The 244,706-nt window shown below is 36.8% G+C and overlaps 1 protein-coding gene, 2 long non-coding RNA genes, 1 other non-coding gene and 2 pseudogenes across 5 annotated transcripts; 5 read left to right on the top strand and 1 right to left on the bottom strand.

The window, feature by feature from the left end:
- Nucleotides 1-24,928: 24,928 nt before the first annotated feature.
- LOC110223815 (transmembrane protein 126A pseudogene) lies at nt 24,929-25,652 on the top strand (annotated as a pseudogene).
- Nucleotides 25,653-49,026: 23,374 nt separating this feature from the next.
- EPB41L4A (erythrocyte membrane protein band 4.1 like 4A) lies at nt 49,027-237,297 on the bottom strand. The gene is made up of 23 exons (XM_021009510.2): nt 235,743-237,297; nt 176,291-176,395; nt 151,624-151,675; nt 144,690-144,768; nt 135,376-135,473; nt 132,272-132,392; nt 129,380-129,467; nt 121,467-121,555; nt 120,709-120,772; nt 112,228-112,319; nt 111,318-111,395; nt 106,967-107,082; nt 87,772-87,852; nt 82,096-82,189; nt 81,193-81,306; nt 70,371-70,418; nt 69,759-69,836; nt 62,393-62,512; nt 59,134-59,181; nt 58,506-58,574; nt 55,325-55,435; nt 53,883-53,964; nt 49,027-52,085 (listed from the first exon to the last, which is right to left on the bottom strand). Exons 1-23 carry the CDS (start codon nt 235,839-235,841, stop codon nt 51,957-51,959), a joined length of 2,055 nt encoding a protein of 684 aa, XP_020865169.1. The 5' UTR covers nt 235,842-237,297; the 3' UTR covers nt 49,027-51,956.
- LOC144457323 (small nucleolar RNA SNORA13) lies at nt 50,171-50,308 on the top strand. The gene has a single exon (XR_013486635.1). It is a non-coding gene; the product is annotated as a small nucleolar RNA SNORA13 (small nucleolar RNA).
- On the top strand, nt 90,717-131,811 carry LOC110223819 (uncharacterized). Of its 2 annotated transcripts, none has more exons than XR_002328798.2 (3): nt 90,717-90,890; nt 124,358-124,496; nt 131,662-131,811. It is a non-coding gene; the product is annotated as an uncharacterized LOC110223819 (long non-coding RNA). The 2 variants fall into 2 exon arrangements; XR_002328796.2 differs by having other exon boundaries at nt 124,354-124,496.
- On the top strand, nt 175,474-205,955 carry LOC144456873 (uncharacterized). Its single transcript, XR_013486059.1, has 2 exons — nt 175,474-175,563; nt 205,500-205,955. It is a non-coding gene; the product is annotated as an uncharacterized LOC144456873 (long non-coding RNA).
- On the top strand, nt 236,218-237,090 carry LOC144456872 (uncharacterized; annotated as a pseudogene).
- Nucleotides 237,298-244,706: the final 7,409 nt, after the last annotated feature.

The raw sequence follows: 244,706 nt of genomic DNA, 5'->3' as shown, positions 1-244,706 counted from the left end.
GAATTTTCTGCTATGTAATAAATAGGCTTGAAAGTTGCCTAGGGCACTGAGACAGTACTTGTCAGTATGTCAGAATAGGGACTTGAACCTGGTTGGTTCTGATTTAAAGGTTCAACAAAGCCACTGTGGCTTCCTATTGTAGGATAAAATGCTAATTCGGCTCACCTTTGAAAGCTTTTCAAAATCAGGTCCCAGCTTTTTTCCGGGCTTATTTCATCTTTCTCTGAGCACATGTACTATGTTCCAAAATTATGTGTCCCACCACCCCACCTTTCTACCCCATGCTTGAAATTCACTCTTCTTACCTCTATTGGAATCTAGAATCCCTAATATAATTACTGAAATCTCAAATCATATGTTATCTTCTATTCCTGCCCTCTCTCCCAGTCATTAGTGCCCTCTTCATCCTCAGATTGTCTCCTATATATTTACTATAAGTGAATCTCCCTCTCCCCCAGTAGGGCAAAGATTGTTTTTCATTTTGTTCTTAAGTTCCCAGTGCTTAGCAGCTTGGTAGCAATACAACTCTGGATTATTTTGTTACCTGTGTGCCAAAGTGGATTAGATAATGTAATTCATTGTAAACAGGTTGGATTTATTATAGAAATACAAGATTGGTTCAGCACTGGGAAAATTCTATACGAAAGTCATATTAACAAATAACCATGAGAGGCAATGTAGAGGAGTAGAGAGCTAGCCTTGGAACCAGGAAAAAGCCTAGGTTTGAGTCCTGCCTTGACCATCCTGGCTGATCTTGGGCAACTTCTTTAACCTCTGAGTGCTCTGAGTAACTCTATGGCTATAAGTTGCAGAAAATGTATCAATATGCTGGTAGAGGGAGTTTCCTCATACCAGTGAAATCACAGGCCTATTCCTTTTCCCTAATCATAATATAACAATAAATGCAGGGGGGGAAAAAAGCACAGGAGTAAAAAGATATTCTCAGTGTGATCAAAATTATCCATTTTAAGCTGAGAGCTAGTATCATTTGTAATGGAGAAACAGATGACTTACAACCATGAATAAACTCTGCCAAAATAAGTGTACAATCCCACAGGGCAGGAAATGGACCTTTAGTTGGAAAAGGATTTCCAAGTATTCTTGATGAAAAGACCAGAATTGAGTAAACATTTGGAAATGGAATTGCAAGCACCAAAAGTAACATAGAAAGGTACGGTTATATAATTGAAAAGGGAATGTGTGGGGGTGACTTGTATACATGTTAATAGAGGGATAAGAAGCAAATGTCTTCTCTGGTCATAGAGAAAGGTTAGAATACAGTATGTGGGTAGTTTTGTTCTATTTTAGTGATCTTAGAAGACAAAAGTGGGAGGGAAATCACTTGCATGATAGAGGTGCATAAGATGAAAAGTAGAGGAAGGTATAAGGGAAAGAGCATCCCATGAACCTTTCATCTGAATCAACTAAAAAGAAAGACCAAGTGTGATTACGCATAAAAACACAAAGAGATAGAAATATGTTAAACTCAGTTCACAGACATTAAATATCTATTTAAAGACATTAAATGTCTATTTAATGTCTTTCTTTAAGGAATTCATATTCTGGAGAGAGAGATTATAAACCACTGCATATAAACAACCTATATGAGGGATACATTTGAAATAACAGATGGAAGGCACTAGAATTAAGGGATCAGGAAAGGCTTCCTACTGAAGGTGGGATTTAAGGGAAGCCAAGACAACTAGGAGGTGGAGGGAAGGGAGAGCACTCCAAGCATGAGGAGCAGCCAGTAAAAATGAATGGAGTTGGGAAAAGGTCAGTGTCACTGCATCACGTGGGGGTAAAGTTTAAGAAGACTGGAAAAATAGGAAGGGGCCAGGTTGTAAAGAGCTTTGAATGCCAAACAGAATCTTATATTTGATCCAGGAGCTTACAGGAAGCCATAGTCAGACCTATAGTTCAGGAAAATTAATTTTGACAGCTGAGTAGATAGACTGGCATGGGAAGAGATTTGAGGTAGGGAGACCCATTCTACTTCAAATAGTTCAGCAGTGCGTAATGAGTGACTTTCTAAGGGTAGTGGCAGTGTCAGAAGAAAAGGGGCATATGTGAGAGATGATAGGTTGAGAAACAAGATGACAGCTGAATGGATATAGGGGTAGGAAAGAATGGATACAGGGGTAGGAGAGATAAGAAAGTGCAGAGTTGAAGACACCTAGATTGTCAGCCTGAATGAATAGAAGGCAGTGCCTCAACAGTAATATAGTACTTATGAAGAGGGGAGGGTTTGAGAGTACCGATAGAGAGTTCTTTAATTACATAATTGAGTTTAAGATGTCCAGTTAGAGATGTGAGAACTGGAGATTTAGAGAGAGATTAGGGCTGGGCAAGTAGACCTGAGAATCATCTGCACAGAGGTAATAATGGAATCTATGGGAATTGATGAGGTCACCAAGCAAAATAATAGAGAAAGGACACAGACTTTGAGTAGTCAGGAGAAAATGTAGTGAGAAGAAAGTATTACACCGAAGAGGGTGATCAGTAGTTTTGAGGGTCCTGAGTTCCAACTCCTTGGTACAAGGTCACAGTGCTGCCTCTCTATCCAAGAGAAGGGATCTCAGAGCAAGACCCAAGGAAAGGACCATGTCACACCCATGTCTCTCAGTAGTAGAACAATAGATGACAGAGACCAGGACAAAATAGTCCTGCCAGAGTTGTGAAGAACCTAACCCTAACATAAAGTCTTCAGGAAATAAGACTGAAAGACTAAGAAAAAAAAAATGTTGACATATTTGATGAAGGAGGATGATAATAACTCCAAAATACCTATAACAAAGCCTCAAAGAAAAAAATTTCCCACAAGATCAATTAGAATTCCTAGAAGAAATGATGCAAAGTTTGGGGAAAGGAAAATTCTAAAAATATCGTAAATGAAATAACACGAGAAGAAAGAGTTGGAAAAAGAAATGAGAGCCATGGAGATTTGAAAAATCAACAAATATTTATTAAGCATCTATTATGTGTCAGGCAGAAAGTCAAAAAGACAGTCCTTGCCTTCAAGGAACTATAGTCTAATGTAGGGAAATAACAACTACATAAAAACAAGATATATACAGAATAAGTTGGGAATAGTCTCAGAGGGAAGGCAATAAGATTAAGGGTGAATAGGAAAGGCTTCTTATAGAAGATAAGATCCAAAAGTAGCTAGGATTTGAAGAAAGACAGGAGGAGATGTGTAGGGTGAGAATTACCAACATGGGGGACAGCTTTTGAAAATGCATGGAGTTGGGAGATGGAATATCTTGTGTAAGAAACAGCAAGGAGCCCAGTGTCACTGAATTACAGAGTATGTGGGGATGAGCAATGTGTGAGAAGACTGGAAAAGTGGGAGAGGGATAGGTCATGAAGGACTTTACATGCCAAACAGGATTTTATATTTGATTCTGGAAATAAGAGGGATCCACTTGAATGGGTTGGGGTGGGGAATGACTTGCAGGACATCTAATTTGAAATGTCAAGTAGGCAGTTAAAGATGTGAGCCTTGGAGAGGTGAAGGCCAGGTAAGTAGATCTCAGAATCATCCACATAGAGATGATAAATGAGTCTATGGGAGATGATGAGATCGCAAATTTAAGGAATATAAAGGGAGAAAAGAGAGTCAAGGGCCCTTAGGGACACCCACCATCAACAAGCAGGACCTGGATAAAAATCCAGCAAAAGAGACTGAGGAACTTAATGCATAGCCAAAAAAAAAAAAGAGAGAGAGAAACTGAAAAGTGGCCGGATGTTTAGGAAAACCAGGAGAGATTAGAAAGAAGAAAGTGAGTATCAAGGAGAAGAGGATGATTTATAGTGTCAAAGGCTACAAAGAAGTCAAGAAAGTGAGGATTGAAAAAGGCATTAAAAGATTAGTAATTAAGAGACTATTAGTAACTTGGGAGAGAACAGTTTCAGTTGAATGATGACATTAGGAATGTGACCACAGAGACTGAAGAGTAAGTTGGAGACATCAATTATAGTTTATCTCAAGCAGTTTAGTCACAACAGGAAGGAGAGATGGGACAATAGCTAGCAGAAATGGATGGCTCAAAAGACATCAGGCATGTTTGTATGCAGGAGGGAAGTAGTCAACAGACAAGAAGAGACTGAAGATGAGAGAAGGGTTGAAAGGGGCCAGTCTGGTGACTAGAATCACTTCTACATGGAGAGGGCTTAGCTTGGCAAAAAAGATGCCTCTTCATGTGAGACAGGAGTGAAAGTGATAGTGGCAGAAGGCATCAGTGATATGAGATAAGGAGGAAGAGAAAAGAAAGAGCCCTTGTCAAATATTCTCAATTTTTTTGTTGAAATACGAAGCAAGGTTCTCAGCTAAGAGGGCCAGAAGACAAAGCTTTGGAAGGTTCAAGGAGGGATGGAAAGATTTGGACAAACTGCTGTAGTGAGTAGGATAATGAGTCATTAGGGAGACATAAAAAGGATTGCTTTAACAGTCTAGCACAAGAGACACAAAACTTTACTCAAGTAACAGACTTTTTAAAAGGGAGGATGAACCAAGCACAGGCTGACTCAAGACTAGCCAAGATAGAAGGACGTAGTACAGTAGAATTATCCCTCACAACTACTCTACAAAGATCTAGATAATGCATCAACCAAGTCCTAGTCAGGAAATTGAAGAAAAATCCCAGTCATTATTCTAGCCTATATCTACATAAGGAGAGAAGTCAGAAGACATGATCAGCCATGTGGAACCTTCTAGAATAGAGACTGAACAAGGGCCTGTCCACACCTGTGTACCAGGGCAAGATAAAATCCCAGATCTACTACAGAGAGCAGATGCCAACAGACATCTCTGTGTCTCATTATCTACTGCTAGGTCACAAATCCGAGATGAGAGGAGATCTGTGCTTAATGGATGGTGGTCCAAAGCAATGAAAAGTTGTGGACCATGGGCTTTATCTTGAATGATAAGAATAGAAGCAAGCAGCAACTATGAGATTCTGACTCCTGTAGCTGATTATGGTCTCAGATCCAGCCTCCAGTATAGTCTGAAGCCTTTAGTGGAATAACCAGGGCAGGAAGCTCACATCAAAGGAGGGGACTGTAGTTCTTGTTACTCTGAACCTTCAGAGCTTTCGAGCTCTGCAATGGCTAGCAGTGGCTGGGTCTAGAAGCATTCTACTGGAGCTCCAACCACAATTATGTTTCTCAGACACACAAGCTCCAAACTTGGTCAAAGAACAAACCGTAGTTATGATAAACAATTTCAAAGCAATGACAACAATGAGACAACATATTAGAATTTTGTAAATGAAGCCAAAGTAGTCCGAAAGGGCAAATTTATTTCTCCAAATTTTTCATGAAGTCAAGTCAACAAGCATTTATTAAGCTACAGTGTGTGCCTGGCAGTGTGCTCAAATTAAGTATTCAACTAAAAAAATTAGAAAATCAACAAATTTAAAAGAAAAACCCAACTGAGTCCCAAAATAAGCATTCTGGAATTCAAAGAAGAGATAAAAAAAAAAAATTTAAAACAAAATAAAACAAAATGACTGAATTATCAGTTGAAATCAGGAGCTGATTTTGGTGGTGGTGGTAGTGGGGAAATAATATAATTTTATTTTTCAAAAAGAAAGAGGAAAACCAAATTTCCAATGTCAAAAAAAAGTGAATTTGCAACAAATGAAGAAATAAATTACTAGAAATTATCTTGCCTAATTATATGCCTATAAGACTGACATTTTAAATGAAATGGATGTGTATTTACAAAAAATATATAAAATGCCCAGATTAACAGAACAAGAACTAGAGGACTTAATTAAACCCAATCTTAGAAAATGAAACTGGACAAGCCATAAATGAACTCCCAAAGGGAAATAAAACAAGACCAGAGAAATCTAAAATTGAGTTCTCTCAGATCTTTAAAGAACAAAGAGCTCCAATATTTTTTTTTAAAAAAAACTCTTTGGAAAAAATTGGGAAAGAAAAGGTCCCACAGAATTCTTTCTATAACACAAATAAAGTCTGATACCTAAACCAGGGAGAGTCAAAACAAAGAAAATATAAACCAGTATCACCAATGAATCTTGATGCAAACATTTTAAATAAACTATGAGCAAGGAGACCACAGCCACATATCACAAAGATTGTACTCTGACAAGGCTGGATTTGTATTAGGAATGCAAGATTGGCTCACTATTAAGAAAACTATAAATATAATTGACCATATTATTAATAAGAACAAGAAAATCAAATTATAGCAATAGATATTTTTCAGCTCTTTTTTTGTTGTTGTTTTTTAAATTAATTTGTTTTGAATTATCAACAATCACTTCCATAAGCTTTTGAGTTTTAAAATTTTCCCCCCTCCTCCCTCCCTCCCCAAGACAGCATACAATCTGATACAGGCTATACATATACATTCCTACTAAACATGTTTTCACATTAATGACGTCGTAAGTAAAAATTGGAATCAATAGGAGGAACCACCAGAAAGAGGAAACAAAATACAACAGAAGAAAAAAATAGCAAATAGCATGCTTCGATCTGCACTCAAACTCCATAGTTCTTTCTTCTTTGTGGATAGCATTTTCCATCATGAGGCCTTTAGAGATGTCTTAGCTTCTTATATTGCTGAGAAGGGTTAAGTCTATCAATATTAGTCATCGCACAACGTGGCTGTTATTTTGTACAGCGTTTGCCTGGTTCTGCTTGCTTCACTCAGCATCAGACCATCCAAGTCTTTCCAGGTTTTTCTGAAGTCTTCCTGCTCATCATTTCTTATAGCACAATAGTGTTCCATTATATTCATATACCACAACTTGTTCAGCCATTCCCCAATTGATGGGTATCCTCTCAATTTCCAATTCTTTGCTACCACAAAAAGAGCTGCTATAAATATTTTTGTACATGTGGATCTTTTCCCATTTGTATGATCTCTTTGGGATATAGCCCTAGAAGTGCTATTGCTGGGTTAAAGGGTATGCTTGCTTTTATAGCCCTTTGGGCATAATTCCAAATTGCTCTCCAAAATGGTTGGATCATTTCACAAGTCCACCAACAATGCATTAATGTTCCAATTTTCCCATATCTTCTCCAACATTTACCATTTTAATTATCATTGAAAAGCATTTTTCAAGATATAATACCCATTCCTATTTTAAAGAAACAATAGTAATAAATAGATCATTCTTTAATATGATGAGTATTATCTATCTAAAAACAAGAACCTGGAAGATGGAATAAAGACAGGGACTCACCTGAGTTCTCCCCCAAACCTCTCCAAATACCTTTAAAAATGACTCTAAACAAATTCTAGAACAGCAAAACCCACAAAAAGACAGAGTGAAACAAATTTCCAGCCCAAGGAAACTTGGAAGGTTGGCAGGAAAGGTCTGTTGAGAGAGGAACACAGGCCATGCCAGAATGGATGGGACCCCAGCAAACCCAGAGCAGGCCTCAGGGCAGCTGAATCAGTGGCAGCTTCCAGACCTCTCAGCCCACAGACACCAAAGACAACTTAAAAGGTCAGCAGGAAAGGTCTGTTGCACCTGGGTGAGAGTGGAGCACAGTCCAGCACAGGCTACACCAGCTCGACCCTGGCCCCAGCAAATCAGGAGCAGGCCTTGGGAGGGACTGAATCAGCAGTGGGCAGAGGCAGCACCTGCTTCTGGAGCTCTCAGACAGTAAGGGGTAGAACAACTGGTCAGGAGGAGATTATAGGGGTCTTTTTGCTAGCACTGAGGCAGGACTCGGTTGCTTTGTCCATACCAGGATCTGGTTCACAGTCCTGGGTTTCAGTCCTAGGGCAAGGAAGAGCACTAGCATAGCAGAGCTTGCAGCCACATTGTAGGGGAGACCCTCCTCACAGTTCCAGAGCAGAAAAGACTGCTTGTGGTCACTCACAGACCAGAGCACAGGCCAGGAGAGTAGTAAACACCTCTCCTCAGATCATACCACCTTGGAAGAACTGAAAATGTACAGGTCCATAGAAGTATCTCTGAAAACAGCTGCAAAAAACCCCTAAAGCTTGGGACAATGCATCTCTCTGGAAGCAGAGCCTTCCTTTAACAAAGAGTTCAAAGTCAAGTACAGGCTGGGAAAATGAGCAAACAACAGAAAAAATTCTGACCATAGAAATTTACTATGGTGACAAGGAAGATCAAAACACACAGTCAGAAGAAGACAACAAAGTCAAAGCTTCTATATCCAAAACTTCCAAGAAAAATATTTATTTGTCTCAGGCCATGTAAAAGGTCAAAAAGGATTTTGAAAGTCAAGTAAGAGAAGTAGAGGAAAAGTTGGAAAGAGAAATGAGAGTGATGCAAAAACAAGCTTAGTAAAGGACACACACACACACACAAATAATGAAGAAAATAACACCTTAAAAAACAGACTAGGCCAAATAGTAGAAGAGGTACCAAAAGCCAACAAGGAGAAGAATACCTTAAAAAGCAGAATTGGCCAAATGGAAAAGGAGGTACAAAAATTCACTGAAGAAAAAAACTCCTTAAAAAGTAGAACTTTCCAAATGGAAAAGGCCAAATTCAAAAGCTCACTGAAGAAAATAATTCCTTTAAAGTTAGAATAGAGCAAATGGAAGCTAATGACTTTATGAGGAATCAAAAAACAATAAAACAAAGCCAAGAGAATGTAAAAATAGAAGATAATGTGAAATATCTCATTGGAAAAACAATTGACCTGGAAAATAGATCCAGGAGCATTAATTTTAAAATTATTGGTCTACCTGGAAGCTATGACCAAAAAAGGAGCCTAGACATCATCTTTCAAGAAATTATCAAGGAAAACTGCCCTAATATTCCAGAATGAGAGGTTAAATTAGAAATTGAAAGAATCCCCTGATCACCTCTTGAAAGAGATCTCAAAATGAAACTGTCAGGAATGTTATAGTCAACTTCCAGAGTTCTCAAGTCAAGGAGAAAATATTGTAAGCAGCCAGAAAGAAATAATGCAAGTATTATGGAGCCACAATCAGGATAACACAAGATTTAGCAGCTTCTACATTAAAGGATCAGAGGGCTTGGAATATGACATTCCGGAGGTCAAAGGAGCTAGAATTACAACCAAGAACCACCTTCCCAGCAAAACTGAGTATATTCCTTCAAGGGAAAAAATGGATATTCAATGAAATAGAGGACTTTCAGGCATTTTTTATGAAAAGACCAGGACTGAATAGAAATTTTGATTTTCAAATACAAGGCTCAAGAGAAGCATAAAAAGGTAAACAGGAAAGAGAAATCATAAGGAACTTTAATGAGGTTAAACTGTTTACATCCCTACGTGGGAAGATGATACTTATAACTCTTAAGAACTTTCTTATTATCAGGATACTTAGAAGGAATATATATAAACAGAGGACACAGGTGTGAGTTGAATATGAAGGAATGATATCTAAAAATAAAATTAAGGGATAAGAAACAAATGTACTGGGAGAAAGAGAAAGGGGTAGGTAAAATGGGGTAAATTATCTCATATAAAAGAGGCAAGAAAAAGCTTTAACAATTGGAGGGGAGGAGGGGAGAGGTGAGGGGGAGTGAATGAACCTTACTCTAATCAGAACTGGCTCAAATAGGGAATAATATATACACTCAATTGGGTACAGAAATCTATCTTACCCTACAGGAAAGTAGGAGGAGACAGGGATGGGGCCGGGGCGGGGGGTGGGAGGAATATAAAGGGCAGACTGAGGGAGAAGACAGTCAGAAGCAAAACACTTTGGAGGAGGGACAGGGTGAAAAGAGAGAATAGAATAAATGGGATGCAGGGAAATACAGTTAGCCATAGTAACTGTGAAAAAACATTTTGAAGCAAATTTCTCTGATAAAGGCCTCATTTCTCAAACATATAGGAAACTGAGTCAAATTTATAAAAATAAGAGCCATTCCCCAATTGATAAATGATCAAAAGATATGATAAGTTTTCAGATGAAATAATCAAAGCTATCTATAGCCATATGAAAAAATATTCTAACTCACTATTAATTGGAGAGATGCAAATTGGAACAATTCTGAGGTACTACCTCATACCTATTAGATTAGCAAAGAGGACAGAAAAGAAAAATAACAAATGTTGGAAGGGATGTGGGGAAAATAAGACATTAATGCACTGTTAGTGGAGTTGCGAACTGATTCAACTATTCTGTAGAGCAATTTGGAACTATTCCCAAAGGGCTATAAACCTACGCATACCCTTTGACCTAGCAATACCACTACTACATCTGAATTAAAGAGATAAAAACAAAAAAGGAAAAGGACCTGTATGTACAAAAATATAGCAGTTCTTTTCTTGGGGTAAATAATTAGAAATTGAGGGGATGCCCTTTAGTTGGGGAGTAGATGAACAAGTTGTGGTATGTGATAATGATGGAATACTATTGTACTATAAGAAATAATAGGGGCAGGTAGGTGGCGCAGTGGATAGAGCACCGGCCCTGAAGTCAGGAGGACCTGACTTCAAATCTGGCCTCAGACCATACACTTGACACTTACTAGCTGTGTAACCCTGAGCAAGTCATTTAACCCCAATTGCCTTAAAAAAAAAAAAAGGGAAAGAAAGAAAAAAAGAAAAAAAGAATGAGCAGGATGTTCTCAGAAAAACCTGGAAAGACTTGCATGGGCTGATGCAAAGTGAAATGTACTGTGTACAAAGTAACAGCAATATTTTAGGATGATTGGCTGTGGATTACTTAGCTATTCTCAGCAATACAATGATCCAAGACAACTCTGAAGGACTTAAGACAAAAACTGCTATCCACCCAGAGAAAGAACTGATAGTTTCTGGAATACAGAATGAAGCATATTTATTTTTACTTTCTTTATTTTTTATCTATATTTTCTTTTATAACATGACCAATATGGAAATATTTTGCATGACTACACATATAAAACCTATATTGAATTGCTTGCCTTCTCAATGAGGTGGGGTGAAGAGGGAGGAAGGGAGAGAATTTGGAACTCAAAGTTTTAAAAATACATGTTAAAAATTGTTTTTACATGTAACTGTGGAAAAATAAAATACTAAATTTAAAAAAAGAAAGAAAAAACAAAACAAAACAAGAGCCTACATTATATGTAATGGGGATAAAATATAGTCCATAAGATCAGGAGTAAAGCAAGGATGCCATTTTTACCATTACTACTTTGCCAAGAAAACCCCAAATGGGGTCACAAAGAGTTGGATATAACTGAAATGACCAAACAACAACAAAAATTTTGCATAGTGTAAAAGTACACTTTATCACAATATTGATAAGAAAAATAGAAGGAATAAGCATAAGTAAAGAGGAAACAAAATCATTACTTTTTCCAGATGATATAATGATTTGTCAAAAGAACTTAGAAAATCAACTGAAAAACTAATGGAAATAATTGACAGCTTCAGCAAAGTTGCAAGATATAAAACAAACCTACACAAACCATTGGTGTCTCTGTATATTACCAACAAAATTCAGCAGGAAAACATAGGAAGAGAAATTCCATTTAAAACAACTAGAAAATGTATCTAATATTTAGGAGCCTGCTTGCCGAGCCACAAACATTCAAAATACCAAGAATTCTTTTTAGAGCTATAAAAAAATAATAACATGTGTATGGGAGGAAAAAAACATCAAGAATCTCAAGAGAAACAATGAAAAATAGTGGGGAGAAACACTCACACAGGAAGTACTCAAAACTGTATTATTACAACTATGTCATCTCAGACTGTATTGCAAAGCAGTAATCATCTTAACAGTTTGATACTGGTCAAGAAATAGGTTGATCGCCTGTACTCAGTTCCAGTCAACCTCCTCTTTGGGATCCCCTCGAGGGAGGGACAGCTTTACACCCCTTGCCAGCAGGAAGCAGTTTCAGAAGCCAAGACCTTGGCCGCTTACCCCAAAAGAATTTGGGTCCCATTTCTTTGAGGGGGGAATGATAACGATGGGATCTGGACACCAAAAAGGAAAAACCCTGCACTTTCCCACAGAACCAAATCTCTGGTGTTTGCCTGAGGCTATAATCCTATCAATTGGCCTTTCATTATCACCTATGCCCAATCTACCTCCTGATAGCCCCACTTCCCATCCTTAATCTTATCTAGATTCCATTCTCCCTTGGTCCAGGTCCCAGGCTTTCTGTTCACCCCAGTTTACTGGTCACTCTCTTGCAGATCTTCCTTAGACCTCTCCTCCAGTCACCCCAAACTACTTGGCCACTTCTAGATCCCTCCCACAGTCTTTCTGTATATAAGGTCCATCTTGACTTCGTTAAGGTGCTCAGATTCTTAAAATCTAGCCAGAGGCTCAGGTTCTTAAGATCTGACCCGCTTGCATTAGAGATACAAATGCTTAGATTCCTTAAGAATCTAGCCAATATAGTGGATGTTCTAATAAACCTTGTCTTTGGCTGAAAAAAAAAAAACAAATAGGTTTATCAGGGAAACAAATTAGGTGTACAAGATACAGAAGCAAATAAGCACAGTAGCCTGATAATTAATAAACCCAAATTGGGAATCTGACCAGCTATTGAGGTAAGAACCCACTATTAGACCAAAAGAAAAAATGTTGCTTGGAAATTGGAAAGTGGTGAGGCAAAAACTAGGTAGAGATCAACAATACACACAGAATCCCAAAATAAGCTCTGGGTAACTAAATGACTCATTCAGTGATATCATAAACAAGTTAGAGGAACAGGAAGAAAAATTACCTGTCAGGTATATGGAGAGGGGGAAAGTTCATGAACAGAGATGGAGAGGATCACAGATGAAATGATCAATTTTGATTATATAAAATTAAACATCTTTGCACAAATTCCAATGGAGCTGAATTTGGGAAATATATAACTGGAGAGAAATATTTGTGGTGTGTTTTTTTTTCTGATAAAAGTCCAATTTCCAAGATATACAGATCAAATTTATAAGAATGAGAGCTATTTCCTAATTGATGAATGTTCAAGGGATATGAACAGGAAGTTCTAATGGGGAGAAATCCAAGCTCTTTGAAAAGTTTTTGAAAGCCAATTGAAAAATATTTCAAATTTAATAATGAGGAAATGCACATTAAAGCAACTCTGAGGTTCTACCACGTTGTGGCAAAGCTAATAAAAAGGAAAATGACAAATGTTGGTTAGTGTTGGGGAAAACAGCTATATTGGTACACTCTTTGGAGCTTTGAATCAATAACACTGTACTGAAAGGTAATTTGGAACTATGCCCATAAAGTGACTAACTGTGCATATCCTTTAACCCAGTGATACTTTAGACCTGAGAAGTGAAAGAAAAAATGACCCATATGTAGAAAAACAGAGCAAGTTTTTCTTATGGTGGCAAAAACTGAAAACTAACGGGATGTCTATCAATAGGAGAATGGCTAAACAAATTATTGTATGTGAATATAATGGAATATTATTGTGCTATAGGAAATTAGGAAAGGAATGGATTGAAAAAACCTGAGACAGCTTAAATAAATTAATGAATAATGGTGTGAGGAGGAGGAGGAAGAGAAGAAGATGATGATAATTGTAGTATTTAAAAAATAAACAGAAGAGAACATAAGGAAGATCAGGAGACAAAAAAACTTGGAAACTAACATATTGAATCTATTATGTTCCTTTAAAAACGTGAGTTGTACATAATAGGTTCATGGTTTTATGAAAATAACCCATATATACTTGTTTCTCAATGCAACCAGCATTGAAAGTCAAAATTGAGAGATATATGCATGGATTTCTTTTTTCCAAATAGATTTGGAGATGCATTGATCTAGACTGATATTACTAGATTGATGTCAATAAGCTTCATTTTATATTTTAGTTCACAAAATCATTTCATATTGACACAATACTTCTAAGTTCCTTGTATTATAATTTTGAAAATATTACATAGAAGTATTATTATATATTTGCAAACAGCACCAGAAGTATAATACATATGTAATATTAGGAAGGTGGATCCTTTTTTGCCTCAGTATTTTGACAGACTTAAGAACTGGAGTTATTGGGTAGGCTCATCATGTTGGTACCAGACTTAATGCAGGCAACTGTCTAGTTTTAATCCTATTGCAACTCAGAACTGCCAGTTCAAAGTAATCCACCAGCCTGAGTCCCCTCTGGTAGCTGGGTCAAAGGCAAGAACAATCATGCCCTATGGACAAGCCCCCCATAAGCAAGGTCTTGTCACATTTTCCAAAAGAAGATGCTGCCTTAATGGTTAGTAACTTATAACTATATTCTTTTATTTCTTGGATTTCTTCTCCATTGTATTTTTTTTAAGGCAATTGGGATTAAGTGACTTGCCCAGGGTCCATTGTATTCTTATTTATTTTTAACATTCTTTTTTTTATTATTCTGAATTCTTAATTCTCTCCCTCACTCCCACTCCTCCCTCACCCACTGTGAAGGCAAAAAATGTGATATCACTTATACATGTGAAATTATGCAAAACACATTTCCATGCATACTTATATTGTAATAAAGATAGCAATGCATATTAACAGTGCAGAGCCTTGTTTATTCTTTTGTAAAATACCAGACAGGTTTAGTAGATGATGAAGAGGGCTTTGGGGAAAAAGAAAGGGAAAAAATGGTAATACATGAAAAAAAGGTCTTATAGATAAGAGAGGAGGAACTTCTGTTTATGTCTTCCAAATTATTACATCCATGTTACCTTTTTTAAAAACTGAAGGCATTTTCTTTGCCAAGTCAGATTTTCAAACACAGGCATCAGCCCTTCATGTTGCTCCCTACTACTTTCAAAAGCAAAGGCTCTGGTTTTTCTTTTGACTTTCACCATGAAAGGTAATCATTTGTTTAGCGTCCATGCACCTGTGCATGTTTTACATCGTTTACTTTACTCTTGTACTCTTCCTGCTTTTCAAGGTGTTGCTGTTAAGTAAATACAGGTGTATTACGTGATGGAAGATTTAATCAAAGAGAATACCAGCTCCCTCCCCTGTTAGGTACTCTGAGAACTCCCTTGCAGTCTCTCAGTCATGCAATACCGTTACCATGTTTTGTCCTCAACTTGAACCATTCCTCTCTAGCCAAACTACTTATTGCTACCTATTTCCTCCTTGATACATACCCTATGCCACTCCATCTCAACTTGGCCCTCATCTTGAACTAACTCTTACCTGTCCTATCTTAAGTAACCAAACCTCCCAGGGTTTCTGCCTGTCAGGCCTGATGTCCATGCTACAAGACAAATCACCACATTCTTTTTTGTAATTCCTCTTTTATTGACATTTGTTTCTGATGGCTGTCACGTCTCTTTGCCAGCTATCAAAATAGGTACACTCAGACCACTAGTTGTGTTATCTCTTATAAAGAATGTTTGTAGCCAGATCTTCACTCAAGTATCAACAGATGGAGAGAGTCCAGATTGAGGGTTCTTAATCTTTTTAATGTCATTGACCTTTGTTTTGTTTTGTTTTTGTTTGGTTGGTTTTTTTTAGCTAGGCAATGGGGTTCAGTGACTTGCCCAGGGTCACACAGTGTCATTGACCTTTGGACCCCATCTCAGAATAGTATTTTTAAATACATAAAATAAAATACATAGATTACAAAGGAAATCAAAGGTTAGTAAAAGGATAAAATAAAATAAAGATACATTTTTTCCTACCAAGGTTACTGATGCCCTAAAATCTATCCATTGACTGACCCCAAGTGAAGAACTCCTACTCTATATCGTTTATCTTCCCCAAATATGTACTTTGGCCTATAAATACCCTTAGATTTTTGCTGATAAGGAAACTATCCATCAGGCTCATGGTTTTATTCTTATATTTCTCTTCACATTATTCTGCCACCAATACCCGTTCATTCTTTTTAAGAATCACATCTAGGGGGCAGCTGGGTGGCACAGTGGATAGAGCACCAGCCCTGGAGTCAGGAGGACCTGACTTCAAATCGGACCTCAGACACATAACACTCACTAGCTGTGTGGCTCTGGTAAGTCACTTAATCCCAATTGCCTCACCAAAAAAAAAAAAAAACCCCACAAAAAACAAAGAATCACATCTAAATTTCTATGTGCAGAATGAAAATAATACTATCAAGTCATTGATGCACTGACTTCATCTTTTTTTTCTTTCTCTAAGAAAAAGTGTTTGAGTTTGGTTTATTTGACGGTAAAAAGAGCTGAAGAAAACACTTTTAGATTGACTTCTGAACATCTCACAGCTTCTCTATTAAAATCTGATGGAAAATCTCAAATATTACTGTAAAGTGCTGAACTAAATACCGCATTCTTCTCTTTTCCAGACTCCTCTTTTTATGTTAACATCCATTTAAACCTGGGATTAAGGGTAAAATTGTCAGTTACCTCGATGAACAGCTTATTTTGTTGCAGGAATGCAAGACCAGTTAATCTGGTATTACTCTCAGTTGCTATTGTTCGGCAGTCTCAGTAGTCTCAACAGGAGGGGCTTCAGCCTCCTTAGAGGCCAAGACATGGGACCATGGCACAGCCCTAATGATTTTAACAATCAGAGGGTAGAAAGACAGGTTGCATTCCACCCACCCACCCCCAACCAATTGTAGGCTTTATCTCCAACAAAACCACACCTGTTCTTCACCCATTAGCACCCAATACTCCTCCTGCTTTGTCCCTTCTTACCATGTAGGATCCCATCCTCCCCAGCTCTGTACCAGGCATTGTCCCCTCGGTATAGCTGCAGCCTAACCATGACCCAAGCACCCACAGCAGCTGTTGCACAAGTGCCAACACTAATGCATCCCCCCACTCTCTCAGTACTCACCCTTTCCCCCAGGTTTCACCTCGTGACTTTGGCAGGCATTCTTCAGAGCATTCCACTGCTCTCTGGGGCAGTGACCAACTACTGAAAGACCTGCCACCTGCCTCTTTCTCCCCTTTTCATTTTGAGTGGTAGAGAGTAAGAAACCCAAGATTAGCAGGGAAGGATGGGTTGTGATATACCTCATTGATCTCATTACATTATCTTTTCCAAAAAATGTTGTTTGGTAGTTGTCCTTGATTCTCAAAGAGGACCAAAATGACATCACCATGCTAGAGTCAAGTTACAGTGTGTCTGACTGTGGCTGACCAAACCAATACGAGCTCAGAATGCTCTGCCACAGGTCAGGTACAGATAGTCCCTGTGAACATTTGGGGTAGATCCTCTAACTTTGCACATTCTGCATTTCCTTTGAGCTATTTCAATTCTGCTTTGCTCATAGAGCAGAGCACCTTCTCTGATGTGGGCATGCCATGGTGGGTGGTCCTGTGCCAGTGTCTCTCCTGTCACACAATCGATTCCAAAGACCTTGTATCGCTTCTCTGACCACCATGTAAATGCTTGCCCTGTATGAATTCTCCATAAAATAATCTTTTTGGCAAGTGTACATTTTTGCATTCAAACAACATGGCCAGCCCATCAGAATTGCACTCTCTGAAAACAAGTTTGAATGCTTAGCAGTTTAGTTCGAGAAAGGACCTCAGTGTCTGGTATTTTATCCAGCCAGGTGATCTTCAGAATCTTCCTAAGACAATTCAAATGGAAGTGATTCAGTTTCCTGGCATGGCACTGGCATACCGTCCAGGTTTCACTGGCATACAACAATGAGGTCAGCACAATGGCTCTGTAGACCTTCAGTTTGGTAGTCAGTCTAATACCTCTTCTCTCCCATACTTTCCTTCAGAGCCTCCCAAACACTGAGCTAGCTCTGGCAATGTGTGTGTCAACCTCATTATCAATGTGTATGTCCCTGGAAAGTACACTACCAAGGTAAGTAAACTTATCCACAGCGCCCATGCTTGCTCCAAAAAAATGTACCCCTCTTCTAAACTCCCCTGATTTTGTCGAGGTTATCATCATCATTCCATTCACTCAGTTCACTCAGGCCTTGGTGTCAGCCTTCACTTCTAATTCATTCACTCTACATATACATCTTTTCATTTCGGTCTCCATAGATACTTCTGTTTACTTCCCCTCTTCTCCACTAACACAGCCACTGCCCTAGTTCAGGCCCTAATCACCTCTCACCTGCAATGTTTAAACACTCTCACCTACTCTAGTTCATTCTCCACATAGCTGCCAAAGTTACTTTTCTGAAGTGCCTATCTGCCCATTTCATCCTGTAATCAATAAACTCCTGCAGCTGCCTATTGCCTCTAGGATAAAATATAAATTCTATTTAGCATCGAAAACCCTTTATGATCTGGTCCCAATCTGCCTTTCCAGGCTTGTTATACATTATTCCATTTCACGTACTCTATATTCTGGCCAATTTTTTATTCTTCACACATACAGAAACATAAGACATCATACTATCTATTAGAATCATGTAAAGAAGGGGGAATATTGAAAACTTTCTGCTGAGCTTAAATCAGACAATTCAGTTTTGCTTGGTTATGTATTATGCATGCTAAATATCTACACACAGAGAAATGTGACTTGCTGGAAGGCTTTTATGATATTGTTTCATTGTTGTATTATATATCTTTTAGTTTAAAAAAGAGTATCTTAAAAAAAGAAATTCACCTGCTTAGCTACACTCTTACTAGCAGATGACCTGATACTGGTACTCTGTTGGTTCAGTTTCAACACTGGAAAGAAGTGAAGCACTCGTAAATCTTTGAACAATTCACAAATGGAGATATACTTATTCCTAACATAGCAAGGATATGTGACAAGGATATAAAGGAACTTAACTTCAATAGATGGTCCCCCCTCATCTCCATATGGAAATGTGTCTGACTGGCAGAGCAAGGTATAGTGACTCAGTGGTCTTCAGACATACACCAGTAAGAAGTGAAACCAACTCCATATGGGTGCCATTTTATAAGCTCTTAGGTGAGTAGGATGTCACATCAGTATAGCCAAAGGCTACCATAAAGCTGTCTTAAGGAAGGCAGAGGCCAGTTAGGTACTGGGAACAGCTTTGGCTCCTTTGAGCTATATCCACTTTTAGGGAAAATTAATCCATAGTGGGAGTGCAGTGGAGGGGGATGGAAGGAGTCTAAGCCTTACCCATGTTGTATGGAAGCATAGGAAACCCTGGTAGATATTAGATACATTGATCAAGTTACCTGAATAATTCATTTCTAATAAACAATTATCATTGATAAGTCCACTCTCTCCCCCAGGAATTTTTCTAAAATGAAGCATAATCAAATCACCATGCTGTCACTAAAAATATTAATATTTTAGTGAGAACAAAAAGTTTCGTTAATTAAAATTTAAAAGTTTAAATATTTATTCCATTTTATCTCATATTTTTTTGTTTCTATTTTAAACTCATGGTATACATAATATACATGTATTGTAGTACATGTATATTATTTAATTTATACATATATTAATGATTCATATTCAAAATTTCTTTCTGATAGTGTGTCATCAAAAAAGTTTGGAGACCACGAGTCTAACTCACCTATTCTAACTCTCACTTTGACCACTTCCTAAAAAAGCAAGAGTCCTTATCTTCCTTCAAGGTATATTTCATATTACACCCCTTGCTTCATGAAGCCATCTGATACTTCCTACTTGTTACTGCTTTCTCTCTCCTCTGACTTTTCTAGAGAACTCTGATCCTAGTTTACATCATATTTATCTGTATATGTGTTGTATTCCCCTTCCTCCAGCAAAATATAAACTTTATGAGGGTGAGGACTTTTGTTATTTTCTTTATGGTGAATTTTTGACCAAGGGTGCTGTTCTCTGATCCATTTGATGAACTTTCTGAGAAGTGAGCCCCCCCCTTTTTTTTTTGGCAGGGGTGGGGTGGGGATGGGATTTTAATTCTCAACATCTCTCTCCCTGTAGAGTGGACATACACACCTTAAGAGGAAAAAAATGAAGAAATCAAAAGCATTTATTAAGCACACAAGCACTCTGCTAAGTAGTAGAGATACTAATATGAAATCAAAATAGTTTCTGGCCTCAAGAAGCATACATTCTATTGAAGAAGGCAACAAATAAGGATAAGAAGAAAATTTGTGGATGTCACAAAGACTTGGGACAAATGGAAGTAGACTGACACACCCTTTCCAGAGGCGATGGTAGTGTTAATTTGATTAAATTTCTCAGTATAAGAGGTGTAACGAGTTGGGGAGGGAAAGTATGTGCATGGTAGTATGGCAGAAAATAGCACTGCATGGTGCCAGAGAGTGCAGAGCCATATGGCCTAGTCCCTCCCAGGCATTGTCCCTGGTGGTCCAGAAGCAACAGCATTAACAGGAGCTTCCATAACTAAAATGGCAATATGGCTTTGGGGAAAAGACCCAAAGATGTCCACCCACCATCATGGTGGACAGTGCCACCTCACCAGTATGTGGTACAGTGGGTAAGTACCCTGAAAACCACAAAATTTGCCCTGTAGATAGATTGCAAACTGTATACATGTAGCCAGATGATGACAATGAAATGCAATGTGCATTTGTCATATAATTACATGTTCACTGATGTACATTTTAATTGCTGAATGCTCCTGTTTTTTTTTCTCTCTTGTATATTTGTTTGCTTTGTATTATCTTAACTTATGTAGTTAACAAAGCTTAGCATATTGTTAGCTATGTGTATGTAATTTGGCTATTTGGCACAACCTCTTGATGTTATCAGAATGTAACAGTCATTACAGCAAGGCTTGAACTGGCAGCCTTTGAGTTGGGGGGTGGGGTGGAAAGTTGGGGAGCTAAGTTGATAAAGACCTTGGAAATTATATTTCTTCCCAGCTCAGAAAGTGAGGAGGTTATCTGAGGATCAAAACTGGAGGGTGGAGTTTTTCTGCTATAGCAAGAACTTAAATCATCCAGAGAGGGAACAGATGTTAATTACTGACTCTGATTAGGAACTGAGCCACACAGACTTTTCTAGAGAGTCTTTAGTAAGGCACTGGGGAAGGCATCCAAAAGGCTAATGCGAAATCTCCTCAGGCCCCTAAGAAGCTATCCAGGATTTGGGACTACAGATTTTGCCCAACACAACTCCCTAGAACCCTCACGGGTGAAGTAGTAGCAATCCTCTGGAAATGAGACTTGATATGTAGAGTGGGAGTTACAGTGGTTCCACAGCAAGTTTCACACAAACTAGATCTGACTGTCATTAAAAATGAGGAATTCATTTATGGGGTGGAGGTGATGGGAACAGTGGTTTTGTGAGGAGAGGAAATCTGGGTAGAGAGGATCCCAGGAATAAAAATTTTAGAAGGAAAACCAGGCCAGGAATGATGAGAGATGCTGAAGAAATAGATTTTGAAGATACAAAAGGAAATAATTCTAGTAAGGAGGAAAAATGGAAGTTATAGGAATAGATCAATACAGATGAACAGAAAACTCACCAACAAAATTACATATTAAGATTTGTACAGAAGAGGAAAGCAAGGGTAGGTGATAGAGGATAAACGTGATCCGGTGAAAAGAGTGCTTGGGGTATTACAGCAGAGAATGAACTGAGGCTGGCAAGAGAAGCCAAGGGTAACAAAAAGATCTTGTAAAGGCCATAATGAGAGAAAGAATGGGATTACAGAGGAAAGAGGACTATTGCTTGGGATGAAGATGATGATAACTAGCGGCAAAGAGAAGGCAGGACTGCTCCATATTTATTTTGCTTCTGTTTTCCCACCAAGGAGAAAGGACTTACTGTAAATGACAGAACACAAGTGGCCAACGGTGAACAAAAGACAACAACATATAGACCAGGCCTGCACAACACAGAGCCTTCCACTAGTCACTATTGTGCTCGTCATGTAACTTGGTGGGTGAGCTGCCACTGCGCACTCGCTCTGTTCATCATGTGACCCGCAGCAACCAACCATCATCACTCTGTCTCTAGTCTGAGAGGAATGAGAGTCATATCTTTTCTCTGTGTTTTTGGTTGTTACTGGCTTTGAATAGGGACAAAGTGAGTGTAGCCACGTGCCGATGCAGCTGACTCCCTGCATGCAAAGCAAGGGCTTCTTCCCCTCCCTCGCTGCACAGCCGCCCTCCTAGTGTCTAGGGCTCTCTCCAACGTCAGACATTCAGTTCAGTATTTCTTTGGGAGCAGTTGCTATGGAGATTTTCTGGTTCTAACATTAAAGTTTCAGGGATGACTTTGTAAAATGGGTGATAAAAAGAAATGGAAATCAAATCAGAATATAGAATGTTTAATCCAGAGTGGACAAGTAGACACTTATTCACTTACATGAGAGACAAAATATTGTGCCCAGTTTGCTGAGAAGTAATAGTCATTCCAAAGGAATACAATCTTTGTTGACATTTTGAATCAAAACATCCTGACTTAAGCAAATTGGACACCAATGAAGAACAAATTAAAGCATCCAAATCTTCAAAAACTCTCAGTGAGGAAAAATGTTTTTTCAAGAAAGTAAACTCAGAAAATGAGCTGGCTATTAAGGTTAGTTTTCAGATTTCTAAAGAAATTGATTTCAAACTTGATTCTGGAGTATGATAAACTGCCTACAAGAAATGTAATACGTCCCATTAACCAAACGTAAACAGTGAGAAAACTTGAAAAACATATTAAAACTTGTACCGCTTAGCAATATTTTTATTTTTATATTTTTAAAATTAATTTATTTTGATTTATCAACAATCACTTCCATAAGCTTTTGAGTTTTAAATTTTTCTCCCCTTCTCTCCCCACCTCCCTCCCCAAGACAGCACACAATCTGATATAGGCAATACATATACATTCCTATTAAACATTTTTTCACATTAGTCATGTTGTAAGTAAGAATTAGAACCAATAGGAGGAACCACCAGAACGAGGCAACAAAACACAACAGAAGAAAAAAATAGCAAATAGTATGCTTTGATCTGCATTCAAACTCCACAGTTCTTTCTCTGGATGTGGACAGCATTTTCCATCATGAAACCTTTGGAGATGTCTTAGATCCTTGCATTGCTGAGAAGCACTAAGTCTATCAGTATTAGTCATCACCTAACGTGGCTGTTACTGTGTACAACGTTCTCCTGGTTCTGCTCACTTCACTCAGCATGAGACCATCCAAGTCTTTCCAGGTTTTTCTGAAGTCTGCTAGCTTAGCAATTTTTTTTAACATTAATATGATTTCATGTTAAATAAAAATCTTAAGTAATAAGTGTAATTAATTTATATTAATTGAAATATTCCTTTTTATATGGTTTATTTGCAAAATAGTTTAATCCTTAATTATACCTTTATTTGGAAAGTGAGCCACTAAAAACCTATCTGTGGCCCAAAGAAGTTTAGCCTATCTTAATTTTGGCCCCTACCTATTGCCAAGTTGTGCAGGTCTGCTATAGACTATTGGCCAGTGAGTCTGACTTTGATTTCTGTGAAAATTATAAAAAGTATCCTTAAGGAAATGATGAGTAAACATATTAAAAAGGAGGCCTCTTAAAAAAGCAGCATGGCGTCATTATGAATAGGTCATGCCAGACTAACTTTATTTCCTTTTTTTTTTTTGACATGGTTACTAAACTAGTAGAATCAAAAGAGTGCCATAGAGATAGTTTAATTAGATTTCAGCAAAGCATCTGATGAAGTATTTTATAATTTTCTTATGGAAACGATGGAGAGGTGAAGACTAGACAATAATACAAATAAATGGTTTGGGAACTGGTTGAAATGAAAGACTCAACGAACAGTTGTTGATCATTCAATGTCAAAGTGGCAAGAAGTCCCCAGTTGAGTAGCCTGGGAATTTGTGCTTGTCTTTGTACTATTTTACATTTTTATCAATAATGTGGATAAAGCCATATCATCATCATGTTTGCAGATTACACAAAGCTGGCAAAGGGAGCTAGCACACTGGATGACACAGTCATCCAAAATTTCTTGACAGGCTAGAACAGTGGGCTAAATCTCAAAAGATGATAGTCATTAGGGATAAATTTAAAGCTTTACACTTGGGTTCACAAAATCAACTTTACAATCACATATGACTAGATGGAGGAAGATATCTGAAATATTAACTTATAAGAATTTTTTAAATGACAGGTAGATTAATTATTCATATTATTATTATTATCAAGAAATATCTCTTGATATCTAATCCCTAGGTATAAGGAAATGTGCTAGACTTTGAGGGATACAGAAATGTATAAGGCCTTTAAAAGGTTTATAAGATAGTTGGAGAGGAAGAACATAAATGGAAAAGCTGGAAGAGGATAAGTAATAGTACAATATAGATTATGAATGCAGCCACTCTTCAAATTCTCCTTTTCCCTGAGGCCTAATCTGTCAGTCAATAAACATTTATTAAGCACCTACTATGCCAGGCACTGTGCTAAGTGCTGAGGAGACAAAGAAAGGGTTAAAAAAAAAAAAGTCCCATCTCAAGACGCTCACAGTCTAGTGAATGTTGAAAACTAAAAGTAAATTAATAAAACAAAAAATTTTAAAGGAAAAAAAAGAAGCTCACAGTCTATTTGAGGAGACAACATGCAAAAAAATTATGTACAAAAAAGATATATAGGGGCAGCTAGGTGGTGCAGTGGATAGAACACAGGCCCTGAAGTCAGGAGGATCTGAGTTCAAAAAAGATATATACAGGATAAATTATAGATAATCAAGCAAGGGAAGTGACTAGCATTAGGGGAATCAGGAAAAACTTGACACGGAAGATAAAATTTTAGCTGGGACTTGAAAGAAGCCAGAAGGCAGAAAGGAAGAAAGATGACAGACAAAGAAAATGCCAATGGGCAAGAGTCTCGTGTGACAAATAGCAAGGAAGGGTAAACATGGCGGCGCCCAGAGGCAGACCGACCACGTTATGCTGAGTGTGAGCTGCAGTGGAGGCCGCTCCCGCGACTTCACTACCAGATCGGAGCACCAGGCCTCAAGATGGAACATAATCAAGAAAATATGGAAAGAAGATTAAGAATCAGTGAAATCATAGCCAGAAAAGTGGAACAACTTCCAGAATCGGATCAGAATTTACTTATGACTGGATCAGCTTATGCTGGACTAAACGCAGCTTTCTGTGGCCTAATAGCAAATAGTTTTTTCAAAATGTGACACATGTTCGTGTAACATTAGCTTTCAATGCCTATTCTCCCATTTTTGTCAACCTGCATAACTTATAAAAGTGCTGTAAGTTTACCTTTGAGTTCAGGTGATCTAAGCTGTGAAGCCTGTACTGTTATAAGAGGTGGAATGGTTGGTCTCATAATCAGGGGTCTCTACCCTGTTGTTTTGGCTATACCAATAAATGGTGCTCTGGCAGCCAGGTACAATTCAGCTCCACTACCACAGAAAGGAAATATCTGGACTTACTGGATCACAGTCTCTCGACCTGTCATTAGAAAGATGGTCTTTCCCATAATGCTGCAGACTATGTTTGCAGCATACCTTGGTTCTAAACAGTATGAAGTACTCATAAAAGCATTTGAATTACCTGAACCTGGCTTCCAGTTCCAGGATATTCAAAATAAATCAAGTGCACAGCTAAAAGGTTAAAATTATGTAAGAAAAAGATACTTAATACCCAACAAATATACAAATAAAATTGTACTTATTCCAATTTTACTGTGACTTTACATCTATTACCTGAAGCTAACACATCAAAAATAATGCCTAAAGTCAGGAACACAATTGCTAAACAAATTATCTACAAGTTGGCTCAGTTACTAAAGCCTATGGTCCTTTTCAAAAATAACTGATACAGGTAACATTAAGTTTAGGGGAGGAAAGCTACCAAATTATTAGAGGTGAAGAACTATCCTTTTTTTAAAAAAAAAAAGAAAAGCAAAAAGTTTAATACAGTGTTCTCATTAATTTTTCAAACTGGAAAAATAGAGTATAAAAAAACACTACATAGCTACTCTTACCATTTACAAAATCCATCTCCTTTTACCTACTCAAATTGTTTCTATAACTTTTAACAGTTTTTCCTCAAGAGACGGAAGAGGTCTGGGAGGTCCAACTGCTTTAATATCCCTACCAAAGCAAAAAAAACAAATACCTTTGATACCCTGAAAAGAATGCTTTAATCATGGGGAGCTCACTGAAAGGCAGCCCATTACAATTTTTTGGAGAGCTCTAATAAAGTTAATTTAGACAAAGTCAAAATATGCTCCCTACACATTTCTCTGTCCTCTCTAGAATACAAGAGAACAAATCTATTCCACCTTTCAAATAACCCCAAACCTCCAATTTTCATAGCACTACATCCTATTCACTCTGCTTAATAAAGCTGCATGACACATAAAACGATTACATTCACATACTAAGGACAACTCATCTATTCCCTACCCTGCTACTGAAGGTCAGAGTTACTAAATTTTCTCGCCCTTCAGCATACATTACTATTGCAAAACAGAGATAACTGTAAGTTAATTTCAGAGGGTTGTTATAAGGCTCAAATAAAACACTTCACAAGTTTTCTTCAGTACTAATGCCGATAAAACAACATTAAAGTAAATTTTTAAGGAAGTTAGCAGCAAGGGGATGCTGCCGTGCCTGCTTAGTCACTGCAGAAGGCAGGATTTTCAAAGAAATCTTAAAAACCAATCAAATAAAAAGAGAGAAAGAAACTAAACTCTAGTAAAGGGATAAATTTCTGAAAGTCAGAAAAAAGCAAAATAATTTCCTTTTTTAAAAAGGGAAAGTTTTGTTGTTTTAAGGATTACTGAAAACCAATTGGTTTTTAGTTTTATTCTTTTTTTTTTAAACAAACACTCCCGTGACAAATCAAGAATCCATGAATCTTATCTTTAAAGCCCTTTTTTTTTTTTTTGCTGGCGTGTTTTCTTAAAGCAGACACAATAAATACTTTTTAAAGTCTAAAGCCATGATTGACAAACTGTATGAAACTGGAAGAACTACCTGTTAAATCATTTAAAACTATCTTGAAAACTATTCAAATTCTTTAAAAACCATTACTACATACTGCTCTCTTATGTCTTACACATATTTGTATCTCCCTATCATGGTGCCAACAGCGTCCTGCACGTAATCGGTGCTCAATAAATGTTTCCATCAATTTAAATTTAAAAAAAAAAAAGGAATAGCAAGAAGGCCAGAGTATGGGGTTGGGGGAGGGGAGGAGAGGAGATGATTAAAGTGTAAGAATCTTACAGAGGTAGAAGGGGGCCAGGTGAAGGGCTTTGAATGCCAAACAAGATTTTATATTTGATCCTGGCAGTAATAAGAAACCAATGGAATTTACTGAATGAAGGAATGGTATGGTCAGATCTGTGCTTTAAGAAGATTAATTTGACAGAGATTTAAGAAAGGAAGAGATTTAAGGCAGAGAGACCAACCAGCAAACTACTGCAATAGTCCAGACATGAGGTGATGAGGGCCTGAACCAACGTGGTTGGTAGTGTCAGAGTGGAGAAGGGGGTGTTGGAGAACCAGAAGAGAGTGGTGCCACAAAATCCTAGAGAGAAGAGAACATGAAGGAGAAGAGGGTGATCGACAGAGTCAAAGTGCAGAGAGGTCAAGGAGAATGAGGACTGAAAAAAGGGTCATTAGATTCAGCAATTAGGAGATCACTTTGGAAAGGGCAGTTTCAGTTGAACGAAGAGGTCAAAAGCCAGACTGCAGAGAGTTAAAAGAATGAGAGGAGAGAAAGCAAAGGCATTGATGGCAGACAATCTTCTCAAGTTGTTTGGCTACAAAATGGAAGAGATATCGAATGATTGTGGAGATGGACAGGTTGAGAGTGGGCTTTTCTAGGATGAGGGAGTCATGAGCATCTTTATAGTCATTAAGAAAGCAGCCAATAGACAGGGAGATAATAAAAATAAGTGAGAGAGTCAGGATGACAGTGGGGGCAATCTGCTGAAAAGATAGGATGGAATGGGAACACTCATGCAGGTAGAGGGGTTTGCCTTCAAAATGTGAAGGGCCAGGGCAGCTAGGTGGTGCAGTGGATAGAATACCTACCCTGGAGTCAGGAGGACCTGAGATCAAATCTAGCTTCAGACACAAAATACTGGCTGTGTGACTGGGCAAGTCACTTAACCCCAATTGTCTCACAAAAAAAAAAATGAAGGGCCACCTCTTCAGGAGTGAGGATGAAGAGACATAGGTGAAGGTGGAGACAGTGGCATGATATGAGAAGAGCAGAGGAGAAAAAGGAGTTTTTGGTGAATTGCCTCAGTTTTTTCAGTGAAATATGAAGTGAAGTTTTCAGCTGAGAAGTTGGAGTAGGAGAAAGCCCCAGGAGGCTTGAGGAGGGATGAAAAGATTTGGAAAGCTTCAGTGGTGATTGGGATAGTGAATGAATCAGGGAGGTATAACATTTACAGTGAGATGCCAATTCTATAACGTAAATTTGTAGTGGTCCTTTGCACACAGTAGGCTATTACAATGCCTAGCACATAACAGGAGCCTAATAAGTGTTTACTGATTATTTGCCGAATATGGCAGGTGAGTGTTACCAATTATTATAGTTACAACAGTACAGAAGTAAAAACGAGGTCTGAGGAGTGACTGAAGCACAAGGGAAAAGTCTGTTGCAGAAGGACTACTTGATCTGAGCCTGAAAGAAAGTTCAAAGGTACTTGAATGAACATGGAAGAACTTTGAGGGCAGTAGACCAGTTTGTGTGGATCTGAAGGTTTGTTCAGGACAGAAGCTGAAATAAAGTAGATAGGAGTCAAACTGCTAAGGTCCTTGAATTCACCAGGAGCTTCTCAGGGAGAAGTAAGTAAGTAGTTCTACAAGTGCTGCTAAAAATACGTTGAAGCTTAAATGCATACATAAAATGTCTCCCCATAATCATGCTTCTCTTTTGTACCTATGTACAGATGTTGTGCCTTGCTTCAGGGCACCGTTTCTCTCTGCGAATTAATTACCCTGGGAGGAGATTTCAGGTTGAGTTTCCAGCAGTACTTCAGAGAGTTAATAGTCACATTTCAAGCGTTGGTTAAAGTGGTCAGTTTTTCAGAAGTGTTTACTTGTGGCATTAGTCAGCCCACTCCAAACTAATACAAATAGCCAGCTGTTGGGCTCTCATCTTAACTGCTCTGAAATTCCTCTTCCCAGGCTTGGTGGCTTGCTCCAATAGAACAACTCAACTCGACTGTTATTGGCTGTGGAGATAAAGCATTAGACTAAAAAAGCATATAGACAGAAAGAGATCCTTACTTATTGTTAAATTTCTAGTCATTTGGGAGTTATGTTTCAAAGAGAGTTCACTTAACAATAAACAGAAGGCTGAGGTAAATGGAATCTATGCTAACCCAAATTCCTTCAAAGATAAGTGAAGGTAGAAAAGCACTTGAGGATCAAGGTATCAATCAAAATAGCGCTTTTCCCCTCTTTTCCTACCTCCTTCCTCCCACCTTCCCTTTGTCTCTCCTTCCTTCCATCAATCCCTCCCCTTCCCTCTCTCCCTAGAATTATAAGCTAGTAAGAAAAATAAGTCATGTCTGTGACTCCCCCAGACTTCCCCACCATGATTCAGCACCTTCTAACCCTGGGACTTCCCTTGGTGCCTGAGATCTTTTCACCTTGGAACATTCTTCTGCCATACCAGCCCCCCTCTCCCATTGGTAAATTCCTTTCAGGGCCTCAACTTTGGGGACAGACCTTGGCTTTTCATTCTCCTCCCCTCTATACTTCTGATTCTCCTGACTTTGCCAATAAGCATAGGTATCTTCTTTGCCTTCCTCCTCCCCTACACTCCTCCCCTACTTTTCTGTTCCCTTTCATGTGTTGTCTTCCCCCATTAGGATGTGTGCTCCTTGAAGGCAAGAGCCTTCTTTGTTTTTATTAGTATCCCCATAGTGGCTGGCACATTGTAAGCACTTAATTGATGCTGTCTGACTTTCCAGTAAAATCAGGATGAAAGCAAGGCTTTCTATTTTCACTGCTGTTACTTGATTTAGTTCCAGAAATACTTGTTATGGGAATAAGAAAAAAAAAATTGATGCATTAAGCAAATAGGAAATAATAGCATTACTTTTTGAAGATAAGATGGTCTATTTAAGGACTACTAGAGTCAACTAAAAATTAACTGAAACAACTTCACTGCCTCTGCATTTGGCTAAGAGATAAAATGTTGCTAGATGATGTCAGCAAAGTATCAAGATATAAAACAAATGATTATTATCAGCCTTTTTTGTATTTTTATGTATTACTCTGCAAAAAGAAACAGAAACACAAATTCCATTCAAGAGAACTATGAAACACACACATGAATTACATGAATACAACACAAAACATTCTTTTGATTATAAAGACAGAAGGGACATTAGCTCCTCATGAACGGGCCACTACAATATAATAAAAACAGTAATATTACCATCATTAATTTACTTATTCAGCTCCATACCAATCAAACTACTGAAAAATTACTTTATAGAGCTAGAAACAATAACAAAATTCATTTGGAGGGGGGAAAAAAATGTCAAAAAACTCAAGCACAAAAATCCTCAAAAAAAGTACAAAGGAAGAAAACTAGTTAGTACCAGATCTCAAATGTAACATGGTAGTAATATACAATTTTGATTTTATGAAGTTGAAAAGCTTTTGCCCAAAATCTATATAGCTGAAAACAGAAGTGAAAGAGTTTCCTGAGGAAAACAAGACTTTGCAGCAAGTTTCTATAATATAAATCTGATATCCAGGATATCTAGAGAACTGAGATATATAAGAACAAGGACCATTCCCTAATAGAGAAAAAGTCAATACATATGAACAGGCGGTTTTCAAAAGAAGAAAAGTAAGCTACCAACATCCATATTTAAAAAAAAAGTTCAAAGTCAGTAAAAATAGAGAAAAGCAAATTAAACAACTATGAGGTTCAATTTCCCCAAACTGGAAAAGATGAAAGAAAAAAAAAAAGGAAATTGACCACCGTGTATAGATAGGGGTTGTAGACAAGGAGGAATGTTGCGGGAGAACAGACACACCAATGCATTATTCGTAAAACTGTGACTTGGTCTGACCATTCTGGAAAGAATTTCAAACTATCCCTTCAAAATCACTAAATTGTGGGCCACTGCTGCCACCCAGAGATTGCTGAACCCCCATGTCCATCTGCTGCTGCTACTCACTGCTGGCACAGACTATTCAGTCATGGATAAAAATGAGCTGAGGCAGAAGGTCAAATTGGCTGAGCAGTTTGAGAGCTATCATGACATGGCAGCCTGCATCAAGTCTGTAACAAAGCAAGAAGCAGAATTATCCACTAAGGAGAAGAATCTTCTTTCTCTCTGTTGCTTATTAAAATGTCATCGGGGCCCAAAGGTCATCTTGGAGAGTCATTTCAAGTATCGAACAAAAGACAGAAAATGCTGGGGGAAAAACCAGCAGATAATCCAAGAATACAGAGAGAAAATTGAGACCAAACTAAGAAATATCTGTAATGATACACTTTCTTTGTTGGAAAAGTTCTTGATCTGTAATGCTTTACAAGCAGAAAGCAAAGTTTTTCTATTTGAAAATGAAAGGAGACCACCAAGTCCAGTTGGTCACATTTTAAAAAATGTTTTAGCTAATTTAGTAGTAACTTAAATAACTGACATTTATATGGTATAATCAGAAACAAATATGTAAAATAAGTAAAATTAGTTACCCATTAAAATGATGGTTTTTCATCTTATTCTTGTTGAGCAGTGATATCTGTTTCAGCCTGGTCCTGAGAAATTAAAGTCCTAATACAAAAACAGCAAACTTTTGTCACTTCCCACAAAGAGTTCAATATCCTTAAAGAGAATTATTGACAGAGATTTTTTTGTAAAATAGCTTTGGAAAATGTATAGTTATGAAATATATTCCATATATTCAGTACTACATATACTATGTATGTAATTATTCAAATAAAATTATATGCCTTTGGTAACTTTTAGTTATATATGGCTATGTGACTAAATGATTACTTAGTTATATTTGATTTAAAAAGCAAATTGAGTTGTCTCTCTCAGAAACTGATTTTCTATTAAGAATTAAGTCTTACTATCTATCTATCTATCTAACTATCTGTCTATCTATCTATCTATATATGCATATATGTATTTTAGTATGTTTGACAAAAGTACCAGTTGATTTCCTGGTTACTCAAGGACATGTGGACATCTACATGGTATAAGGAGTTTGTACTATATGATACATTATTAGGTTTTGTTTCTGCTTTGACTACAGAGAATGATATTCAGAGTTTACTGGTTACATGAAATCAGAAATGAGCAACAAATTTTTTTTTTTTTGCTAATACAAGTGTAGACTCCCTTTGATGGCTTCTTCCCCAGCTCCCATTCACATTGTTGGACTGGGTCTCCAACTGGGTCTCAGAATTCTAGGGATAGACAGAATAGAAACCCAGGGCTGACCAGGCCATCAGGTTTGATACTGGAACAAAATAAAATATTTACAGATGCTCTGACTTAACAAAAGGAGATCCATTTAGCTATAAAAGAGGAATATTCAACAAGGATATTCATGTGGGATGTTAAGTTAATACATCTAAGCTCAGTTCCCTTGCTTCTGTATTGCCTGTGGCATCAAGTTGGGTCTGGAGCTCAGAAAACCACAGCAACAGCCTTAGTTTTGTGAGGCAATTAAATTTTGAGGACTGTTTCCATATCTTTTAAGGAAAAACTAGGCCCACCTAAATGGAATGGGGCTTTAGGAAATTGCTCTCACCACAGGCTAGGTTTCTTGTAACATCTAATAACGTTGCTTACAATTTCCCACCAATGTCCTTCCCTCTAACAATCAGCTAGACAATTAGCTTTATGGCAAAAGAATTTTACAAAGACTGTCTAGCAAGGACAGTAGGTTCTTCTCTGTGTGTGATTAATGATTCCCTCCCAGGACCTAGGGTCCAAGACTTGAGCTAGAATCTTCTAAACTAGAACTCTTCCACCACCAGATTCAGTCTCACCACTTAACTGACTGCTATTTTTAGACACTGGCCCAGAAGAATGTCTTATTGTTTTGACCAGTCACAAAATGTTTTTGTGTGGCTTCATCTTCCGTCTTCACAGGATGAAAGTACTATCATCCTCTCAAACTGTTTAAGGACTTACTCAAACCTGATTTACACTTTAAACTGATGAGTCGACTCGGGTAATTGGGCCTTCTGTGATTATATTAATTGTGGCTGGTTTGGAATCCCACCATAACACAAGCAACCAATAACCTCAGAATAAGACCCTCATGGGAAATTCCAAGTAACAAATTAACAGTTCTACCAGAAAAAAAAAATACACAGTGTAAAACAAAAAAAAAAGAAAGTTTTATATCTGAGCAAACACGATGAAAAGACATAAGCAGTTTTTAAAAAGTTCTAAAATCAGGGCTTATATTCCTTAGACATAGATAGGAATACTCATAATTTAGATTTCTGTTAAATTTTATACTAAGGGACAAGAGAAACAATTTTATAAACCCATTGGCTTGTATGCCATGCTGTGCTTAGCTTATGCTGACACCTGGTGGTCCTTTAAAAACACTGAAGAAAGGTATTGTATACAATTTCTTATGATTAGCATTCCCTCAGGAATCTCTTGGTAAAGTCGTTTTCAGGGATGTCCTTCCTGTAAGAATTCCATAATGGCAAGAGCTGTCCCTGAACAAAATAGATTTTTGAATCAGATCTAAGTTAAGTAAGTCCACTTATAACTAATTTGTTATCTAAGTCTATTTGTATATAAACATATTTTGTATAGATTAAAAAACAAACAAACATAATGCTAGTAAATTCCTAAACACTTAAAGGAATAAATTTCACGCATCAGGACATAACTCAAAAAGGATGAGAAAACAAACAACGAGGTCTGGTTTCTTTCTAAAAATGACTGTCAATAACATCAGACTTACAAAATGATAAAGTGGAGACTGAATAGTGTCATTTCTTCATTTTTGAAGTGGAAAAAAAAAGGAGTTAGTTTTGTATTGTAGAAATAATCCACAGATAAAAGAAAATTAAGAACTTGTATTTGACTTCTTGGCTCTAGCACTGATCTCCATATAGATTGAGTGTTCTTAGAGCTTTAGTGACTGTGCAGGCCATGAAAAAGTAGATATGAAAACTGCAACAAATACTTTTGCCCAAACTCATCTATAATTTATAGATGTTTTCCTTTTTGCTATAATAGCGGCCTTGAAAATTTGTGTGAAAATTTTAATTTCAAAAATTGAATCATTTTAAAATTAAGAGCCACTTTGGGGACAATGATGCTCGAGACATAAAACCAGAAAACGGGAATGACTTTGAAACTCTTCAAAGAAAAACACTGGTTGTGCACAAATTCAACAAACATTCCTGGAAGACAAGAAGCAAGAGTTTTAAAAAAAAAAAGCTAAAAGTGATTTTACAAATGAAATGAGAACAGTAGAGGAAGTAATTGGGGAAAAATGACAGTAGTAGGTGAAGAAAATTGGGGGGGAAAATGAGAGATGGAAGAAAGAATTAGAAAGAGAATTAACAGCTTGCACAAGTGATATAAAACCTTATCCAAGCAACAGATTCCTTGAAAATTAGAATGGACCAAATACAAGTCAATGAATCCATGAGAAAATAAGAACTTAAAACTACTGAAGAAGAAATAAAAGAAATTATTAGAAAATATTTTTCCCAAGTACTTGCTAACAAAACTGATAATTTAGAGTAAATAGATGAATTCTTATGAATACTTAAATAACTCAATGTCAGAAAAAGAAATTGAAAAAGTCTTAAATGAACTCAAAGAAAAAACTCCACGGCCAGGTGGATTATAAGTGAATTATATCCAGTATTCAAAAAAAAGTTAATTCAAATACTACATTATCTGTTTGCAAACATGAGAAAAGGTGGTACCCTCCCAAAATCTCTTTCTATCATATAAATACAGTCTTGACACCTAAATAAGGTAGAGACAAAGCAGAGAATGAAAACTATAGACTAAGATGATGAACACTGATGCAAAAAAAGTTTTTTAATTAAATACTAACAAGAAGGCTACAACAACATATTATAAAGATTTTATGCTTATGTCCAAGTTGGATCTACACCAGGTTAGTTCATTGTAAGGAAGATTATAACAAACCATGATATAACATAAATAATAAAAAACCACATGATTATATCAATAGATGCTGGAAGGGCTTTTGACAAAATCTACTACTCACTTCTATTTAAAACTTTAGAAATCACAGGAATAAATTAACCATTCTTTAATATAGTATGGGGTATTTTTCTATGTCCAAAACCAAACATTACATGTAATGAAGAAAATTAGAGTTTTTTCTTGTGAGATCAGGGTAAAACAAAGATGTCCATTATTACCACTACTAAGGCAAGAAAAAGAAAATAAGGAATTATTTTCTTCAGATTTTTGTGTCTCTTTTACCAAAATTTGGCCAATTCTGATTTTTAGTAAGTTACTTCCTTCAGTAATGTTTGTACCTTTTATCAAGCTGTTAATTCTCTTTTTATAATTTTCTTGCACAGCATTAATTTATTTTCCTAATTTATCCTTTATCACTCTTATTTGGTTTTTAAAATCTTTTTAAAAATTTTTTTAATCTCTTTAATCTCTGATGGCCCTCATTTTGAATGGACACTAATACATTGTTGGTACAGTTGTGAACTGATCCAGCCATTCTGGAGAGCAAATTGAAACTATGCCCTCCACCTCACACCCATTAGATTGGCAAAGTTGTCAAAAAAGGAAAATGTTAAAGATTGGAAGCTGTGGATGATAATCATTTAAGATCAACTGAACCCCAATAAGGGCAAAAAACCTGAATTAATCTCTTCTCTCTGAGTGAACTAAAAATACCCCTTCCTGTGTCTGCAATTGCAGGACCAGCTGGAGCTGACCAGCATTCTTCCTGTTTGTGATCACTAAGGACAGGATACCTGGGACCAGACACTCTCTTGAATAGTAAGACTTTTCATATCTTGGTATCCTATGGACATATGTTATGTAGGGGAAACACAGATATCCTGGATTTATAATTTCAATTGACACTTCAATACTCTCCTATTTTATTGTATTTGCAACCTGTTCAACTAAGAAACTTCCTTTTCCATGCTATATGTTAAAAAGGCTATATTTTTTTGAGTAACACAGACATCCTGAGTCAGGGTTTAAATGTCCTCCTAAAATTGCTTGAGTCAGTCGGAGTTAAAGCTCTGGCTCCATGTGATGGGGTATGGGCCTAAGCTGAGACCTTTGCCCCTTGCCTCAAAAAAAATTTGGATCCCATTTGTCTTTGGGCCCCAGAAAACCCTTAAACTTTTTTTTTATACCTCACTCTGGTCTCAAATGGCTACCTATATTCCACTTAATGGCTTTTCCTTATCAACTCTCCTTATCTTCCTTTGAAAGCCCTAGCCCCACCTTTTGATCTTATTCAGATGCCTTTCAAACTTCTTCCTTCCAGTTCCCTTCATTACCTATTCCCATTGTCTAGTCAATCTCTCAGAGATTCCAATCAGAATTCTCCCTAAGTCACCAAGAGCCTTTTCCCAGCCCCTCCTATGGTCACCCAGAGTGTATATAAGATCCACCCTGGACCCCATTTAAAAGCTGAGACTTTCTCACGCCCTCTTGTCCCTATGGGTGTCACTAATGTTCAGATTCCTTAAGAGTTTGGCCTGTATGGTTTATTGCTTAATAAACTGTTTGTCTCGCTGAAAGAAGATTTGGGTTGAATTCATTCAAGCAGAGACTTGGTGTCGTGATCTTGGAGTCCCAGCACCCCTAAACCTCTAGACCTTATCACATATACATGTCACTAATTTAGGGGAATAAACAATGCGGATTTACTTATCACCTAGCTTGTTGTCTTTTTAACCAACTTTCAGGTTGACATGAGAAAACAGGAATATTAATATTGCTGTTTGAATTGGTTTAGCCATTCTGGAAAGCAATTTGGAAGATTCTAAACTATGCTTTAGTGATACTACTACTATGCCTATACTCCAAAGAGATCAAAGAAAGAGAAAAAAGGATCCACATATACAAAAAAAAAATTTATATTAGTTCTTCCTGTGGTGGTGAAGAATTAGAAACTAGGTTCGTTCCCTTTAATTAGGGAATGGCTAAACAAATTATGGTATATAAATGTGATGAATACTATTATGCTGCAAGAAAAGACATAGGGGATGGTTTCAGAAAAACCTTGGAAGACTTGCATGAACTGAAGCAGAGTAAAGCTGTTAGAAAACCAGGAGAACAATTTTTGCAATAACAATATAAAGAAAAACAACTTTGAAGGACTTAACTCTGACCAATAAAATTACCAATGTTGCAAGAATTTTCAGGGTCTTTGCTAGCCACTCCACAAAAGTCAGCACAGGTTTTAGACAGTTAAGGACACAGAAGTTTATTTATCCATTCAAGAGCATGATGCACCATTAGCAGGTAATGGACACGTGTCTCAATATTCCACAGATCTCAGACACACACACACACACACACACACACACGCACACGCGCGCACATTGTCTCTCCACTGAGCAGACAGGTCACTTAGACTGCGAAGAAGTACTTTAGAAAAATAAAAAGGAAGCTTGAATTGTTACGTTAGCATAGACATTTACACAGACAAAAGAAAAGAACAACTTCTTTATGAGTCAGTTAATTAACATTTGTTAAGCTTACTGCTGTGCCTTATTAAATAGAATAAAGAGAAGTGTATGAGTTTCTAGGAACTATTCAAAGTCCTTGAGCCAGTAGGGGGCCCATAGATAGAGTGCAGGGCGGAGTCCAGGAAGACGCTTCCTGAGTTCAGATCTCGGGCCACCTGAGACACTCACTAGCTGGACGAGTCACTTAACCACTGTTAGCCTCGGTTCCTTATCTGTAAAATGAGCTGGAGAAGAAAACGGCAAACCACTCCAGTCTTTGCTAAGAAAACCCCAAATGGGCTCAGGAAGACATGACCTAAATAACAACAACATTCAAACTCCTGAGTTCTTTTATAATTGTGATTGTAATAGGGGAAAGGAGATGCCGAAGGAGTCATTCTATAAGAGCAGTACATTTATATAATAACCACAAATATAGCACAAAATGGAGTCAATTATGCTTGACAGAAAATTGTTAATATAACTTAGTATAATGACAGAAAATTGTTAATACCAAATGTTACTTGCCACTCCTTCAATGATCCCGGTAATGTCAAAATTTCAGCAATGTCTTTGTATTCCTACTCTTACAATATTTACCTGGATTAGGCTGAGCTGAACCACTCCCTAAGTCCCCCCAGCTATTTTACCTAGTAAAGCAGGCCTGCACAAGAAGCCGCCCCCCCCCCCAAGGATTTCCAGCAGCCCTCAAAAAATGTAGGATTGCCACTGTACATACTCTCCTGTTTGTTACTCTACCCAAGGCAACCAACCACCCCTCACTCTTTCTCCAGTCTAACCTATCTGAGCCCAAAGAAGTTTAGCCTGTTTTAATTTTGGCCCCTAACTACTGTCAAGTTGTGCAAGTGTGTTGTAAAGGAGCCTAGCTTAAGCTGGATCTCACTGCTAATGTCCTTACACCCTTCTGTTAGGATTCTCAGCATGAAGGGCAAAACAGCCAAAAAGAAGTGGCTCTCCTTGCTACTGGGGTCTCATGACTAGTTCTTGCTATCTAATACTACCTGCTCCCCCTGCCCTTCTAAAAGTTTATAAAGAACCTTTCATGAGTCCCTTGCTTAGGAAATCCATTGTGCTGTGCACTTATGAGACATCCCCTTGCTACCCTGTTATCTCAATTAAAGACTATTTATTTCTCAACTCATGGCTTTGATTTATTTCAGAACTTGACATGTTATTCCAAAAATCCACTTTTGACACTGTCAAGTAAACAAGCAGGAATTACACAAAACAAGGAAACAGGGAAAAAGTAAAAAGGGAAGGGTCCCTTTCATTGAAAGCAAAAAGGGAAGGGTACCCTACTCCCATTTGTCCATTCATTAGTCCATATCTTAGGGCTTGGACATCTCATAAAGCTGTATGGTTTCTGAGAACATCTGCTAATGTAGTCCACTGGTGTCTCCTCTTAGGCATTATGGAATAGGTAGGGTTTCAGAGGAGTTCCTAGTGGATTTGTCCCTCAGGTTTAGGTCCGTTGTAGAGATTCCCTTGTTCTGTTAAAATCTCTTATAAAAAAGGTCAACACAATTCAAGCTTGCTTTGTTAATAACCAAGTCAAATAGTAAGATCTAGTTCAAACCTTAAAAGAACGTTAAATTATGAACCAGAGAATGTATATTTTTCCATAATCCTTGCTGCTCCTATCCTTATCTAAGCTAGGTATGTTTATACGGCCAAAAACATGCTGAAAAAAAATCTAAAAAGAATCGATGAGGATCTGATTTATAGAATGAGGCCTTATTAGTTATGAATTTGATATCTGCCAATATAGTTACAGCGGCAAAGACTACAAGGTGCCTTTTAAATTGGCATAGACTCTACCATCACTTAACTGCTGGTGGTCATCTATTCTGTACTTCACCTCAGATTCAAGTTTCAGAAAGGGAAGGAACTTCAGTTTATTTCCTATATTTCCCTTGTGACATAGGTTAGCAAATTATCATGTTGATATATTTAGGAAATTCAAATATAAACCGAAAAATCAAAAAAATTTGAAACTAATTCTTACATTTGACATATATTATTATCTGATCTTATTATTATTAAATTTTCACCAAAACCAAAATCTAGTTATTTACTTATTTCCCCCTTAGGATAATGAGATTTTGCTAAGGAACATTTTTTTATAAGATGATGACCTCTAATACAAAAATTAATTCATTTAAAAGTTGCCATATTAACTTCAATTGTAACAAAAGGCTCTGGAATGGGATATATAAATACATTGAGTGATCAGTTTCAAAAACCATGCATATCAAGTAAGTTGTTTACAATAAAACATGTTTGAACTTCAAGACACACTTAATACCCAGGTGCTAATTTCAAATTAAATAATAAACCCAAATAAAATGGACTTTTCCCATTTAGGTAACACAAGCTATTCCACAAATTTTACTCTCTAAAGAAATTGATGGCAGTAAAATTCTTTCCTTGAAACAAAACTGAAAATGTTTCTGATCTAGCCTTAAAAATTTATAGAATATAGCTTGGTCCCATAAAATGTTGTATCAATACCCACTTAACCTTATATTGTTTTGAAAAATGAGGTCCTTATCTTATACACAAATATAGAGTGAGTAACAGACAGATGACATGGCCAAATACTCATCTACTTAGTTGTTTAGAATTATAGAAAGGACTAAAATTCTTGGGCTAAATAGCTCAGATCTTGTACCTTATTACAGTATCTTATTAGGGGTTATTTTGATAAGGCTAATCTAATTGGGTATCTCATTATAGTAGCTCAGATGTGCTCTAGTGTTAGCCTAAAAGATAAAGATCTATTATTGTTTATACTGAACACCTATCATGCTTACAGAAATTTGCCATAAAAGAAGAACCAAGGACATAGTTATACAGTAAGAGAAAATGTTCTCTTATTAATTCCACACAAGAGTCAAGGTAACCAACGGCATTGAGTCAGGTTTAAAGTCAGCCAGGTGGGATATTTTCCATTCAAGAGGAAATATCATACTGGGGAAATCAAGTCACAAGACTTCTACCTCAGTTCATGCCATGAGTCCTTCTCCCAACCCTTTCCCATGAGAACTCCACCTGCAATTCAATGATGTCAACCCCATGGGACTGCTGGCATCAAGGATCAGTGGCTTAATAGCACTCCTTGACAATCATGCCTGGAGTCACACTCAGAATAATATCAGTTAGTCCCATAAGATCTTAAATAGCAAGTTCCAATAATCATAGCTTTGGGCAGATTCAGTTCTCAAGGATCACATTGCCTTGATAACAAGTATTGACTATAATCTCACATTGATACCAGTTAAGAGATTCATCATAAAAAAACCACAACTTATCTTGCCCTGGTCAGAGATATCTGCTATTAGAGGAAGAAAACAGGGATCTGAATTTAGCACATCAATAGTGTTCCTAAACACCTATGCTCAAGGCTCAGAATGATTATAAGTAGCCAAGTATATGGAACCAAATGGGCAAATATGTCATATGGGAAAATGAATTAAGACAGTCCAATCTTAGCTTTCTTAAGGTCACTCTCTTAACCTTATTCCCAGGGATAGATAGATATCCACTGGTCTTAGATTTCAGAAGTCATTCCCATTGAAGTACTGGCATTTTTTCTTGAAGTCTCATTTAAGGTTGCCCAAGGACACAACAAACCTAAGAATGAAGCTCAAAAAGAATATTCAGAATCTCCCCTGACTCCCCATCCCTCCAAAAAGAAACCCCCCATTTTCTCCTCAAACAATAAAGTCTCACTAATCACTATAGGACTGGATACAACTGTTATCAATACCATCAAATTATTGCAATAAATTGGCTTACAAATAAAATTTGTCAGGCCTTGTAAAAATCACACAAAAGATCTTTACTTAAATATGTACACAAAAGATTTTTTTTACTTACATATTCCTTCCTAAAAGTATTTCTCTTTCTTAAATAGAAACGGCTTAAAAATTTACCCTGATGTTAAAAGGCAGTCATTAGAATCCAATAAAGTAAATTAGTTGGAAACCTCTAAGCTTACAGATATCTCTTATTCAACCTTAAGGCAAAAATTAATCCTTAAAATTGTAATTTATCAAAATTAAATTGGTATAAACTATCTTTAAGTATCATAAGTAAACCCCCAAAGTACCCTAACAAATTCCTGAGTGCCACCCCTCTCTAAGTGTTTACAATGGGAAGGAGATTCAGTTTTTCTAAGTGAAACAATGCCAAAAATATGCCCAATTAGATTAGTACTATCAAAATAATCCCTAATAACTTGACCAATAGTCTTACAATTTTCATGAATGAGAGCTAAATAATTTTAGATGAAAGTTCCTCTTTACTATAAGCAAGTACTTCGGAATATTGATAGTTTGCAAACCTTTTCTTTTTCCTTTTTTCTTTTTTAACAGTTAAGCTCATAATATAGCAACATCCAGATTAGAAAGAAGTTCTGACCCCAACAATATATCTGCACAATATCATAAACAATATTATGGGTTTGAAACATAAAAATCCCCATTTCTGGTCAAGGTATTCCATTCAGTTGAATAAATCTCTAAATTACTTTACACAGAAAATCATTCTGAACAAATTTAAGAACTTACATAAACTGATCTATAAACTTCTTATAATTAGGGGTGCTAGGTATTTTACTTCTGTAACTATTAGGTTTAAGCAATATAGAATTCATAACTGGTCACCAGAAGAGCTGAAATAAATTTATAAACACATTAAACATCTTATCAGATAAAAACAAGGTCTTTGGAGAAAACTGAATGGGAATAGAAAGGAATAAACCTTTTCCTCAATAGTACATGGCACCTACACAAAAACTATCCATGTATTAGGGCATAAAAACCTTACCAAAAAATGCAGAAAAGCAGAAATATTAAATGCATCCTTTTTGGATCATAGTGCAATAAAAATTACACTCAATAAAGGGCCATGGAAAGATAGATTGAAAATTAATTGGAAACTAAATAATCTAATCCTAAAGAATAAATGGATCAAAGAGTAAATTACAGAAACAATCAATAATTTAAAATTAGAAGCTGGTTTTATGGGAGGGAACCCAATAAAATAAATAAACCATTGGTTAATTTGATTTAAAAAAGAAAAGAAGAAAACCAAATAACCAGCATCAAAAACGAAAGGGTTGAATTCACCACCAATGAAGAGGAAATTAAAATAATTATTATGAGCTATTTTGCCCAGTTATGTGGCAATAAATCAGACAATCTAAATGAAATGGATGCATATTTACAAAAATGTAAATTGCCCAGATTAATAGAAAAGGAGATAGAACACATAAATAACCCAATCTTAGAAAAAGAAAACATAAGAATAATCAGACTACCTGAAAACTATGATCAAAAGAATCTTGATACAATAATACAAGAAATAATTAAAGGAAGTTATCCTGAAGCATTAGAACAAGAGGGGAAAGTGGAAATAGAAAAAATCCATCAATCACCATCTAAAAGAGATCCTATAAGGAAAACTCATAGGAACATTATAGTCAAATTCCAAAACCCTCAAGTTCAAGGGTGAAATATTAAGAGCAACAAGAAAAAAAAAAATTTAAATATGGTAGTGCCATAATTAGAATCACACAAGACCTAACAGTGGTGACACTAAAGGAGCACAGGTCTTAGAACACTACACATCAAAGAACAAAAGAACTGGGGTTCTGGCCAAAAATATCATACCCAGTAAAGCTAAGCATAATTCTGAATGAAAAAAAGAATGGAGATTTAATCAACGGTCACACTTTCAGGACTTTGTTAAAAAAACAAACAAATCTGAACTTAATAGAAGATCTGACATACAAGAGCCAAGAGAAATACAAGGTACATACCAAAGACATATCTACAAGGGATTCAATGAGGATAGACTGTTTACCTTTAATGCATGTAAAATGTAAAACATATGTCTAATACTGTTATTAGTAATTGGGTAATTCGTAATAAAGATTCAGGTAGACCGGAGTAGGATATGACTTTAAAAAGCAAAACCAGCTAAAAAGTAAAACAGCTAAAAACAGTAATTATCTTATACAAATGAGGTGCGGGAGGAAAAACCAACACACAAGAATTAGATAGGGGAAGAGGGCTATTAGTTCTGGCAATTTACTTTCATTGGCAATGGGTTCAAGAGGGGGCAATACATATATATCTAGAAGAGTATAAAAGTCTTCTAAATTCAGAAAGAAATAAACATTAAGACCACAGGGAGGAGGGAAAGAAGAAGGGTGGGATCTCTAGAGGGGAAGGTGAGGGAATAAGTTAAAGGGGGGTATAGAAAGCTGTTTAGATCAATGGGAATGGGAGGATAAGGGAGGGAACCTGGGGGGGTAAGTTAAGTAACAGGAGGGCAAAGTAGGGGGTAGAAGTAAAGTAGAAGAGTCAAGAGAGAGAGGAAACAAGAGAGACACACAAACATAAAAACAAAGATCAGGAGTAGAATTTGTTGTTAGGGAAAGTATATGTCTATATATGTATGTGTATATATGTATGTATATATCCACATCTATATAGAAATATATCCACACTTGTTGTAACCTTTGAGGAGGAAGGGGAAGAAAAGAACAAAGTAAAATCTGCACAGCAGAGAACAAAAGAAAACTTACAAGGAAGCAAAGAAACGATGGACAGTTCTCAACACAATGCTTAATATTTATTATACAGATGGACAGCTCTCAACACAATGCTTAATATTTATTATACAGACTTTGTTGAAATGGAAATTTATTGCTATGTATTTTGAATCCTCTCTGTTGTGCTGTGCACATGACATCCTTTTCTTTTCTTACTTTATATTTAAGTTTATGATATGTTTCTTTTTCCTTTCTCTATTGCACATTTGAGTTTTGGTGTTTGAGTCTAAAATAAAAAAAAAAGAAACACTTTAAAAAAAAGAAGAGGAAAAAGAAATTGAACAAGCATCAACAAACTACCTGAGAAAAAATCCCCACAGCCAGATGGATCCACAAACTAATTCCAGCAAACTTTTAAAGAACAATTAATCTCAACACTAAATAAACTATTTGGAAACACAGGGGAAGAAGGAATCCTCCCAATTCATTTTATGACACAAATATGGTGCTGATACCTTAAACCAGGAAGAGTAAAGAAAGAAAAGGAAAATTACAGACAAATTTTCCCAATGAATATTGATGAAAAATTGTAAATAAAATACAAGCAAAGAAATTATAGCCATATATCACAAAGATCATAAACTATGACCAGGTAGGATTTATACTAAGAATGCAGGACTGGTTTGATATTAGGAAAACTATTAGCATTATTGACCATATCAATAACAAAACCAACAGAAATCATATGATTACCTCAATAGATGCAGAAAAAGGCTTTGACAAAATACAACACCCTTTTCTATTAAAATCAATACAGAACATAGAAATAAATGGAATTTACCTTACAATGATAAGTAATATTTACCTAAAACCATCAGCAAGCATTGTCTGTAATGGGGACAAGCTAAAAGCCTTCCTAATAAGATAGGGTGAAGCAAGGATGCCCATTATCACCACTATTATTCAATATTGTACCAGAAATCCTAGCTATAGCAATAAGAGAAGAAAAAGAAATCAAAGGAATTAGACGAGGCAATGAGGAAACAAAACTATCACTCTTTGCAGATGTTATAATGGTATACTTAAAGAATCAACCAAAAAAACTACTTAAATAATTAACAACTTTAGGGAAGTTGCAGGATACAAAATAAACCCACATAAATGATCAGCATTTCTATATATTACCAACAAAGTCCAGCAGCAAGAAATAGAGAAATTCCATTTAAAGTAACTATAGACAATATAAAATACTTGAGTGTCTACCTGCCAAGACAAACCCAGGAACCACATGAACACAATTAATAAATACCTTTCACACAAATAAAGTCAGATCCAAACAACTGGAAAAATATTAATTACTTATGGGTAGGCCGAGACAATATAATACAAATGACAATTCTACCTAAATTAATCTACTTATTCATTGCCATACTAATCATACCACCAAAAAATATTTTATGGAGGTAGAAAAAAATAACAAAATTCATCTGGAAGAACAAAAGGTCAAGAATATCAAGGGAATCAATGAAAAAATGAATCAGTGAAAAAAAAATGTGAAGGAAGGTGGACTAACCATAGCAGATATCAAATTGTATCATAAACCAGTAATTAAAAAAACAAGCTGGTACTGGCTAAGAAATAGAGTGGTAGAAAGATTAGATACACAACACAGTGTTGTAAATGACCATAATAATCTAGCATTTGATAAATCCAAAGATCCAAGCTTTGGAGACAAAAACTTATTATTTGACAAAAACTGCTAGAAAAACCGGAAAACAGTATGGCAGGGACTAGGTACCAATCTCTCACACCATATACCAAGAAAAAGTCAAAATGGGTTCATGATTTACATACAAAGAGTGATACTATAAGCAAATTAGGAGAGCATGGAATACTTTACCTGTCAGATCTATGGAGAAGAGGAAGAATTTAGGACCAAACAAGAGATAAGAGAGTATTAAGAAATGTAAAATATATCATTTTGATTATATAAAATTCAAGTTTTTTTCATTTAAAAGTATTTTCCCCCAATTACATATAAAGATAGTTTTCAACATTCACCTTTATAAGATTGAGTTCCAAATTTTTCTCCCTCCTGAGACAGCAAGCAATCTGATATAGTTATACAATCATATTAATCATATTTTCACATTAGTCATCTTGTGAAAGGAATCAGAACAAAAGGAAAAAACCATGAGAAAGAAAAAACAAAAACAAAAAACAAAATGAAAATAGTATGCTTCAATCTGTATTCCGACTCCATAGTTCTTTCTGTGGATGTGGGCAACATTTTTCATCATGAGTCCTTTGGAATTGTGTTGGATCATTGTACTACTGAGAAGAGCTAAATCTCTCATAGTTGATCATTGCACAATGTTGCTGGTACTTGTGTGTACAGTGCTCTCCTGGTTCTATTCACTTCACTCAGCATCAGTTCATGTAAGTCTTTCCAGGTAAATTAAAAAGTTTTTGCACAAACAAAACCAATGCAACAAAAATTAGAAAGAAAGCAGAAAACTGGGGGGGAAATTTTTTTATAGCAAATATCTCTGGTAAAGGCCTCATTTCTCAAATATATAGAGAACTGAGTCAAATTTACAAGATTACAAGTAATTCCCTCATTGATAAATGGTCAAAGAATATGAACAGGCAATTTTCAAACAAAGAAATCAAAGCTATCTATAGTCATATGAAAAAATGCTTTAGATCACTATGGAGTAGAGAAATGTAAATTAAAACAACTCCTAGGTACCACCTCACACCTATCAGGTTGGCTAATATGATATAAAAGTAAAAGGACAAATGTTGGAGGGGATGTGGGAAAACTGGGTCACTAATGCATTGTTGGTGGAGCTGTGAATTGATCCAAACATTCTAAAAAGCAATTTGGAATTATGCCCAAAGGGCTATAATCCTGTGCATTCCCTTTGACCCAGCAATACCACTGCTAGATCTGTATCCCAAAGACATAAAAAAAGGAGAAAAGGACCTATTTGTACAAAAATATTTATTCTTTTTGTGCTAATTGAAAATCAGAAATTGAAGGGATACTCATCAGTTGGGGAATGGCTGAACAAGTTGTGGTATATGCTTGTAATGGAATATTATTGTGCTATAAGAAATGACAAGCAGGATGATTTCAGAAAAACCTGGAAAGACACGAAGTGAGCAGAACCAGAGCACTGTACACAGTAACAGAAGTATTGTACCATGAAGAATTGTGAATGACTTGGCTATTCTTAGCAATACAATGATCCAAGACAATGCCAAAGGACTCAAGATGAAAACTGCTATCCACCTCACAGAAAGAACTGATCTTGTCTGAACACAGACTGAAGTCTGCTTGCTTTCCCTCTCTCTCTTTTTTCTTCCTTCTTTGCTTTCTCTCTCTCTTTCTCTCTGTGAGTCTCTCTCTCTTTCTTCTTTCCCCTTCTCTCTGTCCACATGGAGTATCATACCCTTACCTGCGGGTGCCTTAAACCCAAATCACCCGGGCTCTCATTGATTGGCCAATCATAGGTCCAAGGCCAAGCCCTACTTGGTCATTGTTTGGTCCCTGATTGGCTCAGAGTGAATATAAAAAGCAATTGTTTCTGTTTTAGCCAGAAACCCTGAAGGTCTTCCCCTCCCCGACTGAGTTGTTGTTTTTGTTTTTTTTAACTATGTGAAAGAGGCCATTCTCTGCCTTATTTCTTTCTTAGTCTTAATCACTGATTGGGTATGCCTCAATCACATCGAAACCTGTTAAAGACAACTTAAAAAGGCCAAGGTCCCCTACCGAATCCAAGGCCATCTCCAGTCACCCTGATCTATATTTTGCCACTGGGCCCAGATGGCTCTAGAGCATAGAGTGAGGCTGGTGACTTTGCATAACCCTCCCTCACTTAAATCTAATTCACTCTGTAGTCATGGCATCACTTCCCTGATGTCAGGTTCTCTTCCAGAAGAAAGGACAAACAACAATAGGGAACTGTATAACCTATATCAAGTTGCTCACCATCTCAGGGATGGGGGAGGGGAGAGAGAAAGAGAGAGGGATAGGATTTGAAACTGAAAACTTTTTAAAAAAAAAACAAACAAATGTTAAAATTTGTTTTTATGTGTAAGGGGATGGAGGAATAAAAAAAAATTTTAAGTAATTCCTGCTATATATAATTGCTCTCCTCCCAAATCTTTTCTACTTCTAAATATTAAATGCAGACAAATTTTTGCAAATCTGAAGTGAGAAAGGGAAACTTGCTTTTTTTTTTTAAAGGCTTTAAAATGTGGTCCTTTTGCTTGGTGCCTGTTCCCAGGCAGAGATGACATCTTTGACTCAAATCTCATTCAACGGGATCAGGGCACCCTTGCGAGTGACCGGAGAGGAAGGAGATTCCCTGTATACAAGAGTTTTCATTTCAGAGGATGTGATGGGACTGCTTTAGGAGTAATCATAGGAATAAATACAGGATTTAGAACTAGAAGGAACCTGAGAGACGAAAAACTCAGAAGCCTGTTTGGTGCCCTGAAATCAGTTTCCTGTTGTAGACATTATTTCCCTCCCTAACTTTAAAGAAAAATACTGGCACTGAACCACATTCCTTGGTAAAATATAATCAATTCCCAAATTTTAAAGGAATTGTATTTCATATTCTTCCTTAGTGTGTACAACCAATTATTCACAAATCAAATTAGGGATTAAAGTTAACTCCTTCAAATTGTAGGGAGAAAGAGTTTATACTCACATATGAATAATTAACATCCTCTCATTAGGTACTCCAGCCCCAATCCCACAGGAAAGCACCCAAGCTAGCCCAGGACATTGTGCTTTAATGTGCTTGCAGGCTGGGCGGACCACACACGTGCAAACTCTTTGTCACAAGCCTCCTCCCTCCTCTTTCTCCTAACAGCACTTCTCCCTCCGGCCAGAAGGGAGCTGTGAAGAGTACTAAGAAAGTGGTACAATCCATGCCGTACACACCTGTCTTCCGCGAAGTAATGGTTCCTTCCAGTGTGGTAGAAAAGCCTTGTGGGGAGGGTGGAGCGCTCTTTTTCCAGTCTCACCACGACGAGTCTGCGTCTGTTATTCAGAGCAGTGGGGAGCCTCTAGGCACCATCATGGTGTGGTGCCCTTGGGCCGCCGCGGGGCCGCTTCTCCCTGAACGCGGCTTTTTGGGGCCGTGCCCGCGACCACCCTGAGGTAGGTAGTCTGGCGAGGCCGGCGGAGCGTGGTCGGGGCGGTGATAGGGACCCCCGCGTCCCGCACGCCCGTTCGCAGTCTGCGCGTGCGCGCTCCTGCGGCCTCGCGTCCGTGGGAGCCCGGGCCCTGCGGGGGTTGGCCCTGGCCCCTCTAGCGTCCGCCACGTGAACCCGATGCAGCCGGGTTAGTGAGGATGCAGCAACGAGGCGCGTTTACTCACCCGTGGCGTTGGGGTCAGAGGAAGTAAGAAGCGGGAAGCACTTAACTTGGCCATTGCTCAACAAGCATTTAATTTATTAAAGCACTTTTTATGTGCCAGAAACTGCGCGTGCCCGAAAGGGGAGACGGGGGAGTAATGGTCAGTGCTTAATCACCGCCTCCCCGGAGGGGAAATGAGCGCAGGAAAGTTTAATCAGCATTGCTTACGGGGCTATCAACAGAATAAGTCAGGCCTTGAATTGTAACCGGTTTCAGAGGTGTAGATGTTCACCCAGGAAATTCAGTTATGAAAGCAGATTACAAGAAGTTTCCAACAAAGCCCTGAAACAAGGTGTAAATAATTAAACTCGGGACACTTAGTGAACAGTGGTAGAGAGGGGAAGGCACGATTGCATGTATTTGCACAACATGTTGACTTTATTTTCCTTTTTTAGGCCCGAAATTGGCAAGAAGCTGAATCGAGGACGTCCAGGCCTCCCTGGAAAGCGGAATGTGTGGAGGTCCGTTAAATCAATGAGGAAGACTTAACGTTGTAAGATCTTGTGTCTCACCAAAAGCAGATTTAATTAAAACTACATAAGTCGTTGGATGTTTAGCTTAGTGGAATTTTTCAGGATATTTTGTCGATTATCAGTGCAAGAATTTTGCCTCAGGAAGAAAAAAACGTACTAAGCCAAATAATTCCATTTGTCTCTTTAGGTGGGAAGATGTCTTGATGTCAAGGCTACGCCCTTCGATGCTTAGCAAGTGTCTGGTGGACAGATGTAGGCTATTTGCCTTTTGTGTTGCCCGTTCACTTTGGTCACTAGTGGATGTGGTGTCAAAAAAGGCAGAAATAAAACACTTTGCAGCCTTTTCTCTTGCCTTGGGATTTTTTGTTCCATTGGCGAGTGTGCTGTATAAGTAACAAGTTATAGTTCAAAGTGTGAAAGCTTAAGGAGTATACAGAAGAGGAGGCTCCCTCTCTTAAAGCCACAAGGTTTATTCCTTTACTTTTCACTGCTTCTGTTTAGATGAATTGGACAAGGACACAAAATCAGAATCAACAGCTGCTGTCATCATCTTTGTGGATTCCTAAGGTGACTAAGGTATGATTTTTTTCATTGCTTATTGGAGTTGTTACTGGGCTCCTATTATAATCTGCTTGATCCCTTTCTATGTAACTTTCTGTCATCAATTCTTCTCCATGCCTTTATCAGCTTCTTGAAAAGCCTTTGATAAACATAGCCTAGATTTGTTTTCATATCCTGCCTTGCCTTTTATTCCTTATTTCACAAGCAATTATTGTCTTTCTCACTCTTAAATTTTAACAGAAAACTTTCTGTCCCTTAGCTATTCCTATTTGTATCTGATCAGTCACTAGATTTTGTGTCCAAATCTCACATTCCATATTTCTGTCTTTTGATAAAAATTTGTCCTGTAGATTGAATGCTATAGCCACCACACAGAACGGGCTTTTCCAGGAGACTTCTGTTCAAGTTCTGGCTCAGATCATGAAAAATTGACTTAAAAACAACCATCCAGACAAATCCAATCTCCGTCTTGGTTTTTAGTCATACTGCAGCTGCAACTGCCTCAAGTAATTCTACCCTTAAGTAATGTGACTATTAATTAGAATATTTTTTTTCTTCCTCTTAGGGCTGTAAATCCTTTTTCATACATTGGGTCTCCAAAGAAGTTGATAAATCTTAATTTTATGTTCCTGTTGAATTCCACAAGTAATCCAAGGTCTTCGTGGAAGAAAAGCTATTAAAAGGCTTTGGACTTGGGAGATTAGTGGTGGTTTTAGATTATTGAGCTCTCCAGAAGGGCACAGTCATCTGTAATTTTATCTCTTGTCTGTTATGGATTCTGTGTATTAAAAAATTATACGTAAAACAGCTTGACTTCAGGGACTTTTTCTTTTTAAAAGGTTGTTCCCTTATTGTCTTAATATTAAAAGGTGCTTCCTGAGAAGGAATTTTTTTTTTAATAAATGAAGAAATAGGCCCCCAAAAGTAGGTGTTTTGATCCCCTGACAAAGGCTGATATGTCTACCGCTTCTACCTCCCCATTGCATTTGTGGTGCTGCCCTGCAAGTGGCAATCCAATCCCTAGAGATTTAAGATAATAAACACAAGCCCTAAAACTCATAGCTGGTATTCCAAGGTAGCCATTCCAATGGCCAATGTAGCTTCTGAGTAATTTGTAAAGAGCCTATGAAGATTAGCATTTAAGACTATCTGATTTTGAGAACTCGTTCCTGTGTTTGGGAATACAAAAGCCCTGGTGCTCAAGGAGACTCAGAACCTAAAGACAAAGGTTTCAGGTTGGTAGAAAAGCTGGGAAGCATTAAGGGGCCATTTCTGAAGCATCTGGCCTTGGTAGCAATAGACATTAGAACAGTCTTCACTAGGGAAACATCAGTCAGATTTGCTTAACAGTTTAACTTAAATATCTTTCAGGCCTTTAAACCAAAAAGTACTGACATTTAAAGATCTTGTACATTGAAGCACTAGATTAAGTTAACAATGGCATAGTTTATAGATTCCAAGGAACAATACTGGTACTTTGTCACAGATCAAGTGTCTATTTTGAAGTGGGATGTTTGTATGGTCTTTATTATCTTTGTGCTGTGTTTTCCATCCAAGTTGCTTGTAGATATCTGAGGTTTTTCTTGTATAAGGCTGTCTTTAGACCCAATTCTAATCTGAAAAAAAAAGTTTGAAATAATGCTGAAAAATGAGGTGTATAAATTAGATTATTCTAAATGCATCAAGCACAGTGAAGGCAATTTAAGGAAAAAATGTTTTTCAGTGTTAGTGAGTAGGGAATATTAAGCTTTCAACACATGAAAATGTGATTTGCCAGTTGGACATAAAATGGAAAGCAATTGTAAATCAAGTGTCAAACAGGGCCAATACTCTTGAGTGTAAGAACCAGTCTAAAATATAGTTGGACAAGGTATATCTAGAGTTCGATAACTTGTAAATTTTATACCATCAAACAAAGCAATGGGGACGTGGGGAAACGGTTTATGTGGAGCAGAGCAAGAACACTGAATTTAGGACCAAAATTGAGTTCTTAGATAACTTTACCTTTCTGGGCCTCAGTTTCTTCATCTATAAAATGGGCTAGATGGGCTAATTGACCTTTTTAAAATTAGATCTTTCTCCAGTATATTCTAATGGATCACTTGTGCATGGTACATGTGAGAAATATTTCCTACTACCTTCCTGTTTAAAGTGAATCTGAGGAGTCTGCCTAAACTCAGTCTCAAGGATTCTAGTACCCATTTTAATCTAGTCTGGTTCCTAACAACACTTGACATATCAATTCCCACAAAATTGATTTCTTTTGGATAGAAATAATGGGCAAGTCAAATCACCTGAATCCTGATGTTTGTTGGTTTTTTTTCCCATTGTTCTGGTGATGGAGCAGGTGAAAAGGAGCATAAATGGGGTAGCTAGATTTTGTAGTGGATAGAGCAAAGGCCCTGGAGTCAGGAGGACCTGAGTTCAAATCCATCCTCAGACACATAACATTCACTTAGCTGTGTGACTCTGGACAAGTCACTTAACTCCAACTGCCTCAATTAAAAAAAAAAAAGAATAAACGCTTAAAAAAAAATTTTAATGCCATCTAGCCTGTAAACCCCAACATATTTTTTGAGGTTTCAGTGATCAAAATTTACATTCCTTTGGGCAAAGCACCCAAAGATAAGGGTATTATACCCCATGTGGACCGAGGGAGAGGAAGGAGGAAAGGGAAGGGGAGTGAAAGGACAGGACCTGAAGATAGCACTACTAAGGCTATATATTCCAAGGATGTGAAGGAGAAGGGACCTATGAACAAAAAATGTTTATAGTAACTTTTTATTACAAGCAATGGACTGGAAATAAAATGGATGTCCGTTAAATGGCTGACTATGTGATATATGAACATAATGAAATATTGTTGTACTCTAAGAAATAATGAACCGATGAAGAGTAAAGTAGGCAAAACTAGATGAAAATTTATACAAAACAACACTAAAGAAAAGCAGCTTTGAAAAAAATAACTATGTTGGATCCAGTGACCAAGCACAATTCCATGCTACCTGAATTTTTGGACATGGCTAGTGTGGAAATTTGATTGAATATGTTTATTACCAAGTGGTTTTGTTTTAATTTTTACAGTTTAGGAGTACAGGCTGGGAGGGGAAGAGGAAGTAGAGTTGCCCAAAAAAACTCTAAAAAGGACAAAAATGAAAGGAGGCCATTGAAACTTATAATACACAAAGGAGAAAAGAAGGAAGGGCAGAAAGTATCATAGACAAGCTGGATAGCTTTGAAAGTTGTGTTGAACTTTACTTGAAAAGCAAATGATACAAATGGGCATAATTTCATCCATTATCCTCATTTTCAGGTCTGCTTTGTAAATGGAAATGCTCATTTTATTTGGTGTCCTTAGAATTAAAAAAAAAAAAACTTTTAAAAAAGGAAAAAAAAACCGCATCATTACTAACCTGATAGGAAGTAGAACCACTAAAACATTGTGCATCTGAAGATCGAGTCACAGGAAGAGGTGGCACAAGATCAGTCTTTGTACTATAGAAAGAAAATTAGGTTTAAAATGAATGAATGGAAGCTAGAATCATTAGAATGTTAAAACTGAGTGGGACCTTAGAGTCCCATCTGATCCAGTGTTTCTCAAACTATGCTGCAAAGAACCCTGAAACATTCCAAGCATTTTTCTTTTTTTCTTTTTTTTAAATGAACCTCATGATGTTTGTTAATAAGCATTCAAAATAATTGTAAATGATTTTACTACAAGGGTTCTGTCAAGATCTTCCTCATGATCAGGGGCCCACTCCTTTTGGGTGCTAGCTACTTGGAAACAGCACTAAAAATAGAATGAGGCAGTATAATTTCTTGATTAGTTAACAATAGAAACGGGGAAAATTCTATGATTAGTTGAGGAGCAAGAATTAAATGCACTGTGAGGCACAGCAGCTTAGTAGAAAAAGCTGTGAAGATAATTTTGATACTCCCTACTCAAATTAATAATGATTATATTTGTGAATTAAGCAGAATAGGGTCAAGTTTAAGTTAGTTATGTACGTTAAGTACTTTGTCAGCAGGCTTTCGAGTCATTAACTGCAGGTTTTTCCTGGTAAAGGCATTCCACTTGCCACCTCAATAAAGGTTTTTGTAGGAAATCAAACAATTGGTATTTTGGTCAATGACATCCTAGGAAATAAGTGGTAGGTGAAAGGAAAGGTCGAAATTGATGAGTGACAATGATTCATAGGGGTAACAGGTGTTGATACTACTGTGACAAGTTTCAGGGTCAAATGTAATGTGCCACTCTATAACAGGCAGTCATACAATTTTATCCTATAACCTACAATGATACCACTAATACATAGTATATCACTAATACATAAGAGGTTATTTAGCCCTAAACTCTTATCCTAACAGCCTTAACATTTATAACTTTTAATCCTATTCTGCTTAATTCACTATCACTGATACCCATCAAATCACAATAAACCGAATAAATGCTGATTAATTTTAGTAGGTAGCATCAAAATTTTTGTCACAGTTGTTTCTACTAAGCTGCTGTGTCTCCCAGTGTATTAAATTCTGATCAAAATCTTTAGGCCTCCTTCTGTTTGCTTATTAGTTTCTCTATTCACTGATAAATACAAATGGCTGGATTATGGATGTCTTTAAAGTCTGAAATAATCTCTTATCAAAGCCACTTCTCTCAAACTGGTTAAGGCATTCATTATAGAACAGCTTATAGTTTCCTTCTTCCCTCCAGAAGTCAGGGTCTGGTTCCACAATCTTCTAAAGGCTTTGTAGGCTAATGGACTACTTATCAGTCCCTTGTCTAAAATCCACTCCACATTGAGCCCAGTCTGGGCTTGTGAAAGTATGACTGTGATCAGACCAACACGCTTACTTCACTTCTGACAGAACGGATCTCTCTCCATCTGAACATTGAGATCTTCGGTACTGGCGGTAACTTCGAGGGGAGTGAGAATGCCTAATGCGAATTGGGTCACCTTGAGTCCTGAAAAAGCAATACAAATCCATGAAAATAAACAAATAGATCAGATGCCAGAAAGCATTTTTATGACTTTACAATTGAAGTTCCTCTTCTTATTTTCAAAGGAATGTGACTTTTAGAATTTTAAAGCACTGATCTTTTCTATCTTTTAAAAAGTATTTAGGTTTCAAAAGTTAATTATATAAAAAGCATTCTTATAGACACAGATGTAGATGAAACATGAAATCTTTAAAGATTTATAAAAATCAACAAACCAGGGGCAGCTAGGTGGTACAGTGGCTAGAGTACCGGCCCTGAAATCAGGAGGACCCGAGTTCAAATTTGGCCTCAGACCAAACACTTGACACTTACTAGCTGTGTGACCCTGGGCAAGTCACTTAACCCCAGTTGCCTAAAAGGAGAAAAAAAATCAACAAATCAAATGTTCTAGGAAGTTATCTCCCGCCACAGGGTTTAGTCCAGTGACACAACAGAATGAGTTGATAAGACTTTGAAAGGAAGTGTCTATCTATTGACCTGGAAATGGTCCAATGGGACATAAATATATAGAATTTAGTGTATCATAAGAAATGAGGAATATAAAGGATTCAAATAAACCAGAAATATTTATATAAACTGATGCAGAGTGAAGTAAGCAGAACTGGAAAAACAATGACAACAACGTAAATGGAAAGACAAAACTGAAACTGTATACTTTAGTGTACTGAATGGAGGGTGGATTGGAATGAGGAGAAACTTGTTAGGCAGAACCAGCAGAAATAATCCAGGTGTGAGATGATGGGGTCTTATATTGGAATAATGACAATGTTAGAGGAGAGAAGGGGGTGTGTACTTGAGAGATATTGCAAAGTTGAAATTGACTAGCCTTAGCAACAACTTGCATGTGGGCTGGGGAGGGGGTCAGAGATAGTGAGAAATCCAGGATAACTCCTAGTTTGCAAGCCTGAGAGACTGGTAGGAGAGTGTTGCCCTCTATAGTAATAGGGGTTTAGAGGGAAAAGAAATGAGTTCAGTTTGAGCATTGGGTTTAAGATATATACTGGACATCAAGTCTGAGATGTCTAAAAGGCAGTCGAAGACACACAAGTGGAGGTTAGCTAGAGAGATTAGAGTGGGATTGGTAGATTTGAGAATCATCAGCATAGAGATAGTAATTAAATCTACTAGAGCTTATAAGATCACCAGGTGAAGTAGTATGGAGGGAGAAGAGAAGAAGATGGAGGACAGAACCATGAGGGATATGTATGGTTAGAGGGCATGATCTAGAAAAGGATCAGCAAAGCAGATCAGGGAGGAGAAGAACCAGGAGACAGTGGTATCCTGAAAACCTAAAGAGAAGAAAGTATCAGGTTGGAGAGGATGATCAATAATGTCAAAGGTCACAGGGAGATTGAGGATTGAGAAAAGGCCATTGGATTTCGCAACTAAGAGATCATGAGGAACTTTGGAGAGGGCAGTTTCAGTGGAATGAGAAAGTCTAAAGCCAGAAGACATTAAGAAGAGGGTGAGAGAAGAGAAAGTGAAGGCACCTACTGTATATGGCCTTTTCCAGCAGTTAGGTACAAAAAAGACAGAAGAAACACAGAATGATTGTTAGCTGAGATGAAAGGATGAAGCGAGAGTTTTTTAGGATGGGGGAGACATGGGCGTGTTTGTAGGCAGTAGGGAAGGAGCCAATATACAGGGAGACATTGATAACAAGTGAATAAGAATGACAGAGGAGGTAATCTATTGTAGGAGACAGGATGGAATGAGATCACTTGAAGAAGTAGAGGGGTTTCTCTTGGTAAGAAGTAAAGCCATTTTATTATATGAGACATGGGTGAAGGAGGAGATAGTGGCAGAAGGCATCTGAGTGATAGGAGATGAGGAAGAGAGGAGAAGAGGGAGTTCATAGTGAATGGCCTCAATTTTTTTCTGTAAAATATGAGTCAAGATTCTTAGCTAAGAAGGGGTGGGAGGGAGCCATGAAATGCTTGAGGAGGAATGAAAAATTTTGAAAGAGCCGTTGTGGAGAGTGGGAGAGTGAATTAAGGGAACTATAGTAGGACTACCTAGCAGCAGTGAGGGCTGAGTTGAAGTTGTGTAACATAAATTTGCAATGGACACAGAATAGTTGTGTGACTGTCCATCTCTGTTCTACAGTACATGTGTAGAAGCAAAGGTGGCAAATTTTGGGAGTGATCCAAGGTTGAGGCTTGGCTGGGCATAATCAGTGATATGATAAGGGGGTTATGGAATTCAACAGAGCAGGACAGTGTATAGTTGAATTGGTTCACCATGGGACAAGATGGGGAGGAGAGAGTGGCTAGTGCAGGGAAGAATTAGTAGGAGAGAAACGAGAGGTTAATGGATTGCATGGTGCAGATAAAGAGTAGGGTTTTTTTTAAGAGAAGGCAAAGGGAGAGGTAAAAAGTCAACAAATTATGGCTGGATAAGGAGATTTCAGAATTCTTGAATACAGAGGTGGTACATTTGTAGGTGATGGCAAGATCAAAGACGTGGCCATCTTTGTGTGAGGGTGAGGTGGGATGGAGGAGTAGTTCATGGGAAGTGAGTAGGTTGAGAAACTGAGTTGTTAAGGTACTTGAGATAAAGTGAATATATGCTGCCACTGCACAATGACTGAATATAGAGGATCCCAAGAAGCTTCCAGAAGCATGCTTGATATGTTCAAACATAGGTATTTCATTGGGCATCCTCAGTTGAAATTTCCATACTTAAATTTTAGGAATTATGGTAATAGACTTTGTTATTGTTCTCATGGCATTTTAAAGGATTTACCATGTAGTAAAAATTCACTGTAGTCTTTAAAGGCACGGCTGTTCCTAAGATAGAAAATAAGCAACTAATAGAAGCAGATAGTGATTCATGTCCCTGCAAACAAGGATTACTGATTTTAAGGGAAGTTCTCACATTCATCTTCATCTTTAAAGTACAAATTAAAGACAAAATTCACAGAAGTGACTAAAGTCTCATTTTACTTAAGATAGTTACAAGACAATGGGTAATGCTTAGAAGACTTAAGTATTCCTCAAACTTTTGTGAAAATAAATTTCAAGGATAAACTCACTCTATTTTGGTGTAAGGAATCTCTTTTAATTGTTCTTCTGACAATCCAGAAGGATCCACGAGTTCTTTCCTAGAAGGAAAAGGCAAGAGAGCAAAGTTTATGGTGATGCAATTGCCTCAAAGACAATGGCATTAATCATCATTGGCTCACTAGTGTCCTGTGTTAAAACATATTGCAATATCAAATGTAAAAATAGATGAATGTTAATTCAAATTCAAGGATTTGTTCTAGGAGAAAGGGAAAAATAATCTTTGCTGACCACCATCTTTGTCTTTCTGTCCTTGTCTCTCTCTGAGACTGTCTCTTTTTCCGTCTGTCTGTCTCTCACACACACAATTTTCCTTAGTGCTTATTTGGGTCTGGTTGGCCTGTCTTATATCCTCTTACAAGTTACATGACCCTAGACTGGAAAGTTCCAGAGCTTTCTGGTGGTCAGGGGCTATCTATATCAGCAACAGTAGTATATGACGTATTCCAGCTGCTTTATTAGCACATCACTGTAATAACAGTAAGCAGCACACGAACAGGATCCAGCCTAATGATAATTTTCTGAGGGTTGGCTAGACTTTCTTCTACAAGACTTTCTTCATCAACACTCAGGACTGATAGCCTTTCTTACAATACTCACTGAATATGTTTCCATAGCTCTTCTTTTGCTTGGACATCTGGGCTTCTCCTGTAATCACAGAAATCAGGAATCAACCCTGACAGCTTCACATTTCACTTGGCCCACTGACAGTACAGACTTTTAATCTGGCAAGAGCAGCAGGTGCTAAGGTTTGGGAGAATTGATGAGTTTTATGTGAAGATTACAAACACTTTAACTATAAGAGTTATCAAAGCAAAATAAAACTAAGTTCTAGTTTCCTAAAAGAAAAAAAAAGGCTAATGGCATTTCTTTTCCTTCCTTCTCACCACTTTTAAGTCGAAGCAAAATGAGTAAGATAACATTTTGGTTTTGTTGACACTGTGGTACAACATGAACTGTCTTCACCTAATGTGAAATAACAACTGCAAGGGAAAATGAGTTAGTGGAACTTCTGAGACGGCAGAACAGATGACACTCAGCTGCTTAGGGAGCTTACTTTTGGTGAGACACCTCTTATGTCACAATTCTGCAGAGACAGAGGCTGTTCTAAATTAGAGACGGCTCCACCCAGCTAGTATATTGGAAAATTGCTGGTAACTGGGAGGTGATACAGCTCAGCAGAATGTTCACTGTTATCTGTTCTGCCATCTTGGTAGTTCTACCAACTCCATCTCCCTTGTAGCTATTAACTTACGCTGCTGGAGGTATATGCCTTTATTAATACTCAACTAAGCTATCCATCTTCAGAAAAAAGATAGTTTAAAGCAGTTGTGATTTGCACTGGATATCAAATATCTGATAACAAAAATTCTTAGAAGAAGTAAAGAGAATATTGCTAATAACTGCTATAAGGTTTCAAAAGTATCTGGATATCTGATATTTGTGACTATTCAGCTATCAGTTACTCATTGGACTGTGGTTTTGATGAGTGAGAGAGTGAGACTGAATGGCCTTTAATAGTGGTCTGGCCCTCACCATTACTTCTATTACTTAACAATATAAAAATTAAGAAGACTCTGAGTGAGTCACTCATGAGCATCTCCAGGTCTCAGTTTCCTCATCTATAAATTGACTAGATGATCTGAAAATTCTCTTCCAGTTCTAACCTACAATTCTATGAAATGATTCAAAGTTAATATAATAATCCCAAAGTAATTAATTTTCATTCCCATGACTGAATACTAGTAAATTAAGAATCATTTTGTATGTTGGTTTTTTTTTTTTTGGCTAGGCAACGGGGTTAAGTGAGTTGCCCGGGATCACACAGCTAGTAAGTGTTGTGTCTTGTGTCTGAGGCTGGATTTGAACTCAGGTCCTCCTGAATCCAGGGCCACTGCTCTATCAACTGCCCCACCTAACTGCCTCTGTAAGTTATTTTTGAAGTGAACTGGTAATTTTATCTCTATCTATTAAACTTTATGTTGCCCACATTCTAGTTCAAATTGTGTTTGGAGTGCCCAAGATTCCAGGGCAAAGGATACTTCCAAAGCTAAAGAAGTAAACGCCAGTTCCTTTCAAAGTGTGTGTGCTTTTAAATAAATCTAAATTGTGCTCTGGGCTAATACGGAATGCATTAGCTTTCTGTTTGCACCAATACACACTTTAGCTGTAAGCTAAAAATCATTAATATTTTTATTCCATTTGTTAAGGTATATTTTAATATGCAACTTTATCTTATCCCAAGCTAATATATTTGACTTTTTCTTGTTCTTTTATCTTTGCTTTATTTTTTGACACTTCCATGTACTTAACATAAATTAGAAGTTGAAATTTAACTGGATTTTAAAGCTTTCTAAAAATGTTAGGAAAGGAGGATAGATTCAGGTAAAAGAAAAAATTACCAAAACATTGTATCTACTAAATTCATTGCGAACATGAGCTTTGGACCTTCAAGGTTTTGCTGATTTTCTTGTTTGTGGGTGACTATTGACTTCAAAGAGGATCCTTTGATACTTCAATAAATTAATTTCTTACTCTGAAGTAAAAAACAAAGTGTACACAGAATTCTGCTTTGTAGTGAGGCTACAATGTGTTTGATTTTAGAGCTAAAAACTTTATTCAGTAAAAAAGCAAAACTCAGTCAAGGTATTTAATTCTTATGTTATTAAAAGTTATTCTTATGTTATTAAAATCCTTAGTATAAGAACGTCCCTTTGAAAAAAATGGCATATCTTAGATTGGCCACTGATTTAACTATACTGACAGTCTGAGTCTGTGTCTTGCAAAGGCATGCCAGGGTAATGGCTTCACCTAGGCTTCTTTAATATTGTCCAGCCCTCTTAGCTTCTCTCCTGACATCTTTCTGCCTAAGTCTCAGACTACCTCCCACCTACACAGGTTCTCTCCAGCATTCATTTTCCTACAATTGGCCACCCCTCTTGCTATCTGGGTCACACACTCTTACTTGGCAAAACTAATTCCAGATATCCTATCATTTACTCCAGGGACATAAAAGAATCAGAGGTGAATCTAAATATACTTCAAAGAACTGTTCTTGGCAAGCCTCTAAACTCAGCTAGCACATAGATTAAATAAAAGGCAAGAGGGGAATTAAACTATGCTTTTATCAGCTCAAATAAAAATTAATTTCAGCAACTGGAAATCTCACTGTTGAAAGGGGATAATTGTGCTCACATGTAGTATCACCTAGCAATACCATGATCAGCAAAGGATTGACTGACTTCATCAATTCCTGCTTATTAATGTTAATTTATTTTAGTCAATGTTAATTTGATTTGGCTAGATTTGCATCTGGCTCAATCTGGAACAATATATTAAAAATTCTGGTGACAAGCTGTATGGTTTAGCAAGTACTTCAATAGCCTTTCATGACCAAAGGATCATAAGATCTATGTTAAAAAGGATCTCAGGCATCATCTAGTCCAACTCTCCACTCAACAGATGAGGAAACTGAGACCCAGAGAGGTCAAGTGACTCGCCCTAAATTATACAAGTAGTACATGAAGATCCAGAATTTGAACACAGGTCTTCTGATTCTAAATCTAGGGATCTTTCCATTGAAACACTTTTTTTTTTTGAGTTGAGCATCTGTCTTTGTTTTTCTCTCATTTTGACAATAGTTTGTTTTGACTATTCTCTAACCCTTATAGTGGCTATCAGAAACCAAGGCAGCTAAATATATAAAAGTAGAAAAACAGTGGAATAAATCAATTTGAAGTGATTCATTATGAAAGCTGCAAATATGCAAGGGAAATAGACCAGCCTGATTGGTTTGACATGTAATATACTTTTTCAATTTTTGTTTTTTTAACATGAAGTGTTAGAACATTTCACATACGAGCGTGATCTGTGTCTGGATCGCCGGTTATTAGGGTTGGCTTCATTTTTCTCATTTTGATGTCTCAATGCCGCTTCCCACTGAGGCACTGAATCAACCATGCCATTCTCCTGCCTTAACCTGGAAGAAAAAGATTCATCTGAAGTTAACATCCCTGGGGTCTGGCATCTTATTTTTAGATTCCTGCTTTTAAAAGTTGTGGCATAAGGAGGAAATTTCATTACTTGTTGTCATCTTAGAATGTACTCACCAGGAAAATAGATGTAAATAGATGTAAATATATGCATGTATATTCAAATATATGTATCAGATACATATGTTGTTGACTAGTTTTGCTTAACTATTTTTCTTTTTAAAAGGAAGAATTCTAAGGGGGAAGATGTGAGCCAATAGCTTATGTACGAAGAAGAAAAGTCATTAATAAAACTTTGAGGTATATGTAATGTCTGTGTGTATACATATACATGGTATTCTTAGAGTAGTTATCTGTTGCCAGTTTTCTAAGGCAAAAAGTATATGACTATGGATGTATATGTGGGTATATATAAACTTTTTTTTTAAAAAAAGTTCAATTTCTGAAATTTAAACCTTGAATTCCAGTATTCTTTGAACCAAAGACAAGTGTTTTTCACAAGATCTAGAGAAATGCACTAAGATGAAAATGAAACAGGAAGCACAGTAGCTTCATATATACAAATATTCTATGACTTCCTTATTCAAGCTTACAAAATTTCATTTAAACATCATGAAATGTGTGTAAGATAGGGACAAATATGAGAGGAGATAGGAGAAATACAAAAAAGTTAAGTAAACTGCCCAAGGGACCATAACTGGTTTGAGACTGATTTCTGATCATTTCCATCCTGATACCTTCCTATAAAAGTTTTATTATATTTTTGAACCATTATGGAGTTTCTTGTTGCTATTCCATGATCTCTAGAGAATATATAGATTTTCTTTTTCATTGAGAGTTTTTGTTTCACATTCCTTTATCATGAAGTTATTATTGTTTTGGACTTTTAAAAAGTCCTTCCTCATTTTGATTTCTGTATTTGAGTGTCATTTATCTACTAGGGAGCTAGGGTTATACCCACTAATTCTCAATTGGATTTTTTTGGTCTTTCATACTTTTTCACATATTCCATTGTCTCTGGCTTCATTCCTCATTGTTTGGGTTCCTCTTCCTTCTAGTGCTGTAATTTTTATCTTTTCTCTCAAATTGTGTCAGCTTCCTCTAGTGGGGTAATATGGTGTGCAGGCTGGGACAATGCTCAGAGTTAACTGACTACCGCCAGGTTTCTAGTCCCTTTTACCTTAGGCATAGAAGCCCAGTTCTCTGGGCCTAACCAGTCTTCCATTCTGTTCCCTAGGACACCCCTTGCCTAGGTGTGTATGGTCAGGACCAATATTTTCTACTTCTTGCCAGCTGTAGGAGGTTCAGACCAAGTCAAAGACTTCCCAAAGACTTTGGGAATCACCAAAACTAGATCCTGACACAAAAGCCTGTGAGGTAGGCCAAGCCAGGTGGGAGCTTTAAGTATTTCAGATCTATGATGTTATTCATTTATTTTAAATGACTACCCCCACCTCTACTACTGATAAATCATTCTTATTTTCTTTTATAGATGGCCCTGTCTCCTTCAGATATTCCTTTGCCTTTACATACTAAGAAGACTTATTATTTATTGGCATTATGTAAATTTCCTTGTATTTTCAACTTTTTTCTTTTTTTGAAGATTGGGTCTCTTTATCTTATCTGGGCTAGAAATGCAAGGGCTACTCATGAGCTTGATCCAACTATAGACTGGCACAGGAACTTTGATATGCTCCATTTTTAACCTGGGTTGGTTTGCCCATCCTTAGGCAACCTGATGCCCCCCTCCCTCCTGGGGACTAACCATATTGATATCTAAATAAATGTAGATTACAGACACATGACACCACACCCAGCTCTCAATTTTTGTCTCAACCTGTTTTTAAATTGCTCTTCAGATATAGCTCCTGAAGGATGCTTAAGGAACAGAAAAGAATTTTTGCAAGCAAAGATATGTCTCAGTAAAAACTTGTGTTAAAAATAACTTATTTTCATTTCACAATAGCTATGATTGATTTTTTTTCTTTTCTATATATTTTCAGGTTCTACAAGGCCTTTAGATACTTCTGTGTATGTCAGCAAATGCCCATTTATATGTATGTTTTGATGTCTTATATGTAGGTAGCCTAGACCCTAACAAATGTGGACCCCTATTTTAATGTATGACCATGCACATAACAGTCCATTTCTTGATTCTGTGCATTTTCATTATCCTCCGTACCTGGAATTCTCTCCCTCTTCATCTCTACCTCCTGGCTTTCTTCAAGTCTCTGATAAAATACCACTTTTTGCAAGAAGCCTTTCGCAATTCCCATTGAATCTAGGGCCTTCCCTCTAAGATTATAATCAATTTAAGATATAGGTATATACATGTGTGTATGTGTATCTGTATATCTGTATCTTGTTTGTAGATAGTTCTTTGCATGTTGTCTCCCTCATTAGACTGTGAGCCCAGAAGGGACTGTTTTGGTCTTCCTATCACTTAGCAAAGTGCCCGGAACATAGTAGGCACTTAATAAATGCTTGTTGACTTGACTTGTGCTAAGTCAGCATTTCTTCAAACCCACAGCTTACGAGCTTCTTTGACCAGATTAAACAAGAGGCTATATTAACTCAGAGCAAAAGCTTTTAAGCAGAATTCCTGGGAAAAGGTAAAAAAAAAAATCCCTTAACCAGGGAGAGTGCACTCTCACAGAATCTCATACCATCTGTGGGAAAGGGAACTTAAGGAGCTCAGACTACTTAGTGTTCCTAGGGTTGAGTCCCAGCTGGAACACCTATCTCCCAATAGACAACGCTGCCTCCAGGTCCTTCCCCAAAGTCCTGCTGATAATCATCTCTTAGGCTGATTTTCCCCCACATTGCACCAGAGGTTCTTTGCCAAGCAGCTATGGCCATTTTCAGAATTTAAGCCACTAAGCAGTGTTTAAAAGTGGGGGAATGCAAATACATCTTCTAAACGCAGCCCAGGGCTATTTCAGTTCTTGTCAATCTCTGAGAAGCACCCAAAAAATATTGCAAGAGTTTCTTAGGGCAAACCTTTTAAAGCCATAAATTAACACCCCAAGGGAACTACAAAGCATTTGAAGAGCAATTCATCTATAAGCTAAGTATCTGTTATTATTCCCCCAAAATAGAGAAAGATGACACTCCACTAAATTCTTTTGGCATTCAAAGCTCTTCCTTGCCTGCCCCTCCACACCTTTCCAATCTTCTTATACCTAATCCCTGCCCCTGGACCCCCATGTACCCTGTGATCCAGTGGCACTGGCCTTCTTGCTATTCCTCATATAAAACGCTACATCTCCTGATTCTAGGCATTTTCACTTGCTGTCTCTCATATCTGGAATGCTCTTTCTCCTCATTTATATCTCCTGGCTTCCTATAAGTTTCAACTAAAATCCTATCTTCTACAAGAAGACTTTCCCAATGCCTTTTATTTCTAGTGCCTTCCATCTGTTCACTCTTTTCAAATTTATTCTGCATATAGCTTGTTTGCATGACTCCTTGAGAGCAGGGATTGTCTTTTACCTTTCTTCGTGTCCTCCAGTGCTTAACATAATGCCTGGCACGTAATAGATGCTTAATAAATGATTATTGATTGACTAATATATTTAGGAGTCCACCTATCAAGACACATACAATAACTGGTTTTTTTGGAAACAAAGACAGCCCTAAATAAATGGAGAGATATTAGTTGCTCAAGATTGAACTATGTCAAATATAATGAAAATACTATCTAAATTAATTTACAGATTCAATGCCATACTAATCAAGCTACTAAAGCCTTACTTTAGAGAACTAGAAGAAAAAAGCAAAATTCTTCTGAAGAAACAATAGGAAAAAATTCTCAAGGAAAATAATGAAATAAGTTGGAAGGAAGGAGGCCTAGCAGTACCACCAAAACTACTTGGTACTGGTTAAAAAATAGAAAAGTCAATCAATGAAACAGATTAAGTACACAACATACAGAAGTAAATGAACACGGCAACATAGTATTTGATTAAATCCAAAGACTATAACTACTGGGGTACAGACTCACTAGTTAATAAAAACTGTTGGAAAGATTTGAAAAGTCTGCTAGAAATTAGATTTGAACCAAGATCTCAAACCATCTCTTACAATAACCTTGAAATGGGTCTCATTCAGGGGTGGGGAACCTGAAGCCTCGAGGCCACCTGTGACCCGCTGGGTCCTCAAGTGCAGCCCTTTGACCGAATCGTTCAGTCAAAGAGCCACAAAGTCCTCAGCCTCACTTTCTTCCTGAGTCATTAAAGTCCAGTAGCAGGACAAAAGTCTGGACAGCTGATGATGGCCCAGGATGCAGTCTGGGATGCCTGACCAAACTCTAAGCACTCTGCACAGCCTTCTCTGGTGGCCTTCATGTCCCCTGGAGGAACAAATTATTCTTACCTGCCCATTCCACCTGGGAAAAGACTTCACATGCTTGGGGTAGATACCCCCCTAACTCACCTACAGGTTTGAGGCTATTTGGTTACCCTCAGCCTGCTTTAGGCTGTCTACCAAGATGGTTTACTGGGGCGTGGCCACTCTATGTGCTACAGCTTCTTGGAGCCACAGGTGAGAGTTGGGGGAAGGTGGACACCAAACGTAGACCGAGCATCCCTGAAAAGAGCTTGGCAAGCCCTCACACCAGAAGTGCTAGTCCTCCCTGAACAATTAGAAGACAAAGAAAGAAAATCTCTTTTACGACTGTGAATAGAGGAAGACTTCATGCCCAAGTAAAGGATAGAAATGTTCCCATTCTGTCCAAGTAGGTAAATTAAGACAGATGAGAGGAAATTTTTCTTTTTAAATAAAGGATGAACTATTGTAGTGGGTTCTTGGGGTTAACAGTCCCCCACCATTTAACTTCTCACATAAACACAGTCCTATCATTTTTCTCTCTCTGAAGAGTAACAGAAAATGCTTAATTCTTAAAACAGAACTGCTGAAGCAAGATTATTAACGTTTTATCTTTCAAACAAGGCAAATGGTTTGCAGTTTTGAAAACTTTGTACCCTCCTATTCTTACTCAGTTTCCTCATCCATAAATGAGAAGGAGATGGCAAACCACTCCAGCATCTTTACCAAGAAAACTCCACATGGGATCTTGAAGAGTAGGATATGACTGAAAAACAACTGAACAACAATATTCCACTTAGGCAATGTAGCTTTCTTCTGGGCTCTTTGTTAGAGTTTTGAAACTGCTTTTCCTCATGGTATCTAATTTGTCCTTGGCTCCTGGTGAAGACACTCTTAGGAGCCACAGCCATTCCAGGGACATTACTAGGACATTGTGTGCCTGGGGTGGGGGTAGAGAATGAGGCTTCTCTTCTTCTTCGCTCCCCTCAGTGACTTCAAGACCATCTAATAACTTGTTGACTTGCTTGAATGATAATTTCCTTCTTTACCAACAAAGGGAAAATTATACTCTGGGTCTGATTCTCACCAGTAGAACAGTGCTCTGGCAGCTGGATTAGAGATGATGGGAACTTTAGGGGGAAGTAACCCCATTTTCCTTTTAAAGTTAATGATACAGAAGCAAGCCAGGCATAATCTCACATGCACCCTAGATTTGAGGAGAGACGATTACAAAGGATGCAGAGGAAGGATATAGATTGGATTTCACAGACTAAAAAGTAAACCCAGGAGATATGGGTTCAGAATGAAATTTTAAATTCACCAAGGGAAGAATTCAAGTGAGGAAGAAAAACAGGAGTTGTCTAAAGACACCAACCAATTGAGATTTTTAAATATATGTACTATGGATGGCAAAAAGAGTAAGGAACACAGAATGAATTTTAAATGTTATGGTAAGCAAAGAACAGTGCGAGGACTACTAAGGTTCAGCCTTATACATAAGAACTGTAGTGGAGGGAGGGTTAGAGTCCAGACAAATACAAAAGTATGTATATGTTAAAAATACATACTTATATCTGGACATACAGGTGAACATTTGTGTAAATATATCTATTGTATATATTTGTATATTTCTTTTTTCTGGACTGCCACTATAATAGTCTGCTATACTACAGGCTCAGGGCCCTTATGTCATAGAAGTTAGTTTGGGCTCTTAAAGCCAATGCCAATGGCACTTTAGGCACTGGCTGATCCTCGTTAAAATAGATATGAGTATGGTCCTCTGAAAGATTTTCATCTGAGGGCCACCACTGTCCAACAAATGATGAATAATTTCGACCACAGCGATCATGAAACCATCTACTTGAAGCATGGAAGAGCTGAGAGTTTAATCCATGGAAAGAAAAACCATACTGATAAAATCAGACATGTATTAAAGAATTAACAATACTTCAACCACTTTTGTAAGTGGAAACTTAAGGCCTAAAAAAACCTTACATACTGGAACCAGGAGAAGATGTCATTAGGAAGAAGGAGGTTCCTCAAAAATTTGGTTGACTATCCAGCTCTAGCAATGTTTTAAAATTCAGCTAAGGAAAAAGATAATCCATGGCCATGACAGTATATTCCATTTATAGCGAAGATTTTTACAGGTGGAAAGAACCTTTGAGAAGGAACTATAACTCTGCTCTTTAGAATTAGACTGAAGAGCAAGAAACAGTGCACCATTTCAAAGAGGGCTTAAAGCTGTCCATAGTAATTGATTACCCTTCCACCTTCAGCAAAGGTCTACTAAAATAGTTTGGAGTGTCACCTGAGACTGGTAATTGAAGTAATAAGTTAGGAAGTCATACCTCAATTGAGTGGTTTGAGTGTATAAGGGTTGGAAAGCAAGTGTTTGGTTCGAGACATTGAAATGATTGTTGTGACTGTGTGTTTTCAGGTAAGAATCCCTGAGTAAATTATAAGGGAGTGTTTTGATCTTCTGGCTAGAGATCTCTGGCAGTTTTAAAGTTGTTTCTGAGAGGGGAATAAGAATTAAGGCATGTGGAGGCAGGCTCCCCTAGCATTCACTTAGGTGGTGATTTTGAGTGTGCACTGGGTCTTGGTCAACTCCTATGGAGCAACTGTAGGTAGAGACAGTGACAAATTCTGACAGACATATGAGCTGACTAGCACACTTCTGAGCTTCCAGTAGTTGCTACACAGGAGAGAACTAAGTATACATAGGATGACATGGGTGTTTTGAGTGGGTGGGTGGATCAGCAGGCCATTCTTATTGTTTGTACTACAATAGTAGGACCCTCCTTACCGGGTGGAATATTGGATTTAAATGTACACGGGGAGTATAATTTCCAACCACAGGACTTGACTTCAGAATTCCAGTTAGCTATAGTGATCAAACATTACCTGTTTCTCTTTTTCTGATGTTCTCTATTAGAATTTTCAGATTCACTACCACTACTTGTGTTACAGCGTGAGCGGGACCTGCAGAAAACATACCCAAAGACTTAGGACAAGTGTTATTTAGGAAGAAAAAAAAACCACCTTAACCAATGCTTCCTTAAAAGATGCCTCCAAGGATTCTATTTTACAATATAAACACTAAGGAATTAATGGCTTTAGCTTGCATTCCCTAGGTTAATATTTCTTCAATTAAAGTTAGGCAACTTTGGAAAATTCCTGGAAAGAAGAGAAAGTTAGAGAAGATTGAGTTTGTTGTCATATTGCAGCAGTAGGAACATAGCTATATCCAACATGTTTGATAAAGTGAATCTATAAATCACATTGTGGAGCAAATGAGAATTAAAAACAGAATTACTGAAGAATCTTTAATAAACTAGAAGAGCTTAGGAAATAGAACATTTTAAAGAGAAAATCTTAAGGGCTTAATGTAGATATTAATCCCACATGTCCTAATTTGAATATTATCACTATTACTGCTCAAGATGAAAAATTATCTAGTTTGTCTACACAAACAAAAAAATTGTCTACACAATCTCTACCCATTCTCTGTTTTACCTTCTCCTTTGCTTTAGATCTGAGTCTTCACCACTGTTACGTGCTTTCCTGAGGGAGAAAAAAAAATTAAGTTAAAGTAGATAACAATCAGCTAGCAAAGAAAAAAAACAAGCAAACCAGAAACTGCCCTTAACAAAAGAGATGACTTTTTAAAACTTGCCCTAAATCTCTCCTGTCACATAGTGACACAGAATTAAGCCTAAAATTAAGCCTAAAAATTGTTTATCTCCTTCAGTCACGTCTGACTCTGTGATTCCATTTGGAGTTTTGTTGGGAAAGATACTGGAGTGGTTTGCCATTTCCTTCTCTAGTTCATTTTACAGCTGAGGAAACTGAGGCAAATAGGTTTAAGTGACTTGCTCAGGGTCACATACCTAGTAAGCGCCTGAGGCTACAACCTAGCTGACCCCAAATCCCTTGTATTCACCCAAATTAATGGCAAATCCTGTTTGTCAATTTCAGAATTAATCAATTTATATAGGAAGAGTGAGTAAGGGCAAGTCCTATTGATAGTAGGAAAAGAATCAGTGTTCTGGATCAATATATGGCAATAATATAGAAATTATTTTTCTTTCTCACATGTATTTATTTTTAATTTATGGAATAAAACAAGCACTTCCATAACACAGTAAAATAAAAAAGATGATTGTACATGAAACTGTAAATCTATTACATACAGCTTACTATTCCTTTTAAAATATATAATAAAGTTGTATAAATTTCTTTTTTCCCCTTTTTTCTTCCCTTCTTCCACTCCTACCCTAGAGATGGCATATGTAAAACTATTCTCTACCAACTTCTATTGATCAGTTCTTTCTCTGTATGCAGATAGTGTCTTTCTTCATATGTGCTTTATAGTTAATTTGGGTATTTATAATAGTCAAAATAACTTATTTGCTCAAAGTCATTCTTAACACAATATTGCTGTTACTGTACACAATGTTCTCTTGGTTCTGCTCATTTTGCTCTTCATTATTTTGTGCAAGTCTTTCCATGTTTTTCTAAGATCGCTGAGCTCCTCATTTCTTATAGCACAGTAGTATTCCATTACAACTATATGCCACAACTTGCTCAGCCATTCCCCAATTGATGGGCAACCTCACAATTTCCAGTTCTCTGCCACCACAAAAAGACCTTCTATAAACATTTTAGAACATATAGGTTCTTTTCCTTTTCCCTTAGCGATCTTTGGAAACAGACCTAGTAGTGGTATTGCCGGGTCAAAGGGTATAGTCAGTTTAATAACTCTTTGGGGCATAATTTGCCTCTCACAATTCCACCAACAATGAATTATTGTCCCAATTTTTCCACATTCCCTCCAACATTTGTTACTTTCCCCTTTAATCATTTTAGCCAATCTGGTAGGTGTAAAATGATATTTCAAGGTTGTTTTAATTTGCATTTCTCTAATCAATAATGATTTGGAACATTTTTTCATATGACTATACATTGTTTTGATTTCTTCATTGAAAACTACCTGTTCACTTAGAGAAATACATTTTCCTTTGATCACTGCTTTTGCTATAGACTATAGGTTTTAATATGTTGTCTCATTGTTGTCATTCTCTTTAATGAAATTATTATTTCTATGATTTTTTCTTTAACGTGCTCATTCTTTAAGATTAGGTTGTTTAATTTCCAATGAGTTTTTAATCTTTGTTTCCATGGCCTCTTACGAAATTTATTTTTTATTGCATTGTGAGCTGACAAGGATTATTTCTGCTTTTAACCATAAAATTGCTGTGTACTAATATATGAGCAATCTTTATAATGGTACCATGAACTGCTAAGAAAAAGGTACATTCCTTTCTATTTCTTTTCAATTCTCTCTAAAAATCTATCATTACTAGGTAAGTTATTCTTGGAAGCACCTCCAGCTCTTTAGCTCTTCAAAAGATAATGTTCTGAGACCTATGGTTTTTTTTATTATAGAAGCTGCTAGGTCTTGTGAGATCCTGACTGAATTTCTGTAGTATTTAAATTGTTTTTTTCTTGTTGCTTGCAATATTTTCTCCTTAATCTAGGAGTTTTGAAACTTAGCTATGACATTTCTGTGTTTTCCTCTTGGAATATCTTTCAGGATAGTAGTTTTTTTCTTCTATTTCTAATTTACCCTCTTGTTCTAGAACTTCAGGGCAGTTTTCCTTAATAATGTCTTGTATTATTGTATCCAACTTCTTTTTTTATTTTTATTTTTATTTTTATTTTTTTTTCCATATGCTTTTGAGTTGAAAATTTTTCTCCCCTTTCTCCCCCCCACCCTCCCCAACGGGCACAATCTGATATAGGCTTTACATTTACATACCCATTAAACATATTTTCACATTAGTGAAGTTATAAGTAAAAATTAAAACGAATATGAGGAACTATCAGAAAAATGAAACAAAACTCAACTGAAGGTAAAAATAAGTGAGAGCGATTCGGCTTCCATAGTTCTTTCTTTGGATGTGGACAGCATTTTCCATCCCGAGGCCTCTGGAGATGTCTTAGATCCTTGTAATGCTGAGAAGGGTTCAGTTTAACATTAGTCATTGCATAACGTGGCTGTTATTGTGTACAAAGTCCTCTTGGTTCTGCTCACTTCACTCAGCATCAGACCATATAAGTCTTTCCAGGTTTTTCTGAAGTCAGCCTGTTCATCATTTCTTATAGCACAATAGTATTCCATTACATTCATATACCACAACTTGCTCAGCCATTCCCCAATTGATGGGCATCCTCTCAATTTCCAATTCTTTGCCACCACAAAAAGAGCTGCTATGAATATTTTTGTACATGTGGGTCCTTTTCCCATTTGTTTGATCTCTTTGGGATATAGCCCTAGAAGTGCTATTGCTGGATCAAAGGGTATGCACATTTTTGTAGCCCTTTGGGCATAGTTCCAAATTGTTCTCCAAAATGGTTGGATCATTTCACAACTCCACCAACAATGTATTAGTGTTCCAATTTTCCCACATCTTCTCCAACATTTATCATTTTCCTGTTTTGTCATGTTGGCCAATCTGATAGGTGTGATGTGGTACCTCAGAGTTGTTTTGATTTGCATTTCTCTAATCAATAATGATTTAGAGCATTTTTTCATATGACTATAGATGGCTTTAATTTCTTCATCTGAGAACTGTCTGTTCATATCCTTTGACCATTTATCAATTGGGGAATGGCTTGTGTTCTTATAAATTTGTCTTAATTCTCTATATATTTTAGAAATGAGGCCTTTATCAGAGAGACTGGTTGTAAAAATTCTTTCCCAATTTTCTACCTTCCTTCTAATCTTAGTTGCATTGGCTTTGTTTGTGCAAAAACTTTTCAATTTAATGTAATCAAAATTATCCATTTTGCTTTTCATAATGTTCTCTATCTCCTGTTTGGTCATGAATTCTTCTGTTCTCCATAGATCTGATAGGTAAACTATTCCTTGTTCTCCCAGTTTACTTATGGTATCAGCCTTTATATCTAAGTCATGAACCCATTTTGACTTTATTTTGGTATATGGTGTGAGATTTGGGTCTATGCCTAGTTTCTGCCATACTCTTTTCCAGTTTTCCCAGCAGTTTTTTTCAAAGAGTGGGTTCTTATCCCAGAAGCTGGGGTCTTTGGGTTTATCAAATAATAGATTACTATAGTCATTGACTACTGTGTCTTGCATATTTAACCTATTCCACTGATCCACCTCCCTATTTCTTAGCCAGTACCAAGCAGTTTTGATGATTGCTGCTTTATAATACAATTTAAGATCTGGAATTGCTAGGCCACCTTCCCCTGCATTTCTTTTCATTAGTTCCTTTGATATTCTGGACCTTTTGTTTTTCCAAATGAATCTTGTTATTATTTTTTCTAACTCTATAAAATAATTTTTTGGTAGTTTGATTGGTATGGCACTGAATAAGTAAATTAGCTTAGGTAGGATTGTCATTTTTATTATATTAGCTGGCCTACCCATGAGCAACTGATGTTTTTCCAATTATTTAGATCTGATTTTATTGTGTGAAAAGTGTTTTGTAATTGTGTTCATAGAGTTCCTGGGTTTGTTTCGGGAGGTAGACTCCTAAATATTTTATAATGTCTACAGTAAGTTTAAATGGGATTTCTCTTTCTATCTCTTGCTGTTGGGCTTTGTTGGTAATATATAGAAATGCTGATGATTTATGTGGGTTTATTTTATAGCCTGCAACTTTGCTAAAGTTGTTTATTATTTCAAGTAGTTTTTTACTTGATTCTCTAGGATTCTCTAAGTATATCATCATGTCATCTGCAAAGAGTGATAGCTTTGTTTCTTCTTTGCCTATTCTAATGCCTTCAATTTCTTTTTCTTCTCTTATTGCTAAAGCTAAGTTTCCAGTACAATATTGAATAACAGTGGTGATAATGGACATCCTTGTTTCACCCCGATCTTATTGGAAATGCTTCTAGCCTGTCCCCATTACATATAATGCTTGCTGAAGGTTTTAGATATATGCTATTTATTTTTAAGGAAGACTCCATTTATACCTATGCTTTCTAGTGTTTTTAATAGGAATGGGTGTTGTATTTTATCAAAAGCTTTTTCTGCATCTATTGAGATGATCATGTGGTTTCTGTTGGTTTTGTTGTTGATATGCTCAATGATGCTGATAGTTTTCCTAATATTGAACCAACCCTGCATTCCTGGTATAAATCCTACCTGGTCATAGTGTATTATTCTTGTGATAAGTTGCTGCAATCTACTTGCTAGTATTTTGTTTAAAATTTTTGCATCTATATTCATTAGAGAAATTGGTCTATAATTTTCTTTCTCTATTTTGACTCTTCCTGGTTTAGGTATCAACACCATATTTGTATCATAAAAAGAATTTGGTAAGACTCCTTCTTCACCTATTTTCCCAAATAGTGTATATAGTATTGGAATTAATTGTTCTTTAAATGTTTGATAGAATTCGCATGTAAATCCATCTGGCCCTGGAGATTTTTTCCTAGGGAGTTCATCAATGGCTTGTTCAATTTCTTTTTCTGAGATGGGGTTATTTAAGTATTTTACTTCCTCTTCGTTAATCTGGGCAATTTATATTTTTGTAAATATGTATCCATTTCACTAAGATTGTCAAATTTGTTGGCATATAGTTGGGCAAAATAATTCCTAATTATTGTTTTAATTTCCTCTTCCTTGGTGGTAGCTTCCCTTTTCATTCTTGATACTAGTAATTTGGTTTTCTTCTTTCTTTTTTTAATTAAATTAACCAAAGGTTATCTATTTTATTGTTTTTTTCATAAAACCAGCTCTTAGTTTTATTTATTAGTTCAATAGTTTTCTTAATTTCAATTTTATTAATTTTTCCTTTGGTTTTCAATATTTCTAATTTGGTGTTTAGTTGAGGATTTTTAATTTGTTCTTTTTCTAGTTTTTTTAGTTGTATGCCCAATTCATTAATCTCCTCTTTTTCTATTTTATTTATGTAAGCATTTAGAGATATAAAACTTCCCCTAAGAACTGCTTTGCTGCATCCCATAGTTTTGGTATGTTGTCTCATTATTGTCATTCTCTTGAATGAAATTATTGATTGTTTCTATGATTTGTTGTTTGACCCAATCATTTTTTAGGATTAGATTATTTAGTTTCCAATTATTTTTTAGTCTATCTTTCCATGGCCCTTTATTACATATAATTTTTATTGCATCATGATCTGAAAAGGATGCATTTAATATTTCTGCCTTTCTGCATTGGATTGTGAGGTTTTTATGCCCTAGTACATGGTCAATTTTTGTGTATGTGCCATGTACTGCAGAAAAAAGTATATTCCTTTCTATCCCCATTCAGTTTTCTCCAGAGGTCTATCATACCTAACTTTTCTAATGTTCTATTCACCTCCTTAACTTCTTTCTTGTTTATTTTGTGGTTAGACTTAATCTATGAGAGGGGGAGGTTCAGGTCCCCCACTAGTATACTTTTTGCTGTCTATTTCTTCCTGTAACTCCCTGAACTTCTCCTGTAAGAATCTGGATGCTATACCATTTGGTGCATATGTTCTTAGTAATGATATTACTTCATTTTCTATGGTGCCTTTTAGCAGGATGTAGTTTCCTTCCTTATCTCTTTTGATTAGATCTATTTTTGCTTTTGCTTTGTCTGAGATCAGGATTGCTACCCCTGCTTTTTTACTTCAGCTGACGCATAATATATTCTGCTCCAGCCTTTTACCTTTACCCTGTATGTGTCACTCTTTTTCAAATGTGTTTCCTGTAAACAACATATTGTAGGATTATGGTTTTTAATCCATTCTGCAATCCTTTCGTTTTATGGGAGAGTTCATCCCATTCACATTCACAGTTATGATTACTATCTGTGTCTTTTTCTCCATCCTTTCCCCCATTTATGCTTTTCTTTCTCCTTTTTCCTTTCCCCTTCACTAGTGTTTTGCTTTTGACCACGCCTCCTTCAGTCCCCCCCTTTTATTATCCCTTTCCCTTTTCTTCCCCTTTATCTTACTGCTGCTTCCCTCCCTTCTTTCCCTCCCTTTTCTTTCCCCCTCCCTTTTCTTTCCCCTTTTCCCTCCTACTGCCTATAGGGCAAGTTAGATTTCTATACCTAACTGATTATATTATGCCCTTCTTGAGCCAAATCTGATGAGAGTAAGGTTCAAACAATGCTCCCCCCTTTCCCTCTGCTGTAATAGGATTTTGTGTCTTTTCCTGTAATGTAATTTACCCTTGTCTGCCTCCTCCTTTCTCAGTACTTTTCTAAGATAGATTGATCCACTTATTTGGATCCATTTAACTTGATTAGATTTTTTTTATCATTACATCAAAGTCAACTAATATCCACCCTCTTTATGTATACTCCTTTAACAAGGTGTAATAACAATACAGTTCTCAAGGGTTGCAAGTCTCATATTCCCTTGTAGGGGTTTAAACAGCCCCCCCTTATTAATCAAAATATTGTATCTTCTGTCCCATTTACCTTTTTAAGTCCTTCTTGAGTCCTGTACTTGAAGATCAAATTTTTTGTTGAGCTCTGGTCTTTTTATCAGGAAAGTTTGGAAGTCTCCTATTTCTTTGAATATCCACCTCCTCCCTTGAAAAATGATGCTCATTTTTGCTGGGTAATTGATCCTTGGCTGCATTCCAAGCTCCTTTGCCTTGGAATATCATGTTCCATGCCCTCTTTTAATGTAGAAGCTGCAAGGTCCTGTGTAATCCTGACTGTGGTTCCATGATATTTAAATTCTTTCTTTCTGGCTGCTTCAGCACCTTCTCTTTCATCTGGTAATTTTGGAATTTTGCTATTATATTTCTTGGCGTTATCAATTTGGGATCTCTTTCAGGTGGTGATCGGTGTATTCTTTCTATGGTTATTTTCCCTTCTGGTTCTAGGACTTCTGGGCAGTTTTCCTTTATGATTTCCTGAAAGATACTGTCCAGGCTCTTTTTTTCATCATGATTTTCAGGTAGTCCAATAATTTTTAAATTGTCTCTCCTGAGTCGATTTTCCAGGTCGGTTGTTTTACTGATGAGGTATTTTACATTTTCATTATTTTTTCATTTTTTTGTTTCTGTTTGACTGATTCTTGCTCTCTCATAGAGACATTAGTTTCCATTTGTCCAATTCTAGTTTTTAACAGATTGTTTTCTTCTGTTAGTTTTTGTACTTCCTTCTTCAACTGGCCAATTGTGTTTTTTAGGGACTTTTCTTCAGTGTATTTTTTTTCCAACTGGCCAATTGTATTTTTGAAGGACTCTTTACCTCTCTCATTTGACTATTAAAATCCTTCTTGAGCTCTTCTAAGAAGGCTTTTTGGGCTTCAGACCAGTTCATATTCCCTTTTGTTGTTGCAGATGTGGGTTTGTTGACAATGTTGTCCTCTTCAGAATTTCTGTCTTGATCTTCACTCTTCTCGTAATATGTATGTTTCTTTTTACTCATGGTGTTTCTTTATTCCCTGGCCTTTAAAGAGATTGAGCTCTCCTGCTGGGAACAGATACTGACCCAAGCTTCTTGTGTTGGGAGCCTAGGTCTTGGTCACTGGCTTTGCGTTCTGGGGCCTCTTATGCTGGATTGGAAGCTGTAGGTTTCTGGCAGCTTACCTTGTGTTGGGCTGGAATCAGCAAGGCTGGAACTTTCAGGCAATTCTAGGTTGCCTGCTTTTCCTTTCCTTAGCTTTCTTCCGCTCCTTTTAGGTGGCTGCTGCAGGATGTTTATCTGCCTGGGGCCCCCTGCAGTGTTGTCTCCCTCAGTTCTGCTAATGCACCGGGAGATTCCTTTGCAGTGGAGTGCGGAGGCTCTGGGCGGTTTTCTGAGCTGGTTTCCACCGGTTCCCCCGCCCTCACTGAGGCACTCGGAGGTCCAGGTGTTTGTGTTTGCCTGCTCTACCACCTGGGCTTCAGGATCTCTTCACAATTGGGAGCTTCAGGGCTCCTACAGCTCACCTGGTGTAGGGTTGGAATCAGCAAGGTCTGGGCTTTAGGAAGCCTTTAGGTTGTTTTCTTCACCTCCTTTCAGATGAATGCCACAGGGTACTTATCTGCCTGGGGCCTCTTGTTTTTGCTGAGGCACTGAGAGATCCGTTTGCTGGGCTGCTGCACTGCTGCTCCTCGTCTTTCTCCTAGTTCAGGTGTTCCAGGGTTTTTTTTTTTTCCTGGGCTGATATTTTGTGGGTTTGCAGAGGTTGATAGGGGAGAGTGAGAGCGACTACCTTTTCACTCCGCCATCTTGGCTCCCGGAAGCCTCCCTTTCTCCCAACTTCTTTTTTTCATCATAACTTTCAGGCAGTCCAACAATTCTTATATTTTCTCTCCTTGATCTGTTCTCCAAATCAGTTGTTTTTCTAATGAGATGTTTCAGATTCTCTTCTATTTTTCTTATTTCTTATTTATCATTCCACTTACCTAGTTTTAGTTTTCAAGGAGTTATTTTCTTCTTTAATATTTTGGACCTCTTTTTATAATTTTCTTGGATTGTTTTTTTTTCCTAATTTTTCCTTGATCTCTCTTATTTGATTTTTGAATTCCTCTTTATGTACTTCCAAGAGCTCTTTTTGGGCTTTTGGCCATGTGTTATTTTTGTTTTATTTTTAGCGTCTTGTTATTATAATCAAGTTTTAATTGGGCTGTCTTAAACATGTACTAGGGACACTTAGGTAGGTATAGTGGATAGAGTGCTGTGCCTGGAGTCAGGACATGTGAGTTCAAAACCAGCCTCAGACTTAGCCCTGTGACCCTGGGCAAGTCATTTAAACTTTGTCTGCCTCAGTTTCCTCAAATGTAAAATAGGGACACTGATAAGGAAATGGGAAACCACTCCAGTATCTTTGGCAAGAAAACCCCATAAAAATAGGGTCATGAAGAGTCTTTAAGACTGAACAAAAACAAATGCTAATTGGTAAGATAATTTAAAAGGACAGAGAAGATAAGATTCTATTCTTAGGCATAAGTTTTCTTGTCTTGATAAGCTGAATACCACACTTAGGCCACACTACCAGAAAGGATTTTGTAACCCCTTACTAATTCCTTATCTCAGATAACTATGCAGCCTATACGAAGCAAAAAAAAAAAATCTCTAATCTCAAAGTATGTGCTATTTTGGGGACCATTTGGCTCATTTCAGATTTCCAGACTCTAAATGGAAGACCCATTACCCTTCTTCCAGATCCTTATTTTTTATTTCTGTAACTGATTAATATAGTATCAGTATTCAGCTCAGAACTATTTCCTAATAATGCTCCTTTTAGATAGCTAGACTTTATTCACTTTTAAAATCATTAACATTAGCATGGAGTTTTATAAACCCCTCCCTATAAGACTATATCTAGTTCGTTTGCTATTAATTTTGCAGGAAAGAAAGAGTTGGGAGATGGAAGGTTAAGGACAAGAGGTGGCAGGTGGAAAAAAGGAGATCCAGACCTGTAATTCAGGATAAGTCAGCAAAGGCCACACAGTCCTGGTTAGGGAACGCTGTACATATGAAGTAAGTTTGAGATTAAGACAGCTTCCTAACTTATATAAGGACATCTAAGGTGGTACAGGGGATAGAGCACTGGGCATAGTCAGGAAGACTTGAGTTAAAATTTGCACTCACATTTAAATCAGGCACGGCATTTAGCCTTTCAGCCTCAGTTTTCTCATCTGTAAAATGGGGTTAAGAACAGCATCTTCAGAGTTGTTGGGAAGATATTTGAAATTTGGGAATCACTTTGTAAACCTTAAAGTGCTATATAAATTATAACCACTATTTATTTTCTTCCATACAGTTATTTTTTGTTTGTTTGTTTTTAGGCAATTGGGGTTAAGTGACTTGCCCAGGGTCACACAGCTAGTGAATGTCAAGTGTTTGGTCTGAGGCCAGATTTGAACTCAGGTCCTCCTGACTTCAGGGCTGGTGCTCTATCCACTGCACCACCTAGCTGCCCCTCTTCCATACAGTTATGAGTTTGATTCCACAACTAGAATCTATTAATATTGCTTTTCCTAGTCCTCAAGAAGATAAAGGGTTTCACTCAGCTTCAAAAACCAACTTCTTAGAGCCGCCTTATTACATTACTTATTAATATTTCAACATTTCAGTCTGGTTGTAATTTTCGGAAAGGATTGATACCTCTTAGAGAAATGTTTAGGTTAATTAGTGTGAAAGCATATTTCTGATCAGTGTTTCTTATGGAGCTATTCTCTGAAGCATTTGGTTGGCTCAAAGGTAATGCTTTGTGTTTTGTGTATGAAAGCAGAAAGTTCAAAATATGGGGAGAAAAATCTGTGGATGGATATATAAAAGGGTGTTAACATATGGACAGATGTGAAAGAAAAAAAAAAGGCCAGGGATTGTGAATCAAGAGTTCACTGCTGTATATAGTCCACTTACCTTCTCCTAATTGGCTGTCCAGGCTCATGGTCACTACTGCCAGATGGGTTTCGTCTCCGTGAATAAGGGAACTTTGGTGATTTATTACGGTCATTGGAACAATTGTACAGTCCTCTGGAGTTAAGAATATAACAAAAAACAATCAAAACCTGAAAATTCAACAATTATACCTAGCCCAACCCAAAGAAATCCCTTACAAGACTCCACTTTGTCTAAAAACAATATAATTTTCTAGCCTGACAAAGATAGCAAAAAGAAATGACTCAACATGAAACATGATTATTTGCAGGGATACATGACATTAACAAATGGATATACTAGAAATACTTAGAGCCTGACAAGAGGCCATAATGAAATAATTTTTGTTGTAAGCAATTCTAAGCTAAACATGGTTTTTAAAAATAAGTAATGATGATAATAACCATTATCATAATTGTATAGGGTTCTAAAGTTTAAAAAGGAGCCCTTCCTCTCACAATAATCCTGTCAAGTAGATAAAAAATGTATTCTGATTTACACAATAAGAATCTGAGGCTAATTAACTGACTTAACCAGCTAATAAGTGTTGTGGCTGGGATATGAACCCAGGCCTCCTAAATTCATATGTTCATAGTCAAACTTTCCATCAAATAGTCATTGAAAAGGAAGAAATTCTGACTGATCAGAACATCTTTGACATTAAGTGTGGTTAATTAGCATAAGCTAGTTTTTGTATAACATTTTCCAGCAGTGTTTTATATTAGAATATGTTCTGTTGAGATCTTTGCTTAGAGCCTGTGGTTCCTGAAGATTTAGGAACTTCATGATTTGCATGCTGATAGGTAGATGACAGGCAATCAGATTCCCTTATTTACATGATCTCCTTTGAGACAGGGTATCAATGATAAAAATGATGAACTTTACCCCTGTGGTCCATTTTCCTCCCATGGTGCATTTGTTTTGCTTCTTTGGGTTTCAGGGCTATTTTCGAATTTTGACTTCTTGAAGCTTTTAATTGAAAAAGAAAAATCCAAATCAACACATAAACTAGAAATTGAAAAAAGGCATTAATTAATATGCAAGTTTCTTCAGTCAACTTTATGTGACTTAAAATAATCTAATGTTAAGCTCCCAAGGAACATATATATATATATATATATATATATAAGTGTGTGTGTGTGTGTGTGTGTGTGTGTGTGTGTGTGTGTGTGTGTGTGAGTGTGTGTGTGTGTGTATGTGTATATATATGTGTGTGTGTGTGCACGCGCACACACACATATATACATATACACACACACATACATATTTCAATTCTGCTTATGCTGTTTGCACTCAGCAACAGTAAGGCCATCAATCACTGGAAGAAGCTCCTATACACTGAATGGTCTGTATTCTTAAGCTTAACTCAGTTTGCCCAGGGAAGAGGCAGAATGGAAAGAAGAGAAAGTTAAAGGAACCAAACCTGCAATTTCCTATTGAGGATAATCACTTGCTTCCTTACAATGACAGGAATATGCTTGGGTTCTAGCCCTGGGTGTAAAGCACAGTCCAAGACTTAAGACGAAGCAATCCAAACTGACATTTTCTGGCCTTATATTGAAATTTCAAATAGAATTTCTATTCCTACTTCCTGATGAAGAAACATTTCTGCCTTGAAAACATCTCTTGGACAGCAAGATCAAATAAGTCAATACTTCAAAGAAATTATTTCAGACTATTCATTGGAAGGACAAATACTAAAGTTGAAGCTTCAATATTTTGATAATGAGAAGACAGGACTCATTGGAAAAGACTCTGCTGGGAAAAATTAAGGAAAGGGGCAGCTAGGTAGCTCAGCAGTTAGAGCATCAGCACTGGAGTCAGGAGGACCTGAGTTCAAATCGGGTCTCAGACCAGACACTTGGCACTTAGTAGCTGTGTGACCCTGGGTAAGTCACTTAACCCCAATTGCCTTGCCAGAACAAACAAAAAAAAATAAGAAAAATTAAAGGCAAAAGGAGAAGGGCATGGCAGAGGATGAGATAGATAGTGTTATGAAAACAACAAACAAGCTTGAAATCGGACTTCAGGAGATAGTGGAGGATAGAAGGGCCTAACAAAAAGTCAGATACAACTGAACAACTGAACAAAAACAAAATTAGATCAGTTTTTTATGTGTCATTGTTCTAAGGAAACGGATTCTCTTTTCTTTTTTTTATAGCCTGATAGAAACAAAAGGATTTTAATACAAAGCTGGATTTAAAAGTAGATTAAGAACTAAGTCATATTTCTTGGAAGTGCCACATCCACTTTGCCTAGTCATTTAAGGCTGTTTGCTAGGTTTTTCTCCTTTCTCCTTCCCAATGTGGCTTTTGAAGTCATTTGTCAGAACTCAGTTCATCATTGTTTTGGTGCTTACTGCTTTGTGTTATGGTTTGATATCTGGTTATTTCTGGGCTCTTTGTAGTTCAGTCATTCAGTCGTGTCCCATTATTCCATGCTAGCTAAGAGGTGGAAAGATTAAACTAAACATTTATATCTTAGGTATCAGTGAACTTGAATGGATGAGAATGGATGATTTTAATTCAGGTGATCATAACATATAGGACTGGGCAGAAATGCCTTAGAAATGGAGTAACTGTCATAGACAGCAAAAGGATGTGAAGCAGTACTAGGGTACAATCTCAAGTAATACAAGTCTGTGTTCCAACCAGAAATGCCAAAGAGGCCAAAGTTGATCATTTCATAATGACCTATATTGTAGGTCCTACAACATCTTCTAGAAATAACACCAAAAAAAAAAGTCACTTTCCTCATAGGGATTGGAAATTAAAAGATAATTGGAATAACAGAAAAGTTTGGTCTTGGAGTACAAAATGAAGCAGGGCAGAGACTAATAGAGTTTTGTCAAGATAACTCTTTGCTGGTCATGGCAAACATTCTTCTTCTTTTTTCTTTTTGGCAAGGCAATGGGGTGAAGTGACTTGCCCAGGGTCACACAGCTAGTAAGTGTCGAGTGTCTAAGGCCAAATTTGAACTCAGGTCTTCCTGAATCCAGGGCTGGTGTTCTATTCACTACATCACCTAGCTGCCCCTCAAACACTCTTTTTCAACAGCCCAAAAGGTGACTTATCACCAGATAATCAATATTGAAATCAGATTGATTATATACTTTGCAACCAAAAGTGGAGAAGATCTATGCAGTCAGTTAATAGAAGAGGTGGAGCTGACTGTGGTTCAGATCATAAGCTTTTTTTTTCTTTTTTCTTTTTTTCTTTTTTTTTAAAATATAAATTTATTTATTTTTAGTTTTCAATATTCACTTCCACTAGTTTTTGAGTTCCAAATTTCTCACCCCTCCCCCACCCCAAGATGGCATGCATTCTGAATACCCCTTCCCCTGGTCTGCCTTCTCTCTTCTATCTCTCTCCCCTCCCTTCTCTTATCCCCTTCCCCTTCTATTTTCCTGTAGAGCAGGATAGACTTCTGTACCCCATTTCCTATATTTCTTATTTCCCAGTTGCATGTGAAAACATTTTTTTTTAAAACATGTGTTTTTAAAACTTTGAGTTCCAAATTTTCTCCCTTCCTCCCTCCCCACCCACCCTCATTGAAAAGGCAAGCAACTCAATATAGGTTGTACATGTGCAGTTATGCAAAACACTTCCTTAGTAGACATGTTGTGAAAAACTAACTCTATTTCCCTTAATCCTATCCTGCCCTCCCATTTATTCTATTCTTTCTTTTGACCCTGTCCCTCCTCAGAAGCATTTGCTTCTGATTACCCTCTTTCCCAATCTGCTCTCCTCTCTATCACCCCCCTGCTCTCTTGTCCCCTTCTCCCCCTATTTTCCTGTAGGGTAAGACAGATTTCCATACCCAATTGAATGTGTACATCATAAGCTTTTTATTGGAAAATTTAGATTGCAGATTCCAAGTAGGGAAAACCATCAATATAGATATGATCTAACTAACTGATGTAATAAATGCCTATAAAATTGTAGACACAGAGCTTGGAGCATTGGAATACATTAACCATATATAGAATACAATTAAGTTTTTTATACAGATTTGGCATCACAACCATGTTCCCAAAACAAAAAGCTTTTCAGAGAGAAAAGGAAAATCTCATATATTTGCTAACACATTGCCAGAGGAAAAAATGAATCATAAATAGATAAGAAAGGAAGCTAGAAGAGAGGGATGTAAAAAGATTTAAAAAAGAGGAAGAAAGTGAAAGTGAAAAAATAATTTTGAGCAGTGAACTAACTGGCAGATGACAAAAACCATTTCTGATTCATAGCAGACACTCACTTTTACATGGCATCATGTCAGATATTAGGATGAAGTTGAAATAGATTGAATTCATTAAGTACCATTGAAGAGGCTTGGGGTCTGAATTTCTTGAGAGATTAATTTTTTAAAATAAATTTTTTATTGACTTCTGTTTATTATAGCACCACAATATGCCCATGTATCTGTTTGTTTTTGGAGAGGAAAAAAAATCAATACATTGGGAAAGCATAAAAACATGTGCAGTGTATAGCACCCGTGGACTTCCCACCTCCACCAAAGGGGACAGGCAGGGGGGTGTCTTTTCAGATCTCTTCATCCAAGTCTCCCTTGATTTTTAGAATTTTGTTACATTTACTTTTGATATTTTGGTGTGTTATTCTTTCTATTTACATTGTTGTATTAATCGTGTTAGTGTTTTCTTGATTCTGCTTACTTCACTGTGCATCAGTTCATATAGGTCTTTCCAAGTTTGTCTGTATTCATCACACACATCATATAGACAGTTTGTTTAGCCATTCCCCAAACGATAATCATCTACTTTGTTTCTAATTCTTCATTATCACAAAAAGTGCTACTATAAATATTCTGGAGTAGAGAGAGACATTTTTTCTTACCAATGGCAATAATAGTCTCTGGTGCAAAGGATATGGGCATTTATTCCCTTTATTTGCGTAACTGCAAATTGCTTTCCAAAATGGTTGTACTATTTCGCAGGTTTACTAACAATGTATTAGTGTGCCTATCTTCCCCAAACTCCTCCAACAGTGACTTACCACTTTTTAACCACTTTTGCCAATTTGCAGAGTTTAAATGTGCATTCTCTTAATACTGACTTGGAGGTTATTTTCAAGTGGTTTTGAATGCTTTGCAATTTCCCTGAACCTCCCTACTTCTATCAAAGGCATCACCATCATTCCTGTGTCCATTTTGTAATCTCACCTTACATATCCAATCACTTGGAAAATAATGCCTTTTTTACCTTCGCCACATCTCCTGCATCTTTCTGACCCTCCACTTACTAGAAGCTCCCACTTCTAATTGGTTTTCCTGTCTCAAGTCTTTGAGTCCATGGTATACCCTGCTACCAAAGCAATTTTTCCTAAGTACAGATTTGACCTTGAGGCTTCTCTCCTCAACCAGCTCCAGTGACTTACCATTCCTCTTGGGATAAAATGATAAAAATCTATCCTTCTACCCCCATTGCATATTACTTTCCTCCCACACTCTGGGATCAAGACAAACCTGCATTTTCTTACTAGGCTTTATCTCAGTGGCCATTACCATGCCTGGCATTTGCTGTTTACTACTTCCACCTACTAGAATACCTCTCTTCCTTTAGGGTGCAGCTCAGGCACCATTTTCTTAAGTCTTTCCTATTCCTGCAAATGCTATTACCTTCTATTTTAAACTACCTTGTGTTTAACTAATGTAACTCAAATATTGATTTTTAGTCTTAGTATTCTGCCATAAGCAGCAGGTATCCCATTTCCTCAGCTTCTGGTCAGGGTTAAAAAGTAAGACACCATATGAACTCAGGATTGTCTCAGATTGTAGTTTATAGTTGATGACTGTGGTAGCCTATGACAACTGATAAATCTTACATAAAGAAAAGCAAGTGAGCTGTACTGAAGCTACTAATTATCACTTTTCATTGGATTACTTTCCAGGGACCAGGCAATGGAATTAGGTGAACCTGCTAAGATGTGGCTATGTCCTTGTGGGAGGAAATTCCCAGGGCCTCAGACAGACAAGGATATTAAATCTCTATTGTCTAGGTGAAATTGATTCCTAAAGAGGAAAGGAGACACAGGGTAATCAGAAGAGGAGGCTCTTGGCCTCAGAAGGAAGAACCAAGAAAAAATGGGTAGATATTGCAAAAAAACAAACAAACAAACAACTAATTTAAACTTGATAGGAAAAACTTTCTAATGAGGGATGTCTGAAAGTGTAATAATGTGTGGGTTCTCCTTAGAGGTCTTCAAAGTCTGGACTTCTTGTAAGGACTAATTTTGGATATGAGTAGGCATTTTCAACTCAAAATGCTATCATTCTTAAAGTAGCCTAAATGTACAAGAGTACTGAAAAAAGGCATTATTCTCATTGTTGTTGGCATGGGTTCTATACAACCCCTTTCCAATTCTCAATTCGATGATTCTGTGTACCCTTGCAGAATACTGGCTGACTCATGAGAATTACGAATTCTATTTTAAAAAATCAAATGAGTAGACTCTTACCTTTGCTGACATCTAAAATAGTTGTCCTTCGTCCCTATTCTAAGCCTTAATCCATTGTGTTTCTTTGGTCATGTACACTAACCTTTTAACTGGCAAGGGGCAATAATTTTGGTGGTTCCTTCATTCACTCCATTTTCCATATTTGCAGTAACCTGGTTTATGCTGTTTGATCCTAATTGCCAGAAAAGAGAGAGAGAAAAGAACATGGAAAGAGAATGAGAAAAAGAAGCTCCAATAATTCATGCATTCAACAAACATTTATTGTCTAGTATGAGATGTGTATTTAGCTAGGAGCTGTGAATAAGCACTTTGAAATTTGTTGTCTGATTTGCGACAGCATTGTTATATGTTTGTGGGCATATTTCATTATTCTATTTTGGAGAGGAGTATGATATTTGTAGGAGATTATTGATATCAGACAAATTACTAGTGTTTTGGACTTGAAGTCAAGTTGACTGATTCACTGATATGAATCATTTACTGGTTCAAACTCTAGTGCTTTGCCTACTACATGAAAAGAAGAGACTAACAGAAAGAAGATAACAAGAGTTCCATTTAAGAAAAGTCTATTTTATGGATGGTTTAACACATCATAATGAATCATAATTAAGATCTTTCCCTTTAGCAATATCATGCTGACTTTGATCTACCTCGTAAGATGGTTCCATCAAAAACAAAATCTCTCCTTTGAAAAGTCAAGATGGTGCCCCCCCCACACCACAATTACACCAAAGTAGAATTTAACAACATTAAAGCTAGGCTGTAATTTATTGGGTACAGTATAAATAACAGTTAAGAAAACATGAAGACATCTGAATAAAAGCAATTCTCCAAGACAATAAGCTGTAGAATAGTTAGCAAGCTTTAACAGTAGAGGGAGTTTACTCACTGCAAGGAGTTTCTCTGGGAGTTCATTTATGACTTGCTCAATTAATTCTTCTGATGCTGCGTTATTTACATTTTGTAGATATTCATCCAATTCATTTCATCAGTTTTGTTGGCGTACAATTGGGTAAAATAGTTCTAATAATTTTGTTGATTTCTGCTTCTTTTGTTATGAATATAAGTTGGCTTCACTCATTAGCAATTTTAGCTTTTCTCATAACTTTTCAGTTTTCTTAATTCAGTATGGTGGTTTTTGCTTTCAATTTTTATTTTTAGAATTAGTATTTAATTGTGCTTTTACGATTTGTTGCTTTTACAGATTTGCTTTTTGTTCAATTCCTTATTCATTCTTTTTCTTTTGTTGATTGATGTGTTCAGAGATGTATATTTTCTCCTAATCACTGCTTTGGCTCTGTTCCAAAAGTTTTGGTATGTTTCTTTATGTTATGTTTCTTACATTTTTCAAGGAAAATCCTCCTGCCTTTTCTTCCTCCCATATTCCCTGTCTACCCTCTTGACAAAGCACGTAAAAGTAACCCCTGTCAAGCAAAACAAATTTTACCCACTAGCTATGAAAAAAAAAATTAATTTACATTTTGAATCCTGTCACTTGGCTGTTGATCTGTTCTTTCTTTTTTGATGAACGTGTTCAGAAATAAAAAATTTCCTTCCTAAGGCCTGCTTTGGCTGCATCCAAATTTTTTAACATGTTTTCTCACTGTTTTCATTAACTTTAAGGAAATTTTCTATTGAGAATGATTTAAATGCTTGGAATGCCATCAAAGTTGCATATTTGTCCCCTGTAGGATTAAAGTACTAAGTGTTAATCCTTTCTGGTCCACATTTTGTTCAGAATTCTTGTGTGATCCTGACTGCAGCTCTGTAGCATTTGAATTACTTCTTTCTTCTTGCCTGTAGTTTTTTCTTTGTCTGAGTATTTCTGTCACCATAGTAGCTTTTTATGCTGTGATTCGTTTATTGTTCTGTTGTGATTAACTGCAGATGAGACAATGGCCTGTTAGAATAATCTGAGCCCATGGTGATGAAGGTCTGCTATTTTTAATGCATAAATGCTTGTGATAAATGCTTGTAAATGCTTGTAATTGATTTAATTTTCTAGAGTCACAGTATAACTTTTTTTTGTATGATGAATGTCATTTCAGGGAAGACACTGATTTCGTTATTAATAAAGTGAATTGTATATCATTTGGATTTTAGCTTCATTGCTAATAAAGAAATGCTTTACAGCAACAACCTCTCTCTTCCTTAAAGGCTCACAGACTTAATTACAACTAAATTTTCAGAAAAAACTATTCAGCATCCCAGATTGAGATGAATTGCAAGACATCTAAAATATTACTTAATTGCTTTTTCATAATTCTGTATTCTCCTTTGTCCATTTCTAGAATAAGACACTGGGATCAGGGAGATGAGGAGTTTAGGCTCTTTTGAGACCTTTTTTATCAGAGAGGAAGTCAGATTTCTTTCTGTTCCTGCATTGATAAGATTATTAGTGTATACTTTTAGTTCTTTACCACAAAAAGCTTTTTAAGACACTCTGATTGTTAATTCTACCCCACAGTTCAAATGCTACCTCCACTTACCCTACCCTGAAGATTCAAGCAATTTTACATTCATTTGAATGAGAAAGGTTTTGGTTTGTACATAAAGATACTTTATCACTTACAACCTTATTACAATCATCTGAGAAAAATCTTTCTAGCATACAGGATGTGAATTACTTAAGCAAAGGGAATTTGTTTTAGAATCAAAGATATAGAGCTGGAAGTGACCTTAGAGGTTATTTTTTGTCTAATCTTTACATATAAGAGCCAGCTAGGTGACACAGGAAGACCTTACTTTGGATTCATCCTCGGATGCTTCATAGCTACCTGTGACCTTGGGTGAAAAGTCACCCTGAGTGATTCCATGTTTAAACCTTGCTTTATCTTTGGATCAAATGCATAGTCAGCCTACAGGAGATGGCAGTCTGAAAATACCTTTCTGCATATGTAGTTAGATATGGGAACACTCATATGTACCAGTCTTGTCCTTAAATGGAAATTGTTTATTACTTTCTAAAGCAATTCTATCCTCCTACAACTGCCTGCTCTCTTGGTGCATTAATAAACTACTTTTATCTCTCTTAGTTTGCGTCACTGACCATGGCAAGGCCTGAAAAAGCATTTCCTCTTAACAATTTGACGACTCCCACACTACCCTTTGCTCCACATCTACTCTGCAGTGGATACCAGGACCGGCATTCCAACCTTTGTCCAACTGTGAGTTGGTGTGGACTCTCAGGACTCAGTCAGCCATGAAGTGGTGAGTTGTCTCCCCAAACTTGGGATATAGGGGATAAAAGGGAACAGATTGTGAGTCCAAAATTGATTTTATCATTTGTGCAGGAAGACACAGGAATAGGGCCACAAAAGGGCAAAGGCAGTGGTCTCGACCCAACATTAAGTCACTAAGGAACAGAATGGTCAAGGCATAATGGTATCATTATTGGATCTGGACAGAGTAAGCCTCCTGATGCCTACCCACTAGGTAAGTTATTATAGGACAAGTGAAAATTACCAGTTAAACTAGCAATTGAAGTAAAGCTCAGCCAGACTCCTTATATAGATGACTGTGGAAAACAAATATGTCCAGATGAATATGGGAGAATACAGAACCTTTGATTGTCAGCTGTGCATGCTAAAATCCAGACTTGGAAGGTCTAGAACCTAGGCTAATGGATTATTAGCATTGGCCAGAACTTTCAAATGGAGACTAGCTCTCTTTACCAAGTACATTGGCAGGTCAACCACACAATCCAGATGTCTCAGAAAAACAAACAAACAAACAAACAAACAAACAAACATACCATGGCACCCTTACAAACCGTTTTGTAGGGAATAATCAGAGCAAAGTATATGTCTTCTTTTCACCAGAAGACATTGTATTATGGCAATAATCCACTCTACCCTTTCAGAGGGACCCTATCACTGTCATCAAGGAAATTAAGACATAAGAAGACACAATACCAGCTGGAAGAGCATAAATTATTGGATGCCTTTTCTCAGAAATGATGAGAAAGCAAAAGTCCTGTCCTGTGTGGTGAAGTTCGCACAACATGGCCTCATTGGAATTAGAATAATGAGAGTAACTGGGGAACATTCAGGGCAACAAATGACCGTCTATGATGCTCTAGATCAGGCAGCATAACAACCAATAAATTGGGGAAAATTTCATGCCACTTAACTAAAAATTTAGATGAACATAGTGACTTTTTTCTATATTTATTTGTTTGCTGCCACTCAGAGATTTGTTTAGCTGAATCCAGAAAATGAGCAAAGGGAAATTGCTTCAGCTTATGTCAATCAGCAGATGTTTACAATTTCATAAATTCTGTCCTGGCTGGAGTGGGAAAACTATTAATGAAATCAGGTGATGCAGGAAGAAAGTAAAGAGGAATAAGGATCAGAAGGGGAAATTTAGAAAGGGTACCCCAATATGTTTTTATTGCAAAAGAATAAATATTTGCAATGATGGTTGCTGTTAAGTAACCTCCTAAAGGCTTTTTAATGTTAAGGTCTAAAAGGGTAATGGTCTTCTCAGGAAAAAGTGACCTGAGAGCTTTAACCATTAGCTACTATACTTTCATTTTCATATCTTTTTATTATTGTTGTGTAAATTTACAGCTATTCACTGTGATCCAGCAGAAGTAATCACTTTGGGACAGAAACCTAAGAAGTTTCTGGTACTTCTGGTGACTGATTTGCTTCCATGTATTGATATTTATGGTTCATGAAGTCAGCCAAGCCAAGCCTGTTCCAGATTAAGGATAGACTGCCCCCTTGTGTGCAACAATATATCAGTTTAGAAGCTTTCAGAAACTCAGAGATGGCTTACATCTATCTGGGGGTGATAGGGAAAGTTGTGTACTGTCAATGAGGAAGACCTAACTGTATACTGTTTAATCTGGCATCTGAGGGCTATCAATTTTGTCATCCTGAGAGCCTTCCTGGTTCTGAATCCTATTTCTATTAATTTCAACCTTCCCCACAATATAAGCATATTTATTCTCTCTGACTTGTGTCCTGCTTTTTAAGTATTCTGGTAAATCCTGAATCCCAGTACTTTTTTTTGTTTCTTTTTTGTTTTTAACTTGAAGCCAGCTGCTCTGGGATTATTGTGAATCTCCTATTTGCAGAGATGCTTGTCAAGGACCTACAAGATGTGCACCCACCACAACTTTGATTTAACATGCTGCTGACTAATTGCTTGTCTTTCCTACACAAGGAGCCTGTGAGGAAACTTCTCTTTGTGGAAAGGGCCACCAGATCTCCCCCTCTGAAGTTATAGCTCACCTTATATGCCAGCTTATATGGTTAGAGGCCTCTGAGGAAGCAGAGACAGTGAAATGATGATGGCCACCCCACCAACTTTGGCAGTGGCAAATTATGACAGGTCTTTTTACTGTTTTGTTCATGTATAGAGGGGGGCCACATCAGAAGTCTTCATCCAGAGGTTGGAGACCCACCATAGAGCTCTTTGTTAGCACTTGTGCTAGCAGAGAAGGGTCTGTGGGTTTACCTTTGGGGCGGCTGTTGAGCTTGTAAAAAGGACGCTTTGTTGCTGCCTTTTTTTACTCCCAACATAAGACTCAAGTCTACTCCCCGCTGGCAGGGTGGCTGCTTATCAGGCAAAACTTTTGTATGATCCTAATCTCTCTACTCATGTCATAAATCCAGTCACTCTCCTTCCAGAACTGAAAAAGGATGAGGTACCACATGGCTGCTGGCCCACTGCCTTACTTCCACACAACATTCCCTTGGAGGAGCCCAATATTATGTATGAAAGTGGGCTGTGAGTTACTGGGGGAGTAGTCTTGTCAATGGATTTGATGACAGGGAGTTGGTGCCACTGATCAGGACTTGCTAACTGGTCAAGGGCCTCTGAATGAACATTTACACTATTGGAGTCTGTAAAGCACCTGGCAAAATTAAACAGATACTTCATGCCCTACTTATTAACTAACTCTTTCAAGCCCTTTTGCTCCCGGAGGCCATTTCTGTGATGCTTTGTATGAGAATGGTCTTTTTTTTGCAAAATGGCAACTGGGTTGTGGCCAAATTTGCCCCGGGGTCATTGAGAGCTGCCAGCACTCTTCTTGACTTTTCTTTCTTAGTCACTGGTGCTGAAAAGGATTAGTGCTCCTCCAGTATCTGCAACTCTGTGCCTCGGGTGGCACTGAACTTTCAAGCTCACAGGTTATGGCACTCCTCCCACCCCTTACCCCTTCCTGGTTTGCTGTTTATGCAGGCTCCCACCATGTGGTCTCAAGCTGTTTTGTGAAAGAAAATCATCAGAAAAGGGGAGATTGCAGGAGTTCCTAACATTTTAAACCTGCAGATTGACTTTAATAGAGTTGCCAAAGTCCATGGTCTATAGATTTTGGCAGCACAGAGACTGATGGAGCCCTTGGGTTGAGCCACTGCCAGTGACAACAAGTCACGGCAAATATAGTAGCAAGGTACCTGATCAAGGACATAATACTAATATTTAGCCTCCCATTACTACTGACTACAGCCAAGGGCCATCCTTTACCACAGAAATAACCAAGCAAGTCTACATCCAGTTTACAATAACCCCTTAGCCTGCATATTCCTTACCACTCACAGTCATCAGAGGGAGTTGGACAGCTAAATAGGGAAGTTAAGACCCTTTGGGGACAACTATGCCAGGAAACATAGTTAAAATTGCCTCAAGTATTCATTTGTCTTTGTGGTGTTCTCCCTTAGAAATGATAGGAGGGACAGCTAGGTGGTGCAGTGGATAGAGCTCCAGCCCTGGAGTCAGGAGGACCTGAGTTCAAATCTGGCCTCAGAAACATAACACTTACTTAGCTGTGTGACTCTGGACAAGTCACTTAACCCCAACTGCCTCACCCGAAAAAAAAAGAAAAGAAAAAAAAAAAGAAAGGATAGGAAACAGGATTGTGGCGCGGCACCTTGCCTTAACCTAGGAGATGAAAGCCTAATTTCTCTGTCTAGTTCTTTCACAAGTCTGGAAGGAATTTGTCTATTTGAGTTAGGAGACTACTTAGGATCCACAACTTCAGGAACGCATCTAGTCTCCATCCCTCCCAGAATGGACTTATCCAGGTCCTGTGGACCAGTCATGCTGCCATCAATGTTCCTGTCCAGAGAACTGACATGCATCAACTCATTTGGAGGCTTCAGCCCAGCTGAGGAAGTGTAATTCCTAATTAGCCCCTGAGAAATTGAGAAAAGCACTTGGATACCAATCAGTGGTCCTTGGCTGCTCCCGGTGTCCAAGAGCAGAGCTCAACTTTAAAAATAAAAAATAGGAGGGCAGCTAGGTGGCGCAGTGGATAGAGCACAGCCCTGAAGTTGGGAGGACTCGAATTCAAATCTGGCCTCAGACCAAATACTTGACACTTGCTAGCTGTGTGACCCTGGGCAAGTCACTTAACCCCAATTGCCTATTAAAAAAAATTAAAAAATAATAAAAAATAGACTGGGAAATGAGCAACAGATGATTAAAACACAAACTAAGAAGAGGACAACTTCCAAACACCTATATGTAAAGCCTCAGAGAAATATAAATTAGTCTCAGGGCCAAACAGAACTCTGGAAAAGCTCAAAAAGGATTTTAAAATCAAACAAGAGAGGTAGAAGAAAAATTGGGAAAAGAAATGAGAACTGTGCAAGGAAAGAATGAAAAAACAGTCAGCAGCTTGGCAAAGGAAGCACAAAAATGGGGAGGAAAAAAGTGTACAAAAATTCACTGAAGAAAACTCCTTCAGGAGAATTGGCCAAATGGGAAAGGTACAAAAGCTCACTGAAGAAAATAATTAAAAATTAGAATTATGCAAGTGGAAGCTAATCAAAGTTAAAAGAATGAGATAAAAAAAAGAAGACAATGTGAAATATCTCATTGGAAAAACAATTGACAATTTAGATCCAGGAAAGATAATTTAAGAATTATTGGACTACTTGAAAGCCATAATCAGAAAAAGAGCCTGGACAGCATCTTTCAAGAAATTATCAAGGAAAATTGCCCTGATATCCTAAAACCAAGAGGGTAAAATAGAATTTGAAAGAATCCACCTATCACCTCCTGAAAGAGATCCTAAAATGAAAACTCCCAGGAACATTACAGCCAAATTCCAGAACTCTCAGGTCAAGGAGAAAATACTGCAAGCAGCCAGAAAGAAACAATTCAAATATCATGAAGCTACAGTCAGGATTTAGCAGCTTTTACAGTAAAGGATTGAGGGCCTATAATATGATATTCCAGAAGGCCAAGAGCTAGGACTACAACCAAGAATCAACTACCCAGCAAAACTGAACATAGTCCTTTGGGGAAAAAATGGACATTCAGTTAAATAGAAGATTCTGATGAAAAGACCAAAGCTAGATGAAAAGACTATATAGCTAAACAGAAAATTCAATTTTCAAATATAAGACTCAAGAGAAGCATAAAATATTAAAACAGCAAAGAAAACACAAGTTATTCAAAGAGGTTAAACTGTTTAGATACTTGTAACTCCTAAGAACTATCACTATTAGGGCTGTTAGAAGGAGACAGTGCACTGGCATTAGCTGAACATGATGGGATGATATTAATAAAAATTAAAGTGTGAGAAAGAGGATTGCACTGAGAGGGAGGGAAGGGAGAGGTAGAATGGGGTAAATCATATGACATGAAGAGGCATAAAAGACCTGTTACAGTGGAGGGGAAGATGGGAGGGGGATGTGAGCATCTCTTGAACCTTAATATCATCAGATTTGACTCAAAGACAGAATAATACTTTGCTCTTACCTCTATTACACACATCCCCTTCTTGTCCTTCTCTCCTAATTCCCTATAGGGAAGACTGAGGGAGGCTATGGTCAGAAGCAAAACATTGGTGAGAGAAAGGGTGAAATAGAAAGAAGGATAGACAGGAGGAAAAATAGGGTGGAGGGAAATACACAGTAATCATCATTGTGAATGTGAATGGGATGAACTCACCCATAAAAGAGAAGCAAATAGCAGAATGGATCAAAAACCAGAATTCCATAAGTTATTTATAAGAAACACATTTTGGGGAAAAAAAAGAAACACATTTGAAGTAGAGAGACATACACAGAGTGAAACTAAGGGGTTGGAGCAGAATCCATTATGCTTTAGCTGAAGTAAAAAAAAAGTAGGAGGAGCAATCACGATATCAAACAAAGCAAAAGCAAAAATAGATCTAAGATGCAATTTGCTAAAAGGTGCCATAGACAATGAAGTAAATAGTTAATGAAGTCAATAGTTAACATATATGCAACCAAATGGTATAGCATTAAATTTCTAAAGAAGTTAAGTGAGTTATTGGAGGAAATAGATAGTAAAACTATATTAGTGGGGGACCTCAACGTTCCCCTCTCAGAACTAGATAAATTGAACCACAAAATAAAGAAGAAAGAAGTTAAGGAGGTGAATAGAATTTTAGAAAAGTTGGATATGATAGACCTCTGAAGAAAAACTGAATGGGGATGGAAAGGAATATACCCTTTTCTCAGTGGTACATAGCACCTACACAAAAATTGACCACATATTAGGGCATAAAAACCTCACAATCAAATGCAGAAAGGCAGAAATATTAATTGCATCCTTTTCAAAGATCATGATGCAATAAAAATTACATGTAATAAGGGGCCATGGAAAGATAGATGTAAAATTAATTGGAAACTAAATAATCTAATCCTAAAGAATGAGTGGGTCAAACAACAAATCATAGAAATAATTTCATTAAAAAGAATGACAATGAGACAACATATCACAATTTATAGGATGTAGCCAAAGCAGTCCTTAGGGGAAAATTGATATCTCTAAAGTCAAACATCAATAAAATAGAGCAGATCAATGAATTGGACATATAATTAAAAAAAAGCAACAAATTAAAAATCCCCAATTAGTAAACTTGAAAGTTAAAAAAAATTGACCTAATAACCTAAGCAGGTTTTATGGGGAAAAAAAATAAAAGAAGTAAACCATAGGTTAATTTGATTAAAAAAAGAAAATGAAAGTTCCAGTATCAAAAATGAAAAGGGGTTAATTGTTCACCAACGAAGAGGAAATTAAAGCAATTATTAGGAAATATTTTGCCCAATTGTATGCTAATAAATCTAAGTAAAATGGATTACTATTTACAAAAATATTAGCTATCTAGATTAACAGAAGAGGAAACAATACATCAATAACTCCAACTTAGAAAAAATTGAACAAGCCATCAATGAATTCCCTAAGGAAAAAAACCTGAGCTTCAGATAGATTCACAAGTGAATTCTACCAAACGTTTAAAGAACAATGAATTCCAATACCATTTGGGAAAATAGTGTAAAGTTGACTAACTCCTTTTATGACACAAATACGGTGCTGATATCTAAACCAGGGAAGCAGAAAATGTATGATTTTGATTATATTAAGTAATACAGACAAAATTAGAAGGAAAGCAGGAAATAAGGAAAGGATTTTTTACAGCCCATTTGTCTTCACTGAGATAGGGAACTGAGAAGTTTATAAAAATTCAAAAGCCATTCCCCAACTGATAAATGGTCAAAGTAGATGAACAGGAATTTTTTAGAAGAAATTCAAGAAATCCAAAAGTCACATGAAAAAATGCTCTTAATCACCAGTGGTTAGATAAACGCAAATTGAAACAGTTTTGAGGTATTGCTTCACACCTACCGGATTGACTAATATGACAGAAAAGGAAAGTGACAAATGCTGCACAGGATGTGGAAAAATAGGGACATAAATGCACTAGTCCAACCATTCTGAAGAACTATCAGGTCTGTGTACCAACAAGATCAAAGAATCTCTTTGTGGTAGCAAATTGGAAATGGAGATGATACTCATCAGTTGGGCAATAGCTGAGCAATTTGTTGTTCAAGCTATATGACTGTTGGGATATTGTACTATAAGAAATAAGCAAGATGGTTTCAGATAAACCAGAAAAGACTTGCAGCAAATGGTGTAAAATGAATTCAAAACTAGAACATTGTGTACAGTAATAACAATATTGTAATGTCATGATCAGCTGAAAGCTATTTCCTCAGTTGTAAAATGAGGGAAATAGAAGTACCTACTTTGTAGGGTTGTAAGGATTAAATGAAAATTAATTTTGACTCCATAGGTGCTATATACATGTTTGTTTCCTTCTCTTCCCCTACCCACCCAGCCCCTTTCCTTACGTATTAGTAAATAAGACCCAGGAAGAAATAAACATTTTCCGTTTGTGAACCTTCATCCATCAAGCACTCTTTCCACTGTATTACATTTTGCCCACATTTTATGGTAATTTTATCCTGCAGCATAACTTAACTGGGAATAGTAAAAGAAGTCTTGAACAATGTACATCCCCATGAAGAATGGAAAAATCCTTTTAAGACAAACTGACTAGCTTTGCTTATTGTAAATTCCATGCAGAACAGAAAAAAAGGTCTCAGTCAAAACTGCCTCTGAGTGCCATAAACATCTTTGTTTTTTTATTTTTTGTCAAGACAAAAAATACTATGAAATTCAAATTGCTTTTTAAATAATCATTTGAACTTCTATAAAGTATATAGCAACTACTTTAAGAAGTTTCTAAGAATTTATTTGTATTTCTTTTTTTTTTTTCAGTCAGAGACAAAGTTTATTAAAACACTGATTAAGGTGAGCAAGATTTTAAGAATCTGCTATTGGCCAGATTTTAAGAATCAGTGATTTAATGGGGGCAAGAGGGACCTTATATACTGAAAGACCATGGAAAGATTTAGATTTGGATTTGGGTGTAATCTAGGAGTGGAACAGAGACGGGTTCTAAATGGAATTAAGGGTAGGAAGTGATCTGGAGGTAACAGACAATGAAGGGCTGGGCAGGGCTAGAGGTAACAGTTAGTTGGAGATTGGGTGTGGGGCCACAATGTAAGGCCAGCTGAAAAGATTACTGGGATGAGGGGATGCGAAAGTTCAAGGGAAGTTTGGCGGGGCTGGTGTTTTCCAGGGCCCAGATCCCGTCATTCACCCCTCAAACAAATGGGACTTAAATTCTTTTGGGGTAAAGGGTGAAGGTCTCAGCTTCTGAAATTGCTTCCTGTTGGCAAAGGGTGCAGAGCTCTCTCTGCCTCACTGGGTCCTTTCAGGGGTCAGACTTGGTTCAGTGGGCTAGAGACCTTGGATTCGGTTGGTATATAGCCTGAGCAGTCATCTGGAAATTGATGGCTCGGACCTTGATTTATTTGTATTTCTAAAAGTTGAGGTTAAAAAGGGGCAGCTAGGTGGCGAAGTGGATAGAGCACCGGCCCTGAAGTCAGGAGCACCTGCGTTCAGATCCCACCTCAGACCAAACAAACATCTGACACTTACTAGCTGTGTGACCCTGGGCAAGTCACTTAACCCCAATTGCCTAAAAACAACCCCCCCCAAAAAAAAGTTGAAGTAAAAAACTAGATTTTTAAAGATTACTTTTGGGAAACTTTAAAGTTGTATTGGTTTTGTATTGCTTTGGTTCTAACACTGCTAGGCTAACATAGAAGCAAATCTCAGTTTCAATCCAAGCAAAATACAAGTGTATCCTGAGTCTGACAAAGAAAAGAGGTAGAAAATATTCTGATGCTATATGTTCCCAAAATAATCACTAGAGCTGATAAATACCCTCTACCCATGAAAACCTTCCTAAAAAAGGAACCCTAAGACACGTCCTAAAGTGACTAGCAAAACTGAAGTTCAACATCAAGCAATAAAGATGAAAATATCTTTGAAGACATGGCAGAGATGCAACGCTGACAAAAAAAGTACTTGCTGAGTCAAGAGAAGAACTGCCACAATGATTTATTTTCACAGAGAACTCAAGAGTTCAGGTAAGGCTATACAGAAAGAAACTTAAGGAACAAATGCTTCATTTTGTAACATTTTCATTAAAAGAATAAATTGATTTAAGAGCAAGTACACTAATAACTCTGGAAAAGGAATTCTTTGGAGACTGGTTAAAAGTACTAAATTATTTTGTAATTGAGGATATATTCAGTGTAACAAATATAATTTTAAAGAAACCCATCTAGTATATGGCATTGAAGTGAGACTTTGTAGGGAAATATAGCAATTAATTTTCTGATAAGTTTAGAAGAACAATTAGGGAATTAGTGGTAATTTTTTTGAAGTTTAAAAGTAAAGGCACCTATGCTACATGGCCTTGTCTAGAAGTTTATTTCCAAAAGAAGAAAGCTATGGGGTGGTAGTTACCAAGCATGGATGTTTTAAGTGAGGAATTTTTTGAGGATACATGGACATGAAGGTGGGAATGACTGAGGTTATTTGCTGGGCTTTACAGTATAGTAGCTGATCATTTATGCAAATTTGCTTTGTATTTGGTTTTGAAAGAAGAGCCACTTAATCTGAGACAGTGGGAAAGGAGAAAACAGCAGCAGAAGGCATCTAATATGATAAAGAGGAGATGAGAACAGAGCTCAGTGAATGGCCTCATTTTCTCAGCTGTGATGGTGGGTATTAGAGCCATAGAACAGTTAAGGATTGATGAAAAAGTCTGGAAAATCCCCTGCAGTAATTGGTGCAGTGACTTACTTATGAAACAGGTTATTTAGCATGATATTCTGTAAGTATATTCAGAAGTATGGGTAGAAGTGAAGGCAATGCATATATGGGAGTCATACAAGGCTGTGGTTGGCACGAATGATATAACTGAAGATATGATTAAGAGGTAGGAATTCTAGAAAAGGACAATGTAGAATTAAACTGGTTTACCAAGCCTTCAAGATCATGAAAGAGTTTTCCCATTGCATGGGTGATGGTCTATGGTAGAAAAGAAGTTGTAGCATCATATCACTGACCAAATACAGTGTTTCATATCAGAAGACAGGAAGAGGTGGAAAGCTTATCCAGAAAGAGAATTTGAGAGTTCCTAAAGAGAGAGTTCATGCATTTGTTGTTGATAACAAATGGCTGAGGTCTTAGGTCATAGGATATGGAGACATGGAAAAAATAGGTGCGTAGGGAGTTTAATGGAGTATCAAAATACACAGAAATCATGTATTATGAGGGCTGGAGTGAGGGTAGGAGTTCTGGAATAGAAGACTGTGAGCCTCCTGATGAATTCATGGTGAAAGGGAAGTAACCACATGGATATCTAGACAGTAGCTTCTAGGATACTGATTAGATGATAGATGTGGATTGGATTACACAAATCTCAACAAAAAGGTATTAAATGGTACAGATAGTAGGAAATTGTCCTTAGAGGAGAAAGAATATAATTTGTGCAATAGTTTACAATTAATAAATATAATCATGTTTTTTATCATTTCCTAAGATAAAATTTATTTCTATCTGAAATATATAACAGATGATCATATTGTAAAGGCTTCAGTCTTGCAGAAGTGTCTGGTTGAGCCAGTGAAAATCATTGAGCGAAATGATTATTAATAACCAATGATTTGGGGAGATTCAGAGTTCCCCCTTTTTCTATTATCCTCATTTCAAGACCTCAGTCTTAGATGGTTGAGCTAACCTTCTCTATCTGACCCCACCCAACCTTACAAGGAATCTCTGTAATCTGTAGTCTAAGGTGAATTCCATTCAATCAAACTTGGGTGGAGATAGAGCCTTTTGTCTAGAATGCCCAAGGCTGGAGGTGGTCTGGGTATAGGGATTATCTCTTCCTCGAAAAGTGACCAGTCACTCTCAGCCCCTCTTAGGAGTGAGCTTACTTCTCTTTGTAAAGGCCACCTCTCATGTTAACCAATCAGAGCTGAATGCTGTCTTGTCCAAGGGCATATAAACCTCAAAAAGTGGCCATGCTTGCTCTGTGACCAATGAAAGGATAAGAAGTCCTTTTTGTCAATCATATGCTGGCTGTGATTAATAAAACCGGTTATAATTTACCCCAAAACTTTGTCTCTAGAAATTATTTTATTCTCCACATCATTAATCTTCATGGATGATATTTTGTGTTTTCTATAATTGATTATTTCTATCAGAATCAGAGCTCAAAGGGACCCTAGAGATCATCTAGTTCAATAACAGCAGTTACTTGCTCAAGGTAAGAGATTAAGGTCAGGATTCGAACCTAGATCCTCTGACTTGTAATAGCAGCTCCTGATTCCAAATCTACTGTTTTTTTTCCCACTAGACTCTGATTTTCTTTCAGTTTTCTCTTCCTTTACTTTTCAGGTCTGTCGTAGCACTTAGGTCTTGCTGGAATGTCTTGGCTGTTTGCCCAGAGTTTGAACAACAGTAGGTGGAGACCGGAACTGTTAGCGGTGAGCTCTCACTCAGGAATGTGCTTCCTTAAACAGTGTGCTCAGGCTTGAGCTCTGAAGCTTTCAAGTAGAAATGTAAAATATAGTTGTTCAATCTAGTTTTTGATATATGTGATTGAAAGGTTGAGATAAAGGCTTTTCAATTAACAGAAAGTAAGGGATGCATTCATGCTGTTCAGTATTTTTAATTTTGGAGGAGGCATCTTCTATAAAAGGTTTTCAAAATCTGGTCCAGAAACCCGTGATGGTCCAAAAGACTTGCAGTTTATGAGATCAGAACTATTGTCATAATAAGATTTAAACATTTCTAATATTTTAAGTATTGATTTAACCCATATAAACAAAACTCTTTAGGTATGGGGGATAACCCACATTTTTTTAAGAATGTAAAGAAAAAAAAGAATGTAAAGGGGTCCTGAGATCAAAAGTTTGAGAAGCAATGTTAGGTACAATATTAAGTGATAAATAATATAATTAAGAAAAGATAATATAAAAAATAATTTAAGTTCTCTACTATTGTTTTTATCACTTAAATTTTAACGAGAAAAAAAATTATATATAGTAATGGTTTTCTCCTTATTTTGATGGAGCCCTGGCCTCAGTATCTCTTCCCAGGTACTTTCTGACCATCTCTACCCCCACTGGAAACTTGGACTTGACTCCTTGGTTTCCTAGCTCTGATATTAGCTTTTGCTTTATGTGGGTGACTGTGGTCCAGGCATCTCCTCATTATATCTGAATTCCCTTCCCCCTCCTCTCCTGCTTTTCAGCACCCCTTTATGTATTAGAATGTAAGCTCCTTTTGGGTAGGACTGGCTTTTGAAAATCCATCAACCCAAGAACTTAAGAGTAGAATTGTAGAGTTAGAGAGCTGTTTAGGTCACTTATTAGTTAAGTGCTCAGGGTCAGATAGCCTAAGGCTAACTGTGGGGCCCTCATGCAGTCCACTAAGCCACAGTGCTTCTCATCTTAAATAGATTATTTTAGTAGTGATACTGGAGGCACAAGTGATTCAGAAGCATGAAAAATGAATCATATATCAGAAAACCTAATTCTTTTCTCAGCTATACCATTTACTAGCTGTGCTACTTTGGATAAAATAACTTAATGTCTTTTAATCTCAGGTTTTCTTATATCTAAAATGGAAATAATGCCTGGTCCAATGTAATTATAGCAAAGACCACTCAGTTCCTTCTGCTTTTTTAAAAAAGACTAACACTTTAAAATTCTGTCTCTTTAGAAGGAAAGTGATTTCATCAGCCTATATATCATCCAATGTGCAGGTGATAACAGCAACATTCAGAGTGCTTCAATAACTTTCTACCACTCAAAACATTCTTTAAAAAGAACAAGTTTTTGCTTGAGGTAGCTGATATTTTTTGGTAGCCAAGTTTTATATTTAACAGTTTCAACAATGGTAAAATGCCAAATAAACATAGTATTATTAGATTCAAATTTATAGCAAGTCTTTCTCTAAATTTCTATGGCTAAAATAGTTTAAAGCTTGAAAACATGGAGGCAACCTTTGCTCATGAAAACTCTATTCCCCCAAAAGATCTAATTTTTTTAATAGCAGTTTTTATTTTATTTTAAATTTACAGAATAAAACAAGCACTTCCATAACATAGTATAATAAAAAAGATGATTGTACATGAAACAGCAAATCTATTATGCACAACTTGCTATTCCTTTCAAATATACAACAAAATTATCATGTAAACTTTTCCCCCCCTTCTCCTACCCCCTTCACCCCGCCTTTCAAATGAAGAAATGCTGTGGGTTTCTGGCTGGGGAAGAAGTAGCAGCATCAGATTTCACCACCTGGCTCTCACGTAGGTGTGAACATATTTTATTGCAGTTTGTTTTATCTATTTTTGTATATTCTTTCCTGATCTTAAATGTATTAGTATTGGAGATGAAATGGATCAGATTACAACCTTGTGAGCTTTGAAAAGTGGGGAAGCCCATGAAAGGTCCCCTCTGCAACTGGAGCTGGTAGCAGTAGCAACTGAGTCTGGTGTGAAACAAATTCTGAGGCTTAAAGATCTGCAAGACCCAGCAAAACCAACCTAGTAAAATCAAGCCCCAACTTAAAACACTGTGTAAGCAAAGTCCTGAAGTATATTTGTTCAGAGGGAATGTTTTGTAGCAAACAGTTTAAATCTGAGTTCACTCTTCCTAGGAACTAAAACATGTGGAGGTATGTTCTCAATATGGAATGTTGTTTTACTTTGGTCCTTTGCATAATTTCTCACTAAATACCCTTTTATAAAAGCTAATTAATATTAAGAGGTTAATTGATATTTAGTAAATGGTAACTAGTCAACTGATATTGGGGAAAACACACTAGATGATGTTCAAGAGCTATAATACCAGATAATCCTAACCCCTTGGGGTTTCTCCTAGCAAGAGTGGGGTTGGGGAAGTGAGACACAAGGCTGTACTTATAAGACAATTTGAATTGTTAGACAGAAGTCATTCATGAAGAACTGAAGTGGGGAGGCAGTGTGGTATACTGGAGAGAGACCTGGAATCAGGAAAATCCTGCCTCTGACATCTTCCAGCAAGTCATTTAACCTCCTTCTTTCTACGTCATAGCATTGATGTGGTCTTCCAATGAGAAAATAAATGGGTGCAAAAACCAAAAATAAGGAACGTATTTTAAAAAAGAAACTGAAGGCACTTTGGGAAATTGTCTGTAGTTCCACGTTGGTCCCCTTGGAAGCATCTTTGTAAGGCAGGTGATAGAAATTTGCTCAAACTTCCATAGTAGAAATTATCATATCAAGCCTTTTTTTGTAATGTTTTCTTAGAGAAAATTGTCTATTTAAATTTTTATGTAAAATACTCTTAATAGTCTTAACTTGCTCTTTGGCCCATCCATGATGAGAATGAAGACCTGTCTAAGCAACCAGACTGTTGACATCTCTCTGAAGGGCAGGACAGTTAATATGAAGGGCCCTAGAGGAATCCTGTGAAGGCATTTCAACCATATCACAATGTTGAGCTCAGTCTCCTTGAAAAAAAGAGAAACAAGCTCCAGGTTGACAAGTGGTGGGAAAATCAGAAAAGAATTTGCAATAGTTTTCACAGTCTATGGTTATGTGTAAAACAAGACCCAAGAGGTCACCCTTAGTACAAGATGAGGGTTATGTATGCTCACGTCCTCATCAAGATAAGTCACTGAAATTGTTATGTAAGAGAATGTCTCACTTGTTGAAGCAGAAACTTGAAAAAAATATATCTGAAGAATATGCATGAGACCAAGTATTGATTGTGCTGTTTCTCAAGCCCCAAAAGATAAGTTTAATTCTTGAAGGAAATATAAAAACAAAAACAAAAGAACAACAACAACAAAAAAAAACCAAACCCAAGATATCAGAAAATTTCTGGATGGCATCATTCTTTCTGAGAAAGTCATAGTGCAACAGGCTGAAGAATCTTGACTTCTTGGCATTTGTTTATTTTAAGAAATAGTATATAGTTTCACAGAATGTTTTGCTAATCCAGTTTTGTTCTTGTTCAGTACATGGCCAAGGATGCTTTCTCAATTCTAGACAATCAGCAGAACAATAAATCAAGCACTCATTTGTAGCATTTTGGATTTTTAAGGCATAAATGCTTACAATGAACATTTAACAATTTGTTCTTCAGAGCCAGTTCAACCTGGCTCCAGCACACCCCTAAATATGCCTCTAAAGTAGTAAGATCTCACATCAAAATTTGTGTTCTTACCTTGTACTGATTCAGTTATAGGTTCGAATAGACTGAATAGATGGTTTTCTATTTTGCTTTTTTAATTTTGCCTTGGTAAAATAATGGTTCTTTTTTGTAGTTTTAGTTTGCTTATTTGTTGTCATTGGTTGACATAAACCGGAAGTCACCAATAAGGTAACTTTCCCTCAGCCACTTCGATCATGAAAACAGTCATAAAAACGAGGGGGAGGGAGTGAGCAAAGAGAAGAAAGCAGTCATGTAAGAAATGTTCTGAGGGTAACAACTATATGATAATTACGGGTTTACAACAGAATATCAGCGAGAACAGTTACTGCAGAGTAAACACTGGGGTATATAAAGTGCCTTTGGGTGCTTGAGACTCACCTGATGGCTGTATTTGTGCTGTTCTCTTAGGGTATGTCTTGCTCCGACTTCTTTCCACTTTCTGATCGGGCCGAGGGAGAGGAACAGAAAGATCTCGGCTCATTTGTAAGGCTGTCCTGTCATTTAAAAAGTGACATTTTGATGAGTACAAGCAAAATTTTAAAAAAGTGTTTTAAAGCAAAGATGTGAAATCTGAAGAACAGAGGAGTGAAGGCTGACTTAGCTGTACTTAGATGCTTACATGAAACTACATGGAAGCGGCAACTGTTATTTTACTCCACTAGGACAGTACAAGAAGGAGACTTAAATTCCAGGATTTACATTTGGTACAGCGATAGGCTTCTGGCTGGCAGAGAGGTTTATTAAATGTTAAAAGGAGTCACTGAGTGAGGATTTTATTTCAGGAGAGGTGGAGTTTTAATTCCAGTTCTACAGCTCAAAAAAAAAAAAAGAATTGAGTCTATTTGATTTCTCCCCTGTGAGGCATTTAACTCATTTTTGTTTTCACTTACATGGCAAGTTGCAAAGCATTCCCGACTGTTTTATTCAATGTGCTTTTGTTTTGGCTCTTTCTTTGACCCTATGCCAACGTCATCGGGGCTTGGTATTGAGCCTAGGGAGAGCAAAAGAAATGGCTCTGGAACCTACTTGGAACCATCCTTTAGTGAAGAGTACGAGTAGCAAATGAAATTAATCATCTCACATAATTTCATCATGTAATTAGAATGCTTTATTTTTTTTTTGCTGAAGTTCCAAAAACATTTATCATATTAGCAGATAGCATTTATTTAGTGCTTTAAGGTTTACTAAGTGCTTTACAAATATTCTATCACTTAATCCTTACAACAGCCCTCAAAGGGAGATTCTATTATTAAAATTCCCATTTTAAAGATGAGGAAACTCGGGCATTCAGTGTTTAAGTAACTTGCCCAGGGCTGTACAGCCATTATGTATGGAGCCAAATTTGAACCCAGTTCCTCTTGATTTCAGGTCCAGCATTCTATCCACTGCACCACCTTCAAATCCAGCCATAGATACTTGTTAGCTGTTTGGTCCTGGGGAAGTTAAAATTTAACTTCTATCTCAGTTATTATTTTTACATATTGTCATTATTTTAAAAATTACTCTTTATTCTTTTGAACAAAGTAAAGGGGGGAAGGAAGGAAAAAATAACCAAGAAACCTTACCTATTGGGAAGAAGAACCCCAGCTGATAGTCCCTTACAGTAGTTTTTGAATATTAAGAATTTTTTTGTTTCCACTTAATCTTTTTTTTGGGGGGGCATGGCTTTAAAGGAAATCCTGGCTAAAGGTTAAATGGGTAAAGTTTACAGGAGGATAGTTATTTGGTTTTAATGGCATTTCTCTAAAAGCCTTTTGTTGGATTTAGGAACAAGTTATATTAACTAAGCATGACTTCTATTTACTTATTCGTTTTTAATTTTTTCTTTTTGGCTAGGCAATGGGGTTAAGTGACTTGCCCAGGGTCATACAGCTAGTGAGTGTTATGTGTCTGAGGCCGGATTTGAACTCAGGTTCTCCTAATTCCAGGGCCAGTGCTCTACCCACTGTGCCACCTACCTGCCCCTGGGCATGACTTTTAGATCATGTGTTTTTACTGCAAAGAGAAGTCTGTGAACTTATTGTTTTAAAATATTTTTTTTCTAATTACAAATAAATATACTTTTTTACATTTTTAAAAAAGTTTTGAGTTCCAAATTTCCTCCCTCCTTCCCTCAGCTAATCCCTCCTAAGACAGTAAGCAATTTGATATAGGTTATAGATGTATAATCATGTAACACATATTTCCATATTAGTCATATTTGTGAAAGAAGAAACAGACTAAAAGAAAAAAATCATGAAAGAAATAAAGTGAAAATAGTATGTTTCGGTCTACATTCACACTTCATGAGTTCTTTGGAATTGTCTTGGGTCATCGTATTGCTGAGAAGAATTAAGTCATGCATAGTTGATCATCACACAATGTTGCTGAACTGTGTACAATATTCTCCTGGTTCTGCTCACTTCACTCAGCATCAGACCATACAAGTCTTTCCAGATTTTTCTGAAATCTACCTGCTCATCATTTCTTATAGCACAATAGCATTCCATTACATTCATGTACCACAACTTGTTTAGCCATCCCCCAACTGATAGGCATCCTCTCCATTTCTAATTGTTTGCCACCACAGCAAAAGCTGCTATAAATATTTTTGTATATGTAGGTCCTTTTACCTTTTTTATGATCTGTATGGGACATTAGACTTAGTATTGGATCAAAGAGTGTGCAGAGTTTAATAGTCTTTTGGGCATAGTTCCAAATTGCTCTCCAGAATGGTGAGATCCATTCACAACTCCACTGACAATGCATTAGTGTCCCAATTTTCCCACACCCTTACCAGTATTTATCACTTTCCTTTTCTGTCATATTAGCCAATCTGAGAGGTATTAAGTGGTACTTCAGAATTGTTTTAGTTCGCATTTCTCTACTCAGTAATAATTTAGAACATTTCTTCATATGATTATAAATATCTTGGACCATTTACCAATTGGGGAATGGCTTGTATTCTTATAAATTTAACTCAGTAATATGTTTGAGAAATGAGGCCTTTATCAGAGATAATTGTTGTAAAAATTGTTTCCCAGCTTTCTATTTTCCTTTCAATCTTGGTTGCATTGATTTTCTTTGTGCAAAAACTTTTAAATTCATTATAATAGTTTCATATTTTATATTTTACATTTCTTGATGATCTCTTATCTCTTTTTGTCCTAAATTCTTCCCTTCTCTGTAGATCTAACAGGTAAATTATGCCCCGCTCTCCTAATTTGCTTATGGCATCACCCTGTACCCATTTTGACCTTATCTTGGTATATGGTCTAAGATGTTGGTCTATGTCTAACTTCTGCCATATTGTTTTCTACTTTCCTCAGCAGTTTTTGTCAGATAGTGAGTTCTTATGCCGGAAGCTGGGGTCTTTAGGTTTATCAAACACTAGGTTACTATGACCATTTCTACTGTGTCTTGTGTACCTAATCTATTCCACTGATTTAAAATTTTAGTTCTTAGCCAGTACCAGATAGTTTTGATGATTACCATTTTATAATATAGTTTGAGATTTGGTATGGCTAGACCACTTTCCTTTGCATTTTTTTTCATTAATTCCCTTGATATTCTTGACCTTTTGTTCTTACAGATGAGTTTTGTTATTGTTTTTTTCCTATTATTCCTACATAAAATAATTTTTATTAATTTGACTGGTATGTCACTGAATAAATAAATCACTTTAGATAGAATTGTATTTTATTTTTTCTAATTACACGTAAAGATAATTGGTGTTATGGTGAGCCCTGGGGCCTGGTCCTATGCCAGGGCCATGAGAAGTGTGTGGGGGGGGGCAGGGGTCCTGGCTGCTAACCTGCTGCTGCAACAGGGCAATGGAGCTCAGACCTCATGCTGGCTTGCTGAGGCAGGATCTACCGCCGGTTTGCCAGAACACTGCCTGCCTTGGACTATGCTCCCCTTTTAGCTTGGTGAGTCAGATCTTTCCTGTGGACCACCTTCCAAGTTGTACTGGCTTAGAAAATTGTTCCACCTCATCTTTTTGTTGGTTTTGCTGTTATAGAATTCATTTTGAGGCACCATTTTATAGTTATTTGGAGATAAAATATGGAAGGCAATTTCCTGCTTACTCCACCATATTGGCTCTTGGAAGTCCCTATGAACTTATGTTTAAAAAATATTTTTATAACTGTAGTAAGTGGTTTCCTTTTTAATCCTGTGTATTTTATTTTATGCATTTAAAAACATCATTATAAGAATGAACCTGGGGCCCTTGACTTGACTATAGTTCCTTGACATTATTATAGGTTAACTCCTGATTCTAGGAAGAGATTTTGACCCTGTGGATTTCCCAAGGCAAAGTCTAGAAGCTGTCCCTTCAAATCTTAAGAAGAAACATTCTGCCAACATGTGTATGCATTCTCATATTTATTTTGAAATTTAAATAATGGAAGCACCAATGACTTTCCCAGCCTGGGAAGTTCCAGAAAGCATTCCAGAAAGCAAACCATTTATTTATTAGATAAGTCATCTGGAGTTGCTTGGAGGCACTCTATATTAATTTATATAGATGCAGATAAAAATATTCTGTACATCTACAGATAGATACATATGAAAACTATATAGTATCAAATAAAAATCAGATCTGAATTAGTTCCTGATTTTACAACTATATATCTACATATAGCCACTGATATAAACACATGTATTTATGCATATATATATATAAACATACATGTGACATACATTACTGTCTATATAATATATATGCATATATGTATCAAACATTTACCTGTATCGGTGTTTATAACTCATGGAACCAAACTTGCTGAGTTTTCTTGACAAAGAATTTGATTCATTTTCTGGTATTCTAAGTGATTTAGAAAATAAAGAAAAATAGTGATAGACAAATATATAAATTTCTATATCATTTTATCAAGATATTCAGATAATTATAGGATAATATTTTATTAGAGTGGTTAGATGAATAGCTCTATTTTCTTAGCCTGAGATGCATAAGTAAATATAACCTGAATGCATAAGTTTTTTAAAGAATATATAATCTCAGTTTTAAGATTCTCCTGGAATCAGTTGACTTTCTCAAAATTTCTTGATCTTTGACCAACAGCAGTTAATTACATTTGTATTTTACAATGGATAACCAATTTTTACTTGCTTACAAAATGGGACACAAATATCATGCTTGGAGTGACCTCAGAAGACTGCTATTATTTGAGCTCCTTACCCTATTTCTTTTAAATTATTAGTAATATACTACATCACATTCCTAATTCAGGATATGAGGGCCTGCTAATTTTTCTTTTTCTTTTTTTTTTAAAAAAAGTCCCACTTGTGTGTAATATTCTTTAAAACATTTGATTCATAAATGTGCTCTCACACAGTGATGCGCAGTGGTTAAATATTAACAGTTATGAAAGTTTTAGATTATGATATTATATCATTCAGATTATGATATTATTGACCATTTCCCCAAGATGTACATGGGTTATGATTAGCTTTTTATATACATATGTATGCTTGTATGTACATTTTATGTCTGTATATATGTATGCTTGACAGACAATGTGGAGACGACCAAAGATTTTTGAGAAATAATTATGAATCTTCTTTGAAATTAAGTTATTTTCTTGAAAATGTTCCTTTGATTAGATTAATACAATGAACAAACTTTTATACTTTACCTAAAGAATGTATGATGCTCAACACAACCCTTCCAGAGATGTTTGCAAGTGCTTTTATTTGGGGCTTCAAAAAAGAAGGAGGTTTCATTGCACTGAAATAAAAGACAATAAGAATTACTCATCATACAAAATGTTAATTCTACAGAAAATTCTCTTTTGTTACAAAATACTCAAATAAATAAAGAATACTTGAAAGTGTGAGTATTACTCTCTCTACTATGCCTTAACAGTCTTGATGAGTTTCCAAAGCTGAAAAAAAAAGAATCATTATTTACCAGCCAATACTTTGGTGAGATAAAGAATAGTAATTGTGAAAGTGAAAGTGAATTAAACTACATGTGATGTTTATACTGATGTAATTTTGTGGTATCTGATAAGGGGAAAAAATGAAATTTTCTTATTATCATACTCATAGAATCTGAGATTTAGAGCAGGAAGGAAAACTAAAAACCATCTAGTCTAATCCACATTTTATTGATGAGAAAACTGATGCCCCGAAAGGCAAAGTACTTGTCAAAGGTCTACATAGCTAGGTGACATTTGTAGATATTTCTTTCCCAACTTTTCCTCCCCTACTCCTCAGGAAATATATAAGGGTTTTTGTTCTTACAACAAGACAAGATACATTAAAAAGAAAGAATACTTGAACAATAAAGACAAATCTCCTTGTTTCTTACACAGAAACATCTCAGAGATCAAGCAGAAAAACAACAACAGGGGCATCAGAATAGGGATGAAAGAGGCTTCTAGGAATCACTATATTCACACAGATAAAAGGGTAATAAAATGATTAATTCCATTATTCTTTCTCTTTGAGATAGTTTTTGGATAATATTTTAAGGGGATAATTTTGTTTTTTTTTAAAAAGTGTTCAAATACAAAAACTTTGATTTCCTTTGGAAGCTCACCTTTTCCTCCTAAGAAAGGATTCAAGACACTGCCAAGAGTACTGGAGTGAAGCGTGGGAGGAGAGAAAGTTACAAGGCATGGGATAATGCTGATTTGTCTCTGGTCACATAGGTCCTAAGATTATGTACTGAATTTTACTTCAATTCCTAAACATTGAAAAAAAATAAGTTGTTTCACTTGTTCCTTTCCAGCAGAAAACACTGCACAAGCTCTTCTTTCCTTTAAGAATTTAATGAAATCAATTTCTTTTAGTCCATTTGTGATCTTTGTGTTGCAACACTCAAGGCAGTGATAATTTCACCACCTTCGAGGTCCCCAACTCCAGTCTTTTAAGTGTGGTATTTAGCCTTTTAAATGTGTAGGTTCCAAAAGGAAAAGCACACTTTTGGAAACCTCTAGCATAGAAGAGCAGATCATGTCTCCTAGTACCTTTACTAAAGCATCTTCTATATAAGTAACTGTCACAGATCAGACCATAGCTATCTCTAATTCCAACAGATTCTCCTCTTAAATATTGCTTCTCTTTTCAGACCAAGGCCAATGTCTTGATTCCAGATTAGCAGGGTTCTCTGGCAAGAAGCCTTAGCTCCAGCAACTAAGTTGGGAAATGGTTGAATATTTTTTACTTAACCACCACCAAACAAATATTTATCTGGGCTAAGCATTCAAACCTGTCTACTTAGATTTAATTATTTCCCTTTCTATAGTCTATTTGATTTTATTGGTACTTGGCTTTAGTTGACTGCTAAGTTACACAGAACAATTTTGGGCCATTACATAATATGTCTTCTAGAAGAAAGAGATTAAAATTTTTCTGCAAATATTTCAAGGTCCAGTCACTGTCTTTCTAGACATATAATATAGCTGACTAGGGCTATGAATGGGTAACATCTTTCCTATGTCAAGTGCCAGGTGGATGGGAAGTAAGAAAAATGTATTTATGATATCCTCCACATAACAAAAGATCACCAGGGAGAGCAACTTTGCCCATATAAAACAAGGGCTCTAGAATCCTGAGGGCAGCAAATGTCCCTCAGTCTGAGGTTATGGGCCCATGAAGGGTATCTTCCCTTCCATCACTAGAAGTTCGCTCTTACATGGCTTGAAGACTTCTGTGTTGTGCAAATCTGGCATCCTGGATTCACATCAGTCAGTAAAAAGAAATCATTAAGGCAGAGCCAAGATGGTGGAGAAAAGGCAGGGGCTCACCTGAGCTATCCCCAAAGATCCTCCAAAATCTTTAATGCCTCAAAACAAATTCTGGAGCAGCAGAACCCACAAAATGAGAGGTTGGAACAATTTTCCTGTCCAAGATAGCTTTGAAGATCAGCAGGAAAGGTCTGTTGCCCCAAGGTGGGAGTGAAATAAAGTCCAGTGCAGGCCATGGCACCCAGCAAATCAACAGTAGGCCTTGGGGGCAATTGAACAGTGGAAGCAGTGGCAGTTTCTGGACATCCCAGCTCACAGATGGTAAGGGGGTCAAATAACTGGTCAGAAGATTACAGGGGTCCCTTTGCTGGCACTGGGCCTAAGACTCTGTTGTATTCCCCATACTTTGATCTGGTTCACAGTCCTGGGTCTGAGTTCTAGGGCAAGAAGGAGCACCAGAGCTTATAGCCACAGGGAAGCTGGGATTCTGGTCACAGTTCCAGGGTTAAAAAGAGTACTTGTGTTTGCTCACAGAACAGAGCACAGGCCAGGAGAGTAGTAAACACACCTCTCCCTAGATCATACCAGCTTGGCAGAACTGAAAACTTACAGGTCCCCAGAATCATCTCTGGAACCAGCTGAACAAAAAACCTGAGTGTGGGTCAGTGCTCCCTCCACTCCAGGAGCAGAGATCCACTTCAATATTAAATTAAAAGTCAAGAAATAGACTTGGAAAATGAGCAAAATACAAAACAAAACAAAAAAAAAACCCAAACCAAGCCTGGCCATAGAAAGTTACCATGATGACCGAGAGGATCAAAACACAAATTCAGAAGAAGGCAACAAAGTCAAAACTCCTATATCCAAAGCCTCCGAGAAAAATATGAATTGGTTTCTGGCTATAGAAGAGCTAAAAAAGGATTTTAAAAATCAAGAGAGGTAGAGGAAAAATTGGGAAGAGAAATGAGTGATGCAAGAAAATCATGAAAAAAGAGTAAATAGCTTGGTAAAGGAAACAAAAATTCCCTGAAGAGAAGAACTCCTTAAAAAGTAAAATTGGCCAAATGGAAAAGGAGGTACAAAAGCTCACTGAAGAAAATACTTCCTTAAAAAGTAGAATTGGGAAAGTGGAAGCTTTATGAGATAGCAAGCAACAATAAAACAAAATCAAAAGAATGAAAAAAAAAGAAGAAGAAAATGTGAAATATCTCATTGGAAGGACAACTGACCTAGAAAATCAATTGAAGAGAGATAATTTAAAAATTATTGGATTAATTGAGAGCCATAGTCAAAAAAGGAGCCTACACATCATCTTTCAAGAAATATTAAGGAAAACTGCCCTGATATTCTGGAACCAGAGGGTAAAATGGAAATTGAAAAAATCCAGTGATCACCTCCTGAAAGAGATACCAAAATGAAAACTCCCAGGAATATTATATCCAAATTCCAGAGCTTGTACATCAAGAAGAAAATATGGTAAGCAGACAAAAACAAACAATTCAAATATCTTAGAGCCACAGTTAGGATAAAACAAAATTTAGCAGTTTCTACATTAAAGGTTTGGAAGGCTTGGAATATGATTTTCCAGAGGACAAAAGAACTAGGATTACAAACACGAATCACCAACCCAGCAAAACTGAGTATAACCCTTCAGGACAAAAATACAGACATTCAATGAAATAGAGGACTTTCAAGCATTCCTGATGAAAATATCAGAGCTGAATAGAAAACTTGACTTTAAAATATAAGACTCAAGAGAAGGATAAAAAGGGAAATGGGAGAAAGAAATGAGGGATTCAATAAAGTTAAACTGTTTTCATTCCTAAATGGGAAGATGACACTTGTAATGTCTAAAATCTTTCTAATTATTTTTAGGGCAGTTAGAAGGAGTATACACTGACAGAGAGAATGAGCGTGAGTTAAATATGATTAGATGATCATCTAAAAAAATGAAAGTAAGAGGTAAGAAAGAGGAATGCACTGGGAGAAGGGGAAAGGGAGAGATAGAATGGGGTAAATTATCTGACAAAAAAAAGAGACACAAAAGAGGTTTTACTGTGGAGGGAAAGATGGGGGAAGCATTTGGCATCACTTGAACCTTACTCTCATCGGAAGTGGCTCAAAGAAGGAATAATATACATACTTAATTGGATATAGAAATCTATCTTGCCATACATGAAAGTAGGAAGCGAAGAGGATGAGGTGGGGTGAGGCTGATAAAAGGGAGGTCAGATTGGGGGTGGCAAAAATTAGAATAAAAACACTTTCGAAAATGGACAGTGTGAGAGAGAGAGTGAAAAGAATAAACAGGGAAAATAGGATAGAGGGAAATACAAAATTAGTAATCATAATTGCAAAAAAATATTTACAGCAAGTTTCTCTGATAAAGATCTTATTTCTCAAATATATAGAGAACTAAGCCAAATTTATAGAAATAAGAGCCTTTCTTCAGTTGAATAAATGGTGAAAGGATATGAACAGGCAGTTTTCAGATGAAATAATCTAAGCTATATACAGTCATATGAAAAAATGCTCTAAATCATTATTAAGTAAAGAAATGCAAATTAAAACAACTCTGAGCTACCACCCAACACCTATCAGATTGGCTAACGTGATAGAAAAGGAAAATGACAAATGCTGGAGGAGATGTGCAAAAATTGTGACACTAATACAACGTTGGTGAAGTTGTGTACTGATTCAAACCTTCTATGGGGAAAAATGGGAACTATACCCAAACAGCTCTAAAACCATGCATACCCTTTGATCCAGCAATAACACTTCCAGATCTGTATCCCAAAGAGATAAAAAAAACAATAAGGAAAAGACCCTTATGTACAAAAATAATTCTGAATGTTATGACCATCAATGGGGAATGGTTGAATAAGTTGTATATGATTGTGATGGAATACTATTGTGCTATAAGAAATGATGAGCAGGACGCTCAGAAAAACCTGGAAAGATTTACATGAATGATGCAAAATGAAATGAGCAGAACCAGGAGAACACTGCACACAGTAACAGCAATATAATATGATGATCAACTGTGAATGACTTAACTCTTCTCAGCAATACAATAATTTAAGACAATTCTGAAGGATTTATGATGAAAAATGCTATCCACCTCCAGAGAAAGAACTGATGAAGTCTGAATGCAGATCGAAGCATACTTTTTTTTTAATTATCTGTGTTTTCTTTAAAATATGACTAACATGGAAATACATTTTGTATTATAGCACTTATGTAACCTATATCAAATTGCTTGCCTTCTCAATGTGAGGGGAACTGGAGGGAAGGAGAAAACTTGGAATTCAAATTTAAGCCAGTGTTAAAAATTGTATTCTACATATAGTTGGGGAAAAATAAGATATTAACTTTTTTTAAAAAAAGAAAAAATTCATTAAGCAAGGTACTGTGCTATGTGTTGGGGATAGAAAAGCAAAAGACAATCCCTATTCTCAAGTAGCTCACAGTCATAACGGGAGAAACAATATGAAAATAACTATAATAAACTGGAAATAACCAACAGACAGAAGAAGCTAACCTCAAAGGGAATTATGAACAGTTTCTGGTAGGAGGTGAGACTCTAGCTGGGACTTGAAGGTAGCTGGGAGTCAGAGATGAAAGGCAGAATTCTAGGCACAGGAGACATGGCTTCTGGATACCTCTGTAGTACTATCACTGGAACTGAGGTGCAGTGATTAAAGTGCTGGGCATGGAGTTAGGGAGTTCAAATCCAGACTCAGATACTTACTAGTTGTATGAAATTAGGTAAATTATTTAATCTCTGCCTCAGTTTTCTAAACTGTGAAGTACCTAGCAGGGTAGTTGTGAGGATAAAATGAGATAATATTTGTAAAGTGCTTAAGCACATTATCTGGCACTAAAAATGCTTATTTCCTTCCACCTTCCCCCCCCCCGCAGAGTTCTTGGTCCAGAAAAGGCATGTTTTTCAAAAGAGGTTGTTTTTCTAATCCTACTTTCACAATCCATGCTGTTGACACCAGGACCCACTAAGGAAGTATGATCCATGAGTAAACCAGGCTCTGGGCATATATTTTAAAGATGTTCTCAGTTCTGGTAGCATATTATTGAGCACAGTTGTTCTAGGTTTTTTGCTTGGGTGTGCTACTTGGAGTGGACGTCAGTCTATCTTTTTAAAAAAATTATCATTATTTCTCCATTTCACAGCCTTAATTTAGAGACTGTGCCATATCACGGGAACTGTTTTTTCCCTTTTATGGGGATTGGATCCAGCATCTCTCAAAAGGCTGTTGATCAAAATGCTAGATACTCTCTTATATGGTTCTGTAATTAGAAAATTTATGATGATATGTAACCTTAGTCTTCACAACTTGTTTGTATGTTCACCGGTAGCAGAGATGGTTATGGTACAAAATTACAAACTCACTTCTCCTTCTTCAGCTTTAGAAAACTACTAGTACTTTCAATCTATAATAACTAGTCCCCCCCCCCCCATAGTATTATCAGATTGCAGAGGAGTCATTATTATGGAATATTCCTTGCTTTCCCTTTTAATGCTTGAGAATAATCTGTGTAGCATAGGCATTATCAATTGTTCTTTAAAATTGTGACATCATTGTCACGTAAATAAATCTGGCCCAGGAGATTTTTCTTTGGTAGTTCTTTTATAGCTAGTTCAATTTCTTTTTCTGAGATTGGATTATTTAAGATTTGTACTTGATGATCTGTTGCTTTGATATTCAATTTTTAAGGTGTACTCAGTTCTGCTAGCATATTATTGAGCATAGTCAAGTTTCATATATTTCTTTTAATTTCTTCTAGTTTTGTAGTGACTTCAAACTTCTTTTTTATTTTATTGATTTGATGTTTTTTTACCTTTTTATTCATAGTGTCTAACAGATTTTGTTGTCTTTACAAAGTAACAGTGATTGGTACAAGCATTCTGGAAAACAATTTGATATGAAGCAAATTAAGTGGCTCAAACATCCAGTTCTTTCTTTCACTTTCTACTGCTAGGCATATGTTTCAAGTAAGTGACAAACAAAACAAAAAACTCAATATGTATATCAAAAAATCTATAGCAGCAGTTTTTGTACTACTAGACAAAATGGAAACAATGTGATTCCAGTTGATCGGAGATGGACTAAACAAACAAGTTGTGGTACATGAATGAAATGAAGTATTAGTGTGCTGTAGGAAAGGAAGCATGATGAATACAAAGAAGCATAGAAAGACTTACATAAACTGATACAAAGTGAAATAAGCAGAGCTAAGAAAACAATATGCAACATGATTACATCCATGAATATAGAAAAAAACCCATAAAACAATCAAAGAGGAATGTTGTGAATTTGTAAAGATCAGGATTGATTTTAATGAAGAGAAATGAGAAGATAAGCTGATCCTTGGTAGAGTTATATGGGGAGAGGAGATTCATGTGCATAGAACATTGCATACATCAGAATTTGATGATGTTTTCTTTGCTTTTAAAAATATCTGTTACATGGAATAGTTTTCTGAGATGAGAATAAATGGTATTAAGTCATCAATTAGGAAAAGGGAAAATATACATTGATTGCTTCTAAATATCCTCTTCATACTTGTAGCATAATATATACCCACATATATGAATGGCAATGCTTATTTGTTGCAATGAACATTTCAACAGAAAATAAATTGTCAAGTTTATTTTCTTAGAATTTGTATTGTATTAAACATCAATAAAAAACAAATACATATGGATAGATCTTCACACCGTGTTTTTCTTCATCTATCTCATAAATACAGATTACTGCAACAGCACTTCAAGGGAGCAGTATTTTCAGTTGATGATTAAAGGAAGCTCTCACACCCCTACATTCTTTTGCCCAGTTTCCTTAAAACTACCTGCCTGTCAAGGCATGAAACTTTAAGACTCTGGCAAACAAGGTGTCCATTACAAGAACAGTCTAGAAAGGCTTCACTAGGAGTAAGAGCAAATACCAAGCATTTTCCCACTATAACCATATGTGCTTTTTTATATTTCTAAAATTTCCCACTTAGACCTCAAAATATCAAATATGACATTTCTTTTATGCTAATTACTATACTTTGGAGTAAAATTAGTCCTCCTTTGTATTCTACATATATCTATGTCCTGATATCCAATATTCCCAAATCAAGAGCAAATTATCACACTACAGATAATTAATCTGTAGTCTGCTCTATTATAGGAAGGGGTTTTTTTTCCTTGCTAGAATGAGAAAAATTATTTTCTGTTATAATTTCCCATACACTCTGCACTATTCCTGTTTCTCTGCTTAAAGAAAAAGCTGACAATGTCTATACATTTTTCTCTCCCTTCCCACAGCTAAAGTAAAAGCAGCTTCATTTCACAGTGCATTTTAAACTGGATCCCAGCAGACTCCCCTCCCCACTCCCTGGTATTAGTCATAAACTTACATCTTTTCCCAGCACTCTGAGTTCAAACTGTGTCTCTTTAAAGTGAACTTTTGTAATTCGTGGCCTAAAGAAAGCAGAGGGTTTTTTTTAGTTTAGTGTTTTTTTTTAAAGAACTAAAGTTACAGAAGTTTAGAGAAGTATACAAAGACTAAAACTTGATGAAGCTTGCAACAAATGCATGGGGGATCCTGTGTTTCTTTTGTTGGGTGGGTTCAGGCTGTCAAGCCCCTAGACCCCTGATTCTATCCTTCATTCTTTATGTTTTCCCTTCTAGGGATGATGTTCCTGAGATTCTCCACTAAGTGGGTTGTATAAGAACACCCCCCTCAGCAGCTTGAAACTTATAAGGGCTCTGAAACTCTGTTCCATAAACAGCAGCAGGCATAATGCAGATGCTACAGATTTTCCATTCTGTTTCATCCTATAACCAGTTCAGATATATAGCTTCTGGGTGGTGCTGTGGCTCAGATGTGGATTTTGGAAGGTCCAGGCCAGGAAGCCCTAAACAAAAGTACTTTCAAGGGTATTCTTGCCAGAAAGCTGTTTGTTCTCTGTGCAGGAAAAAGGAAATTTTTTAAATGAACCTTTTGGTTTAGAAAGTATTAGAAAATAAAATGTGCCTATCTCTACTTGTCAATTTGCTTATAAGGACATTTATCAGCTACTGTCTGGACCTGCTTATTTTCTAGTATTCCTTTCAGAGATAGATATGTAGCAGATAGACATTATTATAGATTAGATTATAAAGTCATACATACCAGAAATATTTCCCTACTAGTTTCTTATTCTTGTAGACAACCACACCCACAGGAGTTAAACCTAAGAAATATTCAGACTTGCCTTCTCCCTGAAAAAAAAAAGTTATTCATTTACTACTATGCAGTTCTCTGTTGTTTTGAAAGAGCCACTCAAGTGTTCTAAGGATTAGTATACAATAAAACTCACAGCACCAGATAATCTTTAATTCAGAAGGAAAACTTCAGAACCTATAAAAAGCATAGTAACAAACTTCTAAACTTTAATCATATTTGCTATTTCATTATAAGAAAACTAGATATATAATCTGACAAGTTTCCATATTGTCTAAATCTAGCTTCCTCATCCAACTTTATCAGACAATTGTGAAGCCTAGTGTTTCAACCAAATCGTCTCCCTACATATATTTAAACATAAATACATGCAACTCATAGCTTCTGAATAGCCACAGCCATTAGACAGTTCTAATCAGTCTCTCTTCTACTTACTTAATGACCAGCCATGATCAATCAACAAGTATTTATTAAGCAACTGTGCCAGGCACTGTGCTAAGTACTGGGGATAAAAATATAATGAATGAAATGACTGCTACTTGCAAGGAACTTACATCCTAATGGAGGAGTTGGTTAAGTAGGTGGGTAACATGGTGAAATCTACAATTATGGAAAACTTTAGCAGCAGTGTGTAGAATGGACCAGAGTGGGGTAAAACTTTGAGGTGGGAAGACCATTTAGGAAGTTGTTGCAATAAAGGAAAGATGAAGACTGTGTGAGTAGATGAAGGAAGCTGGTGAAAGAGACGCACTTTTATACACTAGGGAAAGGAGAAGAGAGTGAAGAAAGATGTTCAGGATTTTGGAGATGAAGAGAAGAGCAACAGAGGTATCAATGTTGAATGGCTTCAATGTTCTCAGTAGAGGTAATATCATTATCTGAGAGAGAGGCAGAAGGGGAAGATTTAGGAGGCTTGAGAACAGTATAGAGAAGGAACAGCATAGAAAAGGAAAACCTTTTGTGGGGAGTGACAGGAAATCTGTTAGGACACAGAGGGCCCAGTATAGGTTATCGGGGAATTGTGAGTTGTTGGCATGCTAGGGTGCAGAAGATCCCAAGTTCCATACAAATAGCCCATTTTTCTTAGTTCATGGAAATAATCACCTCTAGGTTCCCCCACCCAGCCTAGGAATCTACAGAAGGACTCCCTGGAGTCCCATGGAAATCCTGGGATAGACAAGCCTAGGCAGGTCAAGAGTCAAACCCAGAGAAAGGAATACAAGAAGCCACACCTGGAGCATTCAAGGCAGTCCCTGTGCTACCACTCTGAGATCTGTACTTCTTAAGCCTAGAAGACTAGCTACAGGGGAGTTATTTTGGGGTATTCTGGGCTGTCCCATAAGGGGATCCCTGCCCAAGCCTCACTTAAATCATGGCTGGCTGACTCAGCTTGGCTTAGGAGGGAGCAGCCTGGGGGTGTTCTGTGTGGGTTCATTTCAACATTCCAGAAAACAGAGTCTGAAGCTGACTCACTCCCAAGTCCCCAACCCAGACCTATCCTAGCAGAAACAGCAGCTTCGGGATATTGGGGTTGTAGGAAAGAATAGTGTTCAAGCCAAGCTATGAGAGAAAGAACCTGAGCAAAATCTAGCCCAAGCAATTCCTGAAGCCTGTGGTTGGATCCTAGTATGGGAGTAATCCTTAAGTTCATTAGGAGAGGAGAAGAACCCCAGGCAGAGCCTACAGCAGGGAGAAATCTATGACAAGAGGGAATTCCTAGCCAAAGTCAGAAGCCACAGCATCTCCGCAGTTCCTTGAAGGAGGGATCTAGCATAGGTCATTATTCTAAGAACCAGGCAGGCCCCACCACGCCTTGTGTCTTGATCCAAACACAGACACTTTTCCAACTCTCCATGTTTCCCTCCTCCACTCCCCTCATCATGAGTAATGAAGGAAGCCTCCAATCAACATGAAGAAGTACCTTGGGGAGACTCTCAGGAGACAAGTCCTGAAGAAGAAAATAACCCTACAACAAGCCTTAGAAGGATTAAAATGACCTCGCCACAAAGATGACAGAAGTATCTCAAGGAACACAAACAGAATGGAAAAACAAAGGAGGGAAAAACAGCAAGGAAAATCAATGGCTTAGAACAGGCCATGGGAAGACACATTCAAAAACTCAATGCCCTGAAAATTAGAATGAGCAGAGCAGAAAATAGTGACAAAGCAATAAATACCAAAACAAAACAAAAATTAATGGACTGTCTGAAAATTACAATTTGAAAAAAAAGTCTTGATACCATATTTCAGGAAGTCATTAATGGAAATTGCCCAGGACTCTTAGAATTAGAGGGCAGAGTGAAAATTGAAAGAATCTACTGGTCATCTCCTGAAAGAAGTCCCAAAATGAAAACACCAAGGAACATCATAGGCAAATTCTAGAGATTCCAGGTCAAAGAAAAAAAATATATTAGAAGTAGCCCAAAAGAAGTTCAAATGCCAAGTACTTAAAGTAAAAATTACAAAAGACTTAGCAACTGCCACTATAATAAGAGTTAAATCTTAGAATATGATTCAAAAAGATGAGAGATAAAGGTTTACAACCAAGGATAAAACTATTTGGCAAAACTAAGTATCATTGTATATAAAGAATGTACTTTTTTTTTTTGCTGAGGCAGTTGGGGTTAAGTGACTTGTCCTGAATCACACAGCTAGTGTTATGTGTCTGAGGCTGGTTTTGAACCCAGGTCCTCCTTACTCCAGTGCCAGTGCTCTATCCACTGTGCCACCTAGCTGCCCCAAGAATATACTTTTTTTAAAAAAACTTATTTTTAGTTTTCAACATTCACTTCTGTAAGCTTTTGAGTTTTACATTTTCTCCCCTTTCCTCCCCAAGACAGCATGCAATCTGATATAGGCTCTACATATAAGAATGCACTTTTCATGGAATGGAGAATTTCAAAGTATTCCTGATGAAAAGGTCAAAACTGAGTAGACATTTGGAAATGGAAGTGGAACCACCAAGAGAAACATAGAAAGGTAATTATATTTGTTGGTATATGGGGTATCTAAGGTCTTTATGGTCAATAAAAAACTGGGTATATGAGGATGAATTCTATGCCTGTTAACAGGAGGATAAAAAACAAATATCTTCACAGAACCTTCATATTTTAAGGGTCGTAGAGAAAAGTTAAAATGATAGAGAAGGCTTGTAGGTGGTTTTCTTCTGTTTTAATTGTCTTAGGAGAAGTCACATATAAAAGAGGAGAGGGGATTATAATGACAGAAATCACTACTGAATAATAGAGCTGAATAAGATGAAACATATATTGCAAATGAATCAGATAAATGAAGATCAAATACAATTACACACACACACACACACACACACACATGCAGATCTCAGTACAGAAATGTAGTAAATTAAAAAGGAAAATAGGAAGAGACAAGGATGAGGATGGGTAGCAAAGATTCTAAGAAGGAGGGCAGGGTAGGTAAGGGAATAACTATAAACAAAATAATATCAGATGTTGAAGGGAGAAATATGAAGGAGGGATTACAAGGAAGAAAGAAAGAAAGTAAATACCTGGGATCAGGAACAAGTTAAGGAGAAGAGTTATAAAAAAGGGTAAACAGACTAATCCACCTATAAGATCACAAGTATCAGAAAAAGTTGTCTTTTCTATTACTTTCTTATTTGTAAAAAGAGAAGTAGAAGTAAAGAGAGGGAAAAGTTCAAGAGGACAGAATTATGGAAATAAACACTTAACAATTGTACTGGTGAATGTGAATGGTATGAACTCACCCATAAAATAAGAGGAGAGTAGAATGGATTAGAAAGCAGAATCCAACAATAGGTTGTTTACAAGAAACACTGGAAACAAAGATTCACACAGAGTTAAAATGAGAAGCTGGAGTAAAATCTATTATGCTTCAGCTGAATTTTAAAAAGCAAAGGTAGCAATCATGATTTTCAGATAAGGCTATAGTAAATATATGCAAGATAAAAAGAAATAAGGGGGAAAGTACATTATGCTTAAAAACACCATTGATAAAAAGATAATTAATATATATGTAACTAATAATAGAGCATCTAAGTATGTCAAGGAAAAGTTAATAAAATTATGAAAAATTGATAATAAAACCATAATATTGTATCCCTTAATGTAGCAACTAAAAGGAAGAAATAAAAGATCTGAAAAGAACTTTTAAAAAAATCAGAGATGATAGATTTCTGTGATTCTGAATTGGAATATAAAGGAATTTACATATTCTCAGGTATACATCTCACTTTTAACAAATCTTTTTTTTTTTTACTTTTGGTGAGGCAGTTGGGGTTAAGTGACTTGCCCAGGGTCACACAGCTAGTAAGTGTCATGTGTCTGAGGCCAGAGTTGAACTCAAGTCCTCCTGACTCCAAGGCCGGAGCTCTATCCACTGCACCACCTAGCTGCTCACTTTAAAAAAAAAATTGACCACAAAGACCTTGCCCTCCGCCAAAAGCAGAAAAGCAGAAATAGCAAATGCATCATTTACAATGCAATAAAAATCATATTCAGTAAAATGTCCTTAAAGAAAAAAATAATTATTTGGAGACTAAGTAACATAATTCTAAAAAACTGGTGGGTCAAAGAACAAGTAATAGAAACAAAAGGAGATCTGACCAAAGAAAGTGACAATAATGATAAAACATCACAAAAGTTATAGGATGCATCTAAAACATTCCTTAGTGAATTTTAAATCTATAAATACTTTCATTAATGAAAAAGAGAAAAAAACAAATCAGTTATTTATGTATGCAATAAAAAAATACCTGAATAACAAATGAAAGGTCCAGAAGAGAATAACAAAGGAAAAAATTAGCTAACTTGATTTTTTTTAAAAGAGAGGAAAACCAAGCTATTGATATAAAAAATTATAAAGGAGAACCTACAACAAAGAAACTCTCTTTACAAAGTTTATGATATAAAACTGATAACTTAGAAGAAATAAATGAATAGTTATAAAATAGAAAATACCAGATTAACCAAAGAAGAAATTGACCCAAATGGGAAAAAAAATTCCAGCATTTTATGGATTCACACTTGAATGATATCATCCGTTAAAATAACAAACCAATATTTCAAACTCTTTGAAATAATAAGACTAGAAGGTAACATCTCAATTTATTTCTATGACACAAATATACTATTGATGCCTAATCTAGCGAGAAACAAAGAAGAAAAAGAGAACCATATTCTCTATTTCCTACGGTATTATTGCAAAAATTTTGAATAAAATGTTAGCAAATAAGCTACAACATCATATTAGAAAGATTATACATTATGAATAGGATGAGTTTATACTAAGAATGCAGGATTCAACATAAAGAAATCTATAAATATAATAAACCATGTTAATATAATAAAAACCATGTTTTAAATTAATAGATGAAGAAAATGCTTTTGACAAAAACAATTACTTCTTATATTAGAAACTCAAAAAGGCACAGGAATAAAAGGATCTTTCCTTAGTATAGTAAATAATATTTATCTCAGTCTAAGAGTAAACATTACATGTAATTGAGAAAAATTAGAGGCTTTCCCAATAAGCTCAAGCCTAAAGCCAAGAAGCCCATTTCCCCCATTAACATTTAATACAGTGCTAGAAATGCCTGCTAAAGGAATAAGAAAAAAAGAAACTGAGGGAATAAATATAGGCAAAGAAATGAAAAATGATCACTTTAGTGACAATAAGATGCTGAAAATCTTAGTCAAATAAAAATTAATTGAAATAATTAAAAACCAGCACATTTTCAGGATATAAAGATAAATCTATACAAATCATCAGCAGTCCTATATTTAGACATGGCAGAAAAAAAGTTAAAAAAGAGAAAGTCCATCAAAATTAACTACAGAAGTTATATAAGATTTGATAGTGTATTTTCAATATTCACCTAACGAATATATGAAACTAAATATAAAATATTCTTCACAGAAATGAAACGACTTAAATATTGGTATAGTATTAATTTCTCATGGGTAGGTTGTCTATTGCCCAGATTTTAACATACATCTGAATATAGAGCCATATATAAAGATCTATATACTTATCCAATACTATTTACATCTGCACAGAAAATACAGACACATAATGATATGAACTTAGAACTGAAAAGGAAGAGGAGAGATGACTGTATTGATTTTGGAAAATTAGAAAGCAATTTTATTGACCTCAGACTCCCCATAACAGCAAAAGACCATATTTTTAATAACAATATTTAACTGGTATTGCTGTATAGCAGCAAGAAATCAAATACTACTCACTGAAGAACTAAACATGAGAATCACACAGAAGGCAATGGAAAGGCTAGTGGTAGATGTGAATAATAGCTACCATTTATATAGTAGTACATATATTTAAAGTTTGTAAAGTTCTTTACATACATTATCAAAAACTGATCCTCCCACAACCCAGGGAGATTATTATCTCTGTTATTATCTCTATTTTGAAAATGGTGAGGTAATTGTGGCTGAGAGAGGTTAAGAGACTTACCCAGAGTCAGAGAGTGTCTGAGGCAGGATTTGAACTCAGAGCTTCCTGATTCAAAGCCCCAGTCTCTGCCCACTCTGCCAGTGAGCTGGCTAAGACAAGGTACAACAAATTTCCCAAGAGAAACTTCAAAGAATGGGATTAAAAGAATATATCAAAATATCATATGACAGAAAGAGAAGATGAACTGGTCATATGGCAAACTGAGAAATGCCAGGTGGCTCTACTGGAACTCTTGATGTGTCAACTGCCATATTGGGGTAGACCCCCCCTGTGGAGTACTTTGGGGAGAAAATGAACAAGACTCCCAAGCAATGGGCAGGCATGGGTGAGTTGATCTACACTGTTGGAGGAAACTCCCAAATCAATGAGACCCATTTGAATAAATAATAACTGGAGAAAAAAAGTGCTTCAACTTAAATTAATTTGTTACACCAATTTCTTGCTGATTATATGTGCCCTGATCCTGGAGAAATTTCATAAAACTGCATGTCACTACAGCATTGCATATGGAGTCTACTTAAAAACAGAGACAGCTAGGTGGTGCAATGGATAGAGCACTGGCCTGGGAGTCAGGGGGACCTGAGTTCATATCCTTAGACACATAACACTAGCTGTGTGATCCTGGGCAAGTCACTCAACCCCAACTGCCTTACCAAAAAAAAAAATTACCACTACTATAACATTTACAGAACCTTTGCAACAAAAATTAAAACAATTAGCTGCTCTTCCTGGTATTTTATTTCCTATGAAATGATTTTTGTGAATGTGACCACACAATCAATTTTCTGAAGTAGCTTCATATTTTATGTTCAATATAATCAATGATAGTCAGCTTTATATCTTCTGGACACTTTTGACTAGATACTGAGAATTATTATCCATGCTGTATCTTCAAGCTCAAGTAATTGTCTACTACTGATAGAAATATAATCACAACCTTTCATGCAAAACTAATTTCTTTTTCCTATGGGTAAGTTCAATTCATGTTCCTTTCCAAAGTTTTGCTATGCATTTGATAAACAGGCATAAAAGTACCCTATAGTTGCTAAATAGCCTGATTATAGCTTTTTATACATAAATTTGGTGACTTTTAAAAGATGACACGGGCAGCTAAGTGACACAGTGGATAGTGTGTCAGGCCTCAAGTCAGGAAGACTCATCTTCCTGAGTTCAAATCTGGCCTCAGATACTAACTGTGTGACCCTGGGCAAGTCACTTCACCCTGTTTGCCTCAGTTCTTCATCTGTAAAATGAGCTGGAGAAGGAAGTAGGAAATTACTTCAGTATCTCTGCCAAGAAAACCTCAAGTGGGATCACAAAGAGTCAGACACAACTGAAAAATAACAAAAGATATCAGTTGAATATATTTAATGTTAAATAATACTCACATAGACAGGATGGAGGTCAACTCCATACATTTCCAGGGATTTGGCAATTCCCAAGTATTTTATTTCTGCCTCAGAAGGTACTAGACCCCTATATTTTGGGAAAAAATAAATTTATATTAATGACAGTTACTATACTGCTGAGGAAACTAAAGCATTCTAATTCTGTCATGTGAAAAGAATTAGTTTTTATGTCTTAGATTATGCTATATGATTAGTTCTCTCAAACTACAGTTAGTAGAACACAATTTTTAAATCTTTCAGAGTTATTTTTTTTTTTACCACATTGCTGTTACTATATAAGTCATTCCCCTGGTTTTGCTCACATCGTAAAACTTCATTAGTTCATACAAATCTTACCAATTTTCTGAGATTGTCCCTTTCACAATTTATTATAGCACAATAATATTCCATTACATTCATATACCAAAATTTGTTTAGCAAGCCATTTATGGGCATTTTACTTGCCTCCAGTTCTTTGCTACAAACAAAGAGCTACTATAAATATTTTTGTATATATGGATAATTTTCCTTTTTTTAAAAAAATCTTTTTGAAGTATCAATCCAGTAGTGGTATCACTGGGGCAAAGGATATGTACTTTTAAAGATCAGTAACTTTTTATTCAGTATTTTATTTTTTCCCCAGATACACACAAAAACAATTTTTAACATTCCTTTTTTAATTTTAAATTTTTTTTTTATTTATTAACATTCATTTTTAAAACTTTGAGTTCCAAATTCTCTCCCTTCCTCCTCTACATACCCCACCTCATTAAGAAGGCAAACAATTCAATACAGGTTATACATGTATAGTCATGCAAAACATGTCCATAATAGTCATGTTGTGAAAGAAAACATAGACCAAAGGTGGAAAAAACTCAAGAAAAATAAAGTAAAAAAAATATGCTTCAATCTATATTCAAACACTATCAGTTCTTTCTCTGGGAACAGATAGCGTTTTTCATCATAAATCCTTCACAGCTGTCTTGGATTATTATACTGTTGAGAATAGCTAAGTCATTCACAGCTTATCTTCACACAATATTGATGTTACTTTGTGCACAATACATTTCACTTTGCATCAGCTCATGTTAAATCTTTCCAGGTTTTTCTGAGAGCATCCTGCTCATTATTTCTCATAGTATAATAATATTGCACCATAATCATATACCACAATTTGTTCAATCATTCCTCAGTTGATGAGCATCCCCTCAGTTTCAAATTCTTTGCCCCCAGAAAAGAGCTGCTACAAATATTTTTGTACACTTAGGTGCTTTCCCCCTTTTTAAAAATTATCTCTTTTTTGATACAGATCTAGTAATGGTATTGCTAGGTCAAACGGTCTTGGTCTTATAGTCCTTTGGGCATAGTTCCAAAGTTCTCTACAGATGGATTGAATCAGTTCACAACTCTACCAATGGTGTATTGAAGTCTCATTTTTTTCCCTCATCCCCTCCACTATTTGCCAATTTTCCTTTTCTGTCTTATTAGCCAACCTCATAGTATGTGGTAGTACCTCAGAATTACTTTAATTTACATTTCTCCAATCAATAGTGTAGAGCATTTTTTTTCATATGGTTATAGATAGCTTTGATTACTTCATCTGAAAACTGTTCATATCTGATTAGAACTCTGATCCTTAGTTTAATGTAAATTTTTCACTGGAAGTAGAAAAAACAGTGCTCAATAATATATAACCCAAACAAGTATTAAATCTTCCTTTTTTGCCCAAAGGGTAATTTCATCATTTTGCTATGTTAAATCTTCTAAGATTATAATTCTATGCATATGATCTCAATCATATCCCCTACTCTAGTAGATATAGAAGATCTATAAAATAATTCTGTGGCACACCATTCAAAACAACCAAAGTATATCTGGTAGATATGAAATGCTTATAGAAAATATAAATAGTGAAGGCTTTTTACTTTCCTCTTATGCTGATTTATTTTTTGGTATTTGTATGAGTAATCGAAATTTTTGTTCTCCATAAAAAAGTGTATTTTTAACATGGTCACATTTGGAAAGCTTAAGAAGCATTAAATGTCAACATGGTAATCTCCTGATGAAATCACTTCATCTTCTGTATAAAATACAGAAAGGAAAATGGGAATACATTGTATCTTGTGTTTGTTCTTTATCATTATTATGTGGTAACAAGTGAATGAAAAATTTATATGTTAATAAATATTGACAAACAACAAAAAAAAGAATCATTCTCAAAAGTACTAACTTGTCTGCCCTCCAAAATGTACTAACAAGCTTTCTTTGAACATCTTTTCCAGGGAAAACCTAAAATGATGGACTCTGTGATCAAGATGGAAGACCTTAGTACATGCTGTTGTAGTGGCTTTTCCTGATTGCAGTTTAACACCTTGCTCTTACTTCTCACAAAAATTAAAGAATTTGATTCTTTAAGCAAACATTTTGTTATCAAATTGATTCTACAATTATTTTACTTTGTTATGAGCAAAGTTAAATTTAGAAGGGAATAATGCCTAAGAAGAATGTTTTAGTAAATGGAGTTCTTCTCCCATACACAAAGTTAATCTGAGAGAGGATTTAACCAAAACAAGTGTAACTGAATTACAACTTCAATACTGCGAGCCTTTTCTCAGAATTTCTATCAATGGAGAGCATGGATAATCTCAAAGTGCCTGTTCTGTTAATATATATCCTTAGAGAATATGAAAAGCATAGTCTCATTTCTGGCTTTGTTGCTACTTCCTAAATATAAAGTACACTTACTTGTGGATAATCATAAAACATTGGATAGCAAACATTTATACCAAGAAAAGAGGCAACACACACACACACACACACACACACACACACACACACACTAAGGTTTCCTATTCCATAAGATGTTTGTATGATCTGAACATTATTTCTTACATTAGAGTTTTGTGTATTCGTTCTATAGCATCTTCAAGTTCTTCCTTTTGATCTGGAACAAATCGGTACTCAGACACATATCCTGCAGTGTGCTTATATGGGTCATAATCTCCAAGTTCAGCTACAAATAGAGAAAAACAATGTCATTTTCCACTTCCACCTCCAAATTTGGAAATACACATAAAAAAGTTCTTTGTCAGGCTGTTTAGCTATTTTCTTCAAATGCTTTATTATGTTTTTAAATTCATATGAAAATGACTAAAAAATTTCAAGTAACAAAGATCTGGAGGTAGGTGTTACACTTAGTATAACCAAATTCCTGATTAATAAACATGAGCAAAACCTTGCTTTCCCAAAGTCTGCATTTGTAATGTAACTTTTACTGAAGTTATTTTAGCATACAGTAAAGAAATAGTAATCAACTAAAGTTTAGAGATACTATACTGGAAGAAGTTTTTTTAAAATCTTGCTCAGCATACTCTGACTACAAACGTTATCGCATGGAACATATATTAACTTGATTCACTAATATCATCTTGAATGACAATTCTCTAAGATTAAAAACAGGGCTACTTATCACTCCATGGAGATGAATAAAGAGGAAAATTGAAAATAAGAACCTCAGTCATTTAACTCTTGGTGTGGTGGAATTAGCACTGACTCCAGAAGTCAGAGTTCACAAGTATGTAATCTCACCTCTGACCTTTACTTCTGGTGTGACCTTGGGCAAGGTTTTTCTGAACTTCAGTTTCCTCCTCTGTAAAATGTGTAGACTGTATTAGATAGCCTTGGAGGGTCTTATCAGCTTTAAATATATGACCCTTTGATTCTCTGAATTCCTCCTGATTCCTACTTAATAATAATTTTCATTTTACTCTCTTTTTCCAATATCAATTCATTCTTGCACCACTCCTGCTCTAGAAGAGTCAGTCACATATATGCACTGAAAATCATTGAAAATGTTGTGGAATATCACAAATACAGACTATGTTTATTGTTTTTCCAAGGTAACAATAAGGCTAACACAAATACTAACACAAGTTATAGAAACAGGTAAATTTGTATATGATCAATGACGGATTTCCAGTGATTTACATAGTCATCGAGCATACATATATTTGATCATACTGAAAATCAACTAAAATAATCATTATTAATCAAAGAATTTATAAATAGAGCTATCTTTGAGACATATTACCTAGAATTCACTATCAAATTCTCAATGTTTTACACATATCTTTTCAGGAATTTTACAAGTAAATGTAATCCCTCCCCTATAATTAATTTATTGCCACGTTTCAATCAATAGCTATGCTTCCCCCACTAGATTAAAACTTCATTTATTTAAACCAATTGGGTGAAGGCCAATCAGAATTAATGAATAGTTTAAAGTATATAGTAAAATCACTTTCCAGGTTCTCTGCAAACACATGAAAAACATGCAATGAAGAAAATAGCCAAAGACCTGCAGATCACATACAATGAAATATAAGCAGTTTACCAATTAGAAGGAAAAGAAGTTGATTACTGATTAGGGCCAGTCATAAAATCCTACCTTTACTTAAGCAAATATAAAGCAGAGGAGAAGCCTAAAGAGAAGGAGAAAATCAATAAGAAAGAAAAATAGAAAGCAGAAAGAATGAGAAAAAAGTAGTAGAGCAGCAAGCAACCAAAAGAAAAAAGCCCAAAAAACTAGGGCAGAAATTAGAGGTGATAATAGGATAGAATGCAGCAGACAACAATGGCAAGGGGAAGACAGCTAGCTACAAAGGGGAAAGAGAAGAAATACTAGAACACATAGAGACGTTAAATAACATTCGTGATTATAACTCCAAACCATTAAAAATTATTAAACCCGTATATAATATAATATAATATAATATAATATAATATAATATAATATAATATAATATAATATAATATAATATAATATAATATAATATAATAAAATATAATATAATATTATATAATATTATATAATATAATATAATATAATATGATATGATATGATATGATATGATATATGATATGATATGATATAATACGATACAATACAATACAATATAATATAATACAATATAATATAATACAATATAATATTCCCATTTTACAGATAAAGGAAATGAGGCAAATAGAGGTTAAGTGATTTGCCCATAGTCACACAGATAGTAAGTGTCTGAGACTAGATTTGAACTCAGATATTTCTGACTCCAGGCACAACATTCTATCTACTGTTCCACCTAGCTGCTCTTTTTACATCACCACCAAACTATCTTACTTTTGTTCCCAGCACACAATATTCCATTTCTTATCTCAGTGTCTCTGCCCAAGTTGTCCCCTATGCTTGAAACAATCTCCCTCCCTTCCTCAGTATCTTAGCTTTCCTAAATTCCTTAAAACTCTTGGTTCACATGCCACCTCCTATATATAGCAAATCTATTCTGATTCCCCTAGTGGCTAATGTCATCCCCTTGAAAGTACTGTGTATCAAATATATGTATTTGTATAAGTGTATATGTAGCATACATTTACATATATACTAGACAGACACAGAAAATTTACTTTTTTGTGTACACGTTGTTTCCCCTCAAAAGAATAAGCTCCCTGAGGGTATAGACTGTTTTGTTTTTAATGTGCATCCCTGATACCTAGCCTAGTACCAGACACACAGTAGGTGTTTTAAAATGTGCACATGAATGAAGCCTAATAAATAAGGCATTATATTTTAGAAGAAATTTAGTTTTTATGTTTCAGTAAAAATAATTTTGATTAGCTCTAAAACTCTAATTCTAACGCACTGATAATACTCATTTTTAATTAGCAGCATCAATTTTATATAAAAGGTCTTGGGTGAGGTTTATAAAATGCCAATGGCATCATGAGCAGTGGGAAAGACAAAGGAGAAAAACATGCTCAAACAATACTAAGAAAAATTCTAGAAATGAAACTGAAATTTCTTCAGAACTCAAAAACTAAAGGAATTAGATACAGAAATTAACAAAAGTATCATGAAATGAAAAAAATATTAAAACAACTCTGAGGTACTACCTCATTCCCATGAAACAGGAAAAGATGTATTATTACATTAACTAGTGGGCACCTACATTGGAGAGCATATGCTCCCAGCTGAGCAGCAATGTTGATTGGACAGGGCAGTCGCCCTTGTAGCACATCTTGTTTCACCTGCAAAAAAAATTGATACCTAAAAAAAAAAAAAAGAAATGAAAGAGAAAATCAATAAAGATGTATACATTTATGGCTTCAGACATTCATAGTCGTGGTAATATTAAACAAGCTTTACTTACATAACATTACTTTCCCCTGGCATGTAGGCATACAGCGAGCACCTGATTAGTATGAATAATGAATGAATCTTGTGAACTGGTCACATGTATTCAAATTTGTGCTACTTGGAGATATAATTATGTAATTAAAGGGCACCCCAATAGAAGTATGAAGTTTGAATTCAAATAATGTGACCTCTTCAGGGATTCACTATTCACACTAATTGGGACCAACGTATAGTGGTAAAGCAAAGAGATTTAACCATGTCTTAGATATAAGTACATCAACACAGACTCAATTTGAGTAGAAGTGACGCATTATTGTTGGTCTGAAAAAGGGTACAACCATTTTGGAAAGCAATCTAGATTTATGAACAAAGACCTTGCCTTGCCCTGCTCTGCCTACTTTGCTCTGCCTTGCCTTTTCTTTTCTCTTCTTTTCCAATTAGATTTGGAGTGGGAGGTGGAGAAAATAGATTTTTCTGTTGATTTCTGAGAGAACTAGGGGAGGAGATGCTACAGATGTGGAATGCCGCATGTACTTTCAGATTAGGTATTAGTGTTGCTTATCTGTTTTACTTTGTTACAAGGAATAGGAGTAATCTGTAAATGTTTGAAATGTAAAAGCAAAACATCAATAAAACTTAAAAAAATATCTCAGACTCCAAATTTTACAAGAGCATAGAAAGAAAGCATATTACTCACATATATAAATATTTTTGACATTTAGGAATAATTGCTAAGAAGTAGCCTGGTGCAGTGGATAGAGAGCTGTCCAGAGTCAGGAAGACCTAGGATTAAGTTCCACCTTTGACACATTCTAGCTATGTGACCCTAGGCAAGTCACTTAATCTCTTAGCTCTCTCCTAAATTGCAGAGATAGTGAAGATATGCATTCACAGAAAGAATTCCACATACCTGTGTTACCTATGTCAATGAAATCACATGCCTAGTCCTTATCCCTGTTCCTATTGTTAGTAAGAAGGAATTAAATTAAAAACACAACTTTCCAGGCAGGTATAATTAACGTATTTGCCCAGCTGAATTTCTACTTGGAAGACTATGAGATGAGACAATTTAGAGACCAGTAATACTTGGAGAGTAGTGATAGACAGGTATCAGAGCACTGAGTTGAGGCACTGCTTAAGGTTGATGCTAATAACAGGCATGCCAGGGTCTATCCTTCATTTGCAGAGACACTGATGATCTGGCTGTGGCTGAATAGTTTGTTGTGGAGATAATTAAAAGGAGACCTTGGAAAGGCAGGAGAGAGGGAGCTAGAGATCTCAGTTCTCCAGGGTATAGTCATCCTGGTCCCACCAGAGACTGTGCCAGCACTATGAATAGAGAGCAAACTAGAAGCACTCCTGTAAGAGCATCACAGCACTCTCTGATGAGTGCATCACACCATAGAAAAGGTTATCAGCCTGTGTGGATAGAGGAAATCTCCTCATCTAGAAGTTAACTATATCAATGAAATTATAGGATTGGCTCCTCTTTTTAAGAATCATGTGGAGCTGGAAGGACACATTATTAATAGAAAATTGCAGGAGCAGGTAGGTGGCGAAGTGGATAGAGCATTGGCCCTGGAGGCAGGAGGACCCAAGCTCAAATCCAGCCTCAGACACATGATACTTACTAGCTGTGTGACCCTAGGCAAGTCACTTAATCCCACTGCCTCACCAAAAAAAAAATTGGAACAATGCATTAAAGGAAAAACACAGTTTTATGAACATGTGATGAGTCCGTGTAGTAGAAAGGTTTAAGGAGGAAGAAGAATGGAACTGTCTGCTCTCTTGGATTATTCATCATAGGGGAGACTAAACACCAGATTTGGTTGTTTGTAAAGAGTAACTTAGGCCAAAGTTGTGTTATTTGGGATCCCTGAAGGCCTTTTCTTATATGGGTATTTCTCTGTGTGTTTCTTCCCCATGTCAGCTCTTGGGAAGGTGGCCAGGGGAGTCACATTCTATTGGTTTCTTGTATGCTTTGGTGATGCTTGGCACCTCCTTTGTCACTGGGATTCAGCATTTTGGTACATGCAAATCTATATTGGTAAGATCTTCATAATAAACCTTAGGTTGATTCCCCAAACCAGAAACTGTCTGAAACTTTTCCCATTAACCTCAGCAGTATAGGTAACAAAAATCTACGTTTACCAGGGAGGAAGTCAGGAAATTCCAGTGGTTAGAGGACATTCCAAGGGAGGATCAATGTCCTTGTGAGAAATCAGGACAATATTTTTAGTAGAGTGGTGAGGAGAAGCCCTTAGAGGATATACCCTTAAATCCAGGCTGTTATCCTGGGCATACAGACTACCCTTTCACCACCATGACTGAAGTCACCCGGAAAATTGGTAGTAATTACCTTAGTCAGCACTATTAGCAAAGAAAGTGGCAGAGTCAGCTACAATTACTAGTAGCAAAGACAATGATATCTGGGACATTTGAGGATAAAGGACAGTACCAAGTTAACAGTTAATAATTAGGATGAGCACATCACTTTGAGGATGTTTATGTGGCTTATAGGGACATTAAGACCTAGGTAACTACTTGAGAAGACCACAGCTATATTGTTTGTTGGTCCCTAGAAGAAATTCTGTAATGTAAACTTGCCATTGCTTCATCTATTGTGCCTTTAGCGGCAGGGAATCTTGGCTCCACTCTTAGAGTCACACATGTAAACATACATATTCCCCTCTATCTTGCATCTAGTAGTACCACTTAATATATCTTCTAATAGTTTGTAGGGAGAGACAGTGTTTCCTAGTAAGGGCTAAGTCTTGAGTCATAAGGCTATTCCAAAACAACTTAAGCTCCATCTTTGATAAGACAACTTATAGGAGGATTTCTATCACCTTAAGGGCATGTTTTGAGAGCCCCAGGTATAATAGTTCTCTCAGCACATAATAGTAACCATCCTTCCTCCCATGCTAACCACTCTGAAATAACTAAGACAAATGGTATACAGGCTTCAGGAGCAAGTGAAAAAATTTCAGACCTTGACTATTAGGGTAATTATTTCAGCAAGAGTAATCTATTCATATTATAAGTAAATACTAGCTCCAGCAACAACCCCATTACTGCATAAGTCTGCTGTACTGTCATATCTGTAAAGGCCCAGTAAAATAGTCACTGGCTTTGGCACAGTGTATAGACCAGTGGACTTAAAAGTCAAGAAGACCTGACTTTGAATCCCACCACTGATGGTCCCTAGCTATGTGACCCTGGGACAAGTCACATAATCTCAGGTTCCTCATTGGCAAAACAGAGATTCTAATAATTACAGCACCCAACTCAGAGAGTTACTGTGATGGTCAGATAAGACATTATACATAAAATGTTTTGCAAAGTTGAAGGTACTATATAAATGTCAGGCATTATTATTGACTATTATACTTTAAAGACAATCTCCTTCAACAACACTAGAGAGGAAATTTCAGAGAATTACCAGAAACCACTATACACAATTATGTCAGTGAAAGATAGAATTCAAAGGAAATTGACTACTATCCACCAAAAAAAAATACAAATTACCAAAACAAAAAATAACACCTTAATTCAAGCTCAGAAAAACAAAATTAAGCAAGTCATAAATGAATTGTCAAAGAAAACAGACCTGGGCCAGATGGGTCGACAAATGAATTCTATCAAACATTTACATTGTAATTAATAGCTATGTTACAGAAATTATTCTCAAAAAAAGAAACAGAAGGCACTCTATTCCTTTTATGAAACAAACACACCAAGAAACAGGGTCACTTACAGTCCTTTTAAGAGTGAAGAGTAAAAGCAAGCTCTTAGATGAGAAATAATGTTACCAGATTAAAGACATCAGACCAACTGAGTTATGGAGCTAGTTAGCAGATGCATGAAGAAACCCCAAGTACTAAATGAGACCATCTGTAGGTAGTAGATAAAATGCAGAAGGACAGAAACTATTGTGTTTACTCAGTTTGCTTAGTTGAGCCCTCTCTGTGGCAGAGAAGAATAACTTCAAATTTGCCAAGTATCTGGGCAACTTTCTTTATCTGTGTTTTGCTGTGTTGAAAGTCCAATTGTCAGACTGTGCTGTACATTAAGATTTCTGAGGTGTTGGGCACAGAGAACAGGAAAGTACTGGGTGATAATAATTGTGGTTCATCATAAGGTGTGTTAAAAATGTCTTTTGAGCCCTTCTCAAATCCCTCCCTCCCTCAGACATGTCTCTATCAGAGGTCACAAGGCCATGATAAAAGGAGGATAGGAAGTGGCTACATGGAAAATACTGAAGAGCAGGATATGTTGGGTTGTTGTTGTTGTTGTTTCCTGGACCCAAACTATTTACTGAACTTAATAAATCTGAGGCTGAATTTTGTAAGTCTCTTGGTACAGAAAAAGGAAGCCAAATCAAAGCAAAGAATATGCAGCAACAAGGCTTTGCACATCAGAGATCACAGAATCATAGAAATTAAGAGTGGGAAGTGGGACAGCTAGGTGGTGCAGTAGATAGAACTCCAGCCTTGGAGTCAGGAAGACATGGTTTCAAATCTGGCCTCAGACACATACCACTTACCAGCTGTGTGACCCTGGGCAAGTCACTTAACCTCGATTGCCTCATCAAAAAGAGTGGGAAAGGACTTCAGTGATCATCTAGTTCAACTAATAATAATAGGTCTGACTCTTCATGACTCCATTTGGGGTTTTCTTGGCAAAGATACTGACTGGAGTGGTTTGCCATTTCCTTTTTTCAGCTTATTTTTACAGATGAGAAAACTGAAGCAAACAGGGTGAAATGAGTTGCCTAGGGTCACACAGCTAGTAAGTGTCTGAGGACAGATATGAACTCATGAAGATGAGTCTTCCTTACTCCAGGCCTGTTACTCTATCCACTGAGCCACCTAGCTGCCCATGTTGACCCTAAATCATTAATAATTAGGCTTTAAAAAAAACATTTGTTTATTTTTAAAATTTTAAATAATTACTCTTTAACACTAGAAGGACTTTCAATTGATGCAAAATGTTATTTTAATATTACTTTGAAATAATTTTCATTCTGTATTTTATCTTATGATAAATAAAAAGAAAATACATTATATTAATTGATGTAATCTTAAATTCTAGTCTTTCTAGTGCTGTATGGCCATTCAAATGGTTCTGAATCCATCTGATTGTGTTATTGTCTTAACTGTGGTAATTTTTTTTTGTTGCAATTTTGTGTTTTTCAACAAAGTAATGAAAGGATGAAGCTTAATCTAAAAGCTTTGTATTAAAAATACCATCACACTTCCTCCCCTACAACATATACATTTATACACACACACACACACACACACACACATACACACATACATACATATATAAAATTATTCACTGGAAAAGTTCATGTCTATCTTTAAAATTACCATTTAAAAACTCTTTGGAATCAATAAAGTCAAAATGATAGGGTTACTTAAGACAGCAGAATAACAATACTAAGTTTCTAGGGTGATTATTGAATGTGGCATTGTATTGGCATGAGTGAAGACATGGCTCTAAAACAAATATAATTCTTTTCTGCATTACCAGTCTTTGAGCCCCCAAATCTAGGAAGAGAGCAAAAAAAGGCATAAGAATAATGCCTTTTGTTTTTGTCCTCGGAACAGGATTTTTACAGGGAGATGGAGAGGGTGGGGAAGAGCCCAATGTAAAAAGTACAATCAATGCAGTTCTCTAAGTTATGTTCTATTCAGTGCAACAAACTTAATTCAAAAACTATTTTTCAGCACTTCCTAAATACAGTCAAAGATACTAGAGAGAAAAAGATGAAAAATGACAAAGCTCTTGCTTTCAAAAGGCATACAATCTAATAAAGGAATTAAACATGTATAAATTCCATAATTCCTTCAGTGATTGTAGTATAAACAATTTTCAAGTGAAGAAATATAATTATCAACAACCATGTGAAAAATTTCTCCCCCCAAATCACTAATATTAAGAGCTACACAAATTAAAACTACCCTAAGGTTCTACCTCAGACCCATCAGACTGGCAAAGGTGAAAAAAAAAAGGAAAATGACCATTTTTCAAGAAGGTGTGGGAGGACAAGCACACTAATGCACTTTTGTTGGAGCTGTGGATTTGTAGAACCATTTTAAAAAGCAACTTGGAATTGTAGACCCGAAATCACTAAATTATATATATTATGTGGTACATATATCATGCCACTAGTTGGCATATAAGCCAAAGTCAACCCAGAGGAAGACCCCAATTGTAAACAAAGCCCATCAATTGGAGAATGACTGAACAAATTGTTGTACATGAATGTAATAAAACACTACTGCGCAATAAGAAATTACAACTTTAACAAATTCAGAGCAACCTGGGAAGACTTGTATGAATTGATGATGCAGTGTCAAATAAGCAGAACCAGGAGATCAGTTAGTTTACAAAATAATCCCAATAATGTAAAAGAAAACGACTTTGAGACAAAACTATGATAATCAAGTGACCAATCATAACTTCAGAAGACTGATAATTAATTATACCACTCACTTCTTGGCAGAAAAGTGATGGACTGGAAGTGAGGAAGCAAATATATATATATTTAGAGATGGCCAATATGTTGAATTATGGCGCTTGAATGTGCTTATTACAAATAGAAGGAAGACTGATATTTGGGGGTCAGGGAAGGATGAATTAGCAGGTAGTGCTAGAGATTAAAAAAAAAGTAGCATCAAAAAAAATTTTTAAGTACATAGTATAAAATAAAAAGCAGTTCAGAAAGAGATAAGAAATGAGCAATTTTGTTACAATATGTTAATTTAACATATACTTTAAAAATACCAAAAATGTATGAAATGAGAGACCTGACCAATGAAAGCCTAATCCTGGACAACAAGCATCAAATATTATGCTGGATGCAATCCCCTACGTGGCCTTTGGAGTAAGACTGTTTCCTGTCCACTAGGTTACTGAGCTGGAGCTAAGTATGCATTTGAAAGGAAACTAACAGACAAAGGGAGCCTTCCTTCCTCCTTGGATGAACTTGATTGAGGAGGACAAATTGCAGTGGGCTTCCAGGAAGTTAGAAGGAAGTCATGCATGCTCTATCTTAACTTGCCACTCACTTCAGAGAAGAGATATTAGACTGATGACCAAAGAGAAGGAGCTGTGCTCAATAAGGGAAGCAGAATTGAATTAGCTCAAAAGAAATTCGAGGTGCACAAATTTAGAGAAACTACACCAAATGTTCACAGGGACTATTTGTGCGCAACTGGTGGTGGAGCACTGCAAGCTTGTATTGGTCTGATCAGCCACAGTCGGACGCATTATAGTTTGACTCTAAGATAGTGATGTCCTCTTCAAGAATGAAGGACACACCAGTCTTACCTTGCCACTCACTTCAGTTTCCTGGGTTTTATACAAGCCAAGTCCTTCATCCAATAAGGGCAGACTTCCCGTCAGTGTCATTCCAGTACATCCGATGCCTTTCAAGGATTTTTTTTAACTTAGTCTAAAGACTTTTATTGATTGATTGACTTACTGACTGAGACTTATTCTCATGTGTTCAAGATACCAGGGCATCTTATCATTTACTTTAAGAGGGAGAATAATTAATTGTCTAGACTGACTCCTACCCTAACATATATAAAAGTTCATGAATCCACTTTAAATTCTCTGTTCTTCATATACTGAAATGTTCATATTAATTGGTAATTGTTAAGTATATGTAGAGCCTATATCAGATTGTACACTGTCTTGGGGAGGGAGGAGGAGAAAAATTTAAAACTCAAAAGCATATGGAAGTGATTGTTGAAAACTAAAAATAAATTAATAAAAAGAAACATGTTGGCAGACCGGTTAAAAAAAATAACTGTTTAAATGTGTTAAGTACATAGAAGACCAAAGAGAGAGATGAAATTGGGAAGCATAGGAGCACTTCTGTTGGAGTAAATAGCAAAATCTTCATGGAGAAGATGACACCTGAGTTGAGTGTCTTTGTAGCACTCACCAAGACCCTTCAGGTTCTACTCCTGAGTCACCAGGCTTTTCTCACTATGCTACAGCAGTCTTCTTACCATATAAATTCACTCTTTCCCTCACATCCTCACCCTGAAAATTCACTCCACTCCTTCAATCCCTTCTTCTGCTTAGTTGTTTCTTCCCAGAACCTTCATTTAAAGGAAAGTGTCCAGGCCAGCCATGTCTTCATTCCTTTCCAGCCTCTTCTCTTGACTCCCAGGATTCTCTTTAAAATGTCTTTGCCCATTTTCTGTTTCCTTTCGAACTGCTTTTTGTTTTATACTATGTACTTTCAAAGTGCTTTATTGATGCTTTTATTTTCCATGTCTAGCACTCCCTGCTAGCTTACCCTTCCCTGTTCCCCAAACAGAAGGCTCCCTTTGTAACAAATAAGCACAACCAAGCACCAAAATTCAACGTATTGGCCAAGTCCAATTCTTACCTTCTCCCTTTCAGCTTCCTTTTATGTGTATTGTCTTCCCTAATTAGAACATAAGCTACCTGAGGGCAGAGACTGTCTTTCCTTTGACTTGTTTTTGTATTCCCAGCACCTAGCAGTGTCTGGTACAAAGTAAGTGCTTAATAATGCTTGCTGAAAATTGTTGAAGCAAGCAATGGACAAACTACCATCAGTTCTGCTACAACTCAACATATTCATTCCTAAAAATCACCATCTCTGCAAAATCTTGCAACAGAAACCTCAGGGCTTATGGTAAAAATGGGATTGGGGAGCAATACTCAAAAATTTAATCAGTGAGATATAAAAAGACAGAAACCTAATAAAAATAATAGCATAGTGTTATACATGTTAAACTTAAATACTGCAATAGATACTGGCAAACAAGGATGGTACAACATAGGCAAGATTAATAAACACATAGGTAGAGGGGCACAGTGACTAAGTTATGACTAGAACTCATTCTGGGAATAAGTATTGAAAGTTGGATAGCCATTTTTCACACTGTTGTGCCAAAAGGCAGAAATGTTTCCCAGGGGAAAGTCAATTTTTTGTCATCCTTTAGTGTAGCACTATCTAGCGTTCCCATACCCCTGTGCAGTGTTGTCAAGCTCTCTTGAAGAACACCCAATTAAGATAAGCATAGGCTGGATTCCACACGTGTTAACTGTTGAAAAATAATGTTAATATCATACCTGGTTATTTCTTCTTTAAGTTCACAGGGATCTTCAGCATAGAATTTGATGCCAAAATAAAAAGTATATGGAGGGCCAGCTAAAAGAAAAAAAAAGGAGTCAACACTATTTAAAAAATAAAACTGAATATGTGTATAGTTTTGTTTTTCTTATGTAGTACCTTATAAAGCTTTCCATACATATGTCATTACAATCTACTTATGATTTTTCAGAAACCTGGTCCTACCCAATATTCATATTATTTGTTTACTAATTTCTATATAATCTGGTCAAGTGTTTTAAAAGCTTTATCATTTTTTTTAAGCATTATGAACCAATAAAAAAAAACATGATATAAGTAGGATTTTTAAAAAATCCCTCACAGTTTTAATAAAATTTGCAAGAAAATAATTCTTACATTATTTAACTGTCACAAGAAAGTCCAAGAATAAAATTCCAGGGGCAGCTAGGGCACAGTGGATAAAGTTCTGGCCTTGGAGTCAGGAAGACCTGAGTTCAAATCTGGCCTCAGACACTTGACACTTACTAGCTGTGTGACCCTGGGCAAGTCACTTAACCCCAATTGCCTCGCCAAAAAACAGCCAAAAAAAAAAAAATAAAATTCCAATCACAGTCATGTAAAACATACAGATAGTACTTCTGGTCCACGAATGGGTAGAATAAAACAAAGATGAGACAGACAGAAAAGGAGAGAAGCTAGAGACTGGATTTAGCACAGGCAGGGTGAAGAATGGCAAATTTCTAATGTAGATTAGAAGAACCTATTTATTATATAGGCAATGAGGGACATGATATTCATCTGATAGAATGATTGTAATCTGAAGATTTTCCTGAATATTAATGTTATATTTTTTCAGAGAGCAATTAGAATCACCTGAAGGACATGCAATGCTATACTATAATTGCATAATTTATTTTAAAATTCAATCATGACTGAGTTTACTTAAATACCAATCAAAGTTTGCTTGTTCAAATAAATTAATAAAAATGAAGTACTCATCTAAGCAAAAATGTTTTCATTACAGATTACTTTAAAAATAATTTTTATTACTCTTTTTTATTCTTGTAACGCCTACATTTCCTACTATATCCTCCCTCTCTCATAAATCCATCCCTTATAAGAATGATTTTTAAAAATTAGGAAGAAAAAAAAGTATCAGAAAAGTAATTAATACATCAGAACAGTCTAATGTTAAATGCAGTATTCTATACCCAATTATGCACTTCAATTATGTGAAGAAATATAGAGGGAAAGATCTTTTCTCTAGGACTAAGCTTGGTCATTATAATTTCACAGCATTCATTTTCAACTGTTTTCATGGCACATTTTATTTTTCTAGTTGTGCTTACTTTCCTTCCTATCAGTTTATGCTTGTCTTCCCAAGTTTCTCTGTATTTACCATGTTCATCTTTTTTTTTTTTACTGTGCAATAATAATCCCTTACATTTATATACCAAAATTTGTTTAGCTATTCCTAATAAATGAGCAGTTTACTTTGGTTCCAGTTCTTCACTAACACGCTTATACACAGAGTTACTATAAATATTGTGGTGCATATCAGACATTTTTTTTTATTTTGTCATTTATCTCTTTGGGGTACCTACCTAGAAACAGGATCTTTGAATCAAAGTTTACGGACCTTTTGAAAGTCTTTGCACAATTTTAATCTGCTTTCTGGAATGGCTGGAACAATTTACAGTTCCACAAACAACACATTAGTGTGCCTGTTTTTCCACAACCTCTGCAACCATAAATATTTTCCTTTTTTTTTTTTTAAACCCTTGCCAATTTTATTGGGTGTGATGTGAAACTTCAGAGATATTCCGACTTTCTCTTATTGGTGTTGTGGGACATACGGTTGTTACAGGTTTTCCATTCTTCTTTTGAGAATTATTTGTTTATTTCTTTTGACCATTGGGGCAAATAGCTTTTAGTCATACTTATTAATTGCCTATATATCTGGGATATCAGACCCTTATCAGAGGCAGTAGAAAGAAAATTTTTCCTAGCTGACTACTTTGCTTTTTATCCTACTTATATTAGTGTGGTTCATGCAAACAAGTTTCTACTTTTGTGCTATCAAAATTATCAATTTTATCTTTTGTGATTGCCTTATCCCTTGTTTGGTTAAGAATTTGCTCCTACCCACTTGACCTTTAATTTTGAGGTCGTGTGTCCATCTTAAATTTATTGTAAGATATTAATATAAACCTAATTTCTTCCATTTTTTTCCCCAGTAGTTCTCATCAAAGAGAAAGTTCTTTCCAAGACAATTCACATTTTGGTGTTTACTGAACATTGAGCTGAATTATTTTAGATTCTTCCTTATCTAATATGTTCCATTAATCTAATTTTCTGTTTTTAACAGATACCAAATTTGAAGGTTTTCATGATTGCTGCTTCATAATATAGTTTGAGATCTGGAAATACTTCTCCCCTTTATTCTTTTTTCTTTATTTTAAAGAACTCATTCTTTTTTTTTTTTTAATTTTTAGGCAATTGGGGTTAAGTGACTTGCCCAGGGTCACACAACTAGTAAGTATCAAGTGTTTGGTCTGAGGCCAGATTTGAACTCAGGTCCTCCTGACTTCAGGGCTGGTGCTCTATCCACTGCGCCACCTAGCTGCCCCCCCCCTTTATTCTTGCCTTTATATTCTAGATCTTTTGTTTCTCCAAATTAATTTAGATATTATTTTGTCTAGCTTGCGAGGTTGACTGGTATATCATTTATCTATAAAATAATTTTGATAGTATTGTTAATTTTATAATATTAGTAAGTCTTAATCATGAGCGCTGATTATTCCTGAAATGATTTAAGTTGGTCTTTATTTCTCTAAGGAATGTTTTATAATTGTATCTATATGACAGATATTGAGTATTCTCTGGTAGATTGACTCCCAAATATTTTATGCATTTTGTAGTTATTATGAATTGAATTTCTACTTCTATATTTATCTCCTTGATTTTGTTATTACTATATAAAAATGATGCTATTTCTTTGGGTTTATTTTGCAATTTGCAACTTTGCTGAAGCCATCATCTTAATTAGCTTTTTTGCTGATTACCTAAGACACATTAAGAAAATAATCATGTCATCAACAAATAGGGAAAGTTTTGTCTTGTTATTGCTTATCTTCATACTTTTAAATTCTTTCCCTTGTCTAATTGCTATTATTGTCTTGTCTAGAACTCTATTAAATAGTAGTTCCTCTATTTACTGGGAAAGCTTCTGGCATTTCCCCAACCGAATATAATGCTAGCTTTTGATATTAGATATTTTATCACATTAGAAAAATATTACTATGCCAGAATTTTTTTTAAAAATAAATTTTAATGATATATTTTGTTTTTACATCATCAAAATTTCTCTTAGTAACTCTTTCTCCAACTAGAAAACTATTCCATATAAAAAATAATACATTTAAAAGAAATAGAAGAAAAAAATTATCAAAACAAAAAAAGTCTGAAGATATACACAATTGCTCCACAGTTATGCACCTCTTACCTCTGAAACAGTGTGGGGTGAAGGTATATTCTTATATTTCTTCTTTGGATCTCATTCTTGTTCTTTGTATTTTTTGCAATAATCACTTTTAATTGTTTTATGGTGGTTATACTTTTCATTTGCATGGTTGTAGTCATTGTGTATATTGTTTTCTTATGTCTCCTTACTTCGCTCTGCATCAGTTCATAAAGATCTTTTTGTACTTCTATGTATTCATCATATTCATGATTTCTTACAGCACAGTAGTATTCCATCACATTCATATACCACAATTTGTTCAGCCATTCCTCAAGCAATAGGCATCTACTTTGTTTCCAGTTCTTTGCTATTATAAAAAGTACTGCTCTAAACATTTTGGTGTATATGGGGAATTTATTATCAACGGTCTCCTTAGGGTATATATTTAGCAATGATGTTTCTCAAAGAGCATTATGCGCATAATTCTGATAATTCTTTTGATTATTCTGGGCTTGTTCTGAATTCATCTTGGTCATTTAAAATTTTGTTAATTCCATTTCCCATTCTTTTCTGGTTGTCTGTAAGTCAACTAACTCATTTTTTGTAATTCAATTTTCTTAGTAGGTTCCAAGAATCATCTTTTCATTTTGATTAACAGCTCTCAAAGTCTTTTTGGCTTCATATTTATTAATTTCTCTTGTACTTTTCAATTATTCCTCTTGTACTCATTTTGGGGCAGCTAGGTGGCACAATGGATAGAACACTGAGCCTAGAGTCAGGAAGACCTAATTTTAAATTTGGCCTCAGACATTTCCTAGCTTGTGTGATCCTGGGCAAGTCACTTAACCTGTGTTTCCCTCAGTTAACTCATTCTTAAAATGGGGATAATAATAGTCCCAGGGTTTTTGGGGAGGGCCTAATGAGATAACAATTGTAAAGCACTTAGCAAAGTGCCTAGCACTATATAAATGTTAGCTTTTATTGTTGTTGTTACTATTGTCATTATTATTATTTGTTGACTTTCCAATTTTTAAGAATGTATATTTAATTCATTAACTTTCTTTTTCTATATTATTGGTGAATATTTCTAAGGATATACTTTTTCTTCTGAGAACTGTTTTGGCTACATTTCAGAAATTTTGATGTGTTGTCTTACAACTGATACTATTTTCCACATAGGTGTAGTTTCAATGATTATTCTTTGACCCACTCATTTAGACTTTCAGTACTAAGTCTTGATTTAAGTGCCCATCTTTTTCTGCTCTCTGAATTGATTACTATTTTTATCATATTGCAGTTTTAAAAGAATGTATGTGTCTGTTTGTTTACATTTATGTGTAATTTTCCCTTGCCATTATACAAGGTTTTATTTTTTAAAAAATATTTGTTGTATGGTACTGAGAAATGTGTATATTCTTAGTGGTACCATTCAGAAGGTGTCATTGATCTTTTACCTCTCATTCTCTAAATTTCTAAAATTCTCTAAAATTTGTGAGGGTTTTTTTTTGCCCAATCTACCAGTTTTTTGTTTTATTGAACTGTTTTATCTTTTACATTTAAAGTTATGATAGTATGAACTGATGCAGAGTGAAGTAAGCAGAGCCATGAAAACAATATACACAGTAATTAGAATAATGTAAATGGAAAGAACAACACCAAAAAATAAATGTGGCAAAATCATAAAGATCAAATAGGACTTGAATTAAGACACATTAGAAGACACTCCCAACCCACCTCTCACTGGAGGTGAAAGGTCCACAGGTACTGCACATTGTACTTGTGCTTTTTCTAAGAAAATTGTATTTGCTTTATTTACTCTTCCCTTCTGTATTTTGGATTTATGTTTTAATCCTTATTTATTTCTCCTTGAATCTCTTTGTGATCCCTTCTTCCCATCCTGGATTATCTCAGAACCCATTAAGGATGGCTGGGCAAGGGGCAGCTAGGTGGCGCAGTGAATAGAGCTCTGGCCTTGGAGTCAGAAGGACTTGAGATCAAATCCAGCCTCAGACACTTAACACTTACTAGCTGTGTGACCTTGGGCAAGTCACTTAACACCGATTGCCTCACCAAAAAGCAAAAAAACCCAAAAAACCAAAAATGGCTGGGCAGCTGAAAGACTCATCACTACTTGATGCCACTTTACCTTTTTCTCCTCCTTCCTTTGAGATATTTACCTGGCTCAGATATGATAGGAGTCATCAATTCTATTCTTTCTGGTGTGATGGAGGAATACTATAGACCTTACCATCTGCCCTCCCACTGCCTGCTACAGTCCTCTAATTCTTATCATCTATTTTGGCTCAATGCCTTACAGACCCCTGCCACTGTCATCTGACCTAGTGATATAACTGAAGGACCTCTGAGTCTTGCTATCTATCTATCCTTAGGATTCCTGGGCTTTCCTCTGAAACTGAACTTTGTTTTATGTGTTGTCTCGCACCATTTGAGTGTGAGCTCCTTGAAAGAAGGATGGTCTAATATAGAGCTGAGCATGGTGCTTAGCACATAGAAAGCACTTTAAAATGCTTTCTCATTCATTCATTTATTTGTCTTGTTGGTCACATGACCTGGAACCACTTTAAACCCCAGAGGTTCTCAACCTTTGGTGATCTGATGAAGCCTAAGGACCTCTTCTCGCAATAATGTTTTTAAATTCATAAACTAAAATACACAGGATTATAATAGAAAGTAATTATACTGAAATACATTTTTCAAATCAAAACAATCAAAACATTTTTAAAAATCAAGTTAACAGATTCCAAGTTAAAACTCCTGATATGGACTACTGATATAAAAAATGAGATCAGTCCATTGAGATCCCCTCCCATAAACACACATATACATGCATGCACATACACATATACATACAATATGTTATTGTATTCCTCCTTTAAAAATCTAGATGACACAGAAAATATCATTAGACATAATCTTAGTTACCTGCTGACTCATAATATTATTTGTATAATTTTTTTCAAATATTCAAAATGAGTATACTAGCTATTCTCAGAAGGAAGTTGAATACTCTTTTATAATGTATGATCTCATCTAAGTTAAAAAGGGAACCACTTAATAAATTGCTATCTCAGAGATCAGACTGGCATCTTATTGATATGAAAGAGGAATGGTTCTTAATTTATGCTCTAGGGAAATCAAGCTCATTAGAATTCAAATGACAAATAATCTTTTTTTTTTCCTTTTAACATATAGATTCAGGCTCTCTGACTCTTTAATTTGAAAGCAAAATTTAAAATTTAGGCAGCTAGAAAAGGCACTTCTATGTTACCAGGCCAAAAAATCCCACCAACAATATAACCCATTTTATCCAAAGGGATAGCACAGCTCACTGTATGAAAGTATTTATTCATTTCAAAAAGTTATCATCTACTATCACAACCTATATCATTATTTTGGATACCATATAATTTTTAAATCATACTTGGATAAACTGAAAATTAAATACATACTGTTTATCAGTTCTTTGTGTTCTGCAAGGGTTTTTGCAGGATCCAGCCAGTACTGTGTGAGAAAGAAAAAAGGTAGTTCAATAAATCAGTTGCTTAGCATGTCACAAAAATATATACATTAGCTCTTTTGTTACTTGTATTAGGAGTTATATCAGATTAGATCAATCCAAATGAACTGAACTGAATCCAAACTCAGCATTTCTTATCTCCAAACAGCTATTAAGTAGAAAGGCACTATGTTAGAAACGTTCTCTGCCCAGAATTAATCAATCACCAATTCACTTTTCTAAACAGGACACATACATTGTAGGTTACAGGAATATGAAAACAAAAAAAAAATGGTCCCTGAAAGAGTTTACATTCTAGTGGGGTAAATACAACTCAACAAATATTTACTAAGCAATTGCCAAGTTGTTGAGCGCTGTATTAGACGCTCAGGAAGTACAATATTTAGCTAACACAAGGTTCATGCCTTCATGGAGGTTACAGTCTAAAAGGTCATGTCACCCCACCATCCTAGCCTCCAGACTACCATTTTTGAGGGGAGTGACTCCTCACTACCCCCCACCACAAACTGCTGACCAGTGGCATAGGCAAGTCAGCCTAACTAAAACAGTAAGGTACTCTAAAAGAGACATGAGGTGTCATTTGCCAAGTGGGTCAAACAACCACCACCACTTTGATCACTACCACCTTCCCTCAGACCTATATGAAGACAGCAGAGGACCCCGATCCCAAGAACATTAGGAATAACAGTTCCACCCACCCAACCCTGAAGATAAGCAGCCTAGCTTCTAGCCAGACCCCTGAAGCTAGAGGAACAGTCTGTGTAGAGATGTGACTTGGCAACTACTTCTTCAGGTTTTGGAGGCCTGGCCTTCTCAGCAGCCACAGCTACTGAAAAACCAGGAAATAAAGTTCTCATTACCAAAATCTGGCATTGTCAAATGGTTCAGATACAGAGATATGGTTTTATCAATGGAAATTACACTAAAGAAGACATATTACCTTGTGCTTTGCCACTGAACCCTAATGACCACTGGGCTTTTCCATTTGACTTGCAACTGAAACCTCTTACGCATGGTGTTTCCCCATTAGAAAAAAGTTCCTTGAGAGGAGGGGCTTTCTCTTCTATTTATATTCTCAGAGTTAATTAGGACAAATGATCTAGAAAAAGTCCTACTCTGATGCCTCATCACAGCACAGAAGTGACCAAGGGCTCTTACAGACTATACTAGCCAATGGAGGACTTCTAGGAACCAAGATGGTGAAGTAAGCAGGAAATCGCCTGAATACTTCCATATTTACCTACAAACAACTAGAAAATAGGGCCTCAGAATGAATTCTGGGCCAAAAGAATCAACAAAAAGAAGGGGTGAAACAATTTTTTAACTCAGGCCAACTTGGAAGGTCTGCAGGAAAGGTCTATCTCACTTGGCTAAAAGGGGAGCACAGTCCAGGGCAGGCAGTGTCCTGGCAAGCCAGTGGCAGGCCTTGTCTCAGCAAGCCAGCAGGAGACCCTGAGCTGCAGGGCAGGTCAATGACTGAGGCCCTGTAGCCCCATTGCTGCAGCTGGTGAGTGGCTGGTGCCTTGCCCCCTCCCCCAACTCCAGTCCCAGAGCAATACCAGGTCCCCACTTCTTAGAGACAGATAAACTATCATTCTGGTTAACCTTGTAGGATTCTTGTTTTTCACTTAGTAGCTTCTGAATTTCCACATCATTTTCATCAAACCAATCCTGATATTGGCTAGTGTTCTGGCCAAGATGAGTAAATGCAGTGGTATATACTAAATCTCCAAAAGCTGCCCACTCCTTTTCTGCTCCACTATACACAAAATGGAAGAGCATAGAACATATCACCTATCAGATTTAAGGGTAAAAGGATTTATGAATAAAAAAGAGATAGCATTGTGGGATGTAAAATGAATACTTTTTATTACATTAAATTAAAAACATTTTGTACAAATAAAACCAATGTAGCTAAGACTAGAGAAAAGCAGAAAAATTGGGAAAATTGTTATAGACAGTTTCTCAGATAAAGGTCTCATATCTCAAATATACCGAGTCAAATTTACAAAAATATAAATCATTCCCCAGTTGATAAATGTCAAAGGATATGAATAGGCAGTTTTTTGAAGAAGAAATCAAAGCTATGTATGTGTATATATATATATATATACACATATATATACATATATATGTATATATATGTATATATATATATACATACACACACACACACACACACACACACACATATATATGTGAAAAAGTGTTCTAAATCATTATTGATTAGAGAAATACAAATTTAAACAACTTTGAGGTACCATCTCATACCTATCAGGTTGGTTAAAATGATAGAAGGGGAAAATGATAGGTGTTGAAGGGGACATAGAAAAAATGGGACACTAATTCATTGTTGGTGGAACTGGGAACTGATCTAACCATTTTGAAGAACAATCTGAAATTATGCCCAAAGAGCTGAAAAAAAAAGTGGTAGATTGGAAAAAAATACAAAACCTCACAATTTTTAGAGAACTGAGAGCTAAAAGATTTATGCCACTTTCTGAATGATACCACTAAGAATATATACATTTCTCAATAACATAGAGCATATATTTAAAAACAAAAAATAAACAAAAAAAAGTTTTATATAATAGCAGAGGAAAACTGCATGTAAATATAAGCAATCAGAAATACACATTCTTTAAAAACCACAATATAATATAGTAATCAATTTAGGGAGCAGAAAAAGAAGGGCACTTTTTATGGTGGCAAAGAATTAGAAATTGCAGGGAAGCCCATCAATTGGGGAATGGCTGAATAAGTTGTGGTATATAATTGTAATGGAATACTATGGTGCTATAAGAAATGATAAGCAGGTTGATTTTATGTTATTTCTTAAATAGTATTTTATTTTTTCCAATTACATGTAAAGACAATTTTTAACATTCATTTAAAAAATTTGAGTTCCAAATTTTTTCCCTTCTTCCTTTTCTTTCCCCCATCCCTAAGAAGGTAAGAATTTTAAATCTATATTTAAATATTTATATTGTTATATTTTATTTATTTATTTTATTATATATTAAATTTATATTTTAAATATATGTGCAATCAGGTAAAACATATTTCCATATTAGTCAAGTTGTGAAAGAAGAAATAGATCAAAAGGAAAAAACCATGAAAAAGATAAAGAAAGTGAAAATGATATGCTTCAACTCCATTAGTTCTTTCTCTGAATATGGATAGCATTTTCCATTGTAAGTCTTTTGGAACTGTCTTGGATCGTTGTATTGCTGAGAAGAGCTAAGTCATTCATAGCTGATTGTTGTACAATGTTGCTGTTACAATGTACAATGTTCTATTGGTTCTGCTTACTTTATTTTGCATCAGTTCATGTCATTCTTTCCAGGTTTTTCTGAAATCTGCTGAGCAGGTTGATTTTTAGAAAAACATGAAAAAGCTTCCATGAAATAATGCAGAGTGAAATAAGCAGAATCAAGAGAACACTGTATATAGTAACAGCAATATTGTTTGAACAATAACCGTGAATGACTAAGCTATTCTGAGTAATATGAACATTCGAAAATGCTATTCACCTGAAAAAAATTAATATATGGAATTATGTATCAAATATTGGCCTTCTCTAATGTAGGGTTAGAGGGAGAGGGAGACAACTTGAAACTGCAAAGTAACAAAATAAAATAAAAATAAGATTAAAAATATCTTGGGGGGAGGAAATAAAGCGAGGAATTACTATTTTAGGGTAAGAAGACAGAAAGTCATTGGTATAAACTGCTAAACATAGTTATGTAAAATCATAAGAGTAACAAAATTTTACTTTTTTTAAAATAGGAAGAAAATAAGCCAAAGCTAATCCAAGGCTTATGAATAGGAACCACAGGGTTTTGTAAGCCACCACCTTGCAATTTAAATAATGCTTTTATGTTCAATAAGGGATAGGCTTCTTGTCACCTTTTAGTATCAGCAAAGTCAAATGTTGCTATAGTTTATCTTATCAGTTAAAATACATTCTGCTCTTTAACAACAAATAAGAGATTCTATTGTTTACTTTCAGAAGCTGCTTTTTACCCTCCAAATACTATGGCCAGATTTAGATATAGCACAGGGGAATGTGGGCTTTGGCTCTAATGCCAACATGATCCTCCTTCCACCAACTCTTCTCAGTGAGTGTAGCAACCTTCTCCCAGGGCCTACCCTCTCAATGGGGCAGACTGCCACCTGTCCTGGGGGCCCACACTATGCAGGAGAATCTAGACGAACAGATAATGAATATCATCAGCTGAGGGACAGGTGCTGGCCTCCAACACTACCCCTTCCTCCCAAAATAAAAAAATGACTAAAATGTCCATTACCTTTGAACCAGAGACTCTATTATTAGGCTTATACCCAGTCGTCTTATGCTTTACCTCCCTCCACCCCCAACATTTATTTTTCGGTCTAGTGAGACTGGATTTTTGGATGTTCCACAAACAAGAAAATACATTTCTAGGCATTTTCTCTGGCTGTCCTCCATTCCTACAACACTCTCCCCACTCTACCCCCTGACCTCTCTGGCTTCCTTTAAATCTCAACTAAAATACCACCTTCTACAAGAAGTCTTCCCTAACACCTCTTAATTCCAGTATTTTTCTCTCTTTTAATTACTTTCTATTAATCTTTGCTTCTGCCCATAGTAGGATTATTCTTTCCTGTTCTTTGGTGAAGGAGAACTGGAGATGGAACCAATTTGTGGTTGAAACAGGCTGAAAGACCCAGTAGTGTTTGCCAGCTGTTGGGGCCACCACAACCCTGATCAGCCAAGTCAGCAGAATGAACTGACCTAGTGGCAAGACTTTGTGACCTGTAAGTCTGACACTGACTATGTCCATTGATAGCTACAGGTGCCTACAAACTCTGCTGATTCTCCCAGTCTTTCAAAACTCATGAGTTCATTCCATTTCCAATTCTCTTTCATCTAAGAACAGGAATATATACCTTAGGGGACTTATTTTCATCTCCTACTCAAAATTCAGGTTCCCAATAATTAATTAGCTACATTACCTGTCTTCCAAGTTTCTAGAGGGACCTACCCTTGAGAAGAATCCCAATTCTCCTAATGCTATCAGATTGAGCTCCTGTTTTGGTATGTTTGCTCCAACGTAAGTCAATAAGCAATATCAATTTACTTTGACAAAGGGAAATTTTTTAAAGAGATAAAGCAAGAACCAAAACCCAAAAACATTCCTTCTGACCTGGAACATACTTTGTCCTCTACCACCTTGGTCCCTGGGAAGGGTGGACTCACATTTAAAGAGGTCTTTACAAAGCATTCACTTCACCAAATCACTTGCAGATGTGGCATTGCCAATGGACAGATAACCCCCTTGCCTGAAGGGTACAAAGTGTCACTGTCAGGTTGATCCATGCTGCCCGCCTGGGTTTGCCAGGTCTCTCACTAGAGTTATAGTGGCTACAGCTGCTGGCAACCTCTACTGATCTTCTGAACCTGACAAGGTAATTTTGTCTTCAATCGTCCTTCATCAAAGAACAGGAAAGAGTATGTCCCAAAAGTGACAGAAACAACATAGCTACAAAATGGATTTCAAGCCACGTGGCACCCAGTTAAGAAGAGCCCAAGGCCTCTCCCCCATCCAGAAGGCCCATGGCAATTCTTGCCTCACTTGCCACCAAGAAAGAGAAAGACTAATATGTCCAGTGAGCGCCTCTGGTATATACACTTGAGTTCTGGCTTGACAATCGCTTAAAAAGCTTTTCTTCTTTTTTGTGGTGGCAAAGAATTGGAAATTGAGGGGATGCCCATCAGTTGGGGAATAGCTGAACAAGTTGTGGTATATGAATGTAATGGAATACTATTGTGCTATAAGAAATGATGAGCAGGCAGATTTCATAAAAATCTGGAAAGACTTGTATGGACTGATGCTGAGTGAAGTGAGCAGAACCTGGAGAACATTGTACACAATAACAGCCATGTAGTGTGATGACTAACATTGATAGACTTAGTCCTTCTCAGCAATGCAAGGATCTAAGACATGTCCAAAAGTCTCATGATGGAAACTGCTATCCACATCCAAAGAAAGAACTATGGAGTTTGAATGCAGATCGAAGCACACTATTTGCTCTTTTTTTCTTGTTTTGTTTTGTTTCCTCTTTCTGGTGGTTCCTTATATTGGTTCTAATTCTTCTTTACAACATGACTAATGTGAAAATATATTTATTTAATAGGAACGTATATGTATAGCCTATATCAGATTGTGGGCCATCTTGGGGAGGGAGGCAGGGAGGGAAGGTGAGAAAAATTTAAAACTCAAAAGCTTATGGAAGTGATTGTTGATAAATCAAAATAAATTAATAATAAAAAAAGCTGTTCTTCACTAGTGTTGCAGGCAGACAGGAAATAGTCACAGAATATTTGTTCATGCTCTGAATTAGAGGCAGGTCTTCATTACATACTTTTTGAAGCAGATTCCTCAAACGTCTGTGTGGGATGCAACCAGACAGAGCTCCCTGTGTATACTCTCAGGACTGGATCTTTCTTGATGAGTCTTACTCCCCACCTTACAAATGTACTTTGCAAATCTTAAAACACTCTATAAACATGCTAGTTAATATGGTTATTTCTGAAGGCTGGAGTAGCTCCACACCTTGCTAGTTAATGGTAAAGGGACACTATCCTTCTGTAACCCTACAGAAGGCAAGATGTAAGCCAGTATAAATTACAAAAACTACTGCAGCTCCTCAAGTGTCCTCTGGGATATCCACTAAGGACACACATAACTTATACTATGTTCCATATGAATACTTACAGGATCTGCCAAATAATGAGTTCCATACAACATTCTGGTTAAGATGTAGTTATATTTACTGCTTGGTTATTCCACAATTTTTATGTTCATCCTCTTATCATATTTTGAATCCTGTATACAACTTTTACATGTAACAAAGGATTGATGGAGATTCTGGACAACAACATATCATTTATAAGGCATCATTTGGGAAAGATTTTTTTTTCACATCAGTGTTTTTATGCCCAGACTTAAAGTCACTCCTTAACAATGGTGTGATGGTAAATTTTTATAAATGTCTCTGGAGGAAAAAAAGGTGTGTGCAACACTGTTTAAGATTTAACCTACACGAGTAACATTTTCTCCACCACTTTCTTAAGTCTAGAAAATCAACAAAACAATAAATTCAGCTTTGAATTGTAGCATTCACCTTTTTCTGAGGAGTAGATGCCAAGACTGAAAAAATATAATAATCAGCTGGTTTAAGCTGGCTCCAATATCCCCTATACTTTAACCTTCCCTCCTCTCTTCTTCACCTGAGCTTAGAGCTTTTCCCTATGTGGCCACCAGAAGCATTATAGGGGAAAAGAGTCAGCTATTTCTAAGTGTATAAGCACTATTTTATCTCTTTTTATAGTTTTTCTCTCTTCTTACTCACTGCTGGACTTTTTGTTATCTTTTTCTACTGCAAATGCACTTGTTTCTACATCTCCACTTTTCCATTTGACTTGCTGCATCTTTCACATTAGATGGACTGAGAAATCAGATAGCCACGGTTGTATTAACTAACTGGGTTAAGTCATTTCCCCTCTGTCAATCTAGCATTCTGGAGAAAATGCCAGGACCCTAGAAATCCTGTGACACTGCAGTGGCAGCTGAAACTACTGTGAAGTATATGAAATAGGATACAGCCATGGACCTTGCACAAATTAGACGTTTAATAAATGTTTTCTGAAATTAACTGAACTGTTATTAATACAATAATTAAAAAATTAAAAACTACTTGTAGGCTTCACATTTATGTCTGGGAGAACAGGAATGAATATGAAGCAGACATAGGTCTGCTTGGGACATTTCCTAGAATTCCTATCTTTAGTACATATCATCAAAAACTAGGTCTATCCTAGTCAAACAAGAACATTTAGTAACTTTAGTTCTGGTGGTTACAAGTACATTTCTGAAGTTAAGGTTAGACTTACATCAAGGTAAAATTTAAGAGGGAATGTTCCACATAATGCAATTTAAACATCTGTGATAGAAACAGTACTTCCTAAGGTTCTTAGGGGTTATTTTTTTCTAAGACTAACTTTTTCCTGTATGAGGCTCCTTTGAGACTTAATTGACTTGAGGACTGGCTAATGTTATTGGCATGGCTTCCCATTCTCTCGAGTATAAAAGTAACTCCAGCTCTGTTTTTAGAGACTTCTGACTGTGGACCAACAGCACGACTAACATCAGGAGGAACTGTACTTAGTTGACATAATTCATCATTAAATCTGCTTGAAGAATGTCCTTTCTGTGTTCTAGCTAAGTAAACTTTTTTTAAAATTGTTTTTTAATATTTTCTTTTTACCCAATTACATATTCATTTTTAAAAACTTTGGGTTCCAAGTTTTTTCCCTTCCTCCCTCCCCACCCTTCTCCCTGAGAAGGCAAGCAATTTGATATAGGCCATACATGTGCAGTCATGTAAAACACACCTCCACATTAGTCATGTTGTGAAAGAAAACACAGACCAAAAACAACAAACAAGAAAAATAAAGAATGTTTTAAAAACTATGCTTTGACTCCACTAATTCTTTTTCTGGAGGCGGACAGCATATTTCATCATAAGTCCTTCAGAATTGTATTTCGGAGAATAGCTAATACATTCACAGTTGATCATCATACAATATCACGGTTACTGTATACAATGTTCTCCTGGTTCTTCTCATTTCACATTGCATTAATTCCTGTAAGTCCTTCCAGATTTTTCTGGGAGCATTTTGCTCATCATTCTTATAGCACAATAGTATTCTATCACAATCATGTACTATAAATTGTTCAGCCACTCACCAATTGATGGGTATCCCCTTCTAATTCTTAGCCACCACAAAAAGAACTGCTATAAAATTTTTGTACATATAGGTCCTTTTCCTTTTTTTTTTTTTAAATCTCTTTGGGATACAGACCCAGTAGTAGTATTGCTGGGTCAAAGGGTATGCATGGATTGATAGCTTTTTGGGCATAGTTCCAAATTGCTTTACAGAATGGTTGCATCAGTTCACAACTCCAACAGTGCATTAATGTCTCATTTTCTCACATTCTCTCAAACATTTGTCATTTTCCTTTTCTGTCATATTAGCCAATCTGAAAGGTGTGATGTAGTACCTCAGAGTTGTTTCAGTTTGCATTTCTCCAATCAATAGTTATTTAGAGCATTTTTTTTCATGTAACTATAGATAGTTTTGAATACTTCATCTGAAAATTGCCTACTAATATCCTTTGACTATTTATCAATTCAGGAATGGCTTGAATTCTTATAAATTTGACTTAGTTCTCTATACGTTTGAGAAATGAGGCCTTTATCAGAGAAACTTGCTATGAATTTTTTTCACAGTTATTATTACTGTGTATTTCCCTCCATCCTATTTTCCCTCCTGTTTATCCTTTTCTATCTCTCTCCTTTCACCCTGTCCATCCTCAAAAGCGTTTGGCTTCTAATGACCACCGCCCCTAATCTTCCAGGAATTCTTCGTTTTGGGGCTTGAGAGAAATTCATATTTTTCTTTGAGGCTTTGCACATAGTGGTTTTGACTCTTGTTTTCTTCTGAATTTGTGTTTTGATCTTCCCTATCACCATAGTAACTTTTTATGATTAGGTTCTTTTTTTGTTTTTCCAGCCTATTTCTTGACTTTTAATTTGATGTTAAAAATGGGACTCTGCTCCTGGGGTGAAAGGAGCAGTGTCCTGCTTCAGGTTTTTTTGTGCAGCTGTTTTTGGAGCTAATTCTGGGGGTCTGTAAGTTTTCAGTTCTTCCAAGGTGGTGTGATCAGAGAGGTACGTTTACTACTCTCCTGGCCTGTGCTCTGGTCTGTGAGCAACCACAAGCACTCTTTTCTACCCTGAAATTATGGACCAGGGTCCCTACTCCTCTTTGGATGCCTGTTCTGGTGTGATAGTGCTCCTCCTCACCCTGGAACTTTGACCCAGGACTGCAACTCAGATCCACATATGGGCAATGCAACAGAGTCCTGCACCCAGTGCCAGCAAAGGGACCCTTGTGATCTCATGACCAGCTGTCCAACCCTCTTATTGTCTGCTGCCAATTCAGTTGCCTCCAAGGCCTGCTGCTGTCTTACTGGACTGCACTCCACTCTCACCCTGGGGGACAGACTATTATTGTTGAAGTTGTCTTGGGCTAGAATATTGTTTCACTCCATTCTTTTGTTGGTTTTTCCACTCCAGAATTAATTTTGAGGGGTTATTTTAAAGCTATTTGGAGGATAATTTGGGAGAGTTCAGGTGGGTCCCTGACTTTTTTCTGCCATCTTGGTTCCACCCCCCCCCATTGGTTCTGTAAACTTCCTTTTGTTAACTGTGCAAAAACCTATGAGTATTTCATTTCACTTCAATTCTGGACTTAAACTACCAGGGAATTGGACTGAATTGGACCTAGCCCACAACATCCCAACAGCAGTTTAATTTTTTCTTTTTTGGTGAGGCAATTTGGGTTAAGTGACTTGCCCAGGGGCACACAGCTAGTAAGTGTTAAGTATCTGAGGTCACATTTGAACTCAGGTCTTCCTGACTCCAAGGCTGGAGCTCTATCCACTGTGCCACCTAGCTGCCCCCAGGTTAATTTTATGTTAATGAAAAAATTCTTATTGTGAATTAATGTAAGGTTAATTCAAGGTTGTTATTAATGTATGTTACTATACTAACTAGGCAAAAACATTATATTTCCCATGAGGAAAGTGACTAGAAGTGGTGATAGAGATAATGATTCTAGATAATGATTGAGGCAGTTTTCCTTGATAATTTTTTGAAAAAATGCTGTCCAGGCTATTTTTTTAACCATGGCTTTCAGGTAGTCCAATAATTCTTAAATTATCTCTCCTGGATCTATTTTCCAAGTCAGTTGTTTTTCCAGTGAGGCATTTTATATATTCTTCTATTTTTTTCATTCTTTTGATTTTATTTGGCTGATTCTTGATGTCTCATAGAATCATTAGCTCCCACTTGCCCAATTCTAATTTTTAAGGAATTATTTTCTTTAGCTAGTTTTTGTACCTCCTTTTCCATTTGGCCAATTCTACTCCCCCCCCCACCCCAATAGTGACTTTATTGCCATCTCTGGAGGCCTTGTGGCAGACAGCTGATGGGGGCTCTTCCATGTGGCAGATAGCTGATCGAGGTCTTCAGGCATAGGCTTGAGACCAATTCATATTTCCCTTTGAGGTTTTGGATGTAGGTATATTATCAAGGTTTGTTTTTGCTTCTTGCTCATGGTTTTTTTTTTCCTATTTCCAGGCTTTTAAAGTTGAGCTCTCCTGCTGGAGCACAGGGACTCTTCCATGTGATAGAGAGCTGATGGGGACTGTCAGGGACTTTCACTTCTACAGGGGCACATAGTTCAGAAGCTTCTCTATCAGGTCCACGTGGGCCAGCAGCATCCAACAGCCGCAGTAGCGCTTCAGGCCCAGCACGTCCAGGGCATCCCCTTCGGGGTATTCCGCCTGCAGCCGGCCCAGGTAGGCCTCCCACTTGTTGCCCACAATCTTGCTGCATGTGAAGCAGCGCACCGGGCAAAGATGCGGCGGCATGGGTGGCGGATATATGCCTGGACTCCCCTCCTCAGCTCCAGTCCGCCATCCTGCCCCCTTTCCATCCTGCTTCCCCCAATTCTACTTTTTAAGGAATTGGGTTTTTTCAATCAATTTTTGTCCTTCCTCTTCCAAGCTGTTGACTCTTTCTTGTATACCTCTCATTTCTTTTCCCAATTTTTCTTCTATTTCTCTTATTTGACTTTTAAAATTCTTCTTGAGCTCTTCCAAGGAGGATTTTGGGGCTTGAGACCAATTCATATTTCCCTTTGAGGTTTTGGATGTAGCTATATTATCAAGGTTTGTTTTTGCTTCTTGCTTATGGTTTTGGTTTTTTTTTTCCTATTTCCAGGCTTTTAAAGTTGAGCTCTCCTGCTGGAGTACAGGAGGCATTGTCCCAAGCTTCTAATGCTGGGGGCCAGGTCACTAGCTTTGTGGACTGGAGTCTCAGGGGCTAGCAGCTGAAGGCTGTAGGGGGTCTGGCAGCTTACCTGGTGCTGAGTTGGGGTCCTAGTGGTGGTGTCTGGTGGGTGCTTAGGCCAGGTGGGGTTTTTCTGCATTCCACAGGGCTACACTGAAACACATGGAGGTCTGGCTACTAGATGATGCCTGCCCACCCTGAGCTGTGCTAAAGCACATGGTGGTTCCCCATGCTGGAGTCTGCCAGTTCCCCTAACTATGCTAAGGCTCGTGGAGTGAGGGGGTGGTGTCCTGGTATTGGTGTTTGCCTGCTCCATCACCCTGAGGCTCAGGATCTCCCATTGGTTTGCTGAACTGGGGCTTGCTACTGGCTTACTGGGATGCCTCCTGTCCTAGAATGTGCTCTCCTTTAACATGAGTGAGACAGATCTTTCTTACTAATCCTACAACTTTCTTGTAGAGATGGCTCTTACCCTAATTTTCCACTGGGTCTGCTATTCCAGGATTTGTTCTAGGGCATTATTTTATGTTTTTCAGAGGTGAATATGGGAGAAGGACAACAATTTACTACTTATTTTGCCATCTTGGCTCTTGGAAGTTTTTGGTTCCATTTCTTCCCAAAGGAAATGAAGTTTCATTTACTCTAAAACACTGACCCCAAAGCATAGCATATAATCTCTATTAGAAAGTCAGTGCTTGAGGGCAGCAGCAACTTTTATACTGCCAGTCTCTAGAAATGTTTTGCATTTAATGAGTGCTTATCAAATGTCTGTTGAACCTAATTATATTGAATTAAGTTGAAGTGAATGTAGAAAACCAGTAACCAGGAAGTTTAGTTTAAAAGCAAGAGGGTATATAGGCTATTTAGCCAGGAATAAGCCTTCAGGGTTCCTAAGACTTGGGACAAAGAATGCACTGCAGGAGATTAAAGGGCAGAGGTGGGCTGCCAGGACTTTTTTAGAATGCATAATGCTGTCTATTCCTTCCGGAAAAGAGTGAGACCTGCCAAGCTCTTTCAGTTTAAAGTCCCAGAGCTTTCTGGAAGAAATGCAGCCAGTGGCCCTTGACTCATCCATAAAATGAGGAAAGGCCTTATGTGTTCTTACAAGGCTGTGCTCTCGTTTCCATTGAGGCGGCCAGCTGGTGTCTCCATAGATAAAGCTCTGAGCCTGAGAGTCAGGAAGACCTAAGTTTAAATCTGCTCTTAGGCACTTAATAGCTGTGTGACTCTGGGTAAATCACTTAACTTCTGCTTCAGTTTCCCGAACTGTAAAATGGGGATTATAATAGCACCTACTTCACAAGATTGTTGTGAGGATTAAATGAGGCAATGCTTGTAAAAACCTAAGGCACAGTGCCTTGCACACAGTGAGTGCTTAATAGATGCTTATTCTATTTCTCCTACCCCCGAAGAAAAAAAGTACACACTTTCAAGTTTTATCTGTAGTATCAGCATTTTTTCCATCAGCATTTTTTCGTGGCTTTCTCCAGTATAGACAATCAACAAAACAATAAATCTGTAGCATTTGTTTACTTTTGAGGTGTAAATGCTCACTTTTATAATTTCACAATGGTTCTCAAAAGTCAATCAGATCAAGCTCCAGTACACCACTGCTCCTCCAAAGTACCAAGAACTAAAGATTTAAATTCCCAAACCAGATCCACTCTCCATGTAGAGAAGTGTGGAGAGAAAAGGCAGAGACACACCTAAGACCATATTCCCCTCTTTACTATGTTTATGTGGTAGCAAAGCCTTTTGTGATTGAGGCCCATCCTTACATCTTCACCACAATGAAAAAATACGTAGTTCTAGCAATTTATATACAAAGATTTCTGTGAGCATACAAAAAGTCTACAGAAATAAGCATATTAAAAAATTCACATAATTGACATAGTTAACATACGTTGGTTTCTTGACACTGATGACTGTAAATCACTATGTACATACAACAAATACAATGTGTTATGGCAATTAATTACAATATGTTAGGCAATATAGAATATATAAATCCCAAAATGTATTTCATATAATAAATAGCTTATTTAAGTCATAGCACACAAGAATTTCATATATATCAACAATAAAGTTCACATATAAAAACACAGTAATTTGCATATAGCATAGTAAAAGAAATACCAGAACACATTTCAAGGAAGTACATTATCACCAGCATATGTAAAGCACTGCATACACAGATACACATCAACACTATATTCATATCAGTGAAGCATGATACAAAAGCACTAGCATATTGCAAAATGAATGTCACAAACAATATAAAGATACATCTATTTATCTATCTACATTGTAGTTAAATATAAATCACACATTATATATACTGCATCATATTTGGCTGCCTGAGAAATCACTTCTCTAATTTTTTTTTTTCAGAAGCATCATAAGCAAGCTTAGTCACTGGCCAAATAAGCCCGATATGTCTGCAATGATATCCTGAGTCCCTATATGTCCTAGGCTTACTGTTAGCAGCACAGACTCTGGTTTTCAGTCAGAGTTCTGAGCTTCTGAATTACTATCAACACCAGCAATTCTAAGCTTGTGAATAGTTATCAATATCTGCATCTCTACTGCCCTGCAGTAACTTGTGGATGGTGAAGGCTAGTTATCAGTCCCAGTTGTCCTCTGGTCCCTAGACACCTTTGTAACTAGAAGCATTCTTGCTATAGGGTCACCTCATTATTTTTTTCTCTGATGACATTCTTCATACTACTTTTTCAGAATAACTTAGTACTTGAAATGTGTTGCTGTCTACACATACCTAGCATGAACCTCTTCATGGCTCTTTATGTGATCCTCAAATTCAATTCTTCAGAGACTATAGTTCCATGGAACATGAGTTCCAACCAGGGGTGTGATTGAACTAACTTATACTGCCTTGGAGAGTCAGTTATTAAATTTTCAGTGTGAACATTTACAACTGAAATAATGGTAAACACTACAAAGCAGGGCTTCATTTATTGTTTTGTGAATTGTCTAGCCTTAATAAAATGAAGAAATGTTAATAATGCAGATTAAACTTAAAAAAAATAAGTGGAATAGAAGGATGAAAAGGATCTACCTCTAGATTCAGGCCTCCTCCATGATCTGAACAGAGATTCTCTCTAGTACCAAAATAAATTTAGTTGAGTTCCCTGATCTTATTGTGTATATCAAATCCAATTCTATCTTGGTTGGAATCATCATCTTTTGAGCTCTTATCTAGTTGTATCAGCATCTTTGTGATAGGTAAGTAGGCAATCTTCTTAGGTAACTGTCTACCACTATTTATCACCTGCTCACCAAATCTGACTAATTAATAGATATTAAGTTAGGTGGTCATGATGCAATAGATAATATATACTTGGTAATGATGTCTTTGCAGGGCTCCAATCATTCCCTGAGATAATTTTATAACCAAGCAAGTTTATAAACAGGCTCCCAATTTCTTGGTATGATTTAATACTTCTGACCCTGATCCTATTCCTCACTTCCTATGGGCATCAACTTCTGTTGAACCAAATCTCCATTCAATCCTTGAGTGCATCTGAATGGACATTTAGTCCATATTTGTAGCAGAAGAGAATGCTACTACTTCTGCTGTTCTCTGTTGGTGAGGTCCTTGTATATAACCTCAGAAGTCCTGCCCTTCTCCAAGTGGAATGTTTCTATCGACTGTTTCCTTTTGTAGCAGGCTTTTTATAAGCCCTGACATTCTAGAGTAGGTGACACTGGTCTTTCACCTTCTATGGCTGATACATGGATGTAACTAAAGCAAAATTCTTTTGCCTTAGGCCATTCTTCTTAGGTCTTTTGATATCCTTGTGCTTTTTAGCTCTAACAATTTCCTACAATTCACCAGTTTCTCCTTCTTCAGGATAGTGTTGGCATCACTGAAGGTGCATGTAGTTTACTATATGGCTCACATAGGGCAGTATGAATTTGTTTGCTTTCCAAGATCTTATTATTACTTTCCCTATCAGTATCTTGAGTAAACGGCCCACCAACCATGATACAGGGAAATTTCTCATCTTATCTTTGAATGGCATTGAGAAACTTAAAATATATTTGGTGCACAGCCCTGACCTCTGTATGTTTTTCCATTTAATCTCTTTTGCTTTCAACCTCGTCTCCTTTTGTACTTTTAGAAAGAAATCTCTTAATGGTTTCTCTATTATTTTGTTATTGGTTGCCCTTGATTGCTGTATTTTTTTTCTTTAATACTTTCTAGTACATGTCTTTTCTGGGGTGTTTGAAAAGCAAATATGTTCAGATCTTTTTTTTCTTTCTAGGAATGCTTCAACTGCCTCTTTTTTAAAAAAAAATGAAGTGCATTTAAAAAAAAATAAGGCTAGGCTCAGGTTTGCAGAATGTCACCTTGGGCTGCCTCTTCAACGCCTTTTGCTCTTTGGAACATATTATTCCATTCCTTTTTGTGATTTCTGGTTGATGTAAAATATATTATTCAAATATGCTTTCCTGTATATTCAAGGCCTTTCTCTTGGCCCCTTGCAGAATTTGTTGTTTATCACTGGAATTTTAAAATTTAACAGTTATGTGTCTTGAAGTTTACCACATAGCATTTTTTTTTCCTGGGAGTGATCTATGGATTCTTCAGTTGGTACTGTTTTCTGTACACAGAAGTTCTGGGCAGTTTTCTTGTATTATTTATTGAATTTTGCTATTCAAGTTTTTGATTTTTTGAGTTCTTTAGGGAGACCTATAATCCTTAAGTTGTCTCTATGCATCCTGTCTTCAAGATCAATTTGATTTTCTTATATAAAGATTATTTTTTAAAAATGAAATTGTTTTTTGTTTTCTTCTTCCACATTGTCCTTTTGTGAATTTGCATTCCAAATCAGTTATTCATTCTTGTTTTTTGTTGTGGTTTGCAAATGTGGATCCAAGTTTTTCTATTCTGTCAAATATTTCTATTGTTCAGGACATAAAATTCTGATTTTATAATTATTATTTCTTTTTTAAACCATTCAAGAACTTTTTTTTTGCTTTTTGGTGAAAGTTATATATGTAAGATACTATTTAAAAGCATATTTAGAGGTTATAATGTTATATCATACATCTTAGACAATCTGATTTTCATCTAGTAAGCAAGATTTGAGATACTTGAAAAAATGACTCACCGATAATTCCAGAAATTCTTTCTAATCCCAGAGAAGCCTTCTTTAAAATAAGGAAATTAAAATGTCTATTTTCAAATAAATGCCTCCTCACTCTGCTTCTACATAGGGGAACAAGGAAGGGTGTAGAAAATTTCTATAACTCAGAAATGGTGGTGTGTTTCTTGAACAATGATTACCTACAGAAGAACATTTTACTGCCACACATGAAGGCGTAGCCCATAATCCCATGTTGGCTGAGACTGGTAGATATCTTGAGTTCAAGAGTTTTGAATTTCAGCTTGCTAGAACTTATTCCTGCACCAATATGGTGAGCCCATGGAAAAAAGGGGGCCACTATGGTACCTAAAAATGAATGAACCAGCTCAGGTCAAAAATGCAGCAGAACAAAAGCTTCCATACCATTCAGTAGTGGGATTGGGCCCAAGAATGATTGCTGCATTTCCACTCTGGTTAAAATAGGGAAACCTGGTCTCCAACTTCCCCTCAATTTATTTACTCATTTCCTTTGTCTCATTCCCATTGACAATTTAAAAGCACTAGTAAGATACCAAACTCTCTACTTGAACATGTAAAAACAAGGTTAGAAGTTAGCAGATTATCTCACTTTTTACCTAGGTTTTTTTCTAGATGGAAAAAAATTTTTAAAGCCTACAATAACTTACTTCATGTCATTCATACATCTTGTCTTCCCACACAAAAATAACATTCCTTGACAACTTCATTTAAAATATTTGTTCTATTATCTTTATAAAACCTATATACCAAAACTGTTAAGTATCAGCAAACTTTAATCTTTGGAGTCAAAAAATGTATGTGTAATTAGTCTAAAGCTCTCAATAGTTATCAATAACAATTAGTTCTTCTACAATATTTGGGGGAGAGGATTCTGGGGAGATGGAGTAGGTCAGAAAACTTTCAGCTCTCCAGATTTCCTCCACAAAAAAAAAGACAGAATTCACCTCAGAGGGAATGTAGAGCAGAGGAAATAAACAAAAGTTAGGGTAAAACAGTTGTGCTCCTAAGACAACTTGAAAAGACCCCAGGAAAGACTCAACCTCCAGGGGCAAAAGTTCCTCCAGAATGAAGTGCAAACACCTCCAGGCTGACTCTGTAGAATCAACAAACAACAAGCCCTGGGGGCAGCCAGGTTGAGAAGCAGCTTCTGCCTTAGAAACTTTCATACTGAAGACAGTGTGGGGGTTTGACAGCTGAGCCGGAAAAGATTGAAGGACCTTCCACAGTCAAGGGATGCCAAGCACAGCTGTACTGACCAGATGCATCCCAGCTGCAGCTGTGGGGGAGGAGTTAGGATACACGTGGTCAGTGCAGTAGCAGAGGGGTGGGCACTTGCAGAAGAGTAAAGGCTCTGGTTTTAGTTGCAGGGCAGAGATGACAGCTGTAGTTTGCAGCCATGAGAGGGACTAAAGGGAGTAAGATCCTTTGTGGGAAAGTGGGGTTGGGAGCCCTAGCTGTGGCATGGGAGTGGAGAGGAGAGCCCAAGGTAAGCAGAGGAGAAGGAGCCCAACCATAGATAGCTACTACAGGGATAGAGAAAATCTGGTTTCGTATCCAGAGGAAGACAAAGGAGCTAAAAAAGCCACTCCAAAATCAAGAAAAGAAAGTCAACCAACTTGAAATAGAGAATCAAAAACTTCAGAAAATAATTCCTTGAAAATTAGAATTGGACAAGGAGAAGCTACTGTCATTCTAAGACACCAAGAAATAATTAAACAAAATCAAAAGAATGAAAAAAAAGGAAGAGAATGTGACATATCTCATCAGAAAACCAACTGATCTAGAGAACAGATCAAAGAGAAATAATGTCAGAATACCTGAAAATTACCATAAAAAAAGAAATCTTGATACACTATTACAAGAAATCGCCAGGAAAATTGCCCTGAAGTTCTAGAACAGTAAAGTAAAGCAGAAATAGAAAAAAATCCACCTATTCACCACCTGAAAGAGATTCCAGGAGGAAAACTTACAGGAATAACATAGCCAAGTTTCAAAGCTCCCAGGTTAAGGAGAAAATATTGGAAGCAATTTAATGTAATCAAATTTATCCACTTTGTATTTCATAATGTTCTGTACCTCCTGTTTATCAAAACAGGAAAATGATAAATGTTAGAGAAGATGAGGGAAAATTGGAACACTAATGCATTGTTGGTGGAGTTGTTAACTGATCCAACCATTTTGGAGAGCAATTTGGAACTATGCCCAAAGGGTATACAAATGTGCATGCCTTTTGACCCAGCAATAGCACTTCTAGGGTTGTATCCCAAAGAGATCATAAAAATGGAAAAGGAATTACATGCACAAAAATATTTATAGCAGCTCTTTTTGTGGTGGCAAAAAATTGGAAATTGAGAGGATGCCCATCAACTAGGGAATGGCTGAAGAAGTTGTGGTATATGAATGTAATGGAATATTATTGTGCTATAAGAAATGATGAGCAGGCAGACTTCAGAAAAACCTGGAAAGACTTGTATGGACTGATGCTGAGTGAAGTGAACAGAACCAGGAGAATGTTGTACACAGCAACAGCCACATTGTACAATGACTAACTTTGATAAACTTAGCCACATCCAAAGAAAAAACTATGCAGTTTGAATGCAGATGGAATACAATTTGCTATTTTTTTCTTCTGTTTTGTTTTGTTTCCTCTTTCTGGTGGTTCCTCCTATTGGTTCTAATTTTTCCTTACAATATGACTAATGTGAAAATATGTTTAATAGGAATGTAAAAAAAAAGAAAATATTGGAAGCAACAAGAAAAAAAAACAACCAACCAATATACATATCATGGAGCTACAATAAGGATTACACAAGACTTAGCAGCTACTCTGTTGAAAGAGCATAGGTCTTGGAATACTACATTTTGTAGAGCAAAAGAGCTGGGGTTACAACCAAGGGTAATTTACCCAGCAAAATTAAGTATAATCCTGTATGCAAAAAATGTATTTAATGAATGAAAGACTTTCAGGTATTTGTGACAAAAACAGTAGAACTTAATGGAAAACTCAACATATAAGATCTAGGATAAATATAAAGTAAGCATTAAAGACTAATTATAAGGGACTCAATAAGGTCTAATTGTTTACTTCTTATATGTGAAAATATTATCAGTACTCTTATGACTGTCATTTTTTGGGTAGTTTGAAAGAAAGGCTTGGGCTGAGCTGAATATGATGGGGTTATTCTAAAAACAAATTGTGTAGGGAGAGATAAAAAGGAGGAATTATGTCATACAAATGAGGCATAAAAGGAAAAACTGATACAGAAGGAACTAGTAGGGGGAAAGGTAGGAAGTGCTGGAAACTTACTCTCATTGGGAATGGGTTAAAGAGAGAATGACATACACATCTAGAAGGGTATTAAAGTCTTGTAAATTCAGAAAGAAATAAGAGAAAGAATAAGAGAAAATTTACAAGGAAGCAAAGAAAAGATGGACAGCTCTGAATTCAATGTGTAGTATTTATTATACAGGCTTTCTTGAAATGGAAATTTATTGCAATAAAATTGCAGTAAAATTATTGAATCCTTTCTTAAATTCTGCTGTGTGCATGGCAATGCTTTTTTTTCCTTTTCTCATTTTGTATTTAAGTTTATAATGTTTCTTTTTTTCTTATTGCATATTTAAGTTTTAGTATTTAAGTTTAAAATAAACTAATAAGAAAAAGAAATAAGAAGGCAAGGGGATAGGGTAGGGGAGAGGATAAGGGAGGGACTCTTACAGGGGTGGGTAGGTTAAGGAATAGGAGGGCAAGGTAGTGGGCAGAAGTAAAGCAGAGGAGTGAGAAGGGATAGGGCAAATAGGATGAGGACAATGAGAAAAAAATAGGAAGGAGGAAAATACACAAGTTGTTATAGCTCAGAATGTGTATGGGTTGAATTTACCCTTAAAATGGAAGCAGAGAACAGATTAAAAATTTGAATTCAACAATATGTTGCTTTCAGGAAAACACTATAAAAATGAGAGATACACACAATGATAAAATAAAGGGCAGCAATAGAATTTATTATGTAAAAAAAGCAGGCATGGTAATCACAATCTCAAACAAAGTTAAAGTTAAAATGGATTTAATCAAAAGCAAAAAATAGGGAAACAACAGTATGTGTCAGCAATATTGTTCTATATAGTTTTAGACCATTTAAAATAACCAGATGGTATAAAATATCCAAGAGTATACCTGCCAAAACAGATACAGAAACTATATGAACATAAACATGAAACACTTTTTATCCAAATAAAGTCAGATTTAATAATTGAAGTAATATGTATTGTTCATGGGTAGGTAAAACCAATGTAATAAAAAAGTGACATTTTTACATAATTAATCTATTTATTAAATGCCATCCCCATTAAATTACCAAAAATTATCTTACTGAGTTAGAAAAAATAATAACCAAGTTATTCTGGAAGAACAAAAGATCAGGAACTTCAAAAAAAAATCCAGGGAAAAAATATGTAAAGGAAGCAGATTCAGCAATATCAGACCTCAAACTATATTACAAGGTGATAGCATTGTTAAAGTATAAAATGATAATTTTTATTATTTTCAATTAATTATTTCTTATATAAATAAAACCTATGTAGCTAAGAATAGAAGAAATGCAGAAAATTAGGAAAAAACTTTCATAGGCAATCCCTCAGGTAGCATGTGATTGGGTTGAAATACTGCTGTGGTATGGGAAATGATGAGCTAGTTGATTTAGAAAAACTTGGACTTATGAAGGAAGATGCTATCCACCTTCATAGAAACAGATGACAAATGGAAATAAGCATAGTAAAGTCTTATATATATGTTTATGAGTCTATGTGTGTATATATGCATATGTTTATAGATATCTATGTATATGTATACACACACACACACATGAACATACATACATCGGCACTTAATTGTAGCCTTCTTTAAGGCAGGGAAGGAGAGGGAAAGAGGTGGAAAAATTAAGTAAAAAGTGCACAGCAGAGAACAAAAGCAAACCTATAAGGAAGCAAAGAAAAGTTGGGCAGCTTTGAAAACAATGTGTAGTATTTATTATATCAATTTTCTTGAAATGGAACTTTATTGTTTTATATTGAATCCTCTCATATTCTACTGTGTACATGGCAATGTTTACTTTTTCTTTTCTCATTTTGTATTTAAGTTGAAAATAAATTTTAAAATTTAAAAAAATTTTAAAAATATGACATTTGAAATTCACTTGTTTCTCGTGTTATGTTTTTGTGAATTAAAAACAGTCTGATAATGACCAAGTAAATTTACTAAAACAAATCAGTCTTTCAAGGCAAGATGTAAAACACCAGATTAGTTCTAGGAGTCAAGCTGTTTTTGATTCCTATTAAGAGAAATGTTATTTCACAAATATGGACATATCATACAAGACATCTTTTGTAGCCTTCAATGTATTTATATACTTTAATTTACACTTCTGTAATAGTTTACTTCAAGTATTTAGGAGAAGGAGGGTGGGGCAATTATGGGGTAGAATTCATTTGGTTTACTTAAAAATGATCTGAGTTTGAACTTGATAAAATTGAACTCTCTTCCTTTGAAGTAGGGTTTTAATAATGGGCTTTTAGAGATACCTTTTGGGAGACAACCAGTCAACACCTGTTTATCATCACTTTATGAAAGATCTCCTGAAAAAGGCAAGCCATGAAACTAACTGAAATAAAACCATAAAGTTATCATCACTCAATAACAGTCTTTTCAGCAGCTTATTCTCATAGTATAACAGTAGCACATCCTGTGCCTGGCTTACCATAGCCAAAACAAGCAGTTGTTTTTCTCAGCTCAGCAAATTCAGTCTAACCTAACAGGGGCTGGAAAAGAAAGGAGCTACAGTATTTTGGTGCATTGGACATAAAGAATATGCAAAATAATTTATGAATTATTTCCTTTTAAGTCAAAAGTTTGGGGATTTTTAATAAGACTACAATACCATCCAAAATAAAGATCTTTCTCAAAATTGAATCAAAACCCCTAATGAAGAATAGTTTTTAATTTTTATCCTACAAGTAGTCATTCACGTCTTTGTCCTTCCACTTACTCAAGATAATGACTGAGACATTCCAGTTTTATATAAACATAATTTTCATAATAACAGCTCAGTGACGTTAGTCTATCAAATACCAAAGATGGAAATCTTTAGATATTTTATATAGTTTTACTTAATCAACTTTTCTCTAAACCTTCTGTAAGGGAAACTGAGGAGGATAGATCCTCCCCAGCCCCCTGTGTAACTGTCTTATGACCTAAAGGTGTAACTGCCTCATGACCTGATATAAAGATAAAATGGAGTCATCAAAGAATGGCCAGGATCAAGGAGACTGGAACATTAAGTAACAACTAAACAATGTTACCTGGGAAAACAATCTATCTCATGGAACATTTTTTCTTGAGAAAAGCATGTAATTGTCCAAGGAATTGATCACTCCTTGGACAATTACACAATAAACAGGTAGTTGGAGCTCTGATCAAGTGCCAACCATTGTTAGACTGTGTATGTACCCTGGATCTGAGTACTCACCAAGGAGACATACACAAAACAGAATATCAAGATTGTCTTTCCCTGGTTTATACGGATATAAACGGGGTCATCTGGAAAGGGATCTTTGGAGACTTTGAGATACGGATGCTAAATCTCCGTTGTGTTCAGAAATGGATTGTGTGCACAGCTTCTGTTGGGTCGGAGTGGGATGCTGCTCCATTGGCCTCTCTGACCAGACCTTTTGGCCATTCTCCAGTCTCCCCGATCTATTAGGTATTTGAGCTTACCTGGTCAGTGAGTGTGTATCCTTTCTTTTCTTATTCCTACTTTCCTTTATGTTGATTACTACTTATTGCATTGAATGTTATTCTTATCTTTATTGCTTCTGTCGTTTTTAATCATTATTAATCATTGTAAATAAATGTGATTATTTGTTAAGTTTATCCTGAGTACATGACATTATATCTTGAGATCTGAACCTAAATTGAATCTGCGCAGTACATAATCCTTTCGATTACACCTTCTTATAGTGACCTTTTTACGTTACATATTTCTTTCTAACATCAATTTCTCATTTGTCTCATTTGTAAAAAATAAACTAAAAAAACCCTAACTTGTTCACCCTGTGAAAATATTTCAATGCATACTGTACTACCTTCTCAATCCATAGGATTGAAAAGATAGGATAGGTAAAGAAATGGGAACAGAATAGTTTGTCACCTGAAAAAAGCACCAGGGACTTGGAACCCTGAGCCTTTACTTCTGATGTACTGTATTTTCTCCATTCAATATACATCCTTTTGGGAAAAAAAAAGATACTTCAAATGGATGAAAAGAAATTATGTAGAAAAATGTTATTTCTCATAGCTTCAAAGGTATTTTAGTAACAAAAAATATCTGATACCATAAAATCATGTCAGGAAAAGTAGCAAATGAGGTGATCTAACTGAATTACAATTGGAAAACTATAACCTAGCTTTTTAAATCCATTTTCACTCACCGTCTGATGGTTTCTGTCACAGTAACGCAGTCCAAAATAATCTATCTCCACTAGGTTTATATGATGGAATATGTAGTCAAGGATAACAGAACCTTTCGTTGACTTCTGTAAGAAAGAATTTTCAGAATCTTTTCATAAAGACAGTAAAATCACAGATATAATTATTGTTAACTTTGTCTAATACAGGGACAATTGTATGAAGTCTGAGAAAACAACTAAATTTTACTTGTTCTATAAGTACTGCCTCAAATTGAAGGAAGAAAATAACATCTACATGTATACATGAAGCAATCTGACAAAGAATTTTGAAATTATAGTTATTTTTTATGGTTCTTTTGTTTCCTTTCGTATTTGAGGGCCTTTTCCCCTGGTCACTTGCATAATTTTTTGTCATTGGAATTGTTAAATTTAACCAAAATATGTCTTGAAGTTTATAGCATAAATTCATTTGGTTTTTCTGTTTGTGATCTGTGGGTTCTTTTCATTGTAATTTTTTTTCTGTGTTCAGAAATTCTGGGCAATTTCCTTATATTATTTCTCGGACTGTGTTGTTCTTCTGGGAGACCTACAATCCTTAAATTGTTTACACATCCTGTCTTGGAAACCATAATGTTTTTCTTGTTTAGAGATCATGGGGTTTTTTTTTAAATGCTATTCCTTTTTTGTTTCTCTTTTTTCTAAGATTGGTCTTCACTTCTAAGTATGAGATTTGTCGCTATGGATTCAATTTTTTTTGTTGTTTATTCTGCCAATTATTTCTGCTATGCAGGACATAAATTCTGATTTCATAATTCTTATTTTCTCTTGAACCATTACAACACATACTGCTGTGGTTCCATGTTCTTTTGGAAATCAATAGGATCCTCTGCCTCATGTTGATTTATTGTCCTCTTTCTTACAATATTTATTCTTGGATGATTGGCCTCTTTTAGATAAACTTGAAGCCATCTTCTCTAGTGTTGTTAATATCTTCCCTGTGTTCAAGATTTTAAACTGAATTTTCTTTCTCCTTAGGGTCATTTCAGTCTTTTTCCCATCATTTTCTTCAATTGCTTATTTCTTGACCCTTTGAAGGAAGTTTCCTTGGGGACTAGATCTCAAAGCTGTCTTAGTCTCCTCCTGCAATGGAGAAATCACATTTCATTAGCCTCAGTCTCTATTCCAAAGGACTTCTGAGGGGATAGCTTTGGTCTCAGCTGTATGCCAATCCCCTTTCCTTGGGCCCCCTGTCCCCATCCCCAGATACTGGAGCTACTTTCCATATTCTTCATTCCACAGTTCTATGTTGAGTCCTGCTGCCATATGCTGCCTTCCCAAGCAGAGTAAGCTTGAATTCTATTTCTTATTGTCTCAGAATGGTAGAATAAGGGCAGGAGCAGGCCAGTGAGTTAGGGAATCTGGACTGCAGCAGTAGAAAGGAAACAGTTAAGTGAATCACAGAGCACAACAGGAGGGTGATGTTGTGCTGCCCCTCCATAGCATGGGGCCAGAAGGAGAAGGGGTACTAAATGAGTAAATTAGGGTCTAGGAATTAGCCTTCTTTGCTGTTAATGCATCAAATCAGATTGTTGCCTCACTAGCCTTCTTGTCTTAACCTGTGGAAACAGCTTCAACTGCTTTACCTCTTCTGCAAATTTTTATTTTAGAGAAGTTTGAAAGGTCGTGAACTTTGGAGAAAATGTCTAGTCTTCCATCTTATTGGTCATATGACCCAGAAGTAGGCCATGTATCTTTAAGAAAATTATGTTGTTGGGGGTTTTTTTGGGTAGATTTTAAGTCATCTTCCATTCTATGTAATGGCCATTACCAGAAAGATCCCCCAGTTAGAAGAGTAACGGCCTTTAACAGATTATAGTCTCATCATTTTTGGTAGAAAGAGACTTTATTCTACCTCCCACTCTTTCCAATCTCTCCAATAGACTATTGGTGGAAGAATATGACAGTATTTCTTGAAAGTTCTTCAATTTTCATAATAGATAATTGGTGGATAAAATTCAGCAGATTCATTAACAATTGTGCCTAGAGAATTCAAGATGCTACAGTATCATATTACATATGCTATTTTGCACTTGAATGAAGCATTTATTGTTTACTATGTGAAAAATACTCTGCTAAGCACTAGGGTTACAAATAGGAAACATGGCCACCCCTGCACTCAAGGAGCCTGTATTCTAATGGGAGACACACATGTACAAAGTTTCAATTCTAAGTCAAATGGAAAAGTCCCATGATCCTTAGTTTGGGACTGCCTCTTCTTTATTTGACTTCTGATTCTCTTTTTTTTCTCCTAAAGGCACAGATTCCAAAAGGGGAAAAGATAGAAACTAAGCAGCCTGGAGGATACCAGAAATATTAGTTATTTTGTGTATTTTGGTCATAAGATTAAAAGATTTAGAGCAAAAAAAGAACCTAGTAACCTAGTCCAGAGCTTCTTAACCAAAGAGTACATAGATTTCAGAGGTAGCGAGGTGGTACAGTGGCTACAGTGCTAGGCCTGGAGGCAAGAAGACTTCCTGAGTTCAGATCTGAGCCCAGGCACTTACTAGCTGCATGATCCTGGGTAAGTCACTTAACCCTGTTTTCCTTAGTTCCTCATCTGTAAAATAAGCTGGAGAAGGAAATGGCAAACCAGCCCAGTATTTTTGGCAAAGGCAAAGAAAACTCCAAATGGAGTCACAAAGAGTCAGACATGACTGAAATGACTGAACAACAAAAAACAGACTTCAGAGAGTCCATGAAATTGAACAGAAAAATAGATTATATCTTATTTCAAAATAACTGGTCTCCTCTGTAATCTGCATTTTATTTTAGGCATTTAAAAACATTATTCTGAACTTGCTAAAGTAGTACATGATACAAAATGATGAAGAACCTCTCATCTTGTATAGCCCAGTTATTTTATAGATGAGTAAACTGATGTGATTTGCTCAAGATCACAAGAAACAGAACCTGGCTTCAAACAAGAGTCCTCCAACTAGAAATCCAATATTCATGCTGTCTTAGTGGACTAAGTGAGATATTAAGTACAACTGCAGTAAGGGAACCATGAATTTATCAGTCATGGAAAATGTTTGCAACACAAACCATCTAAAATTAATCTTAGATCTGTATAACATTTCAGTTACATGTGGCTATCATTTGCTGCTTTATGAAGGCTTTACTCTTAATACTCTTAAAACTTAATAGAGGGACAAATACATAGGCTACATTTCAAAGTTGGAGGCTTGCGTTACATTTGGTTGAGCCTAGGGCCTCCAATTTTTCAATCTTGTAGAGAAATTGATCTACATGGTTACTTTCCATGTACTGATTCTTTTTTTCACATACTTTTGAAAAGGAGGGCATAAATACCATATTTGTCCAAAAATTCTTAGCCCCACATTTAAATGTTACTACTTTCACTTTACTGATAAAAAAAATTTTAAATCAGGCAGGGCAGAAATAAAAATCACAGGAAAATTAATTTTCCTGTTCTAAACCAGAACAAAAATTGTATGACAAATAAAGAAACATCATTCCAAAAACATGGTAGCACATAAATATTACTGACTCTCTATTCCAATCTCTTGTGGAAATTTCCCTTTTATTCAACCAATTAAATCTTCATGTGATGTATAGGATAGGTGAATTCATTTCTGCTGGTCATGCTTATATTAGTAGATTCAATTCAGTCTTCATTTTTATTTTATCAAAACTATTTTTTTTTATTTCAGCGACATCTAATTCCAACAAAATTAATACCCTTTAGAGCTAGTATAAAGAGGGATTCTTTTATAAATAAAATTTGCAGGACATGGGAAAGGTAAGGCTTTCATTAAAACTTTTTATCAAGCCATCTCAACTCATTATTTAAATCAAACTTACAGGTTTATCTACTTTTTATCCTGTAGTCAAACTGATGGACATATGGCTTTCCATCCTCAAAAGAAATGAAGAGGGCTAAGTTTAAAACAGGTAAAATGGGGGGAAAAGCAAAGTAAAAGTAATACTTTAAAATAAAAGAAGCTTCAGGCTTTTTAGAATAAATTTTATCCTCAGGAAAATGAGAATTATGAACTTGATTAAAATGCTTCAATATATTAATTTGTTAAGAATGAAGGAGAAAAACTCAGAACAGTCTTCTACAGTACAGAATAGATTATACTACATAATCTCAGCAGATTCTCAGAAAGTATAATCACATTTACTTATAGGCAATCTACATTTTATACATAGCAGACCTATAAACCACATAGCAGATTATAAACCAGAATTTTATAATCTTAGAGAATTCCAAATAGAAGCTAATTTGAAAATACCATCAATAAAGTTTTCATCAGGGAACAGAAAATTTGTCTAACAAGTAATAACACCTTCATAGATTAACATGATATTAAGAACCAGAAAGGCAGGTTTCTACAAGCTATGCACAATGACAACTTTTACATTCAAGGAAAAGAGATCTTATTTCTTCACAGTAGAAATCAACACTTCAAAAAAACTACATAATTTACAGATTAGCAAATGTACAGTACTGCAATTTAAGCATTTTAAAATTCTGTTAATCTACTGATTTAGTATTTTATTACTCAATACAAATCAATGCTTTTTTTTTGTTTGTTTCTGATAAAGTATTATCAAAGCTAGGGGTACTAGATACTAGATTGAAGCTAGGGGTACAGAAAATAGATATAGGGAAATTCCCTTCAGCATAAGCATTATCAGGGATAAAGAAAGGGATTGACCTATGCTGTCATAGATACAGAAAACTCACAGATGAGGCATCTTTCTTTACCAATCAATAGGGGTTAGTATCTTCTCTATAGTCTTTTTAAAAAATTATACTTAACATTCCTTTAAAAAATTTTGAGGTCCAAATTTTCTTTCTCTCTCCAGCCTCTTCCCCACCCTTTGAGAAGACAAGCAGTATGATATCAGTTATACACGTGAAGTCATGCAAAAATTTCCATGTTGCAGACCGGATCTTAGGAATAACTTAATCCCAGGGTAACTAGGCTCTGGTGTGTGCACAGACCTCATCAGCTTGCTAGGCTGATGAAACTTCAAGTGAAGAGGCTGAGAACCTGCTTCTGGGGGAGGCATGATAACGTGTAAGGGAAGTGACTTGTAGCACTATGAAACATGGTGCAGACTTTCTGTCACTGTTTCTGAATGGCTAACCATGTGGTAAACGGGAGTCTTTTTGATTTTCTGTAAGGCATTCAAAAGATCTAGCCCACTTCTAACATCTGTCTTGCTTTGGTCCCTTCTGCTACTCTGTTCCTGATGATTTAACTCTTTCACCCATAGCATCAGAATCTAGTGAGAGACTATCCTGTAAGTGGAGAAAGCTATGAAATCTCTCTTGAGCCATGTGGCTCTGAGAAAGGGGCCTTGGTCCTTGGCCTCCACATTTGTTCTTTCTCTTTTAAGTAAAGGGAATGGAGCCTCTACAATTCTGTGAATTCGAAAAGTTCTGAGGCATACCTCAACATCCCAATAGTTCAGAGTCAGATGGTGCTTCAGTGTCCTGTCCAGGCTATAATTTGCAGCTAAGCCATAACTGATGTTCTGAAAATTAAAAAGTGACCTTTATGGACCCAGACCAATGGAAGCCAAGGATGAGGACTCACCCAGTAGTCATGTTGCACCTGGACATGAACTTGGTGGAGCCAATGCTATGTTGGAGTTGAGTCTACTTCTCTCAGAGACTTAGGTGGTATAAGAGAGAGTAAGTCCTTGAGGTATTAGGAAAAATATCTATACATTTGTTCTTGCTGTATCATCAAAGTAAATAACCCTTTCGAAAAACTAATTGAAGTTACATGGTTAGATGGATACTGCCTAATGGGGAGGGGGGTGGGGAGAGAATATAGCTAGTTGAGGTTCAAACCAATGAAGAAGAGAAGAGATACAGGGTACTCTAGAACCCTGAGGGGAAAATGTAACCATCCTGGCCCTAGGCCAAAATATTTTCACTATACAAGCTTATTACTGCCACCACTATACCGTCTTCACTTTAAAATGAGGAAAATCAGACACAGAGAAATTAAGTAATACAGATAGTAAACAGAAAACTGGGATTTGAATGAAATTTTCTGATCCCAAATCCATCACTCCGGTTGACTTTTTTTTTTTTTGCCAAAATGGACAAGTCAAATTGAATATAAATATTGTCATTTTCATTGTGTATTATAGGTCTGAATGTAGAATTGATAGCAAGACCTCAATCCCCACAGGAAAAAAGCCATGCACAACTGCTAACTTATCCATTTTGTTTTGAAGGAATTAAAAAAAAGGAAGCTTATATCCTTAAAATCTATTATTGTGGAACATGTTTAAAACATTAATTTATTTAAAATATTTAGATTTTGGTCTATTTTCTAATCCTCCTTAAGGTTGAATGATCAAAACAATCTATCACACACACCACAAAGTTTGATGGAGAAATAAATAAAAATCAATATGGAAAAAAGGAGGGATTGGGAAGGATTAAGAGGTTGAATAATTACAGGAAGCAAATAGCTGTAAGCAAAATAAACTTCCTGATTAAAGGAGAGGAAAAGGCAAAAGCTAGAATCCACAGGGGTGCCTTAGATTGCTCCTTAGACATTTGAGGAATGGCTGAGTCATGTATTATGTATGAATGCAATAGAATATTATTGTATATTGAGAAAACTTCAGAGAATCCTGAGTAGTATGAACTGACCCAGAGGGAAATGAATAGAACCTGGAGAATTATTTACACAAGGACACAAACATTATAGAGAAAATCAAATGTAAAAGATTTAAGAACTCTGATCAATGGAACAATTGACCACATCTCTGTAAGATTTATGATGATGCATGTTACTCATCTAGAGACAAATGGACACAAGGTACAGAGAAACACATTTTTTTGACATAGCCACTTTATGGATTCATTTTGTTTGTTTGCTTTCTCTCTCTTAGTTAAGAGGAGGTCAAAAAGAGGAATAACAATAGAGATGTCCCAAAAAAGAGGGTAATTGAAACATTTTTTAAAATGTATAGAGGAGAATAGAAGTTCAGAAGGAATAACAGATGACCAAGGTAGTTTTGAAAGTAATGTTTAGAACTTATTATGTAGTTTGTTTTTTTTTAAATCAGTGTGAAATGGAAAGGTGCAATTTCGTAAAACGTTATTTGTGTTCTATTTGAAAATATTCTCTTAAAGGCTTTTAAATTCAGAATAAAAAATTTAGGTTAAAAATGACATTGTATACCAAGCTAACCTGTATTTCTATAAGGAGAATAATTTCAAATTTTGAAGAGAATAATTTAAACTTTAATTTTTTTAAAATAACATTTTATTGATGTTTTCAGTTTCTTACGTCACCATAGTTATCCCAAGTTTCCTCCCAGAGAGATATCCCATATGACAAGTAATATTTTTGGAGAGGAAAAAAAAAACAGTACAATTGATCAACACATTGAAAAAATATAAAAACATGTATGATACATAACATCTGTGGAACTCCCATCTCCACAAAGGGGTAGGTTGGGAGTGTCTTTTCACATTTCTTCACTTAAGTCCTACTTCATCTTTATAATCTTGTTACAGTTACTTTTTTTATTTTAGTGTTGTGGTTGTTCTTTTCATTTTTGTTACTGTAGTTACTGTGCTCATTGTTTTCTTGTCTGCTTACTTTGCTCTTCATCAGTTCACATAGATCTTTTCATGTTTCTCTGCATTCATCACACATATTTCTTTCAGCACAACAATATTCCATTACATTTGAGAACTACAGTTTGTTTGGTGATTCCCCAATTGATGGTTACCTACTTTGTTTCCAACTCTTAGCTATCATAAAAAATGCTGCTATAAATATTTTCGAGTATATAGGGACTTTCTTCTTATTGATGGCTTCCTTGGGATATAAGTACAGTAATGGAGTCTCTGGTTCAAAGGGTATGGTCATTTTTGTCACTTTATTTGCATAATTCCCAATTGCTTTCCAAAATTTCACAGCTCCACTAATAATATATTAGTGTACCTATTCTTTTACAACCCCTCAGACATTGTTGCCATTTTGGGAGATCATTTTTGCCAATGTGCAGGGTATGAGGTGAAACCTCAGGGTTATTTCAATTTTAATTTCTTTTATTATTAGTGATTTAGAACATTCTTTCACATAGTTGTGAATACTTTGCAGTTCTTCTTTGAGAACTGTTTGTTCATATCTTTTGACCATTTAATGATTGGGAGGGAAATGGCTATTTATACTCTCTGTCTCTCTCTGTTTCTCTCTCTCTCTATATATATATATACATGCATATATGTGTGTATGTATGTATGCGTATATGTATATATATATTTATATGTGTGTGTGTGTGTATATATATATATATATATATATATATATATACTTTTTTTTATGAAGCCCTCATTAAAGAAATTTGATGCAAAAATTTCCCCCCCATTCAATCACTTCATTTCTTATTCTAGATACATTAATTTTGTCGGTGCAGAAGCTTTTCTGTTGTAAGTAAAATATTTTATCTATTTTATCTCTGGTAACTACCTTTAAATCCTGTTTGGTTAAAAATACATTCCTTAGGGTAGAGCCAAAATGGTGGAGTAAAAGCAATGACTTGCTTGAGCTATCCCCCAGACCTTTCCAAATACCTATAAAAAATGGCTCTGAACAAATGCTAAAGCAGCAGAACCCACAAGAAGACAGAGTGAAACAAATTTCCAGCCCAAGACATCCTGGAAGGTTGATCAGAAAAGTATATTGCGCCAGGCTGGGAGAGGAACACAGTTCAGCAGCAAACCTGGAGCAGGCCTCAGAGGACTGAATCGTGGGCAACTGTGGCAGTTTCCAGATATCTCAAACCATGAATGCCAAGGACAACTTAGAAGGTCGGTGTTTCTGCAGTGAGAGAGAAGCACAGGGTCCCAGCCCCATTCCCCGAGGTTGGCCTCAGGGTGGCAGCTGCTTCCTGAGCTTCTGGCCCACAGACTGAGGGGGAATCTAGTGGCTGATCAGAGGGGGATTGCAGGGATCTCTCTGCTGGTGCAGGATTCGCTTGCTTTGCCTGTGCTTGGATCTGGGTCATAGTTCTGGGTGGCAGTCCTGAGGCGAGGAGGAGCACTGGCATGGTGGAGCTTGTAGTGGCTGTCGAGAGGAAATCCTCCTCACAGCTCTAAGACAGAAAAGGTCACTCATAGAGCAGAGCACAGGCCAGGAAAGGAGTAAACACCTTGCCCTTGATCATAGCATCTTGGAAGAAACGAAAATTTACAGGTCCCTAGAAATATCTCTAAAAACAGCTGCACAAAACCCCTGAAGCTTGGGACAGTACATTCTCCACACTGGAAACAGACCCCTACCTTAACAAAGAGTTTATAACTCAAGCAATTGGCCAGGATCATTATCAAGCAGCGCAAAAAGAGTCAGACTATATTATCTTACTTTGGTGACAAAGAAGATCAAAACATACAACTAGAAGAAGACAATGAAGCCAAAGCTCCTACATCCAAAGCCTCCAAGAAAAATATGAATTGGTCCCAGGCCACGGAAGAGCTCAAAAAGGATTTTGAGAAGCAAGTAAGAGAAGTAAAGGAAAAACTGAGAGTGATGCTAAAGGAGACCCAAAAAACTACTGAAGAAAATAACACCTTAAAAAAATAGCCTAATTCAAATGTCAAAAGAGTTCCAAAAAGCCAATGAGGAGAAGAATGCCCTAGAAAGCAAAATTGGCCAAATGGAAAAGGAAGTCCAAAAGCTTATTGAAGAAAATACTTCCTTAAAAATTAGAATGGAGCAATTGGAAGCTAGTGTCTATATGAGAAACCAAGGCACTGTAAAACTAATCCAAAAGAATGAAAAAATAGAAAACAATGTGAAATATCTCATTGGAAAAACAACTGACCTGGAAAATAGATCCAGGAGAGAGAATTTAAAAATTATTGGACTATCTGAAAGCCATGATCAAAAAAAGAGCCTAGACATCATCTTTCAAGAAATTATCAAGGAAAACTGCCCTGATATTTTAGAACCAGAGGGCAAAATAGAAATTGAAAGAATCCACTGATCTCCTCCTGAAAGAGATCCCCAAAGGAAAACTCCTAGGAATATTGTAGCCAAATTCCAGAGTTCCCAGGTCAAGGAGAAAATATTGCAAGCAGCCAGAAAGAAACAATTCAAGTATTGTGGAAACACAATCAGGATAACACAAGATTTAGCAGCTTCTACATTAAGGGACCAGAGGGCATGGAGTATGATATTCCAGAGGGCAAAGGAGATAGGATTACAACCAAGAATCACCTACCCAGCAAAACTGAGTATAATCCTTCAGGGTAAAAACATGGTCATTCAATGAAATAGGGGACTTTCAAGTATTTGACTTTCAAATACAAGACTCAAGTGAGAGAAACATGGAAGAGGTAAACAGGAAAGAGAAATCATAAGACGCTTATTAAGGTTGAACTGTTTACATTCCTGCATGGGAAGATGATATTTGTAACTCATGAGTTCTTTGCCAGTATTAGGGTAGCGGGAGAAAAAAAATTACATGTATGTATAGATAGATAGATAGATAGAGGGCACAGGGTGAGTTGAAGATGAAGGAGTGATATCTGGAAAATAAAATTAAGGGGTGAGAGAGGATTATACTGGGAGAAAGGAGAAAGAGAGAAGTAGAATGGGGTAAACTATCTCACATGAAACAGACAAGAAAAGGCTTTCACAGAGGAAGGCAAATGGGGGAAGGTGAGAGGTGAATCTTACTGTCATAGGATTTGGATTAAGGAGGGAATAACATACACAATGGGGTATGGAAATCTATCTTACCCTACAGGGAAATAAGGGGGGAAGGGGGCAAGAGAGCAGAAGGTTGATAGAGGAGAGGGCAGATTGGGGGAAGGGATAATCAGAAGCAAACACTTCTGAGGAGGGACAGGGTCAAAAGAGAGAATAGAATAAATGGGGGGTAGGATAGGATGAAGGGAAATATACTTAGTTTTTCACAACATGATCACTATGGAAGTGTTTTACATTGACTATACATCTATAACCTGTATTGAGATGCTTGCCTTTTCAGTGAGGGTGGGTGGGGAGGGAGAAAGGGAGAAAATTTCTAACCCAAAGTTTTGAAAACACATGTTAAAAATAAAAAAAAAATACATTCTTTACCCATAGCTACAAGAAGTATATGACCTATTTATCTCCTAAATTTTTAACAACATGTTTTAATAGTAAGGTCATGTATTCATTTAGAATGTGTTATGGAATTTGAGTAATATATAATATGCGTACATATGGTGTACACATATGGTAAAACATGTGTAATATGGTATAAGTCTAATTTCTGCCAGATGGCTTTCCAGATTTGTCAGTAGTTTTTATCAAATAAGGAGTTTTTTCCCTAGTTATTTTCCTCTATGTTTTCCTTTTTATCAAACACTGGATTATTGAGTGATATTAACTCTCCCTTGTGTAATCTATTCCATTGATCTCTCTATTCTTAAACCAATACCAAATTATTTTGATGACTGCTACTTTAGCCTCAATTTGAATGATACAAATGTAAAATCTTAAACTCTTTAAAACTAATCTTTTTTTGTTCTTTAGTCATTTTCAGTCATGTCTGACTCTTCATGACCCCTTTTGGGGTTTTCTTGGCGAACATAATGGAGTGGTTTGTCATCTCCTTCTCCAGCTCATTTTAAAGATGAAGAAACTGAGGCAAATAGGATTAAATTATTTGTCCAGGGTTATATAGCTAGTAATTGTCTGGGGCTGAATTTGAACTCAAGTCTTCCTGACTTCAGGACCAGCTCTCTATCCACTGCACCACCTAGCTGTTCAAAAAACTATGACTATTTACAAATATTCACTAATATAAACAATTTTTTAGGAAAAAAAAAGAGTAAGATAATATTAGATTTTATTACTACAAATAATATTCCATTATAGCTAGAAAACTTAAGGCTATGGATAATTTGTAGTAATAAAAACTAAAATCTGACATATTTGTTTCATCAAGTATTTATATACGCCCTATGAATATGTCTTCTTTCCTCCAGCTTCTAAAGAAATGACTTTTCTCCTTGCCAAGCCCAACTCCTCCACACATGCCTTTGATCCCATCCCTACTTGTCTTCATAAGAGCTCATCCTCAATCATTCCCCCATCTCTCTTAAGTCTTCAACCTTTCCTTTAACCAGAAGGGGGAAAAAAACACCCTGGTATTTAAAAATAATGTTTTCTTGGCAATCCTATGTATTTTATTTTTTGGATTTCAAAATCCATTCTTCAGTGAGGTCCATAGGTTTTCAAAGTGGTCCATGACATAAAAAACACAAACATTAAGAACCCCTACTTCCAAACTTCCTCATTTCTGTTGAAGACACCACAATTCTAGCCTTTCATGTTCATAATATTGACATTATTCTGTATTTCTTACTCACCTTCGCTCCACCTATCAAATCATTTGCCAAATCTTTCATTTGTCCCTTCTCTCACATCCAACCTCTCTCTTCACTCAAATGGCCACCATCTTAATTCAGGCTCTTACTACTTTATCACATCATTTATCAGCTAAATTATTATAATTGGTCTCCTAACTGGTTTCCCTGACTCGAGTGTCTCACCATACGGTCCTACATCCTACATACTCCTACTAAAGCAATCTTTTTTCTTCTTTCCTCAAAGATAAAACATAAACTCCTCTGTTCAGCTTTTAAAAATAATTTTATTGATGTGTTTTGCTTTTCTATTACAAACATTTATAGATCATCTGCATACCTGGAGAGGTCTCTTATAACAAAGTAAAACAATTAAATAAAACTAGCAATATAGAGATCTCATCTGCAAGTATACGTGCAACATCATGAGTCTCTATTTTTAATTGTTTTAATTAGCAGGAATTACTTTCTGTCCTTCCCACCTCCCACCCAACTGGGTGAAAAACAGAAAAGAAAAACAAATTCCTTGTAACAAAGATGCACAGTCAAGGAAAACAGATTCTCTTGTTGGATGTATATGAAAACATGTATTTCACTTTGCACCATAACTTTATCACCTCTCTGTCAGAATATGGATAGTTTGCTTTATCCTCAGTCCTCTGGAATCATGGATGGTCTTTGTATTGGTCAGCTTTTAAAGTCCTATACAACCTGGTCCCAATCTATCTTTCTAGCTTCACTGGAAATTACTCCTCCTCTTATAACCCTGCAATTTACCCAAACCAGCCTTCTCTCTGTACCTCACACATGACTCTCCATCTTTCTCTTCATGCCTTTGCACTGGCCATCCCAAATGCCTGGAATGCACTATTTCTTTACTCCATCTCATAAAATCCCACACTTCCTTTAAGATGTTGCTCAGGCACTGCCCTCTCCATGAAACCTTTTCTCATTACTCCAGTACTCCTCTCTCTCAAACTACATTATACTTAACTAACATATATATGTGCATTTATTAAGTCTATATTTATGCTGTATTTTTTTTATATGTATTTGTCTTTCCCATAAGTATATAAGTTCATTGTATGGATTGTTTCATTCCTTGTACTTGAATCTTCAGCATTTAGCACAGTGATTGACACATAGCAGGCATTTAAGGCATTTAATAAGTACTCATTAATTGATATTTGTAGTATAGTTTTGCTGTATAAAGAATACAGAAACTTATCACTCTTTATGACAAGTGTAATACTGTACAAGACCACAGTAGGTTCCAATCCTCTTAAGCAGTTTTCAAGAAACTTGAGCAAGCCATTCAATTTCTTATCTCCAAAATTAGGATAATACCATCCGCCTAACCTACATTAGAGAATTGTCATGAGGATCAAAGGACAGGATAGTGTTAAAAAAAAAAACTCAAGGGGAAAAAGCATAAAGTACCACAAAGATGAAGACAATTATTAGCATCATTAAATGTTGGCTTTCGAACATCCAACACAATGATTTAATTCTATTCTACAAAGTTTCTGGAACACAGAGTGAATGCTGGACCTGAAATGGGATAGGATGGAAAACTGTAATATTCTACAAAAAATTTAATAATCAATCTTTAAAGATAAAACATAAATATTTTTTAATGTGCTAAATAAAAATTTTTTTTATATCTTTTTTTTCCTCTAAAATTTTTTTGGGGGCCAAATTCTAGTGTTTGACCTGTCAACCTGTCATCTCATGATGCAGTAGGTTAAGTCCCCTGCTTTTTGTTTTATGTATTTCTTAACAGAGAACTATACAGTATAGAAAAACCCCTGAACCCTGGGGCAGAAAGGGTTTCTTTGGAGTTTAAAAGGATTGCCACGTAACTGCTTTCAGAAGAGACATTGTATAGCATTTCCTGCTCTTTGAACAAAAGGAATATTGAATGTCTGTGGCCAGAGGCAATCAGAGGCAGTCAGAGTGCAAGAGTCTAATGTTTTTTTTAATGTGCCTTACTCAGCACTATTGTAGCCAGCCATGTATGTCTAGGACTAGAGCTGAGACCAAGCAACATGATCTGAATATAAAATGCTGTCTTGCACCCTACCCCAACACACTGAGTCATTTAGATAACTAATATTCTCAAACTTCCCCCTCAAGAAAGGGGATCAAGTATATTAAGCACCCAGGAAAGAAACATTATAAACAAGCCAATGGAGTATCTGTACTATCATATAGCTTGATCTAGAAAAGGAATTGAGAAATAGGTTAAGGTTGTGTACAGTGTCTATCTCAAGCATGTCTTATAGGATACTATGACTTATCAAGTGGTTTCAAAAAATTAAATTAAAATATCTAAATGTTAATTAGGACTGAAATAACATTTACCTAGGGTTTAGGAAATGTGGTATGGCCAATAAGAAAGTGGATATTTATGAGTGCCTTCTTTCGCCTGCATCCTGAACAAGGTAACATTTTACCTGCTTCCTTTGTTTAAAAAACTCCCTGTTCTACAACTTTTGGGAAATTAGGTTATAGGTAAAACAGAGAGTAAACTAATATGATTTTCCTTTCCCAAACCACCAGTCCAGTGGAAAAAATTTGCTATTTGGAACTAGAAAATTTTGATTCAAATACCAGCTCTGCTAGTTACTATCTGCATGAACTTGGGCAGATTACCTAGCATGACTGAGCTTCAGTTCCCTCCTCTATAGAATAGAGTTGAATTAGATGACTTCTTAAGGTCCTTTCTCGTTCTACATCAATGATCTTATGAGCCTTCATTTTAAAAACTTTTCTCAGACTCTTAGATATGGGATAACTTGAGGTGCTCATTGAGGCAAATCATCTAGTTGAAAGACTTTCTACACTTGATTTTTCTCTTTCTTCTTATCTGTTGTATGATCACTAAACTTCTCCTTTGAATTTCAAGGTGAGTAAAGCACTGAAGAGACAGGGAAATTCAACTGAATTAAATGTTTTTTTTTCCTTTTTAAATAGATCTCCAATAAAGTTATATTCCAACACCTTGTTGTGATATGGGGATGACCTTGGATATTTAAAGGCCACACGAAAAAGAGCATAGGCCCTACTAACTCATATTAAGCTTGGAAGGCTTTGGGTACAGACCTGGTAACAGACTGTGTATTTGCTATCTAAGAAGCAGCCAAATTCAGAGAATCTCATCCCCAACTGGCTTCAGGGTGATTAAATTTTGGGCAACAGCAACTCTCAAAGAGCAACTACTATTTAGTTTTTAAAAGATTGTGATCAACTTTTGTAATCTGGATCAGTGGAGGGAATATATACCCTGACAAGATTGCAGACTGATGGACATTTTGGTAAATAGTTGGGTAGATGTCTTACTCTAATTCTGTATTTACTGTTAGGAATAGTTTATTAGTATATGCATACAATTTTTTTTTCTATAAGAAATCTGTGAGGAGTGAAGTTTCTAGAAATCTAATCCCCTGGCTGAAGGAGGTCCCTTGAGGACCAGAACCAAGTGAAAAGAATGAAAGTGTTTATTTATGTCATGCTCACATACTGAGTAAAGGGCCTGTCTAATTATCTCAATTCTGCCAATGGCAAGTCAGAGGTGTCAAAGAAATAGGATTTTTAGTGGAAGTTTAATGGAGTTTGGACATGAGTGACTGACTATTTAGTATACTGGGAACTCCTACAAGAAAGGACAATGTGGGGATGGAGGTTGTAGAATAAAGGTCATCTAGGACTTAAGGCCATTAGTTATGTGACTCAAGAAAGGAATAGAACCAAAGTTCCAGTCTAGAAAGGTGTGAAGAGAAACCCAGCTTAACCTAAGGGAAAGAATCAGCCTTAATGACTGATTACTGAATTCCCTTTAGAGAAAAACCAATCAAGGTAAGTCCAGGGAGCTAAAACTTCAAGGGGAGAGAAATCAAGATCTTCAGGGAAGTATGGGAAACAAATTCCAGATCAGTAGAATTCTAGGCCAGTGAACACTTAAGCCTGAAGCCCAAGAAGAAATCTTGAGGCTACACATGGAAGAGTCTTTCACAGGGAAAGGCAACAGTAAGATTTCAATCGGCCAACAACAATAACAAAAAGGTAAACAGAGGAGATCAAAGTAGGTAGTACCTTCCAAAACCAAAACCCCTACACCCAGAGATAGGCTAGGAAACAGTTTTTAATTTAAGAACCTAGAGCTGGATCCAGGACCCAACAAAAATAGAATTGGGCCAACTAATTCTTAATATAAGAAAGAAAGAATCAATCAAGATGAGAAATACTGGCACCATTTTGCTATGTGGAAGACCAAAATACACTGAAGTAAAAACCTCTAAAACAAACAAACAAATGAATAAATTATTCACACAACCTCCCTGAAAAGGTTGTGTCATGATTCTAGAGAAAGAAAAACACAGAAGAAGGGAAAACCTACATCTCTAACTCACAGGAGGAGTAGAGGTAGTGGAAGCATCCAGCTGGAAGGAAGAGTGTAGAACAACCAATAGCAAAATCAGCAAGCAAAGTCTTGAAATTTGGTTGGTGAAGAATAAGGACCAGGGTCAGAGAATTCTGAATGGACAAAATAATCAATAGCACCTGTGGGAGGCAAAGTAATGGCAAAAAAAAAGGATTAGATGATTTTGGGAAGCACTTACTCTCCATCATGTACTGCTTTAAAATTTTTTTTCTCTTCTCTTTCTCTTTCTTAGCTAGGTGGTGCAGTGGATAGAGCACTGGGCCTGGAGTCAGGAAGGCATGAGTTCAAATCCAGCCTCAGATACTTACTGGTAATGTGACCCTGGAAAAGTAACTTAATCTGTATCTGCCTCAGTTTCTTCAACTGTAAAATGGGAATCATAACTGCATCTACTTCTGAGGGTTGTTGTGAGGATCAAATGAGATATCTGTAAAGCACTTAGCACAGTGCCTGGCATAAGTAGGCACTTAATAAATGCTTGTGCCCTTCCCTTCCTTTCCCCAATACTGTCTCTCCTTATCTACCTTGTCTCCTGCTCTTTCTTTCCTTTCTACCTCCTCTTTTGCCTATGTCACATGTCTGTCAGTGGCACCTGCAATTCTACTAATGATACTCAGAGGCAAGAAGGTTGTTCACTTTCCAGTTAAAATTAAAGTTAAGAACATGAGAAATTTATGACTGTCTTTCTCTTTTCTACCATTTACCCCCAAAAAGCAAAAGAAAAATTGCAGTCAGATAGTAAATATACTCATAAGTTTTAAAAAAATTCAGAACTGTGATTCTATCCCTGAAAGGAACTCCCTCCAAAGAGATGACTGTCAACTAAACTGTAATTTATAGTATGCCCTGGATACTTTAAGATTATCTGACTTGTCTATGATCACAGAGCCAGTATGTCTCACAGGCAAAACCCAGGTCTACATGACTCTATTAACTACAGCATTCTACTTTTCTTGTCCAATTCAAATATAACTTTAAAAAGAGCTACCGTATTTAATAATTTTTTTTGGGGGGGGAGAATAACAAAGTTCAAAAGATTTTTGAAATTTGAATCACAATTGGTATCTACCAGGAAATTAATTCCTAGGACTTGGGTTTGAGTCCTGCCTCTGCTATTTACTATCTGTGTTACTTGGGCAAGTTGCTTCTCCTCTCTGGCCCTCAGTTTCTTCATCTGTTTAAAAAAAAATGAAGGTGTTCAACTAGATGACCTCTAAGTTTCCCTTCTCGCTCTAGGTCTATGACCTTATCATAGGGTCATTAGTTGAACGCCCTTACCTTTACAAAAACTAACCATGTATTGAAGCAAAAAGACTTCACCAAAAAGTTATAGAAAAGAAATACTAACCATATCATTTATTGGTAACAATGCAATAAAAACGATATTTAGTAAAGCAATTTGAAACTAAATAACATAGAGAATTAATAAGTCAAAGAACAAATTATAGAAACAATTGAAAACTTCATCAAACAATGACAATAATGAGAAAAGATATCAAAGCTTATGAGATGCAACTAAAGCTGTCTTTATGGAAAACTTTATTTCTCTAAATGCTTTCAACAACAACAAAAAGAACAAATCTATGAATTAGGCATGCAAATTTTAAAAACGACTGAATAAAAACAAATAAAAAATCCTCAACTAAATAACAAAGGAAATTCTGAAAATTAAAAAAGAAATTAATGAAACTGAAAACAAAAAGATTAATAAACAGATCAATACTTAACAAAAATATAAATTTCACATGTTAACAAAAAATAGGATTTTAAAAATAACTCATTACTAGAAAACGAACAAGCTATAAATCAACTCCCAAAGGGTGGGAGTGGAGGGGGACCAAACAAAACTTCCATGACCAGATGAATTAACAAGTGAATTCTATCAAACTTCTAAAGCAAAACTGATTCCAATACTACATAAACACTTTGCAGGTATGAGAACAGAAGTCACTCTCTCAATCTCTATCAATGATACAAATATAGTATCGATACATAAACCAGGGAAAGAAAGGAGAGGGGGGAAGAAACTGGAAACTACTATCCTAAATTAAAATCGATGCTAAAATTTAAATGAAATTATTAGCAAATAGGTTACAATGACAGAAAGATTATAAATTATGATCAGGTTGAATTTATATCAGGAACCAACAATTACTTCAAAATAAGTAGGTATACAATTAGTATGATAAATCATGTTAATAATACAAATAATAAAAACAATGTAATTATATCAATAGATTTTGAAAAAGGCTTATACAGGATCTAAAACCCATTTCTGTTAAAAAAAAAATTTAGAAATCAAAGGAATAAATGGATTTTCCTTACCATAGTAAACAATACATATCTAAATCTAAGAGCAAATATCATATATAGTGGAGAAAAGTCAGAGGTCTTTTCAATAAGATCAGGGGTAAAGCCAGTATGCCTATTATCATTATTACTATCTAACAAAATGCCAAAAATGCTAAATAGACCAATAAGAAAAGAAATAAATTGGAGGAATAAGCACAAAGAAGAAACATAACTATCACTTTTAGCAGATGATAAAATGGTATATTTAGGGAATCCCGGAGAGTCAACTAAAAATTAATGCAAATAATAACTACAGCAAAGTTTTAGGATATAAAATAAGTCCACATAAATCCAATATATATTCCAATATACAATCAATAAAACTCAGCAAAAGGAGATACAAAGAAAAATTCCACTCCAAGAGAAAACCCTACAGAAGCTATAAAATACTTAGTAATGTCTACCAAGATTCACCTATGGACTATATGATTCTAACTATAAAACACTCTTTGCAGAAATGAAGACAGATGCAAATAATTAGGGAGAACTAATTTGTAAGGAACCTGGACGAGAGAGGGTACACAGGGCTTCACTAGAAAATCAGTACAGTATTCTACTATTCCCTTTTTTTTTACTCATTACTTCATACCCTGGAGTTTTATTCTGTGGAAATCTGCCAAATAAAGCTTAGGTATGTTAAGGTTTTGGCTATGGTTTTTGAAACCCACTGAAGGGCCTGTTGGCATGTCTGAACCAACATTTAGGTGTTTATCAAATATATAAAGTATGTGATTACAGGTTTAAGATCTCATTGGAAGTTTTTGTTTTCTTTGGAATCCTTATTGCATGCATAACACACCCTATAGATGAGCAGTAAGGTCCGAAACTCCTGCTGATTTAGGACAGCCCACAAACAAATACAGAAACATAAATAACATGTCAAACTGCTCCCAGAAGTTAAAGATACTGTAACTACTGAACAATACTCCCCATTCATCTTGGACCTATACCATCTAATTAATTCATTAAATGAAGGATTGTTAAGGTCCAGATGGCCTGGCCCCCATTAAGCAAGTCCAGTGCTCCATCTGTAAGAGTCACATTGATGATCCTTTCTAAAGAGAAAGTCTTTTTCTAGGAGGTTATTGTTACTCAAACTCAGAAACGTTCAAATTTAATAATACTCTAATTTGAGATTCTCCATAAAGTAACTTCCTCAAAGCCGACAAAGTCTACTCTCAGGATTTCTTCTCTGAGGCTGTATGTAACACCATGCCTATCTCTGTCTCATGTCTTATCAATGCCCTGGTTGCTGCCATATATTGCTTGAGAATGGAAAGTCTATCTTCAGGAACTCTAATCTCTGACTTGTGCTCAGAAATGGAAACAGAAAGGCAGAAGAAGGTGGTCAGGAAAGAGAGTCCAGGAACTCCTCTTAATTAGGCCTGCCATGTGCTTCTTGAACAACTTGCCAGTACTGATCCTAGAGTGAAGGTAGGAGGTAAGGAAAATCTTACTCCCCCGCCAAGAGAACAGAGACAGTTTATCTTTATACACTATTATGCCCCAATATCCTTTTGATCCTGTCTCCCCATCTCATTTTAAAATCATTTTTCCCTTTTCTTGCCATCTGCCTAATAAAATTAGTAACTTTCAATCATATCTTTTATCTTTTGTTTCCCATAATTTTTTTCTTTTCAGATGTTATTTGTTCTGGGAATATTTTTTTTCAGGTACAGTATTCAATTTGTTCATCTTTTTTTTTTTTTTAATTTTAGGCAATTGGGGTTAAGCGATTTGCCCAGGGTCACATAGCTAGTAAGTGTCAAGTGTTTGATCTGAGGCTGCATTTGAACTCAGGTCCTCCTGACTTCAGGGCCAGTGCTCTATCCACTGTGCTACCTAGCTGCCCCTGCAATTTGTTTATCTTAGTGCAGTGATGATAAGGCAAGTGGGTAAAGCTAAAAATCATACCTTTTGTTTTTCTGGATTCTCATAATTGTTTAAAAGTGTTAATGTCAAACTGTGCTGGTTTCATTCAAGTTAGAAGCATATTTACAAATTTGCTCTCCATACCACTAATTTGATCCAACTATAATGCCAGGAATGAATTGTAGCTAAGGATGGCAACTCTTTTCTCTTTGTGTGCTAAACTACTGTAGGTTTGGGGAAAGAACAGAAACAAGGAGCCCAGGCTAGCCAGGTTTTGTGCTTCACTCCGGCACAGTCACATTCCTAGAAAGAAGCTTCTGGCTCCCTCAGAGGCGGATTTTGTCCCTAGCTGCACTTCGGAGCATTCAATATTGAGAGCAGATGCACATTTGTCTTCTAACACTGGGAAGAAAAATAACCCTGATGTTATAGATATAACTGCCTCATTAAAATGTTTAAAAGGTGACAGCACTTTATGTATCACTTTATAAGAACTAATGAGAAGATAGTTGATTTTTCCTTCAGAAAACACAAGTAGGAAACTGTGAAAGGTTAAGCAGTTGATATTCCATAAGAATTTTCACTTTGGTATGGGTTCTCAAAGGTTTCAGGTATTCAATTTCTATGTAGACACTGAAAGGTAGACAACAGATCTAGCCTTTACTACAAAAGTACAAACTTTCCTGGTTACTATTGAAGTACCTGCATTATTGCAAGTGCTGCTATGGAAACAACACTATCCCAGAGTTCACCAATTGGTGATTTTTTTTTTGTAAGACAATTGGGGTTAGGTGACTTGCCCAGAGTCACACAGCTAGTGAGTATTATGTGTCTGAGGTCACATTTGAACTCAGGTCCTCCTGACTCCAGGGCTGGTGCCCTATCCACTGAGCCACCTAGTTGCCCCGGAATTTAGATTTCTATGACTGTGTCTTGCAGGGCTTCTGGGTTGTTGTTGTTTGTCCTTTGTTCTTGAAGAGAAACCATGACATCAGGAAGGTGATGCCCTGACTTGCAAGTGAATTGGGTTTAAGTGAGGGAGGGCTGTGCAAAGTCAATAGCCTCACTTTCTCCTCTGGAGCCATCTGGGTCCAGTGGCAAGAAATAAATCAAGGCGACTGGAGATGGCCCTGGATGCAATGGGAAGCCTTGGACTTTTTAAGCTGAAGTCTTTCCCAGGTCTCAGTTTGACTGAGGCAACATGCATTCAGTGATTAAGGCTAGGTAAGAAATGAGGCAAAGAATGGCCTCTTTTACCTACTCAAAAAAAAAATCTGAGAGGGGAAGACCATCAAGGTTTCTGGGCAAAACAGAAACAGAAACAACTTATTTACTATTTACATTTACTCTGAACCATTAGGGCCCAAACATTGACCACTAAGTGAGGATTGGGCTGGGACCTATTCTTGGCCAATCAATAAGAGCCAAAGTATGTTGAGTTTAAGGCATGGCCCTAAAGAAAGAAATCTAGCCTGTAAACCCCGAGATATCTTGTGAAGTTTCAGTGATCAAAATTTACATTCTTTTGGGTAGAGCACCACAGGTAAGGATATGACACACTACGTGGACAAAGGGAGAGGACATTTATTAATCACCTACTATGTGCCAGGAACTATGCTGAAAGAAAAGCAAAGAAAGAGTCCCTGCTTTCAAGGAACTCACAATCCAATGGTGAAGACAACCTGTCAGCAACTATGTACAATCAAGCTATATGTAGGATAATCAACAGAGGAGGCTCTAGCATTAAGGGGGACTGGGAAAGGCTTCCTATAGAAGAAGGATTTTAGCTGGGACTTGAAGCAAGGCAGGAGGTGAAGATAAGGAAGGAAAGCCAGTGAAAATGCCCAGAACCAAGAGATGGAGTATCTTGTCAGAGGAACAAAGAAGCCAGTGTCACTGGATCAAAGAGCAAAAGGAAGTAAAGAAACAAGCATTTATTAAACACCCACTACTTCGAGCATGCCAGTGGTAGGAATCTCTCACACCACTGAAACAAGATTTCCCCTTTTCTTTCCCTGTTTTGAGCCCTTCTTTGCCTCTTCATCCATTCCCCTATAGTCTCTTTTCTTTGTAAGAGCCTATAGGAATCATTTTCCACTCATTGTTAACATTTGACTTGATTAGGCAGGGTATATCACATTTCCCCTTCTATCTTTTTTCCCTCTTCTCCTTTTTTATGCTTCCTCCCATTATCCATTTTGTCCCACACAAAACATGATTCACCTATAAATGGTATTTGGTGAGGTTTAGTTCATGATGTTCCAAGCCTGTTTCTCCACTATCACTTCTTCTATTTGACTTCAACTTTCACCCTTTTCTCTTAATATACTTTTAGAAAAAAATTTAATGATCTCTCTGTTCTTTTTTGATTTTGTCCTTGGTTGCTATATTTGTTTATCTTTCTTGTAGTTCTATTTCAGGATATTGGAAACACAAATAATTTGTGCATGTCAGTATTCTTTGGATACCCCTTCTTTATTGAACATCCATCTTTTATTTCATTAACAGTTAGGCTTAGGTATGTCACCCTGGGTCACATCTTGAATTCCTTTGTCTTACAGAACACTTTATTCAATTCACTCCTGCAGTTTCTGATGTATACAGAATAGTTGTCTGTTAATCAAATTTCTTTTCCTTTATACTTGAAGGTCTTTCCTCTTTCTCCCGCAACTATATTTTAATAAATTATGATCTCTTTTTCTCGTTCAAGATTCCTATGTTACCTCAAATTGTTTTGGGGTAAAGAGTCACGTCTGAGACCATTAGGTGAATATGCTAGTTTGGGCTTGCCTCTCTCTAGGCTAGAAATAGCTTAGATAGTATATTAATGATGAATTTAAAGTGTTTCTGGCAGACTTGTACTGAATACATAGATCAGATGTTAATATTTTTTCTTTGATATTTGCTTAGGCAAGTTATTCTTCAGAGAACTCTTATTTTCTTTATCTTTGAAGATGGGATTCCCCCCCCCCCATATACCCAGACTACCAGAATTATATGCAACAGTTAGCAATACATTTTTATCTTGTGTATGTTATTGTCTTCAAAAATAATTTTAGGTCATGCAGAACAATATCTTTCATTTTATATGTTCCAAAACTGAGAATCTTTTCACCAAACAGTTAAATCTTTTTTTCTTTTCCTGTCTTAATTCTCTCATTTCTACTATTCACAGAAGGAATATCGGATAGGTAAATTCTGTAAAACAGTAACAAAATGGTATCATTAAATGTTCTATGGAGGTTACCTTCTCTCCACATTTAAAGAAAAAAAATCAATTTTAAAAAATGAATAGGATAGGAATCAGCCAACTGTCTTTTTAAAGTGCAGACATCAGCAGTTCTAAGTTATTGTCACTCATGAGTTTTGTTCGGCAGGTAATGAAACCAAGAGCTCAATTTATGTGTCAGGTTTGTGAATTCCACACTGGCCAACAGAATTTGTTACACAGATGGATAAATGTATTCTACTACTACACAGTTGTTCCATGATTAGGCAGAGAAAACAAAATATCAACCTGATAATGAAAACACTTTTTTTTTTGGTTTAATCATATACAGGTGTGATTATTTGCCACTTGATCCCAAACAACAGAAATCTTTGCTGGAAATGATACCTTTGTCAGCACAATCCTGGGCCTAATAAACAATCTAGGATTAGAAACACAGAGGAAAAATGAGCTTTCTCATGTAAATACTAGTTCTCACAAATGAAACAGCCTCCAATGCCTTCCAACTCATCCCAGTACCTGGATATCCTGGCAATGTGTTAAAAATAAGATTCAATTATGTACAGTTTTTCAAGAATGTAGCTGTTAGCAATTCACTTCAAGAAACATTTTATTAAGCACTCATATGCAAGATATTGTTGTTTAGTCACGTCTAACTCTTCATGACCACCTGTGGGGTTTTCTTACCAAAGATGCTGGAGTCGTCCGCTATTTCCTTCTCTAGTGAATTAGGACAAACAGACATTAAGTGACCTGCCCAGGGTCACACAGCTAGTGAGTGACTGGCTGTAGCCAAATCTGAACTCAGGTCTTCCTGACTACAGGCCCAGCTCTCTATCCATTGAGCCACCTAGGTGCTCCCATATGCAAGATACCTCTCGTTATAACAACAAAACTAATAACTTTCCCTTCCTTCAATGAACTTACATATGTACACTTGAAATGTTAACAGTTTTCTTTAACCACCTTTTTTTTTATCCTATAAAGAAATTTTTCAGAAAAATAGTGTTCCCTGCATTATGGCAGAATTAAAAATAACCTTTTTTTTTCTGACAACATGGAAACATAAAAGTAAAAAATATGTCTTAAGAAGTTAGACATTTACAGTTTCTTAGGAGGCACAATCATTAATTTGTTAATACCCTGTTTAAGTAATTAGCTCATTTAAAGTCTGGAGAAATACAATTAGCCTCTAAGGTCCTCTTGGATTCCTTCTCTTAAACTTTAGGAATTTTATTTTGAAAGAAAAAATCACCATGACTGAACTCCCCAGTTAGGAAAATTCCCCATGCTTAGGGAGCAGCTGGGTTCTCTGCTCCATTTTATATTTATATCTAGATAACCCCTGTCCTCTTATGGATGAGGCAAAATTCAGTTTACTAGAAACATTTAGGTGACAAAAGAGTATTTTATATTACAGTGTCGATGGATAGACAGGCATCTGGATAGAAAGTTGAGGAAATGAATTTCCCTCAGCCTAGATCTTCCTCTACAGAGGACCATAGAGTCAAGGGCTGTCCTCAATATTTCTGTTTTCTGCTACATCTCAAGAGTCCATTTCCCCCATATTTGCTCAAACCTCTCTAATCCAAATGCTCAAAATCTCTTCTTTTCCCTCCAATTCTGATTCTGAGATAGCTTCTTCCTTTTTTTGAAGTGCTTAGATGCTTAGAACTATGGCATCAAACTGAAATAGAAATAGGGCCACTAAAGCATACCACTTTACATATTATAAGCCTCACATATTACTATTATTATGCAGGCTCATATATTACCTAAGAAAACCACATACTAACATTATCTGTGCTCTATTGTATTTTTATTTACTTATTTTGTTAAATATTTCCCAATCACGTTTTAATCTATTTCTGGATGAGGCTGACTTCTGCCCAGCCACTTCTGCCCCAGTAACAGAGGGCTCTTATCTGTTGACAAGAAAACCTTTTTATTTTCTGTGTATGTGACTAACCCCTATGGTTTGTGCCCCTATCCTTGGATGTTGCAAGTTAAGTACCACATCCCTGGACTGTTTTGTAAAGTACCTAACATACTAGCTTCCCCTTCCTGCCTCTCCTTACACACCTGCTTTCCCTTTCCTGACATCCTTCCCTATGGTTAACTGCCCATGTAGGAGCATATCTCCACTCCTAGATGAGTGCCCCAAATTTGTATATAAAAGTAAGCCTCTGTCTTTTCACAAACTGCTAGTGCTCCTAAGGACTAGCCCACCACTTTTGCATCAACAAAGCTCTCTTGCCTAGGAGAACCTCTGCCCCCTGTATTCTTTCCAGACAACCCAACTCCGAACATCATCTACCTTGTCAGTTTCCACAGAAAGTGTCAGAGGATGTCATCTCAATGTGGTCTGTGTGTTTGACTCTTCTAGCTTAGAGTATGACCCAATTTATCACATTGTGTCTTTGATGGTTCAAGGACATGGACAGTACTCAGTACTTTTACAGTACTCAGTTCTGATTGTCTGAGTCAAACAAACAAAAGTGTTTTTACCTAGTCAAGGCACAAGTGCCAAATTAGGTATTTTTAATTCCCTCCCTCCCTTACACATGCATTTAGTCTTAGACTCAATCTGGCCCAAATATTAAGGTGGTATTAAATTTAAGGTCCCCTGCATTTCACTTGCTGCTTCACAGCATGGACACTGTTAACATTTCCAGCATGTTGAGACAAAATTCAAATATATTTAACATTGAAAAACACGTAAAGGTCCCAATTTTTTTTCCTACCATATGTAACAAGAAATTTGTGACCCAGGGGATCTGATTCCCTAAGTTGGCTCCAGGCCTGATTCACATAGATCTGTTCTTTGTATCACTTCAGAAGAACCAGTTTCCATGTGACTGACACAATTGCTACTGCTTCTACTTTTACATTTTACAGGATAAATAGGCTCAAATAGAAGTTCCCCAACAGCTTTTTAGACCAAGAAAGCAAAATCCTGGCTAGGAAGGGACTGTGTATTTGCATTGCCAATACCCAGGATCAGAGAGACTTGGAAAGACCTCCTCAGAGTCACAGACTCTTTGAGGGGATCTTCACAGAATGATAGGGAATTCTTAGGGTAAATTATTCACAGACATTCAGCAGATAGGTTTGTTTGTTTGAGGTTCCACTGGTTTTGAGGACAGGACTACCATCCAAGTCTTGTGCATCAGACAGGGAAAATAGAGAGGTATAAGAAAGACTGAAGCATAAGAAAAGAGGGGGAGGATGGTGGTGACAGGAGACTATAGCAGACTGAAGTTGACAGTTTCTAAGTATAAAATATAGTCAACATTTTTTTTCTTTTCTATATTTTTCTAGAGTACTGTGTATTGGAGCTGTCCATTCAAAGTTGTAATACCCTTCTTTGGAAACCCACCTCAGACCACCTGGAAGAAGGGTGTTTATAAGTATAAGAGGAATTATTCCCTATTCCCTCTAGCATTTAGCTCTGTTCCTTTCAAACCCTGGTTATGGAGCCTGAAGGAAAGCAAAGTAGTGTCAGTAGTGAAAGCAGAAGGAGGTTCCCAGAAAGTTTTATTTATTCTTCAGCTAGGTGACACAGTGGAAAGAACATAGGACATGGAGTTAGGAAGATCCAAGTTCAAATCCAACCTGAGACAATTAATAGCTGTGTGTCACTGGGCAAGTCATTTAACCTCTACCTCAGTTGTTCATCTGTAAAATGCACCTACCTACCAGGGTTGTGAGGATAGAATGAGGCAATATTTGTAAAGCTTTTATAAACTTGAAAGTGCTATATAAATGGTAGCTATTATAAACAGAATCAAGAGCAGGAAATCAATCATCAAAGAAAAACCATCAATTTCCTACTAATTAATTCCACCACTATAAATTTGTTAAAGGAAAGAGTAATTAAGTCTTCTTTTCTCCTTTCCCCTCTTTCTCCTTCCCTCTGATGATAAGCAAAAGGTCTAGGCCTCCAATATCAGAGAGCCAAAATAAAGATATGCCAAATAAAAAAAAAATTCATACACCACATGCAAAAACAATATCCACTTGGTTACTCCTGATCTTGATATTTTGCTTTAAAGCTAAGGGCCAAGGGAATATGGTAACTAGATAATAAGTAATCAATAGGATGGATAAACCAAAGACTGCTTTCAGCTTTTACACTTGAAAACCAATACCTTTCACTAAAGTTACATTACACTGTATCATATTCTTATTGAAAGGACATGCACGAAATGAAAAAAAAATGGATATCTAATACAAGGGGCCTGATTATGAAAAGAACCTGCACATAACAGTTTTCTCATTTCAGTTTTGAAAAGTTTGACAATGATTTCTGTGACTCATAACAATAATAATAGTAGCTTACACTTATAAAGCACTTAAAAGTTTGCAAAACACTTCACACACATTATCTAATTTGATCTAAACAATAAACTTATGATGTAAGTATTAAATAGCTTATTACCCTCATTTTACAGATGAGGAAACTGAGGTGCACAGGAGTGACTTACCCGGTCACACAACCTATTAAATGTCAGAGGATTCAAACCTAGGTCTCTACAGTCTCCAAGTATTTCATAAACAGCCATGGATACTGGCAAAGTAGACTGAAAAGTAATAAGGGCAGGTCTAAGACTTAAAGAAGCTCCAGGCTTTATTTTTTCTTTTAAGTAGGTAAGGGACTTAAGTGAATTTCTTTAAGTTCTACCCTTTCCTTGACATGATATCTATCTATTCTTTCTCCTTACTTCTCTTTTTAACTGCTTTCCAGATGAAATAAGCAGCCACATGTTGGTGTTTTTTAATGGAGAATTGTTTGTCCTTCGTTTTTCAAAGAGGACCAGTGATGTCAAAGAGTGATGCATGCATGAATTGGATTTAAATGAGAGAGTTCCACAGTCATCAGCCTCATTCTCTTTTCCAGAGCCACTGAAGCCCAGTGACGAGACAAAAGTCAGGACAACTAGTGATGGCACAGGATGCGGTGGAAGATCTTGGCATCTTTGATGTCTGACCAAGCTCTAAGCTCTCCACAGTGCCTGGCTTAATGGTTGTTGGAACAAATTGTTCTCATCTGCCCATTCCACCTGGGGAAGTCTTCATATACTTGGGGTAGACACCCCCCAACTCACCATGTGTTTGAGGCCTGTCAGTTACCCTCAATCTGGGTTAGCTCATTTGCTGAAAGGGTTTACCAGGATGTGACCACTGAACAGACTACAGTTTATGGAGGCTACAGATAAGAATGATGAGTCAGGAGGATACCAATGTTGAAAAGCAGCCCTTAATATGAACATACTTTAAAAGAATTGCAAACTACTGCCAACCATATAAAAACATACTAGAAATCACAAATGAGAGAAATAAAAATTAAAACATCTCTGAGGTTTCATGTCATAACCTTTGAAATTTTTTTTCAAAACAAAAATAAGACAGCTTTGGAAGGGCTGTGAGATGACAGGCATACCGTTGGTGGCACTATGAATATTCAACCATTCTGGAAAACAATTTAAAATTAAGCAAAAGAAAGGTCACTAACTGTTGAACCTGAGATTGTTCTCCTGGGCATATACCCCAAGGAGGTCAAAGGCAGAAAGAAAAGTCCCATAAATTTTATATTTATACAAAAACACACATAATATGTAGCTATGTGTAAACACACACACACATATATATTAAACTGTCTAGATATTATAGGATGATTCAATAAGGACTATTGATTTCATAGGAGAGATTTGGTGAATCATAAATGAAGTACAAGTCACTAAGTACTAGGAGGCTCTGTTTTAAGCCATTGCAAGAATGGGCAAAGACTTGAAGAACCAGGAAGGTGAAGATTGAAGAAAGGATGTAGAGTTAAAATCTCTTTTGGAACTATGTTAAATAATAGAAAATTATAACTAAGAGATTTTTAATTAAGACACTAGCTGTGTGACCCTGGGTTATGCTGACTTAATTGTTTGCCTCAGTTTCCTCATCTATAAAATGAGCTAAAGAAGAAAATGGCAAAGCATTCCAGTATTTTTATCAAGAAAAGCCTAAATGGGGTCACAGAGTCCTACAGAGCTGAAAGGATGGAACAACAATAACAACTACAAGATTCCTAATTGTGATGATAATCTTGATATCCCTCCTCAAATTAATCAGCATTTGCTCAGTTCATTGTGATTTGATGGATATCAGTGATTTTATTAGTAAATTAAGCAGAACAGGATTAAGTTTAAGTTAGCTATGTTAATGCCGGTAGAATTAAGAGTCATGATTGATTAATCCATTATGTATTGACAATTGTATTAATTGTATTTGATTTGTGAGATAGATTCTTACTGTATCAGTGAGGCACGTAATAAGGATTTATTAACACTCCTCCTATTGCCAGTCTAAGTACACTGCATTTGAAATAAGGTTCATGTGCTGTGAATAATACCCCTTACCCCTATGAATCACTACTGTCCACTCCCTTGTGACCTTTGCTTCAAACCCATGACTTACTTGGACCCTAGGCCATTGTTGGTCAAAAATTAGGGTCTTATGACTTGTGGAAAGCTCTGTGATGTTATCGAAACGGTCTCATGACCTTTGGAAAGTTCCTGCTGAAATGAGCTGGAGTTGATAAACTGAGGAAGGTCTCATGACCTGTGAAAGCCTGTTGACAAAATGGTTATAATGGATGGACATTTCCTTTAGCCAACCACACAATTTCCCCTCTTCTGGAATTGACCAATCAGTGGATTGTAACACCTCCTATTTTTAGTGCTCTCCTAAGTGTATAATAGTAGCCAGCACCCAAGGGGAGAGGGGTCCCTGATCCCTCAGGAAGGTCTTGGACCCAATTTATTAGGGACCACCAGTATCCCTAATAAACTGAATATGCCTGGAGTTCTGTCTCAGTGACTTTTGTTACAGATTGGAATTCTGTGGACCACATAATTGAAGAAAGGTTCCATCTCATCGGATAAGAGTTTCAGGGTCAGGTGTTGTCCTTTAGTGCCCATAGGGTTAGAGACACCTGAAGCCTCTCAAAAGTGCATGTTGCTTTCTGCTGCTAGCTCTGGTTTGAGAGGAAAAGCAGAGAGGGTAAGAAAGGTTTTGCATTTGATTTGCTGAAAGCCCTGTTCATACAAGCTGATTGGCCAACAAAGCATCATTCACCTCTATGAACGAAAAACTGCTTGGGCTTGTTGGCCTTGTTGAGAGGCCAACTTGAACTGCTTTGCTGTGAGCTCTGATACAAGTGGAACCCTGATGAGTGAAGAGCTGAGCTAGGTGGGCTTGTCGGCCTTGCCCATTCATTCATTCAATAAACATTTATTATGTGCTTACTATGTTGCCAGAAACTGTGTTAAGCAAATACAAAAAGATACCAAAAGAGACAAAAGACAGTCCCTGCCTTCAAGGAGCTTACAGTCTAACAGGCGAGACAATGTGGAAACAAATATATACAAACAAGCTATATGCAGAATAAATAGGAAATAATTAAAAAAAGGAAAGTACTGGAATTAAGAGAGGTTGGAGAAGGTTTCACGTAGAAGTCCCAATTTTAGTTGGGACTTAAAGGAAGCCAGAAAGGTCAGTAGTTGGAGCAAAGGAGGGAGTGTTTTAGGCATGATGGATGGTCAGAGAAAATGTCAGGAGCCAAGAGATGGAATATCTTGTTCATGGAAGACCCAGGAGGTCAGTGTCACTGGATCGAAAAGTATGTGTCAAAGAGGAAAATGTAAGAAGACTGGAAATGTAGGAGGAGACTAAGTTCTGATGGGCTTTGAATGCCAAATAGAATATCTGATATTTAAGGAGATAGGAAGTAACTGGAATTTATGAGTAGGAGGATGACATGGTTGGACCTGTGTTTTAGGAAAACTACTTTGGTAGCTTGAATGGAGGATGGATTGGAGTGGAGAGATACTTGAGTCTGACAAACCCACCAGCAGGCTATTACAATAATCAAGACATGAGGTGATGAAGGTCTGCACTAGAGTGGTGGCAGTGTCAGAGGAGAGAAGGCGGCATATTTGAGAGATGTTGTAAAGGTAAAATAGACAGACCTTGGCAACAGATTGGATATAGAGGATGAGAGATAGTCATCCAGGATGAATTCTAGGTTATGAACCTAAGGGACTAGGAGAAGATTGTTGCCTTCTCTGGTAATAGGAAGGTAGGAGGAGGGGAGGGATTAAAAGGAAAGATAATGAACCCTGTTTTGGACTTACTAAGCTTAAGATGTCTACTGTACATTCAGTTCAAGATATCTGAAAGGCAGTTGGAGACGGGAGGTTGTAGGTGAGGAGAGAGATTGGAAAAGATAGATTTGAGAATCATCAGCATAAAATGTTAATTAAATCCATGGAAGCTGATGAGATCACCAATGAAGAAGTATAGAGGGAGAAGAGAAGAGGACTGAGGACAGAACCTGAGAGACACTTACAGTTAGAGGTCATGATCTGGAGGAGGATCCAGAAAAGGAGGCAGAGGAGGAGAGGTCACATAGGTAGAAGGAAAACCCAGTGACATCCCAAAAACTTAGAGAGAAGAGAGTATCAAAGAGGAGAGTGATCAACAGTATTAAAAGCTGCAGAGGTCAAGGAGAATGAGGATTGAGAAAAGACCATTGGATTTGGCAACTAGGAGATCATTGGTAACTTTGGAGAGAGCAATTTTGATGGAATGATAAGGTGGGAAGTCAGATTGTAAGGGGTTTAGAAGATGGTGAGAGGAGAGAAAGTGGAGGAACCTACTGTATATGGCCTTTTCTAGGAGTTTAGCTACAAAGAGCAGAAGAGATATAGTATAATAGTTAGCAGGATTGGAATGATCAAATAAGAGATGGGGAAGACATGGGCATATTTGTAGGCAGTAGGAAGGGATAGATTGGAAATAAGTGAAAGAGTAAGAATGATAGAGAGGGGCAATGTGTTGGAGGAGATGGGATAGAATGGGATCATTTGAACAGGTAGAGGGGTTAGCTTTCAAAGGAGCAAGGCCACTTCATGTGAAACAAGGGTGAAGGAGGAGAAAGTATCCAAAGGTATTTGGTGATAGGAGATGAGGAAGAGGGGAGAAGAGGGAGGTCACAGTGAATGGCCTCACTGTTCTCTATAAAATATGAGCAAGATTTTCCACTGAGAGAGTGAGGGGTGGGAGAGCCATGGCAGGTTTGAGGAAGGTTGAAAAGATTTGAAACAGCCACTGTGGAGAGTGGGATAGTGAATTGATTAGGGAGATGGAGAAGAATTGCCTAGCAGCAGTGAGGGCCCAAATGAAGCTATGTAACATAAATTTATAGTGGACCCAGTCAGAATGGTTATGTGAGTTTCTCTACCTTCATTGCCCAGACAGTCAACTTAAAATATTGTGCTTTGATTCTATTTTCTACAAACTCACTGGGCAAAGAAGAATCATAGTAAGTGAAGAGCTGGGTAGTCTTGTTTGCCTTGTGTAGAGAGTCTTGTACTACTTTGCAATGAGCCGTGTTTGCTAGAAGTTGACTGGATAAAGCAGGTTCCTGGTGACTGAATATCTTGACGAGTTTGTATTGTCCAAAGACAACCAACCTAATAAGTTTCATAGTTCTCTGGCTTAAAAAGAACTGCTAACTACATTAAGAATATAAAATTTTCTCAGTACCTTTTTAAGAGTTAACTGTGTAAACTGAGGCATGAACACTATGGGACCTGGATCTCTCTTTCCCAAAAGGAAGAAAATCAGAGGAAGACAGTGCCTGTAAAAGTAAAGAGTGATCTTTATTAAGCAGGTACAAACATGCATGTGAAGCAGACAGCCTAATGCTGAAACAGCTCAGTTTGAGGAAAGCAGGAAGAGATTTATATAATTTTCTAACAAAGGAGGCAGGAAATGGGGAGGGAAGGGGGCGTGTTATGGACCGAGAGTTCCAGGCATGAAGGGGGGGGACTTCCAGGAACAAGGGCACTTTTGGGCACACTGAACAGTAAACAAGATAAACAGGATGAAGCAGAGAATCCAAGGCTCCAGTATAGACAAAATGAACAGTCTCCAAGAGTCCAAGGCTAAGTGATAGCTCAAGGGCCTCCCAACGCTGGTTTGAGCTAAGTTAGCTTCAGGGTCACAGATTCTGCACTTCCAGCTGGGTTTACACTTGGTCACCGCATAGGACTGTTGGATTGTCAAGCTGTTCTGTATCCCCACTGGTCAAGTTAGTCCCATGTTGCTCCCCTCGATTAGCCGGATAATTGGGGAGCTCAAGCAAATCAAGGTAGTTAGCATACACATTTTAACAACTGTTAAGTTGAAGAAACTTGTTAAATACTTTTTTTTCAATTCAACAGTAGAAGAGAAAAGGATATGCCTAGCTGGAGAGCAGTGAGGATCAGAAGAGGCAAAGTTAGCAGAGAAATATCTTCCTGTGGTACAGACATACCTGAATGGATCATTAATATACTCCAAACATGAGTTTTCTTCATTCACTTGTTTCCTTATCAGATTTCTATAAATTTGTGCCCACTGTCCTCTATAAGTACTGAATGATGGTACATAAGCCAATTTTTATGTATGGATTGAGGTATGTTTATTATTCCTGCTTTTGATTTAATATGAGTCCTTGTGATATTATTATTAATCTTGCCTTATCGCTAAGTATAGTAAATAATTATACATAAGACTTAAATGAATCATCTTTGTAAGCAACTAGGTTTGTATAAATAAAAGCATTCCATTTCAGGGTTCAAGGTCTATATGGTGAGTGGGAATGTATTCCTTCCACAACAGGGTTACCCCCCAGACCCCTGAGAGAGTTTGATTGTAACCATGTTATCATGGATCTCTGGGAATTTAGACTTACCAGTATGGACAGGTTAGGGAGAGTTAGCCAGTCCAGAGAAGCACAAAGCAGAGAAGCTTTGTGTGAGAAGGTCAAGTTGCTATAGTTTGCATGGTTACCCCAAGCACATGTTACATGAAGATTTCATAAACATATTTATGGGGCAGGTAGGTGGCAAAATATATAGAGTACCAGTTCTGGAGTCAGAAGGACCTGACTTTAAATCCAGCCTCAGACACTTAGTAGCTTTGTGACCCTGAACAAGTCACGTAACCTCAATTACTTAAATATATACATACATACACACATATTTGAATAAAAATATTCATATACTTGTATAAAATTACTCAGAGTGACGGAAGTAGACCCAGAACAAAACATACATAATAAAATAAAGGTAAAGAATGCCTAGGTGGCACAGTGAATAGAGCACTGGGCCTGGAGTCAGGAAAACCTGAGTTCAAATGTGGCCTCAGACCCTTACTAGCTCTGTGACCCTGGGCAAGCCACTTAAACTACTTCAGTTCTCTTATCTATAAAATGATCTGGAGAAAAAATGGAAAACTAGTCCTTTATCTTTGCCAAAAAAATCCCAAAGGGTCATGAAGAGTCACACACAACTGAAATGACTAAGCAAAAATAACAAAAAGAATATTAAAGAGAGAAGTTAAACATTCAGATAGATGACTCTGCTGTATTCTTCAGATCATATGTCTGCTGTGCCTGTAGCTGAGAATCTTTTTTTTTTTTTTGATTACTTTGCTTTTTCTCTTTCTTTAGCTCCAGCCTGGAATAGTTTCAGCGAAGCACCTTTGCCTACTGTCACAGATCAGGGACAAAACTATACTACCCATGGGGTAAGTAAGATAGGATCTTCATTAGTAAGCTCCTACAGCTGAGATTAGTGGGAGAAGGAGGGAGGGTGGGAACAGAAAGCTGCTACCACTACTAGTCAGAAATGTGTTTTTGACACTGGAAATCAGAAATTAGGACACATTTTCCAGTAGAAGTACTTGTTGGCTCTAAGCCTGGGAGATTTGTTACTAGTCACACATACATAAGAAAGGTAAAAATGTGGACTGGACATTGAAAGAGAACCATCTTGCCCTTTTGGTTCAGCTTTTGTGTTTGTTCAGGTTCATTTGCATGGCAAGATCCAGAAGATTTGAGGCTAAAGGAATATGGAGCCTCAGACCCTTTTTGCCCTTTGGAGTAATACTTTCCCCACCTCTCTCTACACATAAATATTTTGAACAGGAATAAAAGTTGAGCTAAGATGGCAGGGTAAAAGCAATGACTTGCTTGAGCTCTCCCCCAAACCCTTCCAAATAAATACCTGTAAAAAATGGCTCTAAACAAATTCTGGAGCAGTAGAACCCACAAAAAGACAGAGTGAAACAAACTTCCAGCCCAAGACAACCTGGATGGTTGATGAGAAGGTCTGTTGAGCTGGGCTGGGAGAAAAGCACAGTTCAGCATGGGCCCCACAGGCAAAGATCTAGTCTCAGTGAACCTGGAGCAGGCCTCAGGGGACTGAATCACTAGCAGTTGTAGTGGTGTCCAGACTTCTCTACCCACAAACACCAAAGACAACTTAGAAGGTCAGTAGGAAAGGTATGTCAGTGAGAGAGGAGCTCAGTCTGGCTCCACTCTTGACACGGTCCCAGTGTGGTGGCTGCTATCAGAGTTTTGGGACCACAGACAGTGGGGGGATCGAGTGGCTGATCAGAGGGGGGTTGCAGGGATCTCTTTGCTGGTGCTGAGGCAGGACTCTCTTGCTTTGCCTGGGCTTGGATCTGGGTCACAGTTCTGGGTGGTGGTCCTAGGGTGAGAAGGACTGTTGGCATGTTGGAGCTTGTGGCGGTGGTAAAGAGAGAATCCTCCTCACAGTTACAAGGCAAAAAAGAGAGTTTGTGGTCACTCATAGACCAGAGCACAGGCCAGGAAAGGAGTAAATACCTTGCTTTTGATCATATCACCTTGAAAGAACTGAAAATTTACAGGTCCCTAGAAGTATCTCTGAAAACAGTTGCACAAAACCCCTGAAGCTTGGGACAGTACATCCTCCACACTGGAAGCAGACCCCTACCTTAACAAAGAGTTTAAAAGTCAAGTAATTAGTTGGGAACATGAACAAGCAGCACAAAAACCTCAGAGCATAGAATATTACTATGGTGACAAAGAAGATCAAAACATACAACCAGAAGAAGACAACAAAGTCAAAGCTCCAACATCCAAAGCCTCCAAGAAAAATATGAATTGGTCCCAGGCCATGGAAGAGCTCAAAAAGGATTTTGAGAAGCAAGTAAGAGAATTAGAGGAAAAACTGGTAAGAGAAATGAGAGTGATGCAAGAAAATCATGAAAAACAAGTCAACAGCTTGCTAAAGGAGACCCAAAAAAATAATGAAGAAAATAACACCTTGAAAAATAGACTAATCCAGGAAGCCAAGACAGCAGAGTGAAAGCAGAAACTTGCTTGAGCTCTCCCCCAAACCCCTCCAAATACTCATAAAAAATGGCTCTAAACAAATTCTAAAGCAGCAGAACCCACAAAAAGACAGAATGAAACAAATTTCCAGCCCAAGACAACCTGGATGATTGATCAGAAGGGTGTATAGCACCAGGCTGGGAGCGCAGCATGGCGTGGGCGTGCAGGCCGCAACAAATCTGGAGCAGGCCTCAGGGGACTGAATCATGGGCACCTGTGGCAGTTTCCAGACTCCTCAATCCACAAATGCCAAAGACAACTTAGAAGGTCAGTGGGAAAAGTCTGTTTCTGCATTGCTCAGAGAGGAAGGCGGGGTTTCAGCTCCATTCCCCAAGAGCATGGCCCTGGGGGGGGGGCAGCTGTTTCCCAAGCTTCCAGCCCACTGACTGAGGGGGAATCCAGTGGCTGATTAGAAAGGGATTGCAGGGATCTCTTTGCCAGTGCCAAGGCAGGAATCTCTTGCTTTGCCCATGTTTGGATCTGGGTCACAGTTCTCGGCGGCGGTGCTGGGGTGAGGAGGAGTGCTGGCGTGGCAGGAGCTTGTAGTGGCTGTGAGAGAAACCCCTCCTCACAGTTACAGGAAAGAAAGGAGTACTTGTGGTCACAGGCCAGGAAAGGAGTAAACACCTTGCCCCTTATCATACCACTTTGGAAGAATTGAAAATTTACAGGTCCCTACAAGTATCTCTGAAAACAGCTACACAAACCCCTGAAGCTTGGGACAGTACACTCTCCACATTGGAAGCAGATTCTTACCTTAACAAAGAGTTTAAAACTCAAGTAATTGGCCGGGATCATGAGCAAGCAGCGCAAAAAGAGTCAGACTATATTATCTTATTTTGGTGAAAAAGAAGATCAAAATATACAACCAGAAGAAGACAACAAAGTCAAAGCTCCTACATTCAAAGCCTCCAAGAAAAATATGAATCAGTCTCAGGCCTTGGAAGAGCTCAAAAGGGATTTTGAGAAGCAAGTAAGGGAAGTAGAGGAAAAACTGGGAAGAGAAATGAAGTGATGCAAGAAAATCATGAAAAACAAGTCAACAACTTGCTAAAGGAGACCCAAAAAATACTGAAGAAAATAACACCTTAAAAAATAGCCTAACCCAAATGGCAAAAGAGGTCCAAAAAGCCAATGAGGAGAAAAATGCCCTAAAAAGAAAAATTGGCCAAATGGAAAAGGAAGTCCAAAAGATTACTGAAGAAAATACTTCCTTAAAAATTAGGATAGAGCAATTGGAAGCTAGTGACTTTATGAGAAATCAAGACACTGTAAAACAAATCCAAAAGAATGAAAAATTAGAAAACAATGTGAAATATCTCATTGGAAAAACAACTGACCTGGAAAATACATCCAGGAGAGAGATTTAAAAATTATTGGACTATCTGAAAGCCATGATCAAAAAAAGAGCCTAGACATCATCTTTCAAGAAATTATCAAGGAAAACTGCCTTGATATATTGAAACCAGAGGGCAAAATAGAAGTTGAAAGAATCTACAGATCTCCTCATGAAAGAGATCCCCAAAGGAAAACTCCTAGGAATATTATAGCCAAATTCCAGAGTTCCCAGGTCAAGGAGAAAATATTACAAGCTGCCAGAAAGAAACAATTCAAGTATGGTGGAAACACAATCAGGATAACACAAGATTTAGCAGCATCTACATTAAAGGACTGCAGGGCATGGAATATAATATTCTGGAGGGCAAAGGACATAGGATTACAACCAAGAATCACCTACCCAGCAAAAATCCTTCAGAGGAAAAAATGGTCATGCAGTGAAATAAGGGACTTTCAAGCATTCCTGATGAAAAGACCAGAGCTGAATGGAAAATTTGACTTTCAAATACAGACTCAAGTGGAACATGAAGAGGTAAACAGGAAAGAGAAATCATAAGAGACTTATTAAGATTGAACTGTTTACATTCTTGCATGGAAAGATGATATTTATAACTCATGAGACCTTTGTCAGTATTAGGGTAGATGAAGGAAAAAAATCATATGTATGGATAGATAGATAGATAGATAGATAGATAGATAGATAGATAGATAGATAGATAGAGGGCACAGGGTGAATTGAAGATTAAGGGGTCATATGTGGAGAATAAAATTAAGGGATGAGAGAGGATGATACTCAGAGAAGAAGAAAAGGAAAGGTAGAATGGGGTAAATTATCTCACAAAAAAAAAAACCAGAAAAGAAAAGTCTCTCACAGTAGAGGGGAAGCAGGGGAAGGTGAGAGGGAACGAGTGAATCTTATTCTAATAGGATTTGGCTTAAGGAGGGAATAACATACATATTCAGGGTATGGAAATCTGTCTTACCCTACAGGAAAATAGGGGAGAAGGGGACAAGAGAGCAGGGGATGATAGAGAGGAGGGCAGATTGGGAAAGGGGTAATCAGAAGGAAATACTTCTGAGGAGGGACAGGGTCAAAAGAAAGAATAGAATAAATGGGAGGGCAGGATAGGATTAAGGGAAATAGAGTTAGTTTTTCACAACATGTCTACTATGGAAGTGTTTTGCATAACTGCACATGTATAACCTATATAGAGTTGTTTGCCTTTTCAGTGAGGGTGGGTGGGGAGGGAGGAAAACAGAAAATCTGAAACCTAAAGTTTTAAAAACATATGTTAAAAAAAATGTTTCCACATGCTACTGGAAAATAAGAAATATAGGAGATGGGGTACAGAAGTCTATCCTGCCCTACAGGAAAACCGAAGGGGAAGGGATAAGACAAAGGGGGAGAAATAGAAGAGAGGACAGATTAGGGGAAGGGATATTCAGAATGCATGCCATCTTGGGGTGGGGGGAGGGGTGAGATGGGGCAAAAATTCGGAACTCAAAAACTAGAGGAAGTGAATGTTGAAAACTAAAAATAAATAAATTTATATTTTTTTTAAAAAACTAGACTAATCCAAATGGCAAAAGAGGTCCAAAAAGCCAATGAGAAGAAGAATGCCTTAAAAAGCAAAATTGGCCAAATGGAAAAGAAAATACAAAAGCTCACTGAAGAAAATAATTCCTGAAAAAAAAAATTAGAGGGGCAGCTAGGTGGCGCAGTGGATAGAGCTCCAGGCTTGGAGTCAGGAGGATCTGCATTCAAATGCGGCCTCAGACCAGCCACTTGATACTTACTAGCTGTATGACCCTGGGCAAGTCACTTAACCCTCAATTATCTCACCCCTCAAAAAAAAAATTAGAATGGAGAAATAAAAGTTGACAATTAGGATTTGAGCTACTGTCTGTCTTCAATGAAATTTCCAGTCATTTCAAAGCTTCTCATGCTTTCCTAGACCATCACCCCTGCTCTGGTCTCATTTTAATCTCTTCCAAATTTTGACCCATAGAAAACTAGTTCGACTTTATACTACTCTCTGCTCTAGAGTCCCTTGGCCCCTTGTCCTATTTACATTCATCCTTTCCGAAATGCCAAACCTGGATTATTCCTAAAACATCTGCTTAGTCCACTCTTATATTTCTCAGTCACTACAAGTCATATAACAACTATCTTGACTGATCCACAGTACCTATTGCAAATCTTCCCTCCTCCCCCATCAAGATATCCAGCCTAGTACAAAAGTATTTTGTCACAATCAAATACCACAACTCGTATAGCTGTTTCCCAATTGATGGGTATCTCCCTGCTTTCCAATTCTTTGCCACCACAAAAAGAGCTGCTGTACATATTTTTGTACATCTAGGTCCTTTTCCTTTGATCTCTCTGGGCTACAGACCAAGTAGTTGTATTGCTGGGTTAAAGGGTATGCACAGTTTTACAGACTATTGGGCACAGTTACAAATTGTTCTCCAGAATGGTTAGACTGGTTCACAACTCCTCCAACGGCATATTAGTGTACCTATTTCTCTACATCCCCTCCAGCATTTGTCATTTTCCTTTTCTGTCATGCTAGGTAATCTGATAAGTGTGAGGTGATTAATTATTGATTGATCCCACCATCTTTCCAGACAACTAAGTTAGAAACCTCAGATTGAGCCTCAACTCTTCCCTTTCTTTCACTCTTCATATCTAATTGACAGCAAGTTTCATTCATCCTCTCAAGTGACAAAGCCATTACCCTAGTTCAGGCCCTCATCAATTCTTGCTGAAGCTGTTGTAATAATTTCTGGATTGGACTCCCCAAATCTAGTTTCTCACTTAATACATCCTTCACACATCCTTTCCCAAAAGTCCATCACAATCTCACTCAGTCCTTCCTTTCTTTGTTCATTGCACTTTACTCTCACCTACTCTACATTTGAGTCCAACTGGTCCTTTACATAGCATTCTATGTCCCATTGCCATGCCTTTGTCAGGACTCTTCCCCATCCCTGGAATGCACTCTCTCCTAACATCTGCCTCACAGAGCTTCTAACATTCTTCAAAGCTCAATTCAACTGCCATTTCATTCTGAAAGCCTGTCTTACTGTCAATGATAATTTATTATATTGTAGGAATTTTGCATTTAATGTTTTTAGTACAAGTTGTTTTCAACAACGATAGCTACCATTTATATGGTGCCTATGCTGTGCTAAGAACTTTCAAATATTATCTCATTTGATCCCCATAACAACCCTCTGAGGTAAGTACTATTATTATCTCCAGTTTATAGTTGAAGAAACCGAGGCAAACAGGTTAAATGACATGACCAAGGACACATAGCTAGTAAATGTCAGAGGCCAGATTTAAACTCAGGTCTTCCTGATTCTAGTCCTAGCACACCATCCACTGTACCACCCTAGCTGCCCCATAAGAATATAAGCTCCTTGAAAGGCAAGTACTATTTCACCTTTGTTTTTGGATTTCCAATGCTCAACACATTGCCTGGCATACAGTAGGCACTTAATGTTTGTCAAATTAAGTGCCTGGCATTTAAAGGGCAATATCTAACTCTAAGTGAAAGAAAGGCTTGGGATAGATGCATTGATCCTAACAGGAAAAAGTGAGTTAAGAAAAAAAAAGACTCTATTAGCCTGGTCCATTCTCATTGGTTGTAGTTCCCTTGGCTGGATTTGGTGGCTGAGCTATCAGCTGGTTCTTATCAAAGAGAGTTTTTCCAGTCACTAAACCTTAGCAAACAGGAGCCAAGGCAGCTAACAGGTGACCCTGATTACATGAAGCCAATAAACAGGTAGCAGAGAGAACTTTCATCACCATCTTCACTATAGAGATGTCCAACAGTAACAAGACCAGCAGAGAGGCTTATGATGAAATAACCAGTGGATATCAATAACTCTATAGCATCAAAAGTGTGAGTTGCCCTAGTTATATGTGCGTATTGGTAGAAGAATTTGTCCCAAGCTAACTGGGGAAAGACATGTTCTGCTGCTATTTTTCTTACAAAGCTATTCCATTTAAACGCCTTTACTTTGACTTTTTTCCCCATTAGATTGTGTGCTTCTTGAGAGCAGGGATTGTTTGGGTTTTGCCATCCCCCGGCCCCCCCCCCCGGACTTAGCCTAGCACATAGTAGACACTTAATAAATGTTAGCTGACTGTCTGACTTTTATCTGATGTGTCCTCTGTCTGACCAGTAACACACTGATAGGAGAAAAAACATTAGAAGACACCTCCTCCTGTTCTTTTACAGAGGTAGGTGATCCACAGGTATGGAACATGGTATATAAGTTCAGATTTTTTCAATAAGTTGACTGGTTTTGATTATTTTTTTCCTCTTCTTCCTCTTGTTTTTAAAAATCCCTTGCAATAAGGGGCAGCTCTCCTGAAAGGGAAAGAGACAAAATACAGGGGAGAATCTAGGTGATGTAAAAAATGGAAGATATCAATAAAAATCTATTGTTAACCATAAATAAATGCTGGTTAGGTGAAGTTAAGTTGTACTGCCAGATTATACATAGTATAAAAAGGCATGTGACCTTCATGTATTTTAGGACTTTAAAGGTTAGTAGATAAGGATTATTTATGCCTGGGTCCCTCCCTTCCCCAGACAGATTTCTTCCTCTTAGCCCAAGGCTCCTAGAAAGGAGGATAGGAATTAAAGCACTTCCCTTTCCACTCTTGCTTATTTCTCATCAATACTGAGGTGAAAAGGATGACTGGCCACAGAGAGTGGTCAGAATTAAGATAAGGACATAGATCTTTCCCAAAATTCCCGTGAGCCAGAACTAGGAAGAAAATGGAATCATTTCAGATTTCAATATCCAAAGAATTCATCTCTGAGTGGCCACTATTGAGATTGTGTTAGGAGGACTGTATTTAATTTTTTATTTCATGGGTTAAGTAAGCTTTTAGTAAAAATGAACCTTTATAACACAATCCATTTGTTAAGTTGAGGACTATATGTACTGGCAATAACTTCTCATTTTCTTATGCCTGAATCTTCTGCAAATTCCCTGGACTTTACAGATATAACTCATTTTTGACCCAGTTACTTTTCATTCTGGCAATTCCTCTCCCTCTTCCCTTTGTAATCTGATCTTTCTGAAATGTTATTTCTTTGGCTCCCTGTCCTTGGTATTTAACACCTCTCCTTTCTTCTCCCTGCCGTTTCTTCTCCTTTTCCTTCTTGTCATTCCAAAATCCACAATTTTCACCTGTTGAGAAGCCACTGGCTTCTGATGTTATTGTTCAGTTGTTTTAGTCATGTCTGACTTCATGACTCCATTTGGGGTTTTCTTGGCAGAAAAACTGAAGTGGTTTGCCATTTCCTTCTGCAGCTCATTTTTCACAGATGAGGAAACTGAGGCAAACAAGGTTAAATGACTTGCCCGGGGTCACACAGTTAGTTAGTATCAGAGGCCGGATTTGAATTCAGGAAGATGAGTCTTTCTGTCTTCAGGCCAGGCACTCTATCTACTATGTCACCTTAAATAAAGTTCCTCTAGATTTCAGGGATTGCTTCTAATGACTTGGCTTCAAATGACAAACTGCTAAATAGGGTCCCTCTAGTTTTCATGGATTGCAAAGGCAATCTCTAGAGAAGTCATTTCAGAGCTTGGGATATTTCTTAGCAACAATACTTACTTATTTAGAAAAAGTATAAAAACAATAGTTTTAATGAAGAGTAGATTTTCTCCCACTAAGAGTGGGAACAAGAAAAGTACATCACACAGTATATGTAATTTTTTATGTGCCGCTACACAGCAGGTTTACAATCCAAGTAAAACCAAAATTTCAGTATCTGTTGGTTATTAGACAGTAACTCTTGAAAGAAAATTGTTTGTCATCTTCAAATAAGAACTGAGATTCTTGTTCTAAATTAGAACAATAAGAATTTTCATTAGCTGAAAGGATGAAAGTGAAATAAAAAGAATTGATTAATGCCTCACTAAATTACTGAATAACTGGCAGAGGGAAAAGTGTGGAGAGATCAGGGATGGTGATCCTTGGAGAGTGCTCCAAATATCTTTTACCTCCTTAAATCTTAACATGGTGGTGTTCTTCCTACTACTGAACTTTTATCAATGATCACAGTAGGAAATGAAAACTCTTTAAGAAACTGACTTCTGCAATTAATATGAAAATAGAAACCATAGGGTTCATATTTCTTAAAGCAGCCTTAAGTATATTCTTTTTTTATTGAAGTGATATTTGATACAGTAGCAAGGAGGTAGTGTATTTACATAATATTCAGCATGTCATACTAATAAAGCAATGCTACAAAAAAAAAAGCTTTACAGCTTATGGTATCATGTAACTGTAGTTTCATCTTCTTGGAAAGGGTAAACAAATTCTTCAAAAAACAATTATTACAGACTTTCTGAATCATAATGATAGGTCAGAGAATCACAGAATCTGATCATTGAAAGGGACCTCAGTGACCATTTTGTTCAATCTAAACCCAAAAGGAATCTCCACCGTAACATATGTGACAAGTTTGTCATCCAGCTTTGTCTTGAAGACCTCCAAGGAGGCCTTCACCCATTCAACTTTTACATAACTCATTGTTAAGAAATTTCCCCAGACATCAAACCTACATTTGCCTCTTTGCAAATTCCACCCATTGTTCTGCCTTTTGGAAGCAAAGAGAACAAGTGCTATTATCCTTCTTCTTCAGCCTTTCAAATATCTGAAGACAGTTATCATGTTCCCTTCCATCCCTCCACTCTCCCTGACTTTCCTTCTCCAGGACAAACATCCCTCATTCATTCAACCAATCCTCGTCTGATGTGGACTCAAGGCCTTTCATCATTCTGGCTGCCCTCCTTCAGACACTCTATCAATATCTTTCTTAAACTATGGTGCCCACAATGGAACATAAAACTCTAGATGAAATCTGTTGAGGGCAGATAGACTACCACCTCTCTATTCCTGGAAACTATGTGCCTCTTAATGTAGCCCAAAACAGCGTTACCTTTTTTGGCTGCCATATCTACTGACTCATATTGGGCTTTTAGTCCACTAAAATTCCATATCTTTTTCAGAACAATTGCTTTCTAACCATGTCTTCTCCATCTCACACTTATGCCACCGATTTTTTTGGTACTCATGTAAGATTTCATATTTTCCCTCAAATTTAATCTTATTAGATTTAGACCAAAACTCTAGCCTGACAATAGCCTTTTGGATCCCATTTCAATCACGTAGTGTGCTAGATGTCCCTCCTAGTTCTGTGTCAGCTGCAAATCTGATGAGTGCACCATCTATGCCTTTATCCAAGTTATTGATAACTGTTGCCCAGACATAGCTTTGGACCCACCCACCTGGGCAGTGTAGCAATGGGCACGGCACCTATTCTCCCTTTTCTCTCTCTCTCTGGGCTGACTCATTCATCCAACTTTCACTCGCACTAGCAGGTATGGAGGGTTTCCCAATACGGAACTTGCCATGGCCACAATAATACAGCTACAACTCACACTTTCTTTTTGGATTCTAGGGGTAACTGTGGTATCTAGGGAATAAACTCATACTGTTCACCACCACAGTTCCTGAGGCCCCACTGGTGCGCTTCCCATTTTCATTTAATCAGCCACCATAACACCATTTATTCTTAAACGCAAAACATTTAAGCAATAAAAGGTAAATTCAGGAATAACCAAACTATCACAGTCCATCTATAAACCTGGTGATTTATACTCTCCCACCAATTAATGGAATGTAGATGAAGAGGACCCTGGACTCCAAGCTTTAATGCTCCTAGTGCTTTCAAAACATAATCTGCACTACATGAAACCACTTATCTGTGAACTTCTTCCTTTTTGGTCTTCATTACTTCTTACTGAAAGTAATTCTTCTGATCTTAAGCATTGGTAGTCATAAGTTCTTTTAACTTGTCGCCATGTTTAACAGGGTGCTAAGAAAGTGCTGTGTTCTTTTAGCAAATATGTGGGGATTATGACAGTTTTAACACATTAAAGCTTAAGCGTATATCATATATCAACAATGACATTGAAGATTGCAAAACTTCTCAGGTTGGCCTAGTCACCTACTCACACAACAGAATTCTTTTCTCCCCCTCCTATCAGGAAGTAATGGAGCCAGTTGCCAAAATATTAGATTTTTTTTTGGTTTTTTTTTTGATTTTTTGGTGAGGTAATCCAGGTTAAGTGACTTGCTCAGGATCACACAGCTAGTAAGTGTCAAGTATCTGAGGCTGGATTTGAACTCAGGTCCTCCTGACTCCAAGGCTGGAGCTCTATCCACTGTGCCACCTACCTGCCCTTTTATGCTAAGTTTCAAGCCAGCTTTTACACTCTCCTTTTGCACCCTCATCAAGAAGCTTCTTAATTCTTCTTCACTTCCAGCCACCAGAGTGGTATCATCTGCATATGTGAGACTGATGATATTTATCCCTTCAACCTTAATTCTGGCTTCGATTCATCCAGCCTGGCATTTTGCATGAAGTACTCTGCAGATGTACTCTGCATATAGGTGGTGCAGTGGATAGAGTGCCAGGCCTGGAGTCAAGAAGACTGATCTTCCTGAGTTCAATTCTGGTCTCAGATACTTATTAGCTGTGTGACTTTGGGCAAGTCACTTAACCCTATTTGCTTCAGTTTTCTGGTCTGTAAAATGAGCAGGAGAAGGAAATGACAAACCACTCCATTATCTTTGCCAAGAAAACCCCAAATGGGATCACAAAGAGTCAGACACAATTAAACAACTTAAATGATAGAACTATGCATATAAATTAAATAAATAAGGTGACAATATGCAGCCTTGTTGTACTCCTTTTCCAATCTTAAACCAATCAGTTGTTCCACAATCACTTCTAACTATTGCTTCTTGGCCCACATACAGGTTCCTCAGGAGACAAATAAGATGATCTGGTATTCCGATCTCCTGGAGCACTTGCCACATTTTGCTGTGATCCACAGAGTTAAAGGCTTTAGTGTAGTCAGTGAAGCAATTTTTTTTTTCTGGAACTCCCTTGCTTTTTCCATAATCCAACAAATGTCTGCAATTTGGTCTGCCTCTTTGAAAATCAGCCTGTTCTGATAATTCTTGGTTCCCATATTGCTAAAGGCTAGCTTGCAGAATCTTAAGCACAACCTTTATGGCATATGAAATGAATGCAATTGTTTGGTAAACTATTATTTTCCAATCCAGAGGCCACTGATGAACTCTTCAAACATGCACAGTATTTTAACATCATCATCTTCTAGAATTTTAAATAGCTTAGCTGGAATTTTGTCACCTCCACTAGCCTTATTGTTCGCAATGTTTCCTAAGGCCCACTTGACTTCACTCTCCAGGATGTCTGGCTCAATAATCACACAATCATAGTTACCAGCGATGTTAAGATCTACTTGTATAGTTCTTCTGTATATTCTTGCCACCTCTTTTTAAACTCTCCCGTTTTTGTCTTTTACCATGCCCATTTTTGCATGAAATATTCCCTTGATATCTCTAATTTTCTGAAAGATATCGTGTCTTTCTCATTCTATTGTTTTCTTCTATTTCTTTGCATTGCTCATTTAAGAAAACCTGATTTCTCCTTGTTATTTTCTGGAATTCTACATTCAGTTGGGTATATCTTTCCCTTTCTCTTTTACGTTTTTGCTTTCCTTTTTCCTCAGCTATTTGTCAAGCCTCATCAGACAGCCATTTTGCTTTCTTGCTCTTCTTTTCTGGAGGGGATGGTTTTTGTTGCTGCCTCCTGTATAATATTTTGAACCTCTGTCATAGTTCTTCGGCACTTTATCTACTAAATTTAATCCCTTAAACCTATTCATCACTTCCACTTCATAAGATACTATTTAGGCCATACCTGTATAGTATGATGGTTTTCCTTATTTTCTTCAATTTAAGTCTGAATTTTGCAATAAGAAGCTCATGATCTGAGCCACAGTTAGCTCCAGGCTTTATTTTAACTGACTGCATAGAATTTCTCCACCTTTGCCTGCAAAGTATATAATTAATCTGATTTCAATATTGATGTCTTATGTACAGAATTACCTTTTGGGTTGTTGAAATAGATGCTTGCTATGACCAGTAAGTTATCTTGACAAAAACCTGTTTTATTTTGTACTTGGAGGCCAAACTTACCTGTTATTCCAATTTTTTTGATTTCCTATTTTAGCATACCAATCCCCTATGATGAATATGACAATTTTGGGGAGTATTATTTCTAGAAAATGTTGTAGGTCTTCATAAAAATTGATCAACTTTGGCCTCTTCAGCATCAGTGGTTGGAGCATAGACTTGTATTACTGTGATGTTGAATAGTTTGCCTTCGATTCAAACAGATATCATTCTGTCATTTTTGAGATGATATCCCAGTACTGCTTTTCTCACCCTTTTGTTGACTATGAGGGCTACCCCGTTTCTTCTAACGTATTCTTGCCCATAGTAGTAGATGCAATGATCACCTGAATTAAATTCACACATTCTCCTATCTGAGTTCACTGACACCCAAGATGTCAATGTTTCATCTTTCTGTTTGACCACATCCAGCTTACCTTGATTGATAGATCATACATTCCATGTTCCTGTGCAATAGTGATCTTAACAGAATCAGACTTTCCTTTTGTCACCAGTCATATCCGCAGCTGAGCTTCTTTTCAACTTTGGCCCAGCCATTTCATTAGTACTGGAACTACTTGTAGTTGCCCTCTGTTCTTCCCCAGTAGCATGTCAGATACCTTCTGACCTGAGGGGCTCATCTTTTTGTGTCATATCTTTTATCATTTTAATACTGTCCATGGAGTTTTCTTGGCAAAGACACTGGAGAGGTTTGCCTTTTCCTTCTCCAATGGGTCACCTTTTTTCAGAACTCCCCTCTATGACCTGTCCATCTTGGGTAACCTATGGCATAGCTCATAGTTTCACTGAGCTACATAAGCCCTTCTGCCATGACAACGCAATGATCCAGGAGAGGGTGTGACCTTGGGCAAGTCACTTAACATAATTGGACCTTTTTTTCCTGTTTTGAAAAATGAAGGGGGTTATATTAGAAGACTTCTATGGGACTTTCAATTCTGAAGTTATAATCCTGTGATTCATAAACATAAATGCATATTCGAGAGTGGAGGAAAGAAGGAAAAAAAAAGACCTGATTTTTTTGGGTTTGTTCTGACCTGACTTCATCTTATTAATATTGAGTGCCAAAATTTTTTACTTTTTTTTTAACTGATAGAACCTCTAATCAGCTATTTAATGGTATAGCGTGTGATCATTCCCTGTAGCACCATATCTTATGCCCAATCTAGGTGTTAAAATAGCAGAAACTTGGCAACAGATCTGAATAAGGCATTTCCTTTTTTGACAGTAGTTACACATATTCATTTCCCAACAGATTTGATAGGTTTTTTCTGAGTCTAACAGTTATGCTAGTTATATTGTAGATATTTTATTTGCCTAAAATCTGTTGCTTTTCTTCACAGCACAATTTTTGTCCAAGGTCATGTAGGTCCTGGGACTCCACATAGATGGAGTCAAAGCCTATACATCTGTGATTCCAAATTCAGGAGTGTATTTTTCCCACTACACCCTTGCTACGGCTTATGAAAATTGCCATCTTCTGCTATATAAAGTTTAAAACAATTTTTAGTCTACAAAAAAAGAAACAAATAATGCTCTTTCTTTGAGCTTGTAATAAAAAGTTTCCATTCCCTGAAAGCTCTAGAAATGACTAACAATAATATTATTTCACAAATCTTGGGCTAAGAGGCAATTTTATTTAAAAGTTAATGGGTTTCTGGCTTGCTGGTTTCATTAATTCAGTTCAGTGCATCTAGAGGGAAAAGCAAGTGTCTCAATGGTTCTTTACTACACTGTTACTCTTTAGAGGACTAAAGTTTGCTAGTCTTATCTATTAAGATACTGAAGAAATTAGTAATCTATTACACATTTGTGACAGTAAATTTGAAAACTAGTTAATTTATAATCAAGCTATGTTAAGTTCTTTGTTCCTTAAAAATCTTATTAACCTAGATGGCCCACAGAAAAGGTTCAAGGCTATATCTAAATGTATCTTACTGCCATTTTCCTCTAGTACAGGGGTGGGGAACCTATGGCCTCCAGGCCACATGTGGTCCTCTAGGTCTTCAACTATGGCCCTTTGAATCCAAACTTGAGGCCACATGTAGCCTCAAAGCTGCAGGTTCCCCATCCCTGCCTTAGAACCTACAAAGGATACCCCCCAATTTTTTTTAACCAAAAGAGAAAACATTTCTTAAAGTATTAAGAACACAACCTTAGCCTTAACAGAAACCCATATTTGAATAAACAACTGATATAAAGTAGAAAACAAATACATAAAAGCTGTTATAAGACTTAATCACCAAAGGCTTTCATCTTATATAACCTTGGGTTTTAAGGTAAAATACTTATTTGGAATACAGCTAAACCTAAAGACAGTCTATAATGGATGTCCTGCATTAAAAGGCCATATCATACACAAAGACTATGGGCCACCCAGAAAAATCTAATCTAAATGGGTGTGTATTTTCAAATTTTGTTTGTGCCTTACTTTGAACATTATTATTTTCTCTATATTTAATTACATTCTTTTAACGAATTCAAGCCACCAATCTCAGTTACTTAAGAGACTACATGAGATTTTATTATTCTTGTTATATACTGTTAAGAGATACATGATTCTTACAATACAATAAACACTTATTAAGTATCTCATTTGTGCCAGACACTGTGCTAAGCACTAGAGATACAAATAAGAAAAAGAAAGACAGTCCTTTCCCTCAAGAAATTTACAAGCTGATTTGGGAAGATAATATCCCCTCAAAAAAGCCGAAAATGGAATAAGGGCTCCCAGTGGGTACCTTGTTCTGGAACAAGATATTGATGGAGTTGAAACCAAAACAGCTGGTGGGAGATGGAAGAGTTGGCTGGAAATTCTACTGTTGTGGTTAGGATCCTTTTGTTGTTTATTCCATCATCTCCAGCTCTTCTTGATCCCATTTGGGGTTTTCTTGGCAAGGATACTAGAGTAGTTTGCCATTTCCTTCTCCAACTCATTTTACAAGTGAGGAAACTGAGGCAAACAGGATTAAGTGACTTGCCCAGGGTCACACAACTAGTTAGTGTCCGAGGCCAGATTTGAACTTAGTCTTCCTAAGAGCCGGGTGCTTTATCTACCTAGCTGCCCAAACTGAGGCTTTGCATTTTTATTCCACCCTCAACAACTATAGCAACCAGTCTTTCCATCATAGGAATGCAGGAAGCTGAAGGCATGGATGAAATATGATTTGCAGTACTTGCTTTGTGTGAGTTCTCCATAAAATAGTCTTTTAGGCAGGCATACATTTAGCCATTTGAACAACATGGCCAGCCCACTGAAGTTTGAATACAGTTTGAATGCTTGGCAGCTTAGCCCAAGAAAAGACCTCAGTGTCCAGTACCTTATCTTGCCAGGTGATCTTCAGAATCTTCCTAAGACAATTCAAACTGAATTGCTTCCTACTCAGTTAACTCTAATGGCTCCCTATTGACTCTATGATAAACTATTATTCCATCTTTATCTCATGCTTTTAAATTTTCTATTATAGTATACATAATTGTTAGCATTTCAGTACATGGAATATTATTTACAAAGAAGTAAATGTACATATATTTGGGTATATGCTCAAAATTGTTTCACTGACAGGGATACCTGATCAAAAAACTTTGGAGTCCACCGGGCTAGAACATAGAACTGAATCTATTGACATGAAACCAAGAGGCACCAACATACAGTCTAACGTTGTTCAAATAATAAATGTAACAGTACAGATAAGAGAACCACAAGCTTACCATGAGGCAGCCAAATAAGCTGATATGAGCCTTCAGGAAGAAGGTTAACAGTCTCTTTATTTAAGTGTTGAGTTCAACTTGTCTTCACCAGAGTTTAAGAAGAGCCATTGATAACCTAGAGAACATCCAGATGACCAGGATGGTGAAGAGCCTTGAATCCTTATCCCTTAAGAATTATCATTAGAGTTTAAGCTCCTTGAGGGCAGAGACTATCTTTTGGCTCTTTTTGTATCTACAGGGCTTAGAACAGTGCCTGACACATAGTAGGTATTTAATAAATGTTTATTTATTTGATTTGAAAGGACTAGGGATGTTTAGCATGGAAAATAGAAGAGGGATAGGGAAAGGATAGCTGGTGTTGGAGTATCTAAAGGACTCTCATGTGGAAAAGCAATTTTATTTGTTCTTCTCGACCCCAGAGTCAATGACTGTAAGGAAATGATGTAAGGAAAAAGTCCAGCTTCCATTACAACACTGACATTCTGGATTAATCAAAGTAAAAGACTGCTATGTCTGTAGAATAAAGTGTTTTCCAAGAAAATATTGTTAATTTCAAAACAAGTCAATGGGAAAATGTAATTTTGTTTGCAAAAATTCATTTTGTAACTTATTTTCTAGCAATCTATTAAAGGTGGTTGTACCTCTATGTGTATTTAGCTAGCGGTTTGGCGGAACAGCAGATCAAGAGCAATTACGTATTTCCAAAAATATGGGAATTATCTTTGTTCAATATGTCACTGTCCCAACTCAATGAAATCAAATGGTTCTTGATTACTTCTAAGATCAAATATGCACAGTTTTTAAAATTCTTCACAACCTGGTTATAATCTACTATGTCAGCTTTACTATACGTTAATCCTTTTCACACACTTTACAGTCTAGTCCAACTGACCCCTTCTTCTTTTTTCTCACACTGGACATTCCATCCCTCATCTTTGTGCCTTTTGCACTACTTCTCCCTTGTACATGAAAGATATGTCTTCTCTTCTTCATCTCTTAGAATCATTTATTTCCATAAAAACTTAGCTTAAAGGCCACCTATGTGAAAGCTTTCCTGATCCCCTTAGCTCCTGGTACCCTTCCTCTCTCCCCACCTCCCCACTCAATTAAAAAAAATAGCTTGTGTTAGTTCTCTCCTCTTCCTCATTTCCTATCACTCAGATGCTTTCTACCACACCTCTTTTATCCCTATATTATATGAAGTGGCCATACTGTTTATCAACTCTACCTCTACATCTTCAAGTGATCCCATTTCATTCTATCTCCTCCAAGAGATTGCTCCCTCTATCACTCTCATTCCATCACTTATTTTCAATTTTCCCCCCGATTCCCTACTCCTCCTACTGCCTACGAAATGACTTTTCTCTGCCATCCTGTAAAAACCCTCACTTGATCTTTCTGTCCCCCCATCTTCCTATATGTCTTCTGCCCTTTGTAGCTAAACTCCTCCAAAAGGCCATATACAATAGGTGCTTCCACTTTCTCACCTTTCACTTTCTTCTTAACCCTTTACAATCCAGCTTTCAATATTATCATTCAACCAAAACTGCTTTCTCCCAAGTTACCAATAGTCTCTTAGTTGCCAAATTCAATGGCTTTTCCCTCAATCCTCATTCTCCTTCACCTCTCTGCAGTCTTTGACGCAGCTAATCACTCTCTTCTCCTTGATACTCTCTTTTCTCTAGGTTTTCTGTACACTACTCTCTCCTGATTCTCCTCCTACATATCTAATCTCTCCTTTTCAGCTTTCTTTGCTGGATTCCTTATAGGGATCACACCCTCTAATCATAGGTATCCCTCTGTGTTCTGCCCTGGACCCTCTTCTCTTCTCCCTCGGTACTACTTCACTTGGTGATCTCATCAGCTTCCATGGATTGAATTACCATCTCTATACTAATGATTATCAAACCTACTTATCCTGACCCAAACTCCACTAATCTCCACTCTTGCATCTCCAGCTGCCTTTCAGACATCTAAAACTGGATGTCCTGTAGACATATTAAACTCAACATGTCCAAAAGAAAACTTATTATCTTTCCCCCTAGTTTCCCCTCACTCCCCCACCTCCCCATTACTGTAGAGGACAACACCACTTTCCCACTCCCTCAGGCTCACAACCTCGGAGTTATTCTGATTTCCTCACTACCTCTTATCTGTCCACCATATACAATGTGTTGCCAAGACCTATCAATTTCACCATTACAACATCTCTTAAATATGCCTCCTTCTCTCCTCTGATGCTGCCATCGCTGTACTGCAGGCTCTCATCACCTCACACCTGGACTATTGCAATAGCCTGCCGGTGTGTCTGCCTGTCTTAAATCTCTCCCCACTCCAATCCAACCTCCATCCAGTCACCAAAGTAATTTTCCTAAAGCACAGGTCCAAACATGTTATCTCCCTACTTATTAACTCCAGTGGCTCCTTTATTTCCTCTAAGATCAAATATAAAATACTCTATTTGGCATTCAAAGCCCTTTATTACCTAGCCTCCTCCTACCTTTCCTGTCTTCTTACACCTTACTCCTTGATGCAATCCAGTAACACTAGCCTCCTGGCTGTTCCATGAACAAGACGCTCCATCTCTTGACTTTTGGCATATTCTCTGTGTTCCCAATGTCTAGAACAGTCTCTCTCAATTTTGCTCACTGACTTCTCTGGCTTCCTTTAAGTCCCAGCTAAAATCTCATCTTTGACAGCAAGTCATTCCCAATGCATCTTAATTCTAGTGCCTTCCTTCAGTTAATTGTTTCCTATTTATGCTGTATATAGCTTGCTTTGTGTATATTTAGTTGCATTTGATTTTCCCCTTTAGACTGTAAGTTCCTTGAGGGAAGGGAATGTCTTTGCCTCTTTTTGTAGCTTTTTGTATTTGCTTAGCAAAGTGCCAGGCACACAAAAAACAATTAATAAATGTTTATGACTGATTGTTTTTGTATGAGAAGTAGGCTACAGCAATAGATAAAAAGCCTGCCAGAAAACTGGGATTTGATATTAGGCACTGACACATAATGATAATGTGACCCTGGGCAAGTCCTTTAACCTGTCAGTGCTTTAGGCAATTCTCTATGACTATTAAGTAGCAAAGAAGGTGTCAACTAGTCTTTAAAGACGGCATTTCCTCATCCAGGGATCCCTAATAAAATGAAACCAGAGGTCCAGGCCCTAGCCCAGTTGTAAAATTATGTATGTATGTATATGCTGTCACTACTGATAAAATATGTGACAGCAGCATAAGGGTAGAAATTGTTGCATTTTTATTTTGTACTACCAATTCTTAATTTAAACCCTATGTCAATAATCAAGTTTTACAGGAAAAAAAATACTAAAAGCCTAAACAATTCACAAAGTTCTCTTTCAGCTTGCTTTGTTTTAACTTACTGCACTTACCTTTTCTTCTAAATGATCATACATCACAACTTTAATGTAAGCATATTTATTTAATAACTATTCAAGAAATTACTAAAATTCACTTGAGGGAAAATATTACTAATTTTAATTCAAATGCCTGTCCTTGTTCTACCAACAAGTAGAATTTGACTACAGATCTTTTGCAAAATTGTGAATATTTGGGAATACTTTGAAAAATGTCAATTCTTGTTCTGAAAATAAAGCTAAGTTGATTCATATAGTCATTAGTTTTACTTTGCCTTATAATTACCAAATTATAATCATTCAATAGTATTAAGGCATTGAGGTATTGAGGAAGCTAGGTGGTGCAGCATCTGCTGCAGACTGGGCCCAAAATTCAAATCCAGCCTTAGATACTTAACCAGCTTTGGGAATCCTTGATCAGGCACTTGTTTGCCTCAGTTTCCCCAACTGTAAAAACACATAATAGCACCTACCTCCAGGGTGGTTATGAGGCTCAAGTGAGATATTTTAAAATGCCAGCTAGTTACATATTTTATTATGCAAATTATATGTTAGAATACTACAATAATAATTCTTAGCTCCTAAATTTAAAATTCAGCCAATTAATCAGTTAATTAAATCTAGTAAGAACATTAACTACAACTTATTTACAAAATAAAATAGGAGAGAAGTTGAAGAAAATTTGTGTCAATCTACAGGAGACAAACATTTCCTAAAGATAATGGGCTACACATAGGCAAGGACTTAGCAAATGCTTTTCATGGCAATAATAATAGTGTGTTTATTTCTACAGACATTTGTGTTAAACATATGGCCATCAGAATAATTGTGACATGCTTTTGTGATACTAAAATGGGCTAAGCCTTTTAAGAGTGATTACTTTCTAACAAAAGCCTACTTAAATTATTGTTTACCTAAATGGCATATATCCAAATTTTGCACCAGCATTACAAAAGGCTTTATTGCTTTTGAATCACTAACCAATTTTTAAACTGTTTGTTGTACAAGATAAGCACCATCAAGTTTTTTAAAGCAATTATGAAATCCAGTGTTAGACTCATATTTCTTTCACAAAATTATTCCATTAGATCAGAGCCCTGTATTGCTAACATAACAAAATTATATATATGCATATACATATATATGTATATATAGTGTGTGTGTATGATATGCAGTTTAAAAAGTTAACACTGTAGAAAAACTGAGATTGGAAAAGTGTCCATGTTGTTTCTGGATCAGATACTCTAATTTTTTAACCTCACAACATAAGAAAACATTGGTATTTTCAGCATTCAGAGGATTATTCATTTTGTTTATGTATCTGTTAGGCCAATACAGCAGGCCATATAATGTTTTTCCCTCCTGGCAAGTCAAGGTTTTCTGTTTCTGTATAACTGGCATGATATTCTTTGAAGCAGAAAGGAGGAAGCATTTACTACCCAAGAAACGTAACTCCACTAGATAGTTTTATTTACCTTTGCTTTAGTCACTATAGCAATGAGGGACAAGATGTTGTCAAATTGTTTTCTGCCATAGAAAGGGTTAATTTAATTAAATAATGTGGTGTCTCAGTAGTGACTGTGTTCTTTTTTAAGCAGCAATAGCATCACACCTATTAGATTTGAATCCTAAACACTTTTTAATAGCAATATCAATGCCAAGATGTTTAGCATTTAGAAATCATTTTCCACAAGTATTCATAAAACCTGTGAAAAGAGTACTGATTTCCTGGGATTCAAAGACTAACTGTGCTGGCCTAAAAGCCTGAAATTTTCATTTCTCAGAAGACAGTCCTGAGAAAAGTTGATCCGTTATATTAAAAACTAGTGCCTCTTTCATCTAGATAATGATATCCTATTAGATATTTTAAAACTGAAAGAAAAAAAGAGCATTTATTCTGAGTCACATAAGCCTAATGAAGTAGAAAAAATACTGGTTTTGGAGAATAGGATCTAAATCTGGAAAGGACCTTAGAGATCATATAATCCAACTCCCTCATTTTTAAGATAAGGAAACTACATCCCAGAGAAATTAAGTAAATTCTCTTAAGGTCGGATAGATATGAGAGGCAGAGGTGAGATTTCCACCTAGGTCCTTTACACCAAATCCACTGCTATTATACCATACTGCAGCCTAAATTCGAATCCCTGGCTCTTCCACTCACTACTTCTATGGGCAGACCACTGCACCGAGATGGGCCTCAGTTTCTCATCTGTAAAAGGGGTGGGGGAAGGGTGTTGAAGTAAATTTTTTTAAAGGTCCCTGGCAGTTTTAAATCCTCTGATATCCTAGATTAGATGTGATCTCCAACAGACCAGGGGACCATGTCTTTTCTAAATTCTGCATCTCATACAAAGTCCAGCACAGTCCAATATGTCCAGTATACAGTAGGCAATTAGCATTTGTTGAGCATTTAAAAAGCTACTCACAAGCACTGTTACAAGATACATGAAAGATAAATAAGTGCAAGAGTTTACAAATGACATCCATAAAGATTCATCAGTGCTAATGAAATACATCTCTGTTTATATCCTTTGTGTGTTTGGGTTTTATAAATTTTCATAGTGTAGCAGTTGCCTTTCAATGACCTACAACAGAAGCAAAGTTTTGTTTCTCTCCTAAAACAAAAGGGGAAACCAACCTGGGACCAGCACTTAACTTTGGTAAAGAATTCACCCACTTGACATACAACCTTGTGGCACAGACCTCTTACTTTATAGAGGGAACAGAGATTCAGAAGTTAAGTGACTTTTCCAGGGTCACACACCTAGTAACCATTAGAGGTGTGTGTGTGTGTGGGATTAGATTACTTGACGAAAGATTAAGATTTTTGTATGTTCAGTACTTAGGTTACCACACTTGCATCCTAGGCAACAAACTAACACCAAACCAGTGTGAGAATGAACTAGCAGGTCAAACAATAAACTCACAGAGGAAGAAGCCATAATAAAATAGTTCAGAAGTCGTGACTCCAAAACACACACATACACACACCGTGTGATGCAAGTAAATATGTACCCGCAATTCCGTTCCTTTGGAGGAGGCGAGCGTGTTTTAGACTATAAGATTCCACTCGCATTTTTTCATAGGGCAGTAGATGGTTGCTACTGACGGCAATCCAATGTTTGCACCATCATTTTTTTTTCTACATTAGAAACGAAATTCAAAATTAAACCTTTCTTGACATGGTCATCAGAAGACTGTGAAGAATAGCCCTGACAACAACGTATTTCCAACATTTTTCCCAACATTTCCCAACACCCACCCACCTTCCCCTATGGCTCCATACTAGACAAAACCCTCGGAGGACAAGTGCCCGGGGAAACTCTAATGTAAACAAAACCTTCTCGACTTACCTTGATCCCTTGCTGTTGGGTAGTGAGAATTAACTTTGACTCATCCAAGAGCAAAACTTCGCAATAAAATTCTTCCTGGACGGCACAGAAACAGCCCATGTCTGCTTTTGATGTCCGCTGGAGGAAAGAAAGAAAACAGACACTGGCTCCGTAATCACCCCCTTCCTACAAGGCTCTGATCTGTATTATCCAGTGCCAAGGACAGAAAAGGGGGCAAGTAGCTCGGAGAGGATTTTGCAGTCCACAGTTCACAAAAGGCCCCAAGGACTGGTTAGGTCGTCCCTGCCTTGGGAGTCAAAAGTCACCAGGGGACCTAGAAGCTTCGGCTGAATCGCACCAGCAAGACCGACTATCCCCGCACATCCTGGGTCTCCAGCAGCTCTCTTCTGAAGTCGGGTGAGGAGGAAGAGGAGAAGGAGGAAGGGCGTGGGGGGACGGGTGAGAAAAGCCTCTCCTGCAACCCTGGGAGAAACGAATGTCTTATAGCAACTGGGGAGAAGGAAAGACAAGTGCTGGCGTCCCTCGCTGGCCTTTTTCTTCTCTCTTCTTCGACTTCCAGGACCGACGGCAAGGTCTGGTCCACCTGGCCCAAGTGAGTGAGTACCCCGCGGCAGCTTGGGCTCCTCCTCTCCCTCACATCACCCTCGGCCGCCGGTGCTCGGGCTCCGGGTTTCCGCCCCGCCCAGCGGCGGCCCAGCTGCCAGGGTGGGTTCACCTCACACTTAGGGACAGAGAATGGAGGGCGGGAGCTGGAGGCTTGCGTTTCTTTTGTGTAGGGGACACCGGGGTCTTCCAGAAAAGGGAGGCGGCCTAGGCTGCGGAGGAGGGAACGAGGGGTAGCGCGGTTGGCCCAGCTCAGGTGTGCACAGGGGTTGTCCGGTGCAGGCTCCCAGGTGACCGGCCTGGGGAGGGCTTGTCAGAGCCGAAGGCCGGGGCGAGCTATGCGTGTCGTCTGGCTGAGGAGCTCAAGTGCATGGCCCTGGGACAACCTGCTCTGTCCAGGCAGGAGATGACCTCCCGGGCGCTACGTCCGCCACAGCTCGCGGACCAGGACGCCGGGAGGACCGAGCCAGCTTCTGAAAGCCCTGCGGCTGTCCGGCTGCAGCGGGGGAGGACAGAAGCACCTTCCTCAGCTTCTCTCGGGGGTAGCCACAGAGCCCAAGGCGCGGGGGGACCAGCCCGCGAGCAGCACTGGAGGCTTGCTCCTGGGGAAAGTTCTCTCCCTGGCTAGACGGGGGCGATCCCGAAAGCCAGGGGCCCTCCCGCTGGGAAGACGAGCTCAGGATTTGAGAGCCGGGTCGTTCTTCCTGCAGTCCCAGGGGCCCCGGCTGGGAGCGGAGGACAATGAGGGATCGGGTGGCCGCTCGCTGAAAGGCTAGTCCGCAGCTGAGAGCGATGAGTCAGTCGGCCTTGTCCCATCTAAACCTGTGCTCCAGCTGGGTTCCAGGACGGGTCACTTGTTCGGTTGTGACCGTTTCCAGACGGTGAACGCTGGAGCGCAGCAGAGGGGCAGGGTCACAGTGAATAAAGCTCAGCGCTGCACCCCAGCACTCCACGCCCTTCCAGCCTCCAGCAGCAATCGTGGACCCGTGGGCACACTAGCTCTGAAACAGCAGTGACCCCTGGTGGGTCCTGGTAATTGGGCAAAGCCTGGAACAGGTGCAATTTACTGATTAAAACAGACATGTTGGAAGCAAGTTAACGAATAATCAAAGCTTTATAGGAAGAGTGAATCAGATGGGGAAGGGAATTTTTAAAAATGTGCCTCTTATCATTTCCCTAGTTAAATAGTGCCAGTTTAGCTAAATGTGTGGTCTGGGGCGTAAAGGCATCGAAATAAAAAAATGATAATGGCAACTTTTGCCACTTTTAGCAGTTCCCTGCAACACTGACTAACCAAAGAAGGCCTAACCTTTGTTGAGGAACATTTGACCCATAAAATTGAAAATAATCCTAAAAATGCATTATAAAACTGCAAACTTTTGCTTGGGTTCTGCCTGGTCATCTGAAAATCGCAGCCATCTTCCAACACTCAACTCCTGTGAACTTGCCAGATTTTAAATTTATTAGCAAAACCTGAATCCATGCAATAGGCACTTGGTTTAGAGCAAAAGTTTTGCCAAACTCTGATGCAGAAATAGGCACTATAAATGATACTTGTTCCTGCTTTTATACCTTTAGAGTGTAAGATTTGGCTCTTTTTATATTTTTCCTTTACAAAGTACTATGTTTAATTACATAAGAGTCATATCAGAAACCTACATAGTAATTATATAGAATTTCTCTAGACAACAGAAAACTCAATGTCCTTGTTGTTTTTGGTATTTGTTTTCAAGGTATTATGTTACTGTCACATGCTTTAAATTGTGCTACTGCCACATGCCTTAAATTCCTATTTCTTCATTTTCATTATCAATAGTAGGGGAAAGAGGAGAGGAAAGATAGTTGCAGAATTTTCATGCTAATAATATCATTCTCAGAGGAAGTAATATTTATTTTTAATAGTGATAATTTGTGTCACTGAAAAAAATTTAATGAGCAGCATTGTTTACAATGACTAATAAATTAAAAAGAGAAAGTCATACTGGTTAGATCAAAGATAGGGTTTCCTTCTAATGAGTGAGTTTGGGTATAGTTTTCTCTATCCTAAATAATTAACTGAGTGAAACAAATACAGTAGAGGAAAGCCACTGTATAACAGAAATAAATCAAGAAAAAATAAACTGTTTTCTTTCAGAACAGAAAAATTCCATTTTTCTCCAACATGTGGATAGTATAATGTATCCATATCTACCATATTTTGATCTTCAACATTGAAAATAATCTTCTTTAATCAAGATGACAGTTTATGACAGTGACTATACACACTTCCTTCAAGATGTAACTCATGTAGGGGAGCATCTTTTACATGAAGCCTTTCTTCATTCCAACTGTTAGAGTCCTCCTGACCAATTTGTACTTACTTTGTATAAATACATACACATACGTATACATATATATGTACATTTTGTTTTTCCCCCAATGGTATATAAGTTCCTTGTGAGTAGGGCTTATTTCTTCTTTTTGAATTTCTATCCCCAGTACCTAGCAGAGTACCTGGCCCATACTAGGTACATAATAAATCCTGGTTCATTGATTGGTTGACTTTAATTTGATTTATTTAAAACTTGTTACTCAGCATAGTGATGTAATTTCTCTTATACTATAAATCTTTTTAATTTTGGTATTAGAACAAAACCTGGTGTGCTTTACCATCTACTGTCCAATTAAAAGTTGTATGTGGGACAGCTAGGTGGCAGAGTGGATAGAGCACCAGACGTGAAGTCAGGAGAACCTGAGTTCAAATCCTGCCTCAGACCAAACACTTGACACTTACTAGCTCTATGACCTTGGGCAAGTCACTTAACCCCAATTGCCTAAAAATAACTTTTTTAAAAAAATTATAAGATTATACATTTTACAATTATAAGATTACCCATTTTCTTCATCAATGGAGACAACACATTTGGTATCTAACATAACTGTTTCTGATGTGTTATTGTCAGAGGTAGAAGTGACAGAAAAAAAGTCTGAAAGAACAATTAAATTATACAGGTATACACAGAGGAGATGTATGGTGGGTAAACAGTTTTAATGAAGAATTGATTTTCAAGATAGATGAAAGGGGAAGCTTACTGAATGCTTGAAAAAAATCATACTTTCACTGAAAAAAGAAGTGATAAAGAGAACATCAATAAACTACTGACCTCTATGCCTACTTTGCCCTCTATAAAATCTTTGTGAGAATGAATAATTATGTTTTATTAAATGCCAGAAGGAACAGCAGAAATAACACTGACAATGATTATAACAATTTTACAGAAGTTTAACCAAGTTAAAAATTAATCACCATAACATGGAGATCAAAATAGCCCAGAAAATATTTTAGTCAGAAAACATCTAGCTTATTTGTGGTAGGAGCAACATTTACTATTAAGAAAACTGGAAGGTTCCTGACACAGGCTAGTTTGTTTGTTTCTAAAATAGTAATGAAACTATTGACCTTCTGGTGATGTCCATATATAGAATTGCCTTTTGGGTTGTTGGAAAAATGTTTGCTATGACCAGTGAGTTATCTTGACAAAACTCTGTTTAGTCCTTGTCTACTTCATTTTGTATTCCAAGGCCAAATTGCCTGTTATTCCAATGATTTTTTTATTTCCTATTTTAACATTCCAATCCCTTGTGATAAATATAACAACTTTTGGGCTGTTGTTTCTAGAAGACATTGTAGGTCATCATAAAACTGATCAACTTTGGCTTATTTAGCATCAGTGGTTGGAGTATATAGACTTGTATTACTGTGATGTTGAATAGTTTGCCTTGGATTCAAAGAGATATCATTCTGTCATTTTTGAGATTTTACCCCAGTACTGCTTTTCTCACTTTTTGTTGCTTGAGAGGGCTACTCCATGTCTTCTAAGGTATTCTTGCCCATAGTATTAGACGTAAAGATCACTTGAATTAAATTCACCCACTTTCCTGTTAGAGTTCACTGACACCCAAGATGTCAGTATTTAAGCTTTCCATTTCCTGTTTGACCACATCTAGCTGGGTTCATAGATCTTACATTCCAGGCTCCTGTGCAATATTGATCTTAACGACATCAGACTCTCCTTTAGTCACCAGACACATTCATAGCTGAGCGTCTTTTCAGTTTCGGCTCAGCTGCTTTACTCTTTCTGGGGTTATTTGTAGCTGTCCTCTCTCTTCCCCAGTAATATGTTGGACACCTTCTGACCTGAAGGGCTTATCTTCTGATGTCAATTTTAATCGTACCATAAGGTTCATTGGTGCAGGAGGAAGTAAAGATAGGGATAGCAGGTACTAAGATGATATCAGGGTCAGGAAACACAAAAAGATCTTTCTGTGAATCAGACTGTTTCCCACACCCTCCCCCACTTCACTGTAAATCTTGAAAATTTTTGGAATCTTTGTTTGGGTCTGCTTAGGATTAAGTTCACCCTTGTTCCTCATGTCCCATTTTTTCTGTCTATATTCTCTAGTCAGGTGTCCCTTTCTGCCACAGTAAAAACATTCCAAAGGTTTGTGGTTCCTCTTCATTTTGGACTTGTAAGGAACTGGAGGTGGAGCAATCGCAAAAACATTCTGTGTTTCTGGTAGTGTTTTACTTTTTCTTTTTAAAAAATGTTTTCATTTAAAATTTTGAGTTCCAAATTCCACCCCTTCCTACCTCCCTCCCCTCCTGGCTCCTAGAATCAGAAACATCTTATACGGGTTCAATTAAGTAAAACATTTCCATATTCGTCATTTTGTACAAGAAGACTTCAATAAAAGAAATAAAAGAAAGAAAGAAAGTGAAAAATAGCATGCTTCACTGTGTATTCAAACAAAAGCAGTTCTTTCTCAGGAGGTACATAGTATGTTTCATCATTAGTCCTTTGGGATTGTCTTGGACCATTGTATTGCTAAGAATAGCTAAGTCATTCACAATTCTTCATCGGACAATATTGCTGTTACTTTGTACAGTGTTCTCCTGGTTCTGTTCACTTCTCTATGCATCAGTTCATGTAAGTCCAGATTTTTCTGAAATCATCCTGCTTGTCATTTCTTATAGTGCAATAATATTCCATTACAATCAAATGGAATAGCTGAACGAACCAGTTTGTTTATCCATTCCCCAATTAATGGGCATCCCTTTGATTTCCAATTCTTAGCCACCACAAAATTAGCTGCTATTAATATTTTTGTACAAACAGATCCTATTAGGGCAGTGAGATGGCACAGTAGATAGAGCACTGGCCCTGGAATCAGGAGGATCTGAGTTCAAATTCCACCATAGATACTTGACCCTTACTACCTATGTGACCCTGGGCAAGTCACTTAACCCAGATTGCCTTGGGGGAAAAGAAAACAAAAAAAACCAAATAGATCCTTTTCCCTTTTTTTTTTTGGCTGTCTTTGAGATATAGACCTAGCATTGGTATTGCTGGATCAAAGGGTATGCACAGTTTTATAGCCTTTCGAGCATGGTTTCAAATTGCTTTCTAGAATAGTAGAATCAGTTTAGAACTGCACCAACAGTGCATTAATGTCCCAGTTTTTCCACATTTACTCCAACATTTATCATTTTCCTTTTTTTGTCATATTAGCCAATCTGATAGGTGTGAGGTAGTACCTCAGAGTTGTTTTAATTTGCATTTCTCTAATCAATAATTGATTTAGAGCATTTTTTCATATGACTATAGATAGCTTTGATTTCTTTGTCTGAAAACTACCTGTTCATATCCTTTGACCATTTATCATTTGGGGAATGACTTGTATTTTTATAAATTTGACTCAGTTCTCTATATATTTGAAAAATGAGGCTTTTATCAGAGATACTTGTAGCAAAATTCTTCCCTTATCCATAAATCTGACAGATAAACTATTCCATGCTATCTTAATTTGCTTATGGTATCACCATTTATATGTAAATTATGTGCCCATTTTGAGCTTATCTTGGTGTACAGTGTGAGGTGCTGGTGTATTATACCTAGATCCTGCCATACAGTTTTCTAGTTTTCCCAGAATTTTTTGTCAAATAATGAGTTTTTGTTCTCAAAGCTTGGATCTCTGGGTTTATCATATATTAGATTATTATGGTCATTTACTATAATGTATTTGTACCTAATCTATTCCATGGATTCACCACTCTATTTCTTAGCCAGTTATCAGATTATTTTGATCATTGCTACTTCATAAGACAGTTTAAGATCTGATATTGCTGGACCACCTGCTTTCACATTTTGTTTTCATTGATTCCTTTGATATCCTTGAGTTTTTGTTTTTCCAGATGAATTTTGTTAATTTGTCTAGCTCTATAAAATAAATTTTTGATAGTTTGATTGGTATAGTACTGAATAAATAGACTAAGTTAGATAGAATTGTCATTTTTATTATATTAGCTTATCCTACCCATGAACAATTAATATTTTTCCAATTGTTTAGATCTGACTACATGAAAAGTATTTTATAGTTGTGTTCATATAGTTTCTGCTTTTGTCTTGGCAAGTAGACTCCCAAGTATTTTTATATTGTCCACAGTTATTTTAAATGGAATTTCTCTTTCTATCTCTTACTGCCGAATTTTGTTGGTAATATATAGAAATTCTGGTAACTTATGGGGGCTTATTTTGTATCTTTCAACTTTGCTGAAGTTGTTAATAATTTCAAGTAGTTTTTAGTTGATTCTCTAGGATTTTCTAAGTATAGCATCATATCATCTGCAAAGAGTGATAGTTTTGTTTCCTCATTGCCTGTTCTAATTCCTTTTTCTTCTCTTATTGCTATAGCTAACATTTCTAGTACAGTACTAAATAATAGAAGTAATAATGGGCATCCTTACTTCACCCTGATTGTATTGGGAAGGCTTCTAGCTTATTGACATTACAGATAATGCTTGCTGATGGTTTTAGATAAATGTTACTTATCATTTCATTATGTTTCATTACATATCATCAAACTCCATTTATTCCTATGCTTTCTGATGTTTTTAATAGGCGTAGGTGCTATATTTTTTCAAAGGCGTTTTCTTCATCTATTGAGCTAATCATGATTTCTGTTGGTTTTGTTATTGATATGTTCACTTATGCTGATAGTTTTCCTAACAGTGAGCCCAGCCCTGCATTCCTGGTCTAAATTGTTTTACTTTTTTCTAATCTCTTTTCCTTTACTTTTCTCATAAATAAACAAAGCAATGCTCCTAAGTTCATTGATATTTTTCTCATTCCAACCAGGACAATTATTTTGAAAATAACAGTGAATGTCAGGCAGAGATTGGTTAACAAAGGCAGTATTGAGAATTTTTGCATGTCTAGGATTAATTGGGCCCAGTCCTGCGTATCACTTAGCACTTTTGCAGAGCCTATCATAAAATTGATAAGGGGTCTCTCCTTCCTCCTGTAGTTTCCTGAAATCTCCTCCAATTGTCTAGCCTGACAGAACATGTCTTCATTCCTCTGACAAGTGCTTGTCTCCCTTGTACAGGCCTAACAAAGTCAGCTAGAAGATTGAGTTCCCAATTGGGATTCTGTATTGGCCTATTAGGTTGAGCTCCCTGGTTCTGAGCTTGTCCTGCTGTGACCAGTCTATTTGCTGCTTCAATAACAGCAGTTTGGTTTTTTTTCTCCAGAGGAATAAAAGAATGTCTAATAAATCTGAGATATCACCCCAATTTTGATTGTAGCCTCCGAAGATTGCTTGAAATTGGTTAATGGTTGCAGTAGGGCTCTCATCAAATTTTGGGGCATTTCTTCTCCAAGTAGAGAGATCAGGACTGAAAGGATGATGCATCCTGATGGATATATATATCCTCCTGTTGACTCATCTTGTTTTGTCTTTTCTCTCAAGGGAAAAACACCAGCAGGGATTTTCTAAAACTTTTTCTTCCTCATTAATGTAGAGGAGATGGCTTTCCTTAACAAGCTTGTTCTTTCCCAAATTGGAGGCTTACCTTAGACTAGAAAGGAAATGGTTCTGAGCTGAAGAGAGTACAAATCTCCAAAGCTGTCTTCTCTTGGGAAGTCCCTTCGTGTACATCTTTACCAGAGAGCTGTCAGGGATGTTCCTCAGAGAGGGCCACTCTTGGATGCCTGGAGTCAGTCCTCGTGTCCATTCGAGGTCGTCAATTGTAAAATTAATTATCTGAAATAAAAGAAACTTAAGGCAAAAATTTCAAGTATATTATTGATGGGGGTTGGAATCCCGACCCCAAAAAGGAAAAATTCTGGACTTTCCCACATGGCCAAATCTATGGCATTTGCCTGAGGCTATAATCCCATCAACTGGCTTTTCATTGTGGCTACACCCAATCTCCCACAAATTTACAATAAATTTTAAAATTTAAGATGTGTCATTTTAAAAATACATATATATTTTGAAATGTTACAAAATAAAAAGCAAACAAACAAACCATTAAAGGGT

This window comes from Phascolarctos cinereus, unplaced genomic scaffold (assembly GCF_003287225.1).
Source record: "Phascolarctos cinereus isolate Bilbo 61053 unplaced genomic scaffold, phaCin_HiC Scaffold_4;HRSCAF=312, whole genome shotgun sequence".
NCBI classification, from domain to species: domain Eukaryota; kingdom Metazoa; phylum Chordata; class Mammalia; order Diprotodontia; family Phascolarctidae; genus Phascolarctos; species Phascolarctos cinereus.
The sequence above is the reverse complement of the archived record's forward strand: the minus strand, read 5'-3'. Positions and strand labels throughout refer to the sequence as shown.

Coding starts and splice junctions, on each gene's coding strand:
- EPB41L4A (XM_021009510.2), bottom strand. CDS start 235,841: ATGGGCTGTTTCTGTGCCGTCCAGGAAGAATTTTATTGCGAAGTTTTG. Junction 69,837..70,370: donor GATCTAAAGCAAAGGAGAAG/GTAAAACAGAGA, acceptor TGTTTTCTGCAG/GTCCCGCTCACGCTGTAACA. Junction 53,965..55,324: donor TCCGTTCTGTCAGAAGTGAA/GTAAGCGTGTTG, acceptor TTCTTTCTATAG/TACAAAGACTGATCTTGTGC.